At 40.4% G+C, this 282,166-nt stretch overlaps 6 protein-coding genes across 9 annotated transcripts; 3 read left to right on the top strand and 3 right to left on the bottom strand.

The window, feature by feature from the left end:
• The first annotated feature begins 557 nt into the window (after positions 1-557).
• Positions 558-7,808, top strand: C20H17orf58 (chromosome 20 C17orf58 homolog). The gene is made up of 5 exons (XM_009902677.2): positions 558-810; positions 2,661-3,281; positions 3,401-3,481; positions 5,010-5,201; positions 5,750-7,808. Exons 1-5 carry the CDS (start codon positions 747-749, stop codon positions 5,935-5,937), a joined length of 1,146 nt encoding a protein of 381 aa, XP_009900979.2. The 5' UTR covers positions 558-746; the 3' UTR covers positions 5,938-7,808.
• Positions 7,809-9,496: 1,688 nt separating this feature from the next.
• On the bottom strand, positions 9,497-65,049 carry BPTF (bromodomain PHD finger transcription factor). The gene is made up of 30 exons (XM_009902676.2): positions 64,172-65,049; positions 50,431-51,253; positions 45,866-46,089; positions 44,247-44,447; positions 43,551-43,739; positions 41,048-41,221; positions 40,669-40,844; positions 38,365-38,720; positions 37,950-38,081; positions 36,973-37,102; positions 36,108-36,243; positions 35,616-35,834; positions 32,871-35,259; positions 32,545-32,669; positions 31,337-31,465; positions 30,903-31,053; positions 30,051-30,093; positions 28,293-28,545; positions 26,636-26,784; positions 26,199-26,307; positions 25,464-25,687; positions 24,583-24,805; positions 23,529-24,415; positions 22,711-22,793; positions 21,354-21,579; positions 20,350-20,690; positions 15,812-16,004; positions 14,738-14,822; positions 12,755-12,941; positions 9,497-10,692 (listed from the first exon to the last, which is right to left on the bottom strand). Exons 1-30 carry the CDS (start codon positions 64,815-64,817, stop codon positions 10,656-10,658), a joined length of 9,240 nt encoding a protein of 3,079 aa, XP_009900978.2. The 5' UTR covers positions 64,818-65,049; the 3' UTR covers positions 9,497-10,655.
• A 3,450-nt stretch (positions 65,050-68,499) lies between these two features.
• Positions 68,500-80,221, bottom strand: NOL11 (nucleolar protein 11). Its single transcript, XM_054170734.1, has 18 exons — positions 80,072-80,221; positions 78,735-78,848; positions 78,189-78,245; positions 77,471-77,616; positions 77,146-77,203; positions 76,534-76,672; positions 75,983-76,180; positions 75,211-75,287; positions 74,100-74,223; positions 73,694-73,797; positions 73,339-73,416; positions 72,346-72,530; positions 71,974-72,099; positions 70,902-71,123; positions 70,324-70,402; positions 69,462-69,554; positions 69,063-69,170; positions 68,500-68,781 (listed from the first exon to the last, which is right to left on the bottom strand). The coding sequence occupies exons 1-18, from the start codon at positions 80,216-80,218 to the stop codon at positions 68,668-68,670; spliced, it is 2,169 nt and encodes a 722-aa protein (XP_054026709.1). The 5' UTR covers positions 80,219-80,221; the 3' UTR covers positions 68,500-68,667.
• Positions 80,222-82,752: 2,531 nt separating this feature from the next.
• PITPNC1 (phosphatidylinositol transfer protein cytoplasmic 1) lies at positions 82,753-166,019 on the bottom strand. The gene is made up of 9 exons (XM_054170323.1): positions 165,460-166,019; positions 128,680-128,828; positions 124,875-124,963; positions 124,389-124,396; positions 112,986-113,057; positions 101,977-102,072; positions 93,259-93,414; positions 92,296-92,359; positions 82,753-85,750 (listed from the first exon to the last, which is right to left on the bottom strand). The coding sequence occupies exons 1-9, from the start codon at positions 165,505-165,507 to the stop codon at positions 85,491-85,493; spliced, it is 942 nt and encodes a 313-aa protein (XP_054026298.1). The 5' UTR covers positions 165,508-166,019; the 3' UTR covers positions 82,753-85,490.
• A 4,721-nt stretch (positions 166,020-170,740) lies between these two features.
• PSMD12 (proteasome 26S subunit, non-ATPase 12) lies at positions 170,741-181,073 on the top strand. Its single transcript, XM_009902673.2, has 11 exons — positions 170,741-170,918; positions 173,068-173,127; positions 173,356-173,484; positions 174,781-174,888; positions 175,819-175,923; positions 176,377-176,526; positions 176,693-176,827; positions 177,383-177,495; positions 177,912-178,086; positions 178,588-178,665; positions 179,981-181,073. Exons 1-11 carry the CDS (start codon positions 170,811-170,813, stop codon positions 180,188-180,190), a joined length of 1,371 nt encoding a protein of 456 aa, XP_009900975.1. The 5' UTR covers positions 170,741-170,810; the 3' UTR covers positions 180,191-181,073.
• Positions 181,074-187,239: 6,166 nt separating this feature from the next.
• Positions 187,240-273,476, top strand: HELZ (helicase with zinc finger). 4 transcript variants are annotated; one of them, XM_054170470.1, is made up of 31 exons: positions 187,240-187,315; positions 205,112-205,339; positions 207,069-207,105; positions 210,498-210,622; positions 213,700-213,756; positions 214,624-214,672; positions 215,101-215,176; positions 218,264-218,462; positions 219,007-219,114; positions 219,436-219,733; positions 223,219-223,486; positions 228,354-228,687; positions 232,272-232,402; positions 234,797-234,976; positions 235,504-235,608; positions 242,527-242,705; positions 244,819-244,937; positions 245,730-245,875; positions 248,334-248,481; positions 251,194-251,377; positions 252,353-252,581; positions 256,628-256,832; positions 260,336-260,387; positions 261,128-261,321; positions 262,843-263,053; positions 263,548-263,624; positions 263,756-264,323; positions 264,685-264,925; positions 266,072-266,585; positions 269,392-269,644; positions 272,799-273,476. In XM_054170470.1, the coding sequence occupies exons 2-31, from the start codon at positions 205,130-205,132 to the stop codon at positions 273,128-273,130; spliced, it is 5,829 nt and encodes a 1,942-aa protein (XP_054026445.1). In that variant the 5' UTR covers positions 187,240-187,315; positions 205,112-205,129; the 3' UTR covers positions 273,131-273,476. The 4 variants fall into 4 exon arrangements, with proteins under 4 accessions (XP_054026445.1, XP_009900974.1, XP_054026446.1 ...); XM_009902672.2 differs by having other exon boundaries at positions 235,507-235,608; XM_054170473.1 differs by lacking the exon at positions 205,112-205,339 and having other exon boundaries at positions 187,301-187,315.
• The last annotated feature ends 8,690 nt before the right edge of the window (positions 273,477-282,166 follow it).

Consider the following 282,166-nt stretch of genomic DNA (forward strand, 5'->3'; position numbering starts at 1 on the left):
TGTCACAGTGGAAATCTTGTCCAGCAATAAGTTCATCCATTTTAGTTGGGAACATCAGAGTAAGCCTGTTCAATTCTGTAATGGAAAGCAGGGTTGTCTGGGTGTGTGAAAATTTGCAGAGTTCTTTGTGTTAACAAACACAGATTGAAAAAGAAAACTTTCTTTGGAGTCATCAGAGTTGTCGCTTGGGCTGGACATAACTACTGTGTGTTTCAGTCTGAAAAGAATCACTGGGTTCCTTAAACTAACAGAGGAGGTTACCAACTGTGAATTGGAGGTGGCCAGAAATACCTAAACATATTTAATTTTAATGCACACATCCTGTGCAGCCCCTGAATGGCAGAGGTGATGCCTGTGGCAGCATCTCTCAGTTGCACTTCAGAACATTGTTCTCCATATCCTGTCAAGCCGTACCTGTTCTGTGTGGTTTTTCTCTACAGAATGCCATGGGAAGCCAAACCCTTCCCCAAAATAAAAATTGTTGCTAAAAGCATACAGCTCTAAGTTACTGAGAGACAGAGGTAGTATAGCCTTGTGTCTGTAGGGGAAGGGGGAGGGTGTCCCCATGCACTCCTAGGCATGGGCAGTGGGAGGCTAGCTGGGACCACAGCAGCTTGGTCCTTCTCCAGTGGGTTGTCCAGTCAGTGATTCCTGTTTCCCTTAAGGCTGCCTCTCATTAGCATGAAAGAGGGGAAGGGCATAAAAGACTCCAGTTCACTTTGAGTCTGGAAAAACTTTACTTCAAAATGACAACCAAAGTGTTCTGGCTCCTCTGCTTTGTCATTAGATCACCTTCCAGCTCAGTGGTTGGTAAGTCTGTTGCAGGGGCAGTGGGGCTGAGGCATGTTTGCCTTTGCTTTCAGGGGAGGCTGAACCATTACTACAAATTCTTGGGCAAGCAGCTCTCCTCAGCTGGTCTTTTCAACAGGGGTGGTGGTAATCATGTAAGGGCTCAAAAAAGAAGCATTTCAGGGCATTTGTGGGATGAGAATGTAAATGGCAATATTTTGTCAGAGTATTTGAAAGCAGGGAGCCAGAGGCAGGCACAGAGCTGGTGCCCTGAATCCTGCTAGCTATCATTCAGCAGTTGGAGTTTGACTTGCTTCTACATCTATTGTTTTTTAAATTTCTATGTGACTGTTCCCTTTTTGTCTCCCTTTCCCTTCACCTGTCAGCTCCAGATTTCTAATTTAATGTATTGCAGTGTGCTCTGTGCTGTCATGTGCCTGCAGCAAGCTGTCCTAAACAGACTTTTCTTCTTTTTCTTAGTACCTCACTGATGGGACAGAGATAAGATCTACATCTATTCCCTTGGGAAAGAGAAGTCCAGGAGCTGATTATGCTGTAGCTGAATTCCTTGAGTTTCAGGAGCTAGAGGGGCATAAGGGAATGAACCTCAAAGTCCTGGACAGATTAAGCAGAGAAAAAAACAAACTATTTCTTGTTCAACCCATGGCTATGAAGGCATGATAAACTGGTAGGAAAGTATACTTACAAAACTAAGTCCAAAACACCTGTTCAGGGTTCACAGCTTCATACTGAACCATCTCCAAACCCCCCTTGCCTATTCCCTTCTTTAGCCTGGACTTCTTCCACCCCTTTCTTCGTGGACATTCTTTTGACTTCACATGTGGCCAGCCCAAATATCAGGGAATCTTTCCCATGACAGCAGCTGGTGAGAGTGAAGGGGGAGAAGTGGCAAGGTCAGCAGTTGAGTCAGTTATAGAAGATAAATCAGGACGCTGTTCATCTGTGTATGTCAAATATCTCTTTTCACACAAGGAGTTTGGATCAGCCTCCTACACGATGCTAACCACAGACAGCGGCTCTGTGTGGGTGAACTGTTTTAAAACTCTGCTGGCTAGCTAAAGGCATGCAGTGAAGGATGTAAAAGCAAAATGAACTGCAAGGGGAAATTTATCTCTTCCCAGGCTACACTGAAGGTCATTTTGCTTTGTGAGGTCCAAGAAGGTATAAATGAAGGGCTGGGTGACTGTCGAGCTTGTGTTAACAGTGTCATTAAGCCTTTCCATTTTTCACTTGATTCCCAGACACTTCTTCTCTTTCTCAGCCCTTATGCCCTCAGCTTTAGAAAAGACCTTGAAATAATTATTAGCAGCAACAGCCTAGCGACTGGCCTATGCTGCTGCTGCCATACAACTCCCCGGTGAAAAAGTCAGAGACCCAAAACTGGATAAAGATCTTTTCAGTAGTGTTCAAAGCCCGAAGCTGCTAAAGAGTCCAGATGACATTGTCGTTAAGGCATCCCATGGATGGGAAAACCAAATAGTTCTGTTGTCATGGTCTTTTAAACAAGCATCCCTGATGGCACCATGAAGCCTGTTTCCTCAGATGCTCCCTGGGGATTCAGGCTTTTGAGAAAAGGATTTGTTTATAAGTCATGTTTTTAATTTGCAACAATAATAAAGTAAAAATGCAAATCTCCTCTTTTGCTCACGCAGCTGGATTCTCTATCCTGAGCTTACCAGAGTACATAGGATGAGGAACTCTACTGAATTTTGTCTTTTGAACTATTTGAGTTACATAGTCTTGCCCTCACTTACAGACTACAGCCTCAAACCTGCCATGTACTTCCCATTCAGAAGCAAATGGAAAAAAATAATGGAAAGTGCTAATTTTCTCCTTTTCTGTGTGTGTAGGATCCCTGTCCTATGCTGAGAAACCCAGTCAGACACTCAGCAAAGATGCTTACAGCTTAGCAAATACTGCACCTGGCCCAGTCAAGCTGCCAGCCTGGGGCACCAGCAGCACCAGAGAGAATCACACAGAACGCTGGCATCTGCCTCCTGCCAACCTGCCATGGCCAAGACCTCCTGAGATCATCTCCTCATCAGACAGAAAGAAACACACCAAACCTCTAGAAAACAGCACAGGGCTGAGAAAACACCTCCTGCAGTATGGAGGGACCCTGCCTCTGGAGAGCCCAAATGAGAGGCCTTCTCTTGCCTCCTCTGATTTCAACCATGCAAACAGAAAGCAGGCAGACAGGCAGCTGGCGGAGGCTGCCAACAGTGTGTCGGCTCAATTCCACCATGCAGCACCTTCCTACCCAAAGATGATATCCTTAGTGGAGACTCAGCCTTTCCCAGACTCTGGAGCAGCTGAGTTGAATGATCCTAACATGCTGGATCACTTCAACCGACCAGGCAAGATAATCTCCTACAAACACACTGATCCCTTGAAAGGGATCAGCAAACCCTCCTGGGTCACCAACCGCCACCCATCCAGCTTGTCCTACCACTTCAGTGCACTGAAGAAAGGTAAGGGGATGGGCAGAGGATGGACTTCCCCTGAACTGTCTAAAGACGGGGTGGCCTAGCTGGGATGAAATATCCCCAAAGGGCCTGTTGCTGCCCCTCAGTCTCTGTGCTTGTTGCAGATCCTGGTAAGGATAAGGCATGCCTGAGCGAGTGCAGGAAAGAGAGAGACGAGGTGGAAGCCTACTGCACCAGTGAATTTGGTAAGCTGTGTCCTCCTTTAGCCTCACAAAGCACAGGCCAACTTTGTTCATCTCTGACTGACATTTCACTTCTGCTTTTAAGATAAGATTTTACTGAGTATGTTAAATAATTACTAAGGCACTCATCACAGCTCTTTATAACTACAACAAACAGTTCCAAGTCTTACACTGCTCTTTCCCTATCTTGGGTCAGTATTGCTCATTTCTGGTTCCTCTGCTTTCTGCATCTGGGAGGAAGACAGCTGTCTTGCTGCTGGTCAGCAGAACTGAAGACCAATTGCTTTAGATATTCCAAGATAAAATACTGTAGTGTGTTACTTACTTCTTACTAATCAGAGCAGGTTTGTGGTTTTGGGGGCTGAAGTTTCAAATGAAAATAAAATGGAGACCCAAACAAAACTGCGATCCTCTCTGTATAGCGGAGTCTCCTTGAAATTCTTCAGGACTCAATGTCTTAGTCATTGTGTCCAAGCCGATGGAGATAAAGATGGTGGAAGATAGACTGGTGGTTCTGTACTGACTCCTGAAGAGCATTTTCAGAACAAAGCCTTGCTTTGTGCTTACAAAGCTGTGAGATACCAACTTTTTCTCACAGTATTTTAAAGAGATAAGCAAAATACAAACCTCATGGTAACAGATGTTTCCATTTGTAGAATATAAACACGTTAGGAGACATCTGTTTTCTCTAAATGGAGAAGTCAGGAAGTGCTTTCTACAAAAGTTATGCTCTTAATTTTTTATCACTCTCATGCATTCCTGTCAAACGTAGGCCTTACAGCAGCCCAACCTTTGTGTTTTTCAGCCCTTGAGAGTCTCATTTTACCCTTTAAATTGAAAAGCTAAGTAATAAACAGTCTGAGCAACAGATCAGCCAAGGTTCCATCACAGTGATCAGACAGAGCTTTTGTTTCTTTACATTCACAGTGCAGATTGAAGATAAAGGACTGAGCCAGAGCTCTTGCTTGGTGGGGCAGGTGTCAGGCCAGTTACAGAAGCCCTGTTTGCCCTACCCAGTGCCTTTGTTGTTTTCTGTCTTCTGCAGTCAGCTCAGTCTTGCCAAAACCAGAAGCTGGGTGGAGAACATGAAGTGACTGAGCATATAACATGGCCTGCTTGGTGTGTGCGCCGGTATGCCAAGGGTGCTGTCTTCCCAAGGCTGAAGTGTTTCATTAGCAGGTTAGCTTTGGACTGGGTAGAGTCACATTTTAAAATTGTGCTTTGTTGGGCAAATAGGTGCAGTTGGTACATAGCAGGGTGGAAACCAGCACTAGAGCATCAGTACTGAAAGCATCTCTTTCGAAACATTTTATAAAGCATGAGGTGGTTAATAACTCAGCAACAGCTAAGGGGATGACCTCATTGAATGTGTTTGAAGCTACTCCTGCTCTCAAGCCTTCTCACTCCTGAGCCAAGGAATTTCTGCTGACACTTTGCAGCTTTTTCAAGGAGAGCCTGCACACATACCCTGAATTGCCACCAAGATCCATAACCTGATGCTTGCCTTTTTTCCCCCCTTTCCTTGAAGCAGCAGTGAATGGAATTGTTTACAGCGTGGAAAGCTTGGGGAACGGAGTCCACTTGGTTACACTGTTGGTAAACAGCGATGGATTATACAAGATGAGTCGCCTCTATGTTGCTCCTGATGGCTTCTTCTTTCGAGTTCACATTCTGCTTGTGGATAGTTTGAACTGCAGTAAACCCTGCCCAGACTTCAAACTTGGTAAACAATTCCAGCTAAATCCATTCTGCTGTTCCTCCTGCATGCAGTGCAGCTTCAATCTGCCCTGCTTTAATAGGCTTATCCTGGCCTTGGGCATCTTTTGGAGAAAAGAAAGTATTTACTGTTCAACTGGAGGGTTTTTGCCTCCCCAGTTTCTCTCACATTTCAGAAGACAACCAGGAGTGTGAAGTCAGGTGGCAGTGTAGTCTGTCCTTAAATGTATCCAGTTCCCAAGTGATAGCAGAGTTTTCAGGACTGCCAAGAAAATAGAAGCAGGGGCTTAAGATGGTGTCTTTGTTAGTCCAGTTTTCTTGCTAAATGCAAATGTACCAAATAGTGGAAACTTTCTTTTTTTCATACTAGTTGCAATAGAACACAGTAAAGCATTATTTCTGTGAAAGCACAGCTCACAGGTCCCTCTGAACCTCAGGATGTATTCTGCAGGGTACCACCTCACAGCTGTTCATAAATCCAATGCCCTTACAGTGAGCAGAGGAATGAATCTATGCTTTCCTCTTCACAGCACAGAGGTCTCCTTTATTTTGCAGGCAGCAGGTACATTGTGATGGGTCAAATCTACCACAAGAGACGACAGATCCCTGCCAACCTGCTGCAGTTTCTGCGCGGGCGCCTGCGGCCCGGGGATGGTTTGCTGCGAAGCAGCAGCAGCTACGTGAAGAGATTCAACAGGAAGAGGAACCGCAAAGTGCAGGCAGCGCAGACCAAGTGTAGATAAGGCTCCAGTAACCTCCATCTGGGACAAAGGCAGCAGCATTCACCTACCAGAACAGACCTGGCCATGATTCAGCAGCAGCAGAAGGTATTGTCTTCACCTCTGGAACTAGTGGTGATGGGACACTTGCTTTGTGCTTTGGCAAACACTAACTGAACAACTTGACTAGGCACCAGTAGACTGGGAAGCTCAGCACAAGTGTCAGTGTGCTATACTCCATCAGGACACTGAAGGAAACAGGAAACATCAACTGGCCATGAATTCCTTCCAGCCATTTCCAGAGCCACAGTTCATTGCTACCTCCTCTGCTGTAACACAACCCCAATAATCTGTAGTAACTGTAACATGAACCTCTGGAGGCATTGCTCTAGGTACACAGGAAATAACTGCACTTTGAACCCTTAGAACAGACATTGTAGGTAAAGCTGTGGTGTCATCTAGAGCGTGACCACTGTGTTTTCACACAGTTCTGCCTTTAAGGATGCCCTGCAGTTGATTCAAAAGAAACCAATAAACCCAAATTACTGTTTGCATTGCTTTGGTATCCTCGGGGACATCCCTACCATTAAACATGTCACTGCTCTTCATTCAGAGCAGGATTTTCACACGAGGCATACAAACCAGCTGTGTATGAACACACTGACAGCAAATGGAGTGACTGCTCTACTCAGACCCCGGTTGGGCTCACAAGTAAGGATGCCAGTTCATGCCAAGGCATGCACAAGCAGCACAGAATCACAACCACATTCTGTGTTCCTGCTTACACTGTCAACCCTTAGAAGCTCAGTTGCAGAACCATGTACTGAATGTCTTTTTCCCTTGAAAATTGTCACCAACTTTGCCCTTGCACATGAGTAAAATTACTTCTGGAACTGAAGATACAATCTTCCAGTACCTTTAACGTCATGGGATGGCAAAAGCTGTGATATGCCTGCAAAAGGGATCTTGATGTTGGCAGTTCCAAGAGTAGGTGTTCACAAATCAGAAGTCTGACACTAAAATGTTCTCAGGGTTCTGGGTTCACCATCTCCTGGGTTCTGAAAGATCCAAAAAGCTTATGTGGCAAAGATATCTTGTCTGAGAAGTCATCTGGGGATTTAAAGATGTTTATTTAGATAAAAACCAGGAAGCAGTGGCTTCTACAAGCATTTTCTGTTTTGAAGCAAAGGTATTTCTGACATAATCCTACTCATGCACATCTGCAGCTTGATTCAGTGGCACTGACAAGCTACTGCAAGTTGTGGATGGGCAGTAAGTCACACTATGAAGTATTTCTTGGTATGGAATAGGAACCAAATGCCATAAGCAAACATACCTTGGGCTCCCAAAGGTTGCTACTATAGGACAGAAATTTACTCATAGCTTGTATCTGTCTGAAAACTGTGGTGTCTCTCTTCAGTTATGTGAAAGATTTTGCACAGAGTGCAGCAGATACAGATGGAATTTTCCTGAGAGACCTTGAGGGGGCTTTTGATTTGGCAGAATGACTGCTCCTGGCACTCAATCAAAGCACTGGAGTGGACTGGGAGGGACAGGAGAAGGAAGGAGGAAGGGTTACATGTGCATCTCGAGTTTCTCTGTTTCTATTTTCAACAAAGTCCAGGACTAATCAGCAAGTCCTGCAGTCACTACCCAGAGCAGCCATTAAACACCCTTGGCCACCCCCAAGACATTGCTGTAATCTAAACCAGACCAAGTGTGGGTACAGGAACAACATCCATGGCTAAGTCTCATCTGATTGTCTCTCAGAAGAGATAAATAATTGTGTACCAGTGCTAAGGATATCCACAGCCCCAGTAAAGCAGCACCAGCTGACACTGCCTGCACCAGTCAGGTACAGCTATTGCTCACAAGCAAGCCCCAAGAGGAATTTGTTCTGATCATTTTGCATTACAAAGCCCTCACCTTTCAGCCTGGGAGATCACCCCTTAAAACATGGCAACAGCTAAGCAGAGCCAGTATCAGGCACAGCTGGAGCAGGAGCATAAGGGCTGATCTTACATTTTGCCAGCTAAGGCACTGAAGAAAATCAGATCCCAGATCAGGTGGATTGCCACAGGCTTGCACTCGCCCTAACAAAATCCCGCAGCATTAACCACACTACAGAGAGCCCAGCACTGACATGCAGTAGCTGCCACAGTGATTTTGGTACTGTACAGTAAATCATTTCCCGCCCCCATGAGGATAAGCATGAAAATTCACAGCCAATACACAAATCCAGGTGTCCAGGAATATTGTCTTCCTGTCTTTCCAAAGGATTTACTTAAGGCTTTTGGGTTAACTTCTCAATTATACTTTAAATCCCCAAGAACTTCAGCATGAACTAAATCTAGGCCAATAATAATCACTTCACATTTGTTTGAAGAGACAAAAGGCAAGTACAGCTCACATCATCAAAATCTGTTACAGTAAATGACCATTTTGAAACAAAAATACAGAGAGGAAGGGGACTGAGCAGAGATCACAGACCTTACTAACTTACCAAGGAAGGTATTAATGGGAAGTGATGCATCTGCAGGAACACCATTTCACTAGAAAAAGGTCACCACTCATTGATGGAGAAAAGGATCTCAGTGAGTTGGTAGCAAGTGGAGACAGTACAGGAAGCTCTCAGCACCATTAAGCTGCACAGATGGCTGATTCCCTAATCGACCTGAGTCACAGGTAGCTCTGCAAGACCTATACACAGCAACATGATTCCATGTTTCATTAGAAACACCACCAAATCCACGTCTACCACATTGTTTGTCTAGGATGATGTGTCCTCTAAGGTACAAAAGAAGTACTCTGCAGTTTTGCCACAGTTTGGTAAAAACAGCAATCTATTGCCTACAGGTAGGGAAGTTGTCAATCAGCTTATATGCATCAGACAGGAAGACATAGTACAGAGATACTGTGGGGTCTTGCTGAGATGCAGGATATGTTCCAACACTGGGAGGAGTTGTGATTTTTCCCCTTGTTGCATTAAAACAAGAAGGCATAGAATGTGCAGCATGTTTGTCTAAGGACAACAGAACCTAAAGACAGCTACTCTTCCTTCCCTTCCAGAAGCAGAAATGGCTTTACTGGTTTCCACATTGAACAGTTCTTTTGACTTCTCACACAGAGGTTGAACAACAACACTGCTTAAGTACAAAATCCCACGGGTACTCATTAGATAACACCCCCTAGAAGCTGTACACCTGAGCCTGTCACTGTAAGAAAGTGTGGGCAGTAGCAACATCTTTTTGAGAAGAATAACAGGAGAAGGTTCTTGCATAGCAAGGTGTGAGGTTAAATCCAAAAGGAGCTCATCCAGGAAGCAGGCCAAGCCCAGATCACTGAAGGTAACAGCATCAGTGCAAGAGGAGCTAGTTGGGCGGGTGAGGAGCCACAGACAAACCACAGCTGGGAAACTACCGACAGGTACCATGTGCGAGTCACTGAGATGCGAGTGTGGAACAGCATCTGCAATCTGCTGCTGCTTCTGACTTCCCTTCATCCCTCACAGCAGCATCCTCCTCGCACAGAAAATGCTGAAGCGGCCCAGAGAGCCTCCAAAGGTACAGCAGTGGCTGTTCCTAGAGCCCTTGGCAAAACGGCACCAAGTGCGGCAGGGGCAATGACACCACACAGGATGCTTCCTGACACGTTATCTGGTGCAGCAATTTTGTCAGTGCTGTAGACATTTTACAAAGGGCCAGCAGCTTCTTAAGAATGAAATGCAGTAATGGCTACTGTTGGAGCAAAATACAGTCCAGTCCCCTGTCTGCTTCCCTCCCCTGTTAGCTCAGGTAGCTTCTGAACAGATCCCCAAAGCATTAGAGACGTAGCAGCGCACACTCAAAGACACCTAACATCTGTGGGGAGAACAATGATCTCCATTTATTTTGTTTCATATACATCCATATTTTGAATTTTAATACAAAAGGAAAAAAAAAATTAGAATCTGACAAATGTTTACAAACAAGATACCTTCAAACAGATTTTACTCATTTCAGTCTGGTGCAGAGTAAATGACGAATTGTACTGTTAATGTTCAAGGCAACAGAGTCTGTAGTCCATGACCGCTCAGCCCAACTTTTCTGCAAGCTTAATTGTTTTTCTCTACCATGAATGATAAACTCATTGTTGATTCCCAGTCCTGTGTGTGTGCACATGTGTACATAGCAGCTCCTTTCATAGAAAGAAAAGACATCTAGAGGTCTTCTTGTACTTTTACCTACAGGAATCATGTTAGGATACAGAATGGATTACATGGAACCGGGGCTGGGTTTTATAAGAAAAAATAATTAGCTGACAAATGAGGGCAGCGATAAAAAAGCGTCTTTTTTGCAACAATAAATAAATACAGTCAAAGTTTTCTGTGTGGACTTTAAACCAGCTTCTTCACTGAAGAACAGACGTGGCATTTCCATGGAGTTAAACGGGACCCCATTTACTGTATCTTTTTTTTTCTTGCTTTCTTTCTCTCTCTCCTTCCAACAAAACAAAGTTTTCCTGCTTTTGCCACAATAGTACAACAATTTGATCTTGACAAGAAAGTGGTGCTGCTGATTTTTATATTTCTTTGTCCTTTGGACAAAATAAGCCAAGAATAAGAATTTGACTGCTGTGACCAATAAAAAGGCAGTTTACATCAAGTCTTGTCAGGATAACCTGACTAAAAACATCTGGCTTCCCAATTAAAAAGTGTCAGACAACCAGATCCTTGCTCGTGTGTTAGGTCAACACGCTGAACTCTAAGAAGCTGTAGACTGCAGTTTGTTGTTATGGGACCTGCAGAATACAGAAGAAAGTGAAGAATTAAGGACCCTTCATTTTGGAGAACACATTTGCTGCAAGGTGTTGCCAAGGGTAAATCACAAGGAGGGAATTGCCACAATGTTGCTTAGTTTTTGGGGTTTTTTTTGACCCCTTCAGGAAGAAAGAACTGAAAACCATCCTCTCTCCATTTTAAAACACATTTTCTCCTACAGTATCCACATTTTTCAGCGCTTGCAAAATTCAGTTTGGCACCGGAACATCCCAAAGTGGCACTGGAGCGTCCCAAAGTGCCGGGAATCAGTTTTACTCTCATGTTTATGTAATCCTAGTCCATCAAATGAAAAGCAAAAAGGCATTTTTAATTGTGGCTATTTATAATAAGCTAAACATTTGCTTAAATTTCTTCAAGAAGTCTTTGGGTTAACTGAATAGAAGAGAACTGGACAGGCTTGTAAAAAACACATTTTTGCTAATCACAGTTCAGCAAAACTCCTCTTTGACACTGACAGTTTTATTAGTGACTGAAAATAAAACAGTACATGGTCTCCAGGATGAATTGTGCATTGTTCTGAATACATTATTGGAGGAATTGGACAATTAATTTTTGTTGTTACTACACTTTTGTTTACCAGTGTGACTGCTGGTAACCAAACCCCAACCACCTGCACTTTTGAGACAAATGACCTGGATTTTTAGGGCAGTTTAATGTCATTGAATTGTACAAATAAAAGAAAGTGACCCCAACTTCAAGTTTTGATTCCAGATAAAAAGTTCAGACTAAAGATATCACAATCTGCAAGAAAAGAAAGAACATGGATGGTATAAATGAAAACCAGTAACAAATACAATGCAGCAATGAAGTGAGTGTGCTGGGCAAGCAGCAAAGCAAGATGCCAGAAACATGAGTGGAAAACTACCTGATTTGAAAAAAAACCCAAACATTACTATGGTATTAAATTGGGAAGAAAAAATGCTGGACTAATTAATTGGATCTCTTCTTTTATCAATCCTACTCTTGCTGCATACCGAAAATGAGACAGCTTCCACAGCAGTGGCTATAAAACAGAGCTTTTAATTTAGCCAATTACCAATGGCTATAATCCTGCATTAACATCTCAGCCTGGCACAGCTCTGACTGGTCCAAAGTGAACTGCTACGCACAGCGCATTTCTCAGCAACGCTGAAGGGCAGCTGACAAGTGTAACTCGGTTACACTTGGCTCATGCTAGAACACAGCAGTGACATGGAGAAAGCTGCTCACTGCCAGTGTTGTGAGCAAGCTGCCTTTGGGAACAGCTGTACCGAACACCAGGGTATGACCCCAGCAGTGTCACACCATGCCGCGTACGTGCTGCTGGCCAGGGCAGGAGAGCAGCATACAGATTCCTTCAGGAAATGCTCTACACTGGGCCTTCCACAGCAAAACATTACAAAAAGAAGTTTAATTTCAAATAGTGAATGTTGAATTGTGTGTAGTTTTCCATGTCCCACTTTAAACTTTTCTTTGTTTTGTGTTCTGTTTCCCTTACTCGTGCTCTATGTCCTTCCATTACTCCCTGCCTGTCTTTCAAATACAGTAAATCATAAAAATGATGACATAAGTAGTAAAAACACAAGTGTTTTAATTTCTTTCATTGTATTCTAAGTTTCACGGAGGGACTGTCTCATTTTAGCATCTTAGAAGTACTGACTACAGGCAGAATATTTTCAGAACTCAGACACAGTATTGGTCCTGATCAGAAATTAACTTTTATGCAGGAATGACTGAAAGCATCCTTCAAATCTTCTACATTTATGGTACTGCTTAGATTTCCATCTAACCACTCATTCTGAATAAACATTAGAAAATAACTTCCACAACACCATAAACCTTGATTTTGACAGAAGATGACAGTTGGTTATTACAGAAGTGGGGTTTTTTTCCCCCCTTCAAAAGCAAGGCAGTTGTCCAGGAAAGTGCAAGGAGAGGCAAATGCCTGTATTGAGTGTAAGATAAGTTTATAGAAGTATTAAGGAGATTTTAGGGGAGAAGAAAACAAAGGATGATTGAGCTTGAGCTTACACTTGAGCTTACCTGCTCGCCTTAAATCCTTTTAGTTTCTGTACAAAGAATGATTCCAGAACCTCTGCACATTGGTAAAAAGGGGAGTCACTGGGATTGTAGTAACGACAGTTATCAAAAATTTTGGTCATGTCCGCCACAAATTCCGTCACCTTTTTGTAGTAACGCTTCAGAATTCTTTCCTCCATGGTGGCTAGGTCTTGGGAGAAACAAAAGCTTATTACATATGAGACATTTTCATCCTTGGCAAAAGTGCCCTCTGTCAGGTTTGTGGCAAACAAAGGTGACTTGCTTTTCCAGGAGCACTGGTTGAGAGGTGGTGACACCAGTAGGTCTCCTTCAGAATAAATACTTATCCATGAATATATTGTCTGCAGCTAAACTGAAATGCAAGGATCAAAATGGTCTTGGAAAACTGAGGGCTTTTGCAGAAATTTGCCTTTTTTAAAGAATTAAGGCCGGGGGTGGGTGGGAAATAAAGTCAGAATCTGGATGCATTTACTTTTACTTTCTTTACAGCCCTCACTGAGACCAAGAGCCACAAGTGTACAGGTAACAGCTACCTAAACCTCATTATTTCTTACTGGAATTCATAACTGGCTTTGAGTGAACTCTCAATTCTTGGGGGCATATCTGCATACGACACAGATGAAAGCGATTTCATGTGCAGGAGCATGCAAAACGCTGGAGCCCTCATCTCAGTGACTAGACACATTAATGAGACCAGAACAGTGAATAATTAGTAACTGTCCTATTTTAATGCAAATGTAAATTTAAAAAATAAAGAACAAGCACTGCCAATTATAACTATAGCTAAATGTATCATGGCACTTTGAGCTGGAAAAACAACTACCTGCCCTCTGAAAATGCCCTTAAAGTGCCTACTTTGAAATGCCAGAATGCATGAAAACAAGTGTAGAGGGGCCTGGATTAGCTACTGTGTGAGACACATTTACTTTGTATCCCTACAACTGAATTTTCCTGCTAGTTTAAGTCAGAAAGGGCTAACCACACTTCTGTTTACTTCATTCAATACACTTCATATTATTACTGTTATTTGAGCTTTCCTTATAAACTTTAACCCCCTGGAACAGGAGCTGGTTAGGGTTTTCCTAACAGCACAACCCACAACTTTGGAACAGAAGACGAGTGGATTCCTCAGCAATGTGTCACCTTCAGTCAACATGCTGCAATTTTACCAAGGGACTAAATTTAACTTGCCTAACATCTCAGAGGCAGCATGGCTAAGGGCTGGGTGCTGGATCAAAGCTGGACTGATCTAGATGGGAGCCTTTTGTGGCAGCAGGCAGGCAGGGTTTGAGTGACAGCCCCAGACAGGAACCATCAGCAAAGAACCCAAGAGCTGAGGCAGCACCAAGGTTTCACACTTGAGGGTTTATCTCACTTATTCCCAGCTGGCTGGCAAGGTCTAGTAAGCTCAGAGTAAAATACTGTCAAGCTGCAGCATTTCCTCTTCCACTTTACTTCAGATATACAAGATTTGAATAATTCTTATTCACACAGCTTCAAAACCAAAACAACATCCAGTATGAAGTTAGTATCCTATCGAATCAGATGAGGATAGTTTTAAATTCCAAGTTCAGCACCATTTCCTCAAACTTTAGAGTACATTCCCCACACTTGGTTGGAAGAACTGATGCAGAAAAAAACCCCAACCAACCCTCAAGCAAAGTAAAACAGTAAAATTGTTCTCTTGAAATCAATTCACAAACCAGAATTCTGTCAAACTGCTCCCCTGGATTTCTCATTTTATGTTAGACCAACAGTATTTAGGGTGAAGGAACCAACCTAGAAACAGATATATTAACCCTCATGAACTTCTAAGTATATCCATGAGAAATCCCATTGTCTGACTGCAAAAAACTGTCTATTCTGCAGTACATATCTTTAAGCTCCCTGGATGGAAACGGTCAGCAGATAATTAACTTGATATCCAAATCCCCAAACCCACTGAGCTGTTACTCAGAAACTTACCCATTGGCTCTTTAATAACACCATAATAATCTGGAGCATCATTGGGGTCTACTGGTTCTAGGAATGGCCATGCCATCTTGTGAGCCTGTCAGGAAAACAAGAGATAATTATAAAAAAAAAAAAAAGTCACTATTTTATTGCTAAATATTTTCATTACACTTTTATCTGTTGGGCCCTAGAGCTGAGCTCAAGAAGGGCACTGTTAGATGAAATGGTAATGAGTTTTCATCTGATGACTGGGTCACATTTTAAATCTCTGTGTCAGTGGCCAAGTCTTCAAAACAGAACAATATGAAATCCAGACACAAGAGGACGCTGCTTAAAAGGCTGCCCAGAGAAGTATTTAATGGATTTAATGAGAGTGCTTGGCACTCTGCACCCAGAACTGGGCCACTGTCTTCACCTTCAAGTACTCTAATTTGTTTTCACATGTCTGCAAAACACAGGAAAACATACAGTATTGTTCTTTTAGGATTTCTGTTACCACACAATTATTTTACCCAAAATTCTTAAACATTCTCTACAGTTGTAGCAGAAAAGGCACATTTGAGAGTGACAGAGAAAGCAGAAACATGACTGCTGCAGCACATGGTTCTCAGGATGTCATCACTGACATGCTGGCAGCAACTTTCTGCTAAGAACGCTGCTGAAACCTATTCACTCTTGTGAGTGAATTTCTTGCACAGAAATGTAAATCAGAAATCCTTTCAGGCTAATTTAAGAATAGAACATTGCACCTTCTTCACACTGTTCAGCTAGGCCAATACTCTGCTTTGTGGTATTTTCAGCAAATCTGCCTCCTTTAAAAGCACTGCAGAGATGTTTAGTTTCACTAACTCAGAAGCAGCGATACACTAATTACTGTAAATCCTCCTCAGCACAATGCCTTCAAGTCTGTAGCTGACAGAGGCATTTCTAGCTAAAAAAAAAAGAAAAAAAAAAAAAGACAGCTTTGCTGTTTCCTTTTAAACAAAGTCTGAAACAACTGCAAATCAAAACCTACTCCAAGAATCACTAGATGTGTCCTACAGAGTGACAGAAGCAGCTCGACTTTGTTGCAGTCCTTATTCTCACCTGTAAGGAACGTAGCACTCTTCTTAAACCTTCATAGTCTTTATCAGTGAGTGGACTGAGCACAGTCATGGCATCTTCTGTGGACTGGCATTGTGGACACACATATTCATCAATGAGATCTGCCTCACTTTGTAAGATGCCAACACAGCGCCCGTGATACCAGTTCTGACATCGGTCGCAGCCAATGTAAAATCTGCAAGACCCAAAGAAGTGTCAGTGCCTTGATCTGATTCATTTGAAGGTTACATTTAAACACATCAACCTGCAATCCCCTGCACACAAGCACATACTTGGCACAATTAAACAGTACAGTGTGAGGTGGTATTTCAGACTGGCACATTCTAATTGCACTATTCAAACTGATTTTTTATTTACAAGCAGGCTAGATAAGACCATTTCAAAACCCCTACATTTTATACTAGACACTTTCAAAGCAAGCAGGAGTTCAAAAATCATTCCTCTGCTTTAGAGTTGAAAGAAGAGTGTAATGCCAGAGGTCTCACCCAACCAGTATTCCAAAACAATTCAAGACACATTTTGCACAAACACCAGGGGCTCGTTTCGCTCCATACAAATATTTTTCGTACAGAAGCTTCAAGTCTTGTCTCTTAGCACAGAAGGGAAGTTCTGTGACACAAAGCCTTAGAAGTAAAAGATACCAACCATACACCCCCCAACCAAAATCATGCTTTCTACCCAGATCAAAACACAGAAAAAAATTAAAATCCACTAAATACTACATTTGCAATGTAATCTTTCTAACCATCTTTTAACCATATTCAAAAAAAGGGGGGGAAAAAAAAGAAAGAAAAACGAAATAAATCCAAATTTATAGCACATCAAGTTGATTTAAAAGAAAAAAACCAAACCAAACCAAACATCAAAACCACATCCCAACACATTTTGACCACCCTGAAAACTTCACTTTTCCTAAACATTTACTGTATAAGAAACATTTTGGAGGGGAAGACAATTACTGAAAAGCAATTTGCATTACTAAGGGACATGACATATGCAGAATAACTTTTCTTGTGGTTTTTTTTTTTTTTTTCTTTTTAAGGAACAGGTAAGCACAGTCAGAGCAGTTTGCTACCTAGACATGGAAGAAGAGGTTCTATCAGAACTCACTGTGACTCATCATAAGGTGTTCTGCAGATACAGTACAATTCCTCACTGCTGCCCTCTTGTGCCCGTTTACAATCATTACAGATGTACACATCCATTTTCTTAGCCTCCTTTTCTGTGATGCCAACACATTCTCCATGATACCAGTTAGTACAAAGATCACAGCCAATATAGAACCTAAAAGTATTCACAATGAAAATGACAATGTAATTGTCATTTCAAATGGCATGGCACTTTTCCCTGCACTTCTCACTGATGCACTTTCTTGCTGCCCTACTTTCTGTCTCAGTTTCCCTGATTCCTAGCCCTCTGTCCTTACAAACTAACATCTCATGCTGTCAGAAAGGTCACTTGGGTCAATTTTGAACTGACAGTTCATTAAAATGCACATCAATATGTAACCAGACTTTTGACAAAAGTGGGCTAAAAACTTACAGCTCCAATGTGTGTGTGAAAAACTGTAAAAGGCACAAAAAGACAAGGCCAAAGGAAAAGATTTACATTTTCAAAACTGCAGCTCAAGAGCCACTAAACCATTTTCCTTAAGATTTGAAAATGCAGGTCTCAGTTAATTTAAAAAAAATAAAAGCAAAGCGCAAACACCAACTAGGAGTGAGAGGTACACTAGGAGGAACATGCATACCAGCCAGGGGGTACACAGTGGTGTAACATGGTACCAAAGAAATGGGGGCAGGACATGGTTGTCATCATTTGTATTGAGGGGGTTGGGGAAGTGTGCACTAAAGAACTACTCTAACTGGCAACCAGTTGGAATGATGACCATTCTTCAGAGAACAATGTCTATGCTCAGACAGTCACATGAGGGAACCAGGTATGGTATGACACGGAGTGAAGGGGACCAGGTACGGACTCATGGGAATGGGACCTTGCACAGAATGATGTGACAAAACTGCAAAGTATTATGCAAGGATGTTTGACATTTTGTGTATGGATATCTCAAAGCATACCTATGACTTGTGACAATCAACCAGATGGGCGAAGTTACACATCCATTCTCTCTGCCTAAGCACAAGCAAGCTGACTCAGAACCTCCACCTTCCTCGGGTTTGGAGAACACCTACCAGCTGCTGCCAGAGCAATGCCTGCCATCCTCATCTGGCAGGCTGCAAGCACCACCCTCTGGACACTACACACATCACAGGCCTGCACGTTACACAAAACAAGCATCCTTAAACTTCTTGGGCTTCTACGTGAGTCCCAGATACTCAGGTCCTGCCTTGTCTCCTAATTTTCAGTCAGACAAATCCTACAGACAGGTTATCACACAACCCAACCTTCCATTAAGAATGGAGATACACATCTCCTTCTGACAACCACCACCACTTGTGCGACCCATGTCCTCTTCCCAAGAGGACTGTGTCTGTTTGCTCCTGGTGATGGGGAAGCATATTTATGTCCAGGTGTAGATGCTAAACCTCACCATGAGAATGTGAACAGGGCTCACACGATGCTTTAACAGTTGGAATCCAAACAGGATAACCTTACTGACCATCCTTCAGAACAACATCAGCAAATCCCTGCAACCCTGGAGTACCACAAATGAGATTTACTTATTAATAAAAACACAACACAGAATGACTTTTGAGGACTTACTACATCCTAAAAAATGCACATAGGGCATTCATAATAAACTGCAAATTCAAGCAGCACATGTCGCTCTTCTGAAGGAAGAGAGAGACACCAGAACAAAGAAGACTGTCTGATGCCTATATACATATGTGGGGGGGGGAAAGCAGAAAGCTGTTTTCAAACTTGACTAATCCCTTTCCAAACAGTGAAAGGATAACGTGGTTCAACAGCAGTGTCATCATTTGTAACAATATAAAATGTGGAAATCACAAATAACAAAGCAGCAGAACCAAATCCTATTGCTAAGGGCATGACTCAACAATTAACATTTCATTTTCTTGAAGTTTTGTTCTGTGCATTTAAGCACAGTTCTGGATTCAGGCTACCAGAATTCACTCTCTGCCCACATTTTTCACTGGCTCACTCAAATGCCCACTAGAGTCAATGGAAAGAGTTGGTCTGACAATCAAATCCTGCTGCTCATGGAATTTGTTCCTCTCAGTTTTGTGACAGTTCTATCACTACCACCAGAAGCAGTAACACACCTGCCTCTGGTCAGCACCACAACAATGAGAACAGGGCATCCTCCTAAGTTTTCTGGAGGACAGAAAGCCTAACACAACATTATTAGAGTGGGACTGGTGACAGCCCGTAGAGGCAATAATGAATTAACACCCAGGGCATCAGAAGTCTGCACCTCCTGCAGTAATGGCAGCACAGACAGCAGTTCAATTGTCCACACTGATGTAATGGTCAGAAATACTGAACAACCAAGGTGGAAAAACCCAACTTCATTTAAAAAAATTAATTAGAATCCAAAAAAGGCTCAAGGGAACCCTCCAGAGATCCTCTAGTCCTGGCCCTAAATTTGGAATGAAGAACCATTACTGGAGTGAAAGCACTACTCTGGTTTCTTTCTGTTACCAGCACCTAAGCCACCACCAAGCAGCACTAATTCACACCTTTTGGTGTTGCCACTGTTGAGCAGATGTATTTTAACCAAAATCTGGTCTGAAGTGGAAGTTTTTTCCCCATACATCTCCACACAGCTATCCGATGGTTAACCATTACTAACTACTGCTGCTCGTCACTACTAGCTTAAGGAGAAATGCACAACACAAACCCCCTGCAATCCACTTCATCATCTACTCCACTTCCTAAACTTCTTCACAAATCTTTTATGTAGTGCAAATATTTTTCCTCAGAATCAAACCACAGGCAACTGCAGTTTGCACTTTGTCAAATGCTTACAATTTCATTTTTTATCACCCCTGGGTTGTAAACTGTAACCCATGGAAGCCACTGCTACCTGAAACATTTTCCAAAGTGAACTGCAGTCCAGTAACTTCAAACCTTCTTTATTGGATACTGACTTAGGAAAAAAAAGCCATTTATTGGCAGACGGTGCCAAAGCTATTTCTGAAGAACCATGGTTAAACCATCACAATCAGCTACTCGCTCACAAGAAATTGCTCAAACCAAACTGTCACTTGCTTCTGAGGCAGAGGCAAAACAGCAAAAGAAAGGATAACAGAGCGGAGGAGGAAGGAAAAAAAAAAAAGAGCATGTGCATGTGAGACAGAAAGGTCACACAATGGAAACATGCAAACAAGTAAAACCCCAACCCCTACAGGAACAGCACAACTTGAGTATGTCAGCAGCTCTGGAGCTGCTAGTGGAAGCCAGACTTTATTCTGTATACCTCACTGATCACTGCAATAACACCTGACACTCTCTCCAGTTCTAGCACTACCTGTCACTAAGAGCTAACACTAACCTACAGCTAGAATGCAGAGTCATAGGCCAGGGCACTCACTACTCACTTGGACTCGTCGTAAGGTGTTTTGCAGATGCAGTAAAGCTTTGTGTCCTTCTTGGTTTCCTTTGAGGTAGTAGAAATCATTTTCTTCTTCTTGGACTTGGAAGCTGACGAATCTTTCTCCTCCTCTCGCTTTCTCTTCTGGGAGGAGACTGGCATTGGGACTGTGGTGGAGGAGGAGGAGGTAACGCTGGCTGCATGTGGCTGTGGTGGTGGCGATGGCAGTGGTGGTGGTGGCTGCGGTGGAGCAGCGGCTGCGGCTGCAGCTGCGGCGGCCGCGGCTGCAGCTGCCTGGGCTTTTTCTTTTTCTCTCTTAATTTTACTCAAGTCTCTCTTTAGCTCCTCCTGATGTATATTAAATGAATAAATAAAGAGGGAGGCACTTCATATCATTATTCCAACTCAAGATTGAAATCTAGACATCAATCATCATGCTCAACCAAAAGTAAACAAGCAATACCATTCAAATTATTATTAGGAAGAAATTCTCTACACTGAGGGTGGTGAGACACTAGAACAGGTTGCCCAGGGAGGCTGTGGATGCCCCCTCCCTGGAGATGTTCAAGGCCAGGTTGGATAAGGCCTTGAGCATCCTGGTCCAGTGGGAGATGTCCCTGCCCATGGCAGGGGGCTGGAACAAGATGATCTTCAAGGTCCCTTCCAACCCAAACTGTTCTATGATTGGAAAAAAAAATTAATGCACATTTTGATGTGTCCAACCTATGATTCATAAAATATTAAGGGATGACACTCTTGGCCTACTATGACCCACTGGCTCTAATTTACAAGCAGCTGTTTGAGGAATCAAGTTAATTTCAAGTCCAGATGAAACCCAAGAAGCACAAAAAGGTGTGTAGTGGCTTCGCTGAGATCCCAGCATCCAAACCACAACCTCTCCCTGTATGTTTCCTTAAAATCCCACTGAGCAAAGAGATCAATTAAAAATTAACACAGAAGTGTCCTCCCCATCTTAAAATCAAACTAATCTTTGAGAATAACTGTCCTTACCTGCACTTCAATTTGCAGATCTTTGTCCAGAAGGGCCCTTTTCTTCAGTATTTCAGCTTTCAGCTGTTCTTTATGCTTGAAGAGCAGAGCTGAGAGCTTAGTAGCGTTCTGTTTACTGCGCTTCTGCTCTACACTCTCTTCTCGCTTCCGTTTCTTAGCTGCCTGTTTTTCTTCTTTGTCTATCTTATCCAGAATATATTTCATCACTTGGTTGCACACAATCATCCTGGGGAAGACAAAAAAGTATGTTATGCTGAGCTGTCTACCTATCCCCAGGTGAGAATGCAAAATAATTTTCTTCTCTGGTCTCTGCAATCTGTGAGCTAAGTGAGTACATTTCTTAGAAGTACAAGGTAAATTTAGTAACGCACATTCCACCCACTCATACTTATTTACTAGAAAATTGCTGGGAGAGATCAAGTCCCTAGTCAAGCTCAAGAGGGCCAGTCCCAATTTCATTTAACTCATCATTCCCTGCTTTCCCCTAAAAATCTCCAAACAAAGAGAACAATGAGAGCTAGTCTCACTCAATTCAGTTTCCACAAACATGTTTGAAGAGCCGGATCTTGTTTACTCTGATGTAAAATGAAAGCAACTAGAATCCTGCAACGTCTACACTCTCCAGTAACCACCAAATGTTACTAAGTTTTTGTGTTTTGGCATAAAGACTGACAAATATTTTTCAGTGTATAGAACTTACTATAAACCCCTTTCTAATTTCTTCACTTATGACAGGTCAGGATTCGTTTTTCAGCTGCCTGTCATACATTCAACCAGAAACCTCTTTTCCTGTTCACTTGGTCTGCAATTTTAATTTATTTTGCCTCATATTTCAATAGAAAACAAATGTATTTTTGTTCTTCTGAATTTACTTTTCCTTTTCCATTCTGTTTCAGACCCACTAGAAAACTAAATGCTTTTTGTTGCCAGAGTGACCATGGAAAACAGCTCCCACTGACTGGTGAGCTGAAAGCAAACAACAAAACAGCAATGGCCAGGACAAGCTGCTGCTGCTAACTGTAGTAAAGAATAAAAGCTCCTCATTTGTTGAGCAGCATGGTCTTCAACTCCTCTAGAATGGGATATAAAATAGAAAAGGATAGAGATAAACTATCTTGGTAAAGAGCAAAGAAATCCATTATTATTTTTTTTTTGCAACACAACCATTAATTCTCCATTCCGTGCTCCTTTAAGGATGGTTTTTAGCTTCAATTTCAAAGCTGTGGCCATGAGTGGTACTTTAACCAATTCTTAAACAAGTAAAATTTCTTGAAGCAGGTTTTTACAAGCCACCATTAAAAGATGTTACAGATGCAAAACCTTCCCATCTAAAAGATGCGGTGTAATGCATATTCACCTCTGATTTTCTTCTCTCTCAGCTGGGGTCAGTGTCTTCTTCTGTTTCAAGTGTTCTATGACAGCATTCTGTTTCATTACCACCTGCAGGATGATACAGAATCCAAAATAAAAGATGAACTTCTTAGCCAGTATCTTGTATTATTACTGGGAGAACCAGGACATTTCCAAAGTTAAAGAACAACTTCAAGTGTTATTTATTTCAGTGAGTGGCAAGATGAAACCGATTTTATCAATGGGGGCAAATGCTTGTTTTAAAAGCAATTATTTGAAAGTAGAACGGAACATTAAAACCACCTCCCCCCATGCCCCAGAGAGTAGGATATTTTGCTTATGTTGAGTTTCAACCTAGGGACTAAATGTAAATTTCCAGCATCTTTCCAGTGATTGGTTGTTTTAAAACAATGAGACAGATGTCCTTTTTTTTGAGCCTCGCAGCCATCCAACAGCATTACATTTCAGGTACCTCTTTGAAACCTCAGTTCCTACAGCAGGCAATGAAAGCACTGCACGTGTTCTGAACATCAGCTCTCCTGCCTACACCCTATCTTTCCTGAACTGAGAATAAAGGGATAATTGTCCCAGCAGCTAGTGGTAAGTTGAATCAAGGTGGCAGAAGACTACAAACATGATACAATTGACTTGGTGTGCTGAATTAACTGAGAATATTTAATTCAATTGCCAAAAGCAATCCTGCACTAACTTGGAAAGAATCAAATGAACTGCCTACCAAATGTATTAACATTGTTAACAAGAACAGGCATTTAAAATTAAATTGGTTTCATTCATTAAGTTTTAATTTCCTTCTGTTAACTTTACCTGTTTCTGGATAATGTCACTTTGATTAGAAGCCTGAAGGGTGTGCTCACGTTTAATTTCTATCTGTTGCTGCTTTTTCTTCTGTTGCTGCTCCCTGAGCTGCTGAACTCTCTGCAGCTGCTCCTGAACACTAGCTGCTTGAACTGTCACCACATTCTGAATCTGGTGAGCCTGTACTGGGCTAGTTTGTTGGATCTGAATAGGTAACTGAAGCTTGATCTGCTGGGGCACACTGCCTTGTTGGGCTTGTATCTGAGCCACAACATGTGACTGAAGCTGAGAGAGAACTTGGACTTGTTGCTGAAGCTGAGGCACTGTAATAACTTTTGTTGGAGGCTGCTGAAGTTGCAGCTGAGGACGAGTTGGGGATTGCACAGGAACCTGATTTAAACTTTGAGTAGTTGGAAGGGTTGAGACCGAAGTCTGAACCTGAGGTTGTGATTGCTGCAGCTGAGCTTGGATTTGTATGGGAGCATGGGGCTGCATCTGAATCTGTTGTTGGGTTGTAGTCTGCACCTGAGCTGGTTGCTGAGGCTGGACTTGGGACTGGCCTTGTGGAAGGATTGCAGTCTGCGGCTGACTCTGGACTTGCACTGGAGACTGCCCTTGAGCCTGGGTCTGTGCTGGAGACTGAACTGGAGATTTAGACGATTGTGCTTCAGGTGTGACTGGAGAGTCAGCAGATGCTGGAGTCTGAGATTCAGACTGGGTCTGAGTTTCAGGCTGAAGTGCTGGCTGAGGAGCCTGTGGCTGGGCCAGTGGCACAGGCTGAGTGCTCTGGTTCTGCACCTGAGGCTGCCCTTGCTGCTGACTCTGAAGCTGTGGCTGGACTGGCGGCAGCGCTGAGGTTGGCTGTGCCTGTGGAGCTTGCTTCTGTTCACCTGCAGCTGCAAAGGATAATGAAGAATATTCCATTCACTTCTCATGACAAATCTATAAGCCTTACTAATTTGAACCTTTCAGCACTACTGTAAAGCTCTGTGCAGAAATTCCAGAGGTTTCTAACTTGTAACACATTTACAACATTTCCCCTGCTGAGCAGATCGGCGCTTACCTGAGGTTGAAGTAGACACTGTTGTTGTAGTTGTGCTAGCTGTGGTAGCAGCTGCTGGTAGTGGGGTGAAAAGAAATCTCTGAATTGTACCATTAGGCATAGCAGCTTGCATAAGCTGTTGTCCTGGACCAGGTATTACAGTCACACCCTGAGGGATTAATTGCAATTGACCAGTAGTTTGACCTTGTCCCTGAATTACAACAGTTAATCCTTGACTGCCACCCTAAAAAAACAACAAAAAAAAGATAATATTGACGTGTTAGTGATATAATTCTTACATAGGCCTTGCTGGAAATCAGAAGAACTAGGACTCTGGATTTCAGAATTCAATACTTTTACAACATAACCACATTCCTGAAATCCAAACCTAGTATTTCAGTTTTTCACAATCTTAAATGCTCTTTCAACAATTCTATCATCAACAGGGTTGGAGTTAGTTACACAGATTTTCATCCAAATATTGACAAGAACCCTAGCCAGAAAGCAGCTAATCTGCTCCTAGAATTTACAAGCAATACAGTGCATGGATAATTTTAGACATACTATTACTTAATGTTGCACGAATCCAAACAGTTTGTGTCAGAGTCTCTGCACTGAGAACATTTCTTAACCACGTATCAGATCCCACTCAGCTGTGAGCTTTCATGAGGGACTCTTCAGCCTGTAATGGATTGTGAATTTCTTGAGCTGACACTTGGGCAGCTCAGGACATCACTTTCAACTCAGTGATGGAGAAGGCAGAGGATTGTCCTAACACCTAGACACGTAACTTCACATTTTGTGAGCCCATACAACAGAATAAGGTTCCTACAAAAATCCTGCTGAGTCTTTTGGTGTGGAAATGAACTGAGCCTCATAACAAGCAGCCTAAAACATTTCACCTGTCCTTGCGTTAGCTGGGTGAGTTGGGCCATAGTGAGTTTCACTTGTCCCTGCTGAGGGCGAGGGGGCTGTGGTGGGGTTTGTGGCTGTATCTGCTGAGGTGGTGTTCCAGGACTGGTGACTGTCTTCTGTCCAGCACTGGAAGAAGCTGTGCTGGTGCTAGAAACTGCTGTTGAGACAGGCTGACCCCTGATTATTTGAGTTACCACCTGCTGTGTCTGACCTGCAAAAGAACAATTTGTGGTAAGAAACTCTTTTCCATCATTTTAACCACTAGCACAGCAAATCTCTCAGTCACAAAAACTTGCAGAAGTGTATAATCAGACAAGTAAAGGAAACAGCAGTTGGCACACAAATTTTCTTTAAAAACCATCTGTCAGACTGGAAAAATTCTGCAAAATATTTGCTATTTTAATTCAATTCATATACTTGCAGAGCACTTAAAACATTTAGCTTGCCTTAAGAAAAGGATTTTGCAATGCACAATTGTTCTAAATATTTTTGTTTTCAAATGAATGGTCTTAAAAATAAGTTAGTGTCATGCAGAACAACAACAAAGCCTGCAACTGACACATTCAAAGGCCAGAAAAGGTACTTGTTAGAGTTCAAGCATCAAGATGAGGTGGTTCTGCACAAGGACACATATGATATAAAATGTATTTATGAAGAAACAAACCATGGATTTCACACTGGTGATTTAAATATTAAAGTGAACCTACTGGCTGGAAGAATACCTTGCTGCACCACTACAGGTGTTCGAATGATGGTCTTGCCAAGCGGTGCCTGCTGCAGCGGTGTCCGTATCACTGTCATACCAGGGCGCAGTGGTGTCCCTTGTACTACCTACACCAGAGGGGAGAGCATGTCAACTTGGGAAAATGCTGCTGAGGTATGCCCTCAAGGTTGTTTTTTGTTTGTTTTTTTCCTGTAGTAAGAAATGGCAAGGTGCAAAGCAGATCCAGTATTTGTTCATCCATGCCCACACTGCTAAGGCTTACTGTGCTTTCAATTATTAATTTTCCCAATTGGTGAGACTTGGAATAAAGAATCCATGAGCACCGTTGTTAAGATGAGCCAAAACCACGGACAAGTGACTTAGCAGAACTGAAATTTTACTTCTTAATACCTGCACCCCAAGTTTTTGTATCACATAATCAGAGAAACATCTTACTTGTGAAGTGCTTGTTGTTCCTAATGTCCCTGTGGTATTTGGCCTAATGGTTACAGTTGCTGTCCTTGGCTGGAATGAAGTAAATGTTTGACTTGCACCTGTAGTTGATGGAATGATACCCAATACTTTTTGCTGAACTTGAACAACACCTAATTAAAGAAAATTGAGAACGGGTTAATGACCTAATTGCCAACAGAAGAAATAAATGCAATTCCAGGATGGCATTTAGAAATCAGTCTCCAGGTTTCTAGAACAGCTTTGAGTCTTTCAGCAATTCTTGAGAGAGCTTTTGTCATATTGCAAAAAAGCAGCAGCATTATACTTTGTCAATAGTCCAACTACATTTTAAGTTAAGAAACAGGTGTTCTAGAAAAGGTTAAGGAAAGAGTGAACCTTCACAAAGATCAGTTTGATGGTAACTGCAAATAAGCCCTTGCATTGACATGGTGCCACAAATGATTATTATACAACCATTAAAAGCTAGAATCTGATTAGTTTCAAATGCAGGAGCCCAGTTTAAACACCTTTCACCTGTAAGTTTGCAGTGCTGAAGAAAATAGGCAATGCTTTTCCTGTCACCTAAGAACTTTTAATAGAAAACTAGTAGCCTTCACGATTTCCTCAGGTGCTAAGTATAATGGAGACAGAATTGAGCTTTTCTGTTCAATATAGATCCACAAATCTCAAAATAGGAAGTTCTCTAGTTCAGGCAAGAACAAAAAACTGCTTGTCTTAGTTTGGAGCTGAATTCCTGCTCATCACCTTTTTTTTTTTAAAGGGAAGAAAGTTGTTTTGTTGATGTATAATTTACATAACAACAACAAGAAGCATACTTCATTCCACGCTGTTCAAAATAAAGCTTTGCATTTTGCACTCCGAAATGCAGAATAATTTATAGGGAAAAAAATTTGCATTTTTCCCCCACAGACACAAATATGCAATACAGGAGGGGCAACAAGTTCTAGAAACTTATATATGTATTTTTTTATGGCCCCCTTCAAGTCACAGTTTACTTCACTGGGAAAAATAGTGTCAATGGAGAAATAATCAGCAAGCTGGAATACATTTTTCATTGAGTTCCCTTTCCCCTACCTCCTTGAGTTGATGGCACATTGACGGCAACAATCTTGCTGTTTGCAGGGAGTGGCAGCTTAGTTATCACTTTCCCTGCCATCGTTACTGGACTGCCTGAGATCTGGAAGGTCTGCCCTGTGCTGGCAATGGTTGTGGCTGAAGTGGCAGCTGTGCTAGTGGCTATTGAGGTACACAGAACAGTCAGGTTTAGAGCAGAGTAATTAGTCAATGAAATGACTATTTTCAAGTATGAAACAGCAAAGTAGATGATTACTGTTACAATAATTTTTGAATGTGTGATATTTTCTTTGGTAAAGAGTCTTGTTTGGAAACAGAATGCTTTCGTTATCAATGATTACATTTACCAGAAAATATGAGACAGGTGAGAAATAAGACTACCTAGCAAGTCTGAACAAAGGAAAATTAGACAGGTGCTATCTCAGAAATATCCTGCTGACTTAGCAAGAGAGGCAAGAGCAAAGACAACAAGAATGCAACAATGCCATGTATTCTGGAGAAGATGGAGTGCTGCATACATGATGAACTCCATCATGCATTCTTTCCATGGCAAATGGCTACTTACCTGTTGAAGACTGGCCTTGTTTAACCCAAGTAGCAAAAGTCTGGTGGAAATTCTTGTTCTGCTGGAATGTTACTGTAGCTGGAGAACCCACTTTTGTAGTAAGTACTACTTTGGTTCCAGTGGGGACTGGGCCTGCTAAAGGGCCTACCACAACTTTCTGTGGTGTTGAGACAGTGGTTGCAGTGCTGCTGGCTGTAGTGACTGCAGGGACCACGCCTGTTGCAGGCAGCTGCTTTTGCTGTTCCAGTCGTTTCTGCAAGGTTTAGTGGGGGGAAAAAAGGAAGAGCTAGTTAGCATTTTCAGATTTTGTAAAATAACTGTTGTCTCTTCCCAATATTGAAAAATAAAATACTCTGGCTGGACTTCAGTTCAAGTTGTAAAGGACTAAAGAAAAAGCTGCTTTTGTCCCCCATAGTGTGAGACTCCCTGACCTGCAGAACTACAACTCTGCTTAATGTACACAGACAGAAATTTTCTTTTATGCCCTCTTTAAAAATCATCATCTTATGTTCATTTCACATTTTGCTTTAAAGAAAACTTCTGACTCTCAGATTACTCTGAAACATTAAAAAACCTCTGAGAACCATCAATCTGTATTTGGCTTTGACCACACACACAGAGCCTGCATCTCCATCAGTAAGTGGTACATCAGCATGAATACAGAGTTTATCACTGGTGTTCCCAAGTTTAGAGCTGCCTGCAATGAGATCCTGCCACTTACAGGAAGAAAGAAACCAAACAAAACCCAAAGTTGTATTATTCTACTTCATCATTAAGAATTAATTTCAAAAAAGAGTCTTTTAACTGAAAATCCAGTTTGCAGCCTGCTTAAAACAGTTAGGTTCAAAATCCCTTACCTTACCCAGCAACCTCCTGTGCTGTGTCAGGAAGGCACATTAAATTTACGGAGTCGCCTTGTGAAGGAACAGTATCTGTAAATTCCAACTAATCTACCACTCTTCCCTATGTTACTGGAATTATCTCTGTATTTATTAACTTTCAGTGTTTGGTTAGCATTCTATTGCAGTAATGCCCAAGAATCAGAAACACTCATTCACTAGTCATGTATTTCCCTCAAGGAAGATGAAATGACAAAGGAGTGAGTTGGAAAACCACAGAGTTCTTAATAATGTATGTGAAATAGCAACATGGCATTGGGTTTCCTCATTTCAGTTGCATACATTTATCTACACATACACACATCTAACTACACACACATATCTCTAGATATTTATATAAGTTATCAATGAGCTTCATTCAGCCAACTTCAGACAGAATAAAATCAAAAGATTCAGTTTTACTGAAGCATGAAGAGCAAATGCAGTTGTATTTCCAAATCAGCTATATACCATGACAGCTTTCCCTTACACCACAATACAACGTTGATCTTACCTGCAGATTGGTGCTTCTCAGCCTTCTTTTAAAATTAAATAAATTAAACCTTTTTCAAGTGTTACAAATTAGGTAGAACCCCTCTCCCCAGGCAATCCTTAACCCCATTTCAGTACAACAAATGCACACAGTGGGAGCAGCAATGTTTGATAACTCAGTTTGCAGTAGAAATTACTTGGAAAATGGTGTAAGATAAAGCTAATAAACTCTGCCTCCCATGTTCTCATGCATGTGGACTACCAGTGCGTAGTTGCTGACAGGTGGGACCACCAATAGCTCCCCCACCTGCTGGGCAGCCAATCGTTGGTGTTTTAGCTGAGCCTCCAATTGGGCCTTGAACTCCTCTGCCTTCTTCTGTTCACTAACCTTAGCCTGCTGTTCAACTGCCTGTGCCTTTTCCTTCTCCACCCTGCCAAAGACACAACAGAAAGTGTGTTATACCACCACACAAAATCAAACCATCCAACTGGATTTCATTTTATCCAGTTTAATTACTGTTGGAAGAACAAATCTCAAGACTGAACATGGCTGAAAAACTGGTCATGGCTTTAGAAGTACTTTGAAATTAACTATTGAAGCTGCGTGCAACACCCCTGAACGATTCTGATGCTGAATTACTGCAGCACCTTACAGGAAAATATTCATCAAACCTGGAATTTGTAATTACATTTGAGACTGCAATCAGCTGATACCATTAATGTAAACCAGTTCTTTCCAAGAGACTCAAAAATGTTGGTTCAACTCTAAGTGAGCAATACTGAAAATACTTCTTCAATGATTTGGATATTCTCAGGCTGGATTTACTTTTACTTTAATTGTACATATTCATTTTCTTTGCATTATGGAAGTATTTTGCTAAAGCCATGCCAAAAGCAGCCTAAAGCCTTTCCATGCAGTATAACAATAAACTCCTAGCATACAACAGTAATTACATAAGCATGGGAAAATGAACATATTATTAGTTGAAATAAATCTGTAAGATGCACATAAATTAACTCTGACACTGTAAGATCTGCATAAATTAACTCTGACACCAGCAAATGAGTTGAGCTTTACAACTGAAATCTTGGCTGTAATGAAAACACAGTAAACAAGTCTCACAGACATGCTTTTACTGATTGCAGCTCCCAGGTTTGTGTTCTCTACTGGGAACTTCTGTTTAACATACACACACAAATTAAAACTGCTTTCTTGAAAAGCTCAGTTGAGTTTCTTTACCTTTCAGAAAATGCCCTGATCTCCCATAGCTCCAATTCCTCCTCTGCTACCCAACTTTCAATTACAACAGGGCCCGTTTGCTTGGGTGTTTCTGGCCTTTTCGGCCTTAGTGCGCTTGATCGTAGTCCCTTCCTCTGGGGTGTTGGAGTTTCTTTAGAGAACAGTCAAAACACACATATTAAACTCAATCATAAAACAAAATTCAAGTGTAAACCAAGATTTAGTCTCTCAGCCCGATTTCATAAACAGGAAGGCCTTTCAGCTTCAGATAAAGCACGTCACTTTGTTAAATGTATCATCTGTTTCAAATAGGTGAATGAACAGCTTGTGTCAAGTTCTGTTTGCTCCCTTGATGGTCTGAATTAAAGATCCAGTTACCTTCATTTCTGTAGGAGCTTATAGGAAGGGAGGAAAAAATGTATGAACAAACATACCTTTTGGAGCCTCCGGTACACCAATGGGACAAATAATTTTTCTTATACAGTACTCTGAGCGGATTCCGTATGGACCAACATCTCTTCGCTTGATTATTTCTGTTGTTGTGATTTCAGTTTCCGATGTTTCTGCAACAAATCAGTCCCATACATTAACAACAGAAGACAAAGAAAAGCTACATCTCCACTCAACCCAATACATTGAAGGTAAAGGAACAGCACACTCAAAGTAAAGAAACAGCTACTTGTACAAACTGTTGACTAAAACATTTCATAGCTAACATCAAGCCTTTACAGACACGCCTATAATCAGCATAACACTTCAAATTAACAGAATTTTTGATGTCCCAAGAAGAGCAACAAAACTGGTGAAATGTCTGGAGAATAGAATAGACCAGGTTGGAAGAAACCTTCAAGATCATCGCATCCAACGTATCAACCAATCCAACTCACCTAAACAACTAAACCATGGCAACAAGCACCCCATCAAGTCTCCTCCTGAACACCTCCAATGACAGCGACTCCACCACCTCCCCAGGCAGCCTGTTCCAATGGGCAGTCACTCTCTCTGTATAGAACTTCATCTTAACATCCAGCCTAAACCTCCCCTGGCACAGCCTGAGACTGTGTCCTCTTGTTTTGGTGCTGGCTGCCTGGGAGAAGAGACCAACATCCGCCTGTCTACAACCTCCCTTCAGGTAGTTGCAGAGAGCAATAAGGTCACCCCTGAGTCTCCTCTTCTCCAGGCTAAACAGCCCCAGCTCCCTCAGCCTCTCATACGGCTTACGAGGAGCAGCTGATGGAACTGGAAGTGTTTAGTCTGGAGAAGAAAGAGAAGGCTGAACAGAGACCTCATTGCTCTCTGCAACTACCTCAAAGGAAGCTGGAATGAGGTGGAGGTCAGTCACTTCTCCCTAGTATCACAAGAGGCCTGAAATTGTGCCAAGGGAGGGTTTGGTTGGGCATTTGGAAAAAATTCTATCCTGCAAGAACAGTCATGCATTGCAACAGGCTGCCCAGGGAGGTGGTGGAGTCACCACCCTGGGAGATGTTCAAGAAATGTGTGGACATGGCACTTGGGGACATGGTTAACTGGCCGTAGTGACGGATAGGCTTGATGATCTTAAGAGGTCTTTTCCAACCAAACCAAATCTCTGAAGAGCAAGAGCTTTTGCATGAAGAAACCCTGAAAGGAAAAGAAGTGCTACCTGTACGTGTAGTTCCTCCCCCAGGTGGAGCTTTGGCTGCCATATCATCCCATTTGAGACAGGCCCACAGCAACCGCAACATGAGGCTCACTCCAGCCAATGACCTCACTGTCTGCAGGCGATACCTAACGACAAAGCATTAATTACATCTTAAAACCAACCAGGGGAACAAAGGTTTTCTGTCCCCCCTTTATGAAACAGACATTTATTGAACAAGAAATAGCAAAACTGGCAGGTTTGAGCATAAATGTGTCTATCACTTGTATTTTAATTTGAATTAATTTCACCATATCCTTACTTTACATTTGTAAGGAAAAGTTACCTACCTCCAAGTGATCCCAAAGGTTGGCCTTGGGGATGGATATGGCCAAATATCCAAGGCAGGCTTTGCATTGTAATTGAAATAGGGAACTTCTCTGATCCCTCCTTTTCTGGCCAGTTTTTTCAAGTCATCATTGGGTAAAACAAAGATGCTTTTTTTACTGCTTTTGGTGACAAATTTTCTGTAAGATGGTAAGGCAGTTCCAGAACGAGTTTTTTTGGGTCTTGTAAATTTCATCAACTTCACTTTGTCTTTTGTAGAATATTCTTTGCTGACAGTCATGGAAGTCACCAATGTGCCTTCTGGGGTGGTCAGTGAATCGGTCACTGTTGTTGTCACCACTGTTTTGCTATGCTCTTGTACAGAAATGACATCAACATTCCTGTCTGCAGCTGGAGTGGTGAGCTTGGTTACAGTAGTGGTGGTGGTTACAGTGGATATGGCACAGTTTTCTGTAGATGACACTACTGTTGTTTTCTCCTCGTTAGCGGCTACAGTCTCTGCAACTTTATACACAGTTTTGGATTCTGTAGACACAGTTGATGTTGTGGTTGTTGTCACTTCTGTAATAACAGTTTTTATTTTACTTTCTCCATTGATGTTTTCCATTTTATACATCTGTACACCATTCTGATCAGCGAAGTCACTACTTAGGCTAGATTCCTCACAGGAGGTTACAGGCGATGGAGCAACTTTCTTATCCTCAATGGCTTCAGTTTCCATAGATTCCATTTCACTGTTGAGGTTATTTTCTTTACAGACAGCAAGTGCTGGTGTGGAAGCAGTGCCAGCAAAGGCAGATCTCTCAGGAGAAAACTGTTTTTCTTCACTTTTCTGCCCATACCTGGGAACTTTATCTGGTGGCTGAAGACCCTCTCTGGATTCAAGCTTAGGTGAAGCCTGCAGGCGTGACTTGGGGTCCACATTATTTTCGTCCTTTGCATCTTCTCCCATGATGTCACCATTCATGAATGGTTTTACTGAAGACTCCTTGCAAGTCAATGGTTTTATTTCATGTTCTGGAATGGATTTATTAGTATTATTCACTTCTGGTTCAACATCAGCCCCTGCCTTATTTTCAGAGGCGTCTTTAACTTCATTTGGTAATACCTTGATGTCATTGTCTTTCCCATTCATTTGAAATGCTGACTTCTCTCTCTCAGTTTCCTCATCTTTTTTACTTTTTTTGTCAGTAACACTGTTTTTATTTGTCTGATCAAGATACTTGTTTATGGTACTTGTCTCCATTTTGAGTTCCTGACCTTTCTTTTGACCATTAGCTTCAGTCAGTTTAGAGCTCAGTAAATCCTCGTCCATTTCTGCCCCATCCATGTGTTCTGGAGTTGGAATTTGAAGGTTTCTTTCAGAAATTAGCTCTGTTGGCTTTAGATCTTTACTACCTGATTTTTGATGACGTATAATCTTGTTTTCAGATTTACTTTCAGTCTTTCCTGGGGCAATTTCCTCCTCCATTTCACTTTCTTGAGAGGATGTTGGTTCAATATGGCTTTTTATCATACAATTGTTTTCTGGATCTTTGCTCTGCTGTTCAGAATTCCCTTCTGAAGTGGCCAGAGCATCTTTTCTACAGCTGCTTTCAGTTACCACTGCCTCTAAGTTTTCATTTTGACGCTGAGACACTCTGCTAATAGGTAGTTTTTGTTTCAAAGGCTTTTCACTTGTTTCCAAAACATCCCATTTGATTCTGCCTTCTGCATTTGGTTGTTTCAAGCCATCCACCAAGGAACTTTCAGACTCTCCAAGCACCTCTTGCCCTTGACACTTATCGGTAGCCATAGGTTCAGGGTTGCTTTCCTGACTGTCATTCTGAGTGGAGCTTTCACCTTCAGAGGACTGAGGTGAGTCCTCACCCAGTAGCTGGCCTTCTCTTTTGGATAGTCTGTTTGTCAAAGACAAAGAGGCTTCATCTAGATCACCAGTTTTGGTGCAAGAGAGGCTGCTGATGGGCAAGCAATCCTGTTTTGCATCTTCTGTTTGGGGCTTATCTGAAGCACAGGTTTGCTCCTGGGAAGACACAGCCAGCTGGCTTCCTTCTTTTGCTTTTCTCGTCTGTGGCTCAGGGATGTTCTTCTGGGAGCTCACAGATTGACCACCTGCAATTTTAGCACTAGCATCCAGTTTCAACCTTTCAAGACGTTGCTTTTCTTCCAGTGTAAACTGTTTTATTCTCCTCTCAAGCAGTCCATCCAATTTGGAGGATTTGACTTTCCTCTTGTAGCAAGTCCTTAAATGAAAGCCCTCACTGACATTGATTATATCCTGCTTACAATGGCTGTCCTCATCTCTTACAGGAGATTCAATTTTCACATCATCTACATCCATAGGCTCTTCCTTGATGACTTTATCATTTTCTCCATCGATTTCTTTTTCCACTGTGAAGAAGAAATAACTCTCAATCAGTAAGCTGTTGTAGCAATGAGTGCCAAACTCTATTTTTCCATTCAGTACTAAGGAAAAAATCTGCCTTTTAACATAGAATAAAATAAACCAGGTTGGAAGAGACCTTTGAGATCATCGTGTCCAACATATTCATAGAAGTCAAGAAAAAGGGAACAGAAACTTCAGACACTACTGCAAGGGGGAACAAGCAATCATTGAACTGATACATTTTAAATGCCTTGACAAAATCTGTTACACAGCTTTTCCATTGTTATTTCTGAGGTTCTATGCTTTTACACATGCAATGTTGGAATGAACAAGTAGTTTTATAAGGACTTAAGTATATTACCTTTGTCTTTTGCATGATCTGGGCTTTCAGAAATTGTATCCACTTCTTTGTCTTCACATGACTTTTCTTCTTTCATTTGTACGTTCTCCAAGGTTTCTGAAACATCTGCTCTGTCTTTTTCTTGCAGATCATGAGAATCCTTCGTTCTGTCTTTCTCTGTTTTTACCTTGAATGAACCTTTTCGTTTATCCAAGTTGCATTTTTCTTCTTCACTCTTTGCTATTAACAAATGAAATGGTTTCAATTATTCAGAGTATTTGTTATTCTCTGCTACATTAGTGCATGCTAGGTTACTTCTCATATCATTCATTTATCATTATTGAATTGGTTGTTATCAACAAAGATGAGCAGATATCCACAAAAGCCCCTCTGGCACACTATCCGCAACAAAGTCTACATAAGAATTATCACATGCAAATAATGAACTGAATGCCTAATATAAAAATCAGCAGGTTAGTAATTCACAAAAATGTAAGCAATGCAGACACTTACTTGGTAGCAACTTTCTGTAATTTGCATTAGTATTTCCAGGCAGTTTGGGCATAAACCTGTGCACATGTGTTTTACTAATCCAGCTCCAGCCTCCATATCCTGTTACTCTGTACTCCTCTCCTTTTTGTTTCCAAACCTGTTTTTAAAATAGTAGTTTTAACGGTGCTATTTGCTGCATTAGTAATGAACACATTAATTAAAAAACCCTAATTTACTTAGAACCCAAACCCAGACTTTTCCCAGAAAGTTGAAGTATACCTGTGAAATAATGTACTATAGTTAAAGATATAGCTGCTGATAATGAAATTGATTCTAATACCTAACATCATATTTATTTCATGCAACAGTGAGAATCTATTTACCTAAAAGCTGAAAGATTACCCAAGTTTTTGAATCAACATGTCTGTTACCACACACAAATTCAGAGCAAAGAACCACTCCAACAAAAGTATTTCATATCAACTGTAAGATAAGACGAAGAGGTTTCTATAGCAGTTCCCATCATATCATATAAGCTTCCCAAGTAAAGGTAGGTAGGCTAGATTTTTAGGTGAATGGGGATGGGAGCAGTGGACAGGGACAGACATACAGACAAGATTCCATTAACCACCTAGAACCTTTCTGTTAGGAAAGGCTGGATTTTGCAGACAAACATCTGTCAACTCAGGCAGGGTCAGTAAGAGCACGTAACACATGTCAAATTTAGTTCAGACCAAGATTATGTGCTGGAATACATGGGCACAGTTCCTATTACAATGGCTGGGAGTGATGCAATGATGTTACATTTAAAATGGAAACAAAAATAAGAGTAAGAAATTAACAGTTTCTGCATTTTGTTTATTCTTCAAATAAAAGAAAGCCTTACCTGATGTTTGACAGGAAATGTGTATTTCACCCAAGTAGCTTGCTGCATTGTTTCTTCCTCTTCTTGTTTTCTCTCTTTTTTTTTCACTTTCTCCTTTTCTTCTCTTTCTATTGCTGTCATTCTACGTAATCTAATACACAGACATTAAAGAGCATTTAAGTACAGAATCAGGTAAGCAAATACAACTCAAACAATAGCATGTACTACTCCTTTGAATAAATACCTGAAGTTGAAAGGAATGCCCAGTATCAGGTTTTATGAAGTACCTACAACAGGAGCACTGTTCTTCTGGCTATTCCAGGAAGGTAAACACAGCTGCCCGCTACTGTGTCTAACACCAGACATCTCATTTCTGCTTGTGTGCCACAATGACACACAACAGACAGACTCCACTGAACTAAGTGTGTTGAAATTTGCTCTTTTAGTCTGCCCAAGTTTTAACCCTTGGAGACTGTCTCGGATAAACAAGCTTGCTTTGCAGGAGCAATGATATTATACAAACACTGTCATGCATTTTCATAGAATAACAGACTGGTGGGGGTGGAAGCAAATTCTGGGGATCATGTAGTCCAACCCCCCTGCTAACCCACAGCAGGTTGCCCAGGATCACATGCAGGTGGCTTTGAAGTCCCCAGAGCAGACTCCACAACCCCTCTGGGCAGCCTGCTCCAGTGTGGCAGCACCTTCACAGCAAAAAGAGAAACTTCTAAGGTGGAACTTCCTGTGTTCCACTTTGTGTCTCTTCTCCCTTGTCCTGTCCCTGGGCACCACTGAAAAGAGCCTGGTCCCATTCTCTTGATCCTTACCCTTTAGATACTGATAAGCATTGACAAGGTCCCCTCTCAGTTTCTGTTTGAGAAGTCCTGAACAACTGACTAAATTTAAACTTGATTCTTACAGGGCTTAGAGAAACTACTCATTGTAGAACAAAGAAAAGTTCTCCTATTCAAAAGGATTTGAACCCTTATTTATTTTACCTAGTGTGCCCCAAGGACTCCCGCCAGATTGGCAGCATGACAACAGGTTTAATTGCACATTCCAATATAGCCAGTGCCAGTGCAAACTCTCTGGGTTTACTGCACATCTGAACAGCCTTAATCCAGTTAGACCTAAATTGGGGAAAAGATAAAAACCTGAAATGTATACATGCACTAACACAGCATACTATGTTCATAACATTTTCACACTAGGATGAAAACCTCCTGTATTTGAAAACTTCACTCAACTGTGCATTCAGCACAAAACCCACAGAGGTTATTTTGTGTTTAAATATAACGAAGGACAATGCTTGGAAATCACTGATTCAAAAAGACAAAGGCTATTGTTTATTAATGCTGTTAGCAAAAAACACAAGCAAAGCAAGACAAGATGCATTTCCATTTATTAATTTACCTGTGGGAAGCCCAGTTAGGGTGAAGAAATGACGCCGGGATATTGTTTTCTAGCTGAATAATAGTTAGCCTCAAAGTGGATATGGTAAGAACTTTGGACCCATGTACAGACCCATTCCATTTGAACTCTCCAGCAGGAGTCAGACAGAACTTATGTGAGAGATGTCGTCTCTTGTCGTGATCCTCCCTGTGCTGGTGCTTGTTCAGCGCGAAGGAGTTAGTGGCATACTGGTTGTGATAAACACGATACTTCCCCTCTTGCCCTAGCTTGAAGTAATTGTTGAGATTTCCTTTCATCACAACCTCCTTTTTTGTGTTCATCCGAGAGACTTCCCCTTGAGAGTTGACCACCAGGACCTTGTGAAAGAAAGGAAGATTTAGAAGGTTCACTTAAGTTTCAAATATTTCTATGTAGTTATTTTGGATTTCAGCTTTGATTGTCTACATAAACCGTAATAAAAATACCTTTTATCAGTCTGTAGAAGCAAATAGCTTCTTATTTGATATACTTAATATATGTACTTCGTCACTGACTGTACAGAGTTAGGATATTCCCAAAGATCAACTACAACATTAAAAAGAAATCTGCAATCCAGGCTCCTCAGGAAGTCAAATAGAAACTCTTTTTGCTTCTCTAAATTATGCTCACTGAGGGAGACAGCTTTGGGAAACGCTTCACTAAACTTCAGTGAGCTTTCCGTGGAACCTCTCCTTGGTAAATCACAGAATTCACGTGTAGCTAAGCAAATAAATATCCTGGACTTTGAAATCATGGCATAGATAACATTCCTGGAGATATTCAAGGTGAGGATCAACAGGGCTCTGGGCACCTGATGTAGTTGAGGATGCCCCTTGTTTACTGCAGGAGGGGTGGGACTGGATGAGCTTTGTAGGTCCCCTTCAACCCAGACCATTTTGAGATTCTGTGAAATTACTCATAGCCGAGTTCCAAATTTGAGAGGTTTGTGAATAAATACACTAAATGCTAACTTACAAAGGAAATCAGTTAACAGAAGTAAAATTAATACATCAAACAATACGCAGATAACTAATTGCAACACTTTTATTCCTGGGAGAAACTGGGCTACTTCAAAAAAATTAACCAAAACCCCAACCCAAACAAAAAAACAGAACCAACACAAATACCACCACGCCCCCAAAACCCACACCAAATCCCAAATAATCAAAAATCCAACAAACAGCCTCCAGCCATACAAAAAAAATTATACCAGCTGGCAGACATCTGAGAGATTTCACTTTTGCCTGCATCAAGCAGTGCTACAGTTTTGCAGTGATTGTCTTTAAAGGACCACATTCTGCCGGCAGAGATTTGTTATGGTCATTACCTAGCTCTTCAAACAACAATCAAACACAAAGCACTGTAAAGATGTAGTTTTGGCATGCCAGTTCTGAGAGAATTTTAGATAAAACACAGATCACTTAATAATAATAAACCAGGTTGGAAGAGACCTTCAAGATCATCGGGTCCAACCCCTCAACCAATCCACCTAAACAACTTATTACTGGCTACACTGTAAACAATTCTCTTAACTGTCACAAGTAGCACATTAAAGGAAAGGAGGTGCACGTGATCTCTGACATACTACTGAAGACATAATTTACTCTGCTCTCAAATACTGCATCCAGTTGTGGCGTCCCCTATCTCCATCCTAAGAAGGGCACAGAGCTGTTGGAGCAAATCCAGAGGAGGGCCACAAAGATGATCCAAGGGCTGGAACACCTCTGCTACGAGGACAGGCTGAGGGAGCTGGGCTTGTTCAGCCTGGAGAAGAGAAGACTCTGGGGGAAACAGGAGCTTAAAGCTGCCTTGCAATACCTGAAGGGATCCTACTGGAGAGGGACTTTTCATACGGGTATCTAGAGACAGGACAAAGGGGAACGGTTTGAAGCTGAGGGAGAGTAGGTTTAGACTGGATCTTAGGAAGTTCTTCAGTGTGAGGATGGTGGGACTGTAGAATAGGCTGCTCAGGGAGGTTGTGGATACCTCCTCCCTCAGGAAGTTCTAGGCCAGGTTGGATGAGGCCTTGAACAGCTGAATCTAGTTGAGAGGCATGCCTGCTCATGGCAGGGAGGTTGGAGAAGATGATCTCTGACCCATTCTATGATTCTATGAGTTAAGAGAACAAAGAATGAAAAAAAGGTCTCAGTTTCCCCATTTGCCAATTAATCATTACTCCTTTCCTTTTTAAGTACCTCCAAAGTCTGCCAAAATCACTTTAAGAGATTATCAGTTTTCTAAAACAGCTTTTATACTTCTTTTGAGATTTCCAAGATGTGCACAAACCTCTCTGCCTTCTTTATATAACTTATTTGCTTCGTGTGCTGCAGCAGCAACCTGCTGGCTTTTCATCTGGCTCAACTTGCTATCTGGATTTCGTAATCTTGTGAGCATTCGCGTTGAACCTGGCGTGCCTCTTCCTGCGCCTGGAGAATCACTTCTTTCACCATTAGATTTCTCTCCTGTCGAGGGGAAAAGGAAAAAAAAAACAAAACCTTTTAAAACAGATTGAAAAATTGAAAGTCTCCTTTTAAAGCAGACTGAAAAACTGGAAGTTTTGTATTGATGTATAAGTTATAAAGAACCAAAGGTGTAAAATGAAAGTTAGAGACATTATTAATAATATTCTTATCATCATCGTTATTATCAGCATTATCGTTATTACCTATGTCTTCTGAAGTCTGGGATCCCCTCTCTGCATTTTCAGCATCATCAGGTGTCTTAATGGAGTCATTCTGCCCAGAGCCCAACTCACTACCGCTGCTGTTTTCAACATCTGACTGTAGAGGTGCAGCAGATGCACTGCTGCTGTTGGTAGGGATCATCTGACCAGTTTCTTCTACAAAAGAACAGCTTCATTTTTAGTTTTTCTTTTATACTGGATATATGCCTTTTATTCCCCTAGTTTTTAATTTTTCATGAAAAAAAAAAAAAAAAAAGAGTCATCTGAACATCTTTTGCTGAACTGGGAAGAAATACCCATAAAATATTCATTCCCTCCAGAGCACTGTATCAATGAAAGTGGTTTTGGTTCTGTTTCAAGCACTTCCAACTTTTACAGCTTTAAAGAACTGAAATTCATGCTTAGATGAAATATGAACATATTTTAAATACAACACTTTTTTTTTTCCTCTATAGATGCAAACACAGAGAACTCTCTCCTGAGACTTTGTTCTGCTTTTAGAATGAAGATTTCATGAAATTTGGTCTCCCTGAAGCTTCTATACTGTTACTGCTTTTGATTTCCTTGTGTTCTAGCTGCTTCTCAAGGCAAACACCTTCAGTTCCTCTCCAGTTCTCCACTGTATCTTTGATTGTCTTTTCTTCTGTACATTAATTCGCAGGAATCCCAGATTTCACAGTTCAGTTGGCACCACTCTATGTCTAAACTCCTCCTCTGCAAGCTTAAAATAGCAACTTCTTAGAATCTCATGGGTCGAGGCATGGAGTCAAACTCAGTAAGACAAATGGGTTCAGCTGTCCTTGTTCTGGGATTCCTGTAACATCCTTAATCTGAAGGCATCTTGATTTCTGGCTTTGCCAAGTGAGTGACCAGCACTGTTCAATCCACTTCCTTTTTTACTAAGGGGAAAAATGGAACCACTGTGGTGCCTGCTGTTTGGAGCAGAATGGAAACACCCAAACTGGAACAGACTCTTCGTAAAAGACTGAATTCCAACTGCATTTAAACAAGGATGGTGGCAGACACATTCTTGTCTAGCTCTGAATTTTACTCTTATTTTCCTCCTTTTTGAAGGTAGCTGTGCCAGTGGTGAGGGTTCAGTATCTCTCTCCCTCTCTCTCAAATGGGTGTCTCTCAAACTGGAATTTCATAATAGAAACAAAAGCATCACTATAAATACAGTGAATTAGACTTAAGGAGGAGCCTCTACATCCTTCCTACAAAAGAAAGCCCATTAATTTTAAAATAAGCTAGAACTTTTGAAAGGAGAAAAGTACCCACGAAAGTATAATAAAGAAACAAAGATAAATACAGAAGAGAATCTTTAAAATATGAACCCATAAATGTGTTTGGAACAAAGTTACAGGATCTATGTCTTTCCATTAAACCTCTACACAGTCATTTTAACTTTAAATGGAATAAAAAAAAACATAAGAATGAGCAAAAATATTTGGTTAAATATCTACAATGTAGGCTTTTTGTCCCTTTCACTGGGACATTTTTGTTTTTAAAAAGTGCACTGTGAAGCTTCCAGATTATTAATCTTTCATTTTCTCCTTCTGTTAGCAAAGACTATTGACAAGGTATAGATACATTCACATCTGCAAGCACCAAAACTACAATCTGTATCCGAATAGAGAATTATTTATGTAGGAGACATGATGCTTACTGCTTTTTCAAACCTAACACACCAAGAAGGGCTGCATCACAGGTGAGAGCATTTTTAGAATTTTTTAAAAAGGGAAAATAAAACTCTGATCATTTTAATAGTAATCAGCACTTCAGCATTTGCTTATGTGGTAAAGCTTGCAACAGAATATAATTCTGAATGTCACAGCATATCATTCTAAAATATTACACTGAAAATTTAAATTACACCTAACCAAGTCCCATTTATTCCTAAATCTAACAATTTTTGTTTGTTGTTGGGATTTTTTTAAAGTGTATATTACTACTTTTACATCACTGACACGGCAGAACAATATGTGTTAAAATACAAGAACTTCTGTGCTTCTAATTCTGACATCTGTGTAAAATTCCATCTTGACATTTCAGCGCTATGTTTTACTCACACGAATGAAAACACTTTCTTTGTTAGTACTTTGTACAGTAAATGAGAGGTTAAAATAATAAACAAGCCAGCAGCAAATCAGAATTTGAAACAAACTTTGATAGGATGCTAACAATTGTTATGGATCGCTATGGAAAAATAAAATATTATACAGAAAAAAAGAACACAAAAAAAAGCTTAGCCATAGTCATCTTTGAAGGCATGGAAACAAATGCTAATGGGCCACAAATTTCAAGCACTAGTTGCAAGAAAATTAACTTTGAAATGTTAATGACAACGTAGCAGTAAAGGATGGCACTGCAAGCAAACAGCATGAGTGATATACGCTGGGAATGGTTTTAGAGGACAAACCGGATAGAAAAACTTAACAGATTGCCCAAATTACAGAGGCATTGGTGACAGTGCCCTCTGTACCTGAGAGTTCCTGAGGGAGCTCTGATGCCACCTTCTTCTCTGCCACGTTGTTGCTATCAAGGCTTTCTGACTGACAGCCCACTGCGTTCTTCCCTTCAGAGCAACTAGTCTCTCCTGCAGAAGGATTTGTGCTGCTGTCATCAGTGCTTGATGTCACAGAGTTACTTTTATCCCCAACGACTGTTGCCTCTATAGTAAAATGCACAACAAAACTTTATGGATATTCTTTAGTATGCCTCAGGATGTCATTTGCCATCATCCATAGAAAGCAGCTTTGTTTATCTGTTTGATTATGCCGGACAACATGGAGCTTTTCCCTTTTTTCCTCAAGGAGGTAGTATTGTCTCAGAATCAAAGAACAAACTCTTTGGTGAGGAAAACAATGTCAAAAATGATGTGATAGTGCTTACTGCAAACACATTGATCACAACCTGTAAGCGTCACCTCTAATTCAAGCCAAGGTATCCACAAGCTGGTTGTATTTAATTTGCAAAGTAGGAAAATTGGTGAAATTGTTAACAGGAAAAACAACTGCAATGTACAACCACAAAGGAACCGATAAATATCACATATTCCTTAAAAAATAACTTAGAAAATCACACAGAAAACATCACAGTAACACTAAAAAAAATTGTGAGGATCTTAACTAAGGACTCCACCAAAATGAAGTTGTTAAAGCACAGTCAGTTTCTTTACCTTCTGTTTTCACTTTTTCTCCATCTTGCTCAGCAGGTGTTTCCTCAGTTTTATCTTGGTCTCCAGATGCTTCCTTGCCCTTCTCAGCATCTGTCTGGTCATTTTCAGCGTCACTTTTGGCCTTTTCTGCTTCATCATCTGCTGTGGTTTTATCTTCCACTATTTCTCCTTTCCTTGCTCTGATAACATCCAAAATCTCATCTACAATAGAAGTATGTTGTCCTCAGTAAACAACAAACCACCACTTACAAAGCCACTGAGCTGAATTAACATGACATAAATACTTTATTCAAGGAGACAAAAGGTAACATTCAACTTCTCACCACTTTTCCCCACTTAAAATTCCAAAGATTTAATTATTGATTTCTCAGAATTATGCATGTATATAGTGATGACTTAAAACCATTTTTAAACCTGAGTACCCAATCTTTGCACGTTCCCTAGAACCAAAGTTCAAACCTTCACAGATTTTTGTTGCTATTTATTGCTCCAAGGTAGATAAATTAAGTTGGTGGGGAACTGCAGAAGAGATAAGACATTCTTCCACACTTTGTATACTACTGGAACAACTGTTTGCCATTTCTGCCACTCCCACGGGACTGTTAAATGTTTATGAGGAGCTACACACACATCACATAACCCCAGCATGGTAGGAGTTGGCAAAGACCTTCAAGATCATCATGTCCAACCTATCAACCAATCCAACCCATCTAAACAACTAAACCATGGCAACAAGCACCCCATCAAGTCTCCTCCTGAACACCTCCAATGACAGTGACTCCAGCACCTCCCCAGGCAGCCCGTTCCAATGGGCACTCTGTCTGTGTAGAACTTCTTCCTAACATCCAACCTAAACCTCCCTTGGTACAGCCTGAGACTGTGTCCTCTTGTTCTGGTACTGGCTGCCTAGGAGAAGAGACCAACATCTGCCTGTCTACAACCTCCCTTCAGGTAGTTGTAGAGAGCCATAAGGTCACACCTGAGTCTCCTCCAGGCTAAGCAACCCCAGCTCCCTCAGCCTCTCCTCATAGGGCTTGTGTTCCAAACCCCTCACCAACTTCATTATCCTTCTCTGGACATGCTCCAGCAAGTCAACACCCTTCCTAAACTGAGGGGCCCAGAACTGGACACAGTACTCAAGGTGTGGCCTAACCAGTGCAGCGTACAGGGGGAGAATCACCTCCCTGCTCCTGCTGGCCACACTGTTCCTGATGCAGGCCAGGATGCCATTGGCCCTCTTGGCTGCCTGGGCACATCAAGAAACATTTGACAGTTAACACAACTCTGCTCCAGACCTGGGACGATCACAGCCTGGCACACCCTAAGCATATCAAGAACATCATTCAGGACATCCTGGAATACAGGATACACTTAAGCCTCTTGGGCTGATCTGTTGCTGTTCTGAGTTTATACTTGTAATTCCTCTAGTACCTGCAGAATATCAGAAGGCTCAAGTGGCCTCTTTATGTGCTAAAAATGAGGACGAGTCCTCAAGAACTCAGCACTACATAGCCATGCTGGCACCTGTGTGATGCTTCTCCACCAACTTCTAATAATAAAATAAACGAGTATTTGATTCAAAGTCCAACATCTGTTCCCATTAAACAAAGCACTCTTACCATTTGCTGCAGAAAGGAAAGACTTGTTGTTGCCTCTTGCTTTGTTGGTAAGATCTTCTGTCACGTCCATGTGCCTATGGATTTCTTCACGCATTTCATCCATAGTTTTGCATAGGTCAGCTTCCCAGTAATCTTTGTCTAAGCATTCAATTAACTCTGCCAGTTGTATCTTTGTGCTATAGTACCAGATTTTCTTATCTTTCTCACTTTCTGAGTCTTCTTCTCTGTATTTAAAAATAAAAATTTAAGGTTAAAATATCTGGATAATTGGAAAAAAAAAAAAAAAAGAGCATCAGTCTTCTTTTTGCAGACTTACTAAATGCTGCTATCTAAATATGAACAAAGAAATCACACAATGGCATTCATCTGCACCCAGTTTAGTATCCAAATACTCCTTTCCCACTTCCTTCTCTTTTTCATCCCCTCAGAAGCCCTCATGGCAAATTCCTCAGGAAAGCCTTTGAAGAGTCTCCTTAAAACTGGTTTGTCCAATCTGGCAATAAAATTTATTCCCATTATATTTACTATTGCAGTAACCAGTAATCTATGACTACACCTCCAAAGATTAGCAATGAAAAAGGGTATGGCTCCAGAAACCATCAAAGGCAGTCCTTCTGACTGCATAGTCAGGAAACACCAAAGTTAAGAAATTGAAAGCAGAGAATGTGACATTCATAAAATGTTTTACATTAGCATCAATAAGGAGTTCACCTGTGACAGCGCCAGTGAGGGACAAGAGTCATAATATGCTCCTTGGAAAGGATATGGAGATTCCCATATTTTTCTATCTGGTACTCCATGATATCAGGAGCCTAGACAAAACTACTGGAGTACCACAGTGTTAAAAGCATCTCAACAGGGTTACCAGACCCAAGCAAGCTTTGTAAGTATCTCAGGTAACAGGTTCTCCCAGAGTGCTGGAGAACATCAGGAGGAAGCTCTCCAAGTGGTTCTGCAGAAGGCTACTTGATTTCAACATTGCTTGTTCAGTACTGTTCAGAAGCAGCAGCCACATCTAGGCTGGCTATGGGCAGGACCACTTATTTGTGCCACTCCCAATACCTTGAACACCATTATGGGGTGACACAGTGATTTTTCAGCCCGGCCTTCACCTGTGGGAGCAGCTAAACCACTGCTCTCTTTGTGCTACTTGTAAAAGCATTACAGACCCACAGCTCACTGAATCAAATTGTCAATAGCAATGGAAAGTTGAAAGATCTAACCTTGGAAGGTTTGTTTGGTGTTCTCTACTGGCTGCCTCTAGATGGCTTGTACATTAAAGATGGTAAAAACTGGCCTCAGACATTCAGAAAGCCAAACAACCATAAGGCAACTTGATCATCATCTCTATAATATTTTCCACATTCTCTTTATGAAGCAACCGTGGTTACGAAATTAATAATGGCAACATTACTCAAAATTCAACTACTCGTTTGTCACAACCATTGCTACAAAACAGACTTTTGGGTTGGATGATAAAACCTGATGTATTGCAAAGAAACGCTGTCTTCTGCTCATGAAAAGCAACTGACTCTGCTTTACTCATTTACTCCTCTAGGCACAGACAGAGGATGAGATGGCACAAGCTTGCTGTTCTGCCTGCTTACACAAACTCATCTTTGTTCAGATTTCTTTTCAGGATTCAGGTGTTTGCCAGTGGAAGCCTGGAGTGCTCATCACCAACTCACTAACACCCAAAGTATTTCCACAGAAACTATTCTCTGCAACCCATTTTGGCAAAGTTTGTTAAGACTTAAATTCACAATTGAGTAAGAAAACCATAAAAAACCTTCAGGAAAAAAAAAAAAGGCAAAAATTTAGAATTTTGGTTCTCTAATTCTCTTGGGCAAGATTTCAAATGAGTAGTTGAGCAGATTACTTTTAGATCTGTTGGTTTCCTCTGATACATGTGATCACATGGCATTGGTGAATACACTCTATTGATTGTAACAGAGCTGATATCATTTAATGAATTCTAGGTTTTAGCTTCTGGCATTATCCCTCAACTATCCAAGATGTCAGGTGGGATTTGATCTTGCTCAGTACATGATTGTGAAATGGCTGGGTTTGCAACACAGCATTCTTACAATATCTAAAGGACATTAAAAACTAAACCATATAATCACAGAATGTTAGGCCTTAGAAGGGACCTTGGAAGATCATTGAGTTCAGCTCCCCTGCCAGAGCAGGATCACCTAGAGTAGGTCACACAGGAACATGTCCAGATGGGTTTTGAATACTTCCAGAGAAGGCGGCTCCACAACCTCTCTGGGCAGCCTGCTCCAGGGCTCTATCACCCTCACAGCAAAAATGTTTTTCCTTCTGTTCCTGAGGCACCACCTCTGCTCCATCTTGCCCCTGTCACCCCTAGTCCTGTCATTGGGCATCACTGAGAAGATTCTGGCTCAGTTCTCCCAACACTGCTCTTCACATCTTTATAAACATGAATGAGGTCACCCATCAGCCTCCTCTTCTCCAAGCTAAAGAGCCTCAGCTCCCTCATCAGGGAGATGTTCCACTCCTTTCAGCATCTTTGTGGCTCTGTGTTGGACTCTTTCAAGCCGCTCCCTGAGCTCCTTCTTGAACTGAGGGGCCCAGAAGTGGACACAACACTCCAGATACTCCTCTCACCACAGCAGAGTAGAACTCTCGACCTACTAGTCACACCCCTTCTAATCCACCCCAAGATGCCATTGGCCTTTCTGGCCACAAGGTCACATTCTTGGTTTATATCCACCCTGTTGTACACCAGGACCCCCTTTCCCCTATGCTGCTCTCTAAAGTACAGATGAGACTATCTGTAAATTATTAAAGCAAAGATAACTAGAGCAAAAAAGTATCAGTTCCGTGTCCATCACAACCAAGCTTATTGTGAAAAATCAAGTTTTCAACTAATTTTCTGGAATTAGAAGGTAGAAAATTATGCGTGAGGCAACAGAAGATTCAGGATGACCATCACATCCTGCTGCACCATCCAAATGATACACCACATAATGCAGAGCATGTGACTGAGTATAAAAATAGAGATATTTATATAAAGATAAAAGTATGAAAGCTGCCCTGCATCTTATAGATGATTACTTGATACTCAAAATAACCGAACATGGACTCTCTTTTTAGAGTGTGAAAGAAGAATACAGGAAACAAAAAGCAGTGATACATAATTATTAAAGCATCAGCTATCAATACATTAGAGAAAGGGCACTGTATTTTAAAGGAGTACTTGAAAGTGTTGTTTGCAATATGCAATAGCACAGTCCTTGCAATCCCTTTTAAAGACTTTGGCTAATATCTTAATATTCACTGCACTCTCTTTTGCATGAAATTCTGTTAAGGGTTCTTTTGTTCATAATACTGAACAGGAAATTCCATGTCAAGAAAACTAGTAAAATGTTTTAATTTTCCTAAATTAACAATACCATTGGTTTCACTTAAATAATCATTCTCCTCCATTATGTGAACAATTAAATAAGAACAGGCTTGAAGAAAACCCAGTCTTTAGCTATTTTCCTGTGAAAAATGTGGCAGTATTTTTACAATTTCAGATTCAACTTCTCAAAAATCAGGGCACCACAGCCCCAGCACCAAGGGTTCACAGAATCAAAGAACACCTAATTCCAGACCCCTGCCATAGACAGGAACACCTCTTACTAGACCAGGATGCTCAAGGCTCCATCCAACCTCCATGGCTGGAACCCCCAGAGCTTTTCTGGGCAACTTGTTCCAGCGCTTCACCATCCTCATGGTGAAGAATTTCATCCCAGTGTCTAATTTAAACTTCTTCCATTTGAAGCCATTACCCTTGGTCCTGTCACTACCTGCCTTGTTTTGATTTGAAATTGAGTTAAAGATACAAAGCAGATCACTTGAAGACAGGCAGTTCTTGCTGGTCTGACTTTGTTTACGCAAAGCGTTCACATACAGCATTTTCTGCATTTCCAGTTAACAGAGATGGTGTTAGGCCTTGGCTTCAACAGCAGTCCATCAAACCAGGATCAGCATCCCACAGCCAAACTCCATCCCAGCAGGTGAGTACATTGGCACTACTGCCCTATGCACCATGTGATCACAAGAAGAGTTGAACTACATTTAGCAGCTATTGCAAGTAACCGGGGAGTTCTCATTAAAACTCCCTTTCTTTTATTCACATTGATGTGTGTTATGCACAGGTCCTGGGTTTTTTCCCCTCTCTTTATATATAGATTGTGAGAGTATTTTGGGGAAAATTGATGGATTAATAACATGGGGGAATGATTTTAAGCTGAGGCAGAGTAGGCTTAGACTAAATCTTAGGAAGAAGTTCTTCAGTACAAGGGTGGTGAGACTCTGGAATAGGTCCAAGTCTAGTTGAGAGGTGTCACTGTCCATGGCAAGGAGGCTGGAGTATATGATCTCTAAGGTCCCTTCCAACCTAAGCCATTTTATGAAATACCTACTTAACAAACCAGCACACAATAGTCTCTTCTAACAATTTTAACATGGCAACAGCAACTTCCAGAATATATTAAAAATCCACTCAATGCAGTGTTACTGTTCAGGAAGCACTCAGTGCTCAGTTTACTTACATAATGATTCTCCTGTTCAGGAACCAGTATTTCCGCCTATGCCTGTCGTATCCAATAGGTTCGTGTCGAATATATGGTTTATTTTTTTGGATTTCAGCAACACAGTCAGTTACTCCAGGCACCTTGTGTGCCACGCAGACCTCACACTGCCATTCGTCTTCTGGTACCTCCTCCAGAGGTGGTTTCACACATTCCAAATGGTAGACAGCTGAACAAGTCTCACAGCAAAGCAAATCCCCAAGTTTGTGACAAACCCTACAATGATCATCATACTGAATTACACCTTCTGACATTAACTCTTCACGTGCAATGTTTGTGGTAAGAAACTGATCCACTAAGAACTGCAGAACTTTGATTTTATTCTCTACTGGTCCATAAGGATAGTCCTCTGTCTCTTGGTAAGGAAGAACATGATGGTATTCCTTGTCACTCTCACAATAAACCCGCAGAACCTCTGGCCACGTCATTCCATCTATGAAATACAAAGTGGAATTAACGCTATCTTTGAGGTCAGCAGGTCCAAAGGTAGTATTTGAAGTGTCTTCTTCACGTAAAACTGCTTTTAAAAGCACTATATGCATCTCTGCCATAAGTGTGCACTGCTCTTGACTTACCAGAGCAGCACAGAAGTCCTCAAAACGAAAAGGAGAGAGGCGTAAAACAGTGCCAAAGTTCCTTAGTACCTCATAGATAGCAATAACATTCATTATATGCTCACTGGGCACCATTAAGTCCTCTGAGGATTTAGGAAACTCCAAGGGTGGAATATCTTTTTCTTCCAGTATTGGAGAACGAGGACGATGAACTCTTGGTCTTCTCCTACCTGGAATAAGAAATAACAGTAAGAATCGTGCCATTCACAGATCAGGGTGTTTAAACATCTATCATCAACGGCTGTGTCAAACTTGCTGGACTACGGCAAATTAAGTATTCACACCTTCACAGATACCCAAAGGTGGTAATTCAGCTAATAATCTAATACTCTAATTAACAGGATGAAAATTAAACACATGAGATGTCTGAAGCTTTGTTTTAGACACTTAGAGCAGCTGCATCTCCCACAGAACATAAATCTACTGAATCTTTAAAACTACATCTAGAATTTCAATTGTTTAAATTAGTTAAAAAGAAAGGCATTCCCCTCAGCCAAAATACTAATTAATTTAGAACTTTTCCTCATTTTTATTCGGCATGACTAGTTTATTGCTCCTCCCTGGAATTTTAGCTTTACATTCAAAAGCATCAAGCTTCAAACGACAGATATTTTGAATTAAAACACTGCAAGCTATTCTCCTGTCCAGCAACATAAAGGAAGTATCATTTCAAGCAGACGTCTTAGGACATCCATTTCAATCAAATTAAAATACAGAGAGAATCTAAATCACTTTGATCACTGCTTTCTAACTAGAGTATTTCTCCTGGATATCTATGTGCCAGAAATAAAAGTTAAATGTGATGCTTTATGAAAATGTTTCAGGAACTCCCAACTTTTAAAAAAAAACCCCATAAAAACCCAAACATCCAATAAAATAGGAAATATCCATGAACGAGAAGGAGGTAGAATTATGGAAGGACAAAGCCTAGCACAAAAAGCTAATCTGAAGAGCTCTATCACTATCTAAAAGACACTGAATTAATTACACTCAGTCTCAGATCCTAATTCTGATGAGATGCTACATGTTCTTTCCTTTAATTCTGCTGTCCATGATGCCAAGCAGGAGTAATAAAAGAGGAAAGAGTTTGTAAATGGCACTACTAGAAATGAAATATTTCAGTCTTCTCCCTAAACAATAAAAGTCTCCAGCTATATGCAACTATTTTGCATCTATTAACAGTTGAAGTATTAAAATCCACTCATTAAACATACTTCATATTTTTGTTAAAAACCAACAACTTAATCATAAAACCACAGAAAGTAATTATAAAACCAAGAACTGAGATGAACACTGGTATAGGTCCTCTGCTGACCATATTGACAATGTGGTCAACAGCTAAGTTTTTAATTTTCTAGAGAATTTGTTGGCAGGATGTATTTTATTCACAGAGAAAAGCCAAAAGAAAAATGAAGCTGTCTGTAACAGCTATTTCATATGCACACTTCAATTAGAAGTAACGTAAGTATTACATAGTGTGTGATCTGAGACTGGGGAGTGACACAAACAGGATTTTGGAATTTTAAACTTCACATTAGTAACTTTTTAATCAAAGTCTGTGCATAAAAGACCCCACTAAAATAAATGGTTAAAGAAAATCAGGATAATGTTCCAGTCATCTTGGATATCACCATCAAGAGGAAATGGTTCTCTGTTGCGATTGTTCAGCCCTCCCTACTTGAGTACTTTCAGTACTCCTGTAAATACAGGAAAGAAGTCTAATGTGGAGTGGGGAAAAAAAACAAACAACAAAACCCCAAGAGAGTTCTGCTAAGGCAGACAGATACCCAGATGCTGAATTTGACAACAGCATCATTAAAACCTTAATGTATTGGAAAGAAGGGGGAAAAAAAGTTACCCAAATGAAAAACTACCTTTAAGAAACACCTTGATGGACAACAGTTTGTCAAATGATAGCAGAAGAAAAATGAATCAATCACTGAGCTAGAATGGCAAGATGGCATCAGATAGATCTCTCTGTCTCTCAAATGTTAAAGAATGAAAATCTTATGCAACAAATGAGACACTCTGAAACAATATAGAAGATGAACTGCCAGATGTTTCTATTACAGAAGTACTGGGTCAACATCATCTGTGTGTAAAACCAAATTTCCAAGTTTAATTGAGTTCTGACAGTGGAAAATGAGTGACTGCTGTTAGACTCTCTTACAGTATGCTCTGCACAAATCAGTGGGAAAAGCGGAGTTTCACAGTCAGGCACAAACACAGCCACAAGTATCAAGATTACACCCAACTTTTCTATCATGGTGATCCAAGATCACATATGCATAGAGCAGAGCTGTTAAATTAAAAGACTCCATACCAGAAACACACTACTGAAGACTAAATTACTTAAGGGTGTCCTGAAGTTTCCTTCAGTATTATAGGACTGTAGGATCAGTCCTAGTAAGGTGGTCATGCAAGACAACAACAATGCAGAACAGATGCTCTGAAATCACTAATAGTCTTCCCAGAGTCCAGATATCACAAAAAGCTGGCAGAGCTGTAAACCAGAATTCTTTTCAGTGTTTACAATTCCAACAGAAAAATGTCTGTCACACAGCAAAGCCATAAAAGAAACAGCCCTTCAAGACAGAGAACAGCAAGAATGATAACCTGCTTTACCTGAATTAATCAGAAGTGACAAACCCTCCCCAGGGACTTCAGGCAAAGATAAACTAGAACGAAGGAATGCTACTGAAAAAAGCAAAGACTTCTTATTTCCTCTCATTTGTTGAGATTTCCTTCCCTGAGAACAAAATTGCAATTGTCCTATGCATTGTTCTTATCCTTCACTGAAAAAAATAACAAACCAACACCCAGACTCTCCATCTCTGTTGATGCCTCTTTCACAAGAGATCAACATACACTGGAATATTTGTTACATCAAACGTAGGGGAGAAGTGAAAAAAAGAATCTCAAAACAAGCATTCCTAGTATTTTCTGAAAAGTAAAAAGTTCTTTAACACTTCCTATGACAGAAGCAGCATATTGGTACAGTTAGAGGTCTAGAATCAATGTGTTAGCAGGACCCAAGGTATGTCTCAATCCCACAAAAGCAAGCTGTACCTAGGTGCAAGTACGATGTAACCGTCTGGTTGTATTATTCACACTACTCTTTGACTATTTAAAATCAAACCACATATTTTCATGTTTTCTTTGGTATAAAGCACAAAACTTTCCAAAGTTACTGTAAAACTAATAGTTTAGGCAGGAAGAAAAATCATATTTCATTATAAAATGCATGTTTTGTTTGCCCATTGCTTTGTGTGCAGCACAGTTACTGCACTGTAGCACTCAACACTCCCAATCCATACTGTATATCATGGCCCAAGAGCTCAAATAATTTCTCTCTTTGGGCACTGAACTGCTTTGAATAATTCTGCACTGCAAATAATCTGGTTTCCAGAGCTAAAAAAGGAAAGTATTCAAAGATACAGAATATTTTAGAAAGAAAGAGTACCCAGACATATTTTTCTTGAATGGGGCTTGAAATTTCAAATCTTCAAAGTCTTTCATCATTTCATCATCAATACTTTTGAAACAGAAGTATTTCAAATCTTTCTATGGTTTGGGCTTTTGCATTTCCAATTTCACTTGCAATTTGTGACTGGTATTTACTGTCCTGGGTTGAAGAGAACTTCAGCATGGGAAGAGAATCACAGAGTGTGGTTTGGAAGTTCAGAAATTTGTGTTTAAATGTATTATTGTTATCAAGAAACTCTCCAGACACCTTTAAAAAACCAACCAAAAAACCCCAAACCAACAAATACAAGCAGTCTAATCTCCAGTGAAAAAAATAGACATTTCCTGCCAAGGTGCTCATAAATCTTGCAGCACTAATTTAAGCACACACTTCAAAGTGTAGGCAAATGCAATACAATATAGTGATGTCAAGAAATGCGTGCTCTGCTGGCTGGGTGGATAACCCCCTCTCTTGCCACTAGCTCAGACAGTTGAAGAAAGGCCGTTTTGAACTCCAAATAAGGACACCAGACTTGTCTGCAATTCTGATTATAACAATTTCTTCACTGTCAATTATCTGCAATGTTCTCACATCCCAGACAGCTCCAACACTTAGAAGCAGTTTCAGCTTCTGTGAAGGATGCTGATGATCATATTTCACCATTACCCCCCTCTTCTTCATATACACAGAAATAAACCTCAAATTTTGAGCATTTCTACAATAAACACAGGCTCCTACAATAAACACATCCACCTTTTCAACCTTTCCTCTTTCAAGAAAAGTCTTTTCCCATAAAGCAAATTATCCAGTGCTTGAGTTTGACATTCACTCCCAAACTTAAGTCTCTTCAAATATTTGTTCAAATTATTTTGTTCTGCTTTTAATTATTTTAGAGATTTTGGGATTTGACAACACTTTTTAACTTGTTGCCATTTATCATGGATTTTGCTCTCCACAGGGAATTCTGAGTATATCTGTCATAAAACAATTAATTGACATTTAATTAAATTGATCAAAAAACAATTTAATGATCCCTATTTAAATATTTAAGAAGCAGCTTGTGCAGACTGTACAACTGATGATTACACAATAACTTGGGACACCACATATGTGCATTACACTCTTACGCATTCAAAAAACCGAAGTATGGAATAGTTTAACAACTCCAGTGAGGAAATCTCAGCAGAGTATTTTAAGTAGAAAGTGCAGTATGGACTGCTTTGTCCAAAACAAAAAACATCAAGAGGACTGCAAAGCAGGTGTACTAGCAGAAGTTACTTCTCCTTTAAACAGATCCACCACCTGACTGACTGGACATTGAACCTAGCTGTATCTGGTCTCAATTAAAGAAAGTCAATTTGCTCACACTGAAGTTTCCCAAACTGGACTCAAGTTTTATTACATGCAAACTGCATACTTCTATGATTGCTTCTGCACATTTACCAACCCCCTGAATCAAACTCCACCAAATCTGAGCCACAGTAAAGAAAGAAAACATCCACTTCTATGCCATTCAAATTCCATAGTTTTATTTGGAAGAATAAATTAATCTGCCAATAGCCTTCTGCTGCCATGATTGGACTATTTGCAGGATCCAGACCATCTTGAGGGTCTCAGCATTACACTTCTACCTAGCATAAACTTCTTCTAAATTGCATTCCTTCACTAGTTGTCTCCAAAAGAGATGAAGCAGTCTGCAATGGTTGCCTCTCCCTATTTTGAATTCTCTAGTTGAAGAGCTGCCTGTAATTAAGATTAAAGAGTAAACAGTTTTATTCACATGGCACATTTAATTATAGCTATTGATAATTATAGTCTACACTTACTATAATCTATTAAAATAAATTATATTACAAATATTTAAGCAAACACAATGATAATTTTTCAAATAAAATAAAGTTACTGAAGAAATAGGCTGAGCACCCAAACCCAGAATTTACTGAAGCACTTAAAACTCCCAATCTTTTGCCCTTCCCCCCCAGTTTCTATCTATTCAACCTGTTCAGCTCAAATGTTGACCCTTTTGAAATTTATAGATGGAGTTTCTAAGGACCAGAAACCTTGTCTCCATTTTCATTCACAGCCTGAGAGAAGAAAAGGGAAAGTCACATCTGTAACTCTTTACTACAGGAAGACATAAAGTTTCAAAATACTTTGACCATCTTCAAAGTATCTTCTGGTTTATGTAGAGAGTTTTAAAGCAAAGTGTCTCAATGAACCATTTACATCAGTGTCCAGAATACAGAAATTTGACTAAATATGACTTCCATGCTACCTGTGCTTTAGTTGTATTCCAATGACCATACATATGTGGCCTAAAAAAAAATCGTAAGCATCCAGCTTTGCCTTGTCTCACTTACATATCCTTTGCTCCACACAGATGTGTGGTTCCAGTAAACACAGCCTTTCAGCCCAACATATTTCAACTAATGGACTGGTGGATGCAGGTCAAATATTCTGCCAGAAACACTGTCTTGTTTAAACAGGGAGAGAGTGGTAGCTGCACTGGTATGACCTGAAAAATAAACACTGGTTCCAGCATTTCTTCAGTAGAAGGCCTACGATAGGTCTCATTTCTCTTCTCAAAAAACTGTCCTTCCTCTTAATTTCTCAGCACTGGTGTAGAGTTCCTGTACACAGTTGCAGAGGAGAGGGTAAACATGGTAAGAGTATAAGGGAGAGAAAATACAGACTGAGGAGTTTCAGATAGTTCAGTGATCTGTTGCAGGATGTGAAGGGGAATACAGAGCAAAGTCCCCAAAGGGTATTCCACAAAACTGACCACAGCCAAGTGAGAAGACTGAATTTGCTCCCAATATGAGACTAATTTTTGGCTACAAGTTCCACAAGTCAAACTACACTACTCTTACATAAAAGTCCATCTTAAGTAAAATAGAACTGGGTTGGTTTTGTCTTCCAGATGATGAGTCACTACAGAAACATCTCACCATAAAGACCAATTGGCAGCTATAGGAAGCACAAGTATTCCTTAGGAAAGATGCCCTCTCCTAGGTTTTCCCTCCTCATGGAAATTTTGGCTTTTGACTACCCCTCTGATACTGTCCTATTTTTCTTTGGTTTTAATAAACACGCCAAGAGTCAGGTATTTACTGTTTCATATTACTACTGTGCACGAGGCAAGTTCCAAATGAGAATGCACAGCAACACACAAGGTCTTGTTAGATATCATGGTGAAAACCAAAAACAGTTGGTGAAAATGCATAAGAGAACAGTTTTTGTGTGTTTTCTTTTTTCTTTCTTTCTTTTTTTTTTTTTTTTCACAGAAGAATGCACGAACTGAATATAGCTACATGTTTGTCACAGCAATACCCAAACTGGTTTCTTAATTAAAAGTCACCCTCTTGGGAGAGCATTTGTTCTGCTCACTCCAAAGAAGAAAGTAAAAATGAATCAGTTTAACATAACCCAAGAATATATTATGAAAAGCAGTACCAAAATAGAAAAATCTGAATCTTTTTTCTTGGGATGGGCCAGAATTAAAGGCTTTGACTTACACAAAACACTTTTTTTTTCCTTTATAAAAATGCCAACATGACAATCAACACATTTCTAATATTCACAAGTCAATCTCTTCCAGAAAATTTTTCTGAAAGAGTAAGATGCATTTTTAACTACTTGTAAATGTAGCTCCAGTTTGAAGACTGCTTTGCAACAATCCTGCCTAATCCAAATCATAACCCAACCATAAACCAGATTCATTTACAATCTAAACCAACATTAAAAATGAGACATTTCAAAGCCCAGAAGCATTTAAAATTGAAGAACAAATGAAAAAAACAAAATATCAGTCATTTGACTAGATGCTGAGAACATCTTCCTGAAAGCACTCATAATACAGAAAATCTCCATGTGCTCTTACATTGACTTCTGCTCTGGGTTATACAAAACTAGGTCTTTATGCTCTTAAAACACTGTTTTAAAACTAAAACTTCTGGCTGTCTGTATTTCCTGTTTGCACATGTCAGTAGTTCACTCCTAAAGCAAACTAAGGTTTCTCTACCGATTTTATGTGATGAATTTAAGGGGGTGTTTGTTTGTTTGTTTGTTTCCAGAATTAACCAGGTTGGAAAAGACCTTTGAGAACATCAAGTCCAACCTGTCATCCAACACTATCTAGTCAACTAAACCATGGCACCAAGCGCCCCATCCAGTCTCTTCCTAAACACCTCCAGTGATGGTGACTCCACCACCTCCCTGGGCAGCCCATTCCAATAGCCAATCACTCTTTCTATGAAAAACTTCCTAACATCCAGCTTAAACCTCCCCTGGCACAGCTTGAGACTGTGTCCTCTTGTTCTGGTGCTGGTTGCCTGGGAGAAGAGACCAACCCCCACCTGGCTACAACCTCCCTTCAGGTAACTGTAGGCAGCAAGAAGGTCTCCTCTCAGCCTGCTCTTCTCCAGGCTAAGCAACCCCAGCTCCCTTGGCCTGTCCTCATAGGGCTTGTGCTCCAAACTCCTCACTCACCAGCTTTGTTGCCCTTCTCTCGACACATTGCAGCAAGTCAACATCTTTCCTAATCTGAGGGGCCCAGAATTGGAGATAGGACTCAAGGTGTGGCTTAACCAGTGCTAAGTATAGGGGCAGAATGACTTCCCTGCTCCTGCTGCCCACACTATTCCTGATACAAGCCAGGATGCCATTGGCCACCTTGGCCACCTGGGCACACTGCTGGCTCATGTTCAGCCTACAGTCAACCAGTACCTCCAGGTCCCTTTCTGCCTGGCTGCTCTCCAGCCACTCTGACCCCAGCCTGTAGCACTGCATGGGGTTGTTGTGGCCAATGTGCAGAACCCGGCACTTGGATGTGTTAAATCTCATGCCGCTGGACTCTGCCCATCTGTCCAGCCTGTGAAGGTCCCTCTGCAGAGCTCTCCTACCCTCTAACAGATCAACACCTGCCCCCAGCTTGGTGTCATCTGCAAACTTACTGATGATACCCTCATCCAGATCATCAATAAAGATATTAAAGAGCATGGGGCCCAGCACTGATCCCTGGGGAACACCACTAGTGACTGGCCTCCAGCTGGATGTGGCACCATTCACCACCACTCTCTGGGCTCGGCCCTCCAGCCAGTTCCTAACCCAGCACAGAGTGCTGCTGTCCAAGCCAGGGGCTGACAGCTTGGCCAGGAGTTTGCTGTGGGGGACAGTATCAAAGGCCTTGTTGAAGTCCAGGTAGACTACATCCACAGCCTTCCCCACATCCACCAGGCAGGTCACCTGATCATAGAAGGAGATCAGGTTGGTCAGGCAGGACCTGCTCTTCCTAAATCCATGATGGAACTTTTCCACATGATGGCCACCACCACGCTCTCAGTTGGTGCTAGGAATACCTCACTATATTTTAAGGTAACACTGTAACACTGGATAACTAACACAAGACAGCAGCAGATGAGATCCCACACTCATTCTGAGAAAGGCACAATGGCATAACCCTTTAGTGCCTAAAATCCAGGCAAAACCAAACCAAACAAGCAGCAACAGCACAACCATTTTCAGGAACACTCTGACAATTGCTTAGTTGGGACACACTCAGGATAAGCTGTAACCAATTTCAGAACTTAGTGAGCCCTGAGAGCCAGCCCAAATCTACTAAAATGAACTTTTCTTCACCTTACACCTGTTCTACGCCAGAAAATGCTCAGCGACCTACAAAAGAAGTTAGCACAATAAACTCATCCACAGCACATCAAATTATTCTACCTTTTATAACATACACACTTCAATAATGGAATGGTATTTGCTGCACAGAGCTTCTTAGATGCCTGAAGTGACAAATGCTCTCTTCAGATAAGCTACACATTTGCATGTCAATACAACAGAATCAGCCACAGATTTACTCCTTTGGCCAGCTACACAATTTCTTTGCTAGGACTTTTCATGACTGGCATGATGAACTAGTGATAGTTCCTCTAGAGTACAAATCACAGTTCAGGTTACTAACTGGTAAAGTAAGAGAATGTCAGATTCAATTTAGAGAACAAGGTACCCTAGGTTAGATGTTTGGGAGGCTGGTAAATCTTCTCACACAACATCTCCACAAAAAACAGTTCTTCAAGAGCATGGAAATGTGTTAAGATGTAAAATTACTGCAGACACACAAAATGAAGCACCTCATTTCCTCTTAAATTCCTCCACTCACAGGATAAAATCAGACTGGGGAGGTAACTGCTTAACAGAAGTGATGGTAAATCACTGTAAATGCTCACTGATCAGCAAAATCCATCTAAAAATTTAATGTATTTTAAGCCAAATCTTTTGGCTCACAACTCCACTTGTGCATTTGCTTGTTAGACAGACTGATGATTATCTCAGCCAAAACGTAGATGTGCAGCTCTCCCTAAAGCTAGTTTCCCAACTTTTTGACAATGAAAAATAAGAAACAGAAAAATGAAGGAGTTCTGGGCATCTTGATTAAATCACTCTTAAAATTCTGCAATTCATGCAACACTGTAACAAGCTTAACGTAGAACTTACAGTGGACAGGTGATGGTCAAAGTTTTTGGTGATACAAGATATATTAAGATACTTCTCCTAAAGATACATTTTCCTTCTGGGGACCCAAAAGGATTAGAAGAGACATAATACAAAATCCCTCTACCAAAAAAGCACTGAGAAACATCATCTGAATTCACACAACAAGCTTTCACCATACCATTTTTAAGCATTGTATGAAAGGCATTTTACCATTAAGATTTTGCTTCTTTAAATACCTGAATAATAATATAGTTCAAGATACATCACAAACTTCCCAGGAGAGCACAAGAACTGAGCCTTTCCTGGCTCAAGAGACTGCACTGTGATGTTTTAATTCACTGCTCGAAGTAAGTTTGAAAGAACTGCAAAAAGTCTGTCACTCCTTTTAGTGGGATGTGATTTGTGTGTACAATCTTGGGTGGTAGGAGAGTTTCATTAAGACTGCAATTTTTCAACATCCCTGCTCTCAAAAACCAAACTCTTCAACCCTCAAGACTACACCTGAAAGTGGCAGTAATTCAGGCTGAAGGTGACTGAAGGGAGATAAGTAGAGCACAACGCTAGTAGCAAAATCCCAGCGCGCAACCCCACCACTCTGTCAGGAGGCAGCTTAAAACAACGGAGGAGACACTCCTTCAAGCCCTTCTGTCATTGTGTATTACAATTTGTCCGGTTTGAAGACAAAGATATGAAAGGAAACAAACAAACAAACACAAACCACCAAGAAACATATCTAAACATAGCTGAAGACCAGTTCTGGCTTGGCATGCACCTGACCCAAAGAACACGAGCCCATGAAGGAACTCTGAAGACCTATCACTATATGCTTGACTTGTCACTAACGCTCTTCTCTGCACTGGCTACTATCAAGCAGACACTGGGGTTAGCAGAAGCTTTTCTTTGCCTGTTAGTGCTGCTCTAATGTCAAGTGTCTCTTCCTGGAGTATGATAAGACAAAGAATTCAATTAGTGGCACCACTGTGTAGCAGTGCTTACAACGCAGGTATTCGTTCAGCAGAAACAAGCCACAGACTGAGCTGATCAAATGAAAAGTTCCTACTTTCTTTGCAAAAGGGCAACAGCACGTTTGGGAGAGAGGGTGGGAGAGAGGGAGACCTTTAGGCAAAGACTGAACTAATGAGAATTGCCAAAGTAACAACGCAGATGTTTTAACTATCAAACACTCAGTATAAAAAACAAACAAACAAACATTGAGGGATGAAAACGTTCACACTTCAACTTAGCTTGAAGTTAACTGAAGTCACCCTAAGTGAGAAATAAACGTGTAAATTATCAAAATGGTTTCTGATACACCTAAACAACACATTAAACCTGTCCATGCTTGCACAACAATGCACACAGAGGTATCCTGTTATTTTGCCAGAAGACTTAAGCACATTTCAAAAATGGAATACTCTCATACTCTGTAGAACTCTTTTCAAACCTGGATGCTCAGGTAAAAATTAAATTTACTGACCTAGCCATTTAAAACAGTAAAAACATTACTTCCCTTACAAATGCATCCTCCAAAAAGAATAATAAAAACCAAAGTGACCACAACTAAGCAGAAAATGAAGAGTTGAAAGTCAAGGGAATACTGTAGGTTTTCCCTTCTGTAAAGTCAGATCTCACTCTTCAATACACATTCGAAAATTTCATTTTGATTGCGGTACATCCCTGCAACAGGTAAACTAACAGATGAAAAACATCACCTCTAAATTGAATTAATTTCCTAACACATGTACTTATTTTGATTCATTTGGATATAGATTAAAATAAGCACATAAACAGACAGTGTTTTTAATGGACTATTATGAAGTCACATAATGAGCTGACACCATTAACTCACCAAAATAACAAGTATGACACATTTAATAGCCAGTAATTCCCTCTTTCTAAAAGTCACCACCTAACTACACCAAACTACACTCATGTTTTAAGCAAGATGCAATGCCTTTACAGCAACAACCTGTTCCTCTCCCCTTCCATATTAACCAAATACTTGTACACCAGCAGCGTCTTATCATCCTGTACAACAATTCAGACACACTTCTAGGTTGTTCCCAAGTTCAACTACTCTGCTTGTGCAGAGACTAAACAAACAAACAAATAAATAACCCTATGCCTTAACTCCATTATGGAAAGAACTCAAATAAATCCAAAGTGCTTAATTTTAGTTAAAAGAATTTTTGAAGCTTGAAACCCACATGGGTAATGAATTAATTAAGGATGAACAGAAGTGTAGGCCTTAAAAATTTGAGCCCAAATTTGCCACTAAATGTTTTAAAAAAACCCCAAAACATAATGATGTTTAATGAGTTTTAATCCCAATGTGAGTTTTAAAGGTTGCCATATCTTAAGATAAATGCAGTATTTAAAACCAAGACTTCTGACTGAACCTCCACCTTTTAATCTTTGTGTTTAACTAAAACTAGGTTTACACCCTTGCAATGAGGCCCTGTGCACTTTTCCCCAAACTATAACAATGCAATCTCCATTTTGAACAATGCACATCATTTCCCTCATTGGAAAGCTAGTTTTGTCTAAAAGCCAGCAAATGCTAGATCCAGTTATACCTCTGATTTTAAGAGCCTGACAATTTTCAGTGTTTATGGTTGGAGTTGTTTTTTGAGGTCACTTCAAGTTGCATGGGCTTCCTTTCCTCTTAACATCAAGTTATATTTGCAAGCACAAACCATCCTTTCCTGTATATATTTGAAAGGATCTCTTTCAAGACATGCATGTCATTTCCCTTGCTTTTAAATATTAAGTGAATGCTCCATACACTTTTGACATTGTTTGCAACATGTTCTGGTGTATCATGCATTTCTGCAGTCACCAGAATCCCCATGCATATTTGCTAAAGCATCCCCTTGTTACAGCATGTGCTGCCCGCCCTCCCTCCTCTCGCTGCATGTGTTTGTAAGCATCTTCTAATGTTCCCTGCATCCGTGGGGTTGCCAGTCGTTAATTTGCATACCCCTCTCTCCCTGCGAGTGCTTGCAGGCATCCCTTACATACACGCACGGGAGGAAGAATGCGTGAGGACTGTATTTGCAAACCTAGAGGGAGCATGTGGGGTGCCCTCGACTTGTTTTAGTTCATCCCACTGACTCTCTACCTGGGGTGCTGCTGTAGGTGCTGTGGCTCCTGAAGCTGCTCTCAGTGCAATAACTGGCATCGTCCTCATCCTCCATCTCTTCGGGGTAGTCAGAGTCGTCGTCGTCCTCCTCCTCCTCCATTATCTCCTCCTCTTCTTCCTCCTCAGAGTCCTGGTTATCATCGGGGTCTGCCTCCTCTTCCTCTTCGGACACCATGCTCTCTTCCTCCTCCTCTTCACTCTCATGATCATCGTACACCACTTTGCTGATGCTCCTCCTGGACGAGGCAGCCCTGCCTTGGCTGTTGCAGCTGCCTCCTCCGCCTCCTCCCCCTGCTCCTCCAGCCCCAGCCCTGCCCCTACCCTTACCGCTGCTGCCTCCCCCACCAGGGGTGCTGCTGCTGCCGCTGCCTCCCTTCCTCTTGCTGCCCCCCCTGGGGGAGGCGGTGGCGGGGGAAGAGGCCTGGGCAGCCCCGGCTCCCTTCTGCTTGGGCCCCGCCGTCTCCGCCTGGGCCGAGGTCGCCCACCTGCCGCGGCTGCTGCCCCGCTGCCGGGACCTCAGCCCCCCAATAGGGCCCGCCACGGCGGGCGGAGCCGGGGAGCTCGCCTGAGCGGTGGCCGCCGCCGGCTGCTGCTGCTTGGGCGGCCTGCCTCGCCGGCCCCGCATCTCTGGGCGCTGGCCGAGGGGGGGAAGGGAGGGGAAAGGAAGGCTCGGGAGGGCGCTCGGAGTCCGGACAGGCGGCTATGGGGAAGCTCCCCCCCCTGCGAGGGATCCGGGCTGGGGAAGGGGGGCCGCCGAGCTGTGAGGGCCGAGGGCTCAATCCGAATTGCCGGCGTCCCGCTCCGGATCGCCACCGGCCGCCATCTTGTTTCTTCGTCTCTGCCTCGGCTCGCTCCGCTCTGACTGGGGGAAGCGGCGGCGGCAGCAGGCCCCGAGCGCCTCACGTGACCAGCCGCGCCCTCCAGCTGCCGCTAGGGGGCGCCGCCAGTCACGGCCGCGAGAGCCATGTTGGAGCCGGCGCGCTGGGGCGGCTCCGCTCCCCTGCCCACCGCCCCCGACGCGCCCCCTGGCCCCCGCCCGGCCCGGGCCGGGCCACCGCCGCTGTCAGCGGCACACGCTCCACCGGCGTGCGCTGTGCTTTCCCCCCCGCAGCTCTCCGCCACCCGTCCAAGTGCTGCCGCCCACCACGAGGTGCCCCCTCGTCTCCCCAGTCGACGGCTGAAGCTGCCCCGCTGCTACCCCCAGCACTCTGCTCGGGACTCACCGTCTCCTCACACCTGAATAGCGACGTTACCGGTCTTCTCTCCCAGAGATAGACCCGCGGCCTAAAGGGGAGACCCCCGAGCTGCCGCACCTCAGCTCCAAGTCCTGTGTCTTCGGCCGGCCGCGCACCCCTGCAGGGGACAGCTGTGAGCGCAGGTAGGCGACAGGCTCTGCCCTCCCTACGCCGACAGCCCGCCAAAACCGGAGCCACCGGCTGTCCCCTCAGGAGAGGCCTCTCTCCCTCACAGAACTGAGGCGGCGGCCGCCCGCCCCCAGCACCAAGCAGACTGCCCCCCGATCACTGCCATATTCATCTCTTGACCTGTTTTACATCTTCTCCCATTATACTGAAATGAAGCCCCTTTTACATCACTAGCCAAGGTCAGGATACAAAAAAATTGACTGAGGAGATTACACAGGGCCCCACCATTTGCATTTTTGTCCATCTACTTTCTCTGAAGTGCTGCGTCTGCAGTTCACTACAAAACAGAGATGGGCTTGACCTATTTTCTATTCCCTCTTGTTCTCCCTTTTGCCAGAGCCCCCAAAGGGCTGCAACTCTTCGTAAGCCCAACTGCACATTTGGGTTTCTAATGCCACCACTTGAGTTTCAGGGTATCAGTTTCCTGAGCAAAAGCAGTACAAAATTGAAAGCCAGCTCAGGACATGCAAACACCTTGCTTTTGTTAAACCAGCCTTTTTACTGCTAAATCTACACCCCTTTAGGATCCTAAGGAGTCTGAAGTCCTACTACTATCAAAAAAGTGTGTTTGCATTTTCATTTTGTCCCTTGCTTATGCTTCTGTGTGATGTACAGCTCACTACTGGTCATGCTATAAGCATGCCAGTTACATGTCCAATGTGTAATTTAATTTGCATTCTTCTGTAGTAATTTTTGAAGCACCTTTTGTTCATGAACTTGTTGCTCAGGCTGAGAACCTCATTAAACACACAAACCTGCCACAGCATCAAGCGTGCAACAATGTCACCAGGCAGCAGGGTTTAGCCCAATTTGCACTCTTATATCCAGCTTTTTATCTGCATCTCTTTTATATTCAGTTGCACTCTTTTATATTCAGTGGTGCAGCTGCACAGGCTCAGAGCCATGTTCTAGACACAGTACGACACTGACACAGCAAGAGTAGCAGACAGCATTCCCTAACCCCATTTACAACTCTGTACTCAATTAGCATTCTCAATCTTTCAAAGTTACCTTTAGATTGCTTATGTCAGGCTAATTTTTGCAACCTCTTACAAAGTTGCAAAGGATTATGGTAATTCTTTAAATACATAAATACACAAATACATGTTTGGAGGTAGGTTATTCCACTGTTTCCCTTTGTGATCTTGGAAAACACACCTGTGAATTCCGCCATCTATACATTCAAAGGTATCAAGTGTATCTTCTGCACTCATATTCATGAGTGCAACATTCATGTAGCATTATGAGAGTGTTTACATCTCTACTGTGGATTTTGTATACCTGTAGTAGGTCAAAGGTAGTAAAAATAATTTGTTTCTAAGTTCTGTGAACCAGAATACTTTGTCTTGTCATCCTGTCTCTATCCTATCAGTTGTTGATGTGGAAGGTCTTACTGAATAGGACATAAGGAATTTTCATTTTATATGTGGAAAAATAGATGCATAAAGAGGTATGTTAACGGTCAGAGTCAGGACTATAAATTAGTCCTTTCCAACATATAACTTAGGTCAGTACAGAGAAATTAACCTACTCACCTACCCATGTCCACTTACCAGAACAAAACATATTTCCATTAGGAAATTGAAGTTCCTGTTTTGAATCTGCTGGTATAGCTAAATCAGTGTGTAACTCGGTAGAATGCAGAAGGAAGAGAAATTTTAAGCAGGAGGCCCCTACACTGCCTCTATTGTGAAGACAGCTAGAAAGAAATACTCCATCCAAAAGGCACTGTGGAGATGAACAGCTGGGTTCTTCCAAGCCGTTGTCTGGATGGGTTCTTTTCTCTAAGGGTGAGGGAAAGAACCTGCAGCTCGATGGCCATGAGCGTATTATCTTGCTTAAGTTATTAAGCTGATTTTGTTCAGTCCTTCCCTCCAAGTTACTTCATAACATGTATCAGGTACTGCATTTAAATATTTAGCTCTAGAATCAGTTACTTGTACATTTGTTAAGACACCAAGGTGCTGCTGAGTATTGACTAGAGCTCAGCTGCAGACTGAAGTCAGTCTTGGGCAAACATGACTTTCACTGGCATAATACAATATATTACTATTTTGGATGCAATCTTTCAACATCAAAAAGCTTAGAACTTTCTAAAGTGGAAGTCTTGAAGTACAACTAAATCCATTAACTCCATTCTGCAAGTCTAGGCAGGACAGCAGGCTTTGGTGGAGTGTTCAGAAAACTGTTTCAGCTGATGGCAACCTCTGAGATAAAGATTGCAACAAGACATCCTATTTAATAACTGCACTTTGCTTCATCGTTTGAGGAAGGAGTCTAGTTCCTGCTGCATGCCTCTTCCTTCTCCCTAGCTGTAGCTGGCTTCTGGGTGTAGGTGAGTCTTATCAGATATGAGATGCATCAAACCAGCTTTGCATTACTGTCATTCAAGATTTTAACTACTAACTACCACACAACCTCCTCCCTTCTATTTTTGAAAAAGCAGTATAAAAGAACCTGGCTGGACTGGAAAAGAAGCATAAATGAGTATACTGAAGTTGTGACACCATCACACATAGAACCTTTCCCTGTTTCAGCTAAGTGCATAAATGTCAAAGACATCTTTGGACAAAGTAAAAACAACTTAAAAGCAGAAAAGGCAGCAAACTCAACTAAGTTTAACTGTACTTCATAACCTGACTGGAGAAAAGAGAATGCTGAGGAGGCCAACTCCAGCATAGCCAAGTCACCACCATGATTCCCTCTCCTGGTGCAAAGTCAAAAATGTCAGTCCATTTGATGAAGTTACTGCTGAAGCCTTACTGCAAATATCCCAGTAATTCTTTGCCAAGAATCCTGTGGTATTTCAGGATGTTTGAAGGATTACATATCAAAACTATACATGAAAACACAAGAAAACACCCATCCTCTCATTCAGTCAAAAAGAGAGCTTTTAATACACCAGTTCCAAACTTACAACTGCCATGTAGCTACAGAGTAACTGTGGTCTTCCTATGTAGAAAACAACTTTTCACATCCCCAATATGGAGTGCTAATACATCCTTGTCAGGAGAGGAATCACTATAAATGTGTTAATAGTTTCTGTCACACTCAAATAATTTCCAGCACTTCAATAGAATATGTCTGAGGGTCTTTCTGGTGGTGAAGTCTTTGTAATTCTTGCAAACTTCCTTCAATCTTGTTGAGCTCAGAGTAGAAACGTACCTAAAATGGAGAAAACACATACATTCACAGTAAAATCAATTCTAATTCTTTTCATACTGTCAAAGTGTCTGTGGTTCTGCACAGTTTCAGATATTTAAATCAAACAAACATAGCAGCTTTTAAAATCAAGATGAGAATGACAACTGCCATTTCATGCTCAGGAAGGAGGATACAGACATTTATTTACTGCATGATTTGTTGTCTGCTCCTCACCCCCCCTTAACACCCATACCCTAAACCTACACTAAACTGAAATAATTATCACAGAAGATGCAACTTACCTGGGCTCTCACAAACTTGTGCATGCTTGAAAGAAACAATTTTGCTTCTGGTAGCATCACAATAACTGTAAAATGCGCATCAAGTAGTACACACATCCAGTCCATGATCTGAAGACAAAAAAGGACACTTATACTTTATGCTATGCAAGTGACACAGATGTTGCTTTAAAAGCTGAACTCCAAAATATTAGTCTCTAATGCAAAGTGGTTTCATATTTTAAGGCAGCATATTTATTTTCCAACAGCACAGAGTGTCCTACAGCTGACTTCATACAGGTTATACTGAGACAATACTTTGTAGGATGAATGTCTATCTCAGTTGCTTTGAGATATTCACAACTACCAGGTTACACAGCACAGAAAACAACGGAAGTGCAATTCTTACAACTAGCTTCTCACCTGACTTATAGTTGGAGAGCTCATTCCAGGAAGAGTGGTATTGATTTTTTCACTGCATTTCACATACAGATAGAATAAATACCTGAGAAACAGCTGAAAGTAGGAAAGTCAGAATATTTTTTAAAAGGACAAATATTTAATAGACTAAGGACTTTTATCCTGCACACAGAAATAAAGGATTTATCTTTTATTTTTTCAAAGACACCTGTATGCTACATAACAGTTTTTATGCTTTTCCTGCACTGTGTACAGCTAGGTGATTGAAAATTCTCAGCAATATCCACAGTAAAGTTATATTCCAAGGTAATTATTGCTCCAGTCAGTGCAATTTAATCCAGATACAGACTTTTCTAAGAACTTTGCTAAAAATGGTATGAACAGGAACAATTCTAGTCCCCATCTCACTTTCAGTAGCCAACAATGATTTGCCAGGGGGAGAATCAGGTCAGCATCGTCTTGTGCTGAGCAGAAGCCAAAGATTTCTTTCTCCTAAAAACAGTAATCAAGGAGATGGGTGAGGGCTAACATCAGCTTTGTTCTAGTGTGGATTTTTTTCTAGCATGTTGGTTTTTTTTCCTTTTGTTAGCAAGTATGAACAATTTCCAAGATTAGGTGAAAAAGAGGTTTTCTTACTTATATTTTGTAAAATAAACAAGGACTAAAAAAATTAATAGAAGTTCCACATGGATGTGGAAAACCATCACACTGTATGCATTAAGTCTTAGCAGGCATCTTAATTTCATTTTCATGCACTAGGTTGTGATTCAGACTCAAGTTTCTCTAACACGATTGGAAAAAAACTCTTCCCTTTCCCTCCCCCCACCAAATTATAACAGGTTTAAAACTTTTTAGATACACTTACAACAGCTTGCTTAGCTGGAAGGTTTTTCAGGTGAGGCAAAAGAAATGCTTCACTGTAAGCTGAACACAGAACAGCATTTCTGTGCAGTACTGTTAAGGAAATGAAATTGCAGGGGGAACAAAAAACCAGTTTCTAGAAAGCAAAGTGAATTGTAATTCACGTATTTTTCTAGGTTCTTCTTAAATCTTCCTTATTTCTATACATACAGCAACTGAAACATCACACCACAGCCTGAACAGCTGTGTTACTGCAGCTATGTAACTGGCCAATGTGTTTCAACAGGCAAATACTGAAATGATTGATGCTATTTTCTCTTGAGCAGACCAAGTTTCATTACACTTTGCAGTAATACCAGTTTAAAATAGTGCAGATATTTTCTAAAAGTTAAATTGTTTTGATTGTCTAAATAATTTTTGTACTGAGTAGAAACCTCTCTTACCAGAGCCTCTCTTACTGTAACTGCTTAGAGTTTTAAAAAAATTCCAGAAGACACAGACATGTCTTCTAGTAATACAAAGTATAAACATTCACATCACATGTAATGCACTGAATTTCCTTCACAAGAACATGGAGGATACAATAACGCTGCCCTCTGCACTCCAACCGGGCACAATTCACCATCACTTGTCAGATTGCCTTCCTCTGTCAATTCAGTATCCCAGGTGCCTTCTTCCTGCTCTGTACTGAAACCATTTTCTACAATTTCACTCTTAACTTCTTTATGGCTCGATTCAATATCAATGTAACAGATAACAGAGTCTAGATCCAAATCTGTGTATTTAAGATAGTCTTCATCAATGCTGCAGAAGAAAATTTCAGATGTTGAATACTTTTATTTATTAGCTTTACAATCAGCAATGCCATTAACCCAATAGTACAGATTAGGAGCTCTTTGAAGCCTGCTACAGAAGTAAAGACATACTAAAATATCGAGTCTGCAGAATGAATAAAAGGCAGAAAAGCAGCACTACTTTGTGACTGTTAACCTCAAATAACACATGTAGTCCTTTTATTCCAACAATGCTAGTTATGTAGTATTAGCCAGTACATCATTGGCTGATTTAAAGCTTATACCCCATTTGAGATTGCTATTGTGTGTTCTGACTGTAGTGGGACTGCTTCAACCCACAAGACAGAGGATTTCCCTAATATTTAGCAATAATGTATCTGACAGTTCTAAGTTACGAAATTAAGATGATCTGATGTTTTGAATTAAAAAAGAATGCTTTTTGCTCTGGAAGCCTAAAGGAACAGTTACAACAGTCTCTTCTTTTGATTACAGTGCCAACTTCAAACTTCATCCTTCTGGGGATATGAGCTCCATTTTCGCTGTGAATGTAGAAGAGTTCATCTTTTATTTTGTGGGCTTCTTACCCCAGGTAAGACACAGTAATGTCAAAGGATGTGAATGCCATTCAAGCCAGCAGTGTTACCAAAAGGCACATTTACATAGTTTCTAGAATTAACATATGCAACAGACATCTTGGAAAAAAGCTGTCAGTCTGCAAGACTGCAACATCCACTGTACTCAGAATGAAGAATTTAATGCACAGTATTAATTGCTGTATTTGGCAACTTACAGCTTTTTTATTAGAGACTTGGTTTGATGAAGGAGGAGGGGGGAAGGGGAATGGAGCGATTCCAACTTACCTTAAAAACATTTCCAAGCAAGCATAAGTAATTTCTTCAGGAATATCTGGAAAGCGCAGTAAGCAGATCTGCAAGAGATACACATCCTTCCTCTCCAGAGCAAGAGCCATTAAATCTGGGCACAAACTGCAAGAACACAGAAACAGGCTGCATGGTTCACACCCACTTAAAGCCTGACAACTAATGCTGAAGTGTTAATCTTGTTCTACACAAAAATCCATCTGGGAAGTCTCAGCTCCACCAGAAAACATGCATGATTGTAAATTCTGGTAATGCAAGAGTGCTTTAGAAAGAACTGTATAGCATTATTACTATTATTATCATCACCATTACTATTAACTATTCCTTATAATTGAAGTGCAGAATCATCACCTGTAAGACAAGTCATAGGTCTGGACTATTTCCAGCATGAAAGTTCGAGGATAGTACTGGGAGTGTGGTTTACATCTGTTTGTAAGAGCAGTTACTACAGATCCAATGCTGGCTTGCAAGTCTAGTTTCTGGGCTTGTGACATCAATTGTCTGATTCCATCCTCAAATATCCTTCTGGGTACATCCTGAAAATGACAAATACTGTGTAACTCAGAAGTACAAGGTGTAAGTTTGAGAACTGTTACTAATTAAACCAAGTAGAAACAGACTCATTTTGGAATTCAAGCTAAAAACCTCCAAACAGTTACAACCCCCCATCACCAGCTGTGTTTTGGTAATCTCTCTCGAGCATGAAAGAGCCAACTGAGGGCAATGACTCTCTCTGGACCAAGGAAAGCAGTATCTTGCAATAACTGCCCAGGGACTGTTTGCCTGCTGCTTCAGTAACAGTAAAGGTGTCCAGCTACAGCAGAGCCCTGGGTACAACTGCACAGGAAGGGATGCACTGTGAAGCATCACAACACTTGCAGGAAGTTTTAGAAAGGAACTGAAGAGCTCATTGCTCTATTTGCTAGGAATTCAACTGCTTTCTATTTATTAAATCCAAAATGTCTGCAACAAAATTAAAACCATATATAAGAATCCAAACATGCTTAAAAAGGCACGATTCAGGTGAAATATCCTCCCATTTATTTACTGTAAGAGAAGATTGTCATTAAAAATGAACACATTTGTGCAAGCTATTACAAACCTAGAACCCAGCTATTATAAACCCTATATTGTATAGTTCTAAAACACACAACTAGGACAAAATCTTTAATTTCATCATGCCCAAATACTATTCTAGCACAGTAACAACATCATCTCACCTGTTTAAGGCAGCTTTGTCAATTTGAGATATGCAAGAGGACACAGAAAAAGGTAACAGCTTAAGAGACAATTAGAACATTCTAAGTGTCTAAACCACTACTTTAAGGTATTTGCTTTACTTACTTTTAGATTTAGTAAGAGCTTCCCAACTGTTAAGTTATCTGGCTGCACACTAGCAACAGCATTCCTTTCTGATCTTAACTATTAAAAAAAAACAAAAAAAAACCACCAAAAAGTTATTATTCAGCTACAAAGAAAAGGTATGTATTTAAAGATTTCAATCAAGGTGACTAGGAACTTCCTGTGTCAACCTGCTGCATGGATTACAATTGGTAACTGGATTGTAAAATTCCAGAAGAGCGTGACAACTACAAAGTAAAATTTATTTTTGCTACAACATCTAGAATTAAAAGTTGTAGTATGGAGAAAAGACAAGAGAAACAACCCAACCCCCTCACATAGTCCTAATGTAACTTACATCTGTTGTGGACTCGTATTTTAGAGCTCCAGACTGCTGGGACTGAAAGGAATCTGCCACCTCCTCATATCCAAGGGTGTTCCAGTTGACAAATGTAGATACATCTGGGGACAGAAATGTGAAATTATATGAAGGTAACACTTAAAGCACATTTATTAAAGTAAATTCAGTAATTCCAGTATTGAATGGCATGAAAACTCAGGTTAGGTAAAGCCACAATAAATTCGGCCATTTTTGTGCTTTGGCCTTCTCAGCAACAGTAAGTTTAACAGCCAGGCACAGAGCACAGTGTTATTTCCAGCTGTTTAGATTAAATTGATTTTAGATGACTGTATTAAAATAATTTTGGTACAAGTTCAGAAGTTTCATGAGGTCTTTTCACTGCAATTATATAAATATTTCTTACCAGGGGTTTGCCTGTCCTTGAGCTTTCCCACAGCAGCTGCCAACGATGATGTTTCACACTTGTACATGATGACTGTCAGCACTTTCCCATGAGTGAAAAAAAACTTTTCCTCATAACACCACAACTACAAGATATTAAAACATACTGTTAATGAGGAGATCAACAAAGAACCATGTTCCTGCACAAGCCAACATTTAACTCCTTACTTCAAAATTCAACTAAAAGTCACAGAATTCTGGCATGTTGAGGGCTGGAAGTGACCTCTGGAGATCAACCAGTCCAATTCCTCTGCTAAAGCAGGGACACCCACAGCAGTTGCCTAGGATCACAATCTCCAGGTGGGTTTGGAATCTCTCCAGAGACAGAGCCTCCACCACCTCTCTCTGGGCAGCTGGCTCCAGGGTGCCAGCACCACCATGTTCTCCCCACATTCAGATGGAACCTCCTGGGTTCTGGTTTGTGCCCACCACTCCTTTTCTTAAAAGTCAGTGACAGATTTTGAATTGGTTTTGGTAGGTTTAACACTTCCTAGCAGGCATTAACTGCTGATTTTAAATACAGAAATAAGAACCATTCTGTTGAGTATTTTCCAAGGATGTCTTAAAGTACAGCAGCTGCTCTAAGGCATTAAGTGCACTCTATTTTTATTATCTTTAAATTCCCTTTTGGGCAATTCTAAGACAAAACGAGTCAGCTATTCTGTGCCATTAGTGCATTTATTACTGAGGTGTCATCTTATTTATCATTAATTGAAACCTGAACATCTTTAACATGAAGGGAGATGCAGGGCTTATTCAGGCTGTCAACTGCAAATTTTTCTAATAGAATAGACACTGGCTGGATTTTCTGCTTAATTACCAATTCCAAATAATCAAGACCATCACCAGTAACAAAGTACTGGATTATCAAAGAAATTGCCACAGGCCACTGTTCTGCCACTAAATCTTCTAACAAAAATGGCTCTTCAACTGGTCATGATTAATTTTGTTTCAGAAGCTGGCATTCACTGCTCTTACAGACAGAAGCAGAACTCTGAAGCCCACCAGTTTCTTTGCTGCTCTCGGGACAAATGCACAAAGCTTATGGACCACAAATTGAAGAGTGAGCTTACTTGTCCACTGGTTCTCAGGGGCAGTTCCTTTGAAGTCTGCAATGTCTGAAATTTTGTATTCCATATGGTTAGGCACTCTAGGGAAAAGAAGAGATAAATGTTACAAATCCGCCAAAGCACCATAAATGCTACATTTGCCTTTGCTGTCAGTTAAACACACTTGAAGAAACGAAACAGAACTAACTGTTTCAAAATATCGAGCAATGTATTCAACACCTGGCATTAAGTCATTCTGGCTAGATCTCAAGAAAAGTATCTGAAGAGGAGCTAGTTTTCCAGTGAAGAGCTTCGGCAGGAAGGACAGCAGTCAGTGTGGCTTCCAGTCAGGAAGAACATTTTGTCATAAAATGCTATGTTCAGTGACTTCAGTTTCAGTGATCCCATGCCTCAGAAGTTTAGGCATGAGGCTGAAGTGATGTTTGAGATTTCTTAGAGAACATTAGGTCTCCTTCCCTGCACATGTCCTTTTACGAGTGTCCTAGTCCTCCTTTTAATTCCCCTCCATTCACGAGTTCTTCTTCATCTCCTCAACTGTTTCATAAAGAGTATGAAAGCAAACACTGGAACTCAGTGACGCAGTCCTGCATCCCACTGTGCAGTTTGCTGGTACAGGGTTTCTTTCAGCCAGTGCTCTGAACAGCACAGCACATTTAATTGACTAAATACTAGTTTCAAGAGCCAACTAACATTTTCCTTGCACCATTTCTTGCTTAGTGCTCTGCCTAAGGACACTTTAGACTCTATGACATCTTAATCTGATTTTTCAAGTTACCTTTGGGTTCTTCATCAGATGCAGTTAGACTTCCCAATACTGCAATGTGGTCTTTATCAAGAACGACGAAAGAAGTTCCTTTTAGAACACTTCCAGATACTGAGAGGTTTAGTAGTAGTGACTTGGGCAAAATTTGCTCTTCCTCTTCAGTATTTTGCTGCAGAGGTATCAGAACTTTGTATACACAGTCATTGGAATCTGCCAAACAAAAGTGATGATACTTTCATCAGCTGTTATTGTGGATAAACTCTTTGATAGGATATGGCAAGAGGACATTCAAAGGGAACAAAACCCAGTGAGTGCTAAAAGAAGAAACACTACAGGATATTCAAAGGGCATGCTATGATGCAAGGCAGCAAAATAAAAGTAGAGCTATCAGGAGATCTGCAGGGTACAAGTAATAACAGTTAGGAACAGTCAGCCTCTGCAGCCATTATAAGATCAGGAAGATTAAATTACTGCTACTAGCTAGAAAGAAAACAGCAATATTTTATGCCCTCCCAGACAATTCTTTGCTTTATTATCACATTCCCTTAGAAAATATAACTTACACAAACACAGAAGTGTGATTATGTCGTTTTTTATGTATGCTGTGAAACTCATTGGCTTAGACAATTCCTGTTGTTCAAGCTTGTATTTGTGTAGAGTATTTGTTTTCAGTTTCTGCACATAGACAAAAAAATCCCCATCCTAAAACAAAAAAGAAAAGATTACGTTTTCCTTCAATTCATACAAAGGAGAGAGAATAGAACATTGGGAACCAGTACTGCTTCATTAAGCAAAATTAGGGATTCATGTTTTCCATTGGACATGCAGCATCATTCAGAAGCAAATGGATTCACAGGAAGAAGCAGTTGCATAAAGACACATTCACGTATAATTCTTTTTTAAAATCAAACACAAATCCCATTTAATAGGATCATAATAAGCAGGTATTTGAGGGCAATGAAGAATCACAATTGTCTGCTAAGAACCAGGCTCCTCAGCCCTGAAAGCAAAAAAACTTCAATGTAACTGATGTATGAGAAAGTACACAAATAGCATACTCATTAAGTCAGGATAATGATTTCACTAAAAGCTCTGAAAATCCAATGAAACTGGTGATGTATTTTTGGAAAAGCTCAGATTTGCTGCAACAGAAGATTTTAAAGTATTCAACTCACTTTCTCAGTAGTGAAAATTAAGACAGGGTGTTTCCCTTCCATAAAAGCTTCACTCCACCTAAAAGCAGAAAGCTGTATAAAACATCTAAATCCAATCACTATACTTAAAGTCATTATCACTACTCCTTAGGCAGCCTCTTATTTTAAAGATATCTGTATAAATAATTTTAACATCTTAAAAACATTGTGTTGGATAAAACCCCACCCAAACCCAAGAGCTCAGTCTTCACATTTCTCTCCACTCCCTCAAAAAAGGAAACAACTTTCATCCTCATCATCAATTCCTCTGAGCAAGAAGCAAGGTTCATAAAGTTGTGTCACTTACTTGATGACTTCATCTGAGATAATGTTTTCAATTTCTTGTTGGGGAGCTTCCAAAAGGACATCCAAAGTTCGGACACCACCTCCTCTGAATAGCACCACTGGCCCTCCATTGGGTAGTGAATGTATTCTGTGCACTTCAGCTGAAAGCTGCACAGGAAAAAACAATTTCCATGTTCCTCAGTACATTACCTTGGAAGGCAAGTGTCCATGAGGTTTTTTTAAGTTCTTTCAATAAATGAGTAAACAGAGGAGTGATGAACACAGAAGATTCCTAATAATGCAGGCCTCAGTAGTGACATTTTTTCTGAAATGCTATGAATATGGTAAAGCACTGCTCAACAAAAAGCCAGGAAAGCATTCCAACGAGCATCACACTTCTGAATCACAACAGAAAAAACATAACTTAGGGTAAGGAGTTCAAAGGATTGTCATGCAACCTTTCTCAAAGTGCTGTTTAACACATCTGAACAGAAAAACCTCTACCTGAAGATAATTTACCATCTTTAAAGACAATCCTCTGAAACTTGGGCTTGAGATACAAATTAAGAGTAATACTTTGATGATGAAGTCTCTCAGTCCAAGTGGATTCCTTACAATACTCCAGCACATCATGAAGCACAAGTTAAGACAATGGTCAGCTAAAATGTACCATTGCTAGTGCCATGAAAACCAGCATCTCTCCCCTCCACCAACATAAAAGTGAACGCTTGGAGACTTACTGTTGCTTTGAATACTTTGTCCAAGTTAATATCCTCATTCTTCCATATTCTCAAAACCTTTAAGAGAAGCATCACTTTTTAAGCACAGTAAATCAGTAATACATGGACTTCTCAGCACTGAAAATACCAGCAACTGCATGTCACTGAAACACAGGAGGAAAAGAGACAGAAGTATTCACAGCAATCTGAGTGGAAACTGACCCAGGGGGAGTCTGCAGGGGAAGAAGCTGAAGCAGAAGCAACAGGGAGACAAACCAAGCTCAGCAATCTTGAATTGAAAAGGAAGGACAGGGAAGAGCAGGATTGAGAAAGACACAGCAGAATTCTCAATGAAAGTCTACATGTTAAAAGACATGACCTGAGATGGAAGAGAATGTTTCAAGAACAATGAAAGGTCAGGAAAGATACTGCATCAATAACTATAAAAAACAGCTGAAGGTTTAGCATGTGCTGAGGAAACATTACCAGCACACACACATCTACATGCTACCTACACTCACCCAGAAGACTCACAATATCCCTTTAAGAAATGGTAAAGGATCTCACCTTGTCATCATGGACAGCTATATACTCATGAGTTTCAAAGTTGCATACAACTGGACATGTGAGAATCTGCCCATGTTTGACTGACCAACAGCCTAGAGGCTTCTGATCTGAAACCTGGAAGAGACAGCACAATGACAATTTAGTTTGATTAAAACATGGCACACATTTGGGATTCTCCTCAGGGCAGAATGGAAATGCAGGGTGGCCACATATGGGAGCTACTACACCAGAGCTTCTAATTGAGCATTCCTGCTCCTGATTTTCATACCAAAAAGTTCAGAGTAACATGAAATAACTCCTCACTAAGTACAAATTCTTTTCACGTGAGAAATAAGTGATTTGTAATAGTCAGAAAGGAAAGCACAGGCAGGAGGCATGGCTTTTCCACAGTGACGGTATTTTTTCTCACTAATACAATCATACATGTCTTTTCCTATTTCAGTGTCAGTTATTAAAGCTATGAATTGTGCTGTCTAAACTCACACTGCATATGAGTTACAACTGGCTGCTCTGAGGGTGCTCAATGCCCTCTCAGCCTGTAGCTACACTGGACGCATTTATCAGCATGTTTGTGTTCTCCAGTAGGGTCTTGGCAGCGGGAGGTTGTATCATGAATCCACACAATCCCTATCCCCACGAACACGAAAGCAAATTAAAGATATAAACCAAATGATTTATTACGATCCTCTGAAATGTATGCATACACTGAAAGACAGAGTAACATGGTTTTAGTTTCAAGTGCTGCAAACAAAAATCTTTTACCCTCCAGCCAACAGAAAGACATCCAACAAACTGACAGCCGGACAAAACGCTTGTCACCCGGCTACCGTGAGGAAACGGGACGTTCCCTGCAGCTTCGAGATGGAAGATTTCTTGGAATGGGGAATAGAGAGACAAAATCAGCTAGAGGAGAAAAATGCAAGCAACGGCCTAAGACGACACCTGTTCCGGGAGCGGACCAGCCCGGGGATGAGGAAAAGCGCAGGTCAGCAGGGCCGGGCCGGGCCAGGCCGGGCAGGAGCCCCGCTCCCGCAGCCGGTGCTGTCCCGAACGCGCCCCGCCGGCGGCACCACGCCAGGCCTCCGCTGCCCCGCATCCAGCCAGGCCACGGCAGCGAGGTGGAACGGGCACATGCAGGTGAGGCGAAGCGTGGGGTGTCCGGTAGCAGCTCGCGCCGGCCACTCTCTGGACATGCCGCCCGGGGCTGGACAGAGGACGGCCCCAAGGCTCCGCCGCTGCGGCCCTAACCGGGGACCCTCACACAGGCCGGAGCTGCACGACGGCGTCGGCAGCCATGCCTCCCGACGGCGAGGGGCCGGGGCTGGCTAGACGATTACCTTAAAGAGCGTGGTCGTCCTGCCACGGTCGGTGAGCAGGACGTGGTCGGGGTCGGGGCCCGGCTCCAGAGCCAGGAGCCCACCGCCGAGGCCGACGCCACTGGGACTCAGCCCGCAGAGTGTGAAGCTCTCGCACAGCGCCGCCATCTTCGCGACCCGCGCCACCTCTCGCGAGACTTGGCATGGCCAGCGGCCCGGTTCGTGACCTGGCGGTGGGGAGCCGCTCACATGCGCTGCTGCCCGGGGTGGCGGAAGCTGGTGCGCAGCTGTGTAAGCTGTTGACCACACTCGGGAAGCGTGTGTTGCCAGCACTGTAATCATGGGGTCCTTGCACTGGCATATCTGCTTGCTTCACGTGTAATTCCACCCTATGGAGGACGCACAACCTCACTTTGGTGGCTAAAACTTGTTGCAAGTGGAACATGGCCCACGCATGCTTACCTCAACGGGGTTTTCGTGCCACTGAGGCAGCAAGGGTTGTCCTTACTGCAGACCTGGGGCCGTGCACAGCCTCATGGTTTCTGTCTCTTTTGAACTGTGTGATTCCTACCTTAAACATTTTCTAGGGCTGTGTTTGTTTCTTGTGTCCTGTCCTACATTACTGAGTGGCTACTGGTGGAGGGAATGCTTTTATCTCCATGGAGTAAGCCTTTACTGAAAAGCCTAAAGAATCATGCTACATGACAGATTTGTGTTGACTAGAATGAAACGACATTCTGAGACGCTTAGGGTGGTCTCTTTCCCAGTATTTACTACAACACTAGGGTCCCAAACCCTGCGTAAACAATTTGATCCCCCACTGAAAAACTTGTTGACCAAATGGTCATTTACAACTGAATGGGCTACACCAGCCTGATAGGGCACCTGCCATGAGAGAATCGTTAAAAATCTGAGGCACCACAAAACCTAGTAGGTGATGTAAATGGTTTGAATTTTCCTCACAAAGCCAGTTTTTTGTGCTATTTAATTTTGAGGAAGTGACTTGCAGAGTTGGGGGCAGAAACGCTAATGGCCATGCTCCTTGCTAGAGGAGAGCTGGTAAATGAAAAGAGCAACAGCTGTAAAGAATAATCGTTGGTAGTTTATTTACAACAAAATGAAAGGAAAAATACAATATTAAAATAATAAATAACTTGGAAAAATCAGAAACTAAATGATATGAATGAGACATCTGACAATCAAATTCTCCAGCTTAGCCCTGCATTATTTAACATGCAGAGCATTTCAAAACTTGGTCCTTCTTTGATGGTGGTGATGCATTGCCTAATGTAGCCATCATTGGTCTAGGTAAAAGGAATTAATTACTGGACATTCAGAGTCACAGAAATGAAATAAAACAATGAAACCTGGCTTAGTGATACCACAAAACTACAGGAGCTTGTAATTCAATGACCATGCTGCTCATTTAAAGCAAAACATTGTTAGACTTAGTAGCAATTTTAACTTACACATATAAACCCAAGTCCAAACAATGGAAACAGAAAAGCTCCAATTAACAAGATCATGAATTCTCTCTTACTGCACTCACTAGCTCATAAGAAGCACATACACCTGGCTTGGTTCAAATGACAGCACATTGTTTTCAAGTTACAGTGCAGCAAGCTTCAAAGCAGTTTTAACGAAACAAACTAAAAGTCAAGGAACAAACATTTCCATTTCAAAATCTCTACAGCAGCAATTAATGCAAACTGGCTATTAGAAGTCACAAAATCACCTTCCAGAGTAATAATAATTTTTTAAAAATGCAAAGAATAAGGTCAAATAATTAATTTCCATAGGATTTATCCAGTCATTTACAAAATTAACCATTACATTCATAAGAAATCCTATAAAGTATGTGTTTCAGGAATGTGCTGCTCCTCCTTCTCTTTCTCAATGCCTCCCTTTTAATTTCGTAGGAGATCTGCCCTTCCAAAGACTGCAGTGAATTGTCAGCTATTTTGTAATGATTGTTCCACAAGAAATATATAAAAGTAGGGGCAAGCCTGGGAGAAGGTTTTAACAAACAAACCGATCATGTTATTTGCCCTGAATGGCATTCTCCTTGATGAAAAATTCCTTCTCAAGCCCTAGCAGGGCTGTATCACATCATTCCTCAGTCACTGTGGCAGATAATAGGCACCATGCTCCAAAGATGCACTCACTAAATAATCACATCTTTTATTTTTGCCAAAGAAGTGATGAACACCTGCAAAATGCTCTCTGCTTTTCTCCTCCTAAACGTATTTGGAAACACAACAGAAAGCACTGTGAAAACAACCCCTTTGCATGAAGAGATACCTGCATTGTTCAGACCTTTTACTTTCATTTTGTGGGGGTTTTTTTTGTGTTTGCAGGGAATATTCTAGAAAAAGTCATCTTACCTTAGAATCACAGACTGCTTTAAGTTGGAAGGAACCTTTAAAGGTCATCTAGCCAAACCCCACTGTAGTCAGCAGAGGCATCTTTAAGTAGATCATCTTGCTCAGAGCCCAATTCAACCTGACCTGGAATGGTTCCAGGGATAGGACATCTACCACCTCCCTGGGCAACCTGAATAATGAAATTCTTCCTCTATATGCAGTCTCTTTCAGTTTCAAACCATCATCCCTTGTCTTGTTGCAATAGGCTCTATTAAAAAGTCTGTCCTCAACTTTCTTGTAGGCCCCTCTAAGTACTGAAAAAAACAACAACCAAACCAACCCAACCCAACCAAACAGAAAAAGGTATTTTAAAAATCATACCAACCAAATGGGTAATGACTGGTGGGGAAAGCAAAGTAGAACAGAGCAGAGGCAATGAAAAGCCTGGGGTATTTCTTATTCAGAACAATGAAACATTACAGATCCTTTTCTTTGCCTTCATTAGGAAGGAACATGGAGGCAACATAGCTGATGGCGATCCTTGTTTCCAGCAGTCAATAAACCCAGCACTGCTCAGGGGAATGGCCACAGCAGCAGCACAGGCAGAAGGACACAACATTAAGCAGTCTGTCATTTTTCCCATGTCATCTTTCTCCTACATCTCTGTCAGGCAGCTATTAAGATGTGACCAATTCAGGGATGTTAATTACTTTCATACATGCCTTATCCTCCAATCCATTAATGTGAAAATCAATGAATCCACATGGGATTGAGAAGCAATTGGTTAAATATGAGTAAGGGTATGACTGCTTTGGTGTTAAACCCAGAGGCTAAAATGTATTTAGAAACAGTAATATGTAAGCACAAGGACATTATGACCAGAGCTGAGCAAATTCTCCTTTTACAAAGAAAAAAATAATTGAAAAAGGAGCTTTCAGGTGGAGCAGACCAAAACTCTCTCTCTATAGATCAAATTCAGGAAATGAAAACCCAGGCAAACAATGCTTTATGTTTTCAAAAGCTTCCCTTCTCTGCCAATGTTCCAATCTTGCTACTAAATAAATAATAATAATGAAAATATTTGACCAGTTATAATAATGAATATACAAGCTGCACACTTCTTAAGCTGAAATCATAGACCAGCGTAGGAAAGTTGTGTTTGCTTCATTACAGAGGCTTCTTTTTAAACAAATCATCACCCATTAGGTTACTAATCACACAGAATTATCAGCTCCAAGAGGAAGAGCAAAGCAAAATATGGACAGTATATGGGAGAATGCATGAAGTCAGACCACAGCTAACCTACAGAGAGCTCCCAGATTTTGCTAGATACAGGATTTTAACTATCAAACAAATATACACTTGTTTTCAGTGCAGGTTGGCAGTGGAATTAATTCTCCTGCTACCAAAGCTACCCTATAAATATCAAACATTCAACATAACTTCTACTGCATCTACAGCCATTGAGAAGTTCAGTGCATTTAAGCCAGTCACAGCACTGTGCTGAGCAGATGGCACAACGTCCTGTCCAGGTAAAAGACCATCCCCAAACTGATTGTTCAGTATTCAATGATAGTTCAGCTCTGAAGGACTCTTTTTAATCCATGTACCACATCACCAATGGTACAGAACATCACCCACTTTGATCAGGTAATAGCTTATAGGTAACAGCTATCACTCACTGGAATTGAACAGCAGCTTATTCATCATCTACTGTAGTTACCAATACAGATATTGACAGCATTCCTTGTTTGAAAGAGAAGAAAGTACCCCAGATGGTGCTCAGCAATGAAAATTTCTCACTGAGCTTACATTTGGAGAAGGAAGGAAGGAACAGACCACCTCTGACATTTATTTTTCTCCTCCTTCCACAATCTATACTTTCCTTCTGGGAAACATCCTTTGAATTCCTGAGATTGAAGAGTGATTTCACAGGCAGGTCAGGAAGAGCACTTCTGTTTCCCTTACATCAGCATACATGTGACTGAGCAGCCCCCACTGTTCATCTGCTTTTTTAATTGAGCGATTTTGTTCACCCCATCCCTTGACCACTGCAAAAGCTGGAACCAGCTTTCTGTTAGCAGAGATTGTGCTGTTTTAAAAAGATGAGAGGCAGGAAAGAAAACAGAGTCTCATATTTTCTTTCCTGTACATTCAAGGACTTACAGCATAACTACGACTCTTCTTCCAGTGAGGAAAAGACAGAATTCATTGGGTTTGCTTCTCAGATGACTCTATTTAGCTGCTGGTTTTTTGTCAGTCTTACCCATGGAACACCATTGATGAACACCAATATGGAGTAAAGAGATCACAAAAGGATAGGGGAGCGCTATTAAAGGCAGTTCCTATTACAAATTCTGTGCAAGATAGAAATAGTTCAATGGCCTCAGTGTAATTAATTACAACTGGAGCTTCCAGACAGTGATCTTTTATGTTTGAAAGGTTTTGTATTTGTTAGCTAGGCCCCAAATCCTGAGTCATATTAAGCGAAATGTGAATCTGAGTGATTGCTGTTGGTGTTCAAGTACAATGAGTTACAGGTCAAAGGTTTGTGAACATGCAGGAGAAGCCTGAGAATAGGAAGGGTTTTCAAATTGGCTATAAAAGAAGGGGAGGGTTTGTTCCTGTTAACTCTGCATTTTAGCTGGCACTGATTTGCCTTAGAAATCCTTGGCAGCTGTACTAATACCTACTCCTAATTATAAATGCTAAGAGATCAGTAAGGACTTATAGGTAGAATACTGCTACAGAAAGATTTCTTTTCTTTGATGGGGTTCCCCTCAGACTATCTCATTCTGTGTCAGTAAGTTGCACCATATGGCTTGAAACACTACTTTAGGAATATATAAACTATGTTCTCTTGCATGCACTTCTCTGAAGGTTTTAAGGATCAGGTCTGAGGAAAGAAGTAATCTTTCCACACCAGTATGACTATTTTAAGAAAAAAAAATAATAAAAGAAATTAAAAGAAAATAAAAGAAACAACCAACAAACCACCATGACCATTGTAGAAACTGAGTTACATCACTCTTGTTGTGGTAGACATGGCTTATCAGGAGGAAACATGCTGGGGTAATCTAAAAGGTTTTTTTCGCTGGATCTGGAAGAGTGAGAGTTTCTGGAGCAGACTTTTTCCGAGGCCGGTCTTTGGGAACTGTTAGGAATTCAGGAGCTTCTGTGGAGAGAGGAGTTGATGGAGCACTAGATGGAGCACTGCGGGTTGAAGAGGGCATGGAAATGTTAGAGATAGATATTGCAGGTGGGAAAATCCCAATCTTCTTGTTGGTAGCTTCCTGAGTTGCTCGTTCAAACTCTCGGACTTCATCCATTGTCATGTCTTCATCAAGAAAGAAAGAAAGAAAAAGGCACATTAGAATAATTTAAACCAATCATTTCATTAACTCAAACTACTTCCATCCAAATTCTCCATCAGGGAAACAACTGCTTATCATACGTAGCACTAAGTTATTCTCCACCTGAATGCCTTCCCCTTGTACTACAGTGACTGGAGTACAGTAAGTGGTCAACCTAAAACAAGCAGTTCTGCACATCAATGACATACTAAAGGTTCTTCTGCCTGGGTCTGCACTGAGTAAGGATTGCTGCCTCTGTAAGGGCTGTCTCACAAGCAGTTAAAGAATACATTTAGATCCACAGTCTGCAAGTAGAATTGTTCAGAACTTCAAACGCAGCAGGACTGAGAAGGATTTGTTTTCTTCCTTTAGATTTTGAGCATGAACAGGTAAAGGGTTGTCATGTTTGTTCATCTGCCATAATTACCAAGAGGTTAAAAATCCTCTCTCCCTCCATTCATGACTTCCACTGCCTTCTAGTCACAGCTGCATGTACATAACTGAGGCTGTTGTGCTTTTCTACTAACAAAGCCTGAAGGATTCCCTCTCCCTTGATGGCGCCACGACACGCTTTCCAACTTTTCCATCCAACCTGTACTTAAACATTTATGGCCGGCTGACAAATCCACTGCTCAGCTGCCTGCAAGAGGCAGGCAGAACGAGAAGTGAAAGCCACTTTGCAGCGGAAAATGGGTCCACAGAAAGCAGTGAACGGCTTCTCATGCCGGTGGCACCCGAGTCACAATGCTGTAGAAACCCACAAGAGGGCAGAGCGATCCCAGTTTAGCTGTGCTCTGCGCTGAGCCATGCAAATCTTTCTCCATAAAACCCCAAGCCAATGGCATCCGCTTCAAACTCGTGAAGTGGGGATAAAATCAGCAAGACTCTTCTGAAACTTACTGCTCCGTGTCTACATTGCCTGCAGGGTGTCCACGGAGCCAAGTGAAATACATTTTATGGTTACATTTGTACACTTGAAGTATTTCATTAAGCCATTTTATAGAGCCTTTGAGCTCTGAAAGCTAAAAAAAAAATCACCCCCACCCCCAAAAACCCCAACGCAAAAAACCCCCAAAACCACCCTAAAAATAAACCCATTATCATGCGAGTATTTAAAATTCTCACACATTAGGGAGTCTGAGACACAGGACTGGCAAGGCTGCTTTACCACGGGTACGGCAAGATCCTACACTTTCAGTACATTGACACTTTTTACTGTACCAGCTTTTACTTTTTACTAAACCAGCTGCATGCATCTGTAGCTTTGGCTGCAAAAGTCATGGAGAAGCAGCTTTATGTTGTATTACAACACCATATTAAACAAACAGAACCACTCCTGTTGCCAGCTGTCTATCCTCTCCCCTGCAGATGACATTCCAGGGACCTTTTCAGCCTACACTGCTGCTTATTAGGAGTGAGGACTGAGCTGTTTTCACATCTGAGATAAGTGGTGGAAATAAACAGATGGTCCCAGAGGAACTGTACCTACTTATGTTGGAGAGAGATTTGAACCTGTTTTGCTGATTTGCATTTTGTTTCACACCCAGTAACAGTGTGTGTAGTGTTTCTGAGCTCAAAGGGTTTAAATGCAGCCTGACATCAAAGGCAGCCCATGCATTCATTTCAGCTCTTTTCCACTGAGGACTTCTGTCCAACATGAAACAAAAGCTGTCTCAGACAAGCAAGTGAAAAAGGACAGGAACATTTCTCAGTTTACTGGCCATTTAAGTGAAGACTGATTAAAGTCTTGCAAAGTAGTAGCCTCCAAGACTGTACATTTTTAATTCAGACATGACATACTGTCCTTTCAGTTGACTTCTGCTTTTTAGCTTATACTTGCTTTAAATTCCCTTCTCTTCTGATGTACACTTGGGTAAAACAAGTCCTTACCCTGAGCTAAGAAGGTTCAGACTTTTCAATTAATGACAAATTCTGTTCTGACCTCAATGGCAATTTTTCCACATGGGAACTAAGGATGGGAGGCTTCATTCAAAGCCAAATCCTGAAGTGCAGAGCCCAAATCAGAACTGAATCTCAATTTACTTCTCAGCTAAGGAGTAACCCTGATGTCAGTGGAGCTGCAGCCTTAAAAAGACAAGCATGGGTTATTACTTAGACAACAGCTTCTCAGGCTGCTGACAGTTTTTACTAAGAACAAAGACAAGACTTCAAGCCCTTCAGGCTTAGCCCCACGCTCCTTACTCAAGTAAAACCATCACAAGTTCTATAGCCCAGTTAATATAAACAAAGGAATAGTAATGTTTCAGAACTAAAAATCACTGCATCTTTTCTTTCTGCAGAGAGTGAGAATTTCTAATTTTAGGCCTCTGCTTGAGGTTCCCAAATGAGAAACTTAAATACTTTATGAAATTTCCATAACCAAAGCAGCTATACATAAAGCTGCCCTTCTGCAAAAACTGCTGCTCTATACTTTCAAAAATACTTCTCAACCTGTTGGTAACTAATAATGAAAACATTAAAATTAGTTGGGGAAAAAAGTGAATAATTCATTAGGGGTTATTTTGTTGGTGGTGGTTTTGTTTTTTTCCTGATGAAACAAATTATTTTATCAGTTCCCTATAAATTTTCCACTCCCCATGTTCCTGGCTCTTTGACCGAAGCTCTCTGAACTCCTGCATCTTTTTAACTATTCCACTAACAGAAAGTAAACCTCTTGTTTAACTTCCCCTTTATGCATCCAACTGAAATTTGAGAGTTTTGTTCTCCTGGAAGACAGGAAGCTGTATGTGAGCCCAACTCCACCCTTTCTTACAGCCGGGACAGTTTACACTGCAAAGGAAAGGTGGGATTGGCCTTCGTGGAGAATGACTCTGTTCCTGCTGAAGCAAAGCCTCCCCAAAATTCCACTGCCTGGCCAGCAAGCTCAGTTGGTTGCACTGCTCTGATCTGTGCAGGTGTATTAGCTGAAGAGGGGCAATACGTTTTAAAAGGTGACATACTCTTGCTTTGGCATGGCTCTCTATTTCATCCACAGTAGATGAATGTTGGTTGCAAACTTTAATGTTGGTTTTTTCATGCATATTTTTCTCGTATTCTCGAACATCATCCATAGTCATATCTGTAAAAAGTTCAAAATCATTGGCATTTTCCATTGATTTCAGTGCAAAGTTCATTTCTTTTTAAGGAGAAGGCTCTAGGAACAGTTTTTCAGCAGAAGCCAAAAAAAAAAAAGGTTTACAAGAAAGCATGGAGGAACTAGCTTTATGAAAATTGCCTCATAAAGGTAGTTGAGTCAGCCAAGGAAGGTGTGAAGGTTAAGTCAAAGGGGTCAGAGAACAGGAAGGAGTGGAAATTGTTTAGGAGTATCCATGTAACGTAAGGTAGGCAAAAAGTATTGAAGTGCAGGCCTGGGCACAGGCCAGGATCTTCTAAAAAGCCTTTAGAAGATCCTGTGGAAGAAAGGATAGATACAGAAATATTAGAGATATTTACTTACCTTTCCAGGCCCTTTCAAAAAGACTTTTTTTTAATGTTAGCTTTGCTTAAGACATCTCCTAACCAGCAAACATTTTCACTGTTACAACACGCATCAGCTTAGATTCCAGAAACTAACACTTAATTATAGTGGTAAGTGACTTAATAGTGAACATGTTAACAGTTTTGTAGCCTCAAAGCAATTCAAAGAGTTAGAAGAATCAGAAATATTCTACAAGTCAGGCTGATTCTAGTGGTGGGATCACTGCTCGTTGCCTAGGCATGCCTGGTGTTGTCAAATGAGGGCTGAGTCTGTTAGGTGCTTGCGATGTAACTCCAAGCAATTATTACAGATGTTAAAAAGATTTGTCCTAAACCACACTTCCAGTGAAAAGAAAGAATCCAATTACTTGATGTGTGATCTTACCCTTCTGAGTATCCACATCATAAATCTACTCGGGAGTAAGGTGTGCCTCAACTTGAGGGCTGGCTGAATTTTAGTCTGGTCTTGGCAATGGTTGGATAACTTCAGAGCCTCATGAAAACAGCCATCAGCTGCTTGATGATCATGTAAACACCACCAACTTCTTACTTATAAAACTTAAGGAGTGTTTTATGAGCACTGAGTGTTTTTGGTAATGCATGTGGTGCTTTGCTCTCGAGGCTATCATTTGTCTCAAGTTAATTGCATGCCACTTGCCATTGCCAATTTTGACATCACACAACTCTTTGTTATGTGATATGAGGCTCTTGCTGCATTTTGAGAGACAGCTTCTAAGGGAAGATAGGACTTTATCTGTTCCTTTGGTAGCACAAAGTAATACTTCACCACAGAAAATGAGACACAGTCTAGAATTTTGATCACAAGGTAACACAGAGTACCACTAACCCATCTCTTTTAGTCTTTTACTGTTATCTGGAATGAAGAACAAGCTCATAAGCAATGTCAGTAACATGCTAAGGATGCACTTTGCCAAGCTGAGAACATGCTCTTTATTAGTAAATGGCACTATGAAGATAGATTTTTCTGAATAATAAATCCCATTGCAGTTTAGTAAAGTTAATGACAAGACAGTCATACTTACAGCCTCAGCAATCAGTCAGTAACATCCATAACAGAACAGGTTTAATAATTGACTTTATTACACTCATTATTTGACTAACATCACCCCCAAGTCTTTCCCAAACTTTTCTTTCAGAAGATGGTGACACGCTGAAGACACACAGATGCTTTACATGTTTTATGTCTAAAAAACTCTCCCTGCACACAAAGATATCAAGAGCAGCACCCCAAGAGTTTTACTGAGCTTATGTATGAAACTGAACTGGATGTACACAGGTGGGATCTCACTCATTTCGGATGATGAAAAGCTCAGTTTCTAGTCAGTGATGTCTGCAGTGTAGAAGGGCTGCAGGCAGCACACAGAATTGCCTAAGTAAAGGTTCTGCCCTTTAAATTCCCAATAAATCTTGATAGATAAATCCTAACCTTTATTCCTATGTAGTTTAGTAAGCCCAGATTCATAAGTCTGTGGTACTTAGCCTGATAATTAAGTACACCATCAGTTTAGTAAAAATACTCACCATGACAGTAAGGCTCCACCAGATAATTGTGCAGTGCAGTATTTCACTTGAGGAAAGAGTATTTCTGACAGGGTGTGTTCAGGGGGAAGATGGGAAAATCTGTGGTTAAATGTTTTTGGGCTAAACCCATTCCCTATGTTTAAATTCATCACTACTCACTAATTATCATTAACTCTGCTAAAGGGCAGATGACTCTTTGCCTCCCAGTACCATTTCTTGATGTCTCACTTGAATAGATATTTTGGGGAGATTTGGGCTCAAATTTTATGTGAAGGGAGGCTTCTTTGTTTCCAATCATCAGTCTCTCTGACCTTCTACAGGGAAAAGAACAGATCTCTGTATGTCAGGTAAAAAATGTGGGGAAAAAAAACCTCTTAAGAACTCTGACTGGATACAAAATTCTCTTCCTAGTTTATAGCTATCCCCAAACATTAGACATTTTTAGTGAATTTCAACATTATGATGACCTTTACAACACAAGATATTTAGGCAGTATTTATGAGAACATCATGATTTCCAAAGCAATTTTTTAAGCGTGTTTTCAAGAGATCAGCAGAATGAGTTAATATTCTAGTGTCAAATTCTGCAGGTTTATGAGGTCACTGGAGATGAGTGTGTTTGCCCCAGCTGGGCTAAGTGACTCTTTCTAAGCAATGCAGAATGTTCCTGAGCTTCGATGAAAACCAAGTGTCATTCTTTCCCATGAACTATCCCAAATGGTGTTTCCCAAAGGTTAAAAAAGGTCTAAAAAACATCCTAAATATATTCCCTAATTCCTATCATGTGTTAAGGAACACCTTAGAACCTGTTCTCCAGGTATCTATGATTATGGGCACACCTTCCCGAAAATAGATGGGAAAGGCACTAACTCCCTGAGCCCATTTTATGAACCGCAGTTGCCTGGTTTGCTATTCAGATGACTCTGTGCTATTAAAAGTGCCCATTCCTACAGCTGGTTCCTGCATTCAGAACACTTTTGCATGCAGCTGCTGTTGAATCAGACCCAGTAGGCTTCATGTTCATACCCATTTTGTCAGTAAGGGCATTAGAGCTCCATCTTTTCTTTACTGCAATCCATATTAAGTTTAGAACTTAACTAAAAAGTTGAAATTTTGTTGGATCAGAGGCCTTATAAGGCTGCAGTATGGAAATGACTGCATCCTAATGCAGGCTTAATAAGAAGCTTTATTCAAACCTGCATATGGTTCTCCATATAGATGACTCTTGGCAGGGGCAAGCTTCTGTCTGCCTACAGTGTGGGGTGACACACATGGGATGGAAAGATATTATGTGTGCTGCCTACTGGCTGCCCAAACTCCAGCCTACTCTTGTAACAAAGAACCTGCTCTACATGAGCTCCATATGTTCCAAAGCAACTGAACACAGTTCCATCTTATGAACAACTTATACTGGGACCTGACAATCCATGAATGCAAATGGAAATCTGTTGTTAATGACTATAAGCTTTGCATCAGCCCTTTGAAATGGGCCAGGTTTGGAGGATACTTACCGTACCACTCGTCAACCCAGGCAAAAGCCTGCCGGTGACCAATCAAGAGTATATCTCTGACCACCTGGGAAACAAGGAGAAGGTTAAACAAAAACATCTCAGAAAAGTAGCACAGTGGTTTTACAACATGAGTTAAAGTGGAAAATATTCTCACAGTTTTCTGTCTGAAACCCCATGCCCTAGAGTCAGACATGCTGACCCTGAAAGTCTTGTAGTTCAGCTCCCACTGAAGTGAATCTGTTACCAACATTGGCTTTGACTAGCAAGGAAGCCATTTGGGACCATGTACAGAAACCATTCACCTTTGGGCAGTTGGACATTCTGGAACTCCTTTTTCCTTGTTAAGTATTTAAACACATAGAAGGTCAATACTCTGAAAAATATCATTTGGCTGTTATGCTATTCCTTAATCAGGGTTCTCAAAGACTGGGACAGGCTCCCCATGGAGGTGATTGAATCCCCATCCCTGAAGGGGGTTAAAAGAGGAGGAGATGTGGTGCTGAGGGGCCTGGTTTAGCCCCAGCCTTGTTAGAGTTAGAGAATGGTTGGACTGGATGATCTTAAAGGGCTTTTCCAACTGAGCCAATTGTATGATTCTAATTACTGGGTTAGGAGACTGAACTCTTCCTCGAACTGTTTGTAAGAAACTCTGCACATTGCTGCCGCACATTTGATGCTCTTGTGCAGTCACAAAGACTGAAGCTCATATATTTATCACAGTATGGAAAATGTTATGAATAGGTTTTCTCAACCTTAGATCTGAGCAGCTCCAGGCTTCATGAAATTTATGCCCAGAGATGAACTCTTTGGTTCTGCTCCAGATCTTTCAAACTTTGAGAACAGTCTGAAAACAGATTGGGCTGAGCTCCCCAGCTCCTGCACAGCCCTAGTTACATTCCTGTGCAGGGCAGTACTCAAGTTCTGCTTATGTAAAGGGTAAGAAACAGCTCCTATTTCACTGACCTTGTGTACAAACTGCTCTACTCTGGTTTGAAGTCCCCAGACTTCAAACTTAACTGTCACAAGTTTGTAGGAACACATAATTGGCTGATGGGTCTCTCTCCAACCTTCTTTTAATTGGCCTCTTCCAGTCTTCTGTGACTTGAAATATTTAGGATCCTGCAAAATCAAGAAAACATACTGGGAAATGCAGGAGAAAAGTCCTGTTTGACAGAAAACGCCTAAGGAAACGTTTTGATGAGGTATAAACCATGAAAACATGATAATAAACATTAGGAAGGAGTAGTAAGAAATTGACTTAAATGAGCCCTAGGAGATACCAAAATCCAATCCTGTCTTTTATCCAACAGTCAGTGAGTTGATGGCAGCATATTCTTGGAGATGCTTCGACAATCAGATCATCTAGGACATTTTCTGCTATAAGAAGATGTGTTATTGCAAGTCATTACAATACAATGCACTCCAAGTGTTATTTATGGCATTTGGGAAAAAGGAAAAACAAAACAAAACAAAACAAACCACCACCACCAACAAAAACCACCACAGGCTGCTTCTTCAGAGCTTGCTTTTGACTGCTCCCTCAGTGGGAGTTACTGGTACTTTCTACCTATGCCTGCCTTCCTGAAATCATGTCCAATCTGAGCTTTGACATTGATGTCACCCTGAAATTGTCACTTCTAAGTGAACTTGTATATCTGGGTGGCCAGTTAAGTGTGAAACTCCTCCAAATAAGCCATCTCTACAACTGAGTTTTGAGCAAAACACTGACTAATTACAACTCTGTCTCTCTCTATAAACGCAAATAAATTGGTGTTGAAATTGCAACGGCAAAACAAAAGAACCTCAAACCAATAAGGACTTTAGTTCATCTTTAAAATTTACTTTTATCTGTACAAGATCCAGTTCTATCTATCAAAGTGTGGCTTGCCATATTGGTATAATCCCATTTCACTTTATGTCAAATCCTGCTAATTACATCTTGTAAACAGAATTTACAGTTAAGCATTGATTTTCAAAGCTTGAAAACAATGCAGTTGCAGTAAATTCACAGCAAGCTTCTAAAATCTTGTCTTCAGGAAGTGCTCCTAAGTGTTACCTTCCCTAAAGCTCTCATCTAGGAAGATCTTTTCAGTCCATCCTCTGTTATAAAAGCAATTACATATATGTTTAAGTATGTGCTTAATTTGTGTGCTAAATGGAACAGAAGGCGAACAAATACTAACAAGAAATAGATAAGACTAACTCAGATCTTAATTATCTTTCATTCAGCATTAGCTTATATATGATTCAGTCTTCCTTTGCTCTGGTGTTTAGTTATCTCCTGACTTGGCTTTCCATTTTGTCCTTAAACTGAAGCTCTGTCATTAAAGCTTCTTTACAAAGCTCTAATGAGGAGACAGTCTTCCCCCTCTGTGAAAGTCATTGCTTTTATTGCTGACATATTCTTTTCTAAATAGAACTTCAGGCTCCCTGTATAATAAGGTTTCAGTGTTAAGTCACCATAAAAACCAATTCAGCATCATCATATATCAGAGCAACACACCACTATAAATCACAGCTCATAGTCACATGATGTCACTAAGCTTCTCACTCAATAAGGTTTGACCTCAGATTGATCTAGATATTTTCTGGTTGAAGGAGCTATTTTATAACTGATCATTGCCTGAAAGCAATCAATATAATAATAATAATAAAAAAACAAAGGGTAAAAGGGGAGGACTATGAGGTAAAATTCTAGCAGGTGGTTCCAAGAATTAAGAAATAATTACAGATAATATGATTTCAAATATTCCAGTGTAAAGGAAGTACTTCTGAAAAGGAAAATCAAGGAAAATAGTTTTGTGTAAGGAAAGGTTCTGCTGCTTCTTACACACACAGATGGTGCTGAAGCCACTGTCCTGATGAAGCACACTTTAATATCACTGAGCGTGACACCTTCTGTCCTGTCAGCGATAACCAAATCTGTAATGGAATAACTTCACTGCAGTCCAAGGGGACTTAATGTAATCAGCTTGAGTCAGTATCAAGTATCCAGAACATATAAATAAAAAAGAAATAATGAACAACTACCCTGCATGAGTGCTCAGGGTTTTGTTCCAACTGCAAGGCTGTGGAAGCAGTGGTTTGCTTTGTTTTGTTGTGCTGCAGACACGGGGATTGCTAGTGGAGGTTGTTCTTAAATTGATGGCCTACCAGCAATCCACCTACTGCAATGCAACTTACCCATGAGATCACTCTTATCTGCAGATTCCCAGAGGTGGCACCTTTTCTCATGTCTGTTTTTGCTGAAGGACAAGATGTTTAGTCACACTGTGGCTGGACAGCTTCAAGCGAAGAGCCAGGCAGTGAGGGACAGTTTGGGCAACTTGTTTCTAATACCCATAATGGAAATTCCTGCCTTTCCAAAAGCATTAACATATTGATACTCTAACCCTGTAGAGGAATGGAAGCCAGGAAACAGAATTCAGAGGAGCAGAATTCCAGACTGCTGTGTGAACCATCAAGATGCTGAAGATTTTATGTGAGAGCCACGACCCAGAATGATTTTACTTGTCTAACTCATGGCTGCAAATCTCCAGATTAAAATTCACAGCCTGGAATCCTATCTGCAATTAGCCACTGAATGTCCTCAAAAAAAAAATAAAGCAGCAGAGATGATAATTTTCTATTAAATGCAATTAGAAATAATATTGGTACACAGCACTGCTTCTCCTCCTGACTTTCATGCTGTAGCTCACTGATTAGGTTAGTCAGAACAAATTAGCCTCGTGTGCCATGCTCACATCTCTCCAGGTCCCAGGAGGAAGCAGGGAGCACCTGCCCATGCTGGATCATGGCCGTTCCTTACCCTTCCTGTCACAGGTATGGCACTTTGCTGAGCATACACCAGAGGCACCCAGCTGGAGTGAAGCAGCAGGCTCCCAGGCCTGCCTCCCACAGGCAGGAACTGTGGCACACACATTTGAAACACTTCTCTCAGTGACTAGAAACTGGGCAAGCTGAGCTTTGGTCTGACCCCATTTTTATATTATTATTTAGATCATTAATTTTTTGTGTGCCTTTACTGTTGAGCTTAGCCAGCCCCATGGCTTCCTTTCTAGAGAGTCATCATCCAAAGAATACTGCATCTCTTCACTATTTCCCCCTTTCATTTATCTACTGGCAAAATCCTCAATTTGTTTTAAATGTAATGGCACAGCTAAAATCTTTTTGTTTAAATAACCTTTGTGTCCTTTTATCAGAGACAATTTATTAGGAAAGCCCATCTGGCAAATCCTTTTGCTAGAGAGGAGCAAAACCTACTCTGTATTTGCAATACATTATTGCCAGGTGCAGAGTGATTTAAAAATAGCACTTCTGCTAACATTGCAGAAACATCATTACCCATGAGCTGGGCTTATTTGGGAGTAAAATGTAAAATCACAATAAAATCAAAGCCACAGTGTGATGGAGACGGGTTCAGGCATAGCACTCTCCCAGTGTTTCTTACTCAGGCCACGTCTGGAGGGTCCTGGCTCAACATGCTTATTGTTGGAGACTGTTGTTTAGCATTTAGCAATTATTAACTTAACCTTCCTCATGGACTGCAGATGTCATGGCATTAGATGTGGAATTGCCACCCCCCCTTTCCAGGAGGCAAACACCCATGTGTTCACAGTACAACACTGAGTTGCTGCCTTTTCAGATTTAACTCTGAAATGTCATTATTTTACTCACAGTTAAATAATGAGACACATTCTTTGTTTCCAGAAGAACTCCAGATCTGAAGGCACATGCTTGCCCTTGGCTTTACCATGGCATCAGGCATGGTTTGAAGCTGCCATACTATTCTGCAGCTGGGAACACCTCCTTTGTCTGCATGGAACATCTTGTTAGCCTTGTCACTCATGTCTTGAAAATGACTTGTGGCTTGTATAGCCATTGTAGCAGGGAAAAAGATCCCTAAGCTGAATACGCTCTTGCGATGTGGAAGCGCATTGTGCTTATGTCATGTGTCCTCTTCTCTCTCACATGTTCCAGAAGCAGTCTTCCTTTCTTCCTTTAACTGCATGGACTTGTTTTTTCAGACTCCAACTGAAATATATTCCACCACTGTCCTTTTGAAGTGCAGTCAATTTCCCCCCACCCCTTTAAGCTGACGACCATTTTGTTTGATCTTGAATTTCAGAACCAGTCCTTCATGGGTCTAATATATATGAGCTGGCATTTCACCATCAGCTGTAGTTGCTAGGGTTTGGATTTCTGCTTATGTAGCTAGGGCTCTGGAAAGATTCAATGATGTATAGTTGCTACTACAGACATTAAAGTGAAGTCATTTTTTAAAGACTTCTTTCCTTCCTTTCTCGTTTTGAGTTTCCATTCAAATGTATTTTCTGGACAAGCTACTTAAATGCTTAAGAATTGTAAATATTGGGACAGTTCTGAGGTATTAAAATATGACCAGCCAGGCAGCCTTTATGTAAGCTCTCAACTGAAGGTAGTAAGGAAAAGGAAATCTTCATTTGTTTTTTGCTGAGGCTCGTCCTGACATGTTGCACACGCTCACTGGGGGGCTAAGGCAGCTGCATTATTTCAACAACCCTAATTTGCTGGCTCTGTAATGGGATGGAGACTTTGTTATTCTGAAAGCACCTGGACAGTAGTAAGATGGACCTCTTAACAGTGCAGCTGTGTAAAAATCAGAACAGCCAGCAAGTGAAGAAGAAAACTGCAGCAGCTGCCTGGAATCCTTTTGTTTGAAGGTAACTTTAAAAGTTTATTCCATTTGTCTAACTCTCAACCACTTTGTTATAAACAGGAAATGAAAGACTTAATTTTGAGAACTTGAATACGTTTGCAGAGAACATTTTGCTCAGTAGCTCACTTCCACAGTAAATGTTTCATTTCAGGGAATGATTCACTTGAGGCCCTCACTCAACAGCACAGCTCAGTTTTATTCTCTTCTGTAATTCAGATAAATATCTATATCTATATGGGGAATACATAATGGCTAGTGATACATATTCATTGATGGGAAAGCCACAAGGAAATGGCTTTACAAAATGTACAACTTTTACCTGCAGGCTTCTGTGTTCTTTATACAGAAATACAAAATTCTGTGTTCAGTGTACCAAGTACATTCAGATTTGGGGACAGAAAAGCAGGCTAGCCTGCTAGCTTAGATCAAGGTTCAATATCTAGACCCTCACATTTAAACCTCACATCTAAACTTCTTAAAAGTTTAAGGATGTTTAGGTCTCAGCTTGTAAAAAATTAAAAGCTTTATTGATGATGTGGCAGCACTGCTAAGTATTCTGGTGGCTACTTCACAATGAAGTTTGTAGATGATCATGAAGTTCAAATGAAGTCATCTGCTTTGGGACACCCAAATCTGTTGCAGTTATACCTGCCCCTCTATGAGGGCAACTCTTTTGACAGCAGAAATCAGTACACCTCCAGGGAAAAGAAAATTGGCCTCTCTGTCTGTATTGGTAATAGCTAACACAACTGCTTCTGATTCACTGTTTACTTGGTGATTGAAGGCCTTTGTGCATAGGCTCACAAATAATCTCTCCATTTTCAGGGGAATCAGGGGAATTCACATCCCTTGGATGGTTCTGGTCAAGAGATGGCTCAGTATTATCGGCAGAGGCTCCTTTAAAGTGTTCCACAATGAAACAACAGCTCTCCTTAAGCCTCCAGCTAACTATATTTTTTACTTTTCAGTTTTAGTTAATATTTAGAAGAAGAGAAAAAGCAGATATGCACGAAGTTGGATTCAATCATTTTGCCTTCAACCATCATGACACTTTCATGGAACACTTTTCCTCCCTTCAGTACCAGCACAAGTCAAAATGAGCCATGCAATTCAAATGCAATATTATACAGATGAAGATGGTTTATACATTTTTGTCTTTGTATGTGTGAATGACTATTACGTAAGTCACAATGGAAGGGAGAATATGGATCTGTTTAGAAGATTCATGTCAGGACAACTGAAAAATAATTCTGTAGATCATAGGTGGTGGGAAGCAGAGAACAAGTTGCTACACTTGTCTGTACTGAGCCTGATATGTGGGTCCCTTGGATATCTCCTGAAGCCTCCTGAAGTTTCTTACCTCTGTGGATGGTATCAGGGTCATACACACACGACCATCTCTTCTGCTCTTATAAAGGAACAAAACAACACTAAAGCTCCTGTGGTTCAGTCTGTTATGATCAATGTGTTACGTGCTGCAGCAGCTCAAAGAAAGGTCACAGACAAATTTTAGAAAGGGATGTTTCATACAGAGGGATCTGAAAAACTTCTGATATTGACCCAAACATCTTCTGAAGAATGACAAGGCTAAAAATATTAGATCTCACAAATAGTGGCTTAATAGCAGCTATGTAATTAGTGAGATCAGCAATCCACAGCAGGGCTCACAGGCACAAAGAAAGAGCAAGCAGTTGAAGTAGTGTGTGAAAGCTTTAAATGATTTCAGCTTCCTCTCTGACATACAGCAATACCACTAAATAATGATATTTGCTGTTAAACACAAGGATATTTTTAATTGAAGAGAGATGCAAGATATAAAAAGAAACAATAGGATATAAAAGAAACCTGAAGTTCATTTCTAGAAGCTGCTAGCTAAGCTGACCCTGATATGGAACCTGCTTAATTTTATGCAAGTGAAAGATCCAGCGAAATAAAGAGATTACAGAACATGGCTGGAGTCAAAATCATCCTCATTGGTCTTTGTGGATGGGACTCAGAACATTTATTTGTGGCATCCAATTTTGAAATCCTAAGGATTCACTTTTAATCTTTAACCTTAGTATTAATTCAGACTAAATGATCCAAAAGCAGCCACATTGTTGCTGTTAGCGTAACTGAAATACATTTCAAAGGCTTCCAGTAAATGGTTTCTAGTTATTTCTGAAAGTATTTGGGAAACACAGACCATTCCTCATTTACATGGAATTAGTTTTTTTCTGCTGTTCTGATTGAAAACAGATGGAAATTACATTTACAAACATGAAAAATCTTTTTATAGTCCTTCAGTTATTTGAGAGGCCTCAGCAGAAATGGGAATTGGGCTTCATGTTCATCATATGGTAGCATAAACCCCCCCCCAGTTTGTAAACTTTGGAAGCTGCTGAATCCAACTCTTCCTAAATCAGCATCAACTACAGTGTGCACAGTGAAATGCTCAGGTGTGCTTACTATTTTGTATCAATTCTGAAACAGGATTTGGTAGCCAACATACAAATCATCTGTCAGCACAGAAAAAACAACAGATGCTGGCCTGCTTTTTGTTGTTGAAACCCACATGAAACTCCATTTTGCTTGGAGTCAGATCTCTAGATTTGTCTTTGAAGTAACAACACAAAGACTGAAATTCTTCACTCACTTAACATGAGGCTGGTTTCCTACAGCATAAAATGAATCATATGGAAATTAAGCTGGAGAGTGGCTATTACAAATGGGAAGGAAAGCAGAAAAGCTGGGTGTCACCTTCATGTTTATGACTTCTGGAAGTCTGCAAACCAAGATGAAGAATCTTACTTGAGTTCTTTAAAACAAGAGTCAGTGCTGAGCCTGTTCAACAGCAGCAGTCATTGCTAACTGGAACCAGAGAGCTCAGGTAAGATGATGGCACCAATAAGCTGTTTCATGAGGTGTTACCTAATTTTTGGTACTAAACAGATGGGGTTTGTTATCTAAGGACACTCATAAAATTACTTTTCATTCTGCTGTGAATCCAGTTTTGGTTTATGAGCCATACATAAAATTTGAAATAGGATCTATAAATGGAAGGTAACAAGTACCTGACTTTTTTAGCCTGAAAATCATGTCTCCTACAGTATAAAAATATATTCTTTGGCAAGTCTTCCTTTGCTGTCCTAAAATTGGTTCTATAGTCTCGTTTTGTATAGTCACACAGCTGCCATACTCACTGCCAGCTATAAATACATACTTGGCTCCAGAGGTAAATCATATCTCTAAAATTAAATGCAAGCACAGATCTGATAGTTGCTCTCTAGCTGCTTGGTGTGAACCATCATTTTTCAAATCTGAGGTTAAAGCATGGGGACCTCATCTTCATTTGCATGGTGGTTGCTGATTTCAAACAGTGAATTGCATTGACCTAGAAAACCCAAACCCTGCTCTTCAGAGATGTGCACTATCAAAAATGCATGGTAGCAGTTTTCAAGGGAATTGTAAGAGAGTGACTCTGCCTGCTACCATTGATGCTCTCTGGCAGGATGTGGTACACTTCAGACACTCTTTCTTGTGTTGTGGTCCCCTCCTGAGCAACTGTGCCTCAGCCCTGTTCTCACTGCAGGACATCTGCCCTTTGCCTGGGCTTAGGCTCCTCTTTGCAGGACTTGCTGGTCAGGGCAGGATGCAAATGAAGACAACAGTAATGTTTAAAACTGCTCAGACCTGCAAACACTGAACTGAGCCTTTTCTGCTCAGAATGAATTGAGCTGACTATCAGGGGTCTGGTACAGGCTGTGTTCTGACAAGGGAGTGAAAGCATTTCAAACAGCTGGAGGAACTGTCTGCAAAAGAAAGTGTCAGGCAGTCTACATAAGAGTGGTTGCTGTCTGCTTCTCCTCTAATTGAAAGCTTTGTAAATGCTACTGACAAGCAAGATTTCATATGAAAATAGAATTTTTTTGCTTCCTACCAAGGCCTTCCTGCAGGCTCTTAGATTCCCTTCTTTACAATCTCACAACCAAGCTGTCTCTTACCTCTGATTCTTTGTAGTAGCGCTCAGGAATTTCATCGCTGGCGATATCAATGAAGCAGACTTCTCGCTCCAGGTCTTTAGCTTCCTTGTCAAAAATCTGCAAGAGTGAAAGAAGTTCACCACTACCAGAAAAACAGCTTGACAAAGCTCTCCTGGAATAACAGTCACAAGCAGTTTCAATGACCTATGCCACACAGTGCATGTTGGCTTGTGCCTGAGCAGCTTCTGATGGGAGATACTGGAGTCTGTGCAGGGACCAGCCCCATTCTCTAGCCTACTGCAGACACTGCAGGGAAGAGAACGAGTGTTCTCAAGATCACAGCTAAGCAGAGTGTTCCTAAGCAAGATTAACAACAGTTTGAATGAATTATGCCACAGACTTTTTTTGGGAACAACCCACTCTGTCAGCTCAAGAGAGAGTGGACTGTTAAATGTGTCACATCATGTCCAGAACTCATTGCTCACACCACTGCTCTTCCTTGCACTTTTTGGAACCCAGACTTCAGTCACAAATACTGAAGTCAACAGCTAGGACTGGTTTGATTGTGTTCTCTAATCTTTGAACCAGATTCCATCACTGTGTAAAAAACCTGATTTTCTGGACTCAGTGTTTCTGACCTTTTCACTCCAGGGACAGTAATGAAATGCAGGTGTTTTGTGTGAACGAGCCAGGCTAAGTTGGTGTTACACTGAGCATCTACATTTCAGTTGAACTGCCCCCAGTGGAAGCTGGAAACTTCCACTCCCCATCTGTGCACACATGGAGCTTATTTTCACTTGCAGGTCCCTTCAGGACCTGATTCTGAACACCAAACCTCTTGTTCTACGTGACGCAAATGACGGATGTATTCTGACAGTGCAGGTCATTTGCATCTGCAGTGTCATCTCCTTCTGTGCCTGTGCCCATAATTTAATTATTTAGGGATCTTTCTGACCCATGTGACTTATGCTAAGTCTGCAGTAAAGGTCTGCTGATGATTCTGGGACTTGGAAACACGACTGGTTGAAAGGCTATCAGGAATTAGTGCTGTGACATTCAGGGAGGTTGTGTGCGGGCTGTCAAGCTCAGTAAGAAGGCGAGGCTGTGTTTTTCCCTTTGGGGCACAGTGTTCTATAGCAAACCTTTCCAGGAAGCAGAATTTTTTTTCTTCTTCTTTTTTTTTTTTTTTTCCTTCCTTTTTTAAAATAAATGTGGTGAACACTCTGCTGCTAATTTCATTTCATCCTGGAGGAACAGTTAAAAATACAACATAACAGAGACTTTTCAGTACCAAGAATGCTACTTTATTCTTTCTGAAAGAAATGTGGCTACCCATTTAAAGCATTCAAAGTGAGCAAAGGACTGCAGTGAACAAACACAACAGCTGGTAAGAGGAACATTGCTCAGGAAACCATAATTGGAATCAAGGAAAAGCTTAAGTTTGACTCTGCAGTTTAAGTAGTCCTGGTAGTTAACAGTGCTAGAACAGCACAGGCAATACTGAGTGCTTACTGAACTGGAGATAAAACGTTAACGTGTCTGAAACTGCAGAGGGACAGAACAAAGGGAAACTCTCCTCTGGTTTGATTTGTATGCTTATTTTCCTTCTCCCATATTAAAAAAAAAAAAAACAAGAAAAAAAAAAAAGAAAATGTTGATTATTTGAACAAATTTGAGCTGACAGGTCCTTCCCCTGTAGTGTTCCTTCTCAGAACTGGGGTTCATTTTGCAGTAAGTGGTGCGGTTTTAGTGGTTAATGTAGGTTGCTTTTTATAAGCTTCCTCTCTGTCTTTTTCTTGACATGAATTCCAATACACAGAGCAGTCTCTTGATGAAACCAGATGTACTGATTGTAGAACAAGATGCATTTCACCATAATCTCTGAGCTTTAAATAAAATAATGAAGATTTCTCTTAACTGGACATTCCCAGGTCAGCTGAGGCTCTCAGTCAGTGTATGTTTAAGTACAAGCCTAATAAACTGAAGCACATGCTTATCTCTGCACATTTGCAAGGACCTAAACTGGCACTATTGCCCAATACCTTCTCTGGAGAGCTGTGCCCTGCTGTGTCACAGGATTGAGCCACACATTGCACAGGTCAGGAAGATAGTTTTGCATTCTTTTTCACTCTTCCAAATGCTTTGACAGCAGTGAGGATGACAGATGCCTTTGCCAATCTGTCAAAGCCAGGGGCAATCTTTCTGCCATTTCCACTACATCTTATTTGCTGCTTAGGCGATCTCTGGCCATTTCCTCCATCGCAGAACCTTGTTGAATTGCATTCTCCCTTCTCTTTGCTGGCAGAAATTGCCTAATCATAGAATCAATAAGGTTGGAAAAGACCTCAAAGATCATCAAGTCCAACCTGTCACCCAACACCTCATGACTACTAAACCATGGCACTAAATGCCACGTGCAATCCCCTCTTGAACACCTCCAAGGATGGTGACTCCACCAACTCCCTGGGCAGCCCATTCCAATGCCTAACAACTCTCTCTGTGAAGAACTTTCTCCTCACCTCAAGCCTAAACTTCCCCTGGTGCAGCTTGAGCCTGTGTCCTCTTGTTCTGGTGCTGATTGTCTGGGAGAAGAGACCAACCTCCTCCTGGCTACAACCTCCCTTCAGGTAGTTGTAGACAGCAATAAGGTCTCCCTTGAACCTCCAATTCTCCAGGCTAAACAATCCCAGCTCCCTCAGCCTCTCCTCATAGGGCTTGTGCTCAAGGCCTCTCCCCAGCCTCATTGCCCTTCTCTGGACACATTCAAGAGTCTCAATGTCCTTCTTAAACTGAGGGGCCCAGAACTGGACACAGTACTCAAGGTGTGGCCTAACTAGTGCTGAGTACAGGGGCACAATGACTTCCCTGTTCCTGCTGGCCACACAATCCTTATGCAGGCCAGGATGCCATTGGCCTTCTTGGCCACCTGGGCACACTGCTGGCTCATGTTCAGCCAGCTGTCAATCAGTACCCCCAGGTCCTTTTCTGTTTGGCTGCTCTCCAGCCACTCCAACCCCAGCCTGTAGCGCTGCATGGGGTTGTTGTGGCCAAAGTGCAGCACCCGGCACTTGGACTTGTTGAATGCCATCATGTTGGACTCTGCCCATCTGTCCAGTCGGTCAAGGTCCCGCTGCAGTGCCCTTCTACCCTCTAACTGATCAACACCCGCTCCCAACTTTGTGTCATCTGCAAATTTGCTGATGACTGACTCAATCCCCTAAATCATTTATGCGTCTCCCCTTCTTAGATTGGCCCCACAAGATCTGTGGTTAGAGATTTAATCTTCTCACTCTATCAGCAGCAGAAAATAAGAAGTCATTAGAGAACAAGACTGATTTCTTTCTTAGCTCTTACTGCCTCTCCTAGCCACATAATCTGGGATTGTCTTAAAGCCTGTCGGGAGGATGGGTTTATTGCGTTTGTGATCAAAGAGACTAGGGAAATTTGAAAGTTTTAAAGGAGGAGATTAAAGGCCACGAAAAGAAGCATAAGGCTCCCAATCTGTGCAACTGCGTTTGCAAATGTGCAGAAAATGAATGGTGAGAACAATCTGTATCCTTAAGGAGATGATGTAGAAAGGCAGAATATTAAATATTGTATTGCAAAGAACTGGACAGGCTTTACATTTGAGAGCCAAGAAATTAATTGAGGTTGAAATACATAATCAAATGGAAAACAAAGAGTAACATTCAGGCTGAAGTGTCCTTTTTTGATGCAGGTTTTGAGGATTTTGGGGGGGATGACAGCTTTTTTTCCCAGCAGACAAACGTTTAGACACTTCCACTGCCTAAGAGGAATGAAAACTCATCATTATTCAGACTAATTCTCCCATAGAATGTCAAAATGTGGAGGAAAGAAGGCTTTAGCTGCTTCATTTCAGTCAACAGTTTCTTTTTGGGGAAAACAAGACAAAACTCTACACCTTGGCAGATGATTCTAGTACCTCAGGAAAGAAGGATCCTACAGGACATTGCAGAAGTGGAAGTGTAGGTGCATCAAAATGTCTTTCCTTTGTTTTCCTCATGATCTACAGAGTCATGGCCTGGCACATATCTTTGCCAGTGACTTCTCTTTTCCTTGTAGCCAAAGCCAAACAGAATATCAGGTTCCGAGATGATGGCAAGTCAGATACATTTAATGTCCTTTTAACTCAAATTCCTTTCCCATTCTTCTTTTTCTTCTGCCTTTAGGCTGTGTCGCTGCTTTGAAGTTCACTCAGATATAGCTAATCCAAAATGTAACTTTTATGGCAGACCACCTCAGTCAACCTGGTTTGGATATAAACAGTATAAAGCCAGACTTTGCTGAATCTATTGATTGCATTCATACCAGGAAACTGCTCACTCATCTACACTTCCAGGACTCCTTCAAATCTGTGTTTGCTTGGCCTGGCTTTGTTTCATAATAGATGATTCTGTCATGTGATAGTTTTTTTCTATCACCATCAGCAGAGAGAGTATTCAAGGGATTACCAGCTGGGAACTTTGGCTTTGTCTTTACTACAGAATGAAGGTTTTTTTACCAGCCTAGATACAAGGAATTTGTGGTCTGAAGGCTGTAGTAAGTCAGCTAAATCACATTTTAAACACTAATACACACAGGACACAACATTTCCTGTGGAAACAGTTAAATAGCAGGTCAACTTAAGAAATAAAGGTAAATTGTTAGAGATGGAAGTGCTAAGGCAACCTGTCTGGAAAACTCAGTACTAGAAAGAACTAAGTTTGAAAATGGATGTGTTGGGTTTTTTTCTGGAAGCTGTTTTGCCATCCCTTGGGAGGCTTTGGGTGAGAGAAGATCTCTATATTTTTATTACGTGTTACCTACCCGTCATTTGCAGGATGGTTTAAATCTAGATTTCCTAGTAGGGGAAAGTTAGAGATGTAACTGCAGTAAGGACTGAAAGAAGAAAATTTTTTCCTCCCTATTAATAAGGTAAAATCTGTCACAAAGCCAACTCTTCACCTTGAAATTGTAATCTCTTCAGAGTGCCATGGCCAGCACCACTGGCCAGGCTCCAGCTGATTATTACAGCATCCTTTTGCAGGTCATCTGCTCCACTCTGACTGTCAATTTTCTGAAGGAAAATTTGATCTGAAGGAAAATTTAGTCTAGAAGAAAAGAACATCTACTCAGAACTGGTGTTTATTCAGTGTACAACTCCTCAGTAAGCCATGTTCCAACCTCAGTTACCCCAAAAAGTCTCTTAATTTGCTTCTGAGATTTACTTGGGCAAAGATTACAAGAATTGACCAATTTCAAACCTGTTCACTGCCTACAAGTATTTATGTGGACACAGGTAATTTGGAGCAATTCTTCTATGAAAAAAGACTGCAGACCTCCCTGAGAGCAGTAAATCTGGCTCATGGAATGGCACTGAAGTGTCACTGTCTGCTGCAGAGTGGTAGAGGCAGTTACATATTTATCAGCAGCTTTGCTCCCTGCTCCTTTTTATCTCCATGTCACAACTCCTCTATTATTCCATCTCTTCTAAAATACCTCATTTATATTTGTACTTTCTGAACAGAGAAATGTATTTTTAAGTAATTATCTCTAAGTGGTTAATGATTCCAAGACCATAATAGACTATCAATAATATTTACTGGGATTAGTTTTTTTAAAGTCTCATCTATTTCAAGTGCTGGACTTACTAATTAACACCAGTAGTTCATTTAGAAACATCAGAAAGCAGGGGCACAACCATTTCACTTGTTCACACTCTGTCAGTAAGGGCCTTCTCTTCTGTTCTGTAATGGCCATATGTGCTTGGGACATACTATATGTAGTTATGGTCAACAAAAAGTAAGAGCTGCTCACAGGAGGAATTTTAGGCTACCCTCCCCACTTGTTTGCCTGTATCTTTGGGACTTGCTAGGGGGAAAGCTACCAAAAAAAAAATCAAGATTTTTTCATAGCAAATTTTACAGGAGACAGAGGCTCATTACCAGCATACTGACAGAGTCCAGGTGCAAATAAAGTCACCCCTAAAAGTGACCCTAGTTCTGGTCTGGATGTGTTTTGCAGTGATGCCCTCAATCCTTTAGACCATTTACAGAATGATATCCTGTAGTGTGGTGAGGCTAAGCCAGGGCACAGCTGAATCTATTGCAGCTGAAATCAGTGGTTCATGGCAGTCTCCTTAAATAGCAAATTTACATTTCATTTACATGTGCTATATTGGAGTTTGTTACAACCTACTTCCATGGCACTAAGATAGGAGACAAAAATAGCACTAAAAAATCACCCTAAGTGTAGCAAAGCTGGAAATGATTCCTCTCCTTGGCTGGCCATACCTAACATTTATTTTCCTTTAGTCAAATGTTTCACAATCGATACCTCAGAAATACAACCCAAGGAGGAAGCATGACGAGTGATCCAGTGATGGACATTTGGTCAGTTGTAGGGCTGTGGAATTAGAACTCTTGGTCACTTGTAGGGCTGTGCAATTAGAGCCCACTGTGATAAAAGGATTTTCTCACTTTAAATGGTGACACTGCAGTTTCCTTGGGTTGCAGATCAAATAATCTCTGCTTTCAGCTGGCTGGTCTTAGCATGCTCAAGCTATTAAGGTGTCAAACAATCCTGGTGTTAATTTATGATTATGGCATGCAAAACTACCTCATGTTTTCATATGGCAAATAAAATGGTCATTCTGAGACATGCATTTTCAACACTATTTTATCTTTGAAAGGCAAGAAACGAGCTGATAATACGTTTTTCTCTTGCTTGACAAAGAATTAGTGCTGAGCTCTGATGATTTTAGCAGCACTACTGACACAAACACACTTGACTAATGATACCTAGGACTTTGAATATATACTTGGATTATGACTCTGCCTCAAAATCTTTACTCCACGCCTTCATTGCTCTTCAGGATCATGTTATTCTTGCTAAGAGATGCCATGGTCCTTTAACAAAAGGAAAGACTATGCCACTTTAACATCTTGTGTGTCACTCCAATAATCAAGATCCAGTCACTGAATTTTCCAGAGCAAATGACACTGCAAAGAGCAAGGCACTACAGACAGTGAATCTCTGTTATTAACAACTATTGGATTAGTTTTACAAGCTCTACTTTTTTATTTTCCCCACATGCTATCGATGGCAAAAATTCACTGCTCAAATATCAGCAGAAGTTAATTCTGCAACTAAAAACCAAAACAACAAAATCCTGTCAAACATAATGATCGTTCTGCAACACACAGGGAAACTGAAATGTGATTTCACTGCGGTTCAGTGATTTGCCTGAACAGTGTCTGCCTCCACTTCACCCTTCTTCTCCCTTTAGCTGCAGACCGGCTTTCAGAAATTGTCAGCAGGACTGGACCATGGCATGCAAGGACAGGGAGCTGCAGTGCCAAGATCACTGTGCACTGCCCACAGTATCTACATAAGCCATGAGCTGCGTAATCAATAGAAAGCCTAAACTGGTGCAGCATTCCCTACTACAATGAAAAAACCCAAAACCTGTCTGAAATACTAAGAACAAAGAAGGGAGAAAAGTGAGAGCAACACAACATTTAGAATAAAATTATCCTTATGTGACATATCTTGACCAATCAACAGACTGCTGAAAGAAAATTTCTGCTCAAATAAAAGCAGTCATGAACAGTCTGTTCATGAAAACCAGACTGAGCATTTACTGACAACCAAGCTGTTACTTACACCACCCTGCCAGTGATTTCTGACCACTGCATTCATTAACCTGAAGACGATTCCCTTGTACTTAACTCAGGACTTCAATACTGAAAATACAAACTTTGTGTCTCTAATATTCAAATTCCCTCCTTGCTAATTTTTCTTATAGGAAAGGAAGTGTGCACCCGAGTGATTACAATCCACTTTTATAGCCTGTGTTGCACTTCACTCTTCCCAGCAGTATCCACTGCAACCATGACTTACGTAAACAGCCAAAGGTGCAGCAGGGAAGCAATATTGTCATGTTTTCTACAGATACTATCTCCAATTTTTAGAAATCCCACTTTGTAATTTAAAATCCAATTTCTCTTGAAAGCCAGCTAACTTTTTAAAAGACCCATAAGAAGCACCATTGAAAGGCCTGACTCCTTGCTCTAGCTTCTACCACTGTTAATGGAGCTGTAAAGCTGCAAGGTGGTAGTGACAATATTTGATGTTCCAATGTGTTCATCCAACACTGAGAGAGTTGCCATGTGAACATCTAGATGTGATACAGCAAAATCAGCTGTGCTGTGGCACTGGAAATCACAATGGGATGGATCTGAGGTGCTGCACTACTGCCAGCTGCAGAGTGTTTTATCTCAGAATGGTGTTTGTTGCTCATTGTTCTTGCTGTCAATTTTTATATTTGTGCAAACTTTAACAGATTGGATCAACAGTGCTTTAAGCACATTTAAAATAGGTTAAAACAATGACAAATCTGAGACAAAAATCAAATTCCAAAGCAGATATCATTATCTTTCATTTATCTCTTCTAGGAGGACAACAGGGAATAAAAAATAGGAGGATTTCTGCATGGAGATATACTGCAATAACCAGGTAAGATGTTACTAGGCAATGCAACATGTTAAATAATTCTAATACCACACTACTAAATGACATCAGGGACTTGAGAGCATTTATATTGCTTTGTTCCTCTAATCAGTGGAATTAGCTTTAGAATCCTTATATAGGATTATTGCTCTTCACCATCAATTTCTACTTTATTAGACAGCATAGAAATGAAGGGCAGAGTTTCAAAAAACCCTGTATGAGCAAAAATAGCTGAGTTCAAATCAGACATGAATTATTACCCTCATTACTGACATATTAATATTCATTCAGTGTATTTTGCATTACAACTGCAAAATTTACAGAAGTATTTTTTGGGATTAATTATTTCTTCATCAACCAAGGTTTGTAGTTGCAATGGAGAATGAATACAGCAGATTTGTGGCAGTCTAGAGAAATGGATGCTGTAGATCCTGTTGGTTTTTGACTGGGCATAACATAGTGAAACTTAATCTAAACTTGTCTGATACGAAGGAGAAATACACCTCACCTTTCCTTCAGTGAGGTTTAAAAGCTTCTCACTGGGTAGCAGAAGCAGATCAACTCAATCCTAGTTCCAAGGTGTTTGCTTTAACAGAAGTCTCTCCACAGGCTCAATCAGGTCTCCTCTTATCCACTAACCTTCCAAGATTTCAGTGCTGTACAAGAAACATCTGTGTCTCTGGATCAACAGCAAAGCCCATACATCTTCCACTGGTTTATTGTGGTCACACTAGTGAGCAGAAGTGCTGTCAGAATGGCCAAATCATGGGAATGAGTAGTGCAGCCCTCCAAATCAGCTTCTCTTCCTCCCCGTTCAGGTAAGGGTCAGTTAAACCTTGATAAATACTTGCCCAGTCTGTGTCTCAGGTCCCACAGGATCCAATTAATCTAATATGACCCCACTGGCACTCTGTTAAAAATTACATTGGAAGAGCTGGATTCAAACAGAGTAGAGATTCTTTTGATTGAGTATCCTGCCTCTGTGTTACCTCCAGCTTAAATTCACTGGCTGGGTACTAGTCAGGGCTCCATTCATAGGATTTTAGCCACAACGCTGACACAGAAAAACCTGAAAATTCACTGATTAAATAACTCCATTTCCCCCTCTGTTAGAGTACAGAACACGTCTTCTCACTGCTGACATTAAAATGTACCAGAAAACTTCTCTACACCCTCCTGAAACCAAAGGTGTGGGCTTGCTCTGAGTTAAAATGCTGCCAGAAAGAAGACGTGAACATTAAAAAGTGGATAAATTACATAATACCTACCCAGTTGGCACTGTAACACACTTCTGGGTTTGCCTTCCTCATTTATCTGGCTTAGACTAGGGGTGACTGAAAGTTGTTGGTATCTGGTGGCTAATGCATGATCTCTGTCATGTCCCCACTGGGCAAGTGTCTGATGGCAGCAGCACTACTCAAAAGTGATAACCTTGGTTCCTGCACACGTAATTACTCTGCTATCAGCAGGGCAGCAGCTGTCAGCCTTATTAACACACCTGCCCAGGCTGCTGATGGAAACAAAAAACTACCTCCCATCTGCAGAACCTTAAGGCTGCCAGAGGGGCACCCTTGGAAACAGAGTATCAGACCCCCCCTTAAAGTCTGCTTTACTGACACCTTCTTTCTCCTGCACGAGTTTAACCACTCCTTTGTTAGGTCTCTGTGTTACAGACGATTTCCCAGATGTTTTAACCTGTGTTTCACACTTGGAAGAAATTTCTTCCCCCATGTCTACAACAGGTGACTGTTTAAAGCTCACATAAATGAAACACAGAGGAACATATTTGTGTATCAGTGCAGGGGCTGAATCCTTACATGCCTGGCCTCACCAAACATTATTCTTTTCCAGCAAGTTGTGTGGCTCTGCTTTGCTCCCTGTCAGGGCAGCAAAGTCCAGCTGACCTCCTGCCTTCTATTCCTGATCATCTCCCCATCAGCAGCTGCTGGCTCCTGACTCCCACCCTTCCTCCAGAGAGGATTTTGCATCATTAATGACCCTTCTCAGCTCTAAACTCTTAAGTGAGGAATTTTTAGACTTTTGGTAAATGGTTGCCAAAAGCATCACCTCAATAATCCAGTCATTGTTCCCTTCAAGTTGTTTACCGAGCTCTCTGACCATTGTTTAGTTTCCTGTTTGCTCTTCCTTAGAGCTCCTTTGAATCCCAGAGAGAGCAACGCAAAACAGGTAAAGTGAAATACAATTGCACCAAAACCAGAGAGTGATCTTTACTGTCCAGAAACGTTCTTCAGGACTAAATACATGGATGTAAATTATCTTATGCTTGGAGAAGCAACAAGTAGAATATCAGATGCAGCAGGGTAGCTGCAAGCACAAATCTTTCATCTCGTGGTGGCTTTAGAGGTAACCAGTCTGCAAGCTGACAAGCTGCTAATGAAAAGGATGCCAGGCTGGTGCAAATGTACAGGTCTGATGGGGCTAGACCTAAAGACCTGCAGATGCAGACCATGTTTAACTAAAAAGATCAAATCAAACTGTGCCAAAGCCATCATACTTACACTGTCATTGCTCCCCTTGTTGTCCTCGTATTTTGTCTCTATATGAATGGAGAATTTAGGCAAAAATGAACACTGCAACAAAAGAAAAATATGTTTGACATCATAAATACACTTTGCTTCAGCAGCTGACAGTCAGTACATCCTGCTCTGTATCTGATTTTTAATTACCTTTAATTTTCCTTTTTTTTTTTCAGATTAATTCAAGAAGGTAAATGAACACAGAACCTAAGAGCAAAGTTATTGAGCTTCTGGAGGGATTCAGAGATTCTATCGCAAGTTGATTACCATAATGAAGGTATAAATAAATCAGCTTAAGCACTTTGGAATAACCAGATACAGTGGTTTTCATGCTCATAAATATCCTGAGTGTCTGGTTGTAACTTCAGTTCACCAAGATCTGGAGAGCAACTCCATATTCCTCACCATGGATTATCTTATCCCCATATAAAATAACCCAAGGACATTTCACTAGCTGCAGGCCCTAACCAAACACAGCAGTGCTTCCATGTGGGAGGACTCTTTTGGATTTTCAGTGAGAAATTAATTTTAGCACAATTTCCTATTCATAAAATTCAGATGGATTATGAGCTGCTGTGGAAATTCCTTCGCACTAAACCCAAATTGATCTTTAAACAATAACGCAAGAAAATTAAGGATGCACAAATGTTTTTCTATTCAAGATATTTCTGTATTTTCCATGGGAATAGATGTCTTTTTTCCCTGGACTGCTTAATTTAGCTGGCCTATCAAGATTCAAGTTTATAATGCTAGGCAACATAATTCCAGTGGAAAAAAAAAAAAGAAATCTATTTTCTTTAGCATTTCACAGTTCTTTCAAATCAGCTTCACAAATCAGCAGGTAGAGCAGCTGTCTTGAAGAACTCTGAGGGATACTGGTTCAGCATCTTTGTTGTTAGTCATCAAGGCTTTTCTTGCTTTAACTGCCAGTGGAACTGAAGTGCCAGTTCCTTGTATGATGCATCACTAACGCCCTGTGGCAAAGTGTCTTTGCAGAGCCTATGACTATTTAATGTGCTGCACACACGGATTATACAATGAGGACATCACAATGCCTCACTGCTCACATTGCTGCTGGTCCAAGTTTGGACTTGATAACAATTCAGAGAACTCTTCCTAGGGAGGGGCAGGATGACTAAGGAAAGAGTGATTTAGAAGGGCAGCTGGAGTGCAACCCAACTGAAATGGAAGCCAGCTCCTTCAACACCGCAGAAAATCTATTCCTGATTCCATGGATACCACCTTACAAGTCACTGCCCAATCTTCTCCTGCTCCCAGGACACCCAGTGTTCAATGAGCACATCTAGAACCAATCCTCTTTGAAAAGACAAGTGAGAGAGTTTTACCAGAGCATGGTTCTGGTGCCACAGAGGGCTTCTGGTCAAACTATCTTCCTATTAATATCATTAAATGCTCCCATGTAACACATTGGTGCTGCAGATGCTCAGACCATGCAGGCTTCTCTTCAGATCTAACAAATGTTTTGCCTTTTATTAAAGACATCTGTGGAGCAGCACAATTCTGAGTCTCAGTCCAACCTGAACTGCAACTAGCTCTCAGCTGTGCAACTTGTTCATTGAGTGAATATGTGGGAGGCAAGAAAATCAAAATACTCAGCAGCATGTGCAGTGCAGGATGGGATAAGTTCATCCTATTACTTATATTTTGAGGGCAATTAAACATTTCCTATGTATACATCTCAGGGAGTGCTGGCTGAAAACATACAATATTTATAAGCAGTCTGTCAGAACTGGGGATGTTGCAACAGAAATTAACACCAAAACAAATCCAGATAGTCTCCCAGTTGAGGTTTCACCACTTCTCTCAGTGTGTTGCTCCTAATCTGGCAGACATCCAAAGGCATCTGCAAACAAAAGCCTTGGCCAACTGTAGGCACCACAGGGAAAGAAGTTGGGAAAAGAAAACAAAACCAAAAGCCAAGGTTTGTTGTAAGGTTCTCTTTGTGTCTCCAAAATTAACCAAAAGGTGGAATGAACATCCTTGAACTAGATTAATGCCAGCTGGAGGAAGAGATGAATAAAAGGGGTTGATTAAAGAAATTCTATAATCAAATGTCCCTAGAGTAAGAAAAGTTATAAATGTGATGTCACAAAAAAATAGGGAATGACCCAGGAGACACAGGGATGTCAGCATGGCCTAAAGCAGGGTTTGATGTCACTGAGGATTTGTATTCAAACAGCATAACCTAAGGCTCCAGTTGTGTTCTGTGTTTGCAGGAGAACACAGAGAGTTGAAAAGTAAATTACTACTGGAGGTGGGTTGTAAGAAGCAGATTTAGATGTCTGTCTAACCTAACAACAGACATCAGCTACTGCAGAGCTTGTAGAGCCCTAGGAAAATAACTGAACTGGTGCTGGGCTCGGAAATACATGAGCGATGGATCTCCAAAAATTAGCATCTAGCAGCCATGTGCTTCCTAAAGATGTCACAGTCCAGGTGTATAGAGCTCTTGCTGCCAACAACCCAGACCTCTGGGTACAGGCATCCTGTGGGAATGCATCCCTGAGGACATCAGGATCCTGCCAAGGAGGGTTTTGTTTCATCAGCAGTTACCAGCGCTGCTCATGGACTGCAGCAACTGCTGCGGCACTGCTGAGGACTCAGTGCTCAGATGACAGCTTTCAGAGGTATTTGTCACTGCTCACCAAACTGTCCGTGATTTCCTGACTCTTTAGAACAGCTATTAGGACACACACTTCACCAGTGTCCTGCCTGCATGGTTCAAGCTTACTGCTCCAGGCCATGTTGTACTTACACATTACTGTGTGTTAAGTGTCTGCCTTCTTGATTTGAAGATTAAAATTTGATTTTCTTTGCTAAACAATTAAACAAAATCAACAGCCCCTAGATAAAATCTAGTAACTGATCAAAACAGAAAGCAGAATGACATGATTATCTGTCACTAATGGACAGGTCATCAAGACTCTAATTCTGGAGCAGACTGAGCAGTTAGGTCAGAGCTTTGTGAGTCTGCAGACTTCTACGTGATCCAGTCAGTCTGATGGTTAGTCACAACCTCAGTGGCCATGCAAGCTGCTCAGACTCTGCAGACCTCAGGAGCTCTGGGCAGTGCGACCTCTCAGCTCTTTTAAGCAGCAGAGGGTTCCACCACAGGACTTGGTGCTGCCCTAATGGTCCCACTGTTAGGTTTGAAAACTCCACTGACAGAAGAAACACCAGAGCACCATGTTCTACATTTACAGCTAACACAAAGTTTCAAAACCTTACTAAAGCAGTTCCTGGTTCCTGTCTCTGGTTCTGATTCCAGTATCTTTATTTGTGATCTAACTGTAGACATTCAGGAGGTGCTGGAGGCAGTACATTTTTCAATACTCAAAACCATTTTTCTTTATCAAAATACTTGCTTCCAGGTCACAGTTTCAGGTACAGTGGAAGATCAAAATTCAAAACATGAAAAAAAACCCTTCATGCTGCATGGCTTCAGATTCAGAGGAAATTCTAAATGCCAGATTTCTTTCCCTTTCCCTGGCTATTAAAAACTCTCTGCTATTTTCAATCACTGTCTGCTTTACCAGCAGTGAGTCAGACCATGGTACCTGGAAACACAGCCATTTCCTCTTCTGCACTGGGCTGCTGTGGCAGGTCAGCAAGCCACTGCTTTAACCTAGTTGTTGCTTGTGAACCAGAATCTAAACTTCAAATAATAATAAAAAAGAAGATATTCTAAGCTTGTATTTCAAAATAGAAACAGTAAAAAAGAACCGAGGATCTTCAGAGTATTATAGAAGATGAATTTAAGTGCCATTTACTTCAAGCCACCTCATTGGAGAGCAGAAAAGTCTGCACTGAGCTATCAGAAGTCAACCTCCCTGTGATTTTAGTCTAAAGGTGAGGGCTGTAACAGCCTAATTAGGGATTATAAATGGTAACAGCAATTTACCCTAAATGAAAACACAGATTCACCGGAAAGTTCTCCACTGCAAATATATCTCTCAGAAACTCAGCTGCCTGCCAACCACTGTTTCAGCAGCTGTGGGGGGTCTCGCTGGCTTTCAGGAACACTTTAACAGGGTCCAGATTTTTGAACATTTCACAGAATGTGTCTCATGATTCATCAGCTGCACTCTGACTAATTGGCAGAGGGCTCTGGCAGAACCAGGAAGCTGTTTGTGCATCATTCCAATGACTTTATTATTCAGCAGGCAGAAAGTTGTTGGGTTTTTTCCCCACCTGAAGTGGCTGTGTGTTTACTTAGCTGGGGATTAGCAATGTTACACAACTGTCAGGAGCACCCTTGGGTTGGAGGCAGGTAGTAAAATCTTTCAGCCCTTTTTTTCCTTTTTCTCACAGCACCACTCCCTCTGCTCTGCCTCCCCCGGGGGTCTGTGTTCCTCCAGCACAAACCTGGCAGCCGATCGATGCGCTGAGCACACGCAGGAATGCACAGGGCACCACTTCCAGCTTTCCAGCTCACTGTCTCTACAGCTTGCAAGGGTCCTCTCAGAAGAGACATAGGAGAAAATTGAGTCTTGAACTTCAAATTAGACTTCAGTTCTACATAATAGGCAAAATCTTCAGAGCCCTGGTGCCTTCAATAACATTTCTTTGTGTAAAGCTCTCAAAGGAGGTAGCTTTTATCTTGTCACCTGGGGATTTTTCAGCTGTGTTATAAACTCCTTAGAAATTGTTACAAGCCAGGAAACCTGTGACACTCAAAACCAAACAAAGAGAATATTCTAGGGGGCTGTGTCTATTTGGCACCTCTTTCAGAAGAGCCAGGAGGGCTTTAAGGCTCAGGAGAGTACCCAGTGAAGTAACCAAGTCTGCAATAGCAATAACCAGACGGCAGCAGGGGCATTTCCAGACAGAAATGCAGTGAGAAGCAAGCAGCATACGGCAAACACAGACCACAGATGCATTTTCAATTCACTACAGATAACCACTTGAAAAATGAAAGGCCTATTTTTAGCACGATGATTGATTAGTGTTACCATAGCAATAAGCAACACTTACAAGAACAGGGTAGAACCCAAGTATGCCAAAACACTTGCCAAAGTCTTAAAGAGACAGGCAAACACATGGTGTTCTACAGTCAGCTTAGGGAATCAAATCTTTGCATAGGAATTGCATCCAGGGTGGCTGCAGGGATCACTGGAGCTGCCAGTAACTGAGGTTTCCTTACCCTCTGTACTCTGCCCCATGTTAGTGCTTTTTCAGCACTCCTGGCTTAGCTGGTTTCATTTTCCTTTTGGCTTCTTTCTGCAGCATGTTCAAAGAACTGCCAGAGACCCCACCGCTTCTGCTGCTCCTTGTGAATATTAATCCACAATGCTTGGCAATTATTTTTGCGCAGTAGAAATTAATCCACTTCTTTTATAACTAGCAGAAGCATATTCCTCTAAATCTTAACATAAAAGCCTGTAGAGGCAGACACTTCATGTAAATGTGCTCTCTGATCTCCCACCACTTTTTAGACCGGTGACTTTGTTTTTTATATGGTCACATATACATTAATGTGGCAACAGAGATGGAACTGGATCCTTTACAGAGCATCTTCCATGAAGCCTAGAAATAAAGAATACAGGAACGGATAGGGTGAGGTGGACCGGCCAAGCTAAATTAGATCTTTTTAGTAAGGTGAATTCTAGATACAACATCCTCTGAATTCATAATTTTGGCCACTGTTTTGGTAGCCAGTGGGTAAAAGCAGCATTTCCTCATTGAAGACCAAAAACCTGGAGAAGGCAAATGGAATCCTTAACACACAAAGGGGAAGTGGGGACTGTGGGGTAAAAGTAGGTCCCCAGACTTAGTGTGGCAGAAGGGAACGGCCAGCACAGCAAGGGGAACATTTATAAACAAGGAGAAATGGGAGGTGGGATGCAAGGATGTAATACGGGAGATTGCCAATGCCTCTGGACAATGGTGAGGATGAACAGAGAGAAAATCAAAATCCCAGGTGGATGGAGAAATAAGATGCCATCTCTGTGCCTTATGTGCAAGAGGATTTGTGAGGATAATATAATGAAGTCTCTACAGCATATTCCAAATCTGAGTACTTTCTTCAGCTGTTTGGAGAAAGGATAAAGACAGTTTCTTTAACTGAGGACTTTGGAGAATGGCTACCCTGTTGCTGACTGCCTTTGGACTACTCTGGGCAGCACTGTGTCTGTGTGGTACAGGCTACTGATGACACAAGCTACCATCAGTCAGGGTGACAAACCAGAAGAGAATAGATAGAAAGGGCTAGGGAGGGTGATGGCACAATTTGGAAGATGTGACTCAATGAAAGGGAGGAGAATTTGGAAAAGGAGATAAGCACAGGAAGGTATCAAAGAGCAGAAGTGCTGCTGAACAGAAAGAGTAAGAACAAGGCACCCAAAAAAAAGGGCTTGAAAATAAGCAGGGGAGTTAAACTCTCATGAACAAGCTCAGCAAGAAACCCACAATTTGCATTACATGCAGCAACTGGAAGATGAAACAGTTGACTAACAAGTTGCCTCCAACCACTGTGAAACCCAGCACTTCTATCTGGTTTTGCCTTCCCTTAGGGTCTCCTTCTGTGGCACTTGGGAACAGCAATTTGTTTATTTATTGAGGAAGAAGGGAAGAGAGAAGCAGCTTGCACAAGTGGAAATGACAGTCCCATGAATCAGAGAGGGGTCTGGATTCATTTGTAACAAACCAGTGGTGGAAAATGGGAATTCTCTCCAGCATTTCAAGTTACTCTGTTTTGAAGGGGTAAAGCTTTGAAATGAGAATACAGGTTTTCAGTTTTCTAAAAACACATTCTTTCTTTCTCAGAAATACTACAGAGGCCCTTCTTTATGCTACAATCTTTAAAGGAACCAAATACAAGTTTTACTGCAGTAATATCACCAGTCAACCCATCTACTAATGCAGGGCGTGAGGAATTTAGGTAGTAACTTTCTATTAGGCTCTAATCCTCCAGTACAGATTCTGTTGCCTTTTCTGATGCAGAGTCTTCATCTATTCAAGCTGCAGAAAAGTTGGTGCACTGAAGACTGGATGGGGTACATCCAAATCTCAAACTCTGGTAAGCAGATAGAGAACACAGGAAAAAACCTCTACAGATTCCTTGCAATGTTTATCTGAAATAATGTATTGGGTTTTTTTCCCCCTTCTCAGGTCATCCCATTGTAAAAACAGCAATTACCAAAACATCCCTACCAGATAATTTACTTCATGAATAAACTGGTAGCTGACTGAAACATGAAACATGCCTGTTCTCAAAAGTAACCAGAAACTAGCAGGTCAGCAGTGGAACATTTAGCAACTATCACTCTGGGGCCTTGGCACGTAGCAGATGAAATAACTGTATTTGCCTCAGTCATTTGCTGTAGAAGAATTAATGTCACTGTGATACATCATCAAAGGAATCGTTGCCTCCTGCTTTCTGTTCCATAGCTGCTTTCCATAAATATTCTGAATTTATATCCTGTTCCTAACTTAATCTGAGATGTTGGCAGGTTGAAAGAGTGCTCTTCCCCCTTGCAAAGAGCAAAACATGCCCTTTTGAGTGTTTATTTTGCTTTATATACTTATAATTGTGAAACTAACAACAGGTCATAAATTATGCATAAAAAATCCCTATCCAGCTGTTTTTACATTTCTGTACTGCTAACAGCCCTGGAGTTGTTTAGATCAGACAGCAAAACTACTTGAAATTATCCCTGGTAAACACTTGAACTGCATCTTCAAACTCAGAAGCGTTTGCTTAAATTCTATTTGTGCTTTTCCTAACCCCTTTGTACTCCAACTTGATAGCTAAACTTTGTTAGGATCAGGGTGCTCTGATCATGTGAATTTTTGTTTTGTGCTGTGGCTTTTAGTCTCCATACATTCCTGATCTGATTATTTGTTTGCTTGAGACTCCTCTCTTTCTGTCTAGAACGGTCACTTCAGCAGCTCTCTGCTGCTTATTGTCTAACAATGTTTAGTTCTATGCAATCCTTTTTTGTTTGCTTTCTAGATAATTATTTCTAATCTAGCTGGACAACATCAGAAAGAAAAATAAGAAAGTCTCCTCAAAGTTCAGTCATTCCTGTCCACATATCTACGAATAGTATAAATATTTTACGCTGAAGATTCATGTTTTAAATGCTGTGATAAGCTGGCTTGCTGAGAGATGTAAGGCATCTTTCCTCCATCCTCTAAATTAAAAAGGCTCTAGCCTGGGACTGTCAAAGGAATTCTTTCTGAAAGCCAACAGCTAGCAAGGCTCGTTCCCCAACAGCATGTGTGGCTTGACAGGAAGCACTCAGCAGAGCAGGATCCCTAGGACTGACTCCTATAGGGCTCTCTTTCAGCCGTATCCCAAATACAGTAATTCCACATTTACAAAATACCAAATTTTTAACATCAATCTAACCACAATATTAAAGGAACTTGTTAATAAAACCAGAATATTTATTTTAGCAAGGTACCTTGTCAGCTTTCTAACAACAGGATCCAGACTAAAGCAACTCCTGTTGTAAATTTAGGAGACTTCCTCACACTCAGGTCTTCAGTAATGCCCCAGCCACTAAAAGAAGGGTTTGAACTTCATGGGAGTATCTCACTCTCTAAATAGTATCCCTGAAGCTGGATGACTTCCTTTGGCTTTAGCTTTGAAGGCATTTTTTCTACTTCCTCCTCTCTTTCAATGTCAGCAGGAAGCCTGCAAGGAGCTTTGATACAGCATTCATTAGGACATTACTCCTGTCTCATCTTCCTGAGAGGAAGTCTTTTGTGCTGCAGTGTTGATGAGGCCCTTCCCCACAAACAGCACAATCTATGTTGTAAAATGCTTTCCTGACTTTTCACATATTAAACACCACAGAAGCATCACTTGTGCAACAGTTCTGGTAAAGTCAGTACAGAGTGTCATTGGCTTTACATGGGATTAATATGGATCTGGTAGCAGACTTTCTGTTTGCTGTCAAGGGTAGGGGCTTGCTGTGTAACAAACAACATCCCCTAAAGCAGAAGCCATCATAACTGGCCCGGAATATCCAGGATAACATCATGACACTCTGATTTCCATTCCTGTTTTCATGTATTCAGTCACTCCTGGTTTTTTATACTGCCATCACAAGAACAATAACCTAAATGTTTTTCAATGCCTGCCCAGCTTTTTCTCTTAGAAGATGTCCTAATTTGAGGTCCTTGAGAAGGTCAGATTCATGAAATCTGTAATTTTTCACAGGAAAACCAGACTGATGAAACTACTCTTCACTGCCTCTCTGAATGCCAGTGTATGTGCCTGAATGCAATTTCTTAACAGCCTTCACATTTTACAACTGAAAAACCTAAGACTAGCAGCAGGATTCAGTTTCTTGTTCACATCCTCCTCCAAATTACTAACACACACTGAAATAACACCACTGAGCCTTTAAGGTCCTTGCTCTTTATCTACAGTGGAACTTAGGAGGCTAAGTAAGGTGTGAACATACTACATAGCAGTAGGGACTTGATAAGATTATGCTTCATTTATCCCATTATTGGTCTCCCTTTAGAATCAGTTTTCTTTGACATGAGGCTCAACTTAATTCTTAGGATGTCCAGCAGACCCTTTGGAGGGAATTTACTGTCTTTAGGAGTTTCCAAGCTATCTTACATATTTTGGCCAATGTCTGTGGGTTTGTTCTTTCTTTCAGAATTCTTTAATGAATATAGAAGTTAAAAATTTAGAGAAATATTCCAGACATGGACAGGAGTTATTCCCCGTGATACACTTAACATTTTTGTTCTAGGTTGAACAGTCTGAGGCAAAGACACTGTCTCTGTTTCCCTAATTCATCATCTCTCAGCTCCATCAAAGCATGGTTTAGATTTTTGTCTGAAGCACAGTTTCCTTAAGCTCATCCCAATATTTCTTGTTCTGTTTCCTTGCAGTATGGTGAGTAATTAGTCCCCAGCTCCCACAGGCAGTTAGATTGTCATTTAGTGACTGGTTTGTCTACCTTCTACATTTGTAGACTGATTTGATTTTTCCTTACAAGTCTCTTTAAGCCTGCAATCACTTCTACTGATGCTCTTGAACACCTCTGTAGCTGTGCACCTTCTACAGACCTTCCTGTGTTCCAGGTGTTGTCTCATCAGATTAGATAAAGATCACCTCCTGATTCAAAGTCTGTCAGTACAGCATTGCTCTTTGGTTTTGCTAATGCACTGCATTTCAAAATCAGACATACATTTCTGTCTGCTCCCACCCCTTTAATCATCCCTACTTGTCTCTTTCAGTGACAGGGAGAAAAAGAAATCACATTAAGAAATTCCCATTGACTTTCAGTTTAAGAAATAAACAGAGTGTAAGTAACAGACAGCAAGCTAGCAGCACACATCATATTCCCAGGCTCAGACTAAACCCGCCACCAAAGGGTAAACCCTTAATGTAAACTGGGATAGGCACTACTGAAGATATCTTCTGACAGGAGCAGCTGAGAATCTGTCTCCTCATTATTACTGTCCATTATGGGACAGTCAAAGGCATTTTAAACAAGAAAAAAGCAGAGTATAAGTATCTACAATGCACACTGAAAAGCACAGTCTTGTTTTTGGATTTTCAAACCTGGTGATCCCAATTCCAACACTGAAACCTCAGCCTTCAGATCTGAGCCTTTAAATCCCTTTAGTTTTTCTCTTTCACAATTACCACACAAAAATCTTGTACCTCTATGTATGCTTTCCTGGGTTTAAAACAACCTGCACAAACATTCTGAGCACCGCAGAGTCCAGAGAAACAAGTGGAATGTGTTTTATCTGCAGACAGAAGTTCAAACTAAATCAAGGCAGATGTTTCTGATAGGTTCCTTCACCTGGAACTTCCTTGTCATCTCCTCCTCATATTCCAAGGGCTGCTGAAAACTTACTGTACATTATTGAGGCCAGCACATTTAAAACCATTTTTCTCATGATTTATGTGCTATATTTTGCCTTAGCTCTGCTAGAGGGAATAGTTGATTTTTATGGGCACTATGCCCAGATTATGTTTAATTTTGTCTACAGATTGTGCAGTTTCCCAGATACAATACCAGAGATGAGCATTTTATAAGTTAATAAAACAATAAATAAAATAAAATCTGTTCTTGTGTCTCCATGTAATAACTGGAACCTTAAAAGCCTTGCCCTGTTTTATAGAAGCTTCTCTTTGCTACAGTCAGTGACTAAAAATATATCAAATTATTTTGAAGTGATAAAAAAAAACAGGTGAATAATTTGTAGTCTCCACAGAAACACTTCACATTTAACCCTCAGTTTCTTAAACAAATAACTGAAATAAAGTCACACTATTGAGTGCACTGTGCGTTAGTTATACTAAGAAGGAACCAGTTTGGATTCCATTCCTATATTTTGCATGATTATTCTATTTTTAGAATAAGAAGAGGAAGAAAAACTTACTGTGTATTCTGATTTCCAATTGTCCATTTGTAAAAAAAACAATGATGAGGGGGGAAAAAAAAGGAAACAAAAAAAAAAAGAAATGTGAAATAAAACAGTGATGCAAGATCCTTACAGCAAACATACATTAACAACCCCCCAAATGTGTCACATACTCTGCTGATCCATACCTGACTGAAATCTAGGGGACAATCAAGGGTGCAGCTCAGCACTTAGCCTAAGCACCTGATGTTTTGTGTGCAAGGAAGAAATTGCACAGGGACAACACTCTACTTTTTACCTATCCATAGGCCAGAACCTCTTATTTCCTGATATCAGTCAATATAAGATGGAAAAATGCATGCAGTTCAACAGGAATTGTTAAAGAACCTTGCTGTCTGTGGCTCACTATGTAAATGGAGCTTCTGAAGATAAGTTAAACTATCCCAAAATTTTGCTAAACTATTCCAAAGGTAAGTAATAATCTCTGTTCTATTCATTCCTTACCTGTGATTGTATAAGGATAGTAATTCCAAGCCTTCTCTGTAACATAAAATATTTTGGGAACAACTGCTCTAGCCCAGCTAGGCAGCTTGCTGAAAACAGGAAGGAAACACAACATTAGAATATGTTAAGACTTATCAGCACTGCAGAAAAGAAGATGCTTCCAAACATGCTCAGCATTTCACAGCCACACCTAGACTTCACCACAGTATTTTTACCTCTTGACTGTGCATTCTGTCTCAGCTTTCTCCACAAGCATCTATGAACCCAAGTCAGTTTGTTGCCCTCTCAGAGTGAGCAGTGCAATAATGGTGGCAGTGCAATAAACTCTGATCAGATTGACATCGAGGTCACAGATTTCCAACCTTTGGTCAGAGATGAACTCAGCAGGATGGGCCACACAACGTGTAGGTAACTGTCACAGGATCCTCACCCACAGGGAGGCACTCTCAAACAAGGCGTCATGAGAAAATTTGTCATTTTGGTTCACTTTGATCCAAATTCCATTATTTCTTCTTAAAGACTGTTTGCTCCTCCTCCATATCTCTGCCAGCGCACAAACCCTTGTGTTCAACTTACCTGGCACGCGGCCCTTCCCACACCAACACCAGCTCCTGAGTAGGAAGCTTTTATATTCAAATGAACAATCACTCAAACCACCCCTGTGAGGTTGGGAGGTAGCATTAGAGCCATTTTGCTGATGGGAAAAGTAAATCACAAAAGTGAAGAGAACTAATGGAACTGATGTCAGAGCTCAACCTGTCACGAGACCTTACCGAAGTGGTGGTGCAGCAGCAGTAGAATAAGAAACTAAAGACATGGGAAGATCATTAAAGGGTAATTAAATGCTACTATGGAAGAGTGGGAGTATTTTCTTTATCATGAATCTTAGGGCTCTCATTTCCAGCAGTCTGGTCACACAGGGTACTAAAGAAGTGATGAACATTTTTAAAAGGCACGTTCATGACAATTTATCTTTCAACCCTTTCTTAATGGCATCAATTATAAGCACTGGAGCTGCCAGGAACAAAGATGCAGTGCGAGTCACTCAAAGGGAAGCTGACCTTTGGTGACCACAAAGATCACTGTGCTTCAGGGACAGCTGAAATTACAGATCACTCAGACGATGACTGAATCTCAAGTGAACTCCAGCAGATGCTTTGAAAAATCCCAGTTTTCCAAGTGGAAGTGTTTGAAACAGTTCTGTTTAGATAGCTGTGTGCAGAAAGTAAATCAAACTTCCATATTAGCAAATTTCTGACAAAAATTCAGGGTTTGGCCCACGAAGGCTTAATTGAACCATAGCTACACATAAATATTGTACTTTTCCAGAGGCAAAATGCAGACTTTAGGACATTATCTAAAGACTCAAATCAAATGCATTGACTTTTGCTCTTTGATGACATTGCTCAAAAGCAGATTCTTCTCTTGTGTACAGTCTTTTAAGTAGCATTCTACATACTGCATAACAGAGTTTGCTCTGTCATATCTTTGTCAGCCTTTGGCAGGGTCTTTTTATGACGCTCTCTCTTTGCAAAACTCGACTCTGATGCCTAAATGATAAATACAGATGTAGACTTTCAGCTTCTGAAAGCAATGCTCCAACAGTAAACAACTGTAAACATAACAAAGGCTCATGCTGACACTACACAATTTTAGTGGCAATGTCTTTGTCGCTCATTTTCCACTTTTTCGTGTATTTGTCTGTCTACCTATCTTTGTCAGTACAGCACAAGCAATTTCGTGAGTAAAACACACATTATACTCAGCTGCCAGCAAGTCACAGACGCACATGAATTGTTCCAAGGGTCCACTCAGAGAAAGGAAAAACAATAATTCTATTTTATTGATCTGTGGATCAATTAACATTTTTTTCCCCCTTTTCCTTTTTTTAAAATTTTATTTCTTCCTTCCCCAATGGAATTTGAGTCCTTCAGCACACAGGGAGGAAGTGTTTCGTAAAGCAGTGCAGCTGAAACCATTGGTAAACAAAGAAGATCCTCTGCAAGAATGAAAGTATTAGCAGGCAAGAAAAGATAACTGCAAATAATGCACAAATCTTTCCAAGAAACCATCACTGAAATGCTCAGATTTCTTCAGGAGAGATCAGTCCAGAGCAAAGTAAAGGGAAGCAAAGCTAGCAAGTTAGAGTGATGGATCCTGGAAGAAGAGATGAGAGAGAGAACTGTAATGGTGTAAGAAGTCCTGTCCCTCAAGGTGAACAGGCAGAGGAGCTTTCAGAACATCTCATATGGCAGCATGTCTCCTTGAGTGAAATCTTTCACAGAGATCCTGGCCTGCCAGCAAAATCCAGAGCTGCCTGATCAGCTGCCTTCTGATCCTTTCCACAAACCTTCAATAGTACAGCAGTATTTGGTGGTAGTGTGACACCCAGCCCAGATGCAAACAGCAAATCTGGTGATAATTATCAGAGTATTCACAATTAGCATTAAACCCAGTGAGCCTGGCCTTGTACGCCCACAATGGCTTTAGGTAAGCTTCCCAAGTTGTTGTAGGCACACAGATCTTCTTAAGTCAATGTTTGTACCTGTCTTTGGATCAGAGGTGCTTTGTTCCAGAACCTGCACTACCGGAAACTACATGCTTCCTAAATAAATCCTCCCAGGACACAGTCCTTGGGGTTATTCTGAATTATCCTGAAGTAGTGGTTCTGGTTTTATTCTTATAGCCATTTTTCTCTTTAAGATAAAGAAAAGAAATATCCAGAAGCATTCAAACCCCCACAACTTCTGGGAGCTCTATAACAGGAACACATTTCTTCTTTTTTTTTTTTCCCCCTGATTTTTCTAGCCTGGGAGAGAGCAGAGTTACAATCACAACAACATTAAATGCTGGCAAGATATATATTATTGGACCCTTGTGTGTGTGTGTGTGCATGCAACATTACTGGTGATTCAATTTAGCCCAGGCTAAGGTTGGATGTGTCAGGCTTGCAGTGGAGGAGTAACTTGCAGGGCAGAAGCAATAGCTGTAGTGTTTCCATGCCCAAATGCTGCAGAGTGTAAGTTTAATAAAAAGAAACAGGCCCAGGGGAATGGCAGAACTTGAGAAAAGCAGTGCTATTCAATTAGATCAGCAGGAGGAAAAATGGGAACAGATTGAGCAATATATTTCGCAGGACACAAAAATATATTTATAAAAACAATCTCTGTCTGTGAGTGTGGAGGCATCTGTCCTCAGCAGTGTAATGTCACCACAGGAAGAGACACATCTTTCACTTCAAGAAATGATGGAACTTTGGAGAAACAAAAGCAGGGGTTTTTCCCCTCATGTCTTTAAAACTATTATTTTGGTCCAGAAGGTCGTAACTGTACAAGCCTAATGGTCATTTGTAATGCTAATTAACTTTGCTGAGGTCAATCTCTTCTCACCAGTACCAGGACACTGGCTTTGTGACAGTATTATGAGGTAAAAAAATTCTTAAACCATCTTAGTGGACTGGGTTTTTTTGGGAGGTGGGGTGCTTGTTGGGTTTGGCTTTAAGTTTTTTGACTTCACTTTCCTCTTAATCTTGGAAAACAAAATGACAGTTAAGTGTAAAAGAAAACAGTTGTGACTTTCAGTAGGTCCTGAGCTTCATGATACAATTCCTTCTCTTGGAAATGATACTCTAGAAGAAATTACAACTAATCCCTGTTTCAAGCCATGGGTCTGTCCCACCTGCCTTCTTCCCATGGCATCTATTAATGGGAATGTGTTCTACTTGACACAGAAAGGCCTGGAAGGGGTATTCCTTGCAAATTTTTATTGCAGCCCTTGCTAGGAGAAAGCGTTTTCTTGCACTTGCCTGTTGAGATAGACTCGTTTTTCTGTTAGCTGACCATTGCCATGGTTTGGATCCTCATAGGGTTCATTCTGCACCACTTCCACACCTTCACCTCGGTCACTCTGCTCATGGCTGTGCTTGCTTATCATGTACAGCTGTCCAATTCTGTACTGCAAAACAAAAGCAAGAACAATGTATTAGCTTTACGCAATACAGGTGTACTCCAAAGCCAATGGCACACAATGGCACAGTCTGTGTGCAAATAAAAGGCAGTTCAAGGGTGGAAAACAGCATTTGGCAGCTTCATTTAGACCCATGAGTCAGGGTCCCCTCATTATCTTATTGAGTCCAGGGCATTACTTGTGGGAAAAATAACAAACCCCATGTGTATGCAGATGGAAAGAATCAGGTCAGTCCTTTATTTTTAGTCTCTATTTGTACGTATATGTAAAGAATAAACAATTAATCTGCTTGCTTCCACATGCTGACATGCAAGGGCATTTTAACCAGCAGGTGAACTCCAAAAGGAACACAGGATTCTCCAGTCATGCCAACATGATGCCAAATAATGAAGCCCTGCAAAAAACACTCAGGATAACTATTGCTGATCCACAGAAATGGGAGTGACAGCTCTTAAGAGAAACCTTCATGTAGATGCTAAGGCCTTCAAAACATAAGTCTGAGACACGTAATTTGGCAATATTATTAAAATTAACTTAAGCACTTAAATGACCCTTTTTTCTGTAGGCTTCTGAGTTACTCAGGAAGCCAGAACCCAGGAGGGTTGAGCCAACGTTGCTATCACGGAAAAATAAATTGTTGTACCGGCAATTGATTTTGTTCTCAGGATGTCTGCATCTACACCAGGGCTTCTGCCTCCAGAGAAGCAGAACAGAAAGTACATCCTTGAATCTTCATTAGGAAAGATTTTAGAGTAAAACTGCACCTCCCCATACATCTTTGGGTCAGAGATTTTTCTCCTCACTTGAGGCCTTTCCACATTCTTGATGTAGCATATGACCTTGGACCTATCCTCTTTTCTCCATTCAGATCCCTCTCTCCCCACCTGTAATTCATTTAGGCATGTACGTGCTAATCACTTCCATCACATCAATCACTTCAGATACAAAGAACAACCTATTAATTTAGAGAAAGGCTGAGCTACCTCTCAATCTGCCAAATATTGGCTCAGCACAAGCAAACAAAAGGATAACAACTGTCTGACCTCTGAAAACTCTGAGGCTCTGGTGGTTATTACACATTATAAATAGCAATCCTAACATGTATTTTGAAAAGCCCAAAAAGACAAAAGAGAGATAGCTGGGGAAAAAAACACTCCAGACCATCAAAGCCCTTCTTAATCATTGCCAACATCTTACTAAACAAAATGATAAGGAATAGGAGCGTGGAAGGCTCCCAACAGAAGTTCATTAAATTCCACCTAAGCCCATCTCATTCTCCTGCAGCAGGCAGGAAGTCCACATCAAAGGAAGAACATTCTCTTAGTGGAAGGGCTGAACCTCCTCCTTCCTTGCCAGTGAAGCAAATGATTTGCATCCCAAAAGTGCCTTTCAGCTGGCAGTTCCAAAGTACTAAAAATGCCTCAAGTTTATAAGACGGTTCTTGAGAGGCAAAAGAGTGCTCTAGGGGAAGGATGATGAACCTTGGATCTGTTGTCCTCTCCTCTAACCTAATTAGGTAATTTCAGTGGCTTTCTTCCCATTGCTTTCCTTCAAACGTCTCCTCACAATGAAGAACATAATCCACTCTGAAAACTTGTGGAACTAGTGAAAAAGAGGAGTAGGCAGAAAAAGAAAAAAAATATATACAGTTGTCATAAAACTAGCAGCCGTCATATGGGCTGGGTCAATTAAATGTGTGACCCTTGCAACACTGGAAAAAACTAGTAAACCTCTACCTATGTGCTGGCAAATTAGAACTCTCTGGAAATAACAGTGTTGAGCACAGAGCATTTTTCCCTCTCTCTTCTATTCATAATTAGAGAGAATTGATGGCTCTTTTTTCTTTTTTTTTCTAATTAGAGTGGTCATTCTTTCTCTTTCTAGCCCATACAACTCTGAAGAATCTACTCTCTCACTACCTAAAAATGTTCTTAAGTTAAGGTGATAAGCAGAGTAATCACTGAAATGATAAGCAGAATAATGCTATTTAAACAATTTGCTGCTGCCTGGATATTCAGCTTTCTCACCCCTGGTACCTCTTTCACACAAAATATGCCTATTTAAGAGATAAACCCTGAAATTATTTTTCTTGCTAATCCATTTATCTACCTTAGTTTCTACTGAATCATTCTCTTCTCTGCCTCATCATATTCAAGCATATTTGAGCATATCTCCAAGGCTCTGAGGAGCTGCAACATATCTCACAGATACTTTTTAACTAACTCCATGAAAAACTGTCTTCTCTTTTTCACTACCAATAAATGAATCATTGGTACACAAGGTTTCTGGGCAAAGCAGTATATGGTATTTCATCAAGTAGTACAGCTGGAAAAAAAAGAACTTTCAGGCACATGAAACTGTTCTCTGGGTCAGAAATCAAAGCACCATACTTCAAAGCTGAATGCAAGCTGAGAAAAAAATGCTTTGCCTTTAATTAGATATGTATCAATTAGACCACCTGAGAATGAAGATGCTACTGCCCCTGGAGTGATAAGGATGTCAGAAAAGAGCAAAGGTGATAAGGTGTTTATCTTCTAATGGAAGGAAAGAGATCAGTAATTTACACACTGTGGAACTTGAAAAGGTTAGGTGAGGAAAAGGGAGAGAAATTACAGCTTGCCACAAACCAAATATTTATATTGAGATCTCTGCTGATAATTCTGTTATTCCATAAAGTTATAACTTTTAATTGCCATGGACATCTCTGGCAAGTGCTTCATAATTGCACATATCGCTGCATGCTTTGATTTCCTGCTTCCCTGTAGTCTTTTGCTGTTTTTCTCTCAGTTGTAAGGGATAGCTCAGTATCTGCTGGAAATACTGGCTCAGAAGGATCAAGATGAATGTGTGTTGAAACTGACAAAGAACAATGGGCTTGCACTAAAGCATTCATTTGCTCCAGCACCATGATTCAGAGATATCCATCTATAAAACCACATGTTTTGCTAACAGAGATGTTGTTCTTTCATGGGCCCCTCCTGCACAAAATGCTAACAAAATCTCAAATCACAAGGCCTGTGACTCAAGGTGAGCACAGGGTTAAGGGTGGCTAAGCTGCACTCCTCAGATGATGAGCAATGTTGTCAAGTAGAAACTGTTTTACACATGTTGCACAGTCAGTGCTTCAGGAAAGATTCTGCTTCCCTGAAGAGATGCAAATTCACACTCGTTACACTCAAGACCTCATAGAAGGTATCCAAGGCAGCTCAGCATGGTGCTTCCCACTTGGGAAATGCTGAAGAAAACACCACCACAACTGGTGCTGGACAGCTCTTCTGTAGGAGCCCCACTGCTACTCACCTCTCCCCAGGCCATGACTTCCATACCTCCAGATCTGACACCAGTCAAGTGGAAACAGCCACCTTTAATACTACGAGCACGACTGTGCAGTCCTGTGAGAAAGCAGCTGTGTGTTGCCAAACACAGGTACTTTTACACATACTTTAAAGAGCTAACTTAGCTCCTTTGTGTGTATTGATTGTTTTTTACCTGGCTTATAAAAATCTGAGGTCATTCTAGAGCAGGATGAAAAGAAGAATTACAGTACGTTACACTACATGAGAGCACATACAACTATTATTTCAGGTAAAATAAGGGTATATTTAAATTTACATGAGTAAAATCCAAAGCAATGATGTAGCTGAAATTTAAATGGGGGGAGGCAAGAAGCCTCAACTTTTTCTAAGTTCCTGTTGGTATTGTGTAGAAATATCCCTTAAGAAACATTTTACAGCAGTAGCCAACAGTCATTGCTTTTGCCAGGGTAAACTGATGTGCCACTGTTATTTGTGTTACTCTATCACAATCTGAATTTCCATGTTCTTAGCTGCAAGATCACTTTCCAAGACCACTTCAAGGAAGTCAGTAAAATTTCACAGAGTGGGACCTGGTCAGAATTTGACTCCAAAGAAAAGCTCTTTGTCTGAAAACTCTTCAGTTTAATAGGGGGAAAATTCTTGAATATCAAAGAAAGAAATTCAATGAATAAATGCTCTGAATGTGGAGTTAGAGCTTTCTAAAGATACTGCCTTGTAGCTTTTGCAGTAGAGTTGATGTTTCTCAACTCATAATGAGAAGGGCATTGTCTCAGTGGTGATTTCTCTTTTCCTTCAACAGGCAGATGGTGTTTGCCTATTGGGAGTTTAGTCACATAAGAAACAAGGTTTATGTTATCAACAACATCATGATGGGCAATCTGATTTGACTTAAAATTATAAGCGAGACTAGAATCACCTTTTCTGTGTTCTTGAAACGGGGCGGGGGGGAGGCTGGAGGAGTCCACCCTACACATCTTTGTCCCATTGTCTTCAGCAGAAGCTGCACAAGAAATCCTTGCACAAACATGCCTGATTTTTTTCCTTCAGACTGACTATTGTTCAGTTTTTGATCTAATACTGCTTTTAGAGTACAACCTTTCAAACTTCACATGGAATGTAAAAAGCAGTGTTCTCTCAAAGGAGAAATTATGCTCAAGGTATCCATAATCTGAAACGTTCATGCCAACCCTTGAAGTTCTTATCTGAATGCTCACAGAAAATGTAACAGATTTATCACTGCCTGCACGTTCCATGGCAATTCTCGCAGTCAAAAGAATCATTGTTAACCCTTTCATCTGCACTGACATTTTTATAACTCAGCTAAACCATCAGGGATGGTGCTGCCACTTCAGTTCATGCAATTTATTGTTCTAAGTCAGCAGTCAGATCCCTCCCTGCAGTTAGAGGCTGGACTCCAGGAGATGCTGAATGTCTTTTGTATCTATTAGAGATGATGATTGTTCAGTGTGCTGCATTTTGACAATGGAAAGCATTTCTCACACAGTGATTCACACTAAAATATGCCAGTGGCTTCTAGTCCTGTCCTCAGAAAGGCAAAACAGAAAACGAGCAACAACCAAACCGAAACAGGTCTGTGCTTATGCACAAATGTGCTGCTTGGCATGGGCAGATATAAAGGGCAAAATCCTGCCTCCATGGACGGCAAAAATGTTTTGTCATTGACCTCAGTTTAGCAAAGATTTCCCTCTAGCAAGAAAATACAATGAATCAACATCTGCAGTGCTAGCTGTCTAGCTACACTGAATCCAAGGACATTGATTACAGAAAAACACTAGCTCTTTGATTAAGGAATTCTGATTTACAGAATGCTGTCTCATTAATAGAAAACCATCTTCAAACTGACTGAGATGCTTTTGGTTTACTTTCAAGTCACAGTCTTTGGAAGACTCTTTCTGTGCTCCTGGGTGAATGTGTTCCAAGCCTTCATTTCAGGTCATTTTTTTTAAACTAAAAAAATGAACAGCAATATTATTCAGCACCTGTATAATAACTTCCATCTTTAGAATTATTTCAAATAAATTCAGATCATTCCTCAAAGTATCACCATGAAGCGAGCATGGTGACCCACAGTTAAGTTACTTGTCCAAACATGTATGGCCTCCTGACAACAATTTTACAGAAGATGTTTTATGTCTGGAATAAATTGTTTGAAAACGTAGCTGCTTGAGTAAACATCATTGAAGTCTCCTATTGAGTGTTTTGTTTTGGTTTGCATTGTTTCCAGGTTTCAGTCAAGCCCTAAAGCCCACACTGCCATAAATATGAGAAGTTTACAATTTGATATTGAAGACAGGCAAAGGAAGCATTATCCTTATTTTATAGTTGATTAATTGAAACAGAAATGAGTGCCTCAAACCTAAAAACAATGTCTGTGAGAGAACAATTTTAGCCCAAATCCAGTGATTTTCAGCTCAGTGGTTTTACCACAAGACACACCTGTTTGTTTGGTTTTTTTGAGTTCTAACCAGTAATTACTTGAACAGAAGTGGTTTCTCTTATCTCACTCACTGACTATGAATGTTATTATTATTCATGTTATTATTGTTAGACATGATTCCACCTACCTCCTGAAATGGGCGAGGCCTAATGCATCCACATACTCATGTGGAAGTTAAGGAAGAACCCTCACGTGGGCAGTCACACCACTGGCTGATGGAGCATCCAGATTGTGCCTTTTGATCCCTATACTTGTGGATATGATGACTCAGAGCTATTAAGAATAACTTAAGAAAAATCTTTTCCGTGACACAAGCCCCAGGTACTGACAAGGTGATTTGTTTCCCCTGTTATTAACAGTCCCGGGTTGGGTTTATCTAGCATAGAGGAACGTGTAATTTCATAGAATCACCGAACGGCTTAGGTTGGAAGGGACCTCACTGGGGGATATTGTCTCCTCCTTGGCCTGCTTTTTGAAATAAGAGCTTGGTTTCCATTGGACTTCTTGTCTCTCAGAGCTGTGGCTATGCAAGAAACAGAAGTGTCTGGCTTCCCATTCACCACCACCTCAAAGTTTTACTGCGGGACAGTGCTATGGAAGGAAATAAGGAAATCAGTCAGACTTGGAATCATTGCAGAGCAAGGCCTGAATTTCTGTTGGGATGCTGTCCCTCTGGCAGTACATCCACTACACTTCAGCACAGCACAAACGAGGAAACTGACCCTGCCTGCCCAGTAATTTGCCTGTCTAGTAGCCCTCAGACTAAATTAAAGCTAAGACAGGAAAACACAGAATGGGCCGTCAGGAAAGCAACAGTGCTTTCTGAACTGGCACATGATTAATGGTCTAAAGTAATTTCATTTAAAAAAGCAGCCAGATGAACAAGGCCTATGGAAAATTTGAGCAGAAAGGCTGCACCAACAACTAGAAACATCCGTGTCCTAAAATCTGAATGTAAATGTAAATATGAGGCACTGTTGTGATCTGAGGCCCCAGAAAGCCATACAAGCCCTTTAGTGATATAAAGGCCACTTAACTCTAGTAATGTATGAGGAATCTGACCAGTTAAAATGTGGAGTTGAGCTTGAAACTTTTCTGTCCATTAATCCCCTTATGCCTCTCTGATTCACAACACACCACACATCTGGGACTTGCATCAGCAGTCTTTAGCATTGCCCAAATTCATGGGAAAGTGCTTTTGCAGCCTCACAAACAAACAGTTGCAGCAGGAAGAGTTGACTTTTGCATGCTGCGAAGTGCAGTTCTTGCTGCTTTCATGTTTGCTTTGCCTTTTCAAGGAAGAAATTACATCCTTAAGATACTTTGTCTCTTTAAATTCCCGTGAATGACAGATCAGCAGCAACACACTGGTTGTTGAGAAAGGCTGTATTCTCCTCTAGGATTTTCAGCTAAAGACAAATGGGTTACTCGGCATTTGCAGTATCCTGGCATGTGATGGCTTACAATCTAAACAAGTGATACTGAAATCAAGAGGAGCAGGTCCAGATCTGTGGTTAATAGGAGTACAATGAGGATTCAAACAAATGAAAATTGAGTTGCAAATTTTCTGCTTTCATGCAAATGTTTTGCCCAATATAACTCATGTCCTGTTCAAATGGGAGTCATTTTGTGTTTCTGCACCAGCTGTGCTATTGAGAAGAGCCAGCTGTTTGCCAGCAGTGTACGAGCTCATACAATTTTAAAGAATATTAGCAATATTTTACAGTGAGTCAGCTGGTTCATTTTTTTCCAGCCGTTTACACGGCGTGCTTTTTCACATCAATACCGCTAATGTGCTGGGTTTGTATTTCTGAAGATACAACTATTTCCCACAGAGGATGCATAAACATTTTCAGGAGGCTGCCTAAAATGTCCTCTGTGCACACAACTAGAAAGAGCAGCTACAAAAGACTTACTACGTTGCATGCCCACTTACAACCAGTTGGTCAGCAATGGTACTGAAACACTCTTCACATCCCCTGCTCCCTCTTTATGAGTAGCTGCCTGTGATTAAGCCACAAATCTGCCATACCTTAATTACACTTTCTTGCTTTTCAGGCACAATTCACTTTGCCTTGCCATGGGAAACTGGTTTGATAACTATCAAATAGTATTGATGTTCTTTTCCAAGATAATTTAAAAAGCATATTTTATTGGCTGACCACAATCCATTCATGAGATTGTCATTAAATTTGAAGGCTCAAGGAGTTATTTACTAAATCTCCTAAAATTTTAACTTAGAATGTAGTAAAATGGTGTAAAACTTCACCAATTTTTGTAGAGGTTACTCAAGGCTTTTCAGTGACCCAAACTGTTCCTGATATTCCAGGAAAATGCTATTTCCATTTCAGATATTGTAGGAAATGTCAGAATGGAAAAGTGTAGGCTTCCTTCCTGATCCCTGCCCTGCGTGAGTGAGAGTGCACCAGCCCTACACACAGGGTGCAACGTGAATCTGTTTTGCCCACAGTGAAAAGTCACATTCCCCACGGATTAGTGGAGAAGCTTCCTTTATTAAACCAGGCAGCAAAATCTCTTCTGTGATTTTCCATTAAAATAAGCAACATTTAGGGGGAGGAAGGGGGAAGGAGAAGACGCTAAACTTGTGTGCCATGCATATTAAGCACATTTTTATTGGCTAAAGAAAGGAAGTGCTGCGGTCCGCCAGACATGCAATGCATCAAATGGCCTGAGCCACAAAGCTGGCTTGGACATAAAGGTTAACGTCTCTGAAGTGCTGGATTATTAAACATTTATTTACTTTGATTCAGCTCACTTTGGGCTGGCAGTGTTCAGAGATGGACATATTCCCCCTGAGCCTTTCAAAATTCAGTAGAGTGCAGAAGTGGACTTGGGATTTTGGTTTATCTTTATGAAAGGATTGCACAGGTGTGCATCTGTTCACACTTCTTGAAATGTTGTTTCTCTTTTTGCATGGCTAATGGTACAGGCTTCATGTTTAAGTAGAACTTCTTTTCCCTCAGGCTTCTTTTCTTTAATTACCCTTCTTTGGTAATTACTCATTTTTGTGACTTCCCAAAATCTCTCTCACACCAAAAACATCAACTATCAAGCACAGAGAATTTGATGCTTTCAGAAGGGGGACAAAAAAAAAAAAAAAAAAAAAAAAAAAAAAAAAGCTTCTGTCTATAAACTTTTGCGTTTAGAAGATCCAAAGAGACCACAAAGGCTCTCATTCTGCAATGACATTTTTTGGTAAGTAAGTTCCTTATGATGCATTTTAGGCAATAGAATTCTGCTTGTAAATGTGAAAAAAAAAAAGGGGGAGAATTTTCTTAAGACATGCCATCTAAACTAAAAAAAAAACAACCAAACCCTGAGCATCAGAGTTTTCTACTTACTACTCACAAGGTGAACAAGGCAAATCCAACCTGTCTTCTTATGTCTTATTCAGAAGGAAGTGAAATTCTGTTTGCTACTTCCAGTGAAACAAAAATGTATTCACAGCTCAGAATATTTCCTTTGCCTTACTTTTTGATCCTCTAAAATAAAACTGACTTCAATCTGATTTCTAAAACACACTTGTTTTAAGCCAGCATCCTCAAGATAAAAATAATGTTTGATACAATTCTGTGTCTGCAAATTTTTGAGGTCACTCCTATATCTCTGCATCTAACCTAGAGATTAGGGTGATGAAAATATTATGTGTATCTAAAGTCATCTGATGGAAGGAAGTACATGAGAGCAAGGCTTGAATTATAATAGAAGGAAATTAAGACATACTTTCCTCCCTACTCCCAGATTGATAAAATACACTGAAATCTCAAAAAACAAAATGAAGATAAAATGTTTCCATCTTAGGTCATCAGAACAAATATTTGCAGATTAAGCACCTACCCTATAAATCTGCAGGTGCCACCCCCGCACTTACCGATGCGGAAATAAGTCACTACTGCAGCAGCTCCTTTAGCACTGATGCCTTTTTTACAAGCATGAAATCTCTAATACACGTAGTAAGTACATTTAGGGTAGAAATCTGTTTGCTGGCTACTGACTTATGGAAAATCCAAACTGCAGCCAAATAAACTCTTGGGCCAGAAACCTGAAGTTGGCTGCAGAACACAATGCAAGTGTGACATCTGTGGAGCGCACATGTTGGAGAAGTGAGGATGCTCGGGACAATGTGTGCCTACCATCTAATGTCTTTCTCTGTAGTAATTACAGGATGCAGAACCTTTCCCTGACACCTCTTTCCCCCATGAAGGTGCAAGCACTTTTACAACACCCAGATGAGCAGAACTGCTGCTTTCCAGCACAGCAAAGAACGGAAACGCTGACGTAAGTCCAAGCAAAATTTCCAGGAAGGACCACATTCCTGACTGACTGACAGACTCCAAAGCTTCCAGATAGACATTCTTTCAACACCACATGTATAACAGAAAAAGGAGGATGAAGGCAAAGAATTACTGACAATGGACTCTAGAGGCTTAATTCAATTTTATCATAATCCAGAAATGTGAAGCTATATGGGCTCCAGATGTTTTTGACAGATGGTGTCACAGCACTAAGCATCCTACCAGTGCTTATCTGCTTTTAGTGACCGGTGTCAGATCCTAAACAAACCCTTTAAAGCAAAGTCTAGAACATTACCAACACAACCAGTATCTCCTCTGGAACAGAACCTAGAAACTGGGCAGAGGGAGGTACAGAAAAGGATCTCAAAACTGCAGATTTTAACCAGTACAGAAGAATACACAGGTTCACTGTACTTATGAAGATGTGAAAAATAAAACCTTTTATGCCACATTGTGCAGTTCATGAATGGAAAAAACCCTGCTACCAAAACCTCAAATGTCATATCCTTTCACATGCACTTTTCAATACAAAATGCTAGTGGTAATTTTAAAGCAAATATCAAAATAATGCCCACTGCCTGCCACAATACATCATACAAATGCAACAGAATGATTCTGATAAATCCAGTACAGTGCAGGACTACAAACCTACTCGCAACAATTTCATTAAAACCTCAAACATTTATCAGGATGCAAACATAAACCCCTCAAAACTTCACATGGGCAAAATAAATCATTAGAGATGTAGAAACAGAAAGTTTCCCTTCTTTAAGGAAGTTACCCATACTAATAAAGTGCTAATGCTTGGGTTAAATGGGATATAATTCCTCATGCTTTTACGGCGATAAATATCTTCATACTCTGCAGAGATAGTTACAGCCTAGTGATCCAGGAGCTGTAAGTCACAGCTGACAGTTTATCAGTGAAGACATGCAGCATGTAGGAGAAATAAGTGCTACACGCTTCTAGGACAGATTTTTCTGTCCCAGCTCTGCTGGATACCAGCAATAGTGGAAATGATCACCAGTGACAGCAGAAGGAGTAGCTCCTGGTTCTGTGCTGGACTGTGCACTCTGTACTATAGACTTAGGCTAATGGAATGAAGCTGGAGGTGGGGAGATTCAGGCTGGATGTGAGGAGGAAGTTCTTCACCATGAGAGTGGTGAAGCCCTGGAATGGGTTGTCCAGGGAGGTGGTTGGGGCGCCGTCCCTGGAGGTTTTTAAGACCAGGCTGGACGAGGCTCTGGCCAGCCTGATCTAGTGTGGGGTGTCCCTGCACATGGCAGGGAGGTTGGAGCTAGATCTTTGTGGTCCCTTGTAACCCTGACTGATACTATGATACTGTGATACTTTGTATACCACAAGTAACAGATGAAACAATTTCTCAGTCCTTCTAAGTGGGAATATCTTTCCACCACAAAGAATTTTCTTTGGTGTTGAAACTTTCTGCTACGAGGAAGTTTCCAAAAGGCCACTTTGGCTGGAAAGACTCTCCTGGTAACTCCAGAGAGCTCTGCACGTATGTGAACAAAGGGCTTTGCTGCACTTCTGCTCCAAAGTTAACCACTTCCTCATTAGCTGGAGCCAGCTGCGTCATTTGGAACAGATCCTTTGGGTATAGGAGTTCATGGTGTACAGTAGCACCAGGGAATAAAGCTGAAAACTGTAACAACAAAATGTATAAATAGATAAGACTCTCAGAGAGAACCTGGTTCTCTTCCTCCAGTCCTTCAGACCACAGCACAGTACTCTGCCATAGCCATGCGATTACAGTTTGTGCCAGCACTCTGGGCTGTAATCTGCTATCAAAGACATGTTGAAAGTGGAAAAAACAAAGCTCAAAGATTTCAAATGCAGACACATTTAAAAGAGCTGGTTCTGTACAAGTCAAGAGAATTAATCTGCAGCATTCTGCTGTAGACCTCAGTAATTAAAAAACAAACAAAACCACAAGCACACAAAAGCTAAAAAACCCCAAAACCTTAGTCTAAAAATACATTACAAAGACATCATTGCTTCCCTTCCTGCTATTCCATGGCCTTCTACTACCCAAACAACAAACTCTCAGCCAGTCATTGGTTCGGATTCACAGAGAGGAAGTGGTTGCTGTAGCAATGGCAACCCAGTGAAAGCTCTTTCTCTAAGGCGCTTATTTTTTATAGCATGCAGAAAGAGCAGACAGCAAGAGCACAAACTGATTGCAGGCTGACATAGTTTGACCTTCCTCTAGCTCATTGTCTGCTTGCCTGATGAACTTATTACTTTTCATAAAAACAAATAATTTGGACAAGATTATAGACTCTTAAATGGCTGTAAATTACTCCTCGGGAAATGCTAAAAGGTATCATGAAGGGAAGAGATGGAAGAAAATATTAAAACACAAATGAATGCCACTGAAAATGTCCATGCCCAAAGTGGTCTCACAGGTTGGTCAGTAACCAAATTTTAGTCCAACATAGTTTTAAATGCCTGTGGTTCAGTCAAACATTCACAATAGTACATAACAGTTACTAACATTCAAATGGTGTTTGTAAATCTCTTCCATGTTTGGAAAGTTTACGGTGGGAAGGGAAGAAGGGGATGTCACACTATCTACTACATGTTCCCAAACCAGGAAACCCTCTGGAATGTGGTATTTTAAGCAGGGCCTGGGGTCTGGAGCTTGTGTAAGAATATTTTAGCTAGGCAGTTCAGGGAGCTGCGAGCTCAGGGCAAACTGTTACTGTAGGATCTGCAATGGCACTTTCTAGCTACCTGTTAATCTTTTTAATATCCTATTCTTCCCTCTCTCACATTTCCTGCATAGAATAAATACAGGCAAAGAATGTTAATGGTTAATTATCCTACTTGGAAGCCTAAATTCTCTCTTTTTTTCAAATGTTGTTGTTTTTTGCCTCATGCTCGGTGTGGAGTGTATGATTCTCCTGAGAAGCAGATAACCATCTGGGCAGGCAGCACACTGAATTCCTCACTGCCATGGCTGAACTGCTATCCAGCACCTCAGACAGACAAGTTAAAGCTACACAGTGTCACAGCAGAGCAGGCATATTGTTCAGCTGCCTCTTCCTTGATCATCAAGATTTGATATACCTGCTTTTCAGCCCTGCATGGAGACAACCAGGCTAAGCAGTACTTCAATCTTTTCTCTTATCCAGGCTGCATAGTTGAAACAAAAAAAAAATAATGCCTAAAATTCTGCTCTTTGATTGAAAGGACACTAATGAGAAATACACTATCTTAAGTGGTCACAACAGCCACTGAGAGCCAGCTATCAGTGTGGGTCTGTGGGAAGCTTACTGTGTTACTTCTGTTGGAGCCAAATGGTTGCCTTGCTGCAAGCACAAATGCTGGTAAGTAGGGCAATATGTGGGAAGAAATCTGGCATTTCCAGTGGGATGCATGCATGTGTACAAGCAGTTATGGATTTATGTACTGGAAGTGTACTCTGGTAGACTATACTGAACCTATCACGTACTCATTCTTCTCTCATGAATCTGGATAGCTCAATAGCCACCTGATAGAATTGAGATGTCCAAACAACTCACACCTAATAAACAACTAAGATACATAAATGAGGTTACTTTAGAAAGAAAAAGCACCCAAGGTATTCCAGAATACTTATTATATACAGATATCTACAACACAGAACAGATAATGCAGTGGTCTCAAAACCAATATTTAATGCCAAAAGCAGTTTTAAAATAACCCCAAAACTTTTTGATTGCAACTTGTTTCTTTAAACTTGCAAAAACCAGTAAATACTATTTAAAAATATGTAAGATGTTCAAAGCCAGGCCTAAACACAGAAGAGGACTCAGTGTTGCCAAAGTTCATTTAGGGAAAGCAACAATGCATTCAAGGCTGCTGGAGGACAATACAGTGTTTTCGTGTCATTTTCCCATGGCGCTTAGCGATATTAAAACTACAGAGTCAGGGAAGCATGACTGATTATTGCTTTATTTTCTTATTCTTTCATTAATTTCTAACACATAAACACATAATGACCATCAACAGAGAATACAAAAGCTTAGATCTGACAACCAAACAAGATTTCCAAAAGGGCAGGGTGTTTCATTCAATTTAATTTAGTGCAGGGTCAGAGCTCTTCTTTCACAGCTCAGAGGATTCCCACTGCCTAGTTCTTTCTGAGTTACTGAGAAGAAATAGATTTGTATTATAACACCTGAATTATAATGTGTGGAAAAGAGGAAATGAAGTAAATTTCAGCTTTGGATTTGCCTTTGCTAGTTTTTCCTGTATTACCTGGCTATATTGCCTTAACACCAGAGAATTCCACATATAGCAAATACGTGTCACTGTTCCCTCCCCTTGGTACTGCTAGATTTAGCCAATCCAGCTCTCATATCAGCCTTCCAGCTTCCTCAACATTTTTTTATGTAAAAAATATGGTAGAGAGAAAAGATGACTACACAACATTGCAGATCTGATGACCTCTTGGTGGCCTCTTAAAATTTAGGTGAGCTGGTCTGCCAACAGGACTGGGTTTGAAATCTGCAAACTGCAGCTGAGTCCCCAAAGGTCACACAAATTGGAGGATCAAGCTTTCTGTACGCTGCCTTAATTTGGAAAGGCTGTTTCCTTAGAAAAGACCTTACGTTCCTCATATAAGCCGTAACATATGCTACAGAAAGAGACACAACATTCTCCTCCACAGCCAGAAAGTTTGTATTTGAGGCTTGCTATTTAAACTGCCATTCGTGTCAACTCCACCGCAAAGCCCCGACAACCCCAGCTATCTGACAGATGACTTCCCTGCCACAAAGACAGGCAGAATGATTAAAGATTCATTCATATGGATACATGTCTATGAAGGTTCGAGTTTCCTAATTATTTTTTCTTGATCTGTGGAAATGAAAGGATAATTCAGTAGTTTCATTATATCAGGAAGATAAAACTACCATTGGTTTTCTACTTAACTCTTAAAGGCAATCATGCAGGGCTGAACCACTGCACTGTTCTTTGAAATTCCATTTTTAGGTTATTTTCTTTCCCTTTCCCTCTCTCGGTGAGATTTCTATCACAGAACCATCAACCTTTACAAAATGGGTGCTTTTATCTCTGCAGCTGAGGTATATGTGAAATGAGTCCAACGTGAAATGGTCTTCTACGTGACAGTAGGTTTGCCACGTGAGTAACTGGAAGATGTCACTGCGGTTTTACTACTTCAGCTGCATGAAGCTATGCATTCAGGCCCACAACAGAGCACAATTCTTTCTCAAGTTTAGAAGTGCAAACAATCCCAAAGGGAAACTTGCCGAGACATGCCTGCCTCTCCATTCATCTGCAGCTCAAATGTCTCATTAAAGCCATCTGACTGACATTTCTCCTTCCAAAGTGCCAGTACATGAATTCTCCGGTTACCATCGGACATTTGCTTTAAAATAATTTTCTAGATGTCACAAGCATCTCATGGAAATTCCTAAAATCACAGTTGGCCCTGCAAGAATATAAACCCACAAATAAAAATGTAATATTTTATCCTGTCAGAAATGCACTAAACCCTAGAAGTCCATCACAGACAGCCCCTCAGAGAACACCAACAGTTGCAAGATCTGTGTGACTAATTACTGAGAAGCTCAAAGAAGTGGAATCCAAAATGCTCTTGAAATTAAATATGAGGTGTGTTTTCAGAAGGTTATGAAGAGGATGCTGCAGGAAGAGGAGATTTAAAGACTATCAAATAATTAATCCATGAAACAACATCAAAATAATAAAAGATAATAGAGACATTTCCTGCAGTGCAAGTTCAGCGTGGGCTAATTTGTTTGGCTGCATTGCCCTTTCCAAGAGCCAGGATTAACATTTGCAGATAATCCAGGTGCAGATAACTGCCTGCAACACTGCACTCTGAAGAGTACCTATATTCTTAGCTCCTTAACTTCTGCCAACTTTGACTTTTGTTTTATGATTACTTTTTTGGAATGAAAGATAAAGGAGCTTATAACTGAAGCCAAATAACCACTCTCATCTCCTACTGATCTCTGCTTGACTTCAAGACAGTGACTGTCTAGATGAATCTGGCCTGGAGTATCATAAGCAGCTGGCAGCTTCACTTCATACAATATTTGTCTGACAACAATTCCAGTGAAGCCAGTTTGGTGAGCGTGTTGTGTACTTACTAGCTGTGCTGTTTGTGTTACAAGCAATGATGTTGACTCTGTATCAGGTCATTGCCTGTTAAGTAAAACACATGTTTACATTACCATCAACTATTTATTTTAACATTGACAAAGGCAGAATATTGTGTAAATAAGTAGCAGTATTTTGCTGTTAACAAAAAAAAGTATTTAAAATTGAGGCCCTCAGCAATACTAATATGAAATTAATCTCTTCCATAGAGGGATGGGTATCTAAAGCACAAGCAGAGAAAGTAAGAGATTACCTATCGTTAAGCATGCTGACAACTTCCAGCAGAAGAGCTTCTTCTCTCTCAGCTAATTATTAGTTGTGTGGATGTTTTTCTGTGTCTGCTTTAGGCTTAGAAAGCCACAATCAAAATGGCTCAGGAAGATTTCAGTTACTGGTAAGAGTAATAGTAACTATTACATAAAAAGATTCATTTTATTGGAAATAAATATTGGGTTGTGGTGGTTTTTTTTTCCTTTGGAAAGCTCTCATGTCTAGAGTGAGCTAGAAACAGGACCTGAAAGTCAATAGACACATAGTCTTATGCTCTTCATGGGAAAATCTATTCATGTTTAGCCTTTTGGCTAAATACAAACCTTTAAATTTAAGCCTTTGCAAGTACAGTTCTGTATTCTCAAAAGAAGCTTGTTCGAGCTTTCCAGAAGAAATATCAAAATATTATCTTCTTACTGCACTCTCAACCCTCTCACAGATTCTCCTATATATAGGAAATGTTTTCCTTCTATGTTATCACACATCTTTTTTGCTGTTGCTTATTCTCTTCTATCATATGTCATCATGTCCATTTTGAATGATTATTTTATCCATTACCCTCCATTACCTCAAGCACCGAAGTCTGTGCAGTGCATCTCAAGGTCCCAGCACTGATGATAATACAGACAGTGGCTCACATGAGGTCATACAGCCAAGCTTTTTTTTTTTTTCCTCCTCCCTGAGAACGTTTTAAAAGCCCCCAAAATTATTACAAAGAGAAGCTATGCCTAAGGAAATATTACCCAGTTTGCAAAGCCAGGCACTCAAGAGAGAAAAGTGAGGTTTACTGGCTATTAAATACTACAACACAATTAAATAATCATGCACCATTTTTTCCTCCCCATTTGGAGGTAGTTGCATACTGTTGCAGCTGATTTGACATAAGGCTTTTGCCCCATTCACTGAAAAGCTGGAAAATATACTGGGAAAGGAAAACTGTACCAGCTCGAGATCATATAAATTGGAGAATCAGCACATATCCTCTGGGCATCACCAACACAACAGTAGCCAGTTGTGATGCATAAAGATGAGAAACTGCAGAAATCCAGAAATTTAGGTAACCCAAAGCAAATCAACCCCAAATTCCTCACAAGCGATTGCTCTCTCCTTGTTCTTCCTCATCTAGACACTCCACTTGACACAGGAGACCCAAGGCACAGAAATGCTAAATATTTACCAGATAGCTAAAGTCAATGAGAACTCTTTTAAATGGGCTCTGTAATTCCACACTGAAAAATTAAGTTCCAAGTGTTCAGTATTCAGACTGAATCTTTTCAGCTATCTTGTCTCAGTACAGATGTTCATCATTTGTAAAACTTGAAAATCTGTTCGTTTCACAAAAGTGTAATGAAAATAAATTGATTAGTGTTTAGCAAAACATTCAGACACTTTAACGATAAGCATCACTCAGACTCATGATATGGTTCTAACTTCAGAGATGGGTAATAAATTTCTGGAAAAGGAAATGAAAAATTACATAATGACAAAGTGGTGTTGCCTTGAGCACCACCCAGCTTCTCCAGGCACCAGTTTTAAGGAAAATATATTTAAAAAGGCAACAAAACCCTGTATGGGCAAAGGTAACTTTGGCACTTCCTAATTCCATGTGCTTGTCCTTGAACCCTTAAATAATGATTTTTAAACCAGCCTGAGCTGGTAATAAATTAAATTACAATATCATTGCTGGTTTGGAACATATGGGAAAGGAGATAGTCTACTGAAATCAGATCAGACAGATCAGCCTCCAAGATCAGTGTCCAGAACTGAACCATCCTCACAGCAGCCAGGCAGAGCAGCAGCGCTTTGCAGACCAAGGCTTTTTCTTCTGAAGCCACAATACCCCTGGTGAGTGGAGCCACGCCCCTCACCAAGCCAGGTCACACATGAAGGGCAAGTGTCAGACGGGCAAAACCAGGCTCTGCTCAGTGATGTCCAGTGACAGGACAAGGGGCAACAGGTGCAGGCTGGAGAAGAGGACGTTCCATGTGAACATGAGGAAAAACTTTTTCACTGTGAGGGTGCCAGAGCCCTGGAGCAGGCTGCCCAGAGAGGTTGTGAAGATTCCTTCTTTGGAGACATTCAAAACCCATCTGGATGTGTTCCTGTGTGACCTGCTCTAGGTGCTCCTGCTCTGGCAGCGGGGGTTGGACTATATGATCTTTTGAGGTCACTTCCAACCCTAACATTCTGTGACATCTTTGCAGACCTGCTGCAAATGAAGTGGGGAGCAACTCAGTGACAGCTTGCAGATGTACTTTTTCCAGCCTGTACTGCTTTATGTTTTCGTATTTTTCTTCTTCTTGCAGTTAAATAAAAGCATTCAGCTTTCAGTTCTTATCTTTTAGATGTGTTATGTTCATGCCACAGGAAACAAACATCAGTATTTTGACCCTGTGGGTTTGGTTGCCTTTTTTTTTCCTGAAAACAAGACATTAATACAGGGCAGAGTAAGCAACAGCAAAACTTCTTTTTTTCTTTTTTTTTTTTTAATTGGAGAAGCAGCAAAATTAATTTCAAAAGTGGCTTCATTCAAGGCTGAAAGCCTTTGTAGAGAACTTCATCCTGGAGTGATATTTTCAGCTGTAATATAGGGGTTTGTAATGGAAATGCTGACAGGCCCATAATTATGGAAGCACTAGCGGGCACCACTATAATAGTATATCAGATAGGCATCCTACTTAAATTGGATACAAGGTATCAAAAGATGTGAGTGTCTGTCCTCATTAAAGCAGCTCTTAAAATTCCTTTTAACCTCCATGACTCAAACTATTAATTTATGTTTAGAAGGACATGTACACTGGCACTAATACTTGCACTGAATGCATCCCCTTTAGTCCTTCAAACTGAATTTGTGGATTGTCCTAAATGCTTATTCTGAGAAGCTGCAAAAAAATAAGTGGTAAGAGTAAGAACATTTTATTTTACAGGACAAACTGCAATATAAAACTGACGCGTTAATTCCTGGGTTCTATAGCATTTCAAAGCTTCTTTTTATATCCAAAGATGCAAGGATGTATCTCTGATGAAATTACACTTTTGAATGCTGAGGGGGGGAAAGTTTTATCACCTTTGTTCACTGATCACATTTGTCTAACAGTTCTATGTATTAGTGTGAAATTCTTGGTGCCTGCACAAATTCTATGCATGCAGATAAAAGAATATCAAGCCTGAAGGTCCAGGAGGGGAGCTGGTTGAATAATGTGTTTAGAGACTGTAGAGATTTTAATTTTACCTTGATAATGCCACCAAACCCACTCAATAAAATGGCAGCATGGCTGTAATATAGCCAGTATATTCTGCTTTTTTTTTTTTTTAATATAGAAATTCTGACATTTCAGCTCAGAATTGTGTACTGTAATAATGGTTGGGTTTTTTTTCCCCAACAGATGCAGAAATATTAGCAGGAGGTTAACTTTTATTTCCAATAGGGTACTCTATTTCTTGACTCCAACAGACTCCCTCTTATTTCCTTCCCTGCATTAAGGTGCTCAAAACCAATAGAAAAAGTGAATCTACCTTTCCTGCATTTATCCAGAAAAATCAGGTTTTGGGGGGGCTAAATTTTCTTGAACAAGCCCTTTTTCAAGCATTCAAAATGGAAATGAGAAAGTATGAGCTACAAGTGGTACAAATCCAGGTATACAGCTCTTATCAGGTGAGGGAAATAACAAATGGCACATTCCAGAGAAGCTTGCCTCACTGGAAATGGGATTTGATGGTGTTTTTGATGACTAGGTAAAGAAAGAAAACATCTCACTGAACAGAAAGTACTTTCCCATGGAAAGCTGGAATAGTACTATTTTGAGTAATGCCCTATTTAAACACAGGGACACCCTCACTCTGTCACTCACACAAAGGTGATTTGCATGTTTGGTGGCTTGTCATTCGGTCTCAGACTCCAATAACACCTTGTAAAAGATGATTCAGAGATTATTATATTGGCATAGTTTCCCCATTACCGACAGGGAAGGCTTCCATGGGCCATCAGCTTCAGGATTACAGCCACCACAAGAGAGTGTGACCAGCAAACCAAAAAAATCCCCTCATCTATTGATGTCATTCCTCTTCGAATGTGCAACATAACTGGCTGCTAGGATTCCTCTGCTTGTGCTCATGGGATGCTTTCCTTACCTTATGAGGAAAACGAGTCTGGAGCAGGACAGGTTTTAGGATTTCGTATCAATAGAAGACAATAAAATTGCTGAAACTCCAGAACAGAGATCCACAGGAAGAATAGGGGTTTTTTACTATTAACTCAGTTGCTAAAGAAGATGAGGCAATGAAGTAACAAGTGCCAGAAAAGAAAAACTGCTTGAAAGCATCCAGCACAGAACCACAAAAATGATGAAGGGAGTGAACATCTTCCTTATGAGGGGACACTGAGGGAGCTGGAGCTCTTTAGAGAGAAGGAGACTAAGGGGTAACCTTGGGCCACTTTGTCCATTGTATATATCACTTACAAAATCACACAATTTTATTAAAAGTCCCCAGGAAGCAGTTTGAATTTTTAAAGATAATTTAGTCCCCAGATAGAATAAAGAACACATAAATGTGAATGTCATACACAAGGAAGACTTGTAGCACACTGTGGGAGAGCAAGACAAAGAGCCCTTGCTCGAATCATGAAACCAGGTGTACATTTTTCCTGCCATGGTGTTATGCAAATAGTAACAGGGAGTTCTGCAGCATTCCAGGAACAAAATACAAGCCTGGGAAAGCTTAAAAGAGTATCTTCCTAATGCAAACTTTGCACTCTCTCCCAGTGCTGACCAGCTATTATGTTGCCATCAGCATGTGATCATTTACTTTTATTTTTCCTGATCCTGCTTCCTTCTGACCATCATACCCAAGACCTCCTCTGTAAGTGTGAAAGAGGGAAACACACCAGAGGAAGTCTTGCATTGATGTACTTGGTTTTCTGAGGCCACAAGATTTTAACATGACTGTAGCTGGTAGTGCACAGAAATCCTGCTTCTTGGGTTTTTTAAAAAAATGCTAGATCTTACCTTAGAAAAAATCTGAAAAACTTGAAAAAGTTAATACCTTCCTCCTACAAAACTACCTGTCTTAATTATAATTTTTAACACAGTCAGTAATAACTTGATCAGTTGATTACACTGCAAACCGATTTAATGTATTATTAAAATCCAGACACCACAACTGAGGGAAGTTTTTCATTTGGAATTTACAAGCCTGCTGACATAGCATTCAGTGGCTTCTCCTGTAGGATCCTATTTTTGCATTCTCCATGCAAAAGAAGGGAAACTCCCACTGACTTCCCCCTGAGCAGAAGTGGACCTGAGAAGGGCGCTAATCTTCCTTATCAGAGTACTATAGGAATGCTGTCAATTAATTACAATCATATCAAATGCTTGGCTGCAGATAGCGTACAGGGCATGCTTTTTACTGACTGATTTACAGTCGGTGGGAGGAGGTTAGAGCAGAAGTGTAAGAACAAATCAAAGTTAAACATGGACACGGAAATTTATCTCTGTTTTCAAGCCTGCCAATTCTGTGTGCACTGGGCATGAACTAGGATTGGGGTGATGAAATGACAGCAGAGCAGTGTTTGCTACTGGCAGTGGCAGAGCCTAGATAAACAAAAGAATCATGCCTCACAACACAGTATCCTATTAGTTTAAATGATATGCATCCTACAAGAGCTAGTATCTAAAATAAAGCAAATGTTAATTCCTTTCAGAGATAAAACGATCAGAAGAGTACTCAGCTCCAAATGGAAACCAAGGAACATGACATACTGCCAACCAGCACTTGGCAAAACAACTCCTAATATAATATGGAAATACTGTTGCACGCCCCTAACAAATATTGCCTGCCAAAAATATTAACAACCCTCCCTGAAATCCTAACTGTTAGCATTACTGCTACCTCTCCGATTCACTTTATGGAGCAGTCCCCAAATAGTCAATTATTTCAATTAACAAATATGAAAAATAGGAAAAAAATCTGCTGCCACAGGTTTGTGCTTAAATGCAGTAAAGCAGAGAGCTATGCTAAAAACAAATATCAGCTGGTACTCAGCTTGTAATTCTCTCTCTTTGCACTTACAATTGAGTCAATAGATTGTGTTGGCATTAATTTAAAATTCTCTACTTCCACCAAGTAGGACAGGAGTTGTGTTAATTTACTTTTCATATGCTTTTCATTTGCTATCATTAATTCAATGCATAGAACAGAAAATTGAGCAGGAGTGTTTGAGAGGATTCTTTTTACTCAAGATATGTGTAAATCACACAGCTTGGATGTGTGACTATAGAGGGCAAAGTTAACACAGCTTTAATGAAGAGAAATGATGTCTTGATCCGTCTCTGAAGGGGTCAACAGGAGGTTTGCTGACACAGGAGGCCTAACCTGGTATGAGCCAATTCAGTATCAAAAGCCTGTTTTGCCAAGGTCACTCTCCAGATATACTAAAAGAAATTAATTTGCCATGAGATAAAAAGAAAGGTTTTTATATGGACAAATAATTGCTTAAAACATACAATTAAAAAATAAATAAATAGAGAAGTCATTATTACCACTGGGGAGAGGACACCAGTGAAGTCCCAGAGGAATTTGTGGTGGGTCTGAAAGTGTTCAACATACACACTAAGGATGGGTTCATCCACAACTCATTAAAAAAATCCCCAATGAACAATATACAAAAATAACAAATGATAACTTGAACCCAGCAAGGCTGGAAAGCTACATTTTTGTAATTAACCTCCCACAAAAAGGATTTTAAAGAGGGAGTGGGAGGCATATTTTAGAGAGTACAAAGACAAAAAAGATGAGCACATGGAGCAGAGAGGGTACAGAGTTACAGCGATCGCTTGCAGCCTGCGACACTTAGAGAGAACTCCTAATTAGAGGAAAATCTGAGTAACTTTATCTCCTTGACCCATGTGGCAAAGAACACCTGGAACACCGGCTTAAAATTCTTTAGCCCAAATGCACCAGGAGGTCAGCTCAGTGCATGACAGATGGAAGAATTCAGGGATGAAAATTTAGCTTTCACCATGGTCTTCCACAGACAGAGGCACCAAATAGCCCCCAGTCTACCAGCAGTTAGTCCATATCAAAGATTCACAGAATGGAAAGAAGCAGTATCAAGAATCACCTATCAGCATTAACATAAAAATTCATGCTACAATTTCACACAGAGAAGCGTGACTGTTAAGAATGACTATAATTGTTCAAGAAAAGCATGAAATAACCAGATACAAACTCAGCCACGTGAAACTTGGTAGAGCACAATGGTCAATCTTTCATAAACATCAAGATGAATTTCTGCTCTGTTACTGATGGAGGCTTTGCTAAAACAGCAGGCTCAAGGCTCTTACTCTTGCACCACATGGGCTACACTGGGTAGAGATGCTAGTTAGTTATTTCCCAGGTCCAGGGCACCACAGGTTTAAGCAAGGATTCTGTGACTTTCAGACGGGGTACCAGCACAAAAAAAACAAGCAGAGGTCCCACATCTCCAAAGAGCAGGTGAAGGGCCAGACAGTTAAAAACCCAAGCTTGACAGTGAACTTCATTTGGATGCGTGGATCTGTGACATGATTCTTAAAAGCCATGATCTACTAATCCATATAAATCCCCTTCAGTAAGGCATTTTTTTTATTTCATTTGATCACAAATGTCTTGCAAACTGCTTTTTTCATAACTCATTGTTCTTGTCAAAGGTTTGGGCTGCTCACAGTTTTCTTCTTTCCTTGCCATTAAATATGCATGAATACTTCAAAGACTAATGCTTCACTGCATACTTACTGTTACAGAGAAGTTTGTTAGTGGCCCTAGGGAATGTCCTCAGCCTTTCTGTACCAATAAAGTCAATCAACTGCTACCTATATGGTAAGTCTAGAAAGCTAAAGTAGCGCACCTCATTTGCAAGTCTAACTTCCAAAACTGTCACATGTGGAAAAGGCTTACAAACAAAGATGTTAAGTACAGCAACTTGTGGAAAGGAATGTGACTGCTGCAGGTTGCTAAAAGGCCTTAAGGACCTCCTTGTAAAGCTTTAAGACTCAGCTCTGACTTTCAGTCTTGTGTACACAGGAAGTGAACTGGCTTAAATAACCTTAGTATTTCAAGCTACTGTAAACCAGCACAAAAAATAGGACAAATCATAGAATTGCTAGGTTTGGAAGGGACCTTAAGGATTATCTAGTTCCAACCCCCCTGCCACGGGCAGGGACACCTCACACTAGATCAGGTTGCTCAGAGCCACATCCAGCCTGGCCTTAAAAACCTCCAGGGATGGAACTTCTACCACCTCCATGGAACCAGTTTCATACTGGAACTGTGATTTTTCTTTGGCTTTGCTGTATTAATTGGGCAAAATGCAAAAGGAAAATTGAGGGACAATCTTGAGCTGAATTCAAGAGAAACATCTCTGTATGCACACAACATCTGCTGTTGCAAATTCATGTTATATCCTACAGCTCTATGAAAAATCAGAGGAACCAATTAGCTTTTGGTTGATACAAAACTTAACAGAGACAGAAGTCTGACAGCTACCTCTAAAAAAGGTATAAAAATCCTCCACAGGAGACTGCAGTGCAGAACTCATGCAAGAATCTCTCTCTTCATACAATCACACCAATTAAGTATCTTCTGTACAGTTCAGTTAGAATGCCTTTGATAATAACCATCCTATCCTGACTGAACTGTCTGTACTTGGTTACTTAATACTCTTGGGCATATGACTTTTTGCAGTAAGTAGGGAGTGTGAAACAATACTGCTATTTGGAATTATTTCATTTTCACATTTTAGACTACTACTCCTAAGAGAAAAATCTACAACCCTTCCTTTTTTTTTTTTTTTCTTTTTTTTCTCTTTTCTCCCCTGCCTAAATATTTAGGAGAATTTAAGATCACATCCATATATTTCTGCTCTTTACTCTGAAGAATGGAAAAACACATATAAACTTATCATATATTTAAGGTTGGACTTGATGATCTTCAAGCTCTTTTCCAACCTTAATGATTCTGTGATAGAAAAACATAACATTTATATATAGTATAACTTACACATTTATACATAGTTATAGCCTGACTTATACATTCTATATTTTTATGTATTATATACATAACATTTAACTGATTTTATGGGAGCTGACAGAATTTAATCAAAAGCTGTTCTTACGGTTGTGAGATGGGGGTGGTTTGAACAGTTTGGCCAGGAGGATGTGTGTTGCCAACACCAGGAAGCTGGGTGTAAGGTAACATCAAACTAAGCCACACAGTATTAAGGTGGGACAGACCTCCAAGGAGATGTGCAATTTCTTATGGTGGACAACTGAAGGAAATTAAGAAATGAGATGAGGTAAGAGGGCTAATATGAGGAAATCACAAGGAAGCAGCCATTGCTGTGCTTCAAATGCTCTTAAGGAATTTATCCAGACTACAGTCTGAAGAGGATGACATACAGACCTTCCTCCTCCCCGCATGAGAACATTTGCTTGCTGAAGTCAGAAATGGAGGATACTCATTGACTGCCACTGACATCCCCTGGAGTGTCACAAGAGAAATTGCTTGTGTTGTTTACTCCAGTTCTGTCCACAAAGACAAACTGGCATGTCTAAAAATGTCTCGGTGAAAAGGCAGGGTTAGAGGTATCCACGTTTAACTGATGTTATGCTTGCAGCATGATGAAACGAAAACATTGCCACCTGTTCCACTTATTTCAGTGGGAGTATCTATTTTCAATTACAGCATTTACTATCCTCCCTCAAGTATGGCAAGTAACACCATGGTAACATAAACACAGTCCGGGCTGCTTGAGAAAGTTACATTATAAATAGCAATGTATAGCCCATGAGGTCCTGGAAATAAACTAATGAATCCATAGGCATTTGTTACTATGACATAACATGTCCACTGAAATCATGTTTGCCTCATCTCAGACCCACTCAAATAGAATCAGAAGTTCAGTGTCACTTGACTCTGAGTGAGTTCATGTTCAGACATGAAAAAAAGGCAGAAATAGTGGAGAAAATAAGTTGTAGCAAAAGACTGGGAAACAAATTTAAAAGAAAAATAAATAAATAAAAAAAATCCCCACAGTGGGCTTTGGTTTGCTTCCATTACAGCCAAAAATGGGTCTTAACTGACTAGAAAACAGTTTGGAAATGCAAATAAACTTTGCAACCCTACAAGATACTGGAGAGCTGTCAGAAGTCAGCGCTCTCTTTAGCTTCAGCCTGAGTGCAAAGATCCATGGTAACTGAGGGAATGCTGAGACTCAGGCCTGAGCTCAGTACTCAAAGGGGAATTGAATTATCAATTGTTTTAGGCTGCTGTACAGTTCCTTTCGCTCTGCAAGACAGAGGCAGAGCAAGAGCAGCAGCAGGCTGTTGTTCTGAGTAGTAGCTTTTTTGCCAGCTGGCCGAATGCCTGCTGTGGTTGGTTAGACTTCCTTATTTGGGAGTATGACCAAGGACTCAAAAATGGGAAAACCAAAAGAATTTCTACAAAGTTAGGACTAATAATTGAGAGCAAAGAGGTTAGTGACAGGTTCTGCAGTGTGAGAGCAGCAGTAATTTAATTCTATGTAGGTTCAAAGACATTATCATGAGCTTGACACAAATCTGGGGCCTTCATCTAACCATATGAAAATGTCCTTTAGGTTTAGAGATGTCAGTTAAGGGTTTCAAGACTTCAGCTTGGTTTCTTTCTTGTTAAGAACAATAGGCCTCAGAAATTTCCATTTTCCTTCAGTTTACAGCCAATAGGTAAAGTCTACTTTCGATTCAACTGATGGAAATCTGGAATGGATCTGCTGAGGTCAAGGGGATTATTTCCCATTTGCACCATGCAACTAAAATGGAATTTAAATTCCCAACATTTCTCTTCTAAAAATACGCTGTGTTCTGTCAGACATTTGGGGAAATCTTGGCCTCTCTGACATTAGTGACAGAACTCATTGTTATTTCTAGGGGCTAAATTCCAGTGAATTATTTTCCTTTTGCACAGAGTGAAGCAAAAAGAAAAACTGATGCACTGAAGTGAGACTTAAGTAATTTTCATATCCAGCCTATATGATAAAAGAAGCAGCCAGGTTACTTAAGCCTGTATCATGGGTACATTTCTTACATTTCACTCGGCTTACTTCAAGTCACTACATAATTAAAGTATTCAATCAAAAAATTACTTACAGGTCAGATAATGTGCCCTTTCAAAGAAACCCTGACAAAATCAAATAAATAGCTAGATAAATTTGTCAAGCATCTTTCAGAAGATGAGATTATACACACTAGGACTCACTATTCAGTGGGTCTAACAAGTGAGACTATTTAAAAATCCCATCTGTATGACCAGAAGAAATAATAGTTTGGCATGTGTAAGGACTCAGAGCTTATCAATAAAATGATTGCCTTTATCTTTCTGATAAAAGCAATTCTTTTGTTCACAGTGGACTTCAGTATTTTGGTAACCTTCCAAGTGACACAGTGATACTAGCACAAGAGGTGCTCTTCTGTATTTTTTTATATAGATTTTATATAAAAATGAGAGCAAAAAGCTGAAAATCTAGTCAACAATCAGTTGTGTTTCTGACTGTCATCAGGGAGTGATCGTTAATCAAGAAATTGAGCAGCAGTGTGCGTGAGACTGGAGTGTCATTATCACAGAATCATTTTGCCATGCATTGTAATAATATTTTTACATAAAAGCCAACCCCGAACATAGTCAGTGATCAGGCAACACATTAAACCTACGGTGACATTTACTGTGATGAAATGGAAAATAAGGCACACTCAGCATGCTCACAGAAAACAATTCCCACAGAGGCTAAGTATTCCTAAATCACTTAGGCAAGACTAATCTTAGAACAGCCATGTAAAAACTCCTAAACAGAGATCACTGTTTTTCTGGAGAGCATATGAACAAGGCTTTTATTAAAGACAGTCTACCAGCGTTTCTGCATGTGACTCAGGACATGTGACTACTTGTTCTTTAAATTAAGTATCTGCACAAGTTATGTCTGCACAAGCTAGGAGGGAGGACTGTAAAACCAGCTTTAGAAATACTAAAGTAAAACTCTAATAGAGCCCCAAACTGCTTCAACATTTTCTGATCGCAAAAAGGAAAGAGATGGAAGAAACATTTTAATTTTTCTTCCAGGCAAAGCCATTAAAAAGTAATTTCTACAACTTAGCACTCTGAATTGTAGAAAAAAACCTTACACACCTTATAAAAACAACTCAAAGAGGTATTTTAATACCTATCCAAGGATTCAAAATTGGCTGATAGCTTACAACCAAAACTGGGGCCTGCCTTATGTGGTCCTGCTCTAGCAGGGAAGCTGGACTTGATGATCTTTTGAGGTCAGTTCCAAACCCTAACATTCTGCAAGTCTGTGAACTGAGGAGGAGATAAACAAGACAAAGGCTAGACTTGAAAGCATTATATATAAACACAGATTAAATTTGAGTTGAGTTTCCCCCACCTACAGACTGTAAACACATCTGTTAACCCAACTTGAAATCTAAATTACATTTTCTTCACTCTTTTTTAAACCTAGTCAATAACCCTGGGGAACACGTTTCTCCTGGCTTTCTACACACATGCAGACATTGGTAACATCACTTAAGTCCAAGCAAAAACACCAACATAAAGTTGTTCAGGCTGCACTGGAGGCTATCATAGCGAATTTGCATGAAAGGTGACAATTTGCTTTGTTTTGTCAGACTCAGTATCAAAATATACTGCTGGTCATGATAGATGCTCTGTGAACCAAAGAAGATAAGGATAAAATATAAGGAAAATTCTAACTACTTTCAAAATAATTTTAAATAACCAATAAATTTTCCATGACCAAGGATACAAAGACTTATCCCTCACCTACAACTACTGAGTGGGTTTCAATGGTCTGAATGTGTATCATTTATCTCCATCCTTATCTATTTATTGGTTGCCTGTGTGTTAGGGCAGACATTCAAGATGGAAAGCCTGCAAGTGTTTCAGCATGCACAACTGACTCTGTTCTCTAAGGACAGCCTGGGGAACATACCTGTCAGCTCACAAGTCACAAAGAGGAATAGCATGAATGAATCATTGTTCTATACTCTGGGTTTTCCATTACCTGACTAGGCAGGCTTTTGTACCAAAGAACACGATCTCTCTAACAGATTTTAACAATACAAACGCCTATCAGGCTACATTGAATACTGAATTTTCACCCTTTCCTAGTTATTACAGAAATCTCTCTCTTACTACAATCTAAAGGGCTTTATAAGCTTTAAGAGATACATTTTTTAACATGCAGTCAGGAAAAAAGCACAGGAAAATTGGTGTAATTGTATTATTTCTAACCTTACCATTAGACAGATGAGGAAATTAAACAGAATGGACTGAAGAAAAATGTGTTTGCCATAGCAGAGTTCTCAAACTTCAAGATGCTAACACAGGCATCTCCATTCATTTTCAGGTACACAAACAAAAGTAGCCACAATTTCCAAAGTACTAATCATTCAAGCATTCACATCAACTCTTACAAGAACTTCATCCTCTCAGCAACTTGAGTTAAAAAACAGAAAGTACTCAGTTTTAAAAGTCAGTATTGACATTCTGTGTCTTTCACTTCCTGTTCTTTTGTTTCTGAACCTACTTTACCCTTCAAAAACAAACACACCACAGAGTTCTTGACAGCAGCAAAGCCCTGTAGAGTGCTTTAGCTTGAAAATGTCCTAAAACCCTGACAAGCTGCATTTTCTTTCGTGGGAAATGAAAAACCGGGGCCTATATTTTGCCAAGAAAGCCTTCAAATCGAATGTGTAGTATTATTGGCTATATATATACACCTTGAAGAAAAAAAGTGTTGACAGGGAAAGATGGCAAGAGAGATGAAGAGAGACATGTCAGAGTCTGGAGTTCCTTGGGTAAGTAATATCTAATCCTTTCCACTGACAGATTTTTTTAATGATTTACACTGAAACTTTAAGAACAAAGGTTGTCTTGTTTCTTTCACAGAGTTGCATTGAAATGTGCAAACAGGAAAAAAGGATAAAATTGGGTATTTTTAGCCCTCTATTTGCAGTGCAGTTGAATAAAGATTTGACATCTGCTCTACACCGCTTTGCTTTTATAGCTCTCTAGGTGACTATAACTAGTATGGGAAGGTCAAGCTAAAGCAAGGTATTTATTTTCTTCCCATGGTAAATTACAGCTCTCACTTTCATCTGTTCATCCTTATACCCAGACCGTGCAGCAAAAAATTAAATAGCTGTTCTTCTTTGGGACTAAAAGTTAACTTCTGGTCACCTATTTAACTGTATATCATTTAAAAGACTATTCCCAGTCCATAAGCTTTAAGGTCAGTTTAAGGCCACACTGTATGCAGCAAAGGCCTTGTGATGTGAATAGAGATGAGCACCCACGAAAGACCAGATCAGGTCTGTTTGCTAACAAGAGTCTTACACAACTATTTCTTTTAAGGAGGAAAAAGATATTTATAATGGTGCAACAAGCTTTTCTAGATTAAAAATTAACTCTGAATACTCCTCAGATGAACGTATCAGTGCCGCCACTGCAGCAATTGCAAAAAAGAAGGTACAGCTGGTGATGTACTGGTGAGGCAGATCCAGAAAGAATGATTAACCAGAGGAAAAAGTTCCTTACTTCTCCTAGAACTTCAGTATCTTGTAAAGGAATCAGTGCAAGATCATAGATGCATTATAGCTGTTGATAGTTTAAATTAAAGTTGTGCAACAAGCCTTCATTCACCTCAAAACTACCAGATAAACTTCTTCTGCAGAGGTCATGGTCATGACACTGTCCAACTATAATTTAAAAGTAATCAAATTGAATTAAATTTGAAAAGCTGACTTCACCTTGTGTTGCTTATGGTCTTCTTGCTTATTGCCAGCATAATGCTATCTCCACTCTTCCATACATTTACATATCCTTGAAACTAAGTTCTGTGGTTACAGCTGGGAAATTAAAAAGCTTACACAGCTGGCCATTATTTAATCCATCCACATCAACTGCAGGATGGGTATAGGCAGTTTATCCTGCAGCAGGTAACTGAAGTTTAGAGAAAATGCATTTTACACGTTGTATCTACTGAAGGCTTTTCTCCTCTACATACATATAGTTATGTCTAAATACTGTAACACCTGCTAACTCTCAGGGCATAAACCCACTTTCTCCAGTGCTTTCATCAAGATTTAAATCTGAATAAAACATGTTATAACAAGTACACTTTGTACACAAAACAGCAGACTATGAAATCTTTTGAAGAAGAAATACACACAAGACTCAGAGAATGCAAATCCTGTTTACATATATATTGTTGAAATAATTTTAATGTAAATAATCCACACTGGGAGAATTCATAATGTTTGCAACAAGAGCTAAATGATGAATGTTTTATAAAGGAGCAAGCACAACAACTCTGAAATGAGAATCTGTTAATGTTGGAAGGGTTTGAGGTTTGGGATTCTTTGGTTGAAAAATTATGATCTACATTTCTGGACATTTTGCAGGCCTTTGCTTGTTGGTATTCATGACAATACAGCTGTTCCTACACACCTCATGCAGGCAGTGTTCCCCACAGATCAAATGGAGCTTTTATTTAAAGCACACAACAGAAGCAGTTCCACCAACTTCAGCAGAGATAATCTTGGTTGAAATAAAGAGCAAAGGAATTAAAAACCCATAAGGACTTCAGGCACTAGCCATACAGGTATAGTTCAGAAATAACAGAAATATTAATGGCCATCCTGGTTTCCAGGGAAGAAACTCTTTGACAACGACAGTATTTTATTGGTGCTTTTAAATACATAGAACTTGGCTTCACATCTGCATTAGCATTTTACAGCAAGAACAATTAAGATTTCAACAGGAACCAGCAAAAATGTTTATCCACCTCTTCCCCTAAAAAATAATCACTTCCCACACAAATGATAAACTTCACTGTACTTTGCCTCTTCCAGAACAGAGGTTGTAGCAGTAATATGCTGACCTAACAGGTTTGTTTTACATTTGCAGATAAAAGCATTTCAAAAGCACAACCCCATGTAATCCTTCCTGTGGAGTTATGACTTACAATGAGACCCAAATCTGAGACATTCTTAGGATCTCTGCTCTTTTCAATTCCTTGGTGTTCTTTTGACTTGCTTAGAAATGCAATTTTTAACCGATGATATTAAAAACCCCACAATGCACCCCATTATAGTACTCCCTCATGACTTGGTAGTTAAATAATGGTTGGACTCAATGATCTTAAAGGTCTTTTCCAACCAAAACGATTCTGTGATTGTCTGTAACATGCTCTTTGTAAGAATGAATTTACGCAAGAAAATGTGAAGGGAAAAATAACCAAGGGGCAGGCCTGTTTATTAACTGCAGCTGGGATGAGGATTGGTAACAGATCCTAGGCAATTACTGCAACACATTGAACTTGGCTTATACATTAATGAAAAGAAATACTTTTTTCTCATTTATAAGGTCTAGATGTTAACAAAAGGACTGAGATTCCGTCCGTGCTTCCCAAAAGTATCATAAATGAGGTGAAGAATGACTTCTAATTGGCAATCAGAATGGCTTCCTCAACCAACAGCTATATTCTGACCTAATTTGCAAAGTTTTTGCAGTAGTTGCTATTACTTTGCTTAGAAGTTAACATGCTATTTCCTTCCTCAAATTATTTTAAAGGTGATCAGGCAAGAACATAAGAGAATCCCAGCATGGTGGGAGTTGGAAGGGACCTCTCTGGAGATGACCTAGTCCAACTCACCACTGATAGGTATGTAACAGTCCTAAATAACTATCAATGAAAATTCAGTTTAATAAGTTAGCCTCAGCCTTGAGTAAAAACTGTAGTGTGGTGCCATAGCATCTCATCAAGCACCCTTGGAACAACCTCTCTTTCCTGGTGCTTATGGCCAAGGAACAAAGATGCAACTGTGACTCCTGTATTATAGCTCAAAACATACAGAAACAGTTAAGTTTGGAGCAATCAACATTACTGAGGGAATGTTTTATTTGCAAGAAAGCGTTTAGCCTCCAAGCTGACAGGTATACAAACAAAACTCCTATAAATATCTGGGTATCTTATCTCATAAGAGAATCAATGAAAGAATGCCTCCATAACACAACCTGTGGTAGCTAATGAAGTACCAGAAACTCTTCAACCCTGGAGACAGCACTGCTGCTATGAGGACATTTATCAGTTTTTTATTCTTCTCTAGACATCAATTGAGGTCCTAATGGTCAGCCAGTGTCCTACTAATTGCTATACTGCTGTGTGCTTATTCACCTACATGAAGAAGTAATGAGCAGTAGTTACTAGGCTCTGCATTATGCAACATTTTAACACAGTTTTTCACATGACAGATAAAACCTGACCACAGAATATCAGGTACAGGTGTTTGGCTGATACAGTAAACCTGCATTTTGCCTCTTCTGCCTAGTTATTTTCACAGGAATGATGTGGAAAGCCATCTGGTTTTGGTGACAACACAACGCCACAGACCAAAGCTGGGATTCTTTCTCACTATTGAGACTTCGGCGTATGGGTGGCTGCTAAGGCAGTGCTAAAAAAGTGCTCAAGGAAATGCATTTCTATGTCTGGATAAAGTGCACAGGCCAAAACCCAGGACTTCCAAACAGAGGGAAAAAACGTGAATTGTAAAGTCCAAGTAAGAAAAACTTCACAAAGTGTGGGACTTTTTTAGTACGTAAACACTGTAACAAAAATAAGATAACTGTTCATTTAATGATTTTGTCCTAGTTATTGTCATAATTAATAATTAAATTAATGCTAAATATCAGACGTGTTCTAGATCCCTCATTAAGGCAGCTCAGCTGCAGCTCTTGGATTAAACAATGGATTATTCAACATAAGAGAAACTACAAGACCCATGAATATCTTTACTAATTCTGTTAACATTCTAGAGAACAAGACTTCCAACATTGTCTTCTGCCTCATCATACATCATCCATTCCTGTTTGGGGAGGTTTTTGAACTTTTCTTTATCTGGAAATCTTGTTTAAGAATGATTTTTCAAAATAAATTAGATTTGCTCCCTTCTGATGACATAATGAACTGCTATTAACTAAGTGTGGTAGTCTAAGGACATCAGGAACCTGGCATGGATAAAACATTGTCTACATTTGGGTAATACAATAAACAAATAACATTATGTATTAAAAGAGTAATGCCATCCAACATCACAGCACACTATATAACTTGGTTGGAAAAATGCTAGAATTAAATCTATGTCTATTTATCTACATGCATGTGGTGGTTTTCATTCCTTCTCCCAGCAGGAATTTCCTGAGCAGCCTGAAGTAAATATTTGGCAGTTTAAGTTCACAGGTTTAGAAATCTGTTAATTTGCCAAATATGAAGATATCGACAAAAACGCCATTGAAATGAGAACTTCTCCATACTGCTGAGGACTCCTTCAAACATACTGTGAAAAGCAACATCAAACTGTGCAGCAAAATCCCTCACCTGGATGGATTTATAGCGTGACATGCAGAACTATGAAAGTGATTGTCTCCCTGTACTTAGCACTGGTGAGGCCACATCTTGAGTACTGGGTTCAGATTTTGGGGAGATCACAACAAGAAGGACATTGAGGTGCTGAAGCAGGTCCAGAGAAGGGCTGGTGAAGGGTCTGGAGAACAGGGCTGGTGAGGAGCTGCTGAGGAGAGCGGGGTTGTTTAGCCTGGAGAAAAGGAGGCTGAGGGGAGACCTCATTGCCCTCTACAAGTCCCTTAAAGAAGGTTGGAGACAGGGTGGGGTTGGTCTCTTCTCCCTAGTAACAAGTGACAGGACAAGAGGAAGTGACCTCAAGTTGCACTTGGGGAGGTTTAGGTTGGAAGAAACTTCTCCACTGAAAGAGTTCTCAAAAAGTGGAAAAGGCTTTCCACGGAGGCGGCTAAATCCCCATCCTTGGAGCTGTTTCAAAGACACGGAGATGTGGTGCTGAGAGACATGGTTTAGCACCAGACTTGGTAGAGTTAAGAGAGTGGTTGGACTCGATGGTCTTAAAGGTCTTTTCCAACCGGAACGAGTCTATAATTCTATGATGTAATCCATATGGTGTAATTAATTTACTAAGTGACTGTATTTTGTTATAACCCTGGGGGACAGGGCAGAAAGAGGAGAACACTCAGCATCCAGCACTACTACCCCCCGGCTGGGTGCAAGCCCCGGCCCCGACCCTCGCCCCCCCTGACAGTGGAAGGAGCGGGGGTGGGGGGACTCGGCGGGAAGCGCACCCCCCGGTAGCGCCCGGGGAGTTAGGAAAGGAGGACTCCCCCTGGCGGTGCCCGAGGGAAGAAGAGAAACTTTACGCCCATCCCGGCGCTGCGGACTCGCCGGGGCCGGGCTGGCCTACGGGGGTGCTGATTCCCTCTTCGTAGTGCCCATTCTTATGGCATATTTGCTAAATAAAACGTCTTCCTTTCTCTATTAGTGGAGAACCTGAAAGCAGCAGCTCACTGACAGATGCCACTAGGCCTCTCAGTACCTATTGCATCTATAAGCCACCACTATTTAGGTGCACAAGTAACTGTTATGGCACGTGGAGGCATTACTACCTCACTTAAAACAACGAGCAGGCAGGATGTTTGCAGGTAAGTAAAACCACAATACCCCTAACAAGAGTTTCGAAGAACATCGACCACGAGCAGTTTGACTTTCAAGCATTTCTCTTAATGACCCAGAAGTTTTACTATTGAATTACAACCTGCCCACCCTACTTGAGCCAGAGCTTCTGGCCACCTCCATCTCCAAGGGGATTTTAAGCAAGGGTGAAGCTATGTTTAGAACCTGGGGTATGGACAAGCAGTTTAAATGGAGATTTCAAAACAAAATGCAGATATGTACTAAGATTCTTCTTAAAAGACTGGTTGGGAAACCTTTATAACGGATACTTGGATGACACAATGCTTTTAATACACTGGAGTTACCTCAATTCCTGCACGATTCCCTGATTTTTCAATAAAAACATTCATCTCCAACCGAACATTTCCGACCAAGTTCATTATACGAAGAAAAAAATATTCAGTTAAACATAAACAACCTCAACTCGCCCGAAAGAGGAACAAACCCCTGGTAGGTACCAGCCCGAGCACCGGCCACTTACCTCTTCAACTGTCAAAGGCATACAGATCCGGTACTCCTTCATGAGCATATTCCTGCTGCCTCGGTACGGACCGGCAAACTGGGAGAAAAGTGCTTATTTCTGCACTGTGATCACCAAGAAAAATAATCACGGGGGAAAAAATTAATCAAGCCTCTCGCTCTGCTTGTGTCCACCAGAGTAAGGCGACCATCCAGCAAGGCTGACCCAGCAAGAAGAAAAAACCACCACAACTGCACCCTTCTTTCAGCTCTTCCTCCTTCAGATAGACTCTCGCACCGAGACGCTAACGAGCCTCAAAGCCCAGGCGCGATCGCGACAGCTCTGTCGGAAGGGTAGAGAAACGGCAGAGCTCTGGCGGTTGTAATTAAGACATGCCTGAGGCGGCCAAAAGCACAACCGAGCCCAAGCTGTGGCTTCAGCGGCGGCCGGCAGGAAAGGAGAGATGCTGCTTCCCGAGACAAAGCCTTTTTAGAACGTTTCCTTCCCCGGCTGCCAAACGCGGCTCCCACCTCCCCACTGCAACGCGGCTGCGGCCGCCGCGGCTCCCGCTGCGCTCGGGAAGGGGGGGGTGTCGAGGCGGGCGAGGGGGGGTGGGGGGGGGTGTGCGGAGCGGTGATCCGGCGGCCGCGGGTTCCCCGCTGCAGCCGCGGGCGACTTGTGGCCGCGAGCGCGGAGCGGCTGCAGCAGCCCCGGTGGGGACGCGGCTGACATCAGCGGGTCGGCAGGAAGGGGGGGTGGGGAGGGGGAAACGGGAGGGGGAGCAACCACTGCTCCACCGCAGCACTCGGAAGGGTTTAACCAGACCGGCATTGGCACCCTGAGGGTCTCCGGGTGTTGCCCGATGGTTCTTCCCGGGAGGGGGCCGCCTGCAGCAGCGAGTCGGGGGAAATCCCGGTTTCAATTAATTCTGTCGCGAAGATGTTTAAATTCTGGGGAAGTTTATTGCCTTACGTGTAACAACGCACCCTGCAAAACATTTACAACGCGGTGTAACATAGGAGAGCTCCGACAGACTGGCGGAGAGCCGGCTCCGGTCTTTTGGCCCGTCCGTCGTTACAAAGGGAAGGACAGCGAGCACGGCAGACAGAGCACAGGATATGACGGCCTCACCCATTTCCCTTTCGGTCAGCCCGGCGTTATCAGCCGCAGATTTGGAAGCACAAATGAAACTATTCCTCCCTTCCCCCCGCCGTCAGCTACTTACTTTCCAATGTCACACAAAAAGTTCAGTGAAAAAGTGCCTCCTTCCTAGTTGCACAATTAAGCCAGAAGATTTGTGGGAGAGTGTGGTTTTTTTGCTTTGGTTTTTTTTCCCCCTTAGTAGCAAATTTGTTAGTTGAATCAGTTTTCAATATACTTTGGAGCTGTGTTTTTCAGACACATTCACTCATTACTAAGTTCCAACCTGATATGCACAAGAGCAGAGTTCAGAAACCAGATGGGAGCCCCAAGCTATTACATAACTGCAGGTACATCAGAGAACGTTCACACTGCTGCTTCTCTTCCCAAAGCGGTGGAGCTGCATTCAGAGAAGCATCACCACATGCACTGCACAAACAACGGTAAAAGATACATCTGCATTTAAGTGATTTGCAAAAATAAAAGTGATGAACTATATTTGGAGACAGTTACAAGATGAATTCAGGTCTACAATGAAATATGTGTTTCATAACAAGACAGAGCAAAAACCCCTCAGGATTTCATTGGTTCTGAATGTACATTTCAAAGCTACGGGTGTAATTTTTAGCCTGGAGAGGACACAGTGCCATCTCCTGGAGCTAAGATCATAACTTTTCCATTCCACTGCAATAATGGCACAGTATTTTATGCACTCTGCCTCTCCAGTGAAGTGCAGACACCTACACAAAGAAATAGAAATCTGGGAGCTCTGGTAACAGTCTAGAATTCCATCTGAGGGATGAGCAGTGTGGTTAATGAAACTTATATCTCAAGCCTGACAACAGTCACTTGTAAGTATTTAAACTGCAACTGTACTTCAGGATGTTGGTAGTAGATGTTCCTGAAAGTTCCATGCAAACTAGCTAAAACAAGACAATATCTATGATAGTACCTAAAGATGAGAGGTAATCCAAATTCAGATCCAAAATATTTACTTCAGCTATAACTGATTTGCTTGTGGTTTCATTAATTTGGAACAATATTTCTGGATTTCTGGTGAAAAGCAGTGTAAAAAAATTGAACTTCTTTGCACAGGGCCTTGATGCTACCCAATTATAGGCAAACATTGATTTCAATAAAACCAAGAGAAAGACTAAACTAGTTTATCGCCTATTATGTATTTTCAACATAACCAAACCTTACAGCTTTATTTAAAATAACAAAGCATGCAGTTCTACAGAGAGCAGTGTGGCAAATCCAGAAGCTATGTAAAGCTTGTGTACCTAGAGCAAAACATTCTTCAGTCAACCAAAGCCTATTGCGACAGACATAGCTCAGCCTTGTGCTGTTTGTACATGTGTGAAAAAAGACCCCAAAACAAAACAGTGACCCAAACAACATCCTTCACACTTGCTTACTATGACTACTGTCCCAGTGCACCCTCACCAAATGCCTTCTAGGTGACCTGCTGAGAGAAAACTTGTAGCTCCAGCTATCCAGGAAGTTTCTGGCAAGCATGCCTGCCTCAATTTTGGTAGTTTGTGGTTTGGGTTTTTTTGTTGTTGTTTTGGGGTTTGTTTGTTTTTTAAACTTTAAATTGTCAGAAACTATTGCTCTTACCTCTGCAACACGCTCTCTATGATCAGCTGGAAATATAAGGCATTTTTCCCTCATCATTGTTGACCTTAGAGAGAAAAGAAACCATCATCATGGTTAAGTCATGATGAACATTAACTCCAGATGGACTTCAGCAAAATGTCACTTCATAGTAAGATATGGCAAAAGTCTTCAGGTATGTTACTGAGATGGGGGGCTTGGTGCCATGGTTTGGTTGATTAGATGGAGTTGGATGATAGGTTGGACACGATGATCTCCAAGGTCTCTTCCAACCTGGTCTATTCTATTCTATTCTGAATGTAGAGGGGTTTGAGCAACTCAGGAAGCCTACATTGGAGGCAAAAGCTGCTTCCTCATCTCCCAGCTCACCCTGAAAGGAAGGTAACAGTTGCAGGAGGCATTACTTTTCTTCCTTTTTCACTCAAGGTCTTAACCAAATGACTATGTATGGGAATATGTTCAATTAATATTGCTACTGAATACAGCAATGAAACTACCTAAGCCCAATGAGGTGTCAGGAAGAAGCATTTTTTTATTTTGGCACAGGACACATCAGGGATTGCTCCACCTAAGCATCCCAAAGCCAGTAGAATTCAGAGAATATATGCTTAATCTCAAATATAACAACTTTTTTTTCTAAGAACCGATTAGCAGATTCATATTACTTCATGGAATTCATTACATGCATATCTTAGTTTACATAATAGATACATTCTATGAAGATTACATATTCCTAAATGTTCCTGAGTTAGTACAGTATCTAACGTTGAACTTCCCTGAAAGCCATTACTCCCTATCCATCAACTGGAAAATTATACTAACATTACAACGAGCTAAAAGAACGACATTCTACAACTCACAGTAAGTAGTCAAAGCTCTACAAATTTATAAATGGCCAGAGTAAGGAAAGAGCAACCCACATACTCTGACACATGCGTTTATTTAAGGAAATTAATCACTAACAATAATTAAAAATAATAGGTAAATTGCGCTACAGGACTTTTCAAACCGAGTTTGTGTTCAAACACAAAGTGACTCAAAGTGCGTGGTCTGTGCTGTGTTAATTGGAAAGCATGTGTCAGACACAATTGCATAACACCGCAGCACAGCTCTGAATTAACTTGATTAAATGACTCCAAATTTACACCAGTGCAGCAGATGCAGATTCTGCAAACAAAAGATTTGAAATGAGTTATCTCAAGCGTCCCTTTGTCGCATTAACACGTTGTTATGTACCATTGTAAAGTCACACAACACACAATGGCATTTCACGGTAACTTGCCCCCTCCCCTCCGGGACTCTTTAACGCTCAATGATTGCTTACAGCATTCACTGATCAGTATTTCCTTCTGAGCTGTTTGCTTGCAAACACGAGCAAGTTGTTGTGAATGTCTTCAGGAATGAAACTTCACGACCCGGTAATCCCGAGCCAGCCCTGGTCAGCAGAGAAGGTCGCGCTGTGATTCAAAAATTCCCTTGGAGTAAATCTCTCCAAATCACGGAGGGAGGTTTGCATAGCAAGGAGTGCACAGAGAGGTGAGCACTCCAGCCTGCCATTGGCCTTTCCATGGCGCTGTTGCAATGGTTTTAAAATAAGGCAAGAGGGAATTCCCGCCTCCGCAGAAATTAGCTCTTTTAATTATTAAACCACTCTGCCAGGCCAGCAGCTATTCTTGAGAGCTGTTAAGGCTTATCAAAGCCATCGCCCTGTCCACTCAGACCAGGTATGTCACGCGTTGTTTTGAGACAACAGAAACATTGGGCTCTCACAAGCAGTACACACATTTCTGCTTTGGAGTGGGAAATACGTCAATTTGCAATCACAAATATCACACCATCATCTCAGAACTTATCAAACACGATGAAAGTGCAGTACTGTTTAAAAACAGAATCCCTGTGCTCTTAAATTAAACCTATTGTGTCTCCTACCTTTTTTCTCACCTCTCCAGCAAGGCAAGATGATTAAATGACTCATGTCTGGAACGTGAGATACATTGAAATGACCAGGGTGAAGTCAACAGCTACTGCACCCCGAGTCCTCCACTGAGGCCACACAGTGGTGCGGATCGCCAAACCACCACGGCATAGTTCCTTCAAAATGTAGGGAAACAGCATAAAACTACGATGTCCATGACTCGCCACTCCCTGCCTTATTACCAAAGTTTCAAGGTGTTGACACATAAGCTACGAGTAACACCGTGGCTGTGGCAACTGCGCCGACAACCCTCGTTCTCGCTAAGGCAGGAGGCCGCGGGCCAAGCTGAGGGCAGGCACTGCCCCACTCTGTGGGGAAATCAGCACCCTCCATCTGCCCCTATTTGAGTGCCGGAGAGGATTCCCCTCAGCCCGGGGCAAGGCTCCAAGCGGCCCACTCTAGTGCCCATCAGCGTCGCTAGCAACCCCAGGGCCAGCCCCTTCAGCGAGGGCCCCTTCAGCGCTGGCACCTCCCTTCACGCCCGCCCCACCTTGGGTCCTTCAGAGGCCGGGGATGGCCCAAGGAGCGCCTGTCTGGCGCAGCGCGGGGGCCTTCAGCGAGGCTGCCCCGGGCACGCCTGTGTGCAGCGCCTGGCTCCTTCCGGTTTGTGCTCGCAGGGACGCGGAGCGGAGCCGGCGGGATGGCGGAGGGTGGTGCGGAGCGGGCCGATGGCCGTATCGTGAAAATGGAGGTGGATTACAGCGCGACGGTGGACCAGCGGCTGCCCGAGTGCGAGCGGCTGGCGCAGGTACGGGGAAGGGGAAAGTTGGACTATGCGGATGGGCTGAGTCATGGCGTGGGGCGCGCTAGGCCGCGCTCGGGAAGGCGTTCCAGCGGCAGGGGGACGTACGGCCACTTATTGTCACCCCATCACAGAATCATAGAATAATAGGAGCTGGAGCGGACCAGGAGCATATAGTCCAACCCGCCCGCCAGAGCAGGTTCGTCTAGAGCAGGCTGCACAGCGGGGTCCAGATGGGCTTTGAATGACTCCAGAGATGGAGACTTCACAACCTATCTGCGCAGCCTGATCCAGTGTTCTACCGCCTTCAGCGTAAAGAACTTCCTCCTCATGTTTATATGTGGCTTTCTGTGTTAAAGTTTATCCCCATTACATCTTGTCCTGTCACTGGACACCACTTCAAAAAAGCCTGTCCCCCATCTTCCTGGCACCTACCCTTTATTTATAAGCATTGACAGGATTACCCCCCAGTCTTCTCTCCAGGCCAAAAAAACCTAAGCCTTTCTACATAAGAGAGATGTCATCTTTGTAGCTCTTTGCAGTACCCTCTCAAGAAGTTTCCAGTTCTTGAACTAGGGAGCCCGGAACTGGACACTACTTCACATCTGCTGCTGAGAGGTTTCCTTGGGTCTTCCTGTGCCATTTTGGGGAATGGGAGAAGTAGGGCCTGTTCTACCATTTCGCTGTGAGAGTATGGGAGGGTGTGTAGGAGAGCAGTGAGGGAAATGAGATGTTGGGGTGCAGCTTCCTGAGTAAGGGGCTGAAAAGGCCTGAATCCATCAGAAGGGATGTGGCTTTTCCCTGATGCCACTTTCTGCAGGCAGAGCAGCTGTTGCAGACATATAGATGCTTGTTCAACCAGGGACTTCTGTGCTACAAAAGCTGTGTGTCACGTTAGGCAGCAATCTGTATGGTGTTAGGTGTGTGCCCCCAGGTGTGTGTGCCTGGAGGGGCAGAGCTATGGCAGGCTGTTAGGGTACTGGTATCTGCTGAGTAAATAAATACACATGTGCATCCAGCCATAGATGGCCACAGATCTGCTGGGATCATAGAGGTAATCATGTGTATGGTCTGTCTTAAGATTTCTTTTATGTTCTTCTGTAGCGTAAAGATTCTGACACATCTCAGACCTCTGAACACACAGACTGGATGTTCTTTCCCAGTAGGATGCCATCTGATTCTTTCATGCTGCAAATGCTCTGCTTAATACACATATCTCTTTGTGATAGTCATGCTGTACTATACAGCATATTGTAGAATTCTAAAGGCAGTGGCCTCAAGATAAGTAAATTGCATCTTACACTCTTGCCAGCCTGCATTGTATAGGGAATAGGCACAAATGTTTTATCCCACAGGCAGAGCTCTGTGTCCATATGGACACCCATGACCATGTTTTAACCTGTAAAATTCTGTGGCAGTAAAAGCATGGCCTTGACAAAACAATATATATAGTTTAAGAAATGTAAGTAGGATAGGTACATTGTAGAAACAAATGTCATTGTCTCATTTGTAGTTTCAAACCATGTTTTGTGGCCCCACAGTTGCTATGGGCTGTTAAAAATTCTCCCACATTAACAGGTATTCGTTAGGAATGACAATTTAGGACTCGGTACATTATGTTATCTTTAACTCCTCTAAACAAAGGCAAATACAGTTCTCAAGACCCAGGACTATCATAATTCCATGCTTAGACTCTAAAACATGTTCTTTACACTTTCTGTAATATGCTGTAATTAAATTATGATGAATGCAGATGAAAGTAACAGTAAACCAAGTTCTGGGCCAAAGTATCTAATTGCATATCTGTTCTCACTTAAAGCTTTGTTTTGGCTAGGAAAGAAACCAGTCATCCCTCTAGCATGTGAGCTAACCAAACCTGTCTGAAACTTGCTGGGTTCCTTGCACTGAGCAGACAACTTCTAGCATACGCTGGGCAAAAATGGAACCTTTCCATGTTAATCTGTGTGTAGAACTATGTACTTAAAGTTGCTGCACTCTGCGGCTTGGATTTTTCTTAAAGGGAAAAACCTACCTTAAAAATGAGTGGACAGGCTGGTTTGTGGGGTTTTTTACTGATATGAGAATTAGAGCTACTCTAAAACCAATTTGTGTTCTTCCCTCATGATGATAATTCTTTGCCTGTCTATCACATTAGGAAGGAAGATTGCAGGAAGTAATTGAAAACCTTCTCTCCTTGGAAAAACAAACACGAACGGTAAGTGCAGTGTTTGTGTTGGGTTGGCCTACACACGCCCTTGTTTCACTGCATTGGAGTAGTGAAAAGAATGGGAGTGTCAATCTTTCCCTTCTGTTCTTTTATTTAAGAAGAACATTGGTGAGGCTCTATGTACTCATTCTTTTCCCCTTGGTATAATAGAAGTGCAAGTCCTAGAGGCTTGCAGATGATTTACCCCATCACTAATCTGCTCTTTCTTTGTTCCAGGCATCTGATATGGTCTCCACATCCCGTATCTTAGTTGCTATAGTGAAAATGTGTTACGAAGCTAAAGACTGGGATGCTCTCAATGAAAATATTATTCTTCTATCGAAGAGAAGAAGTCAGTTAAAACAGGTGAATTTAATACTTTGAAACAAAAGATAAAGTGATATTTGGAGCTGTGTTATATATCTGATTTTCCCCTTGTGTGTAGAGGCTTTCCTGGCTTTGAATAGATTTGAATTAGCTCCTGTTGAGGCTTTTATCGGTAGACACGTGAAAGCCAGTGGTGAAATTGATGTCTGATATTTGTGTTCACTTTATGCCTAAGCTCACTGTGGCCCAGCTGGCCATTCTTGGCAGCATGTCTGTGACTTTTCTGCTTTCATGCATACCAGAGCTTTTAGATGGTAGCTCATCTCTGCACCTTTTTACAGTTTGTATTGTACACATTGTCGTAATTTTTCTTATTCACAAGAGGTGTACATTAAACACTTACTGTAGTTTATTATGAGCAGATCAGGTATGCACTTGACATGCTTGTTTTGACACTGTCATCCTGTCTGAGAAATTTGCTGAAAGTCCTTGATTTAAAGTGAAAATATATTGCACTGTGTGGTTGGTTTTACCTAATTAGAAGTCAGCAACAGCTAATTTTAATGTCATCATTGCTTTAGGAAGGAAAAGTTACCAGCTTTTGGATATGCAGAAACATAAGTTTGTACAGGAGTTCAGTTGTCTAGCTTGCAGAAACTGTGGCGGAACATGTCAGCTGGATTTTATTCTTGAGGAAGAAGTTTCTAGAGGTTTTATTCTTTCTGGCTTTTTGTTTGTTTTCCAGAAGCAGAAATTTCAGTAATAATTTTAACAGCTTTGTCAGTGTTGTTGGCAGAAGAACATGCTCCAGTATCTGTGCTTGCCACTGAAGGCTGTTAACTTATTAGTGCCTGTTAGGGAATGGAAGAGCATCAGTCAGAAATAATTAACCCCCTTCCTGAAAAAAAAGTCTACAGGTGTCCTAAAGAGAAGAGGCAGTGCACACACTTCAGAGGAAAGGCACCTTCCCTTTATCCATGCAGGTCTTAGGGCAAACAGCTGAGTTCTGTAAGTCCATGTGAGCTGTGTGGATCTGGCAGAAAAGGAATATTGCTTTTCAAGAGAGAAACAAAGTAGATGAGTTCTTATAAATATCATTGGAAAAACTGAGAAGGAAGAAATGACAGAACAGCATCAAACTGGACTTCCAGCATCAGTCGTCAGCACACATTTTTACGAACCAGAGCGATGAGATGCATCTTGTGTACTTTCGTTGAGATTAATCTCTTTAGTTTGATAGGAAACGGCTTAGTATTTATCTCTTCATGTTACAACCTGAATGCATTTGAGGAGTCTAAACCCATTGTATGTTTTTCTTTTCTGTCCCTGCATTAGGCAGTTGCTAAAATGGTCCAGCAGTGCTGCACTTACGTTGAAGAGATTACAGACTTGCCAGTCAAACTGCGCTTAATTGACACGTTGCGTATGGTTACAGAAGGAAAAGTAAGATTTTGTTTTAAGACTTGAGTGTCTAAAAGGTAGAATAAAAATGTTCACCTTTTTTAAAAGCATAGCTTTTAAACATTATTATTTAGCCATGTTCAAATCAAGAGTAGGAGTAATTTTTAAATGAAGGTGAGAAGCCAAGTGGTGTATTTCTTTCCAGAAGACTGGAAATATTTTCCAGACTTAATATTTAAATAATTAACTGAAACAGTGGTCATATTTCCATGATACAGCTACTTGGATGCATTAATAGAATTAATAATTATATAATTAATATTATTATTCAGAGTTCTAAAATGCCATTTATTTTTAACTTGGTAGGAGGCTACATATTTGATTCTGTTAGAGGAATGAGCAGGTTTAATTTACTATCTCCTGCATTTAGCAAGGTGTTATGAACAGTTACAGTTGACAGAAGGTGATATCAAACATTATAGTTAATAATTTACATAATACTCCCTTTGCTTTAAGAAACAATTCTGGCTTAAAGCAAACTTGGTGTTACAGCTCCGCTTTTGTCTGTTCAGAGTTAGTGTAAGTTGGTATTAATCAGATCTTGTTGATTTAAGGCTGGTCAGGAGTGAGTGAAATAATGCAAACAGTAGCACTTGGTACACATTAACCATTAGAGTTTTAACTTCATCTGTTTCAGTACATTTTAGCAGACAAAATACTTCACTCACAGAGCACATAATTTTGTATTTGCTTAAAGAATGGTAGACTAATTTAGACATTATAATTTACATTCATTTGTTCCAAATACTTCCAGTGTATCCATATTTTATCTGTGCATATTGTGGATAGTGTCAGTACAGAGTATGGATACACAAGGAATTAATTGGTTACATGAAAACATCATGTACATGCCTCAGTGGGGTTGTGGTCTTTAGAAGATTCCAGTGTTTAAGCTATGAATTTTGATTTCAGATATATGTGGAAATCGAACGTGCTCGCCTGACAAAGACACTTGCAACAATAAAAGAACAGAATGGTGAAGTGAAAGAGGCTGCCTCTATCCTGCAGGAGCTGCAGGTAACATACCTTGTCAGAATTAGCAGTAGAAATGAATTCTGACTGCTCTTGTTTATAAACTTCATCAGGTATGTCTGCAGAAATGCCTGGAATGAGATTAAGTGTTAGTGAAAGTGTAATTCAGTTTGAAGTGCCCTTGTTAGTCTCATGCTTAGGTTACAAAGAGTATTTCCCATTTGGAAAACATTTCAGTTCTTTAGGTAGTGCATTCAGTTTAGCATTGGGGGATTCATCTGGTGTAAATGAGGGCTATAATCTAAAATTTAGTAACCTTTTCATCATTTCCACTTGCTCTGGAATTGCTGTGTTGTTTTTTTTGTTTGGTTGGTTGGTGTTTTTTAATGATTATTTTTCTTTTGTATTTTTTTTTTCCTCTTGACAACCTCTCATTCTTGCACAGTTAAGACTTGGCTTGATTTGGCTTTTGACAGTGTTGTTACATTTTCATTTAAGGTGGAAACCTATGGTTCAATGGAAAAGAAAGAACGGGTAGAATTTATCCTGGAGCAGATGAGACTTTGTCTAGCTGTAAAAGACTACATTCGGACTCAGATTATCAGCAAAAAAATTAATACAAAATTTTTTCAAGAAGAAAACACAGAAGTAAGTCATTGGAGGATTTATCCATCTCCACCAGTCCTAAGTTTAATCACACATGCCTCTCTTCAGGACCAACTACATTTGAATCCCCTGTTTCCTGGAATCCATTTGGATTTCATTTACGTGATGCATGGAGCTGTGTTAATTTTACTGCTTGATACTGTTTCAGAAACTAAAGTTGAAATACTACAACTTAATGATCCAGCTGGATCAACATGAAGGCTCCTACCTCTCCATCTGTAAGCACTACAGAGCCATTTATGATACTCCGTGTATCCAGGCTGAAAGTGAAAAGTGGCAGCAGGTAAAAAACCCAACCGTTACATACAAAATGTCTGTATTTTCATGTACCCATTTCATTGCCAGATCAGCCTGCAGCAGATTAAATAGTTCATCAGTCTGTTGCTCTTAGGCTTTTAATGGCTACGTTAACAGATTGGTTAGTTGAAAACAGTAATACAATAAAGTTGATTTCAAATGAATATTTATAGCTAACATCTTCGTTAGATTGTCTTTGAATCTTGGAGAGTGTCTTGTCTGTTTTAATACAAGTGCAGAAATGAGAAGCAGCTGTGCAAGTGTGGGCTGTTGTGTGTGCAGTGCAGATGTTACATACTTGAAAAGACACGGTTTTATTCCATGTACTTAAAATATTTAACACTAGAATTTTAGTTAACCTGAATCAATTTAGACATATTACTGTGAATGAGGGTTCATTTCTGTAAGGTGACATCAATTTCACTGTAACTTCTTAATACACTGGTCTGAAGCCTTTTCTATGTTAACCTCTTAAGCTCTGTGAACAGTGTTTTCAATTCCTCTAATTGTGGAAAAAAACCCTACCCTTTCCTCTTAACAGGCACTGAAGAGCGTTGTTCTTTATGTTATTCTTTCCCCATATGACAATGAACAATCTGATTTGGTGCACAGAATTAGTAGTGACAAAAAGCTAGAAGAAATCCCCAAGTATAAGTAAGTATTCTTGGTTAATAAACAATTTTTAGGTTAAAAAAGAACTCTCTCTCAAACAGACTCCGAAAGTGTAATGTGTTTAGGCTGAGTCTGCTGTAAGCACCCCAGAGTTTAATGCTGTATGAAAAATACTGCAAGATTTTTAATGGTTGTGCAAATTCTGCATTAAACTAAACGTCTCTTTATAAAAGTCTTTTTTGGAAATACCTCTTTGTAAGAGAAAGAGCTAATCTTGACTTTCCAATAAAACCCTGTCTTGAGCTGCCCCCTGATAGCATGAAGTATTAAAGTGTATTCATAAAAAAGAGTGAATATTAATGGTAATAAAACATGTAACATTATTTCTTTGATCTATTTAAGTAAGAAACAAGCCCTATTAATACGGGATTGTAAATAAACTTTCCTAACCCATTTAGAGACCTCCTAAAACTATTCACCACCATGGAACTGATGCGGTGGACTGCCCTGGTTGAAGAATATGGGAAAGAATTGAGAGAAGGATCCCTTGACAGTCCTGCCACAGATGTCTTTGGCTGTACAGAGGAAGGTGAAAAGAGATGGAAAGATTTAAAGAACAGAGTTGTGGAACATGTAAGCATGTCTGATTTTAAGCATTGGCTATATATTCAGTGTCTCAGTTGAAAATGCTTGTAGCTTGCTATATTTCAGTTACAAATAGAAACAAATATGTAGCAAAACAGCAGAGAAGTTGCCTTTCCCTTGCCTTGTGTTTTCAGCATTTCATTTGTATCTGTTAGCTAGGTACTTGGCACAGCTGCCCCCCCCAAAAAAGAGCATGCTGCACTTAGTGAGACGCAGTTCCCATTTCAACAGAGCAGAAACTTGGAAGTTGTGCTTTATATTCAATTTGCAATTAGTTGATCTCATTGCTTAATAATTTGTCATGTAGAGACTTTTATACCTTTCACAAGCAAAAGAACTGTTCACAACTCCCTTAAGTACCTCATGCTGGACTGCTCTGGAGCACAACAGCTCCTAATCTGCTTTTAACATTGACTTTTATATTTTTGCAGCCTGTTTAAATTTTTTTTTTTTGCACATAACCCTCTACTCTGAACACTTTTATTCCAGAATATTAGAATAATGGCTAAATATTATACCAGAATTACAATGAAGAGAATGGCACAGCTCCTGGATCTGTCCGTTGATGTAAGTGTGGCTTTGCTTTTCCTCCTTTCATAAAGGGCGTGGATGTGTGCATGTGTTTGTGGCAAAAATAAAAGCATTCAGCAGAGCAATGTTCTCTTTTATTTTGAATTTGAGGTCTCTTTTTAGCTTAAAGAGCTCTGTAAGCAATGCCATAGACCATCATTGCATTGTTTTACAGACAATGCAGAAAGACTTGGCACTGTAGGAACACTCTACTTGTTACAAAATGCTCAGGGTTTACACTTGTGTGTTCATGAATGTTCATGGATTATTCATTATGTTGTTGTATCACTATATAATCTCTCTTCATTTATCCCTGCAGCTTGGCTGGCTTCATCCTTAGTCTAATTCCCCTCTTTGTGTTAACAATGCTTTTCAGCCCTTACAGGAAGAACAGCCTGTGCTGTAGTGGAGCATTAGATGAGATTTTGGTCATTGGTTTCATGAGTAGCAGTGTGAAATCTTTTGGGGCTAACAGACTTAATTCAAATATTTATTTGCTTTACTAGTCAATATGAACACCTGAGTGTATTTTCATGCTTTTATGGGAGTTAGAAAACTTTTAATCTAGGCAGAACTCAATGTAATGATGCATATGCCCATAAGGCAAAAACTCATAAAAATTTGTTTATATTCAAGGTCTCATTTAAATGCTGGAGTTTCTTGTCTTGTGTTTAGATGTTAAAAAGTTCTTGTCAATGGGATTAAAACTGACTGAGAGTACAGTATTTCTCACCTTCAAATGCCCTTTCTTATAGGGGGTTGTACTTGGGGAACACGGGGTGGAGCAGTCTTCTTGCCATCTTCTTGTGTTTTCAGGAGCTCTCCAAAGAGATTCACACATCATGGCATAGTGGCATTTGCAGTGCCAGTGAAGAGCTTTATCCTACTATCTTTCAGTTAAATCTGTTCTTTTCCACAAACTCAGAGTAAAACCTTTGACAGCGGTCAGCAATTCATGTGGATTTTCCTATGCCATGCTTGTCAGACAGCTCTTTCTAATACCTGTGTAGCCAAGTACTTCAAAGCGTAGAAGTCTTTTGGTGTAGTATATTAACCTTTTAATTTCATGAAAAATAGTAAGATATAGGTAAAATTGGAAAAAAAAACCCCAACAAGTTAGAGTAGTACCTTGCAGTGTTAATGCGTGTAATGCTATTGTCTGTGTTTGTTGGTTTTTTTTCTTAATACAGCTTAGTTCTGTAAAATATAAAGAATATCTTGCTCCCTGTGCTTTGATGGTGTTTGTGAGGGATTCTGATGTTTTGTAGATAAAAATGCTCTTTTCTTGACTGAGTGCTGTTTGTTTTTACAGGAATCGGAGGAGTTCCTGTCCAACCTAGTAGTTAATAAGACCATCTTTGCTAAAGTAGACAGGCTGGCAGGAATTATCAATTTTCAGAGGCCTAAGGACCCAAACAATATACTCAATGACTGGTCTCACAAGCTCAACTCACTAATGGCCCTAGTTAACAAAACCACACATCTCATTGCCAAAGAGGAGATGATACATAACCTGCAGTAAGGTGCCTCAATAATCTCAGTGCTTTTAAAGAAGGCGCTAGATCTTCATAATAGAGACTATTATTCCAGTGTGTCTATGGTCTGTTTTCTCACTGTCAAGACTTCCTCGTCTAAAATTTAGAACATAATTCTGAAACTCCTGTTGACAATTAAGTTCCCTTGATTATTCATTCAGTTGTTTAATGGTTTTTTTTGCTACAATTGGTGGAAGAACATAATAAAACTGTATTGCCTGTGTAGTTGCAGTCTTGTCATTTCTTGTTTTCCATGTATACCTTTATCTGTCTAATACATGGTTCTGTGGTGGCCTGGGTTAACACAGCCTGCTCTCACAAGCCCCACTCTCTCCCCACACAGATGGGAGGGAAAGTAACACAAAACCCACCTCTGGGTTGAGATAAAGAGTTTTACTGGAAATTATCCAATGCACAATGACCTGAGCCTGCCTGCAGAAAAATGCAGCAAAATGCAGAAGCAGCAGCAGAATCCAGCAACCTCCCCCCAACCTGTAGCCCCTGAGTGGAAAAGTCCAACACCCCAAAACTGGAAACCAGAAGCAGCAACTGCACCAGGAATCCTCTCATGTTCCAATCTGAACTTCAAGCCCCTTCATACTTTGCTCCAGCCAGCACTTTTCATTTTGAATCTGGGATGATGGCAGCATGAGATTGAGTATCAGCAGCAGATTCAACTCAACCCATGGCACCATGTATACCTTTATATAACACATAATTCTGTGGTTATTTCATGACAGGACCATTTTTGAGGCTGTGCTTGAGAGAGGATAAACTAAATAATAAAATCTTAAGAGATTTACAGTAGGATGCATCGAGGTAACTTCCAACAATATTGTAATGTTACATCAAGATACTGGTTGAATAAAATTCTAGATGCTCATGCTAAAGAATAATGTCATTTCTTGTGGTTTGAGGCTATAGATTTATTTTGAACTGAGAAATCTTCCTGAATCACTTCTGCTTGGTGTAAACCACTAATTCTCACAGTTTGTTACAGTCTGTAGTGGCTACCATAGCATTTGTCCAGTTACCTAAGTACCTCCAAGTTGCTGCTTCCCACATCAGATGTGTTACATTCAGAGAACATAATGTTAAAACCAACGATTATTTGTTTCAACCTACTTGCAATGGAGGGAAGCTGTAGGCTTTTTTCCATGTCCCTGCTAAGGAAGTAAAATAGTCACACAAATGTGCAGTAAGAATTAAGACAACTTTTATTGAATTTACTCTGGTTTGTAAATGATTTTTAATGCTGTTCATAATTAGGAAAAGACTATAAATGATATATTGAGGTGTCTATAAACCCTATCTCTTTAAAAGCACACTGAACTTCATTCAAAGTAACACTTAGGACGGGTAATTATCATATGAATACTCAGCAAGTGAGGAAACTTCAGAGCGATTTTGAGTGAGGGCAGTCTGAATGGACAGGAAAAGATGGAAGCTTTGAAGCAGTGATTTACATTTGAATTGTAGGCTTTAGACATAGCTAAAGGGAAACTTAGGAATGTGATTTTGGAAGCAAGTAATTTTAGCAAGCCATACTCACCTAGCTCACTGCATTTAAACAACAGAAAAACTTGAAGGGTAAGGGAGAAAGAGAATGAGACTGTTTAGAATGTGGAAAGTGCTTATCACCTAACTTCCTAAGTTGTTGTAATCCCAACTGTAGGAGTTGTGTAAAATCTTGTCACAGCTGTGTCTGAGAACGGGATGTACTGGTCTTTGTGAGGATAGCCTTTAGGAGCATCAGCAAAACTGGCTGCTACTAGGATAATGAGCTTCAGGTTTGACCCTGTCAGTTGACAGTCCAGGTATCTGTAAAAACTTAGAAGGATTATGAAGGCTCACTCTCATGGTCTATATTCATACTGAAGATCCACAACAATTAAGCTTTTTGTCTTTATGTTTGAAATAGATTTTTGTTCTCACTGAGTTGACTTGCACCACCTTCTTGGTGTGACAGCATACCACCCAAGGCAAACTCCCACTTTAACTCTATCCTCAGAGTGAGATACACTTTTTGTGTACTTAATACTTGGTGCCAACAATCCCTCTGGGTTTGCCTCCTCACACAGCACAGAGTTAAAAGAGGAGTTTTTAAACAAAATTGTACAATTATTAGGCTGTGCAGTAATCCCACATGAGTGGAAAAGAATCCATTATATAGCCTGGAGATTTTGTTTGTTTGTTTTGCTGGCACACTACTATTACTGAAAATGAAAGGAGTGTATCTGGAGTCTCTCTGGAGAAAGTTGCTAGGAACAAGGATAAGCTGTAAACTTTGGGTGCTAGTTCATCTCAAGAATGAAGATATATGTCAGATATAACTCCTCCATGAACAATTTAAAGGTCAACAACACAAAGGCATGTGACTTCTTAAAACAACAAAACACCCTGAGACTGAAGATCTTTGATCCTGACAAAAACTATCACTCCTCTGACCTTTGTAGTTCCTATCTCCTCAATGTACCCTCAACATCCCATTATTGCTGTTTTTTTCTCAAGCTCTCCTTTTGTGGATCAAAGGAAACAGAAATAAGAATTGGTTTGAATATTACTTGCTCTGAAATTTTATGTGTGAAGAGTCCATGTTGAAGAAATGTTATCCTTGGTAATTAGGAAGTAAGATTAAAGTTGAGCTCATCTGCTTGTTAGAGGACTCTGGAAGAATTCCAGGGGAATTTTCATGCTGGAAAAATCAAAACTTGCTACTCTTCAGCCTAATAATAATTCATTAATGGCTGTCTAGAATAATTTGCTTTATTGTTTAGTAAGATTAAGACTACTGTTGCTATCTAACCTCAGGTCTAACACTGACTTGTTTGTGGCAGAGGGTAAACCACTTAACTTCTGTTAGTTTCCCATGATTGCTGCTTCCAAGGGAGTTAAAAAATTTGTAAGGGCCCAGTGTGCTAAGACAATAAAAACACTCTGCTATTACTGCAATCAGTCTGGAGCTTCTATTGAGAAAGGCTTCCTAGTGTTCTGTTTCTCAGAGGTGAAAAATATTCAAGATGCCTACTGGGGTGCCAGGATGATGTCAGGGAGGCAGTCTGGTGCTGAATATATTCTATTACGTGCTTATTACTTTTCCATGTTAATTGTAATAGGTTTTCTTGTATTCTGAAGTTAAACATCATGAGTGGGACTGGTTGAAAATCGGGTTTTCTGTATTGGAATTCAAGAAATGCCAGTTCCCAGAAAGAGGAGTGAACTTTACCATAGAATGGGAATTGATTTTCTCAATTTCCTGTGAAAGCAAAAGTCTGAGGAAAAAAAAGCAGTTGTGTAAGTTTGAAACCATTCAAACAGTTTTGTTTTGAAAATGTAGAAACCAAGCTATAGCTGTGATTCCAAGTGTGCAGCCAGGCGAGCCAGGACTCAAGGCTTTTTGGCTACCAGCTCTGCATTAGCCCTGAAGCAGCTGAGGGTTTGAGTTCCCAACTCTTCCAGAATCTGTGCCACACCTTTCAGAGCTCTGCTCAGATCTGAGCTCCATGGCAGGAAGCCCAACAGCCCCAAGTGGCCCCAAGTTTTCAAACTCCTGATTTTTGGCAAGGAGCCCAAGATTCTCCAAGGACGTGGGCATTGCTTCTAGCTTCAGAGAATGGAGAGAAGCCCTGTGAATAGTCATCATTTACCAAATCCTCATTTAAAGAGAGAGAAACTGGATGTGTTAGTGCATTCTATGCAGTTATGGTCCCTGGGAGGTTGGACTTTTTAAATTTCCAGCAGGAAATTGCAATTTTCAGATATGAAAAGGTTTGGAAATCTTAAAAAATGTAGAAGTGGAATTGAATTTGGTAATCCTGTGTTCATTGGGAGATTTGTTGTTGCTGTTCATTTTACCATTATAACAAGCTTCTAGAAAAATCAGGTTTTGTTCCTATCTCATGCCTTCCCATTGTGCCTTTAGCATTCATACCTTCGAAACACATACTGTTGCTTTTCTTCTGCTCCTAGACTTCACATAACCACCTGCCCCTGGTCTTCTTGGGCAGAAGAAAGAATGTTCTGCAACCAGTCAAAACCCACATGCTTCAGTAGAAGCGTAGTAATGTGAGCTCTCCTCTTGTCATGGAGTCCCATTAGCCATCATAGCACATGGGCATTCCAGGAACTCAGGAAGTCTGGATAGTTCTGGAAATGCAAGGCAGTAGTCAGCATGCAACACAACTATTTCTGTGGCTAGCTCAATGCCAAGTGAAGACCTGGCTTTTCAACTTGGCCTGTAGAGTTGTGATTGATGTGATCGATTGCAGAGGTCAGAAGCCAAAATTGCTGCTTCCACTGGGGTAATGCACATCAAGGAGAAAGAGAAAGAGGCATCTCATAGAGTCCCTCCCAAAGCAGCAACTACTATTATAAGCTTATTTTCTTAAATTATGCTTTAATATTTTATTTAAACAGCTCAATAAAAGCCACAAGAAATCTGTTCCCCCCCATGCAGTGCTTAGCCAGTTGCCAGTGGCACACTCTGCCTTCTGAACTGTAACCATAGAAGTAGCTCTGAAATAAAAGTTTAGTTCTATGAAGGCCCTTTGTATATGGAATATCATTTTAGGCCAGTTGCTGTATGATTTGCACTTTGAGCAGAATTTCCAAGGTTAATGAGTGCTTGGAGCCCAGATTTGGTTTTGGACCAACAGTCCTCAACTTTCTATCTGGAAAAAAAGGCTATGAAAGAGCTTGGAGGGTGCACCAGATGGAAATACTGCAATCATGCAGGCTTGGTGGCAGTGCTTGAACAAAGTAATGCCTGCAGCCAACCCCACCTCAGAGATGCCACGCTGTTAAGTGGCATGGCCACTTACAATTTCTGCAATACAATTAACCAGGCTGCAAGATAGAGTAAAACCTACTTCATATGGAGGTGTAGAAGATTTAATTTAAGGAAGATCATAAAAAGCAGTGGGTGTAAGGGCACAGCCTCCAGATCGTGTTTTATACACACTACCTCTTCTGAGACGGGGGATTCCCTGCTGCCACGGTCTTCCCCAGCTCCCTTCTGGACTGTTTCTGCAGTGCAGAGTTGCCACCTTTTTACAACAGTCTTTGCCTTTCAGTACTTTCAGTCTAGTGACTTCAAAACAACAAATAAATAGCAATAGAGATGGCTAATTCTTCCTCATGTAACTCAGCTAGCCACACCATTTTAAAAAACTAGCACAGTATAAATAAACACCATCAGAACAAATGGACTCAAAAGTTAATGACAGCAAATTTGTCTCACTCCAGGCTTAATTCCAAAGGACAGATGCATATTTTTTAGATATGCACACACACACAAAACTCATTCTGTTTTCCACTGCCTTTCAAAATTTATTTTAAAGAAAAAAATCTTGCATTTTCTACGAGAAAAACTGACCAGGAACACAAAAGCTCACTAGGAAGCAAACACAACCAACCTCCAAAAGAAAAGGACTATTTCCACTTACATAATAAAGTTAGTTACATCCTGTACTATCCTAATTAGATCCTATGCTTATCTCCTTTGTCCAATTCACCAAAATGCCCAGTTCCTTGCAGAGTGCTCATGGAAGAGTCAGAGCACACTCTTCAGGCTCACTAGGGATGGTCTCTGAGGCGGGGAGCTGGGGACCCACAGCAACGTCCTAGAGCAGGCTTCATGAAAAAGCTTTTGTCCTCTCGAAATGGCGTCTCCTGGGATGAGGCTGGGACCAACCACACTCCCCTCTGGCAGGGCACCGAAACAGTTAACTACACTCCCAACCCTATTTATAAAGCTGAATTAAAAAGTGGACTGGTTTAAGTTTAGGGCTGCAAATGTAAAGACTTTCTTTATTTCCTTCTGCATTTACATTTTTGCAAGGAGCTCTCTCTTTAGAAGTGCAATACTGATGAATATTGAAAATATTCTTGGGCACAAGTATCTTCTTGCAGTGGCAATGCATCAGAGGCTTGGCTGGTGGTTATTCTTTGAAGAATTAGGAGGCATGAAACATAAATTTAAATACAAATGTATTTAGGAAAATCCAATACTAAAATGATCTGGATCTTATAATTATTTTTTTTTTCTTTTAATGGAATCTTGTTTGGTTGATAAACTTCTATTAAGATCCTGAAGTAAGCTGCTTTCTCCCCAGTTTCTCATCCACTTTGCCCTGAAGCAGGGTGGCTTATGCAGAGCAAAGAAGACCCATCCACGGCCCCCTTGACAAAACCAGTTCACAAAACAAGGTAGTAAGAATCCCTTGCCAAACATTCCGAAAACACAAGAGAACAGGGGAAATCACTCCGAGAAAATAAAACTGTTATGTAAAGCGGTTTCATGTGCCGCCAGACACGCGTTACCAACAGTCCTTCATCAGAATCAGACGAGCTCTAAAAGCGATGGAGAAGATGGTCCATGGCCTGGCTGAAGCCTTCCCACACGCCCCGGGCCGGCCCACTTTCTTTGTGGGCAGTTAACTTTACGAAACAACCCAGCAAAACAAACCCACAACAGTAAAACAACCACGAGAAAGCCCCAACGTTTTCAGCACCGGTGGACTTTGTCTCGCAGCTTACCGAGCGGGACCTTCCCCTACGCGTGTGCGCATCTCCTGTCCCGCGTTCAGGAGGCCGCAGTCTGCCCTCTGCGGGCAGCGCTCCGGCCGGCCCCGCCACCGCCCCTGGGCTCGGCAGTGGCTGTGTGTGCGTAGAGGCGGTGACACGAGTCCCAGGAGAGGGGAGGGGGCGAAAAAAAAAAAAAAAAGAAAGAAAGAAAGAAAGAAAGAAAACAACCCCCGAGGCTGCCGCTTCCCAGCTCAAGCGGCGCAGCAAAGCCCCCTCACGCAGAGCTGTGGGCTGGAAGCCCGTGGCTGCCCTCCGCCAGCTTCCCCAGACGGGGCCGCGGCTCCGGGTCCCGGTCTCGATTTCGATTCCGATTTCGATTCCGATTCCGATCCCGATCCCGATCCCGATCCCGGTCCCGGTCCCGGTCCCGGTCCCGGTCCCGGTGCCAGCGCCCATCCCATTCGCAGCTCCCCTCCGCCTTCACCCGCTGGCCGCCGGGCCGGGAGGAGGGCGGGGGAGGGCTTTCCCACAATGCTTTGTGGGGACGTTGACAAGTGGATCCAAGATGGCGTAGAAAGTAATGACAGGTAAGTCAGGACTTCCCCATTCGCCCTCCGCGGGGGCCGAGGGCGGCTGGGGCTGGCTGGCGAGAGCTTTGGAGAGGCCTCGGAGGATCCTCGGTGCCCCGCAGCCGGCCCAGCGGCCGAGCGAGGGCTGCCGGCCGGGCCGGAGGCTAAGCGGTGCCGGCTGGAGAGGGCCCTGTGTCTGCGGAGGGGCCTGCAGCGGCAACCGCTCGGGGGCTGTTTACGGGCAGGCTCGGCCGGAGCCCCGGGGGCTGCCGCGCTTTTCTGGGGCCCTGCAGTCGCCGGCGGGCCGGCCAGGGCGGCTCTACGCCCAGAGCAGCGGGGGCAGCGACAAGGCCAGCCCGGAGAGCCGGAGGTGCCTTGCACAACCCCGGCTTACCCCAGCTTCGGGGGTGCACCGTCTGGGAGGAATGTGGGGGGATGTGGAGGGGTGGGAAGCAGCTTTGTTTTTGTACCGGGTGGGGCGGGAGGGAACGGCTAGCGACAGCCAGGAAATAACAATAATAAAATACGAGTTAAAAAAAAAAAGGGGGGGGGGGGGGAAGGGTTAGGTAGGCTTTAGTTGAAAGACGGAAAAATAAATTGGAAGAATTTAACAGCTATTGTAAAATTAACCCTTGGAGCAATTGAAAAATCGGCAGATGAGCTTTTATTTTTGTTTTCTGCAAGAGGCTTTGTCAGGGCCAGGTGGTTAGAAGTTGGGAGGTCTAACACAGATCCTGAGATCACATTTTATAGGAAGCAACTATTGTGAAACTGAAAATAGGAGAGTTTATAGTGAAAGTTGCTGTACAGTCCTCTCAACATCTCTCCCTATATATATTTAGGGCAAATCCCAGGTAGGGGAAGGATACTTGATTCTTCTGGGGTGGGTCATGTCCTTTTCTTAATTTCCAGATGAGTGAAGTTGATTATCTTCAATGCATTGTTAGTTGAACTGTTGCAGTTTGATCATAATAACATCATTAAACATATAATTGGTGGAAATGAAGAAGTAACTACAGGGAAACAGTTGAAAACTTCCTTTCCAATTAATGACAAGATGAGTAAGAAGTAACAAGGTAATAGGATTTCTGCATTATCAGAGGTACAGCAAGCTTGTGATGAAGTTTAAAACAATATAATGTATTTTAGTTCTCATTGAAGAAGTAAAATAATTCAGTTGTAAGACACAAAAATGTCCTAAAACCAAATATCCTCATTGATAGACTGAATGTACCATAGGATGGTTTGAATTGTTGGGGGTCTCCTAATGTTGTTTGCAGTAAATAGTGTGACTGAAACAAGGCAAAGGACTAAGCATTGCTCCTTCTCTTTGTTTATATTAAAAAAGACACATTCCTTTGTAAAAAGGACAAAAATCCCAAACAACTTGGTAGTGATATTTCGCAAACTTTAATTATTTTCCAAGACAGATTACTAGGACAGGAAGGTTTTAAATTCACTTGTTTCAGTGCTTTTGAGCCCTATCCAACTGCAAATGAAAACTTTTAATTAATGGGGAAGCTTGTTTGGTTGGGATGGTTTGGAAATCCTGGGCAGCTTCCTTGTCCTCTGTAGTGAGGAGCTGGTTTTGAATGTGCAGCTGAAATTTAGATGAGGGGAAAGTGTATGAGTGACCACCAGGTTCTCTTCCCCTCCTCGACTTGCAAACCAAGGGATTCTCTCTTGGATGAATCAGACTTTGGTAGGCTTAGCTCTTCCAGCACAGAAATTGTGAGTGGCGAAAGCTTTTTTTTTCTGTCGACCCTTAATTAGCAGAAGAGTTTTTCTTTACTGCTAAGTGAAGGAACATTTTATGTGTTATTACTGATAAAATTGAGTTCTCTTTGTAATTTGTTACAAAAGCAGAAATGAATTTTTTTTTTCCTTTTCCTTTTTCCCTAGCTGAAATTGTGTTTCTATTATCACTCCTCACCTCTGTGAATTTTTTTTTGACTTACGAAACATACAGAGTGTGTATTTCTCCTCCTTTGATTCATAGGAACGTGGTGCCTTTTTTAAGTGAGCCAGGTGAATTTTCCTATGAAAGAGGCTTATTAAAGTGATTACTTTAGGACTTGAAAGGTTGTAATAGCTGAGTTTGTTTTCTTTATTTGTTTGTTCTTTTTTGTTTTTTTTTTTTTTAACCTTTCTTGGTATTGTTTTTTGTCTTTCCCCCACAGACTAAAAATTACAGGGAGATGTGGGAACAGGACCTTAATCTGTAGTTTGTCCCAGTTCTGCTCCTTGATGTGTCATGGAGGATCTGTTCCCTTTGTGAAATCTCATTCATTTCAGAGAAGTTGCTCCCAGCCTTTGGGATCTGTATTAATAGATCTGGTTGCGGGAGAAGGGATGTAGTTTGGAGAGAACTTCTACTGAAAGGGTAGATCCATGGAGGAATTCCCATCTCAAAAAATGTAAGAAACAATGCCTAAAAGGTTTGAAGAGGTAATATTGCCTATTGGTTGTGGTACAGGTAGATCTGGACAGCCTGATAAAAGTAATTCCACCAGTTTGTTTCCTTTTGAAGAAATCTGAAATAGGAAGAGTGGATTTTACCAACTTGTAGAGTCTCGAGGCCTGTGGGTGAAGGAGCTAGGCAATATTATTACTAATGTTTTCCAATTCTCTTAATTTCATGGTCTGATGAAATATTTTCTCCATTGTTGACAATTATTTTTGTAACTAAAATCCCCTTTGCAATTATAACTAGATATTCTTTCTGACTTTGAGTGTGTTTTTTTTAATTTCATTTTTATTGCTTACTACCATCTTGCATTTGCTGCTGCACTTCATTCTTGGTTTCATTTTGGTAATGGCAGAAGCAATTGCTGGAGCAATTCAGATCATTAGTTGAAAGCCGTTGAATCTTTCACCTCGCTGGCATTCCCTCCTGAGGTCAGTGGTACCTATATCGGTTTGGTAGCAGGAGTGAAATCTAAATTAGCAAAGTCTTTAGTAATAATTTAAATCCTATCCCCTGTGGACAGCCTGGTTAACTAGGGAAAGCCTTGAGAGCTGGCTTTGGAGAATGAGAAAGAAGGATGGTGTCATTCTGCTCTAGCTTAGGGACAGAATAGTTGGACAGCTGGCACTACCCCCCTGCTTTGGGGATCAGTAGACCAAGAATCCTTGTAAACGGGAATCCTGTCCTTATGTTTTTCCTAGTGTTGTTAAAGGCTTCTTCCTGGAAGCAGATCCTTGATGTTCCTCCTTGTGCAAGGGCACTAGTGGTTCATCGTGGGGGAGAAAATAGCAAACTCTGTACTCCTGAGCCTCCTTCCTGCTCGTGTGTGGCAACCCTTTAATCAGTTCTCACTTTTTTTGTTGCAATCCTAAGGCAAGCTCCCATTGCCACTACATGGCATAGGCATTTGTCCTCTTCAAATGGACCTATTATTTATGGGTTAGATTATCAGAACAAACAAGACCTTCCTTTTTTTGTTCTTGCTGTTTCTTCTGTGGCCTCTGGCAGTAGTCAGCCCTTGTGTTTATGTGTATCAGTGAGATATTCAAAGACGCTGTGCTTTATATGTTTTATTTCTCACTCCCTTTGGTAAACTTTTCTGTGGTTATCATTCTATTTTCAGCAGGGAAGAAAAGAGAGAGAATATTGGAAAAGAGAGACTGCTTTTCCTGAAGTTTGCACACAGTGTTGGTAGGGAATAACAAAAAAGAAGGAATCTTGGTCTGCTGCATGTTGTGACTGGGAAAGTAAACACTTGTTTTCTCCTAGTGTTTATTTTGGAGAAGGAGGAAGAAAATAACTACACTTTATAGACAGTGAAATTAGGAGTCTGCGAGGCCAGACCGCTCCACAGAAACAGGCCAGCTTCTGATTATGATTTTATTATAGTGCTATTGATATGTAGCTCAAGTTCCTTACTCAAAACCAATCTTGCTTACTGAGCTTTCATCTTCTCTTCTCACAAATGTTTGCAACATGAGGCTTCAACCAGAAGCAATCACTCATGCCTGAGAAACACAGAAAAGGGAGTATTACTGTAGGGGAAGTGCCTCAGAATTTAAGCAGGGAGATTGTAATTACCCATGGATGAGAATATGTTTTTTCTGTTCCATTTCCATTGCTCTGCCAGCTGAAGTTAAAGGACACTTAATATGGCTATAACATAATGTCCAAATATTTCTCTACCATTTTATATGCAATGTCATGAATGTAATAGAATTGCACTGGTTATTTACCCAGTCTTTTCTCAGAGTCCTCCAAAATACCAAGTTGCAGACTTATGACAGGAAAGGAGATAAGAAGTTGTAGATTACAATCTTTTTTCCTCTCTAAATGTAATTTTGCTACACCGAGAGGTTCCATTTCATGACTAAAAAGTTTTAAGTGATTACTGTGACCCTGTCCTAGCTCTGAATGAGTGAAAACTACCAAATTCTCTGAGTGGCCTGGGGTCTTCCTCAGATGTTAAAAGGCTAATACTTTAGCAAGCAGGTAATTTAGAATTAGCACTGAACTGTTCAGCTGCTGAGTTGGTAACAAAGTTTTTGTAAGTGATTTTTATGTAAAGAGATGTTTTGGAGGTGTTACTGTAAGGTGTTGTGTTATTTGTTTCTGTTAATTTCAGTAGGTACCACTTGAATGAGGAATGGTGTGACCGAGGTAGATGTTCTTAATCTTTGGTTTATATGTGGTTTAGGGGAATTACATGTCATGACCTCTTGTGTTGGTAAGCAGCAGGAAGGCTGATGGTTCTCTGAGCTGTAGTGACTAAACATTGGAAGAAAAAGAACAGTAGAATTATTTTAGGTATGAAATTTTGAATGTCAGAGTGGCAGGAAGTGAAGGGTAGCAATGTGAGCATAGTGGATTTGTCTGAGCTGGTTTGTGGTAGGTAGGGTGAGTTAATTAGAAATGATCTTTCAGTCTGTGAGTTTCACAGCCTTTTCTTTTTTTTTTTTTTTTCCATAGGTATATGTAACAAAAATGCTGTATTCATCAAAACACTAAAAAAAAATCACCGTTTAAATACATGTAGAAGATCTTTCAGAGCCCTTCAGACCCCATGGCAAAAGGGAAATAGATTAACACCACAAGAGCTGGTTTTGAGACTCTTGGTTGTTAGTAATGCGGCACAAGTGTTTAATTTGCTGGAAAATATTTAGTGGTTCAGGAAACCAAGAAAGTAGCAAATCTTTGTGGATGTAATAAATGGAGAATGCCACAAATGAAAAGCATAGTGGTTTTGGCAGCATATAAAAATGTTTTTTTCCTCGTATCTTACAGTAAGTGCGAAATCTTTGTTCGTGAAGATTTCATTTTGTTCTGGGATAATTGTGGGGGGACAAGGACAGGCAGTGTGCTTCTGTTCCCAAGTAATGTTCCTTTGCTGCTCTGAACTAAATCCTCCATCAGCTGGCTGGGATTCCCAAATACAGTTGACCAGCCATGATAGCTGGCTTGTGTCTGCTCCTCTGCCATCTCAGGAGCCAGGATTTGTTGGGCTTTTCTTGTTGCCTACACAGGGAGGTCATTAAGGGGAATGTTTTCTAGCATACCTGTGGATCAGCGCTAGCATGGTGTTGTTGCTGAGCTCTGCGGGTATTTTATGGCAGTGATGTTTTTGATTATAGATGTTTGTGCTAATGGTTTTGAGGTAACTGTGCTCTGGCCATATCTTAAGACACTCACACATTTGGAATGGTGCAGGACATTTGTTTTGTCATTTGAATTGACTGATATTACTTGGCTGTAGCTTTGTTTATATTTGTTTGGCTAGGCCAGACACTGCTTTTCTTCTCCCAAAGTTTTGTCAGAACTATGCTGTTAACCACAGCAGGATTGTTACTCATTCTTGCTGATGTCTCCTCTTTGAGTGGGGTTTGAAATACGTGACTGAATCTTTAATGTTCATTTCAGAAGGAATGAGCAAAGTGAATGCCATTGGGAAACTTGTGGTGTTTTTGATACAAATTATGGTGCTGTCTGTAGGGTTTGCTGTGTGAGGAGAACGTGAGAATCAATATCCTGCTCTCAGGTCTAAAAATTGAACCTGTTGGTAGTATCACGTTTGTGTATTTGAAGGCAGAGATGTTGTAAAAACATTATCTGGGTGTAGAAGGGTTAATACTAAAATACAGAGCTAGAAGAAAACTCCCTAAGCCAGGCTTAGTTATATTATGCCAAACTAGTTGAAGCACAGCTGTGTAAAACTGAATTTCAAAGGTTATTTACAATAAAGATATCCATATTTAGTGGTGGAGGTTAGTTACTGCTTTGAACTTTCAAAATAGCACACAAAAATATCATAGGCAGTTACATAATAGGTATGGTTTTGGGAAAGATGTGTTTGGAGTATCTGTGGGTGGCACGATTGTGTTATTAAATCTGTTATGTTAGGACCCTTTGTGGTAAAGCGCTGTATAAATGGGTAACAAAACCCCTCAGTCACAGTGTTACTCACTGCAAGAATTAAGTTCATTCTAATGCTGCATCGAAGACTTGGGTACTTTGAAAGAAAATTTTCCTCTTCTGTGTCATAACTTTCTGTCTTGTTTCTATGTTCAGTTTGTTAACTGGGCAGTCTGTGTGATATAACTGATATTCAGCCGGAAGATTTTTTTACATTCTTTTGTGTCTTGAATGGGTTGAAAGAGTGATGCATATTTTGCATCTCAGACAATTAACTTGGGGCTTTCTTTTATGCAGCTGTAAAACTGTAGCCCATTTGCACCGGTGGTCAGAGTTGTGTCCTTCAGGTAGATCTCTTAGTTATATAAGAGGTGTGCTGCTTTGCATTACTGGGACATGTCAAGATTGGAGAAAGTTCTGTGAAATGAAAAGTTGACATTTGAGGACAGGCTATCCCAGCAGTCCTACAATATCCCTGTTAAGCAGAGACAACATGGATTGACTCACTGAGCTTTGGAGTTTCACTGAGGTTTTCCAAACGGGATATTCTGTGAGAAACCATGTCCTAAGTTAAAAAAATACTTTTATTGCTGAAATCCAAATGCAGCTGTATTGGAGGAAGCTGCAAATTGAACACAAGGCTGAAACTTAGGAACTGCTAATTTTGATTGTGTCTCAGAGACTGATTAAACTGGTGAACTTATGGAAATGAAGTGTGCTGAAATGTTCTTTGAAGACTGCTGTGTGAGTGGCAGGTTCAGTCAGCATCATGGAAAACTTTGTGACTTGTGTTGTCTTTAAACTTCTGAAATACATTTGTAAATATCCTGATCTGTACTTTATGTTGAAATGATGCTTGGGGATCTTCTCTGACTCCCCTTTGCATTCCCTGGGAACAGAGTTTTGTACTTGCCTGGCGCTTTGAAAATCAGGTGAGAAATGTGTAGTCAAATCTACACAGATGTACCCATCTGTCATACAACAGGTATTTCTCACAATCATACAGCAGGTATTTCTCACAAAGGTCTTTTGGCAATATCTTGTGACTCAGCAGAGAAGAATATTGGTAATTGCATGCCTGTGTAAGTCTTTAGGATTAGTGGTGTTCACTTTTTGGGGGCTTGAGATTATTACTAAACACTGTAATGTGATGTGTGGAGAGACACTCAGGAGCAAGGCCATGTTCTGTTACTCACCTGGTTAAGAGAGAGGTTCTGCCACAAATAGCTCATAGTTCTGAAAGTTGTGGATTGTTACATTTTAAGCCAGCTTTTAGAACATGAATACTGTATTCTGCAACGTGTGTTTGAGTTTGAGACTTGCAGGTTGGTGCAGCTCCACGGAGAGCTGGCTGGTCCTGCAGTGCTGATTTTTCCCTTTGTTTTTCTCTGGCAAATTTCATTAAGAGAAGCAAAGATTAAATTACTTTTCTAATGCATTTTTTTAAAGTAAGTAATTGGTGATGTTGTTATGGGGATAAAATGGTAACCATGGGACAACATTTCAATTAAAATGCCCTCATCTTGGCTAGGAGTGAGAAACTCGACTCTCAAAAAGCAGTAAGAACACACAGGTATACGGAATTACAAACTGCCTCGGTTAGCTGGGGATTATGAAAGATTGTTTACGTGAGGTTTTTCTCTGAAGGAGCCAAAAGAACTTTAGGTGGGGCAGAAGCACCACCTATTATTATGTTACCTGATGCTTACTATGACATACTCCTCATTTCAGTTGGTTATTACTTGCCAAATTTTAATTATTTAGGCTGAAATTTCCCATGGTAGGTGTTTAGCGCAGGCTGACTTTTTGGGTTCTGTGCATGGAGTGAAGGGTTCTTCTGACCCAATTCAATGTAAAAATAAGGGAAAGAATATTGTTATGCTCACAGTAAAGTAGAAAACATTTCTAATGACCTGTAGTGCTGCTTTGTAAAAAGTGGAGCTGAGTTATAATATGATGTTCCTGCCAAGGATGTACTTGTTATGAACCCTCTGCAAATCTGCTCAGCGTTGGTCAAATTAGCATTTAGTGCAGATCTAAAAGATCATCCCCACAGTGACTAAATTTGAGCATGAGCTAGGTGGGATTTCTGTACAATTTGAAGGCTAGGGCTTCTGCATTCCTCCCTGGTATGATTTTGGGGGGTGTGGAAAAGAAGAGCACAGAGAATTGCCCTTTTGTGCTTCTCATACCCAGTCACTCTTTCTTACCACCTCTACCTTTGTGCAGCACAGACAAAGCAGTGACTGCTTTTAAACACAAGGTGCAAACATGCAGCTTTTTGCAGAATATATAGAACAAATGTGGCTGAACATAGTGATTGAGACAGAAAAATGTTAGTGTTAGAAAGAAATAGAAGAAAGGCTGTACTGTGTGAGTACATTTAATCTATTTCCTAATACTAATACAGTTGGTTATTGGAATACAGTGTCACTATTTGCATATATTACTGCTTCATACATGGAGTAGGGAATAACCAAAAAAAATATTCACATTTAAGCCCCATCTTTGCTGCACTTAATTTTCTGTATTTCTAATGAAGCTCCCATGTTGTGATATGGAGAAATGCTGAATGCTCCTAAGTCCCTCTGCAAACACTGGCTATTCTACTTTTATCATATAAAGGTTTGTATTCTACAGGGCAGAGCATAAAGGGGAGAAATCACTTGTAGATGTCTTAATCTGACTATAAAAAAATTTATATTGAAGCCAAAAGTTTCTGTGTTTTAATGGTTTAGTTATTTATAAAATGGAAATAGTGTCATAAGGAAAAATGTATTTTCTTAATGTTTGTGAGTTGCTCAGTCATGGTGTTTAGGTATTATTGAAAAGTTAATGAAAATTAAAATGCACATTTGAGTAGCAGGCAGGAAATAAGGCCTTGGGTCCTCTACTGACATATTAACTGGATGACTGTTAAGCAGGCAACCTCTCCTCTGCCTGCTCATTCCTCCAGGTAGCCCTTGGAAAATGTGGTTTGTGACTAACACAGTTACAGGCAATATCACAGTGCAGGTACACAGGAGGGCCAACATCAGCTTGTGCAGATACTTTTGTTGTTATATAACCTTGAATATCAAACTTTACAACCTAATATTTGTAGTATGATTTTTAATGACTTCAGTAAGTGTATATTTTTGATTTGTGTAACTAGGAGTCTTGTATCTGTCAGTTATGGGTGGCTTTCAGACAAAGCAAAGAGATGGCGGGTAGATGTGCTTTGACTTTCCATGTCTTTTGCTTAGTTTGATCAAGGTAAGTGATGTTTTCAGACAGCTGTGTGAAAAAGGATCTTTTTAAAGGCAGAAGATGAAGATATTAGGGATACTTGTGTGGTGGGTGGGGTGACTACAAGTGCTGAGGCCATGAGCTATTTTCAGATTTTGAGCCAGAGATGGGCAGTTTGTTCACATGTGAATGTTGCTGCCAATGGCTATATAGTCTTTTCTGCCACTATTTCCAAATTCAAGAGAGGTTAGTAAAGGTAGCGAAGTATTAATAATCTAACTCCTTGCTGCCTGTGATGTATGTGAAGTGGTTTAAAGAACACGGAGATCCAGATGTGGAAGGCATTTGCTCTTAATCTCAATTGCTGCTGTATTTTTGTTACCGTCATTATATGAATGGTAAACCACCCACAGGCACTTCTTCCTTTCTCAGTAAACGTGGATGTGTTCCTTCTATACGTTAAGTCTGCAGGATTAGACTCAAAGCAATGTTTATCTGGCCAGAGATCTCTTATCCTCATAATTTATGGTGTTCTTTGGTTTTGGAACGTGGAAGGATAATCTAAGTATTTAATGGTAGGGGACATCATGAACATCTAAGTCCTTTTATTTCCCTTCCCAAAATCAAGCATATCGTGTTCCTTAGAGGCCATATAGCAGAAGTTCTTGCTGCTGTTATGCTGTATAATAAAACCCTGAAATAAGCTTTCCTCATTCTGTATGCTCCATTTCAGATTTAACATCATTTTTGGAATGTAAATAGGGTCATTTTGCCTGGAGTTGTACAACATTAACCAGAGTAATTCAGTTATTTCAGAAAACTGATTAGATTGTCCTCTCTCAAGGGTGGAGACTTTTGTATTTTTCTGTAAGGTGTGCAGTGCATTTCTGAGCACTGTGTATAACGAATATTACTGACTTCATCCATGATTGCAATGAACAAGTCCTGAAGATCTCTGCTATTATTCTTAAAATAAAAACAAAGCAAAAGCTCCTTTCAGATCATTTTTCTCTGCGCCTTGCACATGAAAGATACTCCATCCTTTTTCTCTCTGTTATCTTAAGTCTTTCACATTGATATGGTGCACTATCATTACCTACTCTCATTTCATTAAATGATTTCTGAGTGTGGGATTATTTATAATATGTATGTCAGGACACTGGGAAAGTGCTGTGTCTTCCTGTGTGTCTCAGTAAGTGGCTTCTGTATTTTGTGCAGCTGTGTTTTATTCCTTCTTGGGGGCTTGAATAAAATGCTTTTTTCTGTCTTAAGGCAAAGATAAGTTTTTCACTATAGGTAAGGAAAACAAAGAGATATTTGATTTTATTTTACTTACCTAAAGGTACTTGAGTTATGTTTTTGAGTACTATAAAAACAATTACATAACATCCAGAGGTACAAGCATGCCTTAAGATGGCATCACTAGAGATGCCAAGGCAACTATATAATATGATAGAATGGTAGATAGATGTATTATTCCATGTTTTGTTTCCCTATGTTATTGTAATTTCCTATGTGGACTGACAAATTCACTTTCTTTGCTGGGTCTTGAGAGTTGGACACTGGAGGAGCCCAATGGAGGGCTGCAAAGATGCTAAGGGACCTGGAGCAACTCTGTGAGGAGGAAATGCTGAGAGACCTGGAGCTGTTTAGCCTGGAGAACAGCAGCCTGAGAGGGGAATCTGGTCAGTAGCTAAAGGGTGGAGGCCAAAAGGATGGTGCTGAGCTCTTTTCAGTAGTGGCCAGTGACAGTACAAGGGACAGGGGGGCACAAACTAGAACGCAGTTGTGGAAATTCCAGTATCTTGTCAGTCTTTTCCTAAAAATTTACAGTAAGGAGTAACTAGAAGATTCTCCAGTTACAGGGATTGTGTCCATACCAATTTTTTTTTTTTCCCACTTCCCAAATGTTACTTTTCTGTGTTATGGAAACAATAAAGTTTTAAGGACTTCATATGTGATTTGCTTACCTCTCCATTTTACCGGTAACACATGCTAAAAAATAGTGTCTGTAGTCTAAAAGATTTGGAAACTGCTTTAGTGAAACCAAATCCTTGAGCAGTTAAGCTAATGAATGTAGTTTGTGGCTTTTATCATTATGGACAAGAAAAATAAATAAGATTTTTACTGATGAGTGATGCTTTGGTTCAGCGTTGTCTCTCTCAGTGGGTAAATGGCAGCACATGACAGTAACTGATTGAGTAGCTCATGTCTTGGTATCAATAAGAGACTGAATTATAATTTATCCTTTCCCTGTGTGGATTTAAAAAGTCTCTGTCTGTTATCTGTCTTGTTACACACTTCTCATAAATCTTGCAGCATCTTCAGTCTTTAAACTTCTGTGAAATTCAGTTCTGATTGACTTGAAATTCAAAAGTTACTGAGTAGGACAGAGCAAAAATAAATCTGGTAGAGCTCTTCTTCCCTCTTCAAAGGAATTGCTGGGAAGTTGTGATAAACCGGCTGTCTTGTCTTGATGTATTACCCACATTTATTATGTATTTAAAACTTCTGTCCAGTTTGGTGGCCAGCCTTTCCAATTGTGAGAAGAGCTGAAAAATCGCAAAGGGTTAGGAAACTCGGTGTGGTCACCACACGCATTTCCTTAGAGTGCAGAATGAGCTGAATTCCTGCCCTGCTTTCTCTGAGCCTGTGCCAGCTTGACCGCAATAGGCAATGGAACGGCAAAGCCTTCTCCTCTCCTTTCCTGCAGTACAGTGGGCTGTTAACAGGAGGACACAGCTGAATAGCTTTGGCAAGGAATATTTGGGTGCTTATTTCTCACAGCAGAGCTGTTTGAAGGGTTATGGATTGTAATGGGAGGCAGCTGGAGAGGCTCTTCCCCTGCATGTTCCCCATGGCAATGGGACTCATTCATTTGCTTCAGTTTGTGAATCCCAGGATGTGGTTCTTGAAGTATATTCAATTGACAGTAAATTCCTACTAGTCTCACTCTAGGACTGCAAGTTGAACATCTTTGCCTTAGCATAAATCTTTATAAGAGATGTTAATGTCTGGTTAAAATATGCAAATATTTACTGACTTGTCTACTGTTTGTCAGCTTGGCATGCGAGACCTTGGATCTGATCCTTCTGTCTTGGCAGACATTGGGAATTTTGCCAATAACATTAATAGGAACAGCATTGTGCCCTCTAATCTGTTTGTTTATGAAGTACAGGGAGAGTTATCTGGCTAGATGCTTTACAGTGAATTGAAAAAGCATCTGTTTGAAAATTTTTAGGAACACGTCACATGCTTTAACTTACCATTATCTTAATGTATAGACCCTTTGATTCTATAGAATACATTGGTAAGCTGTGAAGCATGAAAGTGCACAGTCATGAGTTAAAATGCTGTGAAACACTAAAATTTTAGTTCATGATGTTCTCTCCTCCTACACTGATTTTCAGTTTGAAGTTGGACTCATCAGACTATGGAGTAAATCTTCAAAAGCCTCCTTTGCACCAAGCAGGCGTAGTGTTTACTTGAGAGTGAATGACTGTGTAGATCATGTTGTTTATCACTCTTCCTCCTCAAGTTGTCCCTTCTGCCATTCCCAGCCCCCTCTGCAGTTCTGGAGGGGAAGTGTGCAGTTCTATTTGGAGATTAGGTTTTAGTTACTCTTTTCATGTTTGTTTACAAAATCCCTTTGGAAAGAAGGCAAAATACTCATTAGGAATACTAAGCCTGAAAATCATTAGTTGTAGGGAGAACCCCAAATCCCTCACAGCTCATTGAAATAAACACCAAGGTTTAAGTTATACCAGTTGGAACTAACCAGATCTTTTAAATGCTATTCTGTGGAAGCTAAACTGAGCAAAACTTGGCTTTCAAAGAAATGTAAGATCAGTAAGTTTTGTTCAGCTTAAAGGCAGGAGGTTTTTTTTTGAGGGCCAAAGAATGATGTCAGGGTAAGATTTCTGGATTAGCCTGTGAAGAAGAGTTGAGCAAATTTCTGTCTGTGCTCTAGTCCAGATGATATTTTACTGTCATATCACATGGAACTCACAGGCACTGGGTTTAACTGTTTACTTGAGTGCATAAATGGAGAGCCTTTCTGTAGGCAGCACAGTGCTGCTGTGAGATGATTCAAAGCTAAGAAATTGTTGGGGAAGATCTATACTTTTGCAAGAAATTGCTTTGACTTGACCATTGACAGTAAAGGCTCTGTTTATAAAACATTGTGCCTGACTTTCTGAGGTAAGTCCACCTATTTTAGATGTGTAACTTGAGCTAGTTGGAGTCCACCTGCTGCTTGTTTCTTGAAGTTTTGAAGAGGTACTAAACTTTGCCGTTAGAATAGTTCCCTCAGCCTGTCCCCATGGAGGAGGTTCTGCAGCACTCTGATCATCTTTGTGGCCCTCCTCTGGACCTGCTCCAGCAGTTCCATGTCCCTCTTATGCCAAGGGCACCAGAACTGGATGCAGTACTCCAGATGGGGTCTCACGAGAGCAGAGTAGAGGACCAGAATCACCTTCCTCGTCCTGCTGGTCACACTTCTGATGCAGCCCAGCTACCTTTTGGGATAGCAGTGGCCATTGCTGACTAATGGTGAGGTTTTCATCAACCGACACCCCCAAGTCCTTTTCTTTGAGACTGTTCTTGAGCCACTCCTAACCCAACCTATATTTGTGGTTGGGATTGCCCTGACCCAGGTCTGGGATTTTCCACTTGGCTGTGTTGAACTTCATGACGTTGGCTTGGTCCCACCTCTTAAGTCCCTCTGGATGGCATTTGTTCCCTCCAGCGTGTCAGTGGACCACACAGGTTGATGTCATCTACAAACTCGCTGAAGGTGCATTCAATGCCACTGTCCATGTCACTGACAAAGATGTTAAACAGCACTGGTACTACAACAGACAAGATTTTGAGAAAGCCTGGGTGTAATTCACATTCACATAATCTAGTCTCAGTTGCTAATTTAGGTACAGCTCCAGGGACCAAAACTAGGAGCATAGGCTTTTTTAAGAGTCAGCAGGAAGAGCCACATGCCTCTGAGGAACAGTTTCGAGCACTTGGAGTCTGAAGTAGATGGTACAAATACCTAGTAAATGTGTGTGTTTGTCTGTAAGTGTGTATATAAATGGAACTGAAATGAAATTGGAGAGCCTGTCTGTATCATTTTCCATATGTTGTCCACATACTGGGGGTTTTTGGGGTTTCTTTTTTTTTTTTTTTGGTTACAATTAGATTTTTTTTTTTTCTTAAACAAACTACACCACAGCAGCTCCTCATCTATCACAGTGTTATCCCTGCACTGTGACTAGAGTGGCTTTTTTTTAATTACCCTCTGAAACACTGATGATATGACTCAGTTTAGCCAGTCAGCCAAACAGCTTGATCCTGACTCCTCTTGGCTCCACTTAACTTAATCCACAGGTTTTTGCTTGGGGTCAGTCATGTCTCCTGAAGTGCTCTCTAAATCTTCAAGTTGACTAAAGGAATTGTGCTGCCATTGCAGTGCAGTAGGCTGCTGGTGGGCATGTAAAATCCAGTTTCCTAATTCAATATTTATCGAAACAGCCAATATAATACAGTAAGTAACACATTACTTTCTTTTACATGGTGCCACGTTGGAGAAGAAGGGCTGGATAACAACTTTCAAATGCCTGTCAGTACTGCTGGCTGGGTCATTTAGGATGAGATCTGTGTGTCATCAGTTCTTTGGGGATGAACACACAGGAGCTCTGCTCAGACTTTTGGTCAAAGGAATTTTGGTTATATGTCGGCCAGGAAATGAGGAAATCAAAAGTACAGCAGTGTTCATGAAATCCTCTCTCTTCCCCTCCACGCCCCCCCAGCTTTCCTTTTCTTTTTTTTTCCCAGTCCCTTAAGAGAAAAACAGATTGTACATGAGAAAAACATCAATTAACTGGTGTAGTACTATTGAAGCACAGCCTAGATTTGGAAAATTCACAGTGGCCCAAAATGTAGGCCACAGCCACTCACTCACTTTTCCCTCTCCCAGCAAAAAATCACTGTAATTTTTAGTTGTAGCTGGAAAGGATCCCTGTATAAACAGCTTAAGAATACCTAACATTTATATAATTGAAAATATGTGCCTAAGTGATCCAGCTGAGTGTCTTTGATGTTAATAGAATTAATCCATGAATGGATTTACATATATGTATGGAAATGCAAAACGTTCTGGCCTGTTTCTATTCTGATTAAAAATGGGGACTCATTTATAGCAGAAAAGGAAATACCTGGATGATTGAAGTAATATTTTGTAAGGTCACTATTAAGAAAGAGGCATAGAGCAGAGATCTTGATCAGGATAACTACAGAATGTTAATCACAGAAGCACAGAATGTTAGAGTTTGAAAGGGACCTTGAAAGATCATTGAGTCCAACTCTTCATCCAGAGCAGCATCACATAGAGTTGGGTCACACAGGAATGCATCCAGGCAGGTTTTGAATATCACTAGAGAAGGACACTACAAACTCTTTGGGGGGCCTGCTCCAGGGCTCTGTCACCCTCACAGTAAAAAAGTTTTTCCTTCTGTTTCTGTGGCACCTTCTCTGCTCCAGCTTGCCCCTTGCCCTATCACTGGACATCACTGAGCAGAGCCTGGTTCTGTCCTCCCTTCACATCTTTATAAACATGAATTAGGTCACCCCTCAGTCTCTTCTCCAAGCTAAAGCACCTCAGCTCCTTCAGCTTTTCCTCAGTGGGGAGATGTTTCACTCCCTTCAGCATCTTCATGGCTCTGTGATGGACTCTTTCAGGCAGTTCCTTGCCCTTGAACTGAGGAGCCCAGAAGTGGACACAGTATTCCAGATGAGGTCTCACCAGGGTATAGTGTAGGAGGAGGAGTACTTGTGTGCCTTCATTTTTGGGAAGATACATTGTTGTACAAGACATTTTTGTATAAATGTTGTAAAAGGGAAGGAGGTTTAAGTCAAAATTTTCTGGAGAAGTCAACATCCCTTAAAGTTTCTATAGGGATACTGAAAATGAGATTTCAGGAATTGAAGGGAACACATAGAACACTAGTATAATATAGGAGAAATTTTTTTACCTTTCTACCACGTATTGGCTTGGGCAGGTGTTAATGAGAAAAATGGGATAAGGAATAATTTTTCAAGGAAGGAAAATGCATTTATTTCACCTTCACATTAACTTCTTGAAGTTACTTTACCTTAGTTTGATTGAAAAACCTAAAAATACCAAGTATAAAGGAAGATTTTTGCAGTGAAATTGGTCTAAAGTTGTTTGAGACAATCAAAATAGTTGATTTAGAATCACAAATATTGATAGTATGCTGCTTGCTAAAGGTGAAAAAGAGAGCTCTTGCATTTTTCTCCTCTCTTCTGTTATCAGAACATATTTTTGTGAAGTCACTTTTAAAGCACAGCATCTCTAGGGATGTGGATCACATTTAAATATGTCAGTGAAGTGAGAGAATCTAGACAGAATATGGATGTGCTTTGCTTTTCTACTGGTGGTTCAGGTTGTGCATAACCATTTGTCTCAGCTGATTGGCAGATAATGCCTGTCTGATATGCAGATTTTTATCACAACTGTTTCAATTTTTTTTTCCACATAAAAATATTTACTTAAAAATTATTTAAGCAGTCCTGCATAAAGGTGTTGGTGTGGCCAGGAGTATCTTGGCTTTCTTGGATATGAATGGGAATAAGCCATGAGAAGGAAGAGATGAATGGTTTTCTGTTGACCTCTGGTCCTTTCTCATTCATCCTTGTCCATCCACATTGTGCTTCATCCAGGCAGAGGTAGAAACTCCTTCCCTTGATCATAGGTGAGAAGTGCTTTGAAGGGCACGGTGTGGTGGAGCAAATGGCTGCAGGCTCAGAGAAGGAGCAGTTGGTGGATGAAATGGGTTTCTTCCATGAGATGTATTTCTTCCAAAACAATGATCGTGTTGCCAGGGAAGACCCCAATGCCTCTCTGTAACAAAGTGCTTAAATCCATGCTGACTTTAAAATTGGAAATCACTGCATACATTCTTAAAAGCAGTCACAGGCATGAGTATCTTCTTGAGGTAGAATCTAAATCGAGAGTTGGGAGCAATGGAGAGAAGACTGGGAAGAGGTTAGTTAGGAAGTTTGGGATAGGAAGTGCAAATGGCATAAAGTGAAGGGATGTGATATGACACCTTGAGATGGGAATGGACGTTGGTTGGCAAGTTGTCACTGCCATTATGCAGCTAACCAACATTTTATCATCCCCTCTGCCCCCACTCTAGGATTTCTGTCCCTGAGTCATGGCAGACAGAAGACCAGAGAAGTCATGTGAACAAGCATGTGAATCTCTTAAGCAGCAGGATTATGAAGTGGCAGTGAAGCATTGCACAGAGGCTCTCCTTTCCCTCAGCCAGTACCCCCCAGCTCACCTCCCGGAGGCATGCCAGGCAGAAATCGACCGCATCAAAATCGAGACTCTTCTGTATAGAATTGCTTCCTTTTTACAACTTGTGAGTGTGACTCTTTAATAGTATTTAGTGAACTGGAAAGAACAATCAATTATCTTGTACCATCAAGATTTAAATAAAATTCAGAGTTTTCCTTTGATTGGCATGTGGTTTGCCACAGAATCCTTCTTGATAAGAATATACGAGGCTTCTGTCTTCTAGTTTTCCCTGATCTATTTATTTTTTGGGATTGGGAACTCCCAAGTACTTTGGGTCTGAATCACTATTCTCTGAAAAAAAAAGAGCAAAAATACATACTGTAAAAAATCATATACATGTATTTAAATATATATTCCAGGAAGGCAAAATACCTGGTTTCAGAGTAGTATGTTTGTGCAGTTATGCTGAATTGCACACCAAATTACCTTATCTTTAAAGGGCATGATATTAAGGTTGCAAATCTAAACACTTTTAAAAAACAGAGTTAAAAAGTGTCAGGATTTAGATGACTGATTCTTATATAATTTATCTCCATTTGCACAGACCTAATGTTAGTCTTGTAATACTTGATCATATCCTAGTTTTCCATTGCTAGGCTAGAGCATATCTGGTGAAAGATGTTAACTTTTAGGCTCTGGCAGATTTTTATATGAACATCTATGGTCTTTGTAAAGGTTTGTAAATGCAGGGCAAGAGGCATACGCCTGAATGATAGTTGATGCCGTCTCCAAATTTGTGTCCTTCCTTTAAAACATCAGAGACCTACAGTTTCTTAAAGGAAAGGACATTACTGTGCTCAGGAATAAACCCACAACTTGCTTAATGAACTTACATTTTTCCTTACCTTTCTGAATCTTCAAGTATTGGATATGAGCAATTTCATCTCAAGTAGAAAAAGCTTGGCCAAGTTGTAAGACCTTGCTGGGCGGCTTTAAGGCAGTCTTTAAACAGCTGGATTGAACTCTTCAGTGTGCAAAACAGGAACTGGGAAACTTCTTAATTTAAGATGTGACCTATCTTAGGGCTCCTCAGGGGAGGAGATTCAGAAATAACTAAGGCTGTTTTTTAATGAAAATTGTGTTACTACAGACTTGGCTTCTCAGAGTTATTTCTATATACAGGTAGGTGCTTAGCAGCATTTAATCCATTTCTGACCCTGATGCCTCTGAAAATCCTGAGAGGCAGTATCAGGATGTTCATCATAGTGAAATTATTGCAGTAGGTCTTCAGGGCCTTTGGAAACATAGTTGTGATCAAACCCTTCCTAGTAAAGATACGAATTATATAAGATACTTGAAGGCTTACAATTAAAAAAAAAAAAAAAACACAAAAAGAAAAATAATCTGAATTTTCCTTCTTGTTTTACTAAGCCAAGTAATTTTTTTAATCACCACTGGCAGGACAGAGTAAAGTAAAATACACATCTGACAAATTTCAACAGCAGCATATTAGTGCAAGTTAAAAAACAATAAAAATTCAAGTGGCTGGGAAAGGAAGTTGGGTTTGTATTATATCCTAGGTGTTGTGAGCCACTTACAGAGTCACATAAAACCTATTCCTTTGCCCATTCGTGTTCCTCTTTTAACATGACAGTTTGCTGAAAATTTGAGGAAAAAGTGTGCTAAGAATGTATCATATTTGACATGTGACTGATGTTCTTTACACATTCCACCCAGGAAAAGACGAGGTAATGGAGTCTAAAAAGTTTAAAGAGACGTGTAATTCAAGCATGTAGTTGTTTGTGCTGACTGGAATAATGCTATTTTTAAACTTTTCATGTTTTACCTTTCAGAAAAAATATGGGCAAGCAGATGAAGACTGTAGGCATGGTATGCTTATTCTTTTTTTTTTTTTTTTTTTCCCCCTCCCCCATTATAGTGTTATAAATTGCAGTCAGTTTTCTGGATTTTTAAAAACCTGTGCCCAGATCTATTCGTTTACTAACACTGTGTTTTTTTAGCTAGTTAAAATGATGTGTCTGCTTTACACAACTTTTTCTACTTTTTTCTGTCCTTCCCTCCCCCCCCCCCCCCCTCCAAAAAAAAAAAAAAAGAAAAAGAAAAGAGAGAGCTATCTCACTATTTTGTAACTAATTTTCAAGTACCAGAACTCAAATGCATGTCTTTGGCACAGTGGTGCTATTTCATATAACAGATATAACAGCTAATTTGATAATTTGTTTGATAACAGCTATAATATAATTTGATATAACAGATACTTTAGTATACAAGTGTAGGATGAACTGGTAACATTAGGATTCTTGGGAAGACAAAGGCATCTGCTTGTTCTTGACTCTCTTCCTAGGGACACAGTGGATATTTTGGTTTGTGTTTGGGATTTGATTCAGAGGAAATCCAGATCATGTGCTTGCATTTATTCCTGTTTGCTATAGCTTCTAAATGTACATATATTACTTTGAAGTTGAGCCTTTCCTGTTTCACTGCCTTCTTCAGTCGGGGTGGTTTTAAAGGAATTAACCAGCCTGCCTAATGTTCTGTTATTCATATGTAATGCAAGTGATTAAAAACCCACTGAGAACTCTTAGCTGAGTTTAGGAAGCATTGGAGCAGAGTTTATCGGGTAGATTTGGAAATAAAAGGTGGGTAGATTCCACCTTTCAGTTTTTAGTTCCTTAATTCCTCTTGTATTTAAAAGGAAATTTCCTCAAACCACAGTTTTGCTAAGCTGCTCTGACATTCCATCATTGTGCTAGGAATGATAAACTTTCAGTCCTTCCTTTCTGGTTTTATGGGGAGTTTTAGTAGTTTTATGTAACTTGTTTGTTTTAAATGCATTTGCCTTCACTCAAGTCATAGTCTGGAGAAACTGTGGGGCTCTGCAGCCTGCTTGTGAAAGTCTGCAAAACAAAACTGAGAAAAGTAAACTTGATTTCTGTGGGTGTAGGATTAAAGTTGAACTTAATCAGTATGACTCTTAAAATAGTCTGGGTATTTTTTTTTAAAGCTTCTTCTTTTAACTGGTGATACATGCCAAGGGTGTAATATTCTGACTAACCTCACAGTTGTCTTTCATGATGGCAAATAAAAGTGAGAGGGAGACATATGGAAAGATGAATGATGGCTAAAGGGGGTAGGAGGGAGAATGCTGGTTAATGAATAATATTCTCATTGATGAGACCTGATGGCTTTGTCTTGGGGTAGATGGGTGACATGTGTGAAACTTTTCTTGGCATATGTGTCAGTTATCAGTATTTCAAAGGAACTGTCAGCCTAACTTTTTCTTCTCTCACTGGATGGGCTTTAGAAGTGGGTGGAATAGGAGCACTGATCTCTAGTTTTATTTATTTTTTATTAAATAGGGAAGACAGCTTTCAAATGTATATTAGTAACAAAGAAGTAACATCCAGTTTAATGTTAATTTCCTTAATTTGTGCTAGCATGTTATGAAAATATTTTTTCCATATTTAAAAGGACATTTTGGAGCTTATTAATGCCATATTTATGTATGTATATAAAAGTAGTGTATGTGTATGTTTGTATACACCCTCCATATTTTTACGAATATATGAGTTGTTTGGTTGTGGTTCCCTATGATGTGCTGTCATCAGTAGCCTAGCATCAGACAATTTAGAGTATCTGGTTTTATGATCTTGAAAGTCCTCAGCTTTATGTTTGAAATATCCTTAGGAAGAAGAAACCTTAGTATGGGATATCTGATACTCAACCCTTCTTTGATACAAGTTTTTTTTTTCCACAGACAAAGTTTTATTCAAGCGGTTCTTCTGTCTTTTTACAAGACTTGACACGTTGCATACCTATGAGAGTGTTTTATTTTAAACTGAATGATCAGTACCTTTAGGAAGAGCTAGAGAAGTGCACGTTCTTTATAGCATACTGGCAACACTGTTACAAGAAACTTGCAATCCATTCTAATATTTCCCCCAGTCTTTACAAGAAAATACCGGTTCCTGTGTTGGAACTTCTCTGCAACTGTATGTTTTAGTTTGGTGATATCACATTTAGTGATATGAAATATCATAATTGGATGTGGAATCGTTGAGGCTAAAATAGCAAACTGTCAGACATGGTACAGCTATTTCTGGCGCTGCTGCTTCTGTTTTGGGAAGTAAGCTCTATTTTTGGACATGTGGTCAGTATCGTTAGAGGGGTGAATTCAGACTAGTCTTTGAGGCACTTTATAAACAGGCTTTAGTTACCATTTCATTTTGAAGAGATGTCGAGTTCATTTTACGTAAATGCTTTGTGGGACTATTTTTTTTCCTTTAGTCTTTCATGCAATTTCTGTTAACGATGTGAATGTCTGTTGAGTGAAGAGTTTGGATTTATGACTCCCGAAGTTGTGGTGGATGTAAAATTCCTGTTAGCACTAACAGGAGCTGTTTGCATCTGCATGAGTAGCAGTATAAACACAGATGTTTGTGTTGCCTGCAATAACAGTAATATATATTAAAATTCCTTCACTTTAAACAACTGTCCAGCCTTCTTTTTGACTCCCGAACTTAGCTTACTAGCTTTTTAGTCACTCTGGCATTTCATTTTCTGGACAGGTAATATATATGATTAAGTGTTACTCCTGCTTGTCTGAAGCACGTCTATATGGTGAAATAAATCCTTTCACTGTTGGAAGTGTCAATGGAAGTGTCTGTTTGGCTGGCTATCTGATCCAGTGCTAGAAGGCATTAGGAAAGTTTTCTGTTACATGGAGCCTGTAAATTTCTCGACTCAAACAATCGTTCCTATATCCTGCACTTTATCCAGTGTAAGTGAATAAAAGCCCTTTTAAAGTAGCAGGAATTGACCACAAGGAGGTTGGCTATATTTGGAAACGACAGGGCATGCTTTTTGTGAGCATGAATGGATCTTCCTGAGCATGTTTGTGTTACTGAGAGGTTGTTGGTTGCTATTTTTTCCCCCCCTTTCTGTGAAGAGGAGGTCCTTTGTGTCTGTCAGATATTTCAATTTACCCTTCCCATATTTAAGTTTTGTCTATTTTAGCATGTAAAAATTGCAACCTTTTTTGAGCTGGTGTGCAGCATGTCTTAGATAGTGAGAGATGGGTTTCAAGTTAATATTAGACAAGAGCAAGTAATACTTTACATCCAAGACTTGTCTTTTCCAGAAGGCATGGATCCACCCCAAGTTTCAGACTTTATTTTCGTGTTAAAGGTGAAGGAAAACTGTGTATACTGTATTTAAATCTATACTGTGGTGAAGCTAATAGTTGCTGATTTGTGTTGCAGTGCTGGGAGAGGGGCTGGCCAAGGGAGATGGATCTTTCCGTGCAGTGCTCTGCTGCATGCATCTTAAAGGGAAGCTGCAAATTGTGTCTAATGTTCTTTCCAAATCACTGATGGGTGAATCACTGGTAAGTGGGTTTGCTGCAATCTCCACAACTGAAAAAAACAGTTTTGTGTTTCCTTTTTGTTTAATAACAAACCTCTGAACATATGTTTCACTGGCAGGTTGCAAGAAAAATTATTTGTATGACAAGAACAGAGATAAGTGTATGGACATACGTGTCTCATCAGGATACCTAGGCTGTTGCATTACCAGGGTTTCAGAGTTGCTACAATTTGGGAAAGCTTTTTATTTGTTGGCTCTGAATCCTCAGAGAATGCAAAATAATTCCAATATTTATGGGATTGACGAAAACAACATAAGCCTCAAACTTTTTTGCTTACTTTTAAAAGTTGTGCCTGATGCCATTTTGTATGTACTTCAGGAAGTTTAGCCATTAAAGCAGAAAAAATATTGACAGGAGTTCTAAATAACTGGCCCATGACAAATTTTAAGATGGCATGAAGAGCTTTTCAGGAAGAAAACAAAAGCTTTGCATTTCCAAAGATAAAGGTTAGAGTTCAAAGCTTCTATTTTACCCTTGACCTGTCAAAACTTGTATAGATGCTTTTAACTCCATACATGTAAGTTGTTCTGACTCTTATGTGACTCCTTATCTGGGGAAAATAAGGAACATACATAATTCTCCAAAGGATACCGTTTTTTTTATTTCTGTAATCATGCAGTTCATCACCATGAAATGCTGGTGATGATAAATCCAGAAGTATGGTTATTGCACAGGCAAGAACAGCTCAGGTTAGACCATGAGGAAAATATAAGTGACATCAGAAAGTGTTGTAGGAGAGTCTGTTACCTTGAAATTGGATCATGTCTTCTATATCTTGGTGCTTAACTTAATCAGTAGGTTGGTTTTGAGAGGGAGTTTTGTTTGTCTGTCTGGTATATATCCTGAATTCCCTTCCCCCCTGCCACTGGCTATTTTTACTTAAAGAAAAGGGTTTTTTCTTTGTTTAGCTGGTGTTTTCTAATGAAGAAAAAAAAAAAAAAAGTTTCATTGAAAAATTCCTGGTGAGGTAGAAAGGAAACTGGCCTTCAGGAAAAACCACTTAAATAATCAAAAGCTCCTTATTGCAGGAAATATACAGTGCCCTTGTTTTGAGCTGCTGTTCTGCACATAAAGGTAGCTTCAGATATAATTCCAAAGTGTTGTCCCAAAGCAGAATTTGAGAGGTTTTAGCAAGCTTTGGGTTGCTAGAGACAGTTGTTTTCATTGGCAGTATTAAAATCAGCAACTGATTTACTGACTTGTGCCACTGTCTGAGAGAAGAAATGAAACAAAGTTCTGAAATGCATTTATCGAAGAGTTGGAATCTGTCCAGTTTCCTCCCCAGTGACTTAAGAGAATGTTTCTTGGTAACATTTTGATCCTGTAATATATTTAAACTCAACAGGTTCAATGTGCAACCTTCTGCTGAAGAAGTGAAAAACCTTGGGTTTTTTCCCCCCCAAAAACCTTAAGTGTGAGAATTGTGAGTGTGTAAGTTTTCAACAGAGAGAGCAATTTCTGCTGCTTAGTAGCATAGTCAAAATGTGGAGAGGGCTAACAAATGTAGTTGCACTTAAATCAAATTTCTCTGAGAGAGGATTGAAATAAAACCCACAGATGCGTGGTCCTTTAATTGAAGTTTTGAATTACCTTAGTGTGAAATTGTTACCCTTAGCTACATACTTTGGATAAGTTCAGTTTTGTAAGTTTTTAACTTCAGATGTATTGAATGTGCAGATATTTTCAGTTACATGGCTAATCTTTGCTTTTGAGTGAAAACTCCAAAAATTATGTGGTCTACATCAGCACATAAAGGTGTAGGAAACTGCAGAAGTTAGTAATCTGTAAAGCAGATTCTTAAGAAGAAATTAATCCGTCACTGGCACGGAGTGAAAGTTTATGATGTGAATTCCTTTACAGCCACAGTGTTTCAGTAACCATAGCATATGGCTCATACATAGTGATTTTCATTAGCAGCTTCCAAAGTGCACCATGAAGATGGTCACTATCACTGTCCCCATTTTGCAGATAGGAAACTGAGGCATGGAGAAGTGAAGGGAATTGCCTGAGGTTACCCATCAGGCCAGTAGCCAAGCTGATACTAGAGCACAGACCTCCTGAGTCCTTATCGATTGGGCTATTCTGCATCCATGGCTACTGTGCATGTTCATCGATTTATAGAATAGTTTAGGTTGGAAGGGACCTTAAAGATCATCTGTTTCCAACCCCCTTGTCATGGGTAGGGACATCTCCCACTAGTCCAGGTTGCTCAAGGCCTCATCCAACCTGACCTTGAACGCCTCTAGGGAGGGAGCATCCACAACTTCTGTGGGCAACCTGTTCTAGTGTCTCACCACCCCCACTGTAAAGAGTTTCTTCCTAATCTCCAGTCTAAATCTGCTCTTCTCAAGCTTAAAGCCATTGTCCCTTGTCCTGTCACTACAAGCCCTTGTAAAAAGTCCCTTCCTGGCTTTCCTGTAGACCCCCTTCAGGTACTGGAAGGCTGTTTATGAGGCCTCCTTTAGGAAGGAGCCTTCTTTTCTCCAGGCTGAACAGCCTGTCCCCATAGGGGAGGTTCTCCAGTTCTCTGATCATCTTCATGGCCCTCCTCTGGACCTACTCCAGCTGTTCCATGCCCCTCTTATGTTGTGGGCCCCAGAATTGGATGCAGTACTCCAGGTAGGGTCTTGTGAGAGGAGAGTAGAGGGGCGGAATCACCTCCCTCATCCTGCTGGTCACACAGCTTTTGATACAGGTAGGTATTGTAGATATTAATACTGGCTTTGAGTGGGAGCTAAACTTCATGAGAGATTTTTCTTCTTAATGTGTTCTGCATGCTCTCCTACCTGGTTCTATATCCATACTTGCTTTCTAAGTCCAGCGTTGGTTTTGGCCAGTATAGAATTCCTTTTTTCACCACAATGTTTGCTCATCATTGTGTAATATGACATTAAAATTGTGCATTGTAAGTTAAACTCATTTTCCCTTCTTGCCCTTCTCCTTGGTGGTGTTGTGGGGAGGAAATGAACTCATTTGCTGTGGGGTAATGCATGTGAAGTTTGATGTGTTTGACATATTCATATTCTTTCTCCCCCCAGAACGGGATGGTAACTAAAGATCTGACACGACTGAAAACACTTCTTGCTGAAACAGAGGTAATAATGAGCATGTTATTGGGAAAATAATGAGCAGTACCTGGAGCAGCTGAAAGGCTTGTTTGGCGTGTCCCGGGAGATCCAGTTCATTGTTAACATACTGGTTCAAACATTATTGTTTCCATTGGTCTGTTGGTCTTTATCACCTCCCTGTTCAGGAGCCTTTCATCACAATCTTCTATGACATGAGAAAGTAGAGATAGATAGAACTAGGTTAATGACTCTGGAAGTAGCAAGGAAAAGGAATTAAAAGTGTTCAGATCTGTATTATTTATTGATTGTATTTTTCTCTATTGGGAATGATTCTGGAGTAAGAAGCATTACTTAAGAAGTTGATTAACAAATATAAATGCCCACTTTTTATGTCACTTTTTTTTTCAAATTAGTTCTCATATCTATGGATTAAATTGCCACTTCTTGTTTTGTGTGTGTTTGTTTGGGGATTATGGTTTTTTTGGTTTGGTTTTATTTTTTTTTAGTCCATTGTCATTGATTTGGGATTTATTTTAAATGCCATTTCAAAACTGAAATGCATCCTAATACAGTTGAAACTTTTGCCTTTTTTAAAACTTCATTGCAATCCACATTAGAACAAGGTGGAATCTGGTCTGGTTAAAAACCCCTAAAATTTTCTTCTGTCATTGAGTGGACTCACTGTTCTTGTCAGAATTCCTTTTATCATCAGCTGCAAGCCAGTTGTTAGCTTAATGGGAAATTCATGTTTGAGTGGAAGTGATTTCAGACTTCTGATTAACATTTCTGTATTGGTCTAAACCACGTTTTGACAGTGAAGAAGCCAAAGCAGTTCTTGTTGATGAAAATGTTTTGTACTCCTTTCTAACTATGTTTTCTGAAATGTAATTGTAGGCAGCTGGCAAAGTACCATCAGGATATCATGTAGAAGATTTAGAAGAAGGTATGCAACTCTGTTCTAAAGCTACTTCATTTTGCAGTGAAAAGACTTAGATTCTACTGAATGTTCAGCACTGCATGGTAGTCAGAAAGCAAAAAAAAAAAAAAGGGCTTGACTGTTGTGATGGGCTCTGGGTATTGAGGTAAAATTACCTCATCATTGATTAAATTTAGAGGCAGAAGCTTTTCTTTATTGGTCAAAGTGCTGTATCAGAGCTTGCTCCATTCAGCAATTGATTGAAACTTGCCTTTTTAACCTTTAGGTCTTTGTTGTAAATGAATAAGCAATTGAAAATTATTTTTTTGTGGATAATTCTTCTTGTGTACAAATACATTTTGGGTTAATGTTTAGAGATATGGTTCCCTGGACAATTACTGACTCAGACAAACTTGGCGATTAGAAACATAACTGAGGTTTTGACTGCTCTGCAGGGTCCCGGGATGGCTGGCAGTTCCGCCCTCCACCTAGGGGAGTCACAAGCAGTGAGGAATATACACTATGTAAAAGGTAAAATGATTGCTTTATATCAACATTCTCCAAGGGATCATAACATTTCCTCCTTTATTTAGCTGCTGACAGAATGGTTAGGAGGTCAGGAAAACTAAGATACTTGTTAGAACAGGTGTGGGTTTGTTCACAGGTTTTTGGAAGGGTCATTTTATCCAGAAGCACTTCCGTTGAGATCCATTTTCATAAGAGTGGTTTGAGGACTGCTTTTCTAGTGACGAGGCAGCATTTGTCTTTTTCTCCTACCTTTCCTAATTTGTGTAAGTTCAGATATGTGAAAAGTTCTCACAGACTGTTAGCAAACTGAAGCACAGTGAGGTGTGCAGATCTCATTATTTCCACTTTGTGTAAGCTCAACTACACAGAGATGAATTGCCTTGCTGAAGATCCAATGGCTTGTACTGAAATTTCTCCGCCTTGTATTTTTCACTTCTCCAGTCAAAGTTGCCTGCAGTTTGTGGTGTTAATCGTTGCTGTTTACACAAAACTAAATTAATATATTTGGAGAGGAAGCATCATTCTGCACTGGATTCAGTAACTGATGCAAATGTATTCTTTTAAAAACATGAGCAGGAATCTGACCTGCTTTTAAACTGACATGATTGGCTTGCTTAATTTGGGCCACTGATTTTCGGTAACATCTATAGCACGTTCCTAATCATTGCTCCGAAATACTTTTCCACTAGAGCTGTAATTAGCTTTATGCACATTATTAACCCACACAGTGAGAAGGATGTGCATCACTCAGCAAACCCATATGAACAGCAGTATTCTGACCATGGACTAAAGATTTTAGTTAGTTTTGAGGAGGCAGTTACAGGTACTGAATATGAATTTTTGTGGCTGAGGTTTGTTTTTCCCCTGTGTACTGTAAAGCAGAAGGAGTACAGCATATTTATTCTAGATAATGAAGCTATGGAATTGCAGGAGGTATTAAGAAACTGAAAATGGGGGGGGGGGGGGAATCTGTTATGAAAATATGAAGAATGAGAACTTGGAAAACTGGCATAATGATGACAAATTTTAAAGTAATATGTTTGCCTATTAAATAATGAAAAGGCAAACCACTTAATTTGAAATCTGCTATCTAGCTAATAAGAACAAGTCAACAATTTTTTATGCTTGCGCTCCATTTACTCTGGGCCATGAAAACTGTAATTGTACTTTAGCCTTCCAATGCAATGGTGAATTGGAAAACTGACAAGAGAAGTATTGATATTGACTGCCAAGACAAATATTTTAATTCAAAATGTATTAGGGAACATAGCTTGAGAAATTCTTTAGTAACATCCTGACATTTATCATGGTAGTTTTATTTACAGTTAGGGCATAAAAACCTTTAAATAATTAAACTTTTATTAAAGGAAAAGTTGATGCTAAATCAAATGATAACCACTGATAAAAGTATGGCCTAGATATATAGGTACTTTTGCTGCAAGGTTTTCATGTCATAGGTGTTTTGTTTTGTCAAAGTTCACAGTTCTAGTTCCTGTTACATCATGTAATACATTTATCATGTAAAGTTTATTCACTCCCTGAGCCTCTCCTTCTGCCTTCATCAGTGATGTGGGTTCCTGATTTGTATTAATTTAGTCTTGGTGCATCCTGTCTTTTTTACAGTAATTCAGCACTGTTTGAATTGATTCTTAATATAAGTATATACATAGATATCCACATGACATTCAAATATAGTTATGTTTAGAGAGTTTCTGTAAACTCAATATCCTGACAGAGATCAGCCTGCTTGACTTCATTTATAATAAATGTGATGCTTACATTAACTCTTTATAATCTCCTTATGCAAACCAACCAAACCAACCAGCCTCATGGCCTGGTGTTTGTGTATTCAGTACTTGCTTAGTACCTTCAGACCTCACCCTCCACATTTTATTCCTCATTTTGTCATCTGTTTTTCAAGTCTTTCAGTTCTGAAGAATGATGAAGGTGCAGCTACTGCCTTGTGTTTTATAATTTTAATACAAATTTAATTATGAAAATAGCTCCCACGTTACACAGGCATTTGTCCAGACTTGAAATAAAATGTGAGAACTAAAATCATATAGAGGCCTGTGGAATATCAGCACATGCCATTGAATGAGAAATGTAGTTTGGTAACAACTCCTTAACTTCTGCAAACCCAGAGGCTTTCACAAAGGAGGTGATTAAACCTTCCCCTTGAGTGACAATTTCTGTGTAGGTGTATTTCGCAGAAAGAGCCATGTGATGTCACTGTTGCTTCAGGAGAAACTCTGAATGAGTATTTATCAGCTAATAATGTAACTGCTGGAGGAAGTTGTGCTATATTTTCCCTTGGCTCCTGATTGACAGTGTTTTATTCATATTAATACAGGGCCCAGTCATTTCAGGGATTGTCCATGATCTCATTGTGTTAATTGCTGTACAAGCACTTGATTCTTTTTTCTTTGAAGCTGGAAATTTCTTAAGATGACCTCTGTCCCCCTCTATTTCCAAGAAATTCAATATAATTTCTGGATTTTGCAGTAAGAGAGGCTGCTGCTTCTCTTACTTAATGCTGTGTACATTTCTATATCTCCGAATCGCTTCCTGTGGACTAAACTGCCTTCTCAGCCTAGAGAGGATCAGTATGGAGAACACAAGACTCCAGGCGCACCTTAGAGCTCTCTTCCAATACCTGAAGGAAGGCTGGAGAGAGACTTTTCATAAGGGCGTCTAGCAATAGGACAAGGAGGATTGGTTTGAAGCTGAGGAAAAGTAAGTTTAGGAAGAAGTTCTTCAGTATGAGAGTGGTGAAACACTGGAATAGGAGTCCCTCTGCCCAGGGAGGTTGTGGATGCCCCCTCCCCGGGGGGTGTTCAAGGTCAGGTTGGAGGAGTTCTTGAGCAGCCAGGTCTAGTTGAGAGATGTCCCTGCCCATGGTGGGGAGGTGGCAGTAGATCTCTTAAGGTCCATTCCAGCCTAAGCCATTCTAGGATTCTCTGATGATTCAGTTAGTTTTGTGAGAGAGACTTAAAGAATGCCCTTCTGACTTTACATTTTGATACATTTCATTTTTATAATCAGAGATAGAAAAGTTCAAGGCGTAATCAGTTTTCCTATTTTCTGCAGATTTCTAGAGCAAGGGATCTGCAGGTACGGTGCACAGTGTACTTCAGCACATTCCCAGGAAGAGCTAACAGAGTGGCAGAAACGATACGCGTCCCGCCTGATCAGATTAAAACAGCAGAAGGAAAACAAGCAATGTTCAGGCAGTTACATGGAAACCTTGATTGAGAAATGGATGAATTCATTATCTCCTGAGAAAGTGGTAAGGAAAATACACATCTTCCCTGTCTGCTCATATTCAAAGCTAACAGGCAAGCCTGCTTTTGGCCCTTACTATCAGAGCTGAGTTTGTAGACTTTCTGCCAAGCGCATTAATGAGAAGAAAGCCTGATTCTAGTTTCCTGGTGTCTCTTGTAGTCTCATTGAGATGTCACTGAGGTCTTGTTTTTTTTGCAGTAGCGTTCTTTGGGCCTCATTGTATCAGATCCTTCTTTCCAAATTAAATCATATTCTACTGTAAACATTTACAATTAATCTGGATTTTGCAAATCAACTCCTGCAGTTAATTGTCCTTAAATGGCTCTATTCTTCCCTTGCACAGTATGATCTGGTAGATTTGGCTTGCTTGTCTCTCTCAATTAGTGCATATTTTTATTAATTCCTATGCAGGACTTGCATCAATCCTGCACAGCCAAGGAAACCATTCTTTCCACTTCCTGTTAAAAAAATGCTACGTTTTCCTGAGTGTTTTCACTTTGATGCTGCCTGTAGAAGTTTAATGTTCTCTTCTTTTTCTTTTAATCTAGCTTAGCGAATGTGTAGAAGGAGTGAGAGTAGAACATAACCCTGAGCTGTCGGTAACTGTCACCACCAAAAAATCTCATCAGACATGGACATTTGCTCTCACCTGTAAGGTAGGACTACTTACCTTTTGAAAGTCAGTCAATAATAACAGGAAGGTGGGCCATAACCTTTTGTGATTAAGGTTTCAATGGCATAATTCCGCTTAAAATAGAAACACTTCCTAGCACCACCCCTTCTCTCTTTCTCTTTTCCTGGCAGCTCTGGTGATTTTGTATCAACTGCCCAGATTTCTGGAAAGCAGGCAGGACTTGTGCCTGCTCTGAGAAGCTGAGAGTTGTTAGAAGCTCTCATTAGCTGATTGCAAATAAAGATAATCCTGAAGTATTTTCAGTCTTCCAACAGTCATTTCAACCTTTGTATTTTTTTCCTAGCCTGCAAGAATGCTGTATCGAGTGGCATTGCTTTATGATGCCCATCGTCCACATTTTAGTATCGTTGCAATATCTGCTGGAGACAGCACTACCCAGGTATCACAAGAAGTTCCAGAAAACTGTCAGGAATGGATAGGAGGCAAAATGGTCCAGAATGGAATAGATCATTATATTTACAAAGTCAGCATAGCCTTCAACACAGAAATCTTTGGAACTTTTCGCCAAACTGTTGTGTTTGACTTTGGATTGGAACCAGTCCTCATGAAACGAGTCATGATTGATGCTGCTTCAACTGAAGGTAATGTATTAGCATTTTTTTGTGGAATACTGGAAATCTTTCATGCCATCTCTTTCCTTTTCACATTTCTGGGCAGAACAACGTCTGTTTTAACAGCTAGTGAATGTCTTTTACTGTATTTTACGTTCATCCTATATGTAAGTAAAAGCCTCAGAGAGTCCGAATACTGCAGATAACTGGAGTATGACTCTGTTTTGGGATGTGGCTTCTAAATCTTGTCAGAATGCTGGAGATTTCTAATTTAGTGTGTGTTCGAAGACAGCACTGGCAGTTAAATATGGTTTATAATGATATTGATGAAAACAAGAGGACCCAGTCTCAAGCTGTGCAGGGGAAGTTTAGGCTGGAGGTGAGGAGAAAGTTCTTCCCAGAAAGAGGAATTGGCCGCTGGGATGTGCTGCCCAGGGAGGTGGTGGAGTCCCCATCCCTGGAGATGTTCAAGCAAGGCTTGGATGTGGCCCTTGGAGCCATGGTTTAGCTGTCAGGAGGTGTTAGGTTGGACTTGATGATCTCTGAGGTCTTATCCAACCTGAGTGATTCTATGATTAAGTGTGTAGAAAACAGTCAGTAGAGAGATGAGGTATTTCTGTATAACAATGTACTGGGAATGTATTAATTAAAGTGGACTGAGAAGCTGTTTCGGTTTGGTTTGGTTTTGTTTTGTGTTGGTTTTGGCATTTTGGGGATCTTTTTTTGGTCTTTTTTTTAACTCCCCTTGCAATTTCTGACTAGGGTTGTTAGGCAAGAGGCAAAGTTTAGGCTTGTAACTAAATAAATTGCTGTTGATACAAGTTTGGAAAACTTACAATAAATGTAACTATTTCTGTGTATGTTCAAGTTAAAAAAACCAAACCAATAATTGCAAGTTAGAAGGGTTGTAATCTGTTTGTGAAACTGATCTATGCCTCCCAGTTCAAACCTGAAATCACCTCATTATCAGAAAGATGTCAACAAATTGAAAAATATTCAAGGAGGGGCAAAAAAAGAAGGAAGCCTTTTGATTTATGGTTGAAAGAGAGCTAAATATAGGTCAGTGTGTCACTTGGCAGCAAGCAAGGGGGTGGGACAGACTATGGTAATTTTTGATGAAAACTTGAGAGATACAAACACCAAAGGAACAATTGTAACACTGGAATGTAAACAGGAAGAAGAAAAAGGAAAAACAAGGAAAAAAGCTGAAACTATGAGGCATTTTTCTACTCCTGGCCTTTATTGTCATTTAATGGGTTAACATTTATAATATTAACAAAAGGAAACCATATATAGCAAATGCCAAAGATCATGAACTGATCTTTCCAGATGACCCAAGTGCTTGTAGCCAAGAGCAGGAAGACTGGACAAGTTGTGTAACGTCTCTTAAAGCAGTGACTTGCGTTGACAATTAGAAACTATGCTTACAAGCAAGGCTGTGGTCTTTTCAGGAGCTATTATGTGATCTCTGTGTAACACTGTGAGTAATCATAGCTGGCAGGCTTCTAAGACATTCAGTTTGTGGAGAACAGGGATCCTTTTATTATAACCTGTTTTAAGATCAAGAGAACCAAGCGATAACTTACCTGCAAAGCCAGAGGCACTGTCAAACCCATCTATGGTCTGCGTCCTTGTTGGCTTAAACTAGCTCCAAAATGAGACAAGGGATAGTCAATTCAAGTCCACGTGGAAGTGATGAAGCTGAGAGAGCTTTCTCTAGCATTAGTTACTGAAATTTCCTTTTTACATGCTGTTGTCCATGTGCAGAGGGATATTGAAGTCTTCAGGCAGGTTGTAACTAATAGTTAGTTCAAATATAAAGAGTGGTTGGTGCTTTACAGGTAAATTTAAGTACAAGATTCTAGGCTTTTTGCTCAGGTAATCTAAGAAGTGTGTAAACAGGCAAGTGAAATGGATTGCTGTATTATTTGCGTGTTCAATTCCATGTTTCTTTTTGGTTGATGTGAATTGGGATTTCAGGGAAGTACTTTTCAGACAGAAGGATGCCCAAGGCCTCTGCATTTGCCTGTAATTCAGGGCCTTGTCTAGATATCTAGGCAAGAAAGGAAGGTCAACATTAAAATATGATAATGGAGGAGAGTCAGTTCTGCATTTTGAAATTTTTATTTCCTATGAAAAAAGAATTAAGAGAAGTTTTCCGTGCACTGAGAATGCTTTTAAAGAAGGGGTCACTATGCACAATCTATGCCAGGAGCTGTTTATGTTGGGCTTCCAGTGGAAGCTTTTCTGGTATGGGGAATTAAATGTCTCTCTTTCTGGCAGACAAGGCCTCAGTCCCACTATGATTACTGAGCTTTTGTGATCTGAGGTATGCTTAGTACCGAAGAAAGCTTCATTTATGGTGAGATGATTCAACGACAAAACCCACACAGATATGGACTTTTATTTTTTGCTATACAACTTTAGCTACTAATATGGTTCAGGCTTGAGGTGGATATTTAAATGAGAACACATGAAATTAACAACCAAGATAAGCTACATTCCTGTAGTCCTAGTCAAGATGAACTGAAATTCCTTGTGCTGAAAAGCTGTTCCCTTTTTATTTAGAATAGAGACAGGCAGAATGATGTTAGGTATTCCATTTGAATTGGAAAACTGTGCCTTTTTTGCACAGTTCTCAGCGTTGGTGTGATATCCTGGATACCTGTCTTAAACCTTACTCAGAGAAGCTAGGAGATCTTAATGTATTACTTCTATAAATGCCAAATATTTTCAGCTCTGCAATTTACCTGCAGTTGTGTTAACTGATGCACTGTTGTCAAAATGGTTTTGTGGTCTTAATGGATATATTTTGGGTGGCAGTAGGCTGTGCTTGAATCTTCTATTTCTCATTTAAGCTGTATGGTCTCCAAAATTAGGTTACACTGAGAAATTAATTTCCTTCTAATTTTCTAACTTTATGTCATGTTAGGATCCATTTCCCAGGTTTTAGCTAGGAAACTAACTTTAGCTATATAATGTAGCTGTCTGAAGAACACTCGTTATGGTTCTGTAGAGTTTTTAAAAAGGATTTCACAGTGTGGCAAATGGAATGATTTCTTACCAGCTAGTTTATCAACTTGGTTTTATTACCTTCTAAATTTTCTGGTAAATATTGGAAGGTTCTTCACTGCTATGTGTCTTTGAGATCAGGTAATGTTGCAGCTAGGCTTTGAAAGCAGATTGCAATGCCAAGTCCTTCAGAAGTGACTTGTGATTGTCGAAGTGCTTTGTCTGTATTCATTCTATTTGCTATCTAGAGAGTATTTTACTTTTTGGTATTGTGAGCCTGCATGCTGTCTGTGTCCACCTGAAAAGTAGGGATGGTAAGTACTGACAATGGACTTACTAAAGCTCGTGTAAGCAGAGAAAATTCTTACCTATGTTTAGTTCATTATCTCTAATGAGATTATTTTTAGCAGTGGTTTGGTTTGGCTTTCTTTTGTTTTTAGTACAAACCAAGCACATACAGAATTTGAACTTATTTCCTTTCCTTATTATGTATTTACCTGCAGATCTTGAATACCTGATGCATGCACGGCAACAGCTACTAACCACAGCTAAGCGTTGGGATTCTACTTCTAAGACTATTGTAGAATTTGAGCCTAATGAAACTACTGAATTGGAGAAGAGCCTTCTTACCAGATACCAAATCCCTCTGTCTGCTGACCAGCTATTTACACAATCTGTCCTGGACAAATCATTGACCAAGACCAACTATCAGTCACGGCTACATGACCTCCTTTATATTGAGGAAATAGCACAGTATAAGGAAGTTAGCAAGTAAGTGATACCTTTATAAAAATAGTTCTTAGCTATTTCTTGTTGTCCTGTCAAAATGAGGATGGCAACTCTTCATGAAACCTACCTACTTGTTGAAGATACTAAGTCTTCCTGTTTCTTGGAAATGAGTTTGAATGAGAGTCTGGCTATGGTAACTTGATAAATCTCGGAAGCTCTTAACAAGAGTAATTTACTGAAAACTCAAAACAAATGGGATGTATCAGGCTGTGCTTACAGATAGAGACACTCAGTAGCTATTGTCCAATGTTTTGTTCATATCTGGATAATAGTTATTTTTGTTTATATTTATTTTTTGGCTCTCTACACAAAAATACATTAATGTTCCTTGGTGAAATATTTGAAATATATATTTGATGCATGAAATCTTTGTAGAAAATGTTGAATCGTGGGTGGTTCAAACTCCAATCTTATGATGTGGCAGCTGACTTTATATTTATTCTCTAAATAGGCTGAAACCCAGCTTCTGAATAAAAGTTCATAATAAAAGGCATATTGTACACATTGTTTGGTTTATTCTATCTTTAGGTATTATGTACTTACTATCCCAGTGGATTAGCTGCATGAACAAATACAGGCTTAGGAAAGAGATGAGAGTCTATACATGGGAAGCTCACAACAGGGGGCCTTTTTTTTTTTTTGTAGTTTGATATTGGAGTCTAAAAATGTTGCTTGCACTTGTGTGGTGTAAAAGAGTTGTGAGGTGTTGCACTACTGAGAATGGAAAATCAAAAAGGTGTAACTTGCCTTTAACCTGATTTGGTACCACATTTAGTTCTATCAGTTACTTAAGGTTCAAATCAGAAATGTCTTTTAAAGACAGATCACTCCTGGAACTACAGAAATTCAGCTGAATGGCCTCTCTAGACTTTAGAAAGAAAATGCTATTGAGTAGTTGTATTTCTAATGCTTTTAAAGTGGAAAACAGGGTTCCATTTCCTTTTTTGTATCTTGGATGAAGGGCAGTGTATTTGAACTATTTTTGTTCATATCTTTCATTACTGCTGTGCTCTGCTCTGGGGCTGAAATCTAATGTGGAGGAATCATGCTTGAACACTGTCCTCAGTATACAGGAACATTCTCCATCGGACATATTGGCCATCAGGTTGACTTCTCTAAGGCTTTTTAAACCAAAAGTGGGTTTAAAGTAAACATGAGATACGATATGAAATTAAGCAATATTTTTACTGAGTGAATTTTCACATTGAGAATGACACTGTCACATCTCGGAGGAAACCAAAGAGCAGCATCCATGTAGAGAAGAAAGAATATCCTGTGTGCAATGCTTCCCCTTTGGAGTGTTTGGTGCAGTAATAAGTTACTGCTCTTTGTTATCTATCTAGCAGGTTAAAAATGAGTTTTAATAACGTTCTCAAAATCTTCTGTTTTGATAGTGTCGATGACAGAATTATTCTTTTGATCTTGTAGCTGACCCACTTTATTGCAGCGAGGCTCAAACTAGCACAGTTTCCTGGTCCTCTGTGGCTAAGATCACACACTTGGTACTCTCCAGTGAAGTGTCAGGGTTGCAAGCCTAGAATTGGGCCCAGAAATACAACTGCAAGTGGGTCGTAATACCTCTGAAGTGGTGCCTTGAGTGAAAACATTGATGAGCTGCTGCTCTCTAATGGGTTTGTGTGTGTATGGTTTAAGTAGTAGGGTTGTCAACATGGTCTCTTCTGACAAGGCTGGAAAAACAGGACTGTCTGCTTTAGAACAAAGTTTGCTGTACACCAACCATCTGTTGGTGGTTTTAAAACTTTTCCTTTTTTTCTTGAACCTTCAAAAGAAAACTGGCATGTAACTGTTAGAGTGGCTAGCACTTACTGCATGTTTTCTTCCATGGGAGGTGACATAAAGCCCTTCCATGCAGTACACTGTCTGCTGCCACAACTGCAGAGCAGATTTATCCTCAGGGCTACAAAGGCTTAAAATACTGGCTTTGATGGAAGATGACTTAGCTTTTGTCATTCCTGTGTTTTACATTGATCAGTCCATATGTCAGTGTCACACCTCACATCCTGAGCACTGCACCCACACGTGTGAGGTGGAAGATGCTGAATGTGTTCTGTGGGGCTTTGTTCAGAATGGGCTTATTTCCCTTTTGAAAACTTGCTGTTTGCATTTGTCCTGGATGGATTAATGATTTATGAAGTCTTTCTTTAATTTCTGTGGTTTAAAGTATGAACAACAGGCATGTTTTTAGCTGGGTTCATGAACAGTGCAGTTAGGCTGGGATTTTGTTTGCTTAGCAGGAAACATATGTTTTGGGTTTTCAATGTTAATAAGCCTGGCTGAAAACCTGTATTTTGTATAAACCTGCAGAGCAAGGGTGAAGAATGGATGAAAGAAGCAATTTTGGATTTCTTAAAATGTTAATCCTTAGAGGATTCTGTAGTTTAACAGTTTGCCAGAAGGTGTCAGCTTACTCAATGGAAATTGCTTGGTACAAACTTCAGCTTTCCTTCAGCACAGCAGATTTAATTCAGTCATCTATGGAGATGTGAACTTGTGCCTTGGCTCAGAATGGCAGTAATGCTCTTTCCTAAATTTGCAGATCCAAGTTTGAGAAGGAGCTGGTACATATTCAGCACCATAAAGTTTAAACTTTAGGAAAAGTTTCCACAGACTCACAGAATGTTAAGGGTTGGAAGGGACCTTGAAAGATCATCTAGTCCAATCCCCCTGCCAGAGCAGGATCACCTAGAGCAGGTCACACAGGAATGCATCCAGGTGGGTTTTGAATTTCTCCAGAGGGAGAATCCCCTGGGCAACCTGTTCCAGTGTGCTATGACCCTTACAGTGAAAAAACTTTTCCTCATGTTTCCATGGAACTTCTTATGCCTCAGCTTCCACCTCTTGCCCCTTGTCCTGTCACTGGGCATCACCAAGAAGATTTTAACAAAATAAATTCATAATGTTGTGCTCTTGGTTGCTCTGTTCAGTGGTTTATGTCTTTTTTTAACAACCATCTGCATGAGATATGAGCCGATTGAAATGTTGCTAACTTGCTGGTAGCTCCTTTGGATAGTGCAGCACTTGTGTAGAGGAAATCTTGGGGGTTGTTTTGGCTTGGCACAGAGCCACAAAGATGTTGAAAGGAGTGGAACATCTTGCTTCCAAGGAAAGGCTGAGGGAGCTGGGCCTCTTTAGCTTGGAGCAGAGGAGCCTGAGGGGTGACTTCATTCATGTTTATAAAGATACGAAGGGCAGCGTCAGGAGGATGGAGCCAGGCTCTGCTCAGTGACGTCCAATGACAGGACAAGGGGCAACAGGGGCAAGCTGGAGCAGAGAAGGTTCCATGTGATGGTTGGGAAAAACTTTTTTCTGTGAGCCCTGGAACAGGCTGCCCAGAGAGATTGTGGAGTCTCCTCTCCTTCTCTGGAGACATTCCTCTCTCTGACCTGGATGCATTCCTGTGTCCTACTGCAAATGATCCTGCTCTGGCAGGGGCGTTGGACTGGATGATCTTTTGAGGCCTCTTCCAACCTCTAACATTCTGTGATGCTGTGATTGCACTTAATTTTGGCATGTTCCCTGAAGTACATGCTTGTGAGTGATTGCTTGAACTGTGGCGTGTGCAGTAACATTTGTGCTTGCTGCTAAACCAAACAAGTCCATGTTCACTAAGAAGACATCTCCTGCTTTCTGGGAGTGGAGGAGTGTGAAATTCGGCTGTGACTTGATGCCTGTATTATGTAAAGCAGCAACTGTTACCACAGGGGGGCAAACTTGCAGCTTCTGTGCAAGACTCATGATTTGCCAGACATGAGAGAAAAATAGCTTTGGTTGGTTTGCTAGATGTTTTAATTACCCAAGCGAGCTAAAATGCTGGATCTTATTGTAACAGGCTTATGATTATTGATACTGCAGGGCTTGAATGATAAATTAGCAGTTTATTAGATTAAAAGAAATTGTAATAACGACAGATTAAATAAAACCAGTAGGAGTATGAGAAAAATTATAAGAAAATGAGTGTTTTTTTTCCCAAGAGATATTATTTCATTTGTGAAAACCTTTATAAAACCAGGTTGAAGCAATCTGTTTAAACAAAACCTCAAAGGGTCTGGAAGGAGATTACTGTGTGCTGGTGGAGAGGTCGATAAAGTGTGTTAATAAGTCACTTGAATGTGCTCTGCATGTGACTTCTAGAAATTGGTAACTACAAAGGATGAATTTGTTACCTCTCTGAATATAGCAGAAACTTGCTGCTAATAGGAATTGTGTGGATAGATGGTTTCTGTGGCTGAGCCAGTGATGCCATTCCCTCATTTCAAATAAAATTCTCTCTAATGCCTCCATTCTGATTGTTTTTTTGGGAGGCATTTTAATCAATCCCTCTGAGTTATAGCTGTAATACCATTTACCTTTTAAGATGTAGATTGCCATCTTTGGTGCGCAGCCTGGAAAATGTAGATGAAAAAAATAGCAATCTTACGCTGTTCTTTGCCTGCTTGAATACCTCACATAAGCATACAAACTAAGTAGAAATTTTTGCTGCTGTGGGACATGCACAGCAACTCAAATTCTCCCTAAACTTATATTGGGCTCTGAAAATCTAATTTGGTTCGCTCCTGTGAGGTTTGGGTTTGGTTTTTGTTTTGTTTTGTTTTTTTCAACTTCAGAGATGTTTATTCTTTTGGATATATGTTTTATAGTCTATAATCAAAAGGAAAATGTGTAAACATTAAAGTCCTACTTACAAAAGACCAGTTTGGATATATTTGTTTAAAGTCACATATTTGGAATGTGAAGTAGTGGATCTTCAGTCTGAATGCATGAAATTTCTGAACCTGAGAGCATTTTTTTGCACTGCCACAATGTTTTTTGTTTTTTTTTTTTTACTTAGGTTCAACATAAAAGTGCAATTGCAGATTGTAGCAAGCTTCATGCTCACGGGTGTCTCTGGAGGTGCAAAGTATGCCCAAAATGGACAACTTTTTGGCCGCTTTAAACTCACTGAAACACTGTCGGAAGACACTTTGGCTGGACGGCTGGTGATGACCAAAGTCAATGCTGTTTATTTATTGCCTGTCACTAAAGAGAAGTCAGCACAGACCCAAGGAACCAAAGAGAAGGTTTATGAAGCAGCTATTGAGGAGAAAACAAAGGATTATATCTTCTTGAGAGTATCCAGGGAATGCTGTGAAGAACTTAATCTTCGGGCAGATTGTGAAATGCAGGTAAGTTGGAGTGGAAGTGGTGTTGGTATGGGAGCCGTTTGCCCTGTGTCTGTTGTGGCCCCACCCAAAATAATTGCTTGGAGATATGAAAGAGCATTTTGTTATTTATTATCAAACAGAAAGCAGAGCATGGATGAGAATTTCAGATAGATGAAATCTTATAATACATAAATACACATTTCTCTGTGTCTGCATTGTATGTATCTATGAGTCATTAGTTGGAAATCGGTGGTTTTAGAGTTGGAGATTAAAAAAATACCTTTGAATGGATTCAGTTTCTGGCAGAATTCTTCTAAATGATTAGGCATTGCTTGCAGATTTTTACTTGCATTACCTCATCGTTTTGGAAGTGTGATTTGTAAGTTGTCTTGGACATTGTTTTTAGATCTCTGGACTCTTGAGAGTCTTAAGCCCTCTCTGTGTAAACTTACAAAGGAAGCTTCTATCTTATTTCCTGTAGATAAGTGATCATGTGTAGTTCAGGGGCTTTCTTCCACCACCTCTACTCACCCTCTCCCCTCTGGTCCCAAGCCCACTGAATATCTTGGTAACTCCAACTGTACCCGGACATTTCTTCCCTGGACAGGGTGAGCTGGTGCTGTCATTCCTTACAAGTGATAAACCACATTGCTTTTGAAGACGAGGGTATTTACTAAGGTAGCGGATAGGCAGAACAGTGGGGAAAAGAATTCTTGAATGTTCATGTATCCTATTTAAAAATAAATTTTCTTTAGAGTTCCAATCACTTTGGTGAGCTTCATGCTCAAAGTTGTAACATATTTGTTACACCCTTTTCTTCAGGATTGTGATTATACATCCTGCTGTAAAATGTGATAGCCAGGATGAATATTTAATGTCTTTACATCTGCAGAGACCCAAAGTTAATGGCTACATTCTGCATTGATGCAAGCAAACATTGTTTATTTACAGCAAAGCTCGTGTCGATTTTACCTGTTAGATAATAATATGAACAGCACAATATTTACATGTACTAGGAAAAAAAGGAAATGCTAAGAGCTGTGTTTTGCAAATCCTTATGACAGAGATGATCTTCAAGTAGAAAACATGACTGCAGCACAAGAGGGTTTTCAGGGGTGATGCTGTGGTGGGAAGTGACTTTATGAGCCAGTAAAAGAGTGTCAGATCCAACAAGCAGTTAAATCTAGAAGGCTAAATTACTCCCGCATAGAGGAGAAAGTTCGTAAGAGATATTGATAGGACTTTGAATGAGGCCTGTTGTATTTAGAGAAGTGACTGTCTGCTTTTCTAATACTTTTTTCATGGTTATTTTTTAGCTGACAAGGACTTCTTAAAGTCTTGATGTTAATTGTCAGAAAAGATAATTACAGAAGTATATTCTGGTATTACTTTGTGTTTGAACTTTCTGGTTGGTAGCAGTAATTATAATGAGATTAAACTGTGATTAAGTAATAACAGGCTGCCTAACAGAGAATCAGTGAGGTCCAGAGGAGAAAATTAATAGATTTGAGAGCAGGTTTTTATGTTGGGCACATGGGTACACTTAAAATGACAGTGTCGCCTCTGTGGCATTTCTCTGGGGTAACATCTGGGACACCTCCCACCAGACCAGGTTGCTCAGAGCCTCATCCACCCTGGCCTTAAACACTTCCAGGGATGTGACATCCACAGTATCTCTGGGTGACCCATTCCAGTGTGTCACCACCCTCATAGAATGGCTAAGGTTGGAAGGGACCTTAGCTGTCATCTATTCCACTTATAGTAAAGAACTTCATCCTAATGGCTAGTCTAATTCTCCCCGGATGTCTCTGGCATCTCCAGACTTGCCTTTAGCTATGCTCTTCCCCTTCTACCCCAAAATTCCTGCTTTTGGAAGGAAAATACCAAGTAAGGGGGGGTAAAAGCTGGTACAGAAACAGGTTAAATCCACTTGGGATGCAACCGTCGGATGCTACTTTAGGGAGGAAACAGATCAGTTTTTTCTGTCCTTGAGCCACCATCCCAGCAAAGTATGGGGTGAGCAAGAACCTCAGAAAGGTACTTACTTCTTTAATCACAAATGCTCATTACAGGTGCAGCACAGTAATTACAGACATATTTAGTGATGGATAGCAGTGCTTTGAAAAAAACACTAAAAATGTACCTCAGTCACTTCACTTCTTCAGCTTTGGGGCTTTTTGTGGTGTTTTATGTTAGTGCAAAACTGTGTCAAATTCTGTATCCAGGCTTCTGTATTGGTTGTTAACATCTAGTTCTTTGGCACAATTCTCTGATCAGATTAAATTGTTGTTGGAGAGATTAATAATGGCAAATTTAAATATGTGTAAGTGATGATCTGAGTCAGTGTTTTTATGAATTGTTTTCCCAGGAGCTGCTTTTATCTCATGTTCCAATGTGGACTGTATTTTTTTCTCTTTGCTCTTTTAGTATATGTATGTAGAAACTAATTTCACTACCCATTGTTCAGCTCTGAATTTAATCAGGGGTGTTAATGTGCTCTGAGTGTTGCTTCTGGCTTTGTACTACAATCCTGTTGGCATTATCTTTTATTTACTAGCATTAAACCACAAGCAATTGAGAGAACAAAACCGGAATGCGTTGATAAGCAACTAATTGTTAGAAATTAACTTTTGGAGAGTCCAAATAATTGAACATAAATGACAATTTATATTATTCCAGAATGCTTGACTAGAAATAAATAATGTTGACGTTTATCTCTGCTGGTCACAAGTCTGATTTATGTCATGAATGGCTTAGGTCGGAAGGGACCTCAGAGGTCATCTACTCCAACCTCCCTGCCTTGGGCAGGGACATCTCTCAAACACAGCTGCTCAAGGCCTCATCCAGCCTAGCCTTGAACATCCTGAAGGAGGAGGCATCCACAACCCCCCTGGGCAGCCTATTCCAGAGTCTCACCACCCTTATACTGAAGAACTTCTTCTTAAGATCCCATCTAACTCTTTTCTCCCTCAGGCTTCAAACCATTCCCCCTTGTCGTGTCTCTAGACACCCTTATCAAGATTCTTTCTCCAGCCTTCCTGTAGGATCACTTCAGGTATTGGAAGGCAACTCTAAGGTTCCCCCAGAGTCTTCCCTAGGCTGAATAACCTCAGCACCCTTAGTCTGTCCTCATAGCCTGTCCTCATAGCCTGTCCTCATGTGTTGATCAATAAAAATTCCTGGCCTGTCACTTTCTCAAGGTTCTTACAATAAGGGATGGAAGCTTATATTTGTGAAAAAACCAATACTTTGGGACAACAACATTTTCCAGGAGTGTTTTTTTGTATTTAAAAAAAAAATAAATCCAAGAATATCTTCCTTTTTATTTTATTTTCCCCTGAAAATACGGTGGCATCTAATCTTACAAGTCAAACAACAAAATTACATTAGAGAAAATGCTGCATTTATCTGTGCTTCAAAAGAAAAAAAAAAGCAGCAAGTTAATTTTATCACAAATCTTTTGCTTGAATGACATTTGCTGTTTTCTTCCGAGAATCTGTAGTTTGCAGGAAGATAAAAATGTATCATATGCAGCAAAGTCTAAAGAGTCTAAATGAATCATTTTTGATTCACCTCTTCATTTATTCATTCATTTTGTACTGCAGGTTGAACTTCAGTTCCAGTTAAATCGCTTACCCCTCTGTGAAATGCATTATGCCTTGGACAGGATTAAGGACAACAGTATTTTGTTTCCAGATGTCAGCATGACTCCCACCATACCCTGGAGTCCCAACAGGTACAAGAATACAAACACTTGAATATTAAAGATTGTGTGGTAATGCAGTACTGAAGTTCTCATAACAGATGGCTGGAATCAGCCCTAGAACAAGAAACATGCCTTGCTCTTCATTAGTGGTGAGGGTGGTTCAGAGAAAGGAGTGAAACTGTTCTAAATAAAACAAGAAAAGTGATCCTCTGAGGACTCAAATCTGTCGATTGCTTTTCCCTGCAGTGGAGCCATGGTTTTATAAGCATTGCAGTTGTGTTGTAGCTGTAGAAAACAAGCCTGCTATTGTTGTTTATTGGTCTGCTGTTCCTCACCGAAAATATGCATGGTAAGAATGCAAATACCAGTTACAAGAAGTTTGTTGTGGCAGGCTCTCAAGTGTGCAGACTCCCATTTGCAAAGAGCCATCCATTAGTACTTCCTGAGTTAGATGCAGTGAGCTCATATTTGGACATAACAACTGTTGGGGATGACTAGGAAAAGTGTGAGATTGAGTCTTGGAAGGACCAGCATTGCACTTGCAGGCAGTCCTGAGATTCTTTGTCTACATGTCTTCCAGGTTCCTTTACAAAATTATAAACCTCCGTTATAGAAATACTTCTGAGGAAACTTAAGGCTGATGCAGTGAAAATAGTTTGTCTCAAAGAGGAGACATGGGGAGGAGAAATGTGAGGCTGTGTTATAGCTCAGGGAATATGGTCACAGGGAGAGATGAAAGAGGTATGAGGTTTCTGTACTTAGAAACCAGGGAAATGAGAGCTATGTGGAACTGATAGCCTGGGCAGCATGCGAGGAGTCGTGTGGTGTCTTGGAGGTGAGAATTAAGAGTGTTATTGTGATGCAGTATAAATCAGAAGATAGCTCAAGGATTAAAAGGAAATAGATCTGGCCAGAAACTTGAGACAGCAAGATAATGTAAGACAGAAATTACTCAAAAAGTTTTAGTTTGTTTTTGGAAGTGTAGGAAGAACAGAGAGGATAAAGGGTGGAAGCAGTGTTCTGGGTGAGGGTGATTGCTGTGTGCACTAAAGCTTTGACAGTATGAGCAGAAAGAAAGGAGTAGGTTTTCTGTAGAGCTTCACTGCAAAGTTAATGGAGGTCAGTGACAATCTGTTCACTGACTTAGTTAAGTTCTGAGTGAATCTTACAAGGAAGTATTGTTTAAGAATAGTTTGGAAGCAAGCAGGAATTTCAATAAACACAAGGTAAGTCAAGCAAGCTAGAATTTTATCTTCTCTGGTTTAAGTCAGGAAATGTGTATTTACAGAAATTTACATATTGTTTTAGTTGATGGAATTTATTTCCATAGTGTTTTATATTTTTTATAGACATAAATTATGTATGTGATGGTTTTAGCTCAGTTTAAGTCAGTGTAATGAACATGCTTTTCTCCATCTGGTAGCTTGATTTGCCCTACCTTGAGAATCAGTACTGCCTCAAAACTGTCTTTCCCTCTTTTTTCCTTCTATTTTTTGTTTTACATCTCTGTTACTTTCTGATATATCCTACCTCCTGCCAGCTTCTTGTTCATAACTGTCTTAAAAGTTAGGAATTTGGTTAATTCCCTCTTAGTTTACTCTCTCTTGGTAACTACTAGCACTAACTTCCCCAGTCTGCAAGAAGCTTGTACCAAAGCAGATCACATTACTAAAGTATGGCCATATGTGCAGCAGCAACAGGTGGTTTTTACTATGCATGTCTACTTTTAAATCTGTCAGTGGGAATATTAAACACTGTGTCTACAAATCCTTAACCTCTTATGCTCATTAGAATTTTCTGAATAGCTGGTATCAGCAAAAATTCTTTCTAATAGACTCCTTTCCCATTAGAGGTAGGTGCCTTAATGATGCCCCAAAATAATTTAAAGACATGTTTGTAATTAATTGGGAGCCATTAGTTTGTTTAATTGCTTTTTAATTTCCTTGTAGATAACTTTTACCAAGCCCTGGGGTTGTGTAAATGTTGACTTTTAAAGTTGTCAATGTAAATACTGCAGGGAAGAAACATGACTAATGTTACAGTTTGCATAGTAAGAGTAGAAAATAATTTTATGTCTGCTTGTTTTTGTTACCCAGTGATGGTGCAGTACATACTTGTTCTAAAATGTGTGCCATGCAGGTTAATTATTCTTAAGTGAGATAAAGTAAGTCAAGAAGTAGTTAGATCCCTTCTGGGGAAACCAATTTATTGCAAATATTACCAGATTTTTGTGATTAAAGCTTGAGATTGCTTTGCTGGATTTGTTGCTTTGTTTCAGCTTGCCTCAGAATGGTACAATCAATAAAGTAGCCTAGAGGCTCTTTAATTTCTTGAAAGCTTTTGAAATCTTGCCTCCTTCCATTTCTGACTGACTATGGATTGTCATGGCTTCTGGTTTAACCTTTGTTGCCTCCTTTTGTGCAGACAATGGGATGAGCAGTTGGACCCTCGACTAAACGCGAAGCAGAAAGAGGCTGTTCTGGCTATCACTACTCCACTTTCCATACAACTGCCTCCTGTTCTTATCATCGGTCCCTATGGGACAGGAAAAACCTTCACTCTGGCTCAGGCAGTCAAGCACATACTCCAACAACAGGATACAAGGTGAGATGGGGCACTAAATAGAGCGATGCTTGATTAGCAGAGATGATGTAACTTTTAACCTAAATTCAAGGCAAAGGTAGAAATAGAGAGTTTCCATCCAGCTTAAAACCAAATCAAACCTCAAGCCATATGTCATTGTTTTGATTGATAAAGTAGTTCTCTAGTCTTAGCCTGTGTTTTCCAGTTAGAACAAAAGTAATTAAAAGCGACAGTATGTAGAATGACTGTGATTTGCTTGACATGGAAAGGTTTGCAGTGTGCTAGATAATCAAAGCTGTTCCTTACTTAAAATCAAGTCTAGGTTAATAATCACAATATTCTTGAAAACCTGTTTGAACTTTAAATCTTTTCATAACTGAAGGATTTGAATTGAAGAGCCAAATCATGCAAAATTTGCTAGGTTAGTGAGTAGTTTCATTAACAGAAATGTGCAGGAAGATGGCCACTGTTTCCTTTTTTTTGTATTCTACTGCTTTGAATTGTTTTCTGTTTCTTCATTGCTTTTTTATTTGCACCATTTATTCCAGCAGGATTCTCATTTGCACCCATTCTAATAGTGCTGCTGATCTCTACATAAAGGATTATTTACATCCATATGTAGAAGCAGGCAATCCCCAGGCAAGACCTCTCAGGTATTTTTTTAAGGCTTATTATGTATCTATAAAATACTATTCTTAAGAAAAGGTGTCTATAAAAAAACAAAACAGGTTAAAGAACTTCTAAAACATAAAAGCATATTGGCATTACCAGCAGTGCTTTTGAAAACAGAGACTAAAAGGAATGTGAAACATTGTCGACATAATTTTGGGTCATTTGTATAATAAAACTAAAGACATCCTTTTTTAAGCTTTTCTTATTCTATTGATCAATGTGTCTTTCCTAATGAGCAAACTTTTGATATGCTCCTCTAAAAGCTACTATGATAAAATAAAATGAATTTGAACTGCATTTTAAGTCCAGAACGTTTTGACTCACACTCACAATGAGAATTTGGACACTGGGGCAACCCAACTGAGGCTCATTTGAAGCATAATTTTGATGTCATAGGAGCTACATATTTAGAGAATCATGTGCAAGTAGTTTGGCCTCTTTTGCTAAACCAGTTTGAAGTCAATGTATATGTGGTTAAATGTATTTACCATGGGTATTTGGGGGAAAGCAGTTAAGGAAAAAATGCAGAAGAGATGGAAGCTTTAAGAGCAAGGAGGATAAAGTTGCATAGAAACAGTTAAGAAGGATTTATTTATGGGCAGAAACCCATAACAACAATATATTCTGTATGCTGCCAGCTTGGTATATATTTATTGAGATTATGGGCATCATTTTCTGAATGTCAGAGAGTGAGTTCATTATATTACTAAGAAAATGACTGTGTGTTTACTTGCTAGCTATTAAAAGCCATTCTGGACTTTATATTTTATGCAATGTCAGTGAAGCCAATGAAGTTATGTGAAAGGGCTAGATTTACAACAGGTGTAAATTCTCTTGGGTTTGTTGGCTTTAGTTGCCATGTGACATTTTACAGACACTGAAGATCTGGCCAAGGAAAAGAAGGCAGCTTATCTTTAAAAGTCCCCTTTGATCTGGCTGTATTTTAACCCAGATTGTCTTAAGGTGATTTGTAAAGCACTTTGTGATAGAATCACAGAATGGAAGGAACCTACAAAGGTCATCTAGTCCAACCCCTCTGCAGTCAGCAGGGACATCCTCCACTAGATCAGGTTGCTCAGAGCCTTTTCAAGCCTGACGTTGAAGATCTCCAGGGACGGGGCCTTAACCACCTTCCTTGGCAACCTGTTCCAGTGTTCCATCACCCTTAGGCTAAAGAACTTGTTCCTAACATCCAATCTAAATCACCTCTAATTTCAAACTATTGCCCCTTGTCCTATCCCTACAGGCCTTTGTAAGCAGTCCCTGTCCAGCCTTCCTGTAGGCCCCTTTCAGGTACTGGAGGCTGCTAGTTAGGTCTCCCTGGAGCCTTCTCTTCTTCAGACTGAACAATCCCAGCTCCCTCAGCCTGTCCTCATAGCAGAAGTGTCCCAGCCCACTGAACATCTTTGTGGCCCTCCTATGGACCTGCTTCATCAGGTCCATGCCCTTACTGTGTTGAGGGTTCCAGAGGTGGACACAGTACTCCATGTGAGGTCTCACCAGAGCAAAGTGGCAGAATCACCTGTCTTGATCTGCTGGCCCCTCTTCTTTTGATGCACCCCAGAACCTCATTGGCCTTCTGAGAACCATGTAAATATTTCCACGAATTTCTCTAAGCTGTACACTAAATAAATTCTGCTGTCAATGATACCACACAAAAGTTTGGAGCTGAGAATTTGGGATTTTTGTTTTAAATACCATGTCATAAATTCATATTTTTCCCCTTAACAAAACAACATTCTGTGCCCTTTGGAAAATGCAAAGTCAGAATGAACAGTGAGAATTTATGTTGAGTCCACACCTAAATAAAATATCAGTGAAGCCTGAAGGCCAAATCTTCATTGTCCTGATGCCTGTAAAACAAATTTGTACCCAAAAAAAAATAAATGCCACTGGGCTTGATGAGATAATTCAGCTGTATTAGGGGCATGCTCCAAACCCTCACTCTTACTGAAAGGACTTGACACTGAAACAAATTTATTAGGCTTAAGTAAATTAATGCAGAAGGGTTTCTGATAGACAGAAGCCTAACCCTAACCTGCAGTTTGGAAGAGCTTCTCTTAGGTGCTGATGCTTGATTTTAAGTGTGAAGAATGAGGCACCTTAAGCTGGTGAGTCAGAGCTGTAAGAATTATTAATTGGCTCCAAGTTTTTTTACCCTGTCTCTCCAGCAGCTGGTAGGCTGCTGAGGTAGCACTGTAGCTAGATACCTCAGATTGTCACCATCTCCTAAAATCCTGGAAGCAGCAGCGCTTTCTCTGTTTCTGGGCACACAGTGGTTGAGGAATCTACTGTTTATTGCAGTTATTATTTTACATGCATATTTGAAATGTAGCTGCATCCATGAAGCCTATTTTTGTATGTAATACTAGTGGAGAAGGAAAGGAGGTGATTATCCTTTTAGCTGTATTTTTAATATCTCTATCCCTAAACATGTCATTGCTGACTATCAGTTCAGCAGTGTCAGAAAGCTGATTCCGTTGGAAATATCTCAGCTGAATCACCATGATTGTAACATAAATGCAGAAATACTACATGCAACCTGAAACCATGCAGCTTTAATGTGTGGCTGCTGGCTTCAGGAGATACCCAGACTATAAAAATTAATCAGCTGGAGCAAACCAAGGTTTGAATTAACCCCTCCAATCCAAAAACCCAACAGGTTTTAAAGGACCATTGCCCTTTCTTCCAAATTGTCTGGACTGAAATTGTTGTACTGAAAATGGCATTAATTTATCTTATCAAATCTCAATTTGTCCAATAAAGGCCTCTTTAGCCAATTAATTCTTTTTCTTGAAACTCTGCATTCTGTCTTATGCTACCCTCAAAGGAAGGTGGATTTTAAAAGTTAACTTCCAGGTTGTAAGAGAGGTTCTTCACACGTTTTCTGCATCTCAGGGAGGATACTTGTTTGTGAGAATGAGAATCTCTTTGGAGGTGGATCAAAAGAAATTGAAGAGGGAAATCAGGTGTTTCTAAAATTTTCTTCAGGCTTCTTGGGACTACTTAGAGTTTTCTTTTTTTTAATGGTCTTTTAGCAGAAAGATGAAATTTGACTGCTAGGTTCTTTTTCCTCTAAGCTTCTGTGTTCTCTTTGCTTGAGGGATTTCAGGTGAGAAATAACTGTGTGAAATCTGAGGAGCTGGGAATGGAGTTTGTCTAGGAAGAGTTCTTTGGAGCACAGCCTGAAGGGAGAATCCAGGTTTTTTTATCAAGAACTGGGAGGAGCTGGTGTTTGTCAGTTCAAAACAGGGAAAAGAAGTTTTGAAGAACTTAGATTTAGTCCCTATTCACTCTGTTGTAAGGAGTCATGAGAAGCAGAAGTTGCTTTTGTAGGACAGGAATGCAAATGGAACTCTGGTTATACTCCCTCAGAAGTTCTGACTCTAGACTTGCCCTTCATTAACTTTTAGAAATGATTTAGGAGCAATCCCAGCCTGAAAGGTGTCTACTGTACAAACTGATACTTTGATGGAAATTTATCAATGTAAGCAAAACATGAAAGATAGGAAATACTCAATGTGACTAAAATAAAAATACTTGGGCAAATTTCTTTTTTTGGCATAGTGCCTGGAAAGTTGAAGAGAAGTAGTGGTAGTTAAGGGTATGTTGCAGGGTGAAACATTGCAATTTGTGTTAAACTGGTAAACCCCATTTTTGTAATGTGTTCCTCTAAGAAAAAAAAAAACCCTCACCCTAGTAATGAAATTAGAGGAGATTCAATTATCCTAAATTTCACCTGAGAAAACAATTGCTTGTTCAGTGTGACTTACTTATATCACGACATTGTCGAAGTAGTCACATCTGTCAGGTGTTTTTATGCCGGTGGTGAATAATAGCTCTGGGATACCTTTTTGATCTCACATCAAAATAAAAGAAATTACTGGGTAAGCAGCAATGCAGTTTGAAATGCTGTCAGCCAATCTGTGAGTCACCCATAGTTGAATTTTTGTAATAAAAGACAGTGCATGGTATAATAATGTCTAATAACCATAATATTTTACATTTCAATAGCACCTTTCATCCAAGAATCTCAAAGTGCTTTACAAACATAAACTCACAATAAACTCATTAATCCTCACAGTGCTCCTGTGAGCTGGTAGGGGAAGTATTGCCCTCAGCTAAGGTTCAGAAGCTGAATCATAGAATGGCTTAGGTTGGAAGGGGCCTCAGAGATTGTCCTCCCCAACCCTGCTGCCATAGACAGGGATGCCTCTCATCTAGGCTTGGTTGCCCAAAGGCTCATCCAGTCTGCCCTTGAACACCCCCAGGGAAGAGGCATCCACAGCCTCCCTGTGCCAGAGTCTCACCATCCTCATACTGAAGAACTTCTTCCTCAGATCCAGTCTAAACCTACTCTCCCTCAGCTTCAAATCATTCCCCCTAGTCCTGTGTCTAGACACCCTTACAAAAATTCCCTCTCCAGCTTGCCTGTAGGCTCCTATGGAATCCCATGGAAGCTGACCGAATGGCTGGGATGAACAGAGCAGGGGTTTTCTTACTCCTACCACTGTATTCTGGCTAGTGGACCATGATTTTATGATGTTACATAGATTTAATAACAGTTTATCAAAGAAATCTTATGAGTTTGCTGGCTGATAATAAATACATTGAGGTACCATTAGAAGATTCTTGTTGTGACTCAGGACTGTGCTGTGTGCTCTTGCATTGAACCCAGCCTTAGCTGAGTTACCTTTGGACATTAAGTACCAGGTATATTGTCAGATTCAAAAGCCATTCAGCTTACTGCTTCTTGGCCAGAATGAATGCTGGATTTTCACAACCCAAATTTGTCATAATCCTAATAGTTTGTGCTCTCTAGTAATATAGAACCGAGCTGTAATTTTCAAATCTGGGTGGATGTGTGGTATCCCAAGTCCAGACAGTGCAATCATGCTTTGCACTTAGATTCATGATTACACTTTCCAGATACATCATTAATGATTTTGGGGTTTGTAACATGGGTGCAGGAGAAAATAAATCATGAACAGATAAACCAAGCAGCATAAATCCCATATTTAGAACTGAAATTAGTTTAAATAATTTAATCTTTATTTACTCTGGAAATAAGATAATTTAAATATTAATTTCTGTACAATAGTTTCCTGTAGTTTGTGTTGCACTGTAGATTGACAGTTGTGACTTGATACAGATGGTGTCTTTGAGGAGCACCCCATAGAGAAGCCTTCTGACATCTTTATCCAGCTCCTCAGCTGTACTCAGCACTGGTTAGGCCACACCTTGAGCACTGTGTCCAGTTCTGGGCCCGTCAGTTCAGGAAAGATGTTGAGTTGTTGGAATGCGTCCAAAGAAGGGCAACAAAGCTGGTGAGGGGTTTGGAGCACAAGCCCTATGAAGAGAGACTGAGGGAGCTGGGGGTGCTTAGCCCGGAGAAGAGGAGGCTCAGAGGAAGCCTTATTGCTGTCTACAGCTACATGAAGGGAGGTTGTAGCCAGGTGGCATTAGTCTCTTCTCCCAGGCAGCCAACAGAACAAGAGGACACAATCTCAAGCTGCACCAGGTGAGGTTTAGGCTGGATGTTAGGAAGAAGTTCTTCACAGAAAGAGTGACTGGCCATGGGAATGTGCTGCCTAGGGAGGTGGTGGAGTCATCATCACTGGAGGTGTTTAAGAAGAGACTGGATGAGGCACTTGGTGCCATGGTTTAGTTGATTAGATGATGTTGCGTGATAGGTTGGACTTGATGATCTCAAAGGTCTTTTCCAACCTGGTTAATTCTAGTCTAGTCTATTCTAGGGCATAGTCTTTGTGTCTTCCATGGTTTTCTTCCATTTAGCTAGACTGGCCAGAACATTTCATCACTCTTCAAGAAAAAGTCATCATTAATCTCATGATATGGTGATTAAAATGATCTTGTATATCATGAAAAGATATTTGAAGTCCAGTGCTTTGCTGACAGTGTTCTGGGATTTTAGACTTCAGCCATCCTTTTTGGCACTGTTTTCTCATTCTTTTATACAGTGACTCATAACTATGGCCCTGCATGGTAAAAAGGTGAATATGCTTCCCATTTGGTTCTTAGAAGACAAGCAGTATGTGTAAAAGGAAGTGCAGGGTTTTATTAATGTTTTTTGAAATTAATTTTTTTTAAAGATTCTGTGGTTGCACTCAAGGAAATGTGCAGACCACTGCTGCTCTGTCACTGCCAAGACCATATGTGGGCTATATTTATATTTCAGCTGAGGAACTCTCTCTTTAAAATGAGTTTCCTGATAGCTTACAATGAAATTGACATTGCTGTGAGGGTCACAGAATGTTAGGTGTTGGAAGGGACCTCTAAAGATCATCCAGTCCAACCCCTCTTCCAGAGCAGGATCACCTAAAGCAGGTCACACAGGAGTGCATCTAGGTAGATTTGGAATGACTCCAGAGAAGGAGACTCCACAACCCCCCTGGGCAGCCTGTTCCAGGGCTCTGTCGTCCTCACAGTGAAAAAATTTTCCCTTATGTTCATATGGAACCTGTGCTCCAGCTTGCCCCCGTTGCCCCTTGTCCTATCATTGGACATCACTGAGCACAGCCTGGCTCTGTCCTGACACTCACCCTTCACATCTTTATAAACATGAATGAGGGCATCCCTCAGGCTCCTCTTTTCCAAGCTAAAGAGGCCCAGTTCCCTCAGAATGAACCAAAGGTACAAATTTCCATACATGAATTAATCCTTGGTAACTGTCGAATGTAGCATTGCACTGCAGCAAATACCAAAAGGTATATCCAAGACATTTTCGCATATTTCAGGATGTATTTTTACATAGTTGTGATGGCTTGCTTCCTAAAGGTTACATTCATTTAGCAGAAACCAGAGTATTAACATTTGAAATTTTCAACTGTCACTGTGCTCAAGCTGCAGAGAAACTAAGCCTCCTTTTTCTTTCCTAGGGTATATTTCAGAAATCGCTGGGTAAAGACTGTCCACCCAGTTGTGCATCAGTACTGTTTGATTTCAAGCACACATTCCACCTTTCAGATGCCACAGAAAGAAGACATTCTTAAGCAACGAGTAGTAGTTGTGACTTTAAATACATCACAGTATCTTTGTCAGCTGGATCTTGAACCAGGTAAGGTCATTTCTAAACAAGAAGTGTCCGTGCTTCAGAGTTCTCTTCCTCTTTCCAGCGTCAGATCCTCACCCAATTCTTTGAACTGTTAAAAAATACACGTAAACAGTGGTCATCTTAAAATAATCCTCTCTTTTTTTGTTGCTGTGAATAAATGTTTATTACACAGCTATAAACTGCTAGCATTTAAATTAACCTTTAGCTTATTCTGTTTTTTCCTTACTGTAAAAAAAAAAATCAAATAAAGCAGCAGCCCTATCTGTGATCTGGTGTTTCTGAGATCCTAGAGGGAAAATTCTGTTTGAGCTTCTGACTTCGAATATTATGCTCATTAAGGTCATTACTCAGTGGGGCATGTAAGCATAAATACATACAGAGAGCTTTTTTTTTTTTTTTTCCCTTGTTTTGTGACTTGTTTAGCTTGGCAAACAACTCCCACACATACAAGCCCGTGCAATGGTAGCGTGATACTTGTAGGGTTGTTTTCTAAACTGAAATGTATCAGACTGCTTTTCTGGGGGGCAAAGGCTGTTTAAGGATTATTGTTTTCTTGGTCTCCAAGTGAAAACCATCTGCTTTTTGGAGAATGTGGAATTTCTTTACAAGAAGAGGTTAAGGCTAGGTTTTTATGGCTTTGTTTAGGCATTTGTTGTAATAGAGAAAACTAATATGGACTTGATGGTAAATATTTTCAGTTCTTTTGGTGGAAGAACCTGCTTTCCTTGGCAATGACCTGTGTACAGTCATGCCATAGTAATGTGTCTGCAGCTGTATGAAATTCTTTATATATATAATCTTAACTGGATGGTATCTAAGTCAGCAATACTTAATTTTAAACCTTTATATGTATATCTTAATGTACAAATCTACTTCTCTTCTATACCTGTCCTAAATTTACTCTTTTTCTCGAGTGCATGTTACCTAATGCATAGATTCCCACCTACCCAGCAAACCTTTTGGTCCAATATTATCATAAGATTGAATTTAAGTTATCCTTCAATTTCTGTTCCTTTTTTCCCCTGACCTTCCTTAAAACTCATAACCAGCAATGTTCTCAGGTAGCTGTGCAATTCTAATGGGAAATTCAGTAAATAAAATAGTATTAAGACTCAGGTACCTGAGGAAGTCATAGAATTGTAGAATGATTTGGGTTGGAAGGGACCTCCAAAGGTCATCAGTCCAACCTCCCTGCAGTAAGCAGAGACATCCTCCACTAACTAGATCAGGTTGCTCAGAGCCTTGTCAAGCCTGACCTTGAATACCTCCAGGGATGGGGCCTGAACTACCTCCCTGGGCAACTGGTTCCAGTGTTCCACCACTCTCATGCTAAAGAACTTGTTCCTAACATCCAATCTAAATCTGCTCTTCTCTAATTTCAAACCATTGCCCCTTGTCCTATCACTGCAGACCTTTGGAAACAGTCCCTCTGCAGCCTTCTTGTAGGCCCCCTTCAGGTACTGGAAGGCTGCTCTTAGGTGTCCCCAGAGCCTTGTCTACATGTTGAACAGCCCCAGCTCCCTCAACCTGTCCTTGTAGCATAGGTGCTTCAGCACCCTGACCATTTTCATGACCATCTTCTGGACGTGCTCCATCAGGTCCACGTCTTTCCTGTGTTAAGAGCTCCAGAGCTGGACATAGTACTCCAGGTGAGGTGTTACCAGAGCAGAGCAAAGTGCTGTCATGTCTTTTCCATTGTAGTTGCCCTAAGCTCTTCAAACCTTTGGGTGCTGAAAAGATTTTCAGATTTGAGAAACCTCCTGAGGGAAGTCTGCCAAGAGACATTTCCTCTTGGAATAAGGAGAGCTCAGATGAAATGCTTGTTTAACTTCACATGTGTCCGAACTAAAAGGCAGATCTGTGGGCTGCTGCTCATGTATCTGGTAATCAGTTGACCACTGTTGGTCATCTGATGGGTTTCAGAATTGTCAGTGTGGTTTAGGGGCTAGAAATTAATTTGTATAAATCATACTGATTTTGCACACACCCCACACCCCCCCAGTTTTAGTAACTGTCAGAACCCAGAACTTTCAGTACACTTTGTTGTATTGTTATCACTGTTTATTTTATCATATTTCAGCTTTCATTTATTCGCTGATATCTCTGTTTTTTGCAGGTTTTTTTACACACATTCTGTTAGATGAAGCTGCACAAGCTATGGAGTGTGAAACTATTATGCCTCTGGCATTAGCTAATAAAAACACAAGAATTGTCTTGGCTGGAGACCACATGCAGGTAAGAGCTATAGAATTTTGAAATGTAAAGTGGGTGTATGTATAATATTTGTATTTTTTATGTTGAAATTACTCCTCTGCTCCAAATTTCTGTGGTTTGTGAAGATCTCAATCTCTAACATAGACTCACAGGATTTCTGCTTGGTGAGAAGATGCTGTAGCAGTTGTGGTAGTAACTTAAGTGTAAAGTGATTGACAGAGTAATGGTATGAAATGATTCAAAACAGTTTGGGATTTGAGGGGCTTTTTGGGTTTTGGTAAGTTTTTTGCTTGGTTGGGATTTTTTTGTTTGATTTTTTTTTTTGTTGGTTGCTTGTTTTCTTTTGTTTTAGTCTTTCAATTTTTATTATTTTTGTGAGAGTGTTGTTTGGTTTTGTTTTGGGGCTTGTTTTTTTTGTAAGTTCTTTTTGCCTTTTGGTGTTTTGGTTTTGGAGGGTTTTTTTTGGTGTTTTATGGCAAACAGCTCTCTGCTTTGGTCACTCACCTGTGCAAGCCACAGAGGAAAGAAAAAACCCCACAGATACAAGGGTTCTAAGCCACAGAGGACGAAAAATGAAAACAACTTAGATACAAGGGTTCTCTCCTCTTTAGTTAGTGGATGTTTTATTGTTCCTTCAAGAGCATGCTGATCTTTTGTACGGTAGGAATAGCCATGTTATATGTCTTCCAATTATGAATGTAGTAAAAGCAAGGTTTCATTTTTGGTTTTATGCAAAATGCAGATGTTAGGATCATGAAATTCCAAGTCCACATATTTAGTTACATTTTCTTTGTGTGTGTGTGTCTATTACAGCTCAGTCCTTTTGTCTACAGTGAATTTGCCAGGGAAAGAAACCTTCATGTTTCGTTGCTCGATCGGCTCTATGAGCACTACCCTGCAGAATTTCCATGCAGGATCTTGCTGTGTGAGAACTATCGCTCCCATGAAGCTATCATCAAGTAGGTGTGAACTTTTCCACTGTATCATGTGTTTCTTTGACTGGTGTGAGTGAACAACTCTTGAACCAAGCACAGCTGAATGAAGAAGGAAGCATTATGTGTTTCTGTAATGAAATCTTAGTTGTTTTGAAGTTAATTAATTGAATAATTATTTGTTATTAGGTTGGAATTCAGTCTCCTAGAAGAGATACCAGGGGTTCAGTTAGTTGTCTTACAGACCCCTCGTTTGGGTGAGGGTGTTGTGGCTGCAAGATTTGCACACTAAGCCAAAGAAGAGCTAATTTTCCCTTTTTTAACCATTATGCAGTATATTAGGTTTCAAAATTTTAGAATTATTGGAGTGGATGATCTTGGATTGGTAACCTCTGTGCAATGAAAGGAATGTATGGATATAAGCAGAAAAAAACAGGTCATATTTTGGACATGCTTCTTCCCTGTTGTCTTTTTTCAGTGGCTTTGCATTTTTATGCTATGATAAACTAATGGCTGCTAGGGTAATGAGCTCATCCATGAGCTGTGCTAGAAAGAGTAAGTGCAGTCATGGGGAAAAATGCTAAAGTTTAAATTCTGGCTCAAATATGTACTGAGGAATATTTTGTTGGTATCCAGTCATGCTAATTAGGTTATCACTGTGTTCAAAGCAAAAGCAGAAGTATTTAAGTGCTCTGGGGAATCAAAAGTGAGAGGGCAACATATTTTGTTACACAGCTTGATCTGTCTTCATTTTATGGGCTTTGTAATTATAGACTGAGCAATGCAGAAATTCTTACACATATCTTGAAATTGTAAGTTTGAAATGAGAAAGAAACTGAATAGGAAGGCATTGTTTCAGCTTTTGGTTAGAGATCACGTCCATGAAATTTTTCTCAGAAAGATAATTAAAATTCATTTCAGCAGCCAGAGTTCAGACAGTGAGTTCCCAGAAAGTGCTGCTGTGTTGAACAGGAGGTGATGGTTACAGAGATACAACTGGGGATGGTGGGCTGGCTATGGAAAGCTAGGCTAGAAGGTATCACTGTGTGAAGTGGAAGCTGTGAAATGCTCCTACGGTGGTCTGGTTGGGAGACTGTCTTCAAGCCTGCTGATTTTTTTAGAACATGGAATTTCCCGTGACAAATGGGACCATGGCATTTAAGACAGAGGTACGTGCAAGAAGATGGTTCATGGTGGGCTCATTAATCATACCTACCTAACTGAGGAGACCAAAAGAAATTACAGAAAGAACAAGCCGTTAGTTCAGCCTGACTTTGGTGCACTAATTGGAAAAAACAGCCGTTGTAGAAAGGGTGCTTTATTGTTTAATGAGAACTCATTACTAAGAATTAATTTGCAGAAGAAATTAATTAATTGAATAAATTAATTTACTCATTGGCAGCAGTAGACCTCTGCAGCTCCATCCACAGGAGTGCTACACATTCTTCAGAACTGTGCAAAGAAAGCCAGTTTGGGTCAGTAGTGGGCTGCAGCTGTTTGATGGTGATTTGGTAGCAGACCGGTTTCTGTAGCTTTTCTGTGACCAGTTCTTTACACCTTAAGCTAATATAGTTGGAAACCTGGAAGAATTCAGTGGGCCACTGACAGCACAATGTCCTGCTTTTGTTGCCTTCATGTCAGGCTGCATTCATCTTAACTGCATCCACAGAGCTGTATCCAGAGAACATTAATGCTGGAAGCTGTGCATTTAAAAGTTAGATTATACCAGAACTCACTAATTAATGAAAGCCAATGCATTAGTTTAGCTCCGTTGTGCACACAACAGTATTCAGCACTTGTAGTGTCAGCCACAGGAATCTTCTTGATGGTGTTTTGTCCTGTTCCATTCAGTTTGCCTTCTTTGCCCCAAACTTTTCACCATGAATGTAGTTATCACCTCATTTCTTTTCTTGCCTCATTTCTTTTTCAGTCAGTCACCTTCTGTAATAGCTGCTGCCAGCAGAATTAACATGTTCTGGTTGTGTTTGTGATAACTACCAATGTAGATTTGTCTGCAGAAGGTCACAGAGGAAAAGCTTGCTTTGAAGCTGAACATTTGACCTGCATAGTGCATGAAATCTGTAGTACATTTATTTTCCTTAAACAATGTAAGGTTGCTCATCATCCAGCCAGCGACTGAGGAATAACCAGTGCCAGACAGGAAGTGTTCCTTTTGCCTGGTTTCAAGCCACCAGGACTTCTGAGTGAAACATTAGTGGGAATGTTCATAATGTTGGGGTTTAGATCAGAAGAAAATGCTGTCTGTATAGAAAGAGTGTTGGAAAAGCATATTTCTAGTGCTTTCCACTCTGTAGTATGGAAACATCAGTGCAGAGAAATCACTTGAAGATGCCGAATACTAAGCAGTGGTCCTGTTTTCCTTATGAAGTATTTTGTGATTGTTTATTTTATCAGAGAAATTTGCATTTTTATCAGTGAGCTCACATCTAGACTCCACATTTTATTCTGCTTTGCCTCGTTACAGTTATACATCTGAACTTTTCTATGAAGGCAAATTGATGGCAAGTGGAAAGCAGCCAGCACACAAAGATTTCTACCCTTTGACTTTCTTCACAGCACGTGGGGAAGATGTGCAAGAAAAAAATAGTACAGCTTTTTACAATAACGCAGAGGTAACTCTTTGGCTTTATTCTTGATTGCTGTCTTAAAGCTCCACTGCCCCCTAAATGTATTGATTTATGCTCAGCATAGATAGAAGGCATAAATTGTCCTTTACTTAGAATGGGGAACATGGAGTTTGTTAAACATGAAATGGTGAACATTGCAATTGTAGTAAATATTTCCACTAATTTATCTTCTTTTTTTTTTTCCCTTTGCAAATTGTAAGCTGTGTTTAGTTCTCTCAGGCTCATTCTTCAGAATGTCTTTCCTGATAATTTTTGTGACATTCTGATGGCTGTATCTTAGCAACTGAGAGTAGCTGCAATTTGAAGTAAAACTTAGAATTCTTTGACTGTTGTAGAAATGTTCCCACTCAGATAAAAGTCCTCTGGAGTAACATTTCATATTGCTTTAATATGTTTATGATCGGTGTCTTGACTGATTGTGTGCAGATGAGATTCATGTTTTTTAGGTGAGAGCTTGCACTCAAGTGTGTTTGTTTCACATGGATTTATTTGCGTTCTTCAAAACTTGCTTTCATTCTCATTCCTTCCCTTGAGTTAAATCCCAAATCTACAAAACCAACACACCCACCCCTCCCCCCCCCCCCAACCTTAAATTGGTAATTCTTTTTGTACTGGAAGATGCACTTTTCCAGTCACCTCAAGTTGGAGGATGCTTGACCCAGCTCCTTTTTCCCCACCAAAAAGATGTCTCAAGAAATGTCATTGACATTTGAAGAAAGACAAAGATAGATCACTAATTTTCTTCAACTTATGAGAAATTTTATCAGAGCTTAGGTTGCTGTTTAGCAACAGTGTTTGTTGTGAAGCATTGCAGAGCTGTTGTTGGTCATGAGGCAGTTCATCTGATGCACAGTTGCTAACCTTTTGGTGGTTGTTGTGCTGCGCTTGGTATCCATTCTGGGATGTGTTAAATATCTACTTAAATAAAAAGTTCCAATGACTTCTGGACACATCACTGAAAAAAAAACCACTGAGGGCGTCTGACTACTTTCATTAATCTACTTGGATTGCTCTGCCATTTAAAAGAAGTTGTAAAAAACCTAAAAATATCTTCAGTAGCCAAGTAACTGTCTGAAAATTGTAAGTCATTAATAGCTACAGGCAGAAATGAAGGACAACAGCTGCTTAAACACCAACACGAAGAACTGAAATTCAGATGATGAGAGAGATTTTTGCTGTTTGACCCTTAATACACTTTTGCATTAGGGCAACTTATGGTTCATTGGTGCCTATATTAAGCATTAATCTGGAAAAATACTCTTTCCCTTTATGGTCTTGATTCTAAAGTTTCCCAGTATGGCCTTAATCTCAAATACACATCCAGAAGTTATTTACTTTCAGAGAAGCCTGCAAAAATACCTGCAAAAGGTCATTATATTTGGGCTACAGTTTTTGTATAGATACCAAAATTTATTCTAATAACCTTTGTCAGTAGAGCTACCTTTATTTTCTTTCTTTGAGTTTTTCAATAAATTCTTCTGGTTTAGATTAATTAAATTAGGTTAATATAAAAATATACTTGAAAGAGAATGTCATATAGTCAGATTTTAAATGCTAAGATGTCAGCATGAAATGACAGACTTTTAGCAGTTGGGAACTACTATGCTTTATACTATCCCACATACCCATTGCAATTTATATCACTTTTCATCTTCTTGAAATGTCCATAAAAGTCCCTAGAATTCCCACTTAGCAATTTGAAGAAGATAATATAAAAGCTATGAGCATTACATTTATTTTTAACAATCCCTTTTCACAGCCAAAGATAGTTGGACACATAGCGAAGAGAAGAGAGTGAAGATCACTTGAGGTTCATAGGGAAGACTTTGCCTAGCTTCCATTAAGAAGCTGAGCTTGCTCTTGGGACGCTCTAGGAAAATGCAGACATCAATTATCAGGCCTTAAATATCTGGATAAATACTTAGTGAATGACATGTGGACAGTTTTGAATAAAAAAATGGAATGTAAATGTTTTTTGTAATGCAAACCCCAAAAACCTTCCACAAAGTTATGCACAAGTATTTGGTGTGTTGAAAGAGAAGCTGCTGTGCCTGGCAGGAGGTTTCTTTGAGCCTGTCTCCTCACAGGAGGAAGTTTTCACTTTTCATTACTCATTAGTCCTCGCAGGTAGCACACTTAATAGTATTTCATAGAGATTAACTAGCAGTTGATGATTAATCTGAAATTCCTGATGGTATCCTTTGGAACAGAAACTGGTTGTGCTCTGGTATACATATTCCTTTTCTGCAGTTATCAAACTCTTAATATGATATAAATAAATTCCAGAATAAAACTTAAATAGTCCCTATTTAGGCAGTGTATTTACTTCTGAAATGAGATAAGGTATTATATGAAAGATCCTGCACTTGACATTTTCATAAGAACATAAGCCTGCAAATTAAGGTTATTAATATAATTTCCCAAGTTGTACTTGAAAGGTGACATTTTTGTGGGCAAGCTTTTTATTTGAAGATTTAAAAAAAAAAAAAAAAGGTAGTGTGTAGCAAATAGATTGTTTTATTGCATGAAATGTTAGTGTATCTCTATAGAATGGCATCATATTATGCCTTATGCAGTAAGGCTACGTAATACTGTGTCATGCACATGCTTTAGAGCTTTAAAATTGAAATTGTCTTTCCATATCAAAAAATGATCTTCAGTGGAGCATACTTGTAAGAATTCTGACTTTCTTTTAAGGTGTTTGAAGTAGTGGAGCGTGTTGAAGAATTAAGAAGAAAATGGCCTGTTGCCTGGGGCAAACTGGATGATGGCAGTATAGGAGTTGTAACACCTTACGCTGATCAAGTGTTCAGAATCCGGGCTGAACTTCGGAAAAAAAGGCTGTCTGATGTCAGTGTGGAGAGAGTGCTCAATGTTCAGGGTAAGTAATAGTTCTGTGTCTCAAAGATACGCTAAGGAAGTGAAAAATGTGCCTGCTGAAGTTAGGTGAGACTAAAATAATCTGCAGTTGATTGGAACAAAAGGAGAGAGCTGTGATATAGCCCTTAAAAATGGACATATCAAAATGGAACTGGCAAGCAAGCTGATTAGATGTAATCCAGCAATGAATAGCAAAGCAGTAAACTCCTGGATATGAGATTTGTCTTTTTTTCCAATTTAAATTTGAGCTTACTTTAAAAAAAAAAAAAAAAAGTGAAAATGTCAGAATTTCAGTGGAAACTGAATTATTTTTATCCTGAAAGGAAAAACAGGAGTTCCAAATAAAAATGCAATAAAGCTTTAGCCTCAACATGTGGATTAAACTGTAAAAACCAGGTCCATGAATTTAGGTATTCGTTCATGGACTCACGCTTCCAACAAAAATTTTCTGTAGGCATAGCCTGTTGCTAGGCTGCGCTTCAGTCAGTAATAAACAAAGGAAGGTAATGAAGTAACTGAGTGACAGTGAGTGGTGTGCTCTGGGTTTTCATGTAGATATTGCTGTATTTGAAGCATTTTTAAATATGAAACAACAATGTCCAGAACTTTTTTTTGTTTGTTTATTTGTTTGTTTTAAGGTAGAATAAATGAATCCGAGATTTGTTATTGGCTGATTGGCAACATTGTGAGGCTAATTAGCATTTCAGAAAGTTCTGGAGTGATTAATATCAAGATGAAAGTTTTTTAAAGAGGAAATATTCCTGTAATAGAATATGCTATTTATAGGGCATCTTTTAAAAATTTTAAATCTTATTATTCTTGCATAAAGCTCTTCATGTGAAGGGTAGCTATCAGGTCTTCAGAACAGCTAGGTGTGAAATCTGGCTGGCAAGAGCAGTGGTCTGATTGTGTTTCTAGCACAAATAGCTGCCCTGATCTCAGACACTGTTTTCTTTTTTTTGTTGTTTCTTTTTAGGAAAACAGTTTAGAGTTTTGTTTCTCAGCACAGTACGAACACGGCATACATGCAAACATAAGCAAACACCAATTAAAAGAAAAGAGCAGTTACTGGAGGATTCAACAGAAGACTTGGATTATGGTTTTCTGTCCAATTACAAACTTCTCAACACTGCCATTACAAGAGCACAATCCTTGGTAGCTGTGGTGGGAGATCCTATTGCTTTATGTTCCATTGGAAGATGCAGGTACTTTATATATGTTCCTTAGTTAATCAGGGTGGAGGATACTAGAAAAGGTGTTTATCTGTGACTGATGGGGGTGGGTGACATGATGGGTGTTCTTTTTAGCTGCCAGGTAAGACACAATACATCTAAACCTTTAAAAGAACTCAATGATGGAATTCAAATTCTTCATGTTTATATCCAGCAAAACTGTGTAAAGCTCTGGAAGAGATTTGACTCTGCAGACATGATTGCAGCTTGACCGAAGGGTGCTGCTGAAGTGCCTGCTGCAGGCAGGGCAGGCAGTTGTAGCCCTGCATAGGCTGAGCAATGTCAGTTGATGCTGCAGTAACTCCTGCAATGCCTTCTACCGAGGCTCGTCAGGAGCTGCAAGGGCTGCTCTGTCTTGCTGACAGGGAAGAGAGAGGCCTTTTCTATTTTTCAGTAATAGTGAAGAATGCTATTATTTTCTTCACTATTGAGAGGTAGAGCATTTTAATATCCTTGATGGGTGGACAAGTCTGGACTTGTCAGTAACAATTGAAAATGCTTCTTTTTGATTTCTAGTTTTGAGGCTTTTTTACCTGTTACAATTTTTGTATATGAATAAAAATAATACATAGTTTGGAGTTTAAAGGGGTGATGTAATGTAGTATCTTGAAGTTGGATATTATGACAGTTGTATGAAGGTAGAATACTGGAAAAGTATTACTTCTGGTTTTTTATGTCTTCCTGACACTGGGAAAGAAACTCGTTAAGATTTGAGTGAATTTACTTTTTATAGACCTAAACGAAGAAATGTGGAAAATGCCAAGAGATGTAAACACTGATGTTATGGATACCGAGTTCTTGTTCTTTAAAGGTTTCTAATTTGATGGAAGCGCTGAAATATTGAGATGAGCAGAGATAAACCCTGAGGCTTACTTCTCAAAGAGAGAAAATGTTATTAAAGCAAAGCTAAAAGCTCTTACTAGTCAGTTGTGAGATCAATGTTGTATTTTACCTTCCTGAGCATTGTTGTTCTTTGTTGAAAATGTATGTGGTTTTCAAAGATTAGAACTGAAAAACTCAAATAGAAACCAAACCTTGGTTTACTGCACTCCTGAAATGTAACCACTTATCTGTTGAGGACTGACAGGGTATCCATAAATTGATACAGTGACCTGCTTGAAATTGCTAATAACATCTTACTGAAAGAGTTATAGTGGTTGTGATTTTATTTCACTTTTCCCCTTACTAGCTTGGTTTTTTCAGACTTGACCTGGTTTATGTAACTAACTGATGAAGAGCTCTGTGCCTCCTGAGCACTTGATCCACAAATGATGAGTGTCTGTTCCAGTCTGCTGGTGCAGTCTCTGGTTCATCAGCTTTAATGCTGCAGAGATACATGACTTAGCTGTACAGGTTGCCATGCTGTGCTGACTGAAATTTCTCTTAACCGCTTGTCCAGGATTTACTCTTAGCTGATGCATTTTGCTTCTCTTCCTTACACTGAGGTTCAGGATGTGCAGTGTTGCCTAAATCAGTTAATTAATCCCTAGTTAGTCTAGATAGCAACTATGACCACTGGTTCTTCAACCATTTGTCTAAATAGACCTTTTGTTGGAGAATGACCATGTGTCTTACTCTCTCTTAAATCCTCATGAGGAAGATAGTCTCATGAATTTTCATGTAAGCCTGAGTGTTGCAGTTTTAAATTGGAGGGGGACCTAGTTTTAAAAAGTGAGGGCTCAGCAATTTCTCCAGGTATTGGCTCCTTCAAGATACTTGAAATAGGGCATGCAAAAACTTACTAAAAGAATAGGCTGTCAGCATGGTACACGACTTAGTCTTGGCAGTTAGGAATTGAATTTGCCTTTCCCAGACCAGCAGCTGTTTATGTATGTATAGCTGTCCAAAATTATAAGCAAGAAGAGAATTAAGAAAGGAGGGACACTGGAGCTTTATTAAGATATATTTGAAGCTTTCCCTTTAATACACCATTGTCTTGTTTCACTGAATAATTGAACATCCACTCTTTGAAAAGAGCGCTGGAGGGGCTCAGGCATGCTGCTGGAAAGATGGCTCTTTTTTAGTACAACAGGAGTACAGAAGTCTGAAAGAAGTGACTTTTCATTAGGAAAAACAGAGCTCAAAAAAGTTTAGAGAGTACTTGAATTTTATAAATATTCTAATACCTGTCAAAATGAGTCAAGACTCTGTAATGATAGTTGTAGAGAGCTTTGTGAAGTATGCCCAGGGTAATCATTACAGTTCTGTGTGTAACAATCGGACTAGACAGGGCTGTTTTGGCAGACACTCCCGCTAAACTCCAGAGCACACTGTAACACAGAGGCAACAGTATTTTATTCTCTGTTCTTACACCCCAGTACAAGTGTTCCATGTGTAGAGCAACTGCTTGGGGCACTTAAAGCAAAAATGGATGCGTCTCTGTGGATTTGTGGTGCTTGGCGGTAGGTTTGGTGACTGAATTGATTAATCAGAGGGAGTTCCGTCATGAAAGCATCCCAGTGAAGTATTTAATTTTGGGTTTTAATCCTCACTTAAAACCTTGCAAGATATATTTGCCTCACAGCAAACTGCAGAAGAAAAGCCATCTTGCATCCTGAATTTCAAAAGAAGCATTTCTTGCCTTTATGCAATCACAGCAGAAGATGGGCTTTTAAGGAAAACTATTTTGAATTCTTAAACATATTTATCAGTAAGATTTACACTCTTCTTGCCAGAAAGACATTTATTCTTTTCCACAAAGCCAGCTACTCATCAAAATGTAACACTGCTGTTAAAATGAGTGTGCAGCAAGGTCTCAATTTACAGGTTTTGGGGGAATTAATGGTGCTTGTTTATAGGCCAGACCTTATTCATAGAATCCTAGAATGGTTTAGATTGGAACGGACCTTAGAGATCACCTACTCCAACCTCCCTGCCATGCGCTGGGGTGATTCTCAACTAGACCTGGCTGATCAAGGCCTCATACAACCTGGCCTTGAACCCCCACAGTGAGGAGGCATCCACAACCTCCTGGGGCAGCCTATTGTATCATCTCACCACCCTTGTAATGAGGAACTTCTTCCTAACATCCAGTCTTAACCTACTCTTCCTCAGCTTATTACTGAAGGTTGATCTAGAGTGAATTATAGTCAGGCACACTCCTTTTCAATAACTTTGATTACTCTTGATTTTTTGCAAGGAGAACAGCTCAATCAGATTTTTTTAAAATGACATTTTCAGACCTTATTTAAATATCTTTTAAGCTTAAGAAACTTCACCCAAAAATTCCTTTGAGGTTAAAAAAAAAAAATCATTACAAGTATGGATGTTAAAAATGTAAAGCCATTTTTTTTTTTTAATGTAAGCAAATGAAAGAGCTGTCATGAGAAAGAAAGGTAGGAATGTGCTTTTATTACATGATTTAAATAACCCTTCCACCCTCAAAAGGTTGGGTACAGAGTTTTCATAGAGAAGGTCATGTGTCATCTGCTGGTTGTCATTCTGACTTGAAATTTTCTTTATTTTACACCAGAGGGTCTCAAAGGCCCCCCTTAGATACTCATGGTGATAATCTTCACATGACTCTCGGGTGTTTCAGAAGAATAGTTTTGAGGGTGTATCTTAACTTTGGTATTCGTGACACTGGAATGGAGCAGTCTGCCTAAATCCATTGAATCTGTGTCTGAGAATATAATCCCTGGGACTCTGAGCTTTAATAAATTCCATAAATCAGATGCTTTCTAGAATTTTAAGTGTTATGTTTGCTCTGTTTGGTTTTCTAGGGAAAAATTCCAAGTTAGACCTGTCCATGGCATTAATATTAAATGTGATATGCACCCACTACTGTGACCTGATATGTATGTGCAGACCCATATGTCCATTTGAAATGACTGGGGAGCTTTGCATTATGCTGTGGGATTCAAATGCTTGGATCAGGTTGCAGGATGGATGGTTTAGAGGGGAAAATAAGAATACAGGAAAAACAGAAAGGCCACACAGTTATATTCAATCTGTTTTAACTTTAACCACAGCCATTGAGTCTTACTGCTTTTTATTGTTTCTACGAATTATTTCCATAGGAAATTTTGGGAAAGGTTTATTGCCCTGTGTCATGAGAATGAAAGTCTCCACGGTATCACATTTGAACAGATCAAGGCTCAGCTGGAAGCTTTGGAGTTAAAGAAAACTTATGTGTTGAACCCGCTGGCTCCTGAGTTCATCCCCCGAGCTCTTCGGCATCAGCATTCAGCAAACACCACCAAACAGCAGCAGTCACCACCAAAGGTAAGGCTTTACTGAGGATGAATTTTGTCAGAAAGTGGAAGTGAATGTGGAAATGCCTTTTGAGAAATGGTATAAAAGGTTTATGGAGCAAGCTGTCTGTTTTGAAATGGCATTGCTGCAATCAGATATGAATACAGATTCTGGAGGGATCCTCAGCATTTTCAAGTGAAAGCTCTAGACTTGTGTTTTACTACAGTATTTAGCAGTGTAGCTTGGGGTTCTCCAAGCCTTGTTTCCTTACTAAAATGTATACCTGGAGTCGCTCTGGCATGTTGACTGAATGCATTGCAATGACCCTGACAAACTTCAACCATGGATCTTGGCCCCAGTATTTGGGTAAGCCACACTAAACCCTCTGACTGAGACAGTCCCTGTCCCAATTCCCTGTCCCAAGCAGCTATTGCTCTGTTGTACTGTAAGAAACAACAGGTTGGTAAAAGGTGGTGGCAAGAAGTATAAAGAAACAACAAAATAATAGTCAAAAGTTATTTAGTTTGAGCTGAAAATCAGATTTAATATTCAGGGATTTATGTAAGATAATTGTTTGACTAATTAAAGACTATGTTGTAAAGCAGTATATCACCTAGAGGAGCTCACTGATGATGTCCTTCAGAAGACCACATTTTATTAGCATCAAGAGGGCAGAGAGTTGAAATTACCACTCAGTGCTAATTTTATCAGTGATAATGTTATCAGCTGTTTTTATAGAAGTAGGTAAAGAAGGGACAAAATGACATGGCTTCCTTAGGGGATGGAAAAGAACAACATCACATTTGAGGGTGATATATTAGCAATTAATTTAATTTTTAATAGTTCTTTGTAGTTTATTTCAAAATAATGTGAGTTATAGTTAAATTAAATTGTCTTTAGAGATGCAACTAAAATGCAGGTTGTCAGCTCTGTGATGAATTCTGTTGTACAAGAAAGAAGAAACACTTATTTTCTGTAGCTTTGTGGGTTTTGTTGCAGTCTGGATCATTTAAATGAATTTTTTACGACAGGTTTTTGAGATTCTAAGAGTACAAAAAGGAAAGCCTTCCTTTTGGCAGTCCTTCCCAAAAGAGAGTTTGTAAGTGAGAACATTTGGTTTCTTCAAGATGCGTTACTTTGCTGAAACAAACACCAGATCTCTGAAGCATCTCCTCGTGTCAAAACAGTAGGCTTAGAGAAAAACGGGGATTAAAAGAATTAGTGTCTTGAAAAAGTCATTGGTGCACTCTCCTGAGTACCTCAGCCTTGAATGCATATTCTTCAAAACTAGAACGTCACTATTAATGTTATTTTGCTTCCTAAAATGAAAGAGGAGATTTTGAAAATGCAAGCGTAGTAGATTAAAAACCCAACCAATCACCCAAACAATAAACCCAAACCAAATCCAAATCCAAACAAAAAAGAGGGGCTTGGGGGAAGTGAGAATCTTGTGCCTAGATGGTTGTGTTTATTTTTCTTCCAGTTTGTTAGTAAACTAAGCACTTGTGCTGTGGCAATCAGAAGAGATACATTAAAACCTGCCAGCACTGTATTTCCAGTTTAAGATCTGAAGTGTTTTAACCACCTGTATCATAATTGCAACAAAATCTTTTCCCTCTGAGTAAACTGACAGCTAGCATGTGCAGTAACAGAAGCAGAGTGAGCAGGTAATACTCAAACACACAGAGAACATGGCTGTGATATGTGGTACATTTCCCTTTGCTCGAATTTTAAAAGCAGATGGTTAGCTTTGCTTACTTTAAACCTCCCAAGTACAATATTTAACATTACAAGATGAAAGATAAAAAGAAGTAGTGCTGCTGTGTTTTGTGGTAAATAAATGAGAGCAGGCTCCTCCACGGTGCGTTGTGGTGAGTTTATGGTTGTCTGTGGGGTTCAGGACTTGTTTCTCACAGGCAGTGAAAAGTGGTTTGGTGAAAAGCTGCACCTTCTTGTTCAGCAAAATTGCTCCTGGGTATATGTGTGGGTATTAAAACCCTCTTTGCTGTTTATGATGATCTCAAAGGTCTCTCCCAGCCTCAAGAGTTCTGTGATTCTGTGTTTTCTGAAGAAAGTTTCAGTCCTGCCTCTCTGCAAAGCAAACAGCTACCATGGACCTGGCTAGCTGTGTGCTGCTGGGCTTTCTGCAGCTCTTCCTGTGAAGGCATCTGCCTTCACATGCTTTTGGGTGGCTTGGCTGGGGATGGCAGGAGTGAGGAAGGAGCGGTGGAGCTGGATGGGCACAGCCTTTATTAAAGGTGATGGTGTGGAAATGGAAAGTTTTCCCAACTCGGAGCTTCCCGCAGGGTAGTGTACAGTAAATTAGGCTCTGGATTTTACAACTCTGCCTACTTCCCACTTACTGCCTGTACTCCAGCTTTCCAGCCTGGATTCAGGCATGTAATCGGGATGCGTCATCATCCTAGACATGGTGTGCAGTCAGGGAGGACATCAGCTCTGAGGAGGTCTCTGGAGAATACTCTTCTCCTCTCTGTTGCCTAAAGGAGGATCCTAGGAGTGATGAGGCTGTTAGCTGCCTGCATTCACCTAAATCTTGGTCTGAGTTACCTCCTGGTGCCTTTATATAAATGTGGATTTTTATTCTCAAAGGTGGAGCAAGTTTTTAGGAGAAACTGAGTGTTATCTGTGCTCCAGTACTGGCTCTCAGTCAGCACCAGTGAAAGTGTTGGTATTTTGTTAGGTAGGTAGGGAAATGAACCTTGATGTGGAAATCTTTGAGAAATGATAATGGTTAAGTTAATAATAGACTATTATAAAGTCATTAAGCTGTCAAAACTATTAAAAGTCAAAAGAAAGCCAGCACCTCCTTTCCCCAACTTAGGAATGGCCCCAGTTGACTTCTGTTTGCCAACCTGATGCCTGACAAATGCTGAAGCTCCTGTTCATCAGGACAGCTGTTCTTACAGAATTATGTAATTATTTGCTTTTAAAAATATCACACCTATAAACCACAAGTATGGTAGGTAGAGCAGGGATTTGTTAGACTTGTGCACATACAGCTTGACGCTAACTGACAGCAGAACAGATGCAGAAATGCCTTGTACTAACCATGAGTGATTGTCACGTAGCTCCTCTCCAGTTTGATTGAATCTTGCTCTCTTTTCAGTGAATAAACAAGTTTCTTTTGTTTAAGCACTGCAATGAAAAGCAATTATTAATTTATTTTTCAATAATTCATTTTTTAAATGAGAGGCAAATTCAGAGGCCAGTTCCTTAATCTGGTTTATGCATGAGTCAACATTGTCAAACAACCTGGCTTTGTACCCTGACTAATTTGCTCAGACTGCTGGAAAACTGCCTAGACTTATCTCCTGGGCAAGAAAAGTTTTGCAGCATCAGAGGGTTTTTATATGTATTTTATATTTGTAAATGTGCTTGGGTCTAGATTAAGGAAGGTATTCCTGTCCTGCAAAAGACTCTACTGTGTATTAATTACAATGTTCACTCAAACTAAAAGACTTCTGTTTATATAGGAATGCAAAGCATTATTCCTATTGTTTTTCCCTTTAAAGGGCAAGGTCCATCATCATAACCAGAATGACCATTTTCCATCTGATGGAATTGGTAAGTGTCTCTGCTGTTACTGAGGGAATTCCTCTGAGCTCAGAGTTAAGCTGACAGCAATTTGACATAAATCAAGTGTGTGGTCTCTTCTCCGTTTGCTTCTATGCATTTGGGAAACAGGACATTAGGTGTTTCTGAGGGTATTCCTTTAAGGGTGTTGTGCACACTGACTTTAAAGATTTAGCACAGCATTGTTCTTGGCCTCTTAAAAAGGGTACTTGAATTCATAACATTAAATGCTGGAGCAGCGTAATTGCACTAAAAAGAGTTAGGACCTTGCATTGCATCCACTGTCTTGCAGTGCAATTGGAACTTAAATTGTGCTGTCATCTATCCAGGTATCACTGCTCATACTGTTGCAGGGTAGCATGCAACAGCTTAATAATGTTGTTATTAATTGGAAGAAGCATTAATTTAAAGCTTGTCTTCCCTGCTAAAGAATGGAGGATGATTCTGGTTTAAGAGGTACTCTGGCAGTCAGCGCATTTCACTGGTTTGGGACATTCTTTCATTAATGCAGTTTCCAGCTACCTGTTTCTGTGTGTCTCAGCCTGTATCTTCTGCCTCTTCACAGTTTTGAAATGGGATACAGGATTTGATTAATGCTTTCTCTCAGTATATCAGACCTGCGCTGTTAGAGTTGGATACTGTTTTATGAAGATAGATCCTGTTAGGGTGAAAAAACAATAGATTTTGTTGTTGTTGTATGTACATATCTTTTGGTTTTTCTTTCTTTTCAGTTCAGCCCAATCCTTCTGTTCTAATTGGAAATCCTATCCGAGCATATACTCCTCCCCCTCCTCCTCTGGGACCTCACCCCAATCTGGGGAAATCTCCAAGTCCTGTTCAAAGGATAGATCCACACACTGGGACAAGTATTCTTTATGTACCTGCTGTCTATGGAGGAAATATGGTCATGTCTGTGCCTTTGCCTGTAAGAATTCATTTGCTGTTTTCTCCCTGCTCAGTTATTGTGTCTACAAAAATGAATGGCTAACTCAGTGAATGTTTTGCAAGCTTTTCAGCACTTCACTTCAAATACATGAGTTTAGCTGGCTTTAGGAGTGGTTGTGCAGAGGAGCACCAGAAAATGAGGACTTAACAGCATTGCTCCCACAAATAACTCCAGGCAGCCTAAAAGCAATTTCATGTTCATGTCATTTGGTGAATTTTCTCAGCTCTAGGTTTAGGCACACCAGTAGAATCTGTCGCATCTGACTTGAGATACCTGCATCTGAATTAATTGCCTAGTTCAGTTCATAATCATTGGAGAGATGTGGGTGATTCAGAGTGAGCTTGTTTCTCTTTATCAACCTCATACAGTTTAAATTCCCAGCTTTGGATGTCTGCAGTGCAAGGTGTCTGAAGTGAAGTGATAAGAAAAATAAGCATAATGGGATGTTTTCCCCTTCCAGAACCTCATAGTAAACCAGCTTCCCCTCCATCCCTTTCCTTAATGGTGTTTGAGAATACAGTGAAGATTCCTAATCAGGATTTAGGCTACATTTCTGTATGGAATTGTGTGTTACAAATCAAACTTGCCCACCAAGATGTATACAAATTAAAGAAGCAGCCTCTGCTTTATTTCTAACCTTCACAGTCATGTATTCCAGGAGGAAAAAGGGGAGGAAGGAACAAAGGCTGCAGAAGTGGTGTTGTGATGTAGCATGCAGGCGTTGTACACCGCTCCTGAAGGCTCTGGGAAGGATGTGGAGCCCACATGTGCAGATGTGTTGAATTCCATTCATAATGCTCAGTGTTGCCATACAGTTAATTTAGGGGTTAATAATGATGAGTCCTCTATTGTCATGTAGTTTATGGATGCTGCATAGGGGACTTGCTGAAGGAACTCTAGTTTCAGTTCTATATCTTAGATCAGTTGGCAGCTGTGGATTGGCTTTCTTTGCTAGGTCAAGGAATTTTCCTTTTCCTAGCTTACCAGACATCTGCATTTGATGGATAAATTTAAATGCAAGGAGAAGGCCAGCAGCTGTGTCTTTGTCATGCTTGCTCACATTGTATTAATATCAAACCCAGATAATTTAAAGCGTTCCATCTTATTGTTCCAAGGTTAATATATTTTTATGTATTTCCAATCAAAGGAAACATATTAAAAATAACTATTTTGAGATCACCTTCCCTGAGGATGGATTTCTAAATCATTACATGGGAAGACTTAGGTACTAATGAAAAGGCTGCTTTTGAAAAGAAGCTTGTTGGAGGTGACTTGAGTTTGTGCAGATGCAGTGGTAGCCTAAAGCTGAAGTTTAGAGTGCAGGTTTCAAGGGCAAATACTCCGTTAATAAAAGAATTGCATGAAACTTGTTACACTTAAGCCAAGTAGGGGGTGAAGTAAATTGGTTTGTTATATCTCAGTGTGCTTGCTAATTTCTTTAATACACCTTAACAGATTGGATCTTTTTTGTTTCCTTTATTTCTTTTTTTAATGATGCAGGTGCCATGGACAGGGTATCAGGGTAGGTTTGCAGTTGACCCTCGACTCATTACTCATCAAGCAGCCATGGCATATAATATGAACCTGTTACAGGCACATGGGCGTGGGTCTCCTATACCTTACGGTCTGGGGCATCATTCGCCAGTTAACATAGGACAACAGCAACAGCTTCAGCATCCAGACAAGGAGCAACATGAACAAAGTCGAAATGGTTAGTTGTTGGAATTGCATTCCAACTTAGTTGTATTTTGAGGGAGTTTGGGCTTTTAAAAGGGTAGTGTGGGAAGGATTATTTTATTTCTTTCTCTCTTCTAAGTGAAATTGAGAGATCTGCAGAGTTGGGGGAAGTAACCTGTGATTTGCCAATGCCAATAGAATAACTGAGATATTGTGAGATTCAGAGGAAGAAGTCATCAAGGTTAAGGGGTGTGTTTGTTGAGGGTACAATTGGTTTGTCTTTGTTCTGCACTCCAGCGTAACTACTGCTGCTGTTATTTGCAATTAAATTGGAAGAGCTATTTAGTGATGATTAGTGAACAAAGTGCAGAGATTGAAGGGAAGGTGTCATTTGAATAAATTATATTAAATGTCTATGATGCTATAAATGCTATGCTAATAAGCCTAAATCTTTGCATGTCTGGGGTAGAAAAAACTAACCCAAAATAATATTTTTTCCATTGAAACTAATTTCTTAAATGCTTTCAGGTAAAAGTGAAAACACTGCTGGACCTGAAATCAATAAAATTCGAACCCCTGAGAAGAAACCTCTGGAATCCAAGCAGGTGGGTTTGCTTTGTTTTGGTTTTAATATTCATTGCTTTAATGAATGTATTAATCACTGACATAGAGGGGTTTTGTTGTTGTTTTAATTTTGTGATGTGAATTTTCAAGGTTTTCCTTTCTCTGGTTCTAGGTTGACTTAGAAGCCAATTCTCAGAACAGGAGCCCAGAGTCTCGTTCCGGTGTTGGTTATCCTAACGCTAAATTTCATCGCAAAGATAATCTTAACCCCAGGCAGCTGAATCTACATCTCACCCCCCCACACTCCCAGTATGCAGTTCCCAATCGCCACTTCCAGCACCTGTCACAGATACCAAGGCAGCCATATCCTCTCCAACAGCAGCAAAACCTTTTAAGTCAACAGCAAAATCATTTACCTGAACAACAAAACCAAATGCCACCCCAGCAAAGCCAGGTAGTTCAGCAGCATAATCATTTGAATCAGCAGCCTCCACAACCTTCACAGCTTTCCCCTGCTTACCAGGCAGGCCCCAGCCAGTCTTTTTTTAATAATCCAATTCCCCACCGACCACATTCTCCTGCTGTAGATGCTGTGATTTCAGAACAACACCCCCCACCTATGTTACAAGAAGTCAATAATCCTTTGAGGCCCATTGCACAGCACAACCCTGTTCTACCAACCCACTTGAACAACTTCATTGAAGAGAATCCATCAGGAATGCCCTTAGGGGACACTTTAGGTAGGTGACTTTTCTTTATTTAAATTCAGAGTGTGCAATTATAACTACATTGAAGTGAAAATGAAGGAGGTATTTACCTTTTCAGGCATATTGCTCTGAATTGGGTCATTGTTGGGTTAGTTTCCACAAGTAATGTCATTGAGCATAATTTGCTGCTTGAGGCATGTTTGAATATTCAGCACTTTATTAGAAGATTCATGTTTATATGATTTTCCATGTGATTTAAATAACCAGGTTAAAGACTGCAATGCAGGCCCTGGATTATACTGTATAAAAAGTATTTTATTTTATTTTTTTTCTGACATGAAGATCTTTAAAAAGGGGCATTAGATAAATTTTTGTTTTAAAACTATTTTTATAGATCGTATGCATGGAAATGTAGCTTTGGAAACAATAAGGCAGCAACAACAAGCCAGGTTACAGCAATGGAATGAACATAATGCCTATCTCAGTCAAGGCACTATTCCATATCAACACCATCACCATCCTCATCTACCACATCTTCCTCAGCAACCAATTGGATTGCATCAACAGCAGCAAGTTAGGGCAAACTGGAAACTTGCCAGTAATACAGAAGATGAAACAGAGGCAACATACTCAAGGTATTTGTTTACTGAGTCATCAGAGCTTATGTAAAATTGAGCAGTGGGCACCTTATCTGTAACACTGTGATCAAGTGCAAGACACTTAAAAGTATTGCTTTGTGCTGCTGTTATTATAAAGGTTAAAATAGTTGCCAGGCTGACTTACAACTATGCTTTTATTGTGTGTTATGCTTTATTCTGTTAGTATATTGGGTAGTAAAACGATAGTGGAAAAAATACTTCTGTGGAGCTTTTCAGTGCTATATATATGGAATAAGGAATGGATACAGAGCAACAACTTTCTGTTTATGAAAGAGGTGTCTGAGTGTAGTTAAGGCTTCTTTAAGTTGTAAATTCTTCAAATTGAATTAGCAACTCATGTTTATGTGTTTGAAAAAAAACCCAAAACAATCCCTCCCCAGTAAAACCTAAATTTCTCTTACTTTTCAAAAAGCCTGTGCTTTTAAAAGCAGATTAAAGAATAATGCTGATACTGAGATGGAGCAGTAGGGGCAAGAAAGGAAGCTGTTGAACATAAACCAAAAAGTGGTTTCAGTGGTCTTGAGCTTTAGTCGTGTATGTTGTAAAGGATGGATTTTTAAATTGCCTCTGTTTACTGTCATCTCCCACTATGCTTTATTTTCCATCTGGTTTGTTATAGCCATGGTAAAGCATCTAAATGCTCTCTTACCTGACTCTGTGAAGTGCTGAATTGACTATTTGTGACCTTCTGAAGAAGTTTGGAAGTATATTGTAGGAGAGAGGGGAATCCCTGACTGGTCTGGGTTTTGCCTTGTAAGGGGTTAAAATTTTGTTTAACAATGTGAGGTTTTTTACTGTGTGTAATAAAGCAGGATAATCCTTACCTTAGTTGTCTCTTAAGAGATAACAAAAAAATTTGATTCTTCTGGCTGAAAAGGAAGTCTCAAGAGTTACTAAAACTTTGAGATGGTTCAGGTAGGTATTTCATCCAGTTACTCCTCTTGTGCCTGATTTCTGACTGCTCATAGTCATATCCTTTGAAGTTAGGGTCAGTGAGTGCAAGATGAGTATGTTTAAATACAGTGTTTTGGTGCTTTGAGTTTTCTCTACCTCAAAAAGAGTGGGATTTCAGCAAAACATTTTTTTTTTCTTTTTCTTGATACATTTATTCTGTCAATACAGATTCCAGGATTTGCTCAGAGAACTGTCACACCGTGATCAAAGCGAGAGCCGGGACTTAGCTGAAATGCCCCCCCCCCAGTCCAGACTGTTGCAATACAGACAAGTTCAGCCCAGAAGCCCACCAGCACTCCCTTCTCCTTCCTGCAACTCTAACCACAGTGGTCACTTCCCTACCTTCACCGAAAACAACAGAGACATTGAGATACCCAGTAACCCAGCATTTCAGCAGCATCTACCCCAAATATACAATCCCCCTTTCTCAATGCCATCTGAACACATAACCCCATCTCCCTTGAAATACCTGCAACCCGATGGATCGTGGACTTATGCTAACCTACAGCAGAATCACCTTATGGGGCAGGGCTTTCATTATGGTATACCTCCATTGCCCCATAGGTCACAACAGAACCCTTTTATACAAATACAGAATCATCAGCATGCAGTCGGTCAGGAGCCATTTCATCCACTCGCATCTCGAGCAGTATCTGCTTCTTCGCTCCACAGCTTAGAAGAGGTAGGTGCCTCTGTCTGCCTCTGCAGTTGTTGTGTCATTTTAATATCAAATTAGATTTTGAAGTGGTCAGGAGTGCAAAATACCTCAGGCACTCAAAGATCACACTGGGAATTTCTGTGAGGTAAAAACCATCTCTCTTTCCTCTGTTCACCCTGTGTGTATTTGTTGTTCTCATTGCTGCAGGTGTAGTATTTTTCTCTCCCTGGCTTTTTGAATGTTACTCAGAGTTCTTTTACGCTCATTGCTCTATTATCTGCATGTCCTTTATCTGGAGTGCAAATTAACCACACCTCAAGTGAAAACTCAGGAGAGGACTCTGGAAAATCAGCTTGAATAAGTCAGGCAGTTGACTCAATATTAAACTGTCAATATGGTTAGTTAATGATGTGAACTTTAGACCAGAGCAGTACAGTTGTTTCAACACGACACAAAACCTCATTTAATAAATCCCACCTGGCCTGAGCTAATTCTCTGTAAAGACATCCTATGTATTTTGGGGGCTCAGTGTTGGAAATCAGTGCAGAGCTATCTGGCTGTGCTGCATGAATCCAGCACAAAGCCACCATGCCAGAGCTGGCTCTATCCCTATCAGTCTTTTTTGTTTTGTTCTGGACTCTACGGGTGTGTGTTGTGGGATGTATGTAGACAGTGCAAGCACAGAAAACTGGGACAGGGCATGGTTTGAACAGGAGTTTTTTAATCCCTGTAGGAATTCAGAGTGCTAAGGAGTGTGCTGGAGCCAGGTTGTATTCCAGGACTGTCAGAATTAATGTTCCTAAATAGTCTTGCACTGGCTGCATGTAATCCAATATTTGTGTATAAAGTGGTTTGTTGTGTGTTACATTTCTGTCAAGGCTTTTACAGAAGCTGTGGGAGTATCCCTGCTTATCACTGTCCCACATTATACATATTAATTGTCTTCTGAAAACAGAAAATATTTAGGTTTTCTGCCTGAGCAAAATCCCTGAAATTGAATTCCAATGCATTTTACCCATTTCAGTCTGATACAGATCCTGAGAGGTTAATGGAGTCCACAGACCCAGCTAGAGCTGCAGTAAGGTTTGGGTTTATAGACATTTAGAAATTCTGTGTGTCAGACCAGTAAACCATACCACCTCATATCGAATCTAATACTTTGTGACAACAGTTAATGCTGTCAGTACAGCAGGACACAGGAACAATGGCTTTTCAGCAGTAATAAACTAATAAATATTCCTATAGACTTTGTGACAGCTCCTGTGAGCTGAAGACAAATAGAGGGAGCCTTTATGTAATTAGACCAAATTCATTTTAGTTCTTATTTCTTCTTCCTTTCAAACTATGTGACAGAAATGCCAAAAGCAGTAAAAGTGTTACAAGACAGAGCCTGCCTTGTAAAGTTTCCAAGTTGAGCTGGTAGGTAGGACAGCATATTCAGAGAGATCAAAAATGCAGTTTGAGGTGTATTTTAAACAGAGCTCCCTCATATAAGGCAGCTTTCAGAGGAGAATCAGGGATTTTGGTATCCTTACTAAACTGTTTTCTCAACTGCTGTTTATGAAGCTGTTTATTGACTTGATACTTGAAAGCTTTTGCATGTGTTCTGTCAATTCAGATTTGAACTGCATATCAAAGGGAATCCTTAAGTTATTCTGTCTGGTCTTGTACTTCCAAGTGTCCAGAGCTTTGATACTCCTCTTTTGATTGCTTACTGAAATTGCCCATTAAACTCAATAAAAAGTATATTTTGGGGGTTATGATTAGGCAGTAAGGTCTGAATTTTGGTTTCTTCTTGTTGGGGAGAGTAGAGTGGCAGGATATCTAAGTGCTGTTCCCTTGATACATGATAGCATGGGTGCTGGGGTGAGATGTGAGACATTCCTTTCAGGCACCTTTTTCTTGTGCACGATATAACAACAATATTGGGGCATTGCAAACAAGTTATTTGGCTAATTTTTTGTAACATTTCATTAGGGTGTTTACTTTGTTCCTTTACCAAGCATAGGTTTATTTCTGTGACATTTCTGCTACTTGTGCTCTAAGCAAGGTGCAGCAGGGAGCAAATAACTGTTTATTTTAAAAAAGAAACTGTAATACAACAGAAATGCTTTGGATTTTGAAGGAGAGTCCTTAAATCTGAACCTCAGGAAGACAACAGGTTAATTAATGGAGCTCCTGCTATTTTCATCTATATGATCTATAGGGTTTATGGAAGCAAGTAATTGCCGTGGTTTCAGAGAAAATTCGCTGCATTGTTTCTCCTGAGGGCACACACTTCTCCGAGCATTTGTTTTGTGTGCACACACAAAATGCAGTATACAGATGTGTCATGCAGTATACAGATGTGTCATGCTTCCCCAAATCCTGCTGTACAAGTCACTTGTTTGTCCTTTGGTAACTGAAAGCCAATTTCCTTCCTCTCTGCATTGTAATTTAGCATTTTCTCCTGCTCCTGTATGTTTCTGTGCTCCATTTGTAAATGATGGGTGTCTTCCTCCTCACTCTCTGATACATCTCTCACGTAGGAGTGCGAGATGTAAAGGTTGGTAAGAATTAAGGAATCTCAGCTGATGCTTTTTGCACTTCCTTCAAAATTCTATGTCTGTTTTTGTGTGATTAAAATACATTGTCAGGGACTGCAGTGTACACCATACAACTTGAAATACATTAAATTTATTCTTCAAATGCAAAGGACCTTCTTTTTGGGGCGTTTTTTGTCCTGTAAGACATGGCAGGGAAAAGCAGTTTGTATGGTAAAATGGTCTTGGCTACATGCAGTTGAATGAAAGGAGCTAAAGGGTGTTTTGTTTTATGTTTTCATTCACAGTATGAACCAAGAGGACCAGGCAGGCCATTGTACCAAAGAAGAATTTCCTCTAGTTCAGTCCAGGCTTGTTCTGAAGAATTAAGCACTCCTCAAGACAGTCTTGGTCAGTGTAAAGAGCTTCAGGACCACAGTAACCAGTCATCTTTCAACTATTCATCACCTGAGTTGTGGGTAAATTCCTCCTCATCCGCCCCATACCCAAACATTCCATGCAACGGAGCCAACAGAGCAGTTCCACCGCGGGAGTTGTTAGGTAGGTACAAGCTTGATCTTTGCTTCTCCCTTCTCTCTGAGTATTTAGGCTGGAACCAGCAAATCTGAATGAAACTTGGTTGGTTTGGTTTTGTGTGTGGCCTTTTTTACCTTTTCAGAAAATATTTTCTTCCATCTCTTCACATCCTGAAAGTAAGGACAAAATTTTGAAGGATTCATTATTTTAGTGGTTAAGGTTTGCTTAGAGCAGCCTGTTTCATTTGCTGTGTTGCGAGTATTCCAGTACACTTCTGATACCTAAAGAAGGGTGCTCTGCTCTTCATCCACAGAAAGCAAAACTGCTGCTTAGGCTTCTCACCAAAGTCCTAGTAAACCCAATCTGCTCTCTTACAGTGCAAGTGAGGTTTTGCTGAAGGAGCTGAGGTAACTGGTGGGATTTATTTCCAAGATAGATTATTTGTTTCCATAATCAGTGATATTTCTTGTTACTACTACAGTCTAGGGGGAAAAAATAAACTGAATTAGTGATCTCAGTGTATTTCCTAGAAAATTCTGGTGCTTCATCAGAGGATTGCTGAAATTTAAACTCTCCCTGTGGGAGAATCACACTGGAACCAGGCTTCCCTGGTGGTGGTAGCAGTGCTGATCGATTTAACAGGGAGAAACTAAATTAAATTTTCAGTCATTTAAACAAGCTGCAAGTAGGGAGTTGGAGCACTGCAGCCATTCTCCTATTTTCCATGTTTTTAATGTTTGTAAAAACAAAATTCCCAGGAGAGCAGAATTTCTTCTCCATGATTTTGCTTTAAGGGTCTACGGTGATATTTAAAACAAACAAAAACTAAAATATGAAAAATGTGCAGTGTGCATATTAAAAACACACGTGGAAAAACTATTTATTAGCTGGTTTTATTTTTCTTAAGACATCTTTTGGTCAAATTTTATAATCCTAAACCATTTTATAATGTGTAGTAGTAGTATAGTAATGGTGAAGTAGAAATATGTAGAGCAGACTGACTTAAAAATGCTGTTTATATAAGCAGCAGCTCTCAAGAGTGAAGTTCCTAATGTACATTTTCATTTCCAGAGTGTGAAAACATTTTATAAAAGTATATTTATGGCAGCATCTTTTGTGCTAAGTTCAAAACTTCAAGATCAGGGCACCTCCTTCAATCTATTTATATTTTGTCTGGAAATCAAGGAGCTGAATGCATGGTATTATGTGTCATCAAGAGTAGCATCCAGCTCTGAAGCTGCTCGCTAGGCTCTGTGGTTATCTAACAGGAGCTCAGGAACCCTTGCAAGGTTATGCTGGAAGCACCTGATACCACATTTCCTTGCTTTAATGTAAAGGTTGAGCACATTTGTGAGTGAAATGCTCAGGGGAAATAGGTGTGCCTAAGAAGTGCCTTATCTGTACATTTGCTGTCAATAAACCCTAAACCAAAGAGCACGTTTTGATGAGTATTAGCATTAGCTAGGAAAATATTTTTGATTGTGGTTAAGCTTGGTGTCTGCTTTGTAAATAAATGTATATGCAACCTTGTGCTGTGTATAATAGTTCCTGAAAACAAATCCCCAGTTTTATGGCTGCTGTGCTTTCTGCATTCACAGCCGACTGCCTCTGATGATCATATTTAAAGCCCAAATGTGTTTTATAGTCCTAGGGGTTAATGACCAGTAACTCCAGTGTTTCTGCTTACTATTGATTTTTCTCTATGAAATAACAACCCATGAGAATGAGATGCTATGAACTAGTCTGTGCCTGAGAGTGAGCAAAGATGACACCAGGCTGTTCAAGGGCTTCCATCTCCTGTGGTTCAGCAGTGGCTGTGGCACAAATATTTGGTTTTATAGGCATGGAGAGCTGCTGTGAATTGCTCAGAGCTGTTATATGCAGACACTTACCAAAATTGTCATTTGGGAGCTTTATTTGCTTTACTTTTTCTCTTGTTAGAAAGAAAAAATATTAAGCTCATTTAAGATGTTTATTCCATGTTTTTTCTTCTGTGAGACACCTCTACCACACACAGCTTTCACCTGTGGCCCTGCTTGTCGTTACTTGTCTTGTCTTGAGTGCTGCAGTTATATTTGTGAAGCTTTTTTGCCTCTGCTCTGGGTGCTTTATTGAGTCATAGCAACCAGAGCAAAGCTGGTTTGCTCATGTTCTTTCCGTATTTATTCTTCTACAGGCTGGATTGTTTTTCTTTGAGAACTTGATCAAAACCAAAAACCTCTGTGAGACCCTTCCAATGAGAAGCTTAATTATATACTTGATGGTACATTTTTATATGTGCCCTTGAATATTATCCATGTAAAGACTGAAATAATTATGGAATACATGAGTTGCCTAGCTCCTAGGCTGTTTCAGCTTGGACATATACCTGCATTTCAGTGTAGAGTTTCTCTAGCTCAGTAAGACAGCAGAATTCTCCAAAACAAAGGAAGGCACCTCATTAGGATTCAGGAAATTCACTTGAAAGCAGTTTTATGCCTATGTTTTAAAGCCCCATTTTTTTCCCCTGATAGTTACAGGACTTGTTAACTGTGGAGCAAGAACATATCAATTAGCAGGAATGCATTCAGACTAAAATATCAATAATTAGTTGGTTGGCATTCGGCAGGCTGAATTGCTCTTTGAGAATGAATTATATGTGGGGCTGTAAATTTTAATTTTACCCTATTAAACTATAAAGCAAGAGTGATGAAATGGTCTTTGTGCTGTCTCAGTGGATAAAGTGTTTAAATTAGAGTATATCCCATGCTGAAGCAGCTTTACCTTCAGTGCCTCTGCTAAATCTGCCTGGGCAGAGTTGCAGGTTGGGCGTTAGGAGCTTTGCAGGTACACACAGATGGAGAATGGGTTTAATGCCGTCAGTTTCCCTGGCATTGCTGATAAGGAGCAAGATCCAGTCATTGGAAATAATCTTATGACAAATTTCCTAGGACCCAGAAGACAGAAAATGGGTGGTGTTGGGGGGTGGGTTACCAGAAGAGGTAGTTTTCATACCCCTCAGCACTTGCATTGGGATGAATACGGATAGATCAAGGAATCCCTTCACTTAGAAAAGACCTTTCAGATCATGTAGTCCAACCATAATTTAATTCTGCCAAGCCCTGTGCTAAACCATGCCAGCTATGCCCTCGGTCAGAGCTGTTCATTTAGACAAACTCTTGGTTGATTCCTTTCACAGCTCCACCGAAGACGGTCAAGCCTCCCGAGGAACACCTGAAGGCTGAGAACATCCAGCTCTCCAATTCCTTCAACTACAGCATGCTCCAACACCTCGGCCAGTTCCCACCTCTCATGCCCAACAAGCAGATCGTGGAGTCAAACAGCAACAGCCAGCAAAACGCTGCGGGGAGCAAACCTGTCATGTCCTACGCAAGTGCTCTGCGGGCTCCTCCAAAGCCCAAACCTCCTCCTGAGCAGACAAAAAAGAATAGCGACCCTTTGTCTTTGTTTCAGGAACTTAGCCTAGGTAGTTCATCAGGTAGCAATGGCTTTTACTCCTATTTTAAATAACCAGATTATTTTTTTTAGAGAGAATTTTAATTTTTATTTGTGTCAGTAGATCTAAGATAGTTGGGGCTTCACCTGTAGTTGCAAATATTCCCTTTGTTTATATTAGTAAATATATCCTCACTTAATTGCTTTGCTGCTAGACTTGCAACTAATTTTTTTTTTTAATTATATTTCATTATTTTGCCCTTTTTTTTTTCTCTTTTTTTTTTTTTTTATGTGGGTCTGTTTTATGGAAGCTTTTCTGTAGGAAAACACAGCTGTTATTTTTTTAAATTTGTGTAATGTTAATGATCTGTTGCATTAAACTAGCAGCTGAGAGGTTACCTGTACAACTTGAAAAAAAGAAAAAAAAAAGGAAAAAAAAACACAAAAAAAGAAAAAAAGGGAAAAAAAAAGAAAAAAAGGGGGAAAAAAGAAAAAAGGAAAAAGAAAAAAAAAGGAAAAAAAATTTAAAAAAAAAAAGAAAAAAAAAGTTTGTCTAAATTGTATTTAAGAAGATTGTAAGTAGCATTTACATTTATTCAATAACATTAGCATACTATGCTGGGTTTCTGTACCAGAAATGGCCAGTTAATGTAAAAAATGTATGTTATTTCTGCCTAAATTCATTTAATTTTTTTTTTTTTAATAAAAAGTGCAGCATCTTCTAAATATTTTCAGTTTCATCAGCTTTTTTGTGAAGGGATGCTGCACTCTCTCAAAACCTTTTCTAGTTTTAGATTCTGTATGATGTGGTATTGTATTTTCCATCCACTGTAGGGTAAAGTAAAGGCAAACACTTATGGCATTGTTTGGAAATATTCAGAAAAAAGTCTTGGTATACTTTAAAAAAAATAATTTAAAAAATTAAAAAAAAATTAAAAACAAAAACTAAAAAAAGTTTAAAAACCACCAAAACAACAAAAAACTCCACAAAAAAATTTTAAAAAAATTTAAAAACCCACAAAAAAAACCCCAAACCCCCCAAAAAACAAAACCCACAAAAAAACAAAAAAAATACAAAAAAACCACAAAAAAAACTAAACAAAAACCCCACAACAAAACAACAACAAAAAAAATCAACAAAAAAACCCAAATAACAAACCACAAAAAAAAAAACCACAAAAAGGAAAAAAGTTTTAAAACTTTTAAAAAATAATAAAAATTAAAAATATATTAAAAAAAAATCCACCCCAAAACAAAACCCAAACAAAAAAATACAACAACAACAACAACAACAACAAAAAGTCTAAAAAAAAGGAAAAAAAAAAAAAAAAAGGAAAAAAAAAATCCACCAAACCCCCCCCCCCACTCTCTACATTTTATTTTTTGGACAAGCTGGTAAAATATAAAAGCTTGTTTGAAAAGTTAATTTGATAGGTTTTTTAAAATGAATCATGAAGCTGAAAAAAAAAAAAAAAAAAGGAAAAAAAAAAAAGAGAAATTTTTAGGTATGTTGGTGCTTAGTAGATTTAATAACTATTTTAAAAAAGGAAAAAAAAACAACAAAAAAAAGAGGCGTGACTTTAGTAAAAAAGACTTCTTTCTTTTTATTTTTTTTTTTGTTTTGTTTTGTTTTGGTTTTTTTTTTTTTGGGTTGGTTGGTTTGTTTCATTTCCTTCCTCCTCCCCCTCCACCCCCCCCGCCCCCCCCCCCCCCCCCCACTATGCATGTGTAAATGTTTGTAATCTGGCTTTTTCCTCCCTCCTTTCTCCAGTGGTATAAAGATTTGTGCCGCTTTAATTTTTTATTTTTTTTTTCTTCTTCTTGTTCTTCTTCTTTCTTCTCCCCTCTCTTTTCCCCCCCTCCCCCCCTTCCTCCTCCCCCCACCCCTCCAGTAAAAACTTTTGGTACATTATTTGATGTTTACATTAAAATGTGACATTATACAAGGAAATTCAGATATTTTGCTAACTGTTTTGTTTGAGGAACATCATTAAAGAAGAGATTTAATGTTTGTCAAAAGCTGTATCCAAATTCATCTAAATTTGGGGTGGGGGTGGGGGATAAGAATGGTTCCCAGGTTATTTATCTAGCTGAGTTCTGCTAAGTTCTCCACCAACCTGGCCCTTCAGGAATACAAACTGAGGGAAAATAACGAAAAGAAATAATTGTGAGCAATTTTATAAATTAAAGAAACAAATGTGAGTGAAAACTCAGAAGATAAACGTTTGTCCGTCAGGATTTCTGGTCTTGCACACTGTTGATGTTTTTGCAGCTGGGGAGATAGGGAGGGGTGCTGGTGTAGTTTCCCCAGGTCCAATACTCCTTCTACACTTGAAATAACTTTAAATCTGGGAAAGCTTTCCCAGGGACTGAGAGCTGGGTGTTGTTGCAGTGTTCCTCCACTTATTGCATACAAGAATTAAAATGTTAGAGCTGCATGGGGGTGATTTTGACAGCTGTCCACAGGACACTTTACTAATGCGCAGTGGCTGCTGCTGTATTCAATCAGATTTTTGCTCTGGTTACAATCAGGTTTGTGCTTTCGTTTTAGTTTTCTTTTTTTGCATTTGGCTTCATGTTTTAAGGCTAAGGGTCTTTATGTAATGGGGTTGATTTAAACTCAGTACACTGCAGAGGTTTGCATATGAATTTTTTATTATAAATCTTTGCTGGTTTAGAAACTTCTGTGGAAAACAAAACAAAACAAAAACCATTTTCCTTCTTTTTGCTGTAAAGAAAAGCACGCAGAACTCCTTAATTTATTTCCTAATGTCAATACCAAACAAAAGATGCTGGGGGAGAGAGGAAAGCCCCTGCCAAGTTACGCTTAGCACTTCAGCATATGGCATCAAATTCAGAGCACCCAAAAAAATGAGTAGAGGCCAAATTCTGCAACCTTGAATCAAGCAAAACTACTGTTCAATGAGTTTTTTTTGCTGAGCTGACAGCTGCAGAAATAGGTCTGTGGGAAAATCATTCACAAGGGCCAGGCGTGCGCTCAGTGTGAGTTAGCCTCAGTCCTTTGATTTCAGCTGAACTGTGCCAGTTCTCCTCACTGGAGTGCCTGGCCCTGCTCTGGGAGAAGAGGAATCTGTGTGTGCCTGAACGTTGTAGTCTGTGAAGAGTGCTTGGTGAGCTGTGCAAGGCTATGAGAGAGGAGAGGTAGGGTTCAAATGCACTTCACTTCGCCGAGTCGGCATTGTAATTTCAGGGGTTTCAAAATCACTCATTTATATGGAGCAGTCTTTTTGATTCTGTTCACCATATTTGAATATTAAACTAATAAACATCACTTGTTAATTTACTGCTATCTGTCAATTAGTCAAGGGGGAGATGGTCACATCTCACCACTCTTTTATTCTGTTTTACTCTGGCATTTTATCTACACAGAAGGTGTTTTGGGTAAAGGAGCATTTTCTCTTTGATTTGTAAGCTCAGTTCTATAACATCAGGAAAATCCCTGCTGGTTTTGGCCATAAATTTTTATGCATGCTCTCACCCAGGGGTTTGAGGATGGTTATGGCAGAGATCATCTGGCTATCAGCTTTGGAAATGTTTAGCATGAACCAGTTGCATTTCTTAGAATGAATTTTTATGCCAAAGATTATTTACTTTGAAATATTTCTGTAGAGTCCTGAGTGTCCCTGTGTAGATTGGAAGACTGAATTCATATGAAACCCTGAGCTGTAAACTCTGCCTTCTTAAGTCAGAAAAAGAAACCTGAGGAGATGCTGCTCTCCTTCCTGAGCCCAGGGGTCACTTGGACATGGGTTCTGCAACAACATTCACACCTTTTGAGGTGTCCTTTGTTGTCCTGGGTGAACTTTGTTATGGTGTGGGATGTGTTTGTCCACAGGTTGCCTGGTTTGCGCCTGCCTTTCCTGCTCTGAAAAGAGCCCCACTGCAGCCAAGGGCTCAGGCAGAGCTTTTGTGGTACATCTCAGCCTCACCTCAGTAGCTCTCGGGCTGCTGTAGGCTCTGCTGCTGTGTGCTGGTATTTCCTCTCTGGAGGATATTGAAGTGTAGTGGATCCACCTGGGAACGTGTTCTTGGGTCTGCAGCAAAGTCCAGCCCCTCATTTCCAAGAGCATGTCCAAGAGTTTCCCCTCTCCATTCTGTCTAGAATAAATCCTCCCCCTAGAGAATGCTTAGCTGCTATTCATGTGGCAGCCTGAAGTGTTTCCACCATACAACCAATAAATAGCTGTTCTGCATAAAAGCTGCTAGTTGGAACCTTGCATCCATATTTTCTCCTGGAAGTTGTCATCCAGCATAATTTGTACTGTTTTACTTAATTGTATAGGCTATGGCAGGCCTGACCCTCAGCAGCCTGTGAATGCTGCCGTGGACTTCACAAACCCCATGAGTACCATTCTCTGCTTTGATTAATTAATGTTTTGTTCTCAGGTTTGTCAAGTTCAGCTGTTTTTTTCTTTTTTGCACAGATCATGCTCCATAAGCAATTCTTTTGCTCTGTATTAATATCTCTGCTATAAGCAGCACTGAGAGCAGCATGTTGGACCACTCCAAATCCTCTTTTTCAAACTCCACTCAAGCATATCAGAATCCACACATTCCCAGAGCAATAAGCCTGGGACGCTCCATGCTCTGTTCATCTTTCAACTAATTTCATTTGTTGTTAAGGTTGGTTTTTTAAAGTTTCTAGTTTTCCTAGAAAAACTGCAGACAATTAAATTGTCAAGACCCACAGTGATGATCTATGGTGCCTATAAAAGCATGCACCTCATATTCCTTGACATGAAATATGGGCTCTTGCTGTTGGGGGAACGATACTCATACCAGCATCTTTTTGTTGCTGGTGTCAGGGAGCAAGGATTGAATCATTCCAGTGTTTGGGTTCTTTTGGTTTGTTTTTGGTTTGTGGTGTGGGTGTTTGGGTTTTTTGGGTTTTCTTGGTGAGGGTGGGAGGTGGTTGGCAACTTCAGCTGAGAAACACTGAAAAGTTTGTACCTGCTGAAGGTTTCATAGAGGGTTCTGATACCTTACAGCAAGTGCTCTTTCATCTGAGTTACCCCAGACTAGTTAGAAGATGGAGCATCTCTCCTACAAGGACAGGCTGAGAGAGCTAGGGCTGTTGTGGATGCCCTCTCCCTGGAGGTGTTCAAGGCCAGGTTGGATGAGGCCTTGAGCAACCTGGGCTAGTTGAAGGTGTCCCTGCCCATGGCAGGGAGATTGGAATGAGATGATCTTCGAGGTCCCTTCCCACCTTAACCATTCTATGAATCTGTTTTGTCAGTCCATTTTCTGTACAATTTGTTCCCTTCTGAGGGGCAAACACTTCCACAAGACCAGCTCTAAACCCATCATGGTGCTCCCAGTGAGACCGGTCATAGTGGGCACAACACAACCAGGGCCCTGGGATGCAGCCCTACCAAAAGAGCCTTTTGCCGCTGCCTCTGCTAAAAAGAAAGTCAGAAATCTGAGTTCATTCCCTTCTCTGCATTTCCTTGAAGAAAGCAGAGGAGCAGCTCAGTGTCTGTCTAGATGCAGAGTGTGATGTCTGTGTGGCTTGAATTTATGTTCAGTAGCTTCACAGGAGCCAGAACGTCGATCAAGTGTCGCAAAGCAAGAACAATCTCATCTTCTGCTTCCGTCAAAACAAAGACGTGATGCTCTTTTCTTGCCCCTTGATGATACTGAAACAGGGAAATAATTTAAATGGGGGCATTTAGAACAGGTCCTTGCATTCTGTGATTCTATTGTGTATAGTTTCTGGTACAGAGCAGCCTATTACTCTAGTATTTCAGTTGTAGAAGTAATGCATCATTGCAAGGGGCACTGTCCCACCATGGAAGGTGGAAGCTTATTTTAAATGAAGTTTAACCTGAGGTTTATGCCATAAAGCATTCCTGCATGTTGGTCAGCTTCCTGGTGTGTGAATGTCCAACTGTAGTACACCGGATGGAGCCCAAGGGCTTGGTATTGATCCCCAGGGCCCTTCTGAGGGCTGGCAGGGTGCAGCACTGCAAACAACCATCTCCAGATACTGGTGATCTCTTGTATCAGGTGTGTTTCCCAAGAGCTGCCAAGCCCCAGAGAGAAAGTGTTTCTCTGCAGCAGGGCCAAGGATCTCATCCTCGCAGCGGGGGCAAATTCTCAGGACTTTCTGGAAGTCATGTCCACAAATTAAAGTGAAAAAGGAGGTGATGGCCACAAGGAAGCTACAGAAATGAATAAGTATACATGTGCCTTCCTGTGTGGAGTCCATGCCAGGGTGGTCAAACACACAAACATCATAGAATCATTTTGGTTGGAAAAGCCCTTTAAGATCATCAAGTCCAACCATTCCCTAACTCTACTGTGTCTGGTGCTAAACCATGGCCCTCAGCACCACTTTACTGTGACTTTTAAACATCTCAGGGATGGGGATTCAACCACCTCCCTGGGTAGCCAGTGGCTGAGAACCTTTACAGGGAAGAATTTTCTTCTTGTATCCAATCTAAATCTCCCCTGGTGCATAATGCACGTGCTGGCCCTTTCCAGGCATGGACTAAGGGAAAAGTAGGGGTTTCTACTGAGGTTTCTGAAGGAAACCCTCACTGCATGCACCCATCTGTGCTCCCTGTTGTGCTCTGAGCCTGGCTGACTTGTGAGCTTGGGGTGAGCTCTCTGTCCACTGCCTGGCTGGGGCTGTGGGTTGTCCCTGCTGCGGTGCCTCTGCAGACTGTGCTGTTCTGAGAGCTCAGCGAGCTGCTTGCTAAACAGGCAGTTTTGTTCTTCAGGGTTGTTAGTCTGGCACCTTCTCTGCACATTAACTTCACACAACACAGCATTTAAAAATAAGGGAAGCAGATTCTCTCTGTGCCTTGTGCCTACCAGGAACCCTTATGTAAACAGACAGCTTCACATCTTGTGTTGTGCTGACTCTGAGCTGTAACATTCGACTTTGCGGTGGGATGGGCAGGCTTCAGCAACCAAAATCTCAAAGTGGTGTCACCCACAGTGCCCTGGGACACCTCACCTGGGTGCCCTGAGGAGGGGACAGGCTGTGATGTTGGTTTAGAGAGTAGTGAGTGGTTTGTGCCCAAGGAGCCCATGACCAAAGATGCTCATGGGTCTGGTAGTGGCAGCATCCATGCTGAAATCACAGTGGCTGGTGGTAGGCACTTGGTTTATTCACCTCTTCCTCTCTCTGGTGCATGTTTCCCACTTGGTTCTTTGGCTGTCTTCCAAACCCACGTATGCTCCTGTTGGTTGTGTAGCAGCCAGGTTCTCTTTCTGAGGGCTCCCTGCCAGTGAGGATGTTTCTTTCATGTTTTCATGTGACATTCCTGAAGTTTTGGTGGCCATTCTCTGCTGTTTGCTCAGCTGAAAGAATGCAAACTGCAGCTGATTACAGCTCCCTCCCACCCTACATGTTAGTCTTCTTTTTTCTTTGTGGAGGCAAATTACTTTTATTAACTCTCTCCAACACATCATCAGCTCCCTGGCAGAGAGATTTAGCTGTGGCAGAGCAAACCTGCCACAGCAGCAGAGCCTTTCCCACTGTGAATGCCAATGACCAATTTAATGGACGGGTCCCTCATCAGCATTTCTTAATATCTAGAAAAAGAAAATTAAGTCATCTGCACACTTCTCAGTCTTGCAGGGACCACAGGAAGTAATGAATGATCCAAAAGCCCCAACTTAGAGCAGACAGAATAAAGCTCAGCGAGTTGAGGAGGCATCTTGCTCAGCTGCTGTCTGTGGGTGTAGGGTCTTGCTGCCTTGAATTTTCTTTGCTTCATGAGTAAAATGAGCCCAGAGAGGCTGTAAAAGCTCTGGATCCAGGTCAAACCCCAGCACTTACTCTTTCCATTGCCCTCACTGGAGCTTGGATGAAGCAGTTCAGCCCTGGCACAAGAAGGACCACCCATGAGACAGGTGAGCCAGGGTCTGTTGATCTGAAACAGGTATATCCTGCTCTTGAGTGGGAGTAAGCAGCTCCTTGGCTGATGGATGAAGGGGCACAGGACATGCTACCAGTCTGCATGAGGTGATGAGCTTAGGCCCACGTTCCCAACCTCATTTATCTCAACCCACTGCATGTCCAAGGAGGGGTGGTGATGATGGTGATGGCTGAGCTGGGGATGCCTTTGTGCCTGCCAGCTGCTGTGCTTAGATGACTCTGCACTGAGTATGTTTGGATACTCCAACCTGGGGTCAGCCACCACGGGGGTCACACTGAACACCTGCCTTTCTGGTCTCATGTGTAAAGGATCTCCCTAGAAACTAGCCTCTATTTTCCTGAACAAGGAAAATGCAAATCAAAAATGTCAGCTCTGTACCCAAAAATAAGATTTCAAAACCATTTAGCATTTCACAGTGGTTCAGTGACAGCTTGAAGACTTGCAGTTGTCTCTCATGATGAGAGACAGGCAGAGTTCCCCAGCTCACACTCAGAGCTGAGCACCAATGAATGCTGCAACCCCAAACTTTCTAATGTATGTGTTACTTGTAGTGCTTTTCATCTTCAAGGAGCCTAAAAAACATTAATGCAACTGCACAAAAGGCTTCTGTTCTCACTGCCACTCTGCTAACAGGAAAATGGAGATGTGCCTGAACCTGGCTGGGGGCTGCTGGGGCTCAGCTTGCCCAAAGTGGATCTGGCTGATGGCAGGACAATGGGCAGCCCCTCGGACCAGAGCAAAACTGGTGGGTGACCTCTTGCTATGTTCAAACACGTTTCAGATCTCTTCAGAGTGATCAGAAATTTCCTGTTCCCATTTTTTCTTTAGAATGATGGACAGCTGAGCACAGAGACGACACTGCAGTTTCCCTTTCTGCTGCTTTTTTAATTACTGGGTGGTTTACATGTTTTACCTCTGCATTTTGCTACTCCAAGGGGAAATGTTGATCAGATTCTGAAAATTGAACTGTGGAAAAAAAAAACCACCACACCCATCTGCTCCTGTACTCACCCTGGTGAAGCTGCACCTGGAGTATTGTGTCCAGTTCATGGCTTCCCAGATCAAGAGGGACAGGGAACTACTGGGGAGAGCCCAGAGGAGGGCCACAAAGATTCTGAGGGGCCTGGAGCATCTCTCTGAGAAGGAAAGGCTGAAAGACCAGGGGCTGTTCATCCTGCAGAAGAGCAGCCTGAGGGGATCT

Source organism: Dryobates pubescens, chromosome 20 (genome assembly GCF_014839835.1).
Source record: "Dryobates pubescens isolate bDryPub1 chromosome 20, bDryPub1.pri, whole genome shotgun sequence".
Classification (NCBI taxonomy): domain Eukaryota; kingdom Metazoa; phylum Chordata; class Aves; order Piciformes; family Picidae; genus Dryobates; species Dryobates pubescens.

What these genes read in the sequence shown, in the direction of transcription:
- BPTF (XM_009902676.2), bottom strand. Translation starts at nt 64,817, where the DNA reads ATGCGGGGCCGGCGAGGCAGGCCGCCCAAGCAGCAGCAGCCGGCGGCG. An exon ending in TGTACCGGAGGCTCCAAAAG is followed by an intron (nt 31,054 to 31,336) that starts GTATGTTTGTTC and finishes TGTTCTCTAAAG; the next exon opens with AAACTCCAACACCCCAGAGG. An exon ending in AAAGGATTTAAGGCGAGCAG is followed by an intron (nt 10,693 to 12,754) that starts GTAAGCTCAAGT and finishes TGTATTCTGCAG; the next exon opens with GTCCCATAACAACAAACTGC.
- HELZ (XM_054170470.1), top strand. Translation starts at nt 205,130, where the DNA reads ATGGCAGACAGAAGACCAGAGAAGTCATGTGAACAAGCATGTGAATCT. An exon ending in TGGCTGGAGACCACATGCAG is followed by an intron (nt 244,938 to 245,729) that starts GTAAGAGCTATA and finishes TGTCTATTACAG; the next exon opens with CTCAGTCCTTTTGTCTACAG. An exon ending in CGCTCCACAGCTTAGAAGAG is followed by an intron (nt 266,586 to 269,391) that starts GTAGGTGCCTCT and finishes TTTCATTCACAG; the next exon opens with TATGAACCAAGAGGACCAGG.
- NOL11 (XM_054170734.1), bottom strand. Translation starts at nt 80,218, where the DNA reads ATGGCGGCGCTGTGCGAGAGCTTCACACTCTGCGGGCTGAGTCCCAGT. An exon ending in TAGCTGTCCATGATGACAAG is followed by an intron (nt 78,246 to 78,734) that starts GTGAGATCCTTT and finishes CTTCTCTTAAAG; the next exon opens with GTTTTGAGAATATGGAAGAA. An exon ending in TGCTTGGAAATGTTTTTAAG is followed by an intron (nt 71,124 to 71,973) that starts GTAAGTTGGAAT and finishes TTTCTTCTGCAG; the next exon opens with CATTGATGAAGACTATCTTA.
- PITPNC1 (XM_054170323.1), bottom strand. Translation starts at nt 165,507, where the DNA reads ATGCTCATGAAGGAGTACCGGATCTGTATGCCTTTGACAGTTGAAGAG. An exon ending in TGCCTTTGACAGTTGAAGAG is followed by an intron (nt 128,829 to 165,459) that starts GTAAGTGGCCGG and finishes TTTGTTTTGCAG; the next exon opens with TACAGAATTGGACAGCTGTA. An exon ending in CTGGGTTGACGAGTGGTACG is followed by an intron (nt 85,751 to 92,295) that starts GTAAGTATCCTC and finishes TTCTTGATGAAG; the next exon opens with ACATGACAATGGATGAAGTC.
- C20H17orf58 (XM_009902677.2), top strand. Translation starts at nt 747, where the DNA reads ATGACAACCAAAGTGTTCTGGCTCCTCTGCTTTGTCATTAGATCACCT. An exon ending in CTTCAGTGCACTGAAGAAAG is followed by an intron (nt 3,282 to 3,400) that starts GTAAGGGGATGG and finishes TGCTTGTTGCAG; the next exon opens with ATCCTGGTAAGGATAAGGCA. An exon ending in CTACTGCACCAGTGAATTTG is followed by an intron (nt 3,482 to 5,009) that starts GTAAGCTGTGTC and finishes TCCTTGAAGCAG; the next exon opens with CAGTGAATGGAATTGTTTAC.
- PSMD12 (XM_009902673.2), top strand. Translation starts at nt 170,811, where the DNA reads ATGGCGGAGGGTGGTGCGGAGCGGGCCGATGGCCGTATCGTGAAAATG. An exon ending in AGTGCGAGCGGCTGGCGCAG is followed by an intron (nt 170,919 to 173,067) that starts GTACGGGGAAGG and finishes CTATCACATTAG; the next exon opens with GAAGGAAGATTGCAGGAAGT. An exon ending in TTCAAGAAGAAAACACAGAA is followed by an intron (nt 176,527 to 176,692) that starts GTAAGTCATTGG and finishes ATACTGTTTCAG; the next exon opens with AAACTAAAGTTGAAATACTA.